This window comes from Dama dama, chromosome 12 (assembly GCF_033118175.1).
Source record: "Dama dama isolate Ldn47 chromosome 12, ASM3311817v1, whole genome shotgun sequence".
NCBI lineage: Eukaryota > Metazoa > Chordata > Mammalia > Artiodactyla > Cervidae > Dama > Dama dama.
In genome coordinates, this window is record NC_083692.1 from 26,167,078 (window position 1) to 26,455,435 (window position 288,358).

Here is a 288,358-nt window from a genome sequence, read left to right on the forward strand (position 1 = left end):
CTTTACAAGTGTATCTAGGAAGCAGAGTGAAGATGGCAGTGGTAGGAACAGACGCAATGGTAGGACCTCAATGGAGTGACTACTGTGGTAAGACTTTCAGGTCTTGGGTGGGGGAGTCCATCTCAGAGAAAGGCAGCATCTCTGTCCACCTAGGGCCCTGCCTGGCCCTGTCTGCCAGGACTGGTTTAGGGGTCAGCCTCATTGCCTTAACTGTGTCCCTTCATCAGACTGGTGAGTCTCCACATCCCCATCCTGCAGCAACAACACACTGGAGCCAGCAGAGAAATGGTCTGTCTACGGGCCAGGAGCCAGCAGGAAAGGAAAGGGACCTACATACCTCTACCCAACGTCAGGGTATTATGCCTGTGAAAGCCCCCAAGCTGCCCATCTGGAATGGCGGCTAGAAATTTTCATTCTTAAGTGGGAAGAAGACCCACCACTCCTCAGCCATGGGATCAAACTTTTAAATACTGGGATTTCCATGGATGCTCCAAAGCCCAATCCATGCTGCCAAGACGGATTCTTCAATCAGGCCATTAAATAGTCAAGACAGATTCTTCAATCGGGCCATTAAATAGTCAAGACCAGGTTGTGTTAAAACCATCCTTATGTTGGAAAAAGCTTTAAATATTAATAAAATGTTGAATCTTTGTCCTGAAGAGATGCAAGAGTTCCTGCAGCCCAGAGGCCATCTCCACCTGAGAGACTGAGCAGACCTCAGAGCAATGGTGTGTTAACACTGTGGGCAGATCGTTTCTAACAACCCCCTATTCCACGTGATGACTTTGAGCAACAATTGGGAAATGCAACAAATGATAATAATGACCAGAGAAGATTTGTCAGAGATTCATAAAGATCCCATTTCACAATCGATTTCAGAAGTTATAACGCTGTCCATGTATTTGTTTGTTTATAATCTACTTTAGCTGCTTTCCAACAGTCTCCACAGTCAAAAAATTCTGCTAAAATATCTTCATCAGAAAACTCACCATAAATTTCTGTAATAGTTGCTAAACTTCTGAAGGTTTTCTTCTGTAAAAAATTCAGAGGAAATGGCTGAGTGACAGTAAATATTGGAACTATTCACTATGTTGCTTTAGAACAAGCATCCAGCTCTCAATGAAAACAATCAAGGCACTTAGACACAGTTCTTTTGAGTTCTTCTAACATAGTCACACAGACAGCAAGATGGAACTATCTTGTATTCTGTTCCATCATGTTCATAATCATTTGCTATCATTGTTTACTTTGACTCTATTGTTTAAACACACGAATATGTAATTCCACAGAGTTTGGAACTAAAGTGTTTTCAAATCATTAGATACTTATTCTGGAAACAAATGCTTGTGGGTGATTCCACCTGAGTTAGGGGTTAATTCTCAAACTAAAGTCCATGTAGAGCACAATGTTCATCAATAGATAAGTTATATAAATATGTTAATTTGAAGCAGTTAGCTATAGATAGACAAGAGATATATTTAAAACTCAACAACAACTGAAGCAATTATTTAGAACTTAGACCAACAGAAGTTTTTTTTCAAGGAGGATATTTTTATCACTAACATTGTTCAGGATTGCCAACACATGTTGATAATAGAAAGCAGACTGAATTTGTTTGTTTTATTATTGTTTAAAGTGTGCAACAATGTATCCCTTATTGCCTGCACATGGGATGGATGGGTCCCACTGTCTGCTCCACCCCTGTGCCCCGCTGCACTCAGCTCGGTTTGGTTTATTTCCCTGACTGATGCTTTAAGAGAGACTGTAGAGTGCAGTTAAGAGGTGAGACACACCACCTGGGTTCAAGTCTACCTCCCACCTGTGTGACCTTCAGCACACCGTGTAATCTCTGTACTTCACTGTTCCCATCTCTAGGGTCAAAGTAGTATCAGCACCTTCTCACAAGACTTCCATGGGCTTAAACAAGTCAATACATGTAAAGTACCCAGAGTGGTGCTGGCGCATAAAAGGCACTCCACAAATATTAGCTATTATTCTCAAACTGAAATATCCTTTAGTTCTCTTATTTTGGCTGTTTAGTTAGAAGATGCAAATATCTAGTAACCAATTTAAGCCCTGCACAGCTTGCTGACTATAAATATCATTAATACATCACTCTTTCAGGTAGGTGTATATCAAATCAACTTCTGTCCTCTTCCTGTCAAAATAAAAATCACAATGACACATGGTAAAAAGCCTATTAATAAATTACTCCAAAATATGGGTATTGGTTTTACATCTCAATACGAGAATTAGAAAAGTCTCTCAGTTTTTTTTTTAATTCCGCTTTTTTAATGTCACTTTTAAGATGCACTGTATTTTTCACATGTTAATAGTCATGGAATCAAGCTAGGTGTTTGAACTGTTGTGTACCTATGATGTGACTGTGTTTCTTTCCCCCTCAATAAAAGCAGTTACTAAATTGATGATGGATCTTATAATCAGTGGTGTCTGAGAATCTGGGAAATGCAGTATTAATAGTCAATGGCAAAGTCAGACAGAACCCAGGACCCTAGCCTCCATGTCTTAGTGTCATGTCCCCAAAGACACAATGTTCCAGGGATGAGGCTTGTCATCTGTGTGACTGCTGAGGCCACTTGTCCCTACTCTTAGGCTGTTGTTGGTGGGGGCTTGGCCCTAGCTTGGACTTTTTTAAGTGTGCAAAGATTCATCCTCATTCTTCAATTAAAAACACCGTGCACCCTCCCAGGGGCTGGGTTCTGACTACCAGCAAGGAACACATTAAGACAACATGAAAGCAAAGAGGAAGTAGGAACAAGGCTTCAGAATAAGGGGCAAGCCCAGCTGCACCAGGCAGAAGACACACACACACACACACACACACACACACACACACACGCGCGCGCGCGCGCACGCGCGTGCGGCGCAGGTGTTCGGTTCTGAGTCACCCCCTTCCTGATTTCGCGTGCTTGGTCTGAGCACCACACTTTCTCTGTAATTTCAGTTTCATCCACCTGGTTTCCTCCCCAGGCAGCTTGGGGAGTTTAAGAAGAAGAGATCAACAGTCAGCTCCAAGGGCCGTGAGAGTCATTCTGGCTGTGGCGAATCTCAGGCCACTCCACCCTAGCCCACCCACCACTGCCCCTTCCCAGCTCTGGTGGCATGAACAGCCATAACATTCACCACTCAGCACTCCTCTTATAGGGAGTAGGCCCGGCTGGAGGCCCCAACTGCTGACCCCCAGAATCTACGCCCGCACTCACTCTGAGACCACACTCTCCAGGCCTACTCCCAGCTGATGCTGAGTGTGGGTGTGGGGGTGCTCCCCCCAGGTTCCCAGGAGTCCTCCAACAGGTAGCTTTGGCTCGAGGACTCCCGTCCACCTGCCTGAACCTTTCTCAGAACTGCCCTACTGAGACTCTTCCTACCAGGACAGTAAAAAATCTAACCCTGCCCCCAAAGAGGTCTAGCCTTTGTGCTTGGCTCCCAGGAGATAATCTCTATTTGCCTGGGGCCTTGAGTGACAGTGTGACTTACAGTGGGAGCAGGCCACACCAGAAAGAACCACAACATGATTGAGGGTGGAGCTTTGGGTCACGCAGTACCAGTCACCTGATGCCTGATGCCTGAGAACAACTACATGGACAATCAATCAACCATGCCTCCATGATGGAGCCCCAATACAATCTCTGAATACCAGAGTTTCCCTGGTTTGTAATACTGCATGCAAATTGTTAGACATCAATGCCAGGACAGTAACACACCCTGGCTTCACGGGGAGAAGACCATGGAAGTTCAGAGTCTGGTCCTGCCCTGGACTCCATTCTACGTGCTTGCCCTTGCTGATGTTACTCTGCATCCTTTCCCCCATAATAAACTGTAAACACCAGTATGATAGCTTTCAGTGAGCTGCATGAATCCTTCTAGCACATTATTGAAATGTGAGGATGGTCTTGGGAGCATTTAAACCTGTAGCTGGCGTCTGAAATGAGAACAGTCTTGTGGCCATTGTTTCCTCTAAACATCACTGTTGCCCTAAATCTTTTTACTGCCCATCCCTCTCCTTCCCAGGGGCCAGATCTGCACTGGAGCTCAAGTTCACCTCCTCCCTGGGCTCCCACTCAGGCATTTCCCCACCAGAATCTCTTTTGTGTTCCATCCCATCTTGACGTCTCTTTCTCAGGGGACCTGAATGAACACAGGTGGTCTGTGAGCCACCGGCACTAGAAATGCAGAATCCTGAACCCTATCTCAGGCTTGCTGAGCCGCAGTCTCAGAGGCGGGGCTGGGGGGCCACCTGGGGGTGAGCTTCCCACATGAGGCAGGGGCCACTGGCCTGGAAGAAGGCCAGTTCCTGACAGCTGCTGCTGTGAAGACTCAGAGAAAAGTCTACCACCTGTGGGAAATGAGCTTCTGAAGCACCAGCAGGCTGTGGCCCTTGGTGTAACACTAAGTTCTCAGCGGTAGGTAGGATGAGGCCTGTGGTAACCCCAGGGGTGGGGTGAGTGCAATGAGTGTAGGAGCCGGCCCCACACAGTTAGGTCCCTCCACTCCTTATCTGAGACATCAGCCCATCACCCTCACACTCAGCCTGCTCTTCGGGAACCCATGCTTCAGAACATCTCCCTGCAGCATCCACCACCACATCATTTTCCACCAGGATTCTGGGGCCCCAGCTCCTCTCTAGGCCTTCTTGTAGGCCTGCATCATAAAAACTCAATCATCCAAAGCCTGACAAACTCAGGCCACTTCCTCTTTGCATTTCCTCATATAGATCTCCGTTTTTCACAACACTTCCATTTATTCTGCAACTATTATAGAACACTTAGTTCATACCAAATACCTACTAGAATAAATGAGCCATAACCCTCAAGTGGAATCAGCCCAGATACAAAGGACCAAAGAACCACAGATCTCGAGACCACAAGTTATTAGGTCTCATAACAAGAATAATAAGGTGGTCAGATTAGTCACCTAGATATTGTCCCAGAAATAAACTACCGTGAAGTCCAACATATAAATGCACTGCTAATGTGATTAAGGTGTCTCCAAAACTCCTTTGGGAGATTGGTTGGTGTGAATCAATGCTCCTGACCTTGATGACCACATCTCCAATCCCTTCCTCCAAGACCTGAACCGAGATGGATGAGGACCATAATCTAGACAAACAGCTCTTCATGTCTTTGAATTAGGGACCTTGTTGAGAATATTATGAAAGTTATGGGCCCCATTCTCCACAAGTAGCATCATACATGAAAACTTGGGTATACATTCCAGACAGTTAGATTCCCAGCTCACAGATTTAGCTTCAAGGATGTTTATCACAGCATTACTAGTATTAGCAATTAAAAGAAAAAATTGTCTCTCTACTCACTACATTTCTGACTCCAAATGTGTTTGGAGACCAGATATTTTTTATTGTATCACAGTAATAAAAACACGATAAATGACCTAAATGCCTAATAATAGGATTAAAGTATAAAATGTACATAGAATAATGTAATCAGAAGCCATTAATATATTTTTTAAATAACCTTGCTGACATGATAAAAGCTAACACATACTGCTCATCCTGTGACAGTCAAGATATAAGTTCTTTAATTATATTAACTCATGTAATTCATACCAATACCCTATCAGGTATATATATATACATATATATATATTTACTATGTCTGAAATTGTCTATAACAAGACTTGCAGCAGTATACACATATTTTTATACACATTTTTTGGTTGCACTGCGTCTTTGTTGCTGTACTTGGGCTTTCTCCAGTTGCAGTGAGCAGGGACTATTCTTCATTGCCATTTGAGGGCTTCTGGTTGTGGTAGCATCGCTTGTTGTGGAGCACAGGCTAAACAGTTGTGGTGCACAGGCTTAGTTGCTTTGTGATGACTAGAGATTCTCTGTGATATTTTTAATATATGTCCTTTGTTCTTTTTCCAAAAAATTCTTTTTCTTTCAAGAGTTGAAAGTTAAATCCTCTCCCCTTGAGTATGGACTTGACTTAGTGATTTTCTTCTAACAAATAGGATGTGGTGGAAGGGACAGGGTGTGACTTTCAAGACTAGGTCATAAATGATACTGCAGCCTCCTCTTAGCTCTTCCTCTTGGATTACTTGTTGGGGCAGAAGCCAGTTGCCATACTGTGAAGATACTCAAGCAGTCCTATAGAGAATCCATGTGCTGGGGAACTAAGGCCTCCAGCCAACAGACTGGTGAGTGAGTCACCTTGGAATCATATCCTCCAGCCATAGGCTAATCTCATTCATATGGTTCCAACCTTATGAGAGATCCTGAGCCAGAACCACTCAACTAAGCTGCTGCCAAATTCCTGACCCATAAAAACTGCAAAATGATAAATGTCTTTTGTTTCAAACCACTAAGTTTTGGGGTAATCTATTATGTAGCAACAGATGAGTAATACATCTCTAAAATGTTAGTCACAGTGACATTACGGGAATTTTCATTTTTAACTTTTTGTCTTATCTGTATCTTCAAATATTTCTTCAATGAACTTACATTACTTATATATCTAAAAAAGCACACATAAAATAACATATTAAAAAGACTATAAAGAATAAACAAAAGGACAGCCACCCACCATCCTGGGTTATGGATACCCATCAATTACAACCACTTCGTGATGTTTGACTTGAAACTTCTGAATCATCTTTTGCAATGTGTGTTCTAGTGACATCACAGGGGATGAATCTGTGAGAGGAGACGTTATGACTCTGCAGGCAAATATCTGAGCAGAGCAGGTCAGCCTGCACTCCTTTTTGACTCCTGACAGAGTAGGGCAGGCTGAAAGAACCCTGAATCTGTGCCCAAGGGAACTAAGATCTCATCTTCTATGTGGCCTCAGTAAAGTCACAAAGTCAGTAGGTCCATTTTCTCGTCTGTCAAAGGAATGTTACTTATAACAACAGGAATTTATTTCTGGAAGCTGGAAACCCAAGATCAGAGTGCCAGCATGGTCAGGTTCTGGTGAGGGCCCACTTCTTGGTTCATAGCTGGTACCTTCTCACTATGTTCTTGCACAATAGAGGCGGCCAGGGATGTCTCTGGAGCCTCTGATAAGGGCACAAACCCTGTTCATGAGGGTTCCACCCTCATGATTTAAGCACCTCCCCAAAGCCCCACTTCCTTATACAGTACTATCATTTGAGGGTTTGAGGATTTCAATATATGAATTTTGGGGAGACAGAAACATTCAGATCATAGCAGTTATATAATATATATGATTCTATGCAATTATAAAATAGAAACATACTTCCCTACAAGAATGATTCTTGCAACATATGGTCTTGTGAATGCAATACCATGAACTAACAATTCTTGTTTTTAAACTTGTTTAATTAATGCTGAAGTATTTTAAAATAAATTGTAGATATTATGATATTTTTACTCCCAAATACTCTCTTTAAAAAGTAAGAACATTTTCCTGCATAATTGCCTGACATTTTGGCCAATAAGACAGCAAGAAAATTCATCCAATAAAATTTCAGAAATGACTGCCTTCCTCTCACATACACCTTGCTTATAAGCCTAGGTTATCTGGATCCTATAATTTAATGGCAGTTACAGTTGATTGGCAGGCCTTTTGCAAATGAATTGAAATGGACCGGTTGAAATGGAGAAACATCCATACCTAGCAACTTGCAATAAAATAGGTTTCTACCCATCTACAAGTGAGGGAGGATCCAGCGTGGAAAGGTTACACAAGAAACAGAAGGGAGCCAGAAAGAGAATTCCAGTCTCTGCCAACCTGGCATACCAGGAGGGCTGCTGGCTCTCTTTCCCAAATCAAGGCCAGAGGAACTACAGAGGAAAACAGGGATTCCAGGAATCAACAGCAACAATTGCAACAAGGCACGAGAAGCCCCCAAGGGGATGGCTCAGACAAGGGCCTGGCCTCCCGCAGTTTCCTGTATACAACACCAGACAAGCAGCCAGTGCTCCTGGGGGATGTGGGCTCCCAAATAGGACACTGTCACCCCTGCAGAAGAAAAACAGCAAACCACACATGCTACTATCTGAAGCAGAAGGATTAGAACATGAGCAAACAGACCAACATCTAAAACAGGACTCAAGTAGAATGAAACATATAAGATAAAAGTGATATTAAACAAGAAGTTTAAAGAACCAGTAAAAATGTTAGGTGTGTGCTAAGTCGCTACAGTCATGTCTGACTCTTCAGGACCCCATAGATGGAAGCCCACCAGGCTTCTCTGTCCTTGGGATTCTCCAGGCAAGAATACTGGAGTGGGTTGCCATGCCCTCCTCCAGGGGATCAAGCGATCAATGTTAGGTATGAAAGCTCTATTATTAAATAATGGCCACAGGTCTGGGGTGGGGTTGAAATAAGACCCAAGGACCAAGCCAAAGAGAAAACCAAGTTTAATAGACCTGGACAGGCAGATAGTGAGGCTGACTCACCCCTCCGATCCTTCCCCCACCCCAGTCTGGGTTTGCCGTGAGAGCTTTCTCATTAAAGGGCTTGATGAGAAGCTGGCACCTCCAGTCTCCAGCGCCTTGCTCTGTCGTGCTTGCTTTCATCAGACCTGCAGCTTGGAGGTCCCTCTCCCTTCCCATGGGGCCTTTTGACCCAGAAACTTCAGGTGAAATGTCTCTTTTCTGATGCCCTACAGGTGGGACTGGCTACACAATCTGCAGGTCCCCTGCAAAGTAAAAATGCAAGGCCACTTGTCAAAAAATAAATTATTATAAATTTCAAGATGGCAACAACAGAACGTTAAGCCAACGGTGTGGCTGTTCTGAGGGTGGGTCTGTGTGCGACTGCTCAGGTCGCGTGACCACAAACTCTACTCCGCCCACAAGGCCTGGGGACTCTGGGGCCTGCCCATCTCCACCCTTGCAGCTGGGGATGCATAAATCCCACTTTTGTCAACATCTCCCTTGCCTCCCAGGCCATGTCTCCTTGCAGGATTCAGACCAAACCTTACCAGAAAATGTTGTCTTTTCTCACCAGCGTCTTCCCATCAGATGAATAACCTCAGAGCAGCAGTTTCTTTGGGAATCTCTTGGGGCCCTGAATTGCTCACAGGCAAGCACTCAGACCCACTCAACCCTCAGCCCCCAGCAACAGCAGTAGTGGGCTGCCAGCAACCGTTCTTGGGGATCTCATTACTAAAAAGAAAAAAGAGAAAAAATTAGGATTCATCTCTTCCCCTAGGGCTATCAGTTCATAAAACTGCATTATCAAAAAATAACACTAGACTTAGAAAAATTTTGAGTCAGGCTAGGAAATTTTATTTATCTGCTGATGAGTGATGAGGTAGTTCAGAGTCCTGAAACCCCATGGTAAAAACCTAAGTGTTCTGGCATTTTGTGGGTTCTGATTTAGGCAGATGTGAAAGCCTGTGTGCTGAGGGAGGAGGGAGGGTAAAATTTTTATACAACACAAAATTTAACCATTTTAAAGAGTACATTCAGTGGCATTATGTACATTCACGCTGTTGTGCAACATCACCGTTATCCTTTTCCAGAAGTTTGTCATCATCCCAAACTGAAATTCCCATTAAACAATCTTTTCACATTCCCTCTTCCCCCGGCCCTTGGGCATCTCTATTCTACTGATGGTCTCTATGAATTTGTCTATTCTAGGTATCTCACGTAAGTAGAATCACACAGTATTTGTCCTTTGGTGTTAAGCTTATTTCACTTAGCATAATGTTTTCACTTATCATACATGCTGTGGCATGCATTAGAATGTCATTCCTCTTTATGAGTGAATAATATTTCATTGTATGTATGCATCCCGTTTTGTTTATTCTTTCATCTGTTGATCGACAGGTGGATTGTTTCTACCTTTTGGCTATCGTGAATAATGAATAATATGTGAATATTAGTACACAAGCATATGTTCAAGTCCTGGCTTTTGATTTCTTTGGGTATATACCTAGAAGTGGAATTTCTGGATCGTATAGTATTTCTGTGTTTAACTTTTTAAAGAATCACCAAATTATTTTCCACCACATCTCCATTAGTTTATATTCCCACCAGCACAAGGGTTCCAATTTCTCCACATCCTCACTGACACATTATCTTCAGAGTTTTTGTTTTGTTTTGTTGTTTGTGTCTATAATAAGATGTCCTAATGAGTGTAAAGTAGTATCACATTGTGGTTTTGATTTGCATTTCTCTAATTACTGACATTAAGCATCTTTTCATGCGCTTATGGGCCATTTACCATTTCTGAATTGCATTTTTGTTGTTGTATTTTCAAAGTTTTTTATATATTCTGGAAATTAATCCTTTATCAAATATATGAGTTGAAAATATCTCCTTCCATTTTGCGGACTCCTTTTTCATTCTTTTGTTAGTGCCCTTTGATACATACAGTGGGGAAGTTTTTGAAGAAATAATACTAACATAGCAGACTACTTATGCCTAAAAGGATGCAAGACAGTTTTCATTGGCTTGCCCACCTCAGATTCACTCTCCAGCCTTTTCCACCCTGTTTCTGTCACCAGATGACTGGCTTCTAGGTACAGCTACGTTTGACTCCCTTGCCCTCTGACTTCCCAGTTGGGTTAAGTCACCAGGAGACACCACCAGGAGACCTGCAGGACTGCAGGTTGGCTGCACCTCTACCAAAGACGACAGCTCCTGGCAGGTGGCTCTCCTGTCTCCAGGTCTGGTAGCTGGCTCACCCTCTTGCACCTTAAGGCCTTTCACCTTTAGGTGCAGTAATGTCTCCCTACTACCCCTAGCTCACAGACACTGAACCATGCATGTTAGTTTTTCTTAACCCTCTGTAGGGGCAGAAAACCTCCTCTGGGACCCTCTCAGGGTGGCTCTGAAAATTAAATTGACAAAGACAGATGAAGAGAAAAAGCATGGAAATTTTATTAAATTTTCACATGTACCTGGGAGTCTTTACAAGAGGATGAAGACCTGAAGAAGTGAATAGAGCAGGAAGGTTTTATAACCTTTTAGACCAAGAAACAGTAAATCTGTCAAGATTTGACAAAGCATAGGGATTTGGGCTTGGGGTAGTAAATAGTGAAGAAGTAACTGGGAAGTAAGGGCTAGTTTAACAAGAGTTTTGGTACAGATTTCTTGGCTCCAAATTCCCATCTCTAGTGATAAGAATATTCCTCCTGGTACATGGAGAGGACCTTTCACGTAGGACTTCAAAATGCTAAGCTGCCATATTTTAGGGTAGCCTGTCCTGAACCCCACCACCTGCCCACAGCTTTATAAGCAGCTCCTTTGTTAAACTCTCCTCAATAACTCCATTTGAACATTTCCTGACTGATAGAAATAAAACACTTTAGAGACAAGAAGACCAGAGTTCAAGTCTTGGCTTTACCACTCAATAACCAGTAAAGAATCTTGCTCGGAGAATCACAAGGACAGAGAAGCCTGGTGGGCTTCCATCCATGGGGTCACAAACAGTCAGACATGACTAAAGCAACTTAGCACATACCTAACATTTTTACTGGTTTGTTACTGGACAGGTTCAACTGTCTGAGCCTCCTCTTCTCCAGCTGGCGGGAGGAGGTAACGATCCCTACCAAATAGGGCTGTTGGGAGGATGGAATGAAAGAGCAAACGTGACTATCCAGCATACAGTATATGCTCAGCAAATGTTAATTCCCTTTCTTTTGCTGGGCAAAGCTGCTCCCTGTCCACTCTCCCAGCCTCCTTCTGCTTCCCAGTTCTGCTGCCCTTACTTAAAGCTCCTATCTTGGTGCTTCACCACTGGTCTGGTCAGTCCTCACAATCTAGGTCTCTTTCCTGTCACCTAAGTAGCCCCATAAACATCTTTACAGACACCGTTTAAAACAGCACACTCAATTGTGCCATTCCTTTAGAAGTCTTCCTGCCTAATGAAGTGGGTGGGAACATGTTACCCAACAAGCTCATCCCATTCCTTTATTCACGTAAACATGACAGTCCCAGGTAAGAAACATGCATAACTCAATGAAAATTTCCAGCTCCTTTAAGTGTATGTAAAGCCAAGAAGAAACACTCAGGACACTTGGCTAGCAGTAATTCTCCCATCGTCTGGCCTGTAACAGCTTCTGAAATCCTGCCAGATCTGTATTGGGGAGGCAGCACAGGACTGAGAATGTGGCCTCTGGAGTCAGTCTACCTGGGTTAAATGCCAGCACCTCCATTCACTAGCTGTATGACTTAGGCAAAGAACCAAATCACTCAGATCCTTCGCTACTTCACCTGTGAAATCAAGGGTATTCATGCCAACTTCATAGGGATGGGATAATAATTACATAAATAATCCACTATAATAAGAAAGTGCTTAGTACAGTTCCAAGTACATGAATCACACTCAATAAAATTTAGCTAATATTTCAATTCTACTCCACACTACTGTACTTAGAAGGATTCACAGTGTACAGTGAAGGCAGGCACTACCAGCAAATGTTTTATCATACTGGTCTTAAAATAAGGTTCTTTTTGCTGTCAAAGTAATGACTATTCATTGGGTAAAGTTTGGAAACTGAAAATGTATAAAGAAAAAAAACAAAAGTCACCTGTAATCTTATATATGAATACAACCACTGATTCTTTTCAGTGATTTTCCTTCAGGATCTATATACATTTATTTTCTTTCATGTATATTTGTATTTACAGTTGAGTAAGTTTTATAGACCAAGAATTTTTATACTGATTTATCACTGCCATGACCTTTTCCCCATGTTATTGGTCTTCTAAACCATGATTTTTAACTTAAACTCTATATTGGTTTAGTTGCACATATAGTTTTAAAATCACGTACTGCCTAAAACAACACTCTAAGGTAGAAATACGACTTTCTTCCGCTCTTACATTTCATGACATAATGTATTCAAAATCTCCCCATGTCTCTTTCACATTAGTGTCTCTATCTTCCCCAGAGCCACTTTTTGAGTCATCTCACAGTTTTCTAGAGTACATTACCTTCTCTTCCATCCAAATTGCTTGAGTTATAGCACTTTTTGAATCTACTTACTGTCACTGGAAATTTTATCCTAAACCACAAGTAGGACAGTTAGTTCTACCTAAAACAGTTCTGTTTTTCTTTTGAAATACAATGCTAAATAATAGAAGTTAGGTTTTTCATGTGCCATGTAATCTCTACAACATACTTATAGTTGTTTTGTTTTTTCAAATGTTACATTTCTAACAAGTATTATATGGACACAACAGTCAAAAAGAAAGGTGATTTTTCACTGATAAATGATTTTCCTTCTTAAGATAGAATATACTTAATCTGTCCCCTGTTAATGGATAGTTAGACTGTTTTTCTTCTTTTTGAAATGGCTTGGAGAAGAATTGGGAGAGAAAAAAAAATCAAGATATACTTCAAGAGCTAACCTCTATTTTTGACTGTTCTTAGCAGCATCCCTCTGACCTCCTCCTACCTTCTTTAGAACGAATATTCTTTGACTCTCACTAGTGCTCAGGTGGCTGAAGCCCCAGGCCCAGGCATTGTTCAAGGTCATGGCAGAAGTGGATGAGGGGCAGGGCAGTAGTTTGTCAAGCAGCTCTGCTCAACTCCAAAGCCCCAGGAGCTGCCAGCAGTAGGGACACAGCCCAGCAGGGAATCTGGCCATCAGGCAGTTGCTCAAGCTACACCCCACTCCAGTACTCTTGCCAGGAAAATCCCATGGATGGAGGAGCCTGGTAGGCTGCAGTCCATGGGGTCGCGAAGAGTCGGAAATGACTGAGTGACTTCACTTTCACTTTTCACTTTCATGCACTGGAGAAGGAAATGGCAACCCACTCCAGTGTCCTTGCCTGGAGAATCCCAGAGACGGCAGAGCCTGGTGGGCTGCTGCCTATGGGGTCGCACAGAGTCGGACACGACTGAAGCGACTTAGCAGCAGCATACTTCCCCAAGTTTCTGCAGGCCAGTGTCCCACCACTTTGCCCCTTCATCATTTTACATAAATCAAGGTTGCAGGCCTCCAGGAAGTCACCAACTGAAGATAAGTCAGGACTGAAAAGAGAATAGAATAGGGATAGTCAACAGGGATAGCCAGAGGCCTCTGGCCCAATAATGTGCCATGTGGGATTGGAATATCCGAACAGATAAATAAACCATTGACAGGGGACAATCAGGGACACTGACAGTTGCTAATTTGGGGTCTGGGGATGTATGGAAGCAAACAGATCATTTCTTTCCTTAAGATTCTGCCTAATATCTATACAGCCACATACCTAGTGGCATGGTGAGTTTTTCATGGTGATTGAGCAGTTAGAATGTTCAGAACCAAGTCAGAGTTCAGAAGCAGCTGAGAAAGTTGGGTTGCCCAGAGGTGTGCTGGTAAAGGTTTAACAGCAGGCTTTCAGGTGTGTGGAGTTTGGGGAGCAGGAACCACAGTTAGTAGCATTTGCCATTTTCTATGGTGTGCATACTCCCATCTTGGCCAGTTTCAAGCTACCAACATGACGTCACTGAATACAGAGTTGTAAAGAGATATGCATGATATAGTGTCTCCACCATACAGATACAAAAGATAGAAATAACTTCAAGAGCAAGAATAATAGTATATGTAGTAAAATAATTAAGATGTGATGCTTTATGTATTTATTACCATTGCTTTTAATGTAACTTGTTTAATTGTGAAAGTGAAAGTGAAGTCGCTCAGTCGTGTCCAACTCTTTGCGACCCCATGGATTGTAGCCTACCAGGCTCTTCCATCCATGGGATTCTCCAGGCAAGAGTACTGGATCGGGTTGCCATAATTGTAAGCTTACATATTTCACTTTTTAATAATAAGTGTTTGATGGCTTGCAAAATTTCTGAAAATCCATCAGCTTTCATTAGCTTGTACAAGACAGCATACCATCTTGCCGTTTACCCTCCCCTGTCACTGGCATATCTTAGTCCCCACTTCACTGTAGACTTGGGAGAGCAGCCGTGGGCAGAGTTAAAAAGCCATGTTGAATTTGAATGGCATTTGGACTGTTCCCTCATATTCCTATTTCTCTGATGACATAACCTGTGTTAGTCAGGATTCTCCAGAGAAACAGAAACAATGGGATATACATAGATGACAGACAGATAGACAGAAAGAGTGAGAGAGAGAGAGAGATAAGAGGAGATTTATTGAAAGAATTAGCTCATATAGTGATGGAGGCTAAGAAAATCCCACAATCCACTGTCTGCAAGCCAGAGAACCAGAAAAGCCAGTGGTATAAGGCAGTCCACATTCAAAGATTTGAGAATCAGGGTGGCCAAAAGTATAATTCCCACTCCTAGGCTAAAGGCTTTAGAGTCAGGGGTCACTGCTAAAAGTTCCAGAATAGAAAGGCCTGAGAACCTGGAGGTCTGATGTCAAGGGCAGGAGAAAATGGACATCCCAGATCAGGAAGAGTCAGAATTCACCCTTCCTAGGCCTTCTTGCTCATTCTTTCCCTCAACAGATTGGATGATGCCTGCCCAACGAGGTGCAGACAGAGCCTCTTCACTCAGTCTGCTCAATAAAATGCTAATCTCTCTGAGAAACACCCTCACAGACACACAGAAATAATGTTTGCCAGCTATCTGGGCATTCCTTTATCCAGTCAAGTTGACACATAAAATTGACTGTCATACAACAAAATCCCTCTTTAAAATTTGTTTTAAGTATAAAATATAGCATATGTGCAAATAAAAATGCATAGACCACAATATAATGAGAGTTTGCAAATTACACAGTTTGTAAAGATAAAACATTGCAAACTCACCGGAAGTTTTCTGCATATCCTCCTCATTATATCCCCCTCCCTCCTCCTCAGAGGGTACTCTGTCCTGAATTTGGTGATTAACATTCTCAGGTTTATCGTCATTATTTTAGTACACAGTATATATATGTACATGTGTATATACAGATGTGTATACATATGTGCATATAGTATTGTTTCTAGTTTCTTTTTACAGATAGGAAAATAGAACTCAAAGTCCAACTTGCTTGAATAAAAATATCTTTTATTAACTTTTTTCTTAAGTGTCTGAAGTAAAGAGTGCACTCAAAACAGGCTTGGGAGTGAAAAAATGGAAGTGAAAGTCATGCAGTTGTGTCTGATTCTTTGCGGTTCCATGAACTGTAGCCTGCCAGGCTCCTCTGTCCATGGAATTCTCCAGGCCAGGATACTAGAGTGTGTAGACGTTTCCTTCTCCAGGGGACCTTCCTAACCCAGGGATTGAACCTAGGTCTCCCGCATTGTAGGCTAATTCTTTACCAACTGAGCCACCAGGGAAGCTTTATTTCTAGCCTAAGGACAATTTAGAAGGGTAGGTGCGCAACCGCCCTTTTCAGGACTGGAATAAATGCTAATGAACAAAGGGAGGTCTTTCATAAGACTTCCAGATGATGGCCTGTCTTCTGTTTCCCTATGAATACCATCAGCAGCAGACCATGATTGTCACTAAAGATTTCACCTTCTGGCTTTTCATGGTCATTCTTTATAAATGCCACTATGAAGACATCTTATTCATGAGATCCTTTACCAACAGCATTTTTTTGTCCAAGAGGTAAGCATTTACACGGTATTTCTATCTCGTCCCTTTTTTTAAATGACAAATATTGACAAACATCAAGGCAGGAAGATGTTATTAACAAAGATTGTTGTAAGCTGAAAATCACAAGATGGAGATTTGTGATGCTTTATCGAACCTGATTATAAAAGTTTTTATCGAGCACTGTCAGATTCTAAGCTGGGGAGAGACCTCAGATTTATAACTTGGACCTAAATGGGCAATAACAGATATAAAATCTTGGAATTTAATATCACCTTTGAAAATGTTAAATTGAGAGTTTGAGCAGTTTTCATGTTATGAGCTGGCACACCGTAGAAAGCAGGGGCTGTATTGATTTCTGATAGAAGAGGCCATCTCTCAAACGGATTTGAGCCTTTCCATATTCCATTTAATTCTAAAGACACATTTTAAGTGATCTCCTCTTCATTCCCATTTAGTGTATGTGACTTAATTGAAGAAGAAAGAAAACAGATTTTCAGAGAAAGATCTCTTCCTGAGAGCCAGTTGGGGTCACTGCAGGGGTGGAAAATATAACTAAAAAATCTGCTCAATGACATGAAGTTCACATTGTAGATTTTTTCCCCCAAATGTTCTAGTTCAAAGCAGATTCAAATCCCTTTCCTTGGGCTGTTTTTGCAGTAAAGTGCCAAGACGAAAGGGGTCCTTTGTGTCACTCCTTAATTTTTTCACCAATCATCCCTGCCTGGAGAGGCCTCCTGGCCACCTCTGCCTGCCTCTCTTACTTGCCTTTCTGAAAATGCCATGCTCTCAACTGAAGGTCTTGGGGAAAGGAGGACCCCAACTATTCCTGACCTCGTAAGCAGTGAAGGACAAGGTCTGGGAACATGATTATCAGAGTGGAAGCTCACTTTAGTATCAATTATGCATGTTATGGGACAGATAACCAAGGTAACCTTTATGCTCAGGATTCCAGTCCATTGGTGTCTGTGTAGAGACCCAACTCTGGTTGGAAAAAAAGCCACCTTAAGCAGTCTTAGTGTAGCCTGTGATCAAAGGATGTTGGAAAGGAACCTCTATCCACAAAGATATCCTCTGTGTTAGTTTTCTGATTCTGTTATAAATTACACAAATTTAGTGGCTTAAAACAGCACCAAGTTTATTCTTTTATAGTTCTGGAGGTCAGAAGTCTGAAATGGGTCATATGGGGCTAAAATCAAAGGTCATTCTCCTTCTGAAGGTTGTAGGCAAGAAGCCCTGCCTTGCCTAGATTCTAGAGGCCGCCTGAATTTCTTGACTTGTGGACCCTTCCCTTCTGTCTTTAAAGTGCATCAATCCAACCTCTGCTTCTGGCATCACATCTCATCTCTCAGCTCGTGACCCTCCAGCCTCCTTTATACATGGACGCTTGTAATTCCATTGGCTCTACCTGGATCAGCCACGACAGCTCATGATCCTTAATTTAATCCATCTGCAAAGTCCCTGTTCCCATATTGTTGTTGTTCAGTCACCATGTCATGTCCAGCTCTTTTCGACCCCATGGACTGCAGCACACCAGGCTACCCTGTCCTTCACTATCTCCCTATGTTTGGTCAAACTCACATCCATTGAGTCAGTGATGCAATCCAACCACCTCATCCTCTGCCACCTCTTTCTCCTCCTGTCCTCAATCTTTCCTAGCATCAGAGTCTTTTCCAATAAGTTGGCTCTTCACATAGCTGGCCTAAATATTGGAGCTTCAGCTTCAGCATCAGTCCTTTCAATGAAAATTCATGGTTGATTTCCTTTAGGATTGATTGGTTTGATCTCCTTGCAGTCCAAGGGACTCACAAGAGTCTTCTCCAACACCACAGTTTGAAAGCATCAATTCTTCAGCATTCAACATCCTTTATGGTCCAACTCTCACATCCATACATGACTACTGGAAAAACCATAGCTTTGACTATATGGGCCTTTGTTGGTAAAATGATGTCTCTGCTTTTTACTATGCTGTCTAGTTTTGTCTTAGCTTTCCTTCCAAGGAGCAAACATCTTTTAATTTCACAGCTGCAGTCACTGTCTGCAGTGATTTTGGAGCCCAGGAAAATAAAATCTGTCAGTGTTTCAACTTTTTCCTCATCTATTTGCCATGAAATGATGGGACAGGATGCCATGATCTTAGTTTTTTGAACATTCTCATTTAAGGCAACATATTCTGGAGAATGGAACGTGCACATTCTTGAGAGACCATCTTCAGTTCACCACACCTCCCTATTGCTTCCCTGGTGGCTCAGCTGGTAAAGAATCTGCCTGCAATGCAAGAGACCTTGGTTCTGTTCCTGGTTGGGAAGATCCCCTGGAGAAGCGGAAGGGCTACCCACTCCAGTATTCTTGCCTGGAAAATTCCATGGCCAGAGGAGCCTGGCAGGCTACAATCCATGGGGTGACAAAGAGTCAGACATGACTTTCACTTTCTTTCATGTCACTTGAGAGACATTGCTTTGGGTCTTAAATTTCATTTGTTTAAGAATCTCTTTTAAAATGCAAACACTCCTAGTAAAGGTGATGCCAAGAGTACTGGAGAAAGCCCTGGCCTGCTCTTGAGTTCTCTCTGCTCTTAATTCTGCTATCCAATAAGGCTGAATTACATTGGCTTATGGAAGCTCCCACCCTGGCCCTAAAAACCATGAGACAATGAAGAAAATAAGATGATAAGATTATATAAGTGAATTCATCCCTAAACTGATCAGATAGAGATGCCCAGAGTCACCCTAAAGAAAGAAAATGAGCAGGAGGCCCCCTGTGTAGCCAGATCCAAGGAATTACCCTGAAATGTCTCAAGTAGAAGCAAAGTGGTCTGACAAAGAAGCATGGGAATGAAGAGACACAATGCTCACAGGCCTTGTGCCAGGGTCTCTGTCCACCCATCAAGATCCACTCTCTGCCTTCTCTGCCTCACTCTGTGATCTAAAAAGCTGGTCTTTGTCGAGCCTTTTGTCTTCCAGTCGTGTTCAGCCAACTGGAGGCCACATGTGAGATCAGAAGGCCATAGGAGAGACAGGCAAGAGTATTTCTTCCCCCAGTTCCCTCCCCATGAGACTGTTTAGGCAATGGCTCTCTTCCTTCATCAAAGGCCATGGATCATGTGGAAATGCTCCCCTTAGAGTTGCAGGTACAGCTCTCTCCAGGTTCTGGTAACTGCTTCCTTTTCCACCGTTGGAGGTGGTCATTACTCCCAGAGTTGCCAGACTGGAGACAGACTAGGGGTGATTCATCATCCCTTGTTGGTTTTGAAACATGCTTGAAAAGAATAATCCCTTCTTCAAACTCTCTGCAATTAGTATTCCCTTTTGAGAATGCTGTTTAGTATTTTCTTCCTAGACCTTGTTTGATACCTGCCATGTCCTAGCACTGCCCCTTCTGATAAGAAGATATGCCTAGCCATTGTGCCTCAGACTTTCACACTCAATGCCATTGAGCTCTGGTCATTATATAGTTTTCCCTGTGCAGTTCTAGGAGCCTTGAACAACCAGCCAATATCTTAATTCTCCATGGAGCTTCTCACCCTATTTGAGAGAAGGCACTGGTCAGGCTAAAGTCAGCTTAGCAGGTTTGTGTCTTATTAATACATTAATAAATTGGCTTTTTTGGAGGGGGTTATAGTTCTCTTTGAGCTATGTTACTATCAGTCATCATTGCTGCATCCAGTAAAATCTGGGGCATAAGAAGACAGAGTATCTAGACTGGTAAAGCTGGAAGCAGACCATGCCAGACCATAGGGAATGCACAAAGGTCAGTGCCACCTTGCAAGGCCTCCTGGTAGCCAGGCCCTCCTCCAGGTGTCTCCTGTGATGTCTGTCTCAGTACACATTTGCTTTTAGAGTTCTACAGCCTTTAATATCCTCCACTGCTAACAGTGTATGATCCTCCCACAGACTGTTATCAGCTAACACCTTGCAGGGATTATGATAGCTGGCTCAGAGCAGGAACACATAGAAATGGGACATGGCTCAAAGCCTGGAATGGGGAAAGAGGTAGGAGGGGAGAGGTGGGGTGAACTTGAGGCAGGATGAAGCTGACAATAAAGAGGCGGTCAATTTGACTCATGTTACTTTTTCGCAGCTGTTCCCTGGAGCTCTTGATCCCTGTTCCCTCTGTGGGTCCAGATGTTAACCTTGGCTCTGCCACTAACTACCTGTGCAATCCTTATCTTCTTCAGATAGTGGTTTCTTCAACTGAAAACAGAATGCTGAAAATCCATGAGTCTATTCTACACATATTTAATACGTTACATTCAAGTATTTTTTTAAATGTATATCTGAGTAGCATCTTGTTGGGAAGTAGAGATTCAGTTTGACGTGGGTTATTTAGACTTCAGGTTTAGAGCACAGGGGTCAAATGAATTCAGGCTTGGAACCCAGCTCCACTACTTACTGGGTGACCCTGAGAAAGTTATTTAACCTCTCTGATCCTTAAGTTCTTCACCTCTAAAGCAAGAAAATGCTTCACAGCTTGCACAGCTGTGAAGGTTATATGAGATAATGTCTATGCATCCTGGATATAAGCCAGGATCTCACACCACCCCCCCCCCCCCGAGTCTGCACAGAGTTACAGTTGAAGACATTTCTAAAACCAAATGTAATTTATAAAGTTTTCTAATCTTACTAGCAGCACTCAAAGAACATAAAAGGGGATCCAATTCACTTGAAGAACATAAAAGGGGATTCAATTTATGGACCACAGCAACACTTCTTAAAATAACATTTTCCTCTTCTGTCCAATTCCCCTACCTCTCACCCACTACTACTCCAGAATCTCAACTCTAGAAATCTCCCAAAATTCTCCCCAACACTAGACTTCACAGATTTGGCAAAACAAAACAAACAAGAGAAAAGGATGCCCAGTTAAACTTGAATTTCCGGTACCCAACAAATCATTTTTCAGTACAGCGATTTCCCATGCAATATTTGGGACATACTTATAGTCAAAGATTATTTGTTATTTATCTGAAATTAAAATGCAACTGGGGTCCTGTATTTATCTAGCAACCCCACCTAACACCCAACTCACAGAAAGTTTTTTTTTTTTTTTTCTGCTTTTCATTCCTCCCCATCCCATGTTTGCTGCATAGCTTTGTCACGGCTCAAGCTCACTAACAATTCCTAGAAAATAAAAATAGAAAAGTGGGTAATAAAGTCTAACATTTTCCCCCCTTCTCCTTGGTGCTTCATTGAGTTTCCCTTGCTCAGAAGGTGCTGTGTGCAGAGGCCTCACACTCACCACTTGAGGCCAGAATTCGCGGTGTGACATGGCTGCGCTGACACCTCATTTCCGCCGACCCTGTACGGAAGCCGGGCAACTGACACTTCAAGATGGCGGCGCAGGCTGTGTACAGACGCTGCTTCCACACTACAAGCTGTAAGCTGAGCCGCCCAGCTGCACGGGATCCCGGGAGAACTTGGCTCCCTCCATACTGATGAGCAGCCCTGCCCAGGGTCTTTGGGAAGAGCGTGTGGTCTAGGGCAGCTCAACCTTTTGGCACCAGGGACCAAAGGTTTCATGAAAGAATTTTTCCACAGACCAGGGCAGGTAGGACAGATGGTTTCAGGATGATTCAAACACATTTCATTTATTGTGCATTTTATTTCTATTACTATTACGTCAACTCCACCTCAGATCGTCAGGCATTAGATCCCAGAGCTTGAGGACCCCTGGTCTAGAGCTCAAGGTTGTGCTGCTCCATTCTTGGATTCGAGAATAAGGCTCTCCTTCACTTCTGAACTGAACTCAGTCTGTTCTCTTGACTCCAGTGACACCAGGCAGAAGGAATCCTTATTGCGTCCTGACTTGCAAAGGTCAGCAACAGGTTGACTTAACTCGCTGTTTCTCTTCCTTCGGTTTTCTTTTTCCTTCTACACTTTACCCAGCACCAGCCTTCTCCATAGCACAGGAGCACTTTGGAGGCTGACCCAACAAGAATCCTTTCCTTTCCCTCTTGCCTCTCCTGTCCTCCCTCTCCACATCCACCCCCCTGATTCTATGCCTCCCAAAGCTCAGTAGCCAAGAAAACCCTGAGAAGGCAGGAGAGAGTTTGTAGCTAATGAGCAAAGACTAAATTTTTGTTGGGGTTAGAAAGTGAAGGCATCGGTCTCACATATGTCTAACTAAGGTCCTTAGCCCAGGGATTGGAATATAGTAAACACAGAACAAACACCTGCCCTTACTCCTGCCCTTCCTCATTACTATTACTAGGTGGTCATCCTCTCCCATCCACCCAGCCCAAATCCATGGCCTTGTTCTCTTTAGCAGGGGTCTCCAACCTCCAGGATCTAATACCAGATGATCTGAGGTGGAACTAATGTAATAATAGTGGAAATAAAGTGCACAATAAATGTAATGTGCTTGAATCATCCTGAAACCATCTCCACACCTGCCCCAGTCGGTGGAAAAATTATCTGCCATGAAAACGGTCCCTGGTGCCAAAAACTTTGTGGACCACTGCTTTATAGAACATTCCAGGGAGCTTAAAAGCCTCAGAGAGGCCTGTCCACCAAACTGCCCCCACAGATATATCGGGGATAGTCTCAAGCCCCTGAGGCCTGGATCCATACCAGCTCACAGTCTCTCCACTCCAGGAACGGTCTCTGCTCCACTGCTTGGAAGCCCCAGGTAATCATGGCATCACTCTGTTTGCAGGGTCACATGACCCACTCTGCTGGCCACCCAGGAAGTTCAAGATTTCCAAAGCACCCAATGAGCCAAGGGACCCCTCCTGGGACAGTGACCTCAGTTCTCTTTCCAGATGCTGAAGCCCCGCTGCTGCTGATGGCAGTGATACCGCTCCATTCGGGGCCACCTCAGGGAGTTAAATTCCCATTACGAAAACAAAGCCCACTGAACTGGAAGAGAGTTGGTCCTGAGCGCCAGCAAGAGCCTTGCCTCATTCCCAAAGGGGTGCTGGGTCCATTAAAGCCTTTCACAGCTGATTGCCCACCTGTTCTTCATTTTCCACTTCACTAGGTGCACTAAACAGTGTCCTGGGGAGAAGGACCCAGCAGAACAAACCAACAAAATTGAGAATTTCCCCCTCAGTCCTCTTTGAGGCAGACCCTTCAGGCTGACTGGATGAGAAGATGCAGCTTCATTTCTCTTTCCTTCTAAGATTGGGAATTCAATCTGGGACAGATCAGACCCAGGGCTTTAAAAAAAAAATCCACCACATTCATTTCCCCTTATAACTACCAAGGGATTGCCCTACTGTTCTTTCTTCCTATATCATGGCTACTTTCCAAAAAGCAGACATTAAAAAAAAAAAAACCAGAAGGGAAAAAAAAGGCCTAAAAAAAAATACTGAGCTGCATGGGACACATTTAATTTCAATTCATTTCAGCAAACATATGCTCTGAGGAACCAACCCAACTTGGGGGATAAAAACTAGGATAAAGCCAGCACCCACCCTCCTGATACCCACTGTTCTGTGAGACTCAGATGTAAGTAGAACAAATCAGGCTGACCCCACCATCACAGGGAGGACCTGTGTGTGCACTGAGAAGTGGGTGGAGACAGCGAGTGGATGAGAGCTAGATTTAAGGCCTCAAAATAGGAGCAGTGTTGTTGTGTTTCTGCTCTGTTAGTTTTGTGTGTTTCTGTTTTGTTTTGTCTTATGTTCTATTCCCCCACTCTTTTGTCATCAAGCCCATCTGCCTGGCTATGAGGATGGCTGAGCTTGAACTTCATAATCCTCCAGACTCCTCAACATTCCTTCCACGTCTGACTCTAGAAAACAGACCATTTTATCTACCTGTTCCTATAGGTCATTCTGTCCATAAGAGGTGCAATATGCAATTTACATATTTATTTTTAATTGAGTATTTACTGTGTTAAGCACTGAGAAAGTGGCTCTGGAAAACAGCCATAAGCAAAACACCTAGACCTCACCTTCATGGGAGCTTACAGAGCAGAGCAGTGGCTGCACATAGAGGTAAGGTTTTAAACACACACACTTTGGAGTTGAAAAGAGTTGGGTGGCCTTATCTTGCATAAGACAGCAAGCCAACTCAATTCTCTGTGACTCAGTTTGCTGATGTATAAAATGGGGACAATAATACCCAACTCGATGGCTTGTTATGAGGTTTAAACAAGATGTGTGTAAGTGCTCGGTGTATGTCAGCACCTTCTACTAGTGTTTGTGGGGCTACTATTGTAACACATATTTCAGCACCAAAACAATAATGCTGACAACTTTATTGTGCTTTGCTGTTCTCAAATTGTTTCACATGTGTCTGTTTCATTTCACCAAGAACATCATAAGTTTCTTGAGGGCATGACAGCACTCAGCATATGGTAAATATTCAACAAAGAGCTGTTGGTTTTAGGTTGCAGGAGAATGTGGAATTTCTCTGCAAAACCTCTGAAGTTTCCATTTTAGGCAAGAGCAAAGTGGTGTCAGAGAATCTCCATGGCTGAAATGCCAAATGCACACGTTTGCTCAGCGAACAGGGCAGAAGGAAAGATCAAGTGAATTCCAATTGGGCTGTGACAGCCTCCTGTGACAGATAGCCTGCAGAGCAGAGGAGAACACAGCTGAATAAACCCGGGCACGGGGAGAAATGAGTGCAGCCAGGAGGAGGCTCGGCGGGATGAAAGATAGTGGGCCAGTGTGAGGCTGGAGAGGAAGCCTCATTACTGCCCAAAGAGACGTGGGGGCTGCTCTTCAGGTGAAGTGGTGCTCAGGAAATCCTAGAACCTGGATGCATGATCCAATGAAACAGCTCCTGATTGGCAACCACCAACTCAAACGGAGGGGAGGTAGGTGATAATAAATGCATAATTGAGCAATAGGATGCTTCTTTTCAACACCCACCCCCGCCAACCTCCACCTTGGAGTCCCGGGTTCCACCAGAGAGAGAAACCTGTGTGATACCAAGAGACTGGCAAATGTTTCTTTTCTGGGAGATCCCACAGGTGCCTGGCAGATAAAACCAGGACCATTAATGTTTACCCCTGACTATTTGAGTTCTGAGAATCAGAAACCTATTGGTTGGCCCAAAAGTTCATTTGGGTTTTTCCATAACACCTTGTGAAAAACTTGAAAGAATCTTTTGGCCAATCCAGTATGATACATTGCTATAAGGGGCTCCTCTGGTGGCTCAGAGGTTAAGTAACCCGCCTGCCAATGCAGGAGAAGCAGGTTCGATCCCTGGGTCAGGATGATTCCCTGGAGAAGAAAATGGCAACCCACTCCAGTATTCTTAACTGGGGAATCCCATAGACAGAGAAGCCTGGCGGGTGACAGTCCATGGGGTCACAAAGAATCAGACATGACTTCACAACTAAACAACAACAACAACAATGTAAGGGGATTATCCAGGCCTGTCCCTTCACTTTATTGGGTAGAAAACTAGTCCAGAGAAGTCAAGTGACCTGCTCAAGGCTGGGAAGTATTAGCTGGGAATCATAATTCCAACTGCCTGGGTCTGGGTTCATTGCTTCTTCTTTAGGCAAACCTGTCCACAATTAGCAGCATTTCTGTGTCTCGTGGCTGGAGTCTCAGCAGCACCTTGACCTTTATTCAAGCTAGAGTGGTTTCACCATGGTGCTTTCCTTTCCCCAAATTCTCCTCCAACCCGGGTTACATGACTGCGTTGCCTTATTTCCTCCCTCCTGGATCTAACCACACGTCTTTCAGACTGGGAGAAACCTTAGAGATGAGCCAACATTCCTTTCTTCACAGAGCAGAGGCCTCAGTCCAGCATAGCTCATGATTAACACTGTCATTATCACTATTATTATTGTTTGGGCACCAGCTGCTGGCTAGGCCCAGGCAGTGATAGGCCAACAACTGAGCTGGTCCCCCCACTAGGCACCTAGAGTCCCTCTGTCCCCTGGCAGACACTGCAGGCCTCCTGCAAGCCTCCCACAGCCAGGAACAGGAAGAAAATAAACAAACCAGTTGATGTTGGCCTGAGCTGAGTCATAAAGACTCAGACGGCAGAGTCTGAAGGAAGGTACCTGGATTGTCCGGGCTTTGTGAGCAAACAACTTTGAGGCTGTAGGAAGATCTCTCCCTGCCCCTCCTGGTGACAGAGCCCTGCAGGTGATCCTCAGAGCCCAGGGTGAGCTGGGGCTCCTCCAATTGGCATTTTATTGCTGATTCTAAACACTGCCCGTCATTGCCAATCCCTGTTTTATGTCTTTTAATTGTTTTTAACTCGTGTGCTCTTTGCCCTGAGGTGGTTGGAACACCAAGGGCAGCACTTCATAAAATAAACAGATAAGGAGCTGTATTTGCTTCCCTGCAGGGTGGAGATGAAGCAAGCAGGAGCCGGGGAGAGGAGACACAGAGGGAAGCCTTCTGAGGGCTTGCAGCAGCAGGGCCTTCCCCGGCAGGACCTTCCTTCCCTTGTTCCCCCTATAGTGTCATGCTGGGCTTCCGAGCACCAGCAGGAGCCAGAAAATTGAAGGACAGGAAGTTGCAGGAGTCATTTGGAAGCATCTATGGGCTTTGCCACTGCCTAGCCAGCCAGGCAGAGCCAGTGTGAGAAGGTGAGTGAAAAGGACTCTGTCTTTGTGGAATTTCAGAGAATGTAGGAGAGAAGACGTAGAATTAAAAGGAAAAATCTAGGCCAGCAATTCCACTCCTGGGTATATATATCTGGAAAATAAACGAAAATACTGATTCAAAAAGATACATGGACCCCAATGTTCATAGCAACACTATTTACAATAGGCAAGGTATGGAAGCCACCTAAATGCCCATCAACAGACAAATGAATAAAGAAGATGTGGTATGGCAATTACTCGGGCATTAAAAAGAATGAAATGCTGCCTAGCAATGTATTGATAGATGAACCTAGAGAATATTATGCTTAGGGAAATAAGTCAGAGAAAGACAGATACTGTGTAATATCACTTATATGCGGAATGTAAAAAATAATACAAACAAATATATATAACAAAGCAGAAGCAGACTTACAGATACAGAAAACAAGCTACTGGTTATCAGAGTGGAGAGAGGAGGAGAGAGGGACAAATTAGGGGTATGGGATTAAGAGATACAAACTACCATGTATAAAATAAATATATAGATAGCAACAAGGATATGTTATATAGCACAGAGAATTCCAGCCACTATCTTGTAATAACTTTTAAAGGAGTATAATCTGTAAAAATACTGAATCATTATGCTGTATACCTGAAATTAATATAATATTGTGAATCAACTGTACTTCAATTTTTTTAAAAGAAAGAAAAAAGGAATAATCTAGAATATCTTCCCCAACTCCAACTGAAAGGCCAAAAACCAACCAGGAGTTGCTGACAGCCTCCACGTATTCCTTGCAAAGGGGCCGCTTCAGCTGGTGACTGAGACAGAGCAGGTCTGGATTCCAGTCCCTGCTCTGCCACTTACTTGTGTCACTTCGGGCCAGTGACTTTACTTTTCAGAGTTTTAGTCTCTTCATCTTAGTTAAATGGTGGTTAAGAGGATGTGTGTGTGTGAGTCACTCAGTTGTGTCCAACTCTTTGTGACCTCATGAACTGTAGCCCACCAGGCTCCTCTGTCCATGGAATTCTCCAGACAAGAACATTGGAGTAAGTAGACATTCCCTCCTCCAGGGGATCTTCCCAAGCCAGGGATCAAACCCAAGTCTCCCACATTGCAGACAGATTCTTTACCATCTGAGCTACCAGGGAAGCCCCACGGTAAAAATACCTTATTCATATCAGTGTTGGGAAAAGCAAAAGAAGATGGATAATCCAAGGAAAGTGCTTTCTTTGCCTAAGGCTTGGCATGTGGCAAACACTAAATATTAGTTATTATTGTTATTATGTATTTAGTGCTGTATTAGGCAATCATAGGAGAGGCAAAAAGAGCCAAAATAGTCCCTGTCACTGAGAAATATGTTCTCCAACATCCCACCCTGTCTCCTCTCTGCCCACCAAACCTGATTTATGTTCAGAAGCACCTCCAGGCCATGCAGAGAGCCTGGATTTGTGCCCCAGCTCTGCTACTCTCCAGCCCTATGCCTCTGCATACATCACCTAACTTCTCTAAGCCTCAGTTTCCTCTTCTGTAAAATGGAAATAATGATAAGGATTTTGCAACTTCATAAGATCATCATGAGGTTCAAATGCGATTATGTGTAGATATGCTGCAGAAGATGTAAAATACTGCAAAAACAAAAGGTTATGATTCTACCCAATCTTACAGGTTTCACTCAGATGCCACCTTCTCCCACCTTTCTTATGAATGAAGTCAAACTCAAATTGTCTGAAGTGGGGAGAAAAAGGATTTTCCTAGCTTTCACAACTAAAAAATTCTGAAGTAGCTGGTTCTGGTTTCCAAAAGATGACATTTTCAAAAATCTGATTCTTTCCTTCTCTCAGCTCTGCTTTCCTCTGCATTACCTTTACTCTCAGGTAAGCTTTTCCTGTGAGCCTGTGACAAAGACAGCCACAAGCTGCTCTGGACTTGCAGTCTATCAACTCCACAACCCAAATAGAAACCATCCACTCCCTTCTTGAAAGTTCCAGCAGACGTCCCAGAACTGAGTCTCTGGGGCCTGACCATGCCCCTTGCTTGTCTGTGGCCCTTTCGCCTGTGGCCAGGAGAATGTGTGTGCATTCTCAGTCACTCAGTCATGTCCTTTGCGACCCTATGGACTGCAGCCCTCCAGGCTCCTCTGTCCAGGGGATTCTCCCAGCAAGAACACTAGAGTGGATTGCCATTTCCTCCTCCAGGGGATCTTCCCGACCCAGGGACTGAACCCACATCTCTTAAGTCTCCTGCCAGGAGAAGAGAATCTGCTAATTGGTCAAACATGGGTCATGTGCCAGGTGATGAGGTTATTCCACCCCCAACCACATAAACAATGGATGGAGGTGGTTCCTTAGAAGCAAAGCAGGGTGCTGTTTCTAACAGAAGGGAGAAGGAGACTCTGGACAACACATGTCCACCGCACACAGATTTACTCTTGTATTTTCTGGTAGGACATAGGGAAAAGAAATGAGAGCCAGACAAAAAGTCACAAAGAGCAACCAAACATTTGCTTGGTGGTATGTGGTTGAATCAGCAGTTTCTTTCCCTGGAAAACTCTGCCTAGTAATATGACTTCAGGGAAATGAAGGTGCTGGCCATTTCAGGAAAGGAACCCTCCTCTTGCTGAGAAACACAATGGTGAATGATAAAGGGAAACCGAATCCTACTTCTTGATTCATTAAAGCAAGACAGCATTTAATAGTGCATGAATGCATGCTCAATCGTTTCAGTTGTGTCCAACTCTTTGGGACTCTATGGACTATAGCCTGCCAGTATCCTCTGTCCTTGGGATTCTCCAGGCAAGAATACTGGAGTGGGTTGCCATGCTCTTCGCCAGGGGATCTTCCTGACCCAGGGATCGAACCTGAGTCTTCTGCATTTACAGGTGTATTCTTTACCAACTGAGCCACCAGGAAAGCCCTTTAATAAATAGTATTTGATGATAAAGTTTTGGCAAGACCACTCAATAACCATGATGCTGACTCTGATTCTTATTTCACTTGAGAATCTGCATAAGTCCAGATTTCTGGCTGCTATTAATAGGGGTAATGTTGTGGGCAGGCTGCCTGAAGCAGGTTGGGTGGGTATCCCTAAAAACCACAGTTATTTCAATCTAAGTCACAACATCATTGCAACCCAATTCCATTTCCCTTAGGGGCCTGGGAGACTTCCTACCATCCTATCACTACTTCCATCTCCTAAATAAAACTTCTTTTTACCATTTTACCATATTAGAAAAGCTATATACACACTTATTCAGGAAACTCAAATAGAAGCATAAGGCCCCCATATCCTACTCAATCTTGTTGCAAATCTTCACATCCTTTTCTAGGCATATATAAATACAGTACATAAGATTTTTAAGTGAGATCAAATTGCTTCATTATATATACTGGGAATACCTCTTTATGATACCCTTATATAGCATCAATTTTAATAAATTCATGCTTTTAATTATATGAATATACCATAACTTACTTTTGCGGTCCCCTATTGTTGGACAGCTAGATTATTTACAAATATTACTATTATGGTATTCTCTGGAGACATTTAAAAGTAAAATGAATGCACCCCTGGATAATGGGGCTACAGTAGGGAGCTATAATGGCCAAACAGGGTAGGAAACATATGACCCAGTACAGAAAGGGACTATAAGAAAAAAAGAGCTGTTTTCAGAAAAAAATGTTATTCCTATCTGACATCATGTAGACCACAGCTGGAATCCTGGAGTTTTTCTGGGCTTCGCTCCCAGCTCAGTGGAATTTTTTATTTGAATGACATAAAGATTTATCCATCTGGGATCCGTTGTTTCCATGTGGTAATGGTGGATTGGTCACTAATTCCATTAGCTTTGATTGTATATGTTTTAGTTAACTAGATAATAAATCACCCCAAAATTACTGGCTTAAATCAACCATCTTATTTGCTTATGATACTGTAGGTTAGTCAACAGGGCTCTCTGTTAGCTGGTTGTCCAGCTCTATATGCCATTGGCTGGAGTCACTCATCTGGCTTCATTTACTTGGTGGCTGGGCAGATAGGACTAAAATGATCCCTCACCTGAGTAGCACCTCAGCACTTTACCCCATGGTCTTTCTCTTTCCCATGGTTAGCTTGGGCTTCCTAACAGCATGGAAGTCTCAGGGTAGCCAGACTTCTTACATTTCCAGTGCACTCTGTCAAAGCCAGTCTTAGGCTCAGTCTAGATTACTCTAGACTGAGTAATCTAGACTGAGTCTAGATAGACTCGACTCTTGATGAGAGAAGAGGCAAAGAATTTGCATCCATCTTTAACCTACCACAGTAAATATGATGAAAACAAAAGGTTATAGGGTTTATCTGTCATGAAGGAAAAAATGAAGCATTATGGTGTTGCAAATTACTAAGTCCCAAGTGTAGACTCAAGTGACTAAGAGATTTTCCCAGGGAGGCTTCTCTGGTGGTTCAGTGGCTAAGACTGCACTCCCAGTGCAGGGGGCCTGGATTTGACCCCCATCAGGGAACTAAATCCTACAAGTCACAACTAAGCATTTTCATGCTGCAACTAAAGATTCAGTGAATCACAACTAAGACTCAGTGTGGCCAAATAAATTTTTTTTTTTAATTTTAAAAGAAGAGTTTGCCCCAGTTCTGAGCAATAAGCCAAAGAGTCTATTATCAGGGTGGCCTGTGGGAAATGGAATCCCTGACAGAACTCACACTCAGGAGACAACAGTAACACTCATCCTGACCCACAGCACCACCCACGGTGCTGGAGAAGGGCACTGGATCTTGGATTTCTCACCCAGCTCCTCCCTCTGCTGCAGAGCTTATTTATTCCTAGGTTCTAGCAAGGCACCTGCTTCTCCTTTTGCAGATCCCTTCCTCATTTCTTAAATATAGTAATTCATTCCTTAAATACAGTAATGTGAGTTTTGAGATCTTAGTGAGAACCTTTCTTGTTGAAATTACAAATACTGGTTCTGTAAGTGTAGATACGCTTCCTTAGATTAGCAAAATAAAAGAAGGTATAAGTTACCCCATGAAAATGATGAATTTTCTATGTAACGATAATAATATTTTTAAAATAATATTTTTCCATATGGGAGCCTTGAAAAAAACTAAAATCCCCCTCAGGTCATTGGGTCCTAGAGGTCTAAGTGAATCAACCAGATGGAAGGAGCCTGGCTCTCCCCATAACATTTATTGGGATGGCACAAGGAGTTTCTTGGTCACTCCCACTTCCATCTCAGAGCTAGTTTTACAGTTTCTTATAGGTCTGTCTAGTGCTGGTCTAAATTTTATATCAAGTCATTTATTGCCTGATCCCCACTTGATTGATAAAAAATGCTGCTACTTGGTATACAGTAACTCGGAAACAAAGCCAGCCATTTGAGGTTAGTATGTGGACAAATGGGCCACGCAGTGGCAGGAAGTTGGATCCTCTATAATCTATGCACAATCTTGGGCCCAGCCATGGAAGTCTAGCTTCTCTGCAGAAACATACAGACTGTGGCCTCTTTAAAAAGGTCTTACACATAGTGTCTGCTTTTCACTCTAAATGGATCAGATTAGAGCTGACCAGCTCTTAAATATTTAAAGTTTCTTTTTCACAGTCCAGCCTGAAGCCTTGTGCCTATTTGATTTGTATAACTCATATCTGGCTGATGGTAGATTGAGACAAATATCATCTTTGCAGAACTGAAAATGACTCCATTTTTTTTTCCCTTCCCTGTGCCTCCCTCCCACCACAGGGCAGTGTTCTAAGAGCTAGGAGTCAAACAGATGCCCACTTCCAGGGGCATCTATCTATACCGTGTACCCCACTTCCACTCTACCCACTTCCATCTCTACCCCACCCATTCCTTAGGTTTTAGATTCTCTAGTTATTGTCCCTAGACCTCTGGGAAGAAATCAAGACATTATTTCATTTGATCAGGATCATTTAGAAATAGCAGAACCACTTTCTGCTTCACTGCTACTCACAGTATTGAGATGAGTGAATTAAAGTAAATGGCTATTAGAGAAAGCAGGGGAGTGAATATTAATGCAGCCCATGGATGACCTTCCTTTGGTATCTTTCCACGTCATGACCATCATGTAGACACTGGGGTATGTGCTTTGGAACTTGTAGGCCAGGTTCTTGGCCCTGGATACAAGCTCTGGCTGGGCTGGACCAAATGTAGGAAGATGGAGCACAAGGCCTCACATGGTCCTCCCGTCCACATTGCCACCTTCTAAGCCTAAAGTTAGCAGGTTTCCACACACTGAGCTTCCTTCCATGGCCTCAGGGGAAGAAAGCGCCCCCTTTGGCGGAGAGATGTTCTGTCCCTCATAGAAAGGGCTCCTTTACCAGCTACCAGAGTGTTCGGAAAGATTCTACAAAATAAGAGGAAAGAGATGGGGAGGGGTGGGGAGGCATGAAAGAGAGAGAGAGAAAGAACAAGGATTCATTTCTGGGCTTTCTCACATCATAGGCTGGCTCTCAGCTCTCACTGAGCTGGGTCAGTACATCCCTCCCAGGCCACACCCTCCCTTCCCTCAGAAACCTGAAAGGAGTCATCAGGGGGCCTTTGACTTCATTCCCTAGCCCGATCTGGGCATTGTAAAACGACTTGCTCCTGGCTTCATGTTTGGCCTCTGGTGACACCCTGAGGGAGACGTTGCATTTTCCTCAATCACACACAGGCACGTACACACACCCTCCTCACACTCCGTCATTATGGCAGGATTCTCCTGCTTTCTGCAGGAGCTGTGAGGACTAAACTCTACAGAGAAGGATCAGTGGGGGAAACGGGGGCAAGGAGAATGGGAAGAAAATTCACTTAAAAGGACTTTCAGTCTAGAGATGGGCTATTTTTTAATCTTTATTTTGAAATCATTTCAGACTTATAGAAAAGTACTTTTTACAGAAAAATAGAGGGAATTCCTGTAAACCACCTCATTTGCTTATCATTTTCTATCTATCTATCCATTTATCTTACATACTTTTTTCCTGAACTGGTTGAAAGTAAGTTACAGATATGATGCCCTTTTATCTCTAAAGACTTGTGAAATTCCCATGGGAGAAAATGGACATTTTCATTTATGACATCAATATATGATCAAAATCAGGAAACTATTTTTATATAATACTAGTACCTAACCTACACATCTTTCCCAAACTTCATCAGTTTTCCTAGCAATGTTCCTTATAGCAATAAACAGAAAAGTATTTGATCCAGAATCCAATCCAAGATCTCCTGTTGTCAGGTCTCTTTTTTTTTTCAATTAGGTTAGTTCGTCAGTTTTTGTCTTTTGTGACATTGACATTTTTGAAGAATAAAAGCTGCTTATTGAATAGATTGTCCCTTACTTTTAGACCTTCTGATGTTCCTTCACAATTAGATTCAGGCTTCGCAGTTTTGTCAGGAATACCACAGAGGTGATACTGTGCCCTTCTTAGCGCATCACACCCAGAGAGGCATGATACTGATGTGTCCCTTGTGATGCTAACTTGGACTGTTTGTTTCAGGTGGGGTCTGTCAAGCCTCTCCACTGCAAAGTTACTGTATTTCTTTTTGAAATCAATGCATATTTTATGAGGAGAAATTTTGAGATTATATAAAAATACTGCTTTTCATCAAATTCTTACCCACTGGCTTATATCTCCATTGATAGCTCTTGCCTGAACCAATTACTACTATGAAGCCTGCCAATTAGCAATTTGGCCACTTCCAGCTCTCTCCGTTGTCCTTTTGACATGTTCAGGCAGGGCTATTTTGAAGGAGGATGTTCCAGAACTTGTCCAGAATATTCCTCCAAACTACGAAAATTTCAATATCAATCAGGAATCTCGTTTTTAACATTATGACAAAATAAACATTATGTACCAATGAATTTTAGAGCACCAATGGAATAACAAAATGCTTATTAAAGTGCATTGTATTTTCTCTCTCTGTACCAGACTCATATTTTAAGTTAAGGCTTGACTCCTCCCATCTCCTGGCCAGTCCATGTCACAGTGGACCTACTGAGGAAATAACAGAGGAGAGAGAAGAGGCAGGGAAGTGGGGGAAGGAGAAAGCCAGGTGGAGAGGCAAAGGAAAGGAAGAGATAAGGAAAGAGGCGGACTCCTCCCCTTCTCCATTCAGACCAGCCTAGTACCAGCAGCCTCCTCACGTGCCCATCCAAACTGACTCCTCCAGGAAGTCAGCCCTCTGCTGCCACGGGGATTCGTGTTGGCAGGATGCAGGATGTTTTGTCAGAGGTTAGAAATAGTCACCTTCACCTCACAAAAGGCACTGGGAGACAATCTGGGTTGCAATGGAAGGAACTCAGGTTCCTTCGCCACAGAAATACCACCCGAAGGGATGGAGGAGAGAAAACACTGGACCAGTGATGTCCCCATCTCTCTCCTCACTGGGACTCCCACCACAGGCTAGAGGTGCTTCTGACAGAACTGGGTGCTGGGGAAAGCCAGCAATAAATCAGCTCTGTCTTTACTAGCCGGGGGTTGCTATGGCAATAGGAATACACTGTAGGGTTTAAGAGATGCAATTTTCTGTGATTCACTGTATATTTTTAGCCATTTTTCTTCCTGTATTATCTCCCTGTGGCAATTGCCTATTAATGCTGGTCCACACCAAGACTGGACTAAATGGTCCCTTCTCAGAAGTGATGAAAGTCCTGGAGACCAGTAAGTACCAGGGGGTTATGGCCCTTGGACCAGGGGAAACCTAGGAGAACAGCCAGACTGGTTAAGGACCTGGATTAACAAGCATGTGTCATGCCACGTCTAAGGAAGAATCATGAAGCATGAAAGACTCCAGAAATGCAGCTCTGGGTTGCTTGGAATGGGAAACTGAGTTGCAGTACTCACTGTAGTCAGGGTGCTTACAAGGTGTCAAGGGCAAAACCTTTACCAGTCAGGAACGAAAACCCTGAGGAGGGAAGCTAGGACCCCTAGGGAAGCTAGCAAGTTCTGGACACAGAACGATAAAAGCAAACCAATCTTCTGTCAGACTAGCTCAAGTCTCACTACTGTGTGTCATTCTTTTCTTCTCTCCTTCCTTTAACGTTCTCACTTTCTCGCCAAAAACTGTGGAGGACGGACTGAGAGGAGCTGGAAAACTCCATTGGTCTACTCGGCTATCTGTTAATAGTTATATGAGGAGTCTTTTCATTTCAGGCAACAGAAAATCCAACCTAAACTGTTGAAGCAGAACGAGAACTTACTGTCTCTATAACTGAAAAGTCCCAGGCTTTGGGCTAGCCTCAGGACAGCTGTCCTCATGGAGCCAGATGACATCATCAATATCTGGACTCTCTGTCACACCAAGTTCTTCTGATGTTTTGGTGTTTTGACTGTAATAACATAAAACTCAGCTAATAGAGCCTTCAAGGAAGTGTGGTTTGTTTTTCTCATATGAGAAATCTGGAGATAGGTTTATTTTTCTCATCTAATAAGTAGCCCAGAATAGGCATAAATGACATCACCAAGCAGCAGTTCGGTAATATCATCAAGAACTCAGCCTCTTTCTTCCTTTCTGTTCCACCATCTTTAGAGTCATAGGAGGACAATTCCAGTTTCAGACATTCAAGGCAGAAAGAAGAGACTGCACCTGATTCTTTTATCCAGGGAACAGCAAGAGGAACACAGCACAGTCAGGAAACGCCTCGGCTCTTAGGCTTCCGATCAGCCTGGCCAAGACTTTCTTGGAGCTGAGCTCCAGTCTAAGGTTCTTTCTACCGAAATCCTCTTTCCTGTCCTCTCTCCTCTGGCAAGTCTCAGGCCTGACATGTTGCCCGAAGGCTCTTCTCACCAACCTCTGCTCCCCTGCCCTTTATTCTTCAAAGGTGTCCTGCCAGGACTTCCCTGATGGTCCAGTGGTTAAGACTCCATGCTCCCAATGCAGGCAGTCCACGCTCACTCCCTGGTCAGGGAAATAGATCCCACATGCTGCAACTAAGATCCAGCACAGCAAAATAAATAAATCAGTGTTTGTTTGTTTGTTTGTTTGTTTAAAAAAAAAAAGGTGTCCTCCCCAATTCATCTATTGCATACTGCATTCTATCCTGGTGTCTGTTTCTCAAAAGACTCAAAATGACATGCTTCTTGTGCCTGCTTTGACTCACTGTATGGACTATACCACAGGTATGCATGTTTCCAAAGATTCTTGAGTGTTAAGAAACAAGCAAGCAATGAAAAGAATAATTCAAAGTTAGGGGTGGGGCAGATCAAAAGTAGAACAATGAGGGGGCTCTTGGCCTGACACGCAAAAAGTGGAGCCTCCTTCTCTGAGCAGTTTCTGAATAGAAGGAAGACAATAGCCACTGCTGATCTTAAGAGAGTGGAAAGTACTGCATTGCCTGTATTGGAGGTGAGTGAGGGTCTGAAACTTGCCAGGAGTCACACTGCAAGGCTGCAGACAGATTCTAGTCATTCTTATTTTCATCCAGAAACTTCCAACACCACTTAAGCGAGGAATTGATTCTTTATAGAAAGAGCAAAGACTGCTACTTAACTCAGCCCAAGGGAGAAAATAATCAATTATGCGAAATACACTGGCTTTTGACAAGGCTCTCCAAAGGATCGGTCATGGGATTACCCTTGCTGCCCCCAGGAGCATGTGCCACAACCACCCAGCCCACCCACCTCACCCACTACCTTAAGGCTTATCCAGTGATTGCTAACTGGTAGTACAGGTGGATGCAGCCTACAAACATGTTTGACTTGGTTCCTACAGTGTTTTGTTTGTGTTGCTTTTTATAAAACTTAATTCATGTCCATTGGATGGTATCATCGACTCAACGGACATGAGTTTGAGCAAACTTCGAGAGATAGTAAAGGACAGGGAAGCCTGGCAGGCTGCAGTCCATGGGGTCACAACGAGTCAGACATGACTTAGCAACTGAACAACAACATTAGTTGACAAGATTTATCAACTGGGATATTTCACATAAAAATCTGGACTCCTTGATTCTCTTGAAAAATCAGATGATCTGGTTATATTCATTCTGTACATCTATTCCTGCGTCAGACAGGGCCGGAATCCCCACTGTTTCTATCTTATTACATCTGTTGGCCCTGAAGTCTTTTGAGCTCATGATGCCAGGGTTAAACTGCTCAGGACAGGAAACTTCCTTGATTTTGAGCAATCAGGTTCAGATCATGAGGCCTGGAGAGCACTGGGCTGAAGTTAGCTGTGAGTTCCTTAAGAAAAATGAGTTACTAAGCAAATTAATAGGTAATAAACCACTTATTACCTGCCAAACAGTCTAAGTGCTTTATAAGTCTCCTCCCATTTCACACCAAGCTTGATATTCACACCAAGTCAAGCCCCAGAGTTATCCCCAAAGCACAGGAAAACTCCATGACCTGTCCAAAGTCAGAGAGTCCATAAGCAACACAGTCAGAATGTGAAGCCCAGATGCTGACTTCAGAGCCCACACATGCATCCGCTACACTGTGATGCTTCCACCTCCATCACAGGGCTGTCCGTGAGAATTATACAAGATGGTGTGGGCCAGGTGTTTTTTGTAAACTGTAAAGTGCTACAGCAATGTTCACTATTATCTATCACTTGATCACTGCAATTTTTTTTCAAAACTGGTGTTTCACCTAAAATTCACCCAATCAGTTGGGCCCCTTTCTGTTTCTTTCAAATTAATGATTTTTCCTTTAAAGAGAATCAGAGGGAGCTATAGGTCAAACATCATTAGTCCTAGAGTGCCCTCTGCTGACCACAGCCAGGAAAACTGTGAAATTCTAACAGGTGATAGTCATTCCCTTGGACCCCATTCCAGAGCATGTACTTTGTTTTGGGCACTGTACGAGCTGCCGTGTGGCCTAGAGAGACTAGGAATAGCGGACACAGGAGGTCCCTTTCCAGCCAAGCCTTCCCTCTGTGATTTTGGTATAGGAAAAGGAAAGCCAAGGTCAAGGGTGACCCCATGTCCCATTTTATCACAGAGAGAAGCTCAGAGTCAGACATCACTGTCACTATCTCCCTTAAAGGGCCAAAGCAAGCCCAAAACCATGAGGTAAACGGTGCCCCTATCCAGGGGAATGCAGGTAAATCAGTTCTCTGGCAGGGAGAAACTCTGATTTGTAGTGTTTGTCCATTTTCATGGTGGAAATACTCCCCCAAGACCAATTTCAAGCTGTTACCAACATGATGATTCACAAGATTCTTGAAAACAGAACAACTGGCCTCTTGAAAGCTGGCAGGAGCTGACTCTAACGCACCACTTCTTTTATCTCTTGAAAAACTAGGCTTTCTCATCTTCCTTCGCAATCAACTGGACTTGAGAATTTTTCCAGCTGGTCCACACTGATGAGCGGGGACAGACCAGCCTCACCCCAGTGAGGCTGACACCCAACAGAGAAGGAAGACTGAGAGCTGCAGTGTTCCCTGAGCACCCTCTGATGGCTCTGCCAATGGTCCCATTTACCTTCTCTCTTTCCAGCTCTGAAAGAGAATCTGCTTCACCCTCCACCTCCCTGTCTTCATCTCTAAACTCCCTGCCTCAGCCTGGAAGCCTCTACTCCATCAGAGGGCACCTCCTGGCTCTTAGAGGAGCCCAGGACTAGGGTATAAAGAGGCTGGCCAACACTGGATCTTGTGCCTCTCACTTTGTCCAACACAAGGAAGAAGCCCTGCCTTGGGCCCAGGAAAGGAGGAAAGTATGGGGCCATGGGTGACTGGGGGAAGCAGTTCCCTAAGTGTCTCCAACTAGAGTGGTGAGCTGGGCAGAGTAAAACCCAGCTGCTGGGAGCTCCAGAGGACCAATACCCTGAGGGCATGATTTCTACTCAGCTCAGAAATCACCACCAAAGGAAACCAGAAAAATGATGGCCCCAGTTCTCCAAAGAGCAGCCGCCAACCTCCACCTCCCATGAGGTTAGCATTTCCCTCTGCAGCCTTTCAATCCTCTCATCCCAAGATTCTGGAATCCTAATGGATGAGGGGACCTATAATAAGAAGACCAGGTTCCACTCTGGCTTGTACGTGTCCTTGAGAAAGTTTTTAAACCTCCCGAGGCTTGTGTTCTGAAGCTGAAATAGAAATCATCATCAGAGAGTGCTGTTGAGAGGATTAAATTAGAATGTATGTGAGAAGGACTTTACAAATCAGGGTGTTCTATAAATGTTTGTTATTTTTCTACCTGAGAGAGGTAGTTATGTGGGTTTTTTTTTCCTCTCCTTATTAAACAAACACATATTCTCTGTGGGAATTCTGAAAAAAAAATTTAAGCATTAAAAAAAAAAATTCAAATCATCTACAGTGAATCACCATGCACATTTGGTCTTTTCTTCTACGTGGATATAGATACACCTTTGTTAAAAGAAACGATGCGGATATTTATGACTCAGGGGTAGTGATCTCTCCCTTCTCCAGCCCACAGGCCTGACAGCAGTGTTTCTCTCCACCCCTGCAGAAGGAAAGAGGGCAATTAGTCTCTCGCTAGAAACAGGGCTTGCTGGGATCTCAAATAAGGAGACCTCGGAAACTGAACCTGTTCTTCCTGACAGAGGCTTTCAAACTTTTTGCCCTGCAAGCCATTTTGGAAAGACCACATGCCCTTAGGGGTCTCCTTGCCTGCTTACCCTGATTTGTAAAATCAATTTTTAAAAATTATCTACTGTACACAGGTTTGATCCCTGGTCTGGGAAGATGCCACATGGTGAAGAACAACTAAGCCTGTGGTCCACGACTGTTGAGCCCAGGAGCCACAGCTACTGAAGCCGGACTGCCCTGGAAACCACGCTCTGCAGCAAGAGAAGCCACCACATTGAGAAGTTCATGTACTGCAGTGAAGAGTAGCCCCTGCTTGCCGTGGCTAGAGAAAGTCCATGTGCAATAACAAAGACTCGGTGCAGCCAAAAATAGATAACTAACTAACAAATGAATAAAATAATGTCTAGAACAGGGAACTTTACTTTAGTGCTCTGTGCTGACCTAAACGGGAAGGAAATCCAAAAGAGAGGGGATATATGTATATGTAGAGCTGATTCCCCTTGCCTCACAGAAGGAACTAACAACATTGTAAGGCAGCTAGACTCCAATAAATAAAAAAAATTTTTTTTTTAATCGGGAAGCCTATCACCTAGTAAAGCATATACTGCCGCAGCTGTGCTGTTCAAATGCTCATTCTTCGGCTCTTTTCAATGTGGAACTGAATTTGCTGTAGGAAATACTTTTGAAAACTTCACACATTTTTCTGTGGCTGGCCCATGAATCACCAGAGGAACCCATGTAGAACATCAATGCAAATCTGTTCCGCTGGGTTCTCTCTCGGTATCAGACAAAATGTCATGCTTTCATCAACATTACCAAGATCCTATCCCTCACTTCAGCCCTAAAACAGGTATTTCTTTGGCTGTCAGAAACAACCTGGGTCTTTCCCTCTCCATTATGATAATACTTGGGGCCCTCTGACTGAGTCCACCTCACCATGACTTCTCCAACATTACACTGAAAAAACAAAAGTGTTAGTCATTCAGTCGTGTCCGGCTCTTTGTGACCCTGGACTATGTAGACTGTAGCCCGCCAGGCTCCATGGAATTCTCCTGGGAAGAATTCTCCAGGGAATTCTCCAGGGATTCTCTGTCCATGGAATTCTCCTACTGGAGTAGGTTGCCATTTCCTCCTCCAGGGGATCTTCCCGACCCAGGGAGGGAACCTGGGTCTCCTGCATTTCAGGAAGATTCTTTACCATCTCAGCCACCAGGGAAGCCCCACAATCCACTTGGGAGTAGGAGGTAACTTCAGGTCTCTGAACCCTTGGGAGGGACCTCAGATGCTTACACAACTTAAATGCACTGAGATGAAAGAATGTGTCCTAAGAGCCACGTCCCAAATGCCACTTCTCTGTGGCTTGCAGGTACCAGAAGAGCTTATGACTAAGTATTTCCAGATGTTTCAGGCTAGATGGGGTGAAACCCAGGGCAGGCACTCTTCCCTTGAGTGCCTACGACAAGCCCAGCAGCCTCTTGCTACTGCTCCTCTCCAGACACACATAAATGCAAGGAGCAAAGGACACCTCCTCCACTGGTCCTTTCTGCTGCTGCCACAACAAAAGTCTTGGTGATTTCTGTCCCCTAAGAAAATGTGTAGCCCCACCCAGAGTGCAGGTCCTGCCATATTCCTTCAGGGTCCCTCACTGTGTATGAGAGGTCCCCTAGTGTCCATGGTAAAAACCTGGGCATGCATCCTGTCTCCACCACTTCCCAGGGAGTTTGGCCTCAGGAGAGGGTCTCTACCTTATGAGCTTGAAGAAGGGGTTGTGAGTGTGTCCAGCGGTCCTTCGTGAAAGACTGCTTTGCAAGAAATGGTGATGAGAGAGACAGGGCTCCTGAAACAGGCAGCTCGACACTTCACTCCCAAACACAGCTGCAGCAGTAGGAGGCGCTGGCCAGGCTCAGCAAGGGTGGTCTCACTGCTCTCACACGCCTGTCGGCACCTGCCTGTCTCCACTGAACTTTCATAGTCCCCCCACAATCCTCCAAAGACAGCACCGACCAGTCAGGACTTTCCTCTTCTCTCCGGTTGAGCTGTGCTTCTGAGTGGCCAACCCCGAGGCCTTTCCCACCTCTTAACCAGGACTCCCTTCCTCAGCAGGTAAAGGTAAAGGTGGGCTGTCTCCAGGTCTCAGGAAAGCACATCACCTATGTATGATCTCCTCTTTGTAGGCTCACTTCCCAGCACCTAAGGACAGCAATTCTCTGATTCCAGTCCAGGGTTCCAGAACCTACTGCAAAGCAGGGTTAGACCTCTCCAGCTCCCCGCTACCCACCAGCATGCCCGCAGCCTCACTTCCAGGGTCAAGAATCAATATAGACGTGCGAGCTCCAAGGCCTAAGACCATCCAGATAGCTTCATCCGGTCTTCAGCTCTCACCACCAGAACCTGGGACACCTTCCCTAATCCTGACTCTCTTCACTGTAAGACTCAGATGTCACGTGTCACTAAGGCCACCCCTGAAAAAGCACACTCCCCATCATACCCCGTTTCCTGTTGAACGCCAAGCCTAATTTTCCATGTGGAGAAGTTTTAGAAAAGCACTTCTCCTCCCAAATTCTCTCGAGATGTGACTCAGACAGCGTCTCCCTGCCAACTTCTCAGAGTCCTTCCTAACTCTCAGGAAGCCAGACTTCCGGCCCCTCCCCCAGCCCTGGGAGCAGCCGGAGCCCTGTGGGTGCAGTCAGATCGAGATGGGGACCAGCCATCACATCTCTGCTGGGTTCACATCTTTGGGGCCAGCACAGCAGTTACAGCAAAGCACTCTCCAAACATTCTGATCTGACAAACAGGGAGCCCCGTGGGCCCGTGGAATAGTCCCTGGGGTTAAGTCCTTGCTGGTTTCCCCACCCTAAACAGTCTCTTTGCCCCGATACAGACAGTACCGCAGGCCTGCTAATGGGAAAGCTGCAGAACCAAGGGAAGCAGCTTCTGACTGGAAAAGTGAAAGGAATCAAAAGCCAAAAGGCTCAGATTACTTGTAGAGGCTGGTCTGGGAGGCCCTTGTCCAAGCTCTCAGCTCAGAGGAGATGACGAAGAGACTGGGGACAAGGAAGGTGAAATCGAACCTGTCCTGGCAGTTGCTCATCCAGTCGCCACCCCAAGGAGGAAGTCACTGCTGGATGTGCTTCCAAAACTTCCAGCTGAGACCCAGAATCACAGAGAGGGGCCACAGCTTCTGCCAGGCCGGCCAACAGGCAGCTGGGAACCCTGGGCGTCGGCAGGCTGCCCTGGAGCGGGAGGCAAGACCCCTGCACCTCAGGGCTGCCGGCAGCACCTGGAGGACTAAAGACTTTGGTAAGAAGAACCAGAAGGCCCATCCTCTGCTGGGTTTGCCTGGACAGCTGAGCCGAGTTGAGGACTCCCACTCACATGGGCTGGCGGGTTTAAGGGAGAGGAAGGAGAAGGGAGTTTAACCTGGAGATGGACAGAGAGAGGGAAAGGAAGTGGGGGACGGATGGGGAAGGGATGGAGGAGAGAAGGGAAGAGATGGGAGGGGACCTGGAAGGCAATGCTTAGTTTTAGTGGAGTGGAATATTTGCCCAGTGTAAGCCACCACACAGCTGCCCATCATGTTCACACAGTTATCCTTAAAAGCTGTACAGGAGAAAGTCATTTTTTTCACATGGCCTGGTAGGTAAAAGTCGGGGATCTGGAGTTAGTCATATAGATTCAAATCCATGCTCTGCTCCTTCTCCCAGGGGTTGACTTGGATAAACGCCTTAACTTCTCTAAACCTCCATTTCCTCATCTATAAAATGATGACAGTAGTCCCTACCTTTAGGGTTGTTGTAAGAATTAAGTCAGGTAATGTTTATGAAACACTTAGCACAGTGCCTGGTACATAGAAAACTCTCCCTTGCTACTATTGTCACAAGTGGTAGACAAGCATCTGGATGAACAAGGTTTCCCGAAGCAAAACCTTATGGAAGATGCATGTCTAGCCCCAGGACCACAAAGATCCAAAAAAACAAATTTCACAATAGCCAGTGGTAGGGTGCTAATGGTTCCATCTGTGGTGTTCAGTGGCTATGGCTTGATCTATGAAGTGTGTAGCCAGATTCATTGTAGACATGCTCCATTGTGACAATAGCAGACAATTTGATTTCCCTATTTCTTGTTTCTTTTTCTTATACTAAATTTTCTCTGCCTCCCTCCAAGATGGGATCTGCAAGGCCTGGGGACCTTATTAATTCACAGAAAGGGCCAACAGAAGCAGGGCCCAGTGCCCCCTGACCTGTTCATGACTGTAACTTGGGCCATAAGCCTTCCTGCTCCTCCACAGAGTGTGCATGGAAGGTGTGGAGATGCCACAACACAGTCCACATCTCAGGACATAACCAGTGGTGTCAGGAAATGGACTCAGTGTAGCCAGCTTGAGGCTACATTTTAGCTCAGTTTTCACAAGGTCACCTAATCTTTAAATTGGAGAGGATGGCAGGTGCTTGAGCTACCCAGGTGTGATCCTCGCTCCATGGCATGAGCTCAGAAGTGCTGCAAACCATGGCTCTCAAATCTCCCTTCTACACTCCTGTCCCAACACCTGACATCTAGACCAAGAAGGTCATTCCTTGAGTCACAGGGTTGGCAAACAAGTATTATTGCAAGTGCCAACTCCAAGTTATTGACATTAGATTTTGTTTCAGAAAGATCCTCTGGCCTTTTCTGGTCTCAGCGGGATGTTTCCAATCAATTAGCAGTGTCTGCAATGGACACTGGAAAAGAAGTGCCAATGGTTTTATACAGAATTACTGTCCTTAAAAAACATTTTCTTTTTATATTTATAGTGCAATTATATGGCCAGTAGAGAACACATGAACTTGTAATGACTCACAACCATATCAGGGCCTTGAGGGCATAGGAGGCAGAACAGGGACTTCCCTTATTACTGTTATTATCATTCAAACTTTTATTTTACATTGGAATATAGTTGATTAACAGTGTTGTGATAGTTTCAGGTGGACAGCAAAGGGACTCCGTCATACATATACATGTATCCATTCTTCCCCAAACTCCCCTCCTATCCAGGCTGCCACATGACATTAAGCAGAATTTCCTGTGCTATATAGTAGGTCCTTGTTGGCTATCCATCTTAAATGTAGCAGTGTGTACATGTCCATCCCAAACTCCCTAACTATCCCTTCCCTCCAACCCCCTGGTACCATAAATTTGTTCTCTAAGTCTGTGAGTATATTTCTATTGTATAAATAAGTTCATTTGTATCATTTATTTCTAGATTCTGCATATAAGGGACATCATATGTATTTCTCTTTCTCTTACTTCACTCAGGGTGACAATCTCTAGGTTCATCATTACTGCAAATGGCATTATTTCATTCTTTTTAATGGCTGAATAATATTCCATTATATATATGTACAGCATTTTCCCTAACCATTCTTCTGTTGATGGACATTTAGGTTGCTTCCATGTCTTGGCTATTGTAAATAGTGCTGCAATGAACACTGGAGTGCATGTACCCTTTCAGACCATGTTTTTCTCCAGATATGTGCCCGGGAGTGGGATTATAGGGTCATGTGATGGCTCTATTTTTAGTTTTTTAAGGAATCTCCATACTGTTCTCCATAGTGGCTGTACCAATTTACATTCCTACCAATAGTGTAGGAGGGTTCCCTTCTCTCCATCTCTCTCCAGCATTTATTGTGTGTAGATTTCTTGATGATAGCCAATTTGACTGCTATGAGGTGATATTTTATTGTAGTTTTTTTAAATGTTTTATTTAGACATGATTTTCTTGTTTTGGGGGGGGGGGGTGCTACGCTGAGTCTTCATTTCTCTGTGTGTGCTTTCTCTAGTTGTAGGCGGTGAGGACTATTGTTCCTTTGTGGTCCATGGGCTTCTCATTACAGTGGCTTCTCCTGTCGTGGAGCATAGGCTCTAGGTACAAAAGCTTCAGGAGCTGCAACATATGGGTTCAGTAGTTTTGGCTCCTGGGCTCTAGAGGATGGGCTCAGTGGTTGTAGCACATAGACTTATTCACTCCATGGCATGTAGAATCTTCCAAGGCCAGGGGTTGAACTGGTGTTCCTGCACTGGCAGGCAGATTCTCATCCACTGAGCCACCGAGAAGTCCCCTCATTGTAGTTTTGATTGGCATTTCTCTATTGGTGATGTTGAATATCTTTTCATGTGCCTCTTGGCCATCTGTTTGTCTTGCTTGGAGAAATGTCTAAGAATACAGAGTTTCTTAGAGGGGATTTAAGAATGGTATGCTGCCTGAGACCTGGTATTCATGGTTGAGGAGGACAAGCCCAGATGGGGGCGCAGAAGGAAAGCTGGGATGACTATGGAGCAGTAACAGACCTTGGGTTTCTTGGGAAGGGACCAAAACATAGGTAAGCACCTCCAAATGGGTCACCAAAGCAAATTCTAGCACAGTCCTTTGAGTTCCACCCTCCTGCCAGTCTAGGGCACCCCATACCCTCTGCCCAGAGGGAAGCATCCAATTCTAACGCCAATGTAAGTAGCAGCTACCATGTGCCTACCTCTGTGTTCCAGAGGCAAGCTTGGTACCTTCACACACACTGTACACGTTGAACCCACTCCCAAGTGGTAGGATTTTCCAAATTCCACAATATTATATGTTATTCATCTATTTATTATAAATATATCATGTTCTCATAGTTTGTTTGTTTTTTTAAATCAAATAGTACAGAAGGGTCTGAAATGAAAAGTAAGCCCAAGTCCTACTGTTCAGAGATAACTACTCTTCAAAGTGTCTTATTGGACACCCATGATTGTAACAGCATTATTCTCAATGTCCAAAAGGTGGAAGCAACCCAAGTGCCCATCAACAAATGTGTGGATAAACAAAATGTGGCATGTATGTACGGTGGAATATTATTAGATGATAAAAAGGAATGAAATGCTGACAAATGCCACAGCATGGATCGACCTTGAAGACATTATGCTAAGTGAAATAAAACAGACACAAAAGGATTTGTCCTTGTATGAGCCCACTTATATAAGCTGACCTAGAATAGGCAAATCCATAGAGACAGAAAGAAAGGTGGTTACCAGAGGCAGGGGGAGGGGCAGAATGGGGCACTACTGATTAATGGGTGCAGAGCTTCAGTCTGTGATGATGGAAGTATTCTGGAGATGATGGCTGTTCAACATTGTGAAAGTACTTCATGTAACTACACTGAGTACTTAAAAACATTAAAATGGTTAATCTTATGTGTATTTTACCACAATTTAAAACAACAACCAAGAAAAAGAAGAAAATAAATAAACAAAAATAAAACAACAACTAAAAAATGCTATTCTGTACTTTTCCATGAGGAGGTCAAGGTAATCTTGCTTTGCACAGCAGCACAGGACCATAAACATAACCAGGCAAGCTGACACCATTCAAACTGACCTAAATAGTCAAAGGGAAAAATGAGGATTGTTCCATGACCTTTAAATTTGTTGTCAAAATTAAAACCTTCTTACTGTCAGTTATAAAGGTAGAGGGAAAAACTAGTAACTCTATTATTTATATAATACATTATTATTTAAAACATTAGGAATTTTGAGAGTGTGTTCTATTTCTTGGTTTAAAAAAAAAAAAAACTTATCAAGAGTAGTTTGAACAGTGCTTGCCTTCTTTTTCTCTTCACATAATTCAGAATACAGGGCAAGCATCATTTACATGCCTTAGTGAATTTTCATGCTCCTTTGGACCTTTTCAACATTTATCCACTGAACTTTCAATGCTGTGAAATAGTTCTAAGGTTTTCTCTAATGTCAAATGTTTTTCGATGTCACTTTTTCTGGGACATCTTCCTCCTTTTTGTCACAACCACTTTCCTCATTTATACCAATAAATCCACCTTCGCCAAATTCCTCTGTCCATACATCTAGAGTCTCAGTAATGGCAGCAGTGTCAACATTCCTGTGGCCACCTATTCTTTTTTCCTACCTTCATTTACATTAGATTCAAATCCTGCAAGGTTATTTGCACAGTGGAGTAAAAGTTACTGCCATACTGCACAGAATCCAAAGCAGAAGTAAATGCTCCATTTCAACTATGACCAGCTTTCTGTTCCTAGTGCAATTAAATTGCAAGATGTTGAAGGGACTTGCACCTGTATTTATAATCACTGAACTTTTTCAATACAACTTGCACCGTGGCTATACATTTAGATCTCATATCTTTGCTCTGGTGTTGACATTTTTCAGATCTTTTGGTCACATACAGTTCTACTTCCAATCTTATCACTTTTCATTTATTTGCTGCATTTACATCTTTGTTGGACAATCCTCTTTTTTGATTAACCATCTCTATAAAATGGCATGTGGGTTTATCACTGGAAGACAAGGAAGCAAATTAACCAAGTGCTTCGCTGTCTGTGCATGAACCCAATACAGGTGTGTAGTTACCAATACCTAGTAGGCTTTAAAATAAGTGGCACGACTAGTTACTCACTGATCATGGTGTGTATCTGTTGTTTACGTGGTGATTTGTGGACTGAAGAGCTAGCAGCAAGTTTGTACTTTATGCAGTTATATCTAACATAGAATGGTAACTGAAATATAATCTGTGTTACTGGGGGACTAGTGTTCTTAAAATGTTATAACAAGTTTGTACATATTGGGGCTATGCAGAGCAAGGACTGCCTGTAGTAACAATGGGTGTTTGACAATTTGTTACATAACAGGTCTTATTCAGGGCTTCCCTGATGGCTCAGGCAGTAAAGAATCTGCCTGCAATGTGAGAGAGCTGGGTTCAATCCCTGGGTTGGGAAAATCCCCTTGGAGGAGGGCATGGCAACCCACTCTAGTATTCTTGCCTGGAGAATCCCCAAGGACAGAGGAGCCTGGCAGGCTAATCTCCTAACTCCCACTATTAGTTCCCACTTTACAAATGAGGAAACTGAGTCACAAAGAGATTAAAAGGCCCAAGGTCACACAGCTGGCAGTGGTGGAGCTGAGCCTGTGTTTTAAATTTATATGCTGTACTTCCTTTGGTAGAGATAAGGAAGGGTGATTTGGGGTAAGGGTGTCATGTGGCTCATAAAAGAGGCTGTGTGTGAGCCAGTCCATCCCAGCTGCCTCTCCCTCCCAACCTACTTGGGAAGATTATCACTCCAACATGAGTGCCTTTCACCACTTGCCCTGTTCACCAAGGAAGAGAGGTACAGCCTCAAATACCACCTTTGTTTCTTCATTTTTCTCCATTTCTTTTGGAATAGGTAATACACTCATGTAAGCACAAATTCAAAAGATACAAAGGACTACATCATCCTCTTGCATCCTCTCCTCCAGTCATGATTTTCCTCCCAGAGACAACCAAGGACACCAGTGTCTTCTCCCTCCACTCCAAAACTATCCCAGAATGTCTCACACCATCTGCCCCTCATTTCCTGTATCTACTAAGACTAAAGTTTGGACAGGACCAGAATCCTGGGTTATAGAAAATCTTGGAATACAAAAACTAGTAAAAGCACTAAAATTCTTTCAAAATTATTTTGGATTTATTTGTTTCCATGGAGTTGAGAACCATTTGGATACCATGAAGAAAAAGAAAGTCTGTCTGCTTTGGAATTTGAGAAGGGAGGAGCAGTGAAGGACCAAGAACTCCTGGTAGGATGAATGGGCCCATAGGAGTGCTCAGAGAGGGCCCTGACTCCCGAGGGGAGGCAGGGGGAGGGGAGGTAGGTGGGCCCTACCCCACCTCGAAGTCACTAATCACTCATGTTCAGAGAGGGCTCCACATGCAGGCTGTGAATCTCACACAGTCTATTTTTAAAAGGATTTAAAGGGCAAAGAAAAGAATATCTTCATCTACTATGCTGGCTTTTTCAGGATAATATTGATTTCAATGGGCTTCCCTGGTGGCTCAGTGGTAAAGAATCCGCCTGTCAATGCAGGAGACATGGATTCGATCCCTGGGTCTGGAAGATCCCTTGGAGAAGGAAATGGCAACCCACTCCAGTATTCTTGCCTGGAGAAGTCCATGGACAGAGGAGCAGGCTACAGTCCATGGCGCTGCAAGTCAGTCTCGACTTAGGGACTAAACAACAATAAAACTGATTGCAAATATTCTATCCTGCTGTCCCCTTGAGGTACCCCAGATGTTTTAGAAATTCCAGCTTTGCAGTCTCTAAACCATACCTTCAAAACTGCCTCTCCCCTCTAAACTTGTTACCTTCTGCAACACAGAAGCCTTTCTTTGAACATATATTTCAAATTTTCAGCTCAGATAATAAGGTAATCATAGAATATTTGAACAGAAGGAATTGGCAATTTAAAGGAAAAAGGAGGAGTAGTCAATGTAAAAACACACCCTAACCCATCTTTATTGACAGGCTGTTTAGTGTAGCACTGATGAGCACGGCTGTTGGAGCAAGTCTATCTGGGTTCAAATCCCAGCTTTGATGCTTACTGACTGTGTGTCCTGGACACGGTGATCAGCTTCTCTGTGCTTCAGTTTCCTCATCTAGTAAAATGAGGGGATTGGTACTTGGTTCTGAGGGGCTTTGTAAGGATTAAGTATGTTAATGCAGAACAGTGCCCAGGGCAGAGTATCACACTCTATGGATGTGGTCTTACCACTGGGCCTTCACCCAGGGTTGGACGCTAATCTCTTTACATGCTTGAAGTCATTTAACCCTCACACCAGCCCTCAGTATTTCTAATCAGCATTTGAGGAAACAGACCTACAGAAGCTGAGTTGCCCAAGTCACCCCCCTCAAAATAGAGAAGCCAGAATTCAATCCCAGCCCCCAGATGCAAGCTTTTGCCCCCACGCTGTACACTATTATGAACACAGTGGGTGTACTGCAAGAGAGATGTTTTTAAGTAGACCAAGGTCCTACATCTCTGCATCCTTGCATTTCACTGTCTGCTCACCTGGTGTTGCTCAAAACCACTTTGGTTGCCTCAATCTAGTCGCATCTCAGTATCAGCTGCTGATCAGTCCATGTCCACCTGACCCCAGTGAAACTCATCACATGGGAGAGTCAGAGGAAGACCTTCTGATAGGAACAGCATCTTCCAGCCACTTGAGGTCTGGGGGAATGAGCTTCTGGGGCTATCCTATTCTCTCTCCAGCACCACCTCCGGAAAATACGATGACAAAATATACCCACATCAGCTTCCAGGAGGGCTATGGCAATGTGGGAGGAAGAAAAGGCTGTGGGAATGTAGGATAACTTGGTAAATGCTTTGAAGTCTTTGGAAATTATAATTGCCCCTGTTTGGGGCCACCTTTCACTAATTAATCAATATTCCTGATTAACTGGGATCAAATTCAGGTGAGTTATTAAAACACACATATAAAGTTCTCACACAGGCACTTGATGACTGTTGATAAGAATACTCATTGGACAATAAGGTAAACAGGATAACATAAAGACCACCAGACTTGGAGTTGCCCAAACAAATTTAACGAATGGGCTGCATATGGCTATATTGATGGTTAGGGGCTGTGTGACTTTGGGAAAGCCACGTAATATCTCTGTGCCTGAGATTCTTGTTTGAAAGGAAAGGGTTTGGCCAGCCTGTCTCTTTTAGCTCATCTTTTTCTACTCAGCCCAATCCAGCCAACTGTTTGAATGTCTCTTACATGCCTGCCAGATAACACTCCTCAAAGCACCCTGTTTTTCCTCCATGACACTTCTCACAACATATAATTATGCACTTGTTTTCATGTTTAATAACTGTCTACCCAGCCAGACAAATCAAGGACCACGTCTGACTCAATCACAGCACCTAGCACACTGCCTCGCACAGGTGTCTGAGTGAGTTAATGAATGAAACATGGGGAAGGCTGGGCACTCTAGTCACTAGGACATAACGTGATATTTACCAGAGCAAGTATGTGAAGAGTCTGAACGTGCAAAGGGCCAGTGATTAAATGTAAGAGAGGGTAGAATTGAAAAAGATTTTCTAGAGTTTTGTTTTAGCTGCTCTGGGTCCCAGAAAATCCCTAGGCAGATGTGTATGAGTTTGTGGAGTCGGGGGGGATTAATAACTGGGAGGATGGAAAGGGGGAACCTTGTGTATTGATTATCAAGGAAAGACTTCCTTGGTGGTCCAGTGGGTAAGACTCCATATTCCCAGTGCAAAGAGCATGGGTTTGATCCCTGGACAGGGAGCTATTAATAGATCCCCCAAGCTGTAACTAAAGCTCTTGTGTGCCTCAACTAAAACCCAGTGCAGTCAAATAAATAAATATTTTTTTAAAATAAAAGAGTATCAAGGAAAGGCAGGAAATATAAAAATACATGTTTGGGGGAAACTTTAAGCCATCTGATATTTCTGGAGCATAGAGTAGGAGGCAAGAAAAATCAAGGATAAAGAGAAAGCAGCATCACTGATGATCAAGGTTACCAGAGGAGACCAGGGAGTGAGGATCTGTAACATGGGGTTTTGCAAGCCCAGGGCCACATCTTGCTCTGAGGCAGGTAGTAAGGAGGGAAAGACCGGAGAAGGAGTGGCTGAACTCTGAGGGGGAACAGTTCTGAGTCTGTCCCTATGTTCCTTTGACAGAGAGGTCAGCAAACTTTTTCTATAAAAGGCCAGATACCAAACCTTTTTGGCTTTATTAACCACAAGGTCTCTGTTACAACTACTCAGGTCTGCATGGGCAAGGCAAAAGCACCTACATGCAATACTTAAGGGGTTCCCTGGTGGCTCAGATAGTAAAGAATCTGCCTGTGATGTGGGAGATCCCTGGGTTCGATCCCTGAGTTGGAAAAATTCCCCCGGAAGAGGGAATGGCTACCTATTCCAGTATTCTGGCCTGGAGAATTCCAAGGACAAAGGAGCCTGGTCCGATACAAGTATATGGGGTCACAAAGAGTCAGACATGACTGAGTGACTTTCATTTTCATAATACTTGAAGGATGTGCCTGTGTTCCAAATACATTTTACATATGGACACAGAAATTCGACAGATTTGAGAGATACTTCAATGATAGAGCCTAACCATGGGTGCACGTGGAGCTTGAAGGGAAAAACAAATCCCAAGTTTCTAGGCTGAGTGTGAATGGCTTCTGTCGCCTCAATGAAATAGCAGGCAAGTCAGCTGCAGAGATCTGGGTAGGAGACTCAGACTGGTTACTTGTCCACTGTGGAGCTGTTACACTGCTACACAATGACAAGGGTAGGTAGACTTTTTTTTTAAATGTTTATTCTTTCAAGTCATTTTTACCTGTCCTAAAACAGCTGTTTATCATGCTAGCTACCAAAAGTTTCAAGAAGTTGACCACCAATCTCAAGATTCTCCTCAAAGCATTATGTTCTCCAGCATTTATTGAGTGACTGCTATATGTAAGACCTTGAAGATAAAATGAGGCATGAAAGAGACGACCTCAGTCCTCAATCTAGGAGGGTTGTATGTATGGGCTCAGTTGCATCCGACTCTTAACGGCCCCATGACTCCTCTGCCCGTGGAATTTTTCAGGCAAGAATGTTGGAGTGGGGTGCTATTTCCTACTCCAGGGGATCTTCCCCACCCGTGAACCCATGAACTGTTGTCTCTTGCATCTCTTGCACTGGAGGGTGGATTCTTTACCACTAACGCCACCTGGGAAGCCCCAACCTTGGAGGCAAAACATTTCAAATCAAAGAAATAACATTAGATATCATGCCATCAATCCCCTTCACTATTTTATGTCTCCTGTTTGGAAAAGTGATTTATCTTAGGTTACTACAATTAACAAAATATCTAAGCAGCTTCAGTACCTTCTGGACATGGACATTTAAGAGTAAGACAAGTTTTACTATTCAGCAAAGGCCAGTAGAAATTCATTTTCTTAGACATGACTGACTTTCTTAGTCATGACTAGGTTGGGCTAGACAAGCAGAGACCTGGGTTTAAATCAGAGTTCTGGCACTTACTGGCTGTATAATTGTACATAAGTGTAACTTCTCCAAGCCTCAATTTGTAAAACAGGGGATAATGGCCTGATAGAATCTATTAAGTGAGATAGTACATGAGAGTGGCGTGGCAGAATGTCTGATGTCTGACAAGTGTTCAATAAATAGTGACTGATATAAAGCTGGAATCTGTGGGAGAAGGTGACGGTGGGATGATTTGAGAGAATAGCATGGAAACATGTATATCCCCATATATGAAATAGATGACCAGTCCAAGTTCGACGCATGAAAAAGAGCACTCAAAACTGGTGCACTGGGACACCCCAGAGGGATGGGATGGGGGGAGGGGAGGGAGGAGTGGTTGGGATGGGGGGACACATGTACACCCATGGCTGATGCATGTCAATGTATAGCAAAAACCACCACAATATTGTAAAGTAATTAGCCTCCAATTAAAATAAATAAATAAATAGTGACTTATCAGTCAGTCCTGATTTACTCAATGTTGTCAGCTGATCAGGTGAGAAAAATAATGGTCATTGCTTGTCTTCCCATGTTCTCCATCACTCAATTCTGAGCAAAGCCAGGTTGGCTGGGCAGAAGCAGCTCTGCTCCTCCTTGCTTTGAATTTTTTTTTCTGGAAAAGATGCATTATATATTCTTTACTTGTTAAGAGTATGTCTTGGCCTATGGCCAGTTTCTCCCCCAAGTCACATGGGAGTTGAGGTATGAAGTAGAAACCAGGACTTGAGTTAAGATCTATCACCATCGTTTGCTGCTGGTTTTTGTCACTGGTGATTAATAGTGATAAATTCAGGCAGCACAAGACCACAGTTAGATTTACTTCTAGCATAGGAAAATGCACGCAGTAAAAAATGGACTATTAAGTATCCTCAGATGATTTTTACATATTTTCACCATGTTCCCCATACAGCATCAGTCATACTATGGGAAACCCAAGTGTAGGCCATCTGGCTGTTTTCAAGCCTTCCAGCTGGCTCTGGTCACTTGCACGGTTGGAAACGAAAAATGTCCGCATGCTCCCAGTGGGACTGCGTTCTCACGGCCACCTCTGGTCCAATTTCTTGTTTGCGCTGAAATGTGAGTCTCCTTTGCCCTGCCTCCCGACTACTGTTTTGTTCCCTCCCCTGGCAAGGACTCAAACAAGGAAATCAGTTCCTTTTGCATGTAATTTGCCAAGGCAACTGCTGACCCAACAGTTGGGTGTGGAGTGAAGGTGCGGAGTCGCTTCTTTTCAGAAAGTAGAAGTGATTAGGCTGCACCAGACCTGGCTTCACACGGCCCGACTAACACGGCCCCACAGGCACCTGTGCTCAAGGGGCCTGCGCTTCGGGTTTCATGCTTCGCGCTCACTGTCTTGAAATCCTTAAGAGTTTTATCTCTGAATTTGTGCTTTTGTAAGTGAAGTCTGACGGATCAACAGAGTATGGGTCTGGGACTCACACTCAGCCCTCTTGTCAACAAGCCCTCTGCCTTCAAGGGGCAGGTTGTCTTGAAGGGGGGTGTGTTGCACCCCCACCCCCTTGAACTACCTTTGCCTGGTACTCCAAGCCCGCTTTCCCACCCTCAACCTGTGACCTACCCGGAGCAGCTTGCCTGTCCCAGGCAGGTTGGGATGGCCAGCCCGGGGGAACTGGACCAGTCTGGTCTGACTTCCCCACCATGGCTTGGGCAGGGCATTTAGCCCGGGGGCTGGTGGCAGAGGGAGCTTGCAGATGGTGGGCAGCTTGCGCATGCCCAGAGCCAAATCCCAGGTGCCTACAAGGATCTGCCCTTGTGGAGTCCTTATGCCTGAGGGAACAGGAATTAAATGAATTAAAACCAACATGACAGAGAGAGACACTGCAGTCGAAAGAAAAAAGCTTTATATTTTAGTGCCTCTAATGGCACCTTTTGCTACATGTTGAACATTTTCATTTTGCAACGGGCTCCACAAATTATAAAGTCTGTGCCCAGCCCCAAACCCCAAGTTGTCCTCACTCTACAATGCGGAATTATTTTAACACTCTCTTTGTTTCCTTTTTCCACCTTCCAAATCGAGTTCCTGGAACCTAATTTTGCATGGCCAAATGACCTAGAAAATGTTTTATGAAACAAAAAAAAATTTCCCTCTGAGAGAAATTCTACCACCAGTTTTCTAAGTAGCAGGATTTCCCCCCTTGCCTCAATTGTGTATGTATAAATCACCAATTACTTCTCATCAGTATTTACCAAGTCATGTTCCATGGAACATTAGTACCACAAAAGAGCCCTCTAAAGAACAAGAGAGAGAAAGAAAACATTCCAGGGACAATAAGTTTAGAAAACACCAAAGACTTTGCTTCTCTCTCCCCAACACCTTTTTTTCTTTTTTTTTCTTGGTAGAGTTCTGTGTCACATTAGTTTATTAAAGAACCATTTGATTTTATTTAAAATAGCATTTCCTGATTTGTCAATGGAACTCATTTCTTGGGGAAGAGCTACTAACTGCCTAAATTGCAAGAATTTCCTTAGAGCAGGCAAATTTTCTCTTAAAAGGGCAATTAGTAAAGATTTCAAGCTTTGAGGGCCAGTTAGTCTCTGCAATCATTTACCTTGCATCCACAGACAATACATAACTGAATGAGCATGGCTGTGTGCCAATAAAACTTTATTTATGAATGCTGAGATTTGAACTTCCTATCATTTTCACAAGTTACAAAGCATTCTTTTGACTTTTCTCCACCATTTAAAAATGTAAAAACCATTCTTAGCTCAAGGGCCAAACAAAAACAGGAGGTGTGGGTGGTTCTTGGCCAGTGGGCGGTAGTTTGCCAATTCTTGACTTAGAGGAAGACCAAGAAAAAAAGTTACTTGTGAACACAAGTTGGGTACAGTTTCTCTACCTTAACAGTTATAGATTCTGAATCTTTTTTTCTAATTGAGCATTTTATATCTGGGCTATTTTTTTTTAATGTTTTTGCCAGTTGTGGTTCAGATGGTTCCAGTTCCAAATACAGTCAGCTCCTGGTAAATACTTAATTACCTCCTGTCTGCTACTGTCTCTCAGCGCACACCCTCTGGTCCGAACTGGTTAGCTATCTGAAACACTTGCCTTCTGCCTCTTAAATTCACTCTTCATTCTGCATTCTGGAGTCACTCTCATCTTATCAAGGATGGTGTCCAGATGCAGCAGAAGTCATGTTCCTTGAACTCCTCTCATTTGCACATTTTAAGATATGTATACTTCCCTAGAGCCCAACACCAGAGCCAAGGAACTGGACCACAAAGCAGACACCCACATGCTTTACAGAGTAGCTCACTCATTCCCAGTCTTCTCATAATTACACCCACAGACACATGTTCTTGACTTCATGACATGTCCCATTCTCCCTTAGAGATACATGGGCACATCTATTTTTGAAATAAGGGTGAAGTAACATTATTTTCTGAGAGGTTCATAATTAAGATTATCCCCTAAGATCACTGAAGGTAACCTTGGAGCTGCAAAAACTCAGTTTGAAATCACATTGCATGACATACACTTTGAAGTTCTAAATACATTTATGTTTTGTCTCCCTTTTAAAATTCCTTTACAGTGGGTATGTGATGGGAATAGAATCAAACAAAGAAGAAATTATAGAGCAGCATCTGTGGGCAATGATGAAAAGGAAAGATGCATGTGATTACTTCAGTGTTCATGTGACCACTTGTCTCTATTTTAGACACAAGCAGAAACTGAATGACAAAAGGTCACCTGTGAGTTTGAGAAACTCTATCAATTCCTAGAGGACAAGGGGAAAAGCCTTCTGTCCCAACCGAGGGAGATCAACAAAGCCATTTTAAGAAACAAACATGAAAATATGTACAATGTCTTAAATGAGAAGTCACTCCTCAATTACCATAGTCAATAAAGTCTTAAGGGTGGGGTGTATCAGAGGACTGAGAATCAGGATGGTGAAGCAGGTGGGTGGGCAGCCGGTGACACTCATCCTTGGGCAGCTCCGACCATGTGGTTGGAAGATACATGAGGAAAGCCATCAAAGCAATACTCCAGGAGGAAACCATTCGTATCGTTCATGGCTAAAAGCTCCCTAAAGACTCAGGCCTCGCTCTAAGGGAGGAGAAGTTGATTATCTGACTCCCTGGTTATCTTTGACATAACACTCAGGATAATTACCCCTGCAGCAGTCAGAGCCAGTGGCTGGGCATCAGGTGGCCAGTCTGTCTTCTTGGCCATGCCACAGACTTGCTGGGTGAGCTTGAATTTGCTTCTCCAAGTTCTACTTCTGCCACAATCATTACCAGATGCTTACAAGCACATCAAGGCTTTAGAGTCCAGTAGCTGAGAACAAGGGCCCTGAAGCCAGACCACATTGGAATCCTATCTTTCACCTAAAAGCTGGGAGACCTGCTTCAAATTCCTTAACATCTATCTCTGTGCTGAGTTTTCTTTTCTTGACAAATGTTACTTAGTGAATGTTAGTCATTATTGGGAAGATGAAGAAATGTCCTGGACCCCTCTTAGCCCTGCCTCAGGGACGGAGAGAGAGCCAGGTCTTGCCCAAATGGCAGTGAAGATCTAGGGATTTGGGGAATGATAGCGGAGAACCCTCATCTGATGCAATGAGACACTGACAGTAAGAAGAAATGTGATTTTTTGAGGGCTGATGATGTTCTTCATGTGTGGTACTGTGTGCACATAACAACTCCATGAAGGCTATTATTCTGATTCTTATTAGCTCCATTTTAAAGATGAGTAAACTAAGACTTGGGCTTCCCAGGTGGCGCTAGTGGTAAAGAATCCATCTGCCAATGCAGGTGATGCCAGAGATGTGGGTTTAATCCCTGGGTCAGGAAGATCCCCTGGAGTAGGAAATGGCAACTCACTCCAGTACTGTTGCCTGGAAAATTCCATAGACAGAGGATCCTGCTGGGCTACAGTCCGCAGGGTTGCAAAGAGTCAAACATGACAGAGCGACTGAATAAACTAGAGATAGGGCAAGTTGTTCAACATCCCAGGCCTCGTAAGGGACAGAACAAATATTCCAAGTCAGTTCCTTGGCTCTAAAGTGCATAAACACTGCATAAACTAAGGATCAAAATGCCAGGAGATGGGAAGTTATTCCTCGATGGGTACAGAAATGTTTGGGTGATGAAAATGTTCTGGAAATAGTGGTGATGGTTACAGACATTGTGAAGGTAGTGAAGGCCACTGAATTGCACATTTAAAAATGCTTACAATGATAAATGATCAGTTATGTAGATTTTACACGCACATGCATGAGAAATGCCAGGAGAGAGGTCAGAAGGGCCTTGAAAACTCCCTGAGGTCAAAGACAGTTATGGAAATCAGGGACCAACCTAGGAGTCAGTGATTGAGAAAAGCAAAAACTAGAATGTACTGTTGTCTCTCCCTTGCAAAGAAGATAGTTTATAAAACTCTGGAGCAATAATAAATTTGAGTTTATTCCTTGAAGAAAGCATTTTGCACCTTTGGAAGCCCACAAACTCAAACACACCACTTTTATGAGTCATTTCTAGGGCTTCACAGAGAAACTGTATCGTTAAAGCTAGAGAACCATCAAGGGGGAGAAACCCCAACTTTTAAATGAATAAAAACTGAATCAATATAATAATGGCCATGTCTGTTGGACAATATTTCTTTCTTATATGATTAAGACTTAGAACACAAAATGTTCTTGCCAAGTAATGAATGAATTTAAATAAATGTGTGAAAGAGTCAGGAAAATAGAACAGATGATACCTCTGTAAATCCCACAAGAGAGATTTACAATAAGCAGGTTATTTCCAGTCATAAAACAGCCTATAAAACAAAAGCACAGGATGAATGCTGGTCCGCTTTGTTAAGGAGGCTGTGGATTATCTAGGAAGTCAGGAGCCTCATGCAGGGCTGACTTGGGCTGGCATCTGGGAATTACCTGAGTCCTCTTTTTTTTCTTTACAGAATAGTAGGCATGTCTTAAACAGGCATGTAAAGGCAGGTGGGCCAAAGGGGAAACACAGTGGTATCATCAGATGTCTTGCTTTTGCTTCTTTATCCAGAGAATAAAATGGTCTGAAGATAAACAATTAGCCTGGCAGGCTCTGACATAACACCACCACTCCCACCCCTGCCCATTTCCTTTCTCTACAAGGCATTTGGGTGGATCCCATAGAACCTGGGAATGGCCATTTTTTTCTGTTGGGTTAGTAGCTCCAGTTGAATACATTGGTCATTAGCAGTTGCTGGAGGCCTGGGAGTTGGTAAGAAGGCGGTTCCCTGAGTTCCTTGTAGACTTGCATCCACATAGCAGAGAACTCTGACCACGTTCTCCTTATCGGCCTCTTCCCTGGTGATGCAGAGCACATGGGAGGGCAAGGTCTGGGAGAAGACTCTGTCTGCATAGAAGAGGAAGGTCCTGATCGGGGGCTGGTTATTCCTGACAGCACTGCCCTTGCACCTGATCCTGTGAAAAGTCCCCTCTCTGGCCCTTCCTCAGGGCCAAAGTAATATTTTCACAAACTCACATCCAAGCCCCAGGTCCGTCTTCTAAACAACAGTCCCAGAATTTCCTGTCCAGATAGCCCTGAGCTTACTTCCAGGGCCTGCATTGTCCTCTTTTCTGGGTAATGCTCCCCAAACACAAGGGTGGCCAAGAGTGACGTATGCATGCAGCTCAGACATGCAGCCCCGGTTGTTCACACATGTGTGCATAGGCCCCTCATAGTTCAGAGCAGAGCCATGGCAGGAAGAGAAGGGGGTGGCAGGGGTGGGGATAGGAGGGGCGAGGCAGGCACTCCCTGGACTGCGTGTCCCTGGGCAGAAGTCCAAGAATTCTCAATTGGAACTTGACCTTTTAGGTTATTATAAAAGTAAACATATCAAGGTAGGAAGATCCACTTATTAGGCAGTTCCCTGGTTTGAGGTATGACTTTTGAAGCTATAGATCTATGATGTGTGGGCCTCCATTTGTCCCCTCATCCCAGGCCTTGCAAATGTGAGGGGCCGGCTTGACCCCAGGTTGCATCCCTCTCTTCCAGATGCCACTTTTGGGAGAAGACAGTGTACAGTTTGCCCTTCTCTTGATTATTCCTGAGAAATAAATCAATTCATCCTTGCAAAAAAAACCTGTTTATTCCTAGGAGTGAAAACATTAAGGTTAAACCATTAGTCTCCAACTTAACTAACTGGGTGAGAGAACCAATGCTTTCTCCAGGCAGGGTGAACTCAGTGACCTCCTGCACAAGTTCAAAGATGATGAGAGGTCCTGCTTCCCCCGGGTGGTCACTGTTGTTCTAGAAGCGGAGGAGGGAAGCAGGCTTCTCCCTGCGGCTGGAGAGCAGCCCTTCTCTAGTGTGGAGGGAAGATACACATGGAAAGAACCTTTTGGCTGGGAGCTTAAAGCCCTTTTCTGTCCCTAAAGAACCTGTTGACCGCCCTGGAGGAGATGGGAATAGCTCATGATAACAAGCCTGGTGAGGCATCTAAATGGGCACCAGCCAGTGTGACTTATGAAAGGGAGAGGAGATAATATGTCCGGCAAACCCTGGCGAATGAGACAGGTTTGTCAACAGTCAACTAACCTGAATGTGCAGAGAGGGCACCAGGCAAGGCCTCTGCTCACATTTCTTGTCATCTTAACGCATTTCAACACATGAAGAAAGCGTCTAGGTAGGGTTATTGTCATTCTCGTGAAGAGGGAGGAATCAGTGAACAGTGAGGGGGGTAACTGTGAGCAGTGGGTCTGGGCAAGCTGTTAGGCCAAGCTTGGCCAATGGCCTCAGGATGTCAATAAAGCTTAAGCCTAAAGAACGCCAGCTCCTGAGCACACAGCCCAGTGCTGGGAGAGCGGCCAAAAAGCAGGGAAGGGGGCATTTGCCCAACCTGAAGCTCGAGCACCTCCTTAAACTCTATGCCTTTGGCACCTCGTTCACCTCGCCCTCACCAGGCCCAGTGTGCTGACTACACACTCACCAGCAACGGGGTCACATCTGGGTCTCCCAAGTTTTCCCTGTCTTGAGAGAGGAAGAGTAAGGCCTTCCACAGATATGCAGTCCTCTAATGGCTAGTGGGCTTGCCCAAGCCTGGGGCAGGCAGGCTCCCCTTTCTTGGCAGAGATGTAGGGAGGCACCCCGCAGGCCATAGCCTTCTCTGGGTTCCAGGCGGCTTCCCCAGAAGCTTTCCTCATCCCTGCTTTCAGCATCCTGCCCAGCACTCCCTCTGGTCTCCCCTGGCGATGTGACCCTGAACCCAGAAACTGCCAATCTTTACCTCCAAGCAGTAGGTAACATGAGCAGAATAAACACGGGCGAAATTACCCGTGCCTTCCAACTCAGAGAGGCTCTCCTTTCTCTGTGCCCTGGGCACTGTGGGGTTTCATCAGGCAGGCACCACGGGCATATGCAGGTGGCCTTTGTGGCTACCGGGGCCTTGGTGTGGTCAAAGAATCTGGGAAAAAGAAAAAGGGGCTTAAGCCAAAACCTGAAAAAGACATCTGGGCTGTAAGGATCTATCAAAGTCACTATCAATCTTTCACCCACCTCTGCAGTGACATCTTCTTAAAAGACCCCGGAAGGTTCTAGTGTCTCTGGACTATGAAGGGGGTCACGTGTTATTCCTCAATGTGGAGATTTGACTTCCATTTTGCCTTCTTAGCATGTTTACTGAAAAAATCTTTTTTTCTGGTTGTCCTCAAAAGGGGCCAGTACAACCCTTCGTCCCTAACAGGAAGCCCTTCCTGAACACGTGTCTTTCCAAATAATCCAGGATGTGGGGCAGAAACAGTTGGGAGCTGCTCCTCTAGCCGTCTTTGCTGATAGGCAGAGCATGGGCCTTCAGCTGCTCATGGGACAGTTTGTGTGGTCAACTACATAGTAGAAATAAAATTAACAGGATAGCCTGAACCATGCACCTTATCCTATTTTCGTGTGGTAGTCAGATTTTCAGAGCTCATACTTTTCTTCCATTTCTGTCTTTATCAAGTGCCTTTAAAACTCCACTTCAGTCTCTCAAATAAAACCCAGCTCACCTGCTCCAAAGACTCTCCTCCACGCAGTAGTGAGGAGAACAGGTAAAGATAATTGTGTAGCCCCAGAAAAGCCTTTACAACAAGGGCATTATCAATGATCATATTTAATACGTACATGTTATTTCCATAGTAAGAAGTAATGGGAGGACAAAAATTATGACTCTAAACGTTCTGGATACTGTCTAAAATATATTTCAGGCTGTGAGGCACGAGTATACACCTCACAATAAAGGCTTTTCTTTCTCAGTTTCAACATATGTGCAGCTGATGTGTTCAGTGTGGCTTTTTTAAGGACTGGCAAAATTAGAGGCACTACTCCCTCTGGTCCAGATGGTGCTTCCATTTCCATTTATAGCAATAAGGAAATTATAGAGCCTTAAAGACAAAGACTGACCAAAATAATCTTACTTTGCCTTCATTCCCTATTAAATGCAGTCCCAAGCAATATCCACATTGTTCCCTATCTTCTGCCTGACAGTGGGATTCTTCCATTACCTGAATGCTCTCTGACCCCCAAACTGGGCAGCTCACTGGGACTGGGGGTGGAAGACAGAGGGACCGGCCCGTACCCGTGGTGGGGCTTCTGTCAATGAGGGAAGATGGTCTGCCTTTTGTTTACCACATTCCTCAGTGCAGAAACGGTCCTCCCATGGCACTGTCCTGTCACAACACTCACACCCTGTTGGGGCCTGAGAGGATGTGAGTCCTATTCTAACATATAAAGCATGTGTGATTTCTAAACAGAGTTACTTTAACAGGAAATGTGTGGACATTGTTTGTTCTCTTTATGGCAACTATCAGCCTATCTTCCGGGAAGAGTGTTCAGATCTTGGAGTTCCACTGCTTAATCCCAATAGATAAGCACCACAATGCCAAATGTGAAGAAGACTCTGAAGCCTGACCAGACTAATGCGTTCAAATCCTGACTCTGCCGCTTTGGAACTGTGAGATTTGGGGTACATCGCTCAGCCTCTAGGTGGCTCAGTGGTAAAGAATCCACCTGCCAATGCAGGAGATTCAGGAGACATAGGTTCAATTCCTGGGTCGGAAAGATCCCCCTGGAGTAGGAAATGGCAACCTGCTCCAGTATTCTTGCCTGGAAAATTCCATGGACAGAGGAGCCTAGCAGGTTACAGTCCATGGGATCACAAAAAGTCGGACACGACTGAGCACGCATGCATGCTCAACCTCTCTGTGCCTCAGCTTTATGGGACTAATGATAGTCTTGCCTCAGAAGGCTGTTAGAAGGCTTACATGAGTTACTACTCATGGAATACTAAGCACTTAGCAAGTAAAAGAGTTTTTAAAATAAATGTAGAGTTATAAGTTGATTCATCTTATATGCCTACCAAGATGAACATAAAACCATTTCTTCATGGTGTTAGGAGGTCTCAGGTTCCACAAGGGTCTTGCATAAAAGAAGCTCAAAGATTGATATTGGGCTGAGGCTCCACCTGAAGTAGACCCTTATCTTAAAAAAAAATGTATACAAAAATCAAACTGAAATAAGCCCAGTACAAAATAAATTTCCCCCTTGGGTTGGCCCTATCCCAGGATAGCCCAAACCATGCACTTTTTCCTATTTTAGTGTGGTAGTAAGATTTTCAGAGCTCATACTTCCACTTCTGTCTTTATCAAGTGCCTTTTAAACTCCACTTCAATCTCGCAAATAAAACCCAACTCACCTGCTCTAAAGACTCTCTTCCATGCAGTAGTGAGGAAAACAGGTGAAGATAACTGTGCAGTCACAGAAAGCCTTTATAATAAGGGCATTATCAATAATCATATTTAATACATACATGTTATTTTCATAGTAAGAAGTAATAGGAGGGCAAAAATTATGACTCTAAAGGTTCTGGATACTGTCTAAAATATATTCCAGATAGACTGTGTAGCACGAGTGTACCACCTCATAATAAAGGTTTTTCTTTCTCAGTTTCAACGCATGTGCAGCTGATATGTTCAATGTGGCTTTTTTAAGGACTGGCAAAATTAGAGGCACTACTTCTCCTTGTGGTTCAGAGAGTAATTCTATTACAAACAGAATTACTTTAACCAAAGGAATTTAGACTACTTACATATATTTTTAATTTCTTATTGGAGTATAATTGCTTTAAAATTTTGTGTTGGTTTCTGCTGTACAACAGTATGAATCAGTTACAAGCACACATATATTCTCTCCTACTAGAGCCTCCCTCCCACCCATCCCCATCCCACCCCTCTAGGTCATCACAGAGCACTGGCTTGAGCTCCCTGTGTTATCCAGCGACTTCCCACTAGCTATGTATTTTACACTTGGTAGTGTATGTATGGGAGAAGGCAATGGCACCCCACTCCAGTACTCTTGCCTGGAAAATTCCATGGACGGAGCAGCCTGGTAGGCTGCAGTCCATGGGGTCACTAAGAGTCTGACACGACTGAACAACTTCACTTTCACTTTTCACTTTCATGCACTGGAGAAGGAAATGGCAACCCACTCCAGTGTTCTTGCCTGGAGAATCCCAGGGACGGGGGCGCCTGGTGGGCTGCCGTCTATGGGGTCGCACAGAGTCGGACACGACTGAGGCAACTGAGCAGCAGCAGCAGGGCATGTATGTCAATGCTACTCTCCCAATTTGTCCCACTCTCCCCTTCCCTGCCTGCAGACACAATTTTTAAAAGTAATTTATTGTGGTGGAATTCACTCAATTGCTTTTTTAACCTTTAAACCACCTAATTGAGAGAATAGCCGGAAAGATGACCTCAAGCTTTCACCTGCTGCAAAGCTACTCCCAAGTCTCCCCAACATGTGCCCTCCAGGCGAGATTTTACCACCTCGCTTGGTAAGTGAGAATGACCTTACTCCTGCTGTGAATGTACTAATTCATACTCTGTGAATGGTATGTTTACTATGTGGTTATTATCGGGTTGTGAAACTATAATAGGCGGATTTTACAAGACCCTTCCTTGGTGTAGGGACTCGAGTGAATCATCACAGAATGTTTCTAAAGTAGGTAGAGCCAAAGATTTAAGTAGGAAGGGCTTAAAGATGTCCAACAGCATTTCCTGAAAGCTCAGCTGTGAACTAGGTCTGCCCTTGTACTATCTTACGCTAGGAAAGAATAAGAGGCGTCCAGAGGTTCCAGCAGGTTGAGTTTTAAGGAGCTGAGATTTACTCCTACATGGAACAAGATGTATTTTCTGGACCAGCTTCCCTGGAGTAGGAAACAAGATGGCACCCAGAGAACACACAGCTAAGAGGCAGGCACGGGGACCTGGGAGGATCAGAAGCCAGACCAGATGCCCGCAAAGTTATGCTAAGACTTTAAGAGTTATTGTGAAATTATCTCAAGAGCAGGGAAACAGGGATATGTACAGATCTTTGATATTTTCACAGAATTCTTTAGAATAAGAAACCAGATGTAGGTGGCTTAATTGTTTTTACATTGTACTGTCAGGCATTATTCTCTTTACATATTCCCTAGGTTTTTCATAAAATAACTTATTTTTATTTACCTATGACTGTGCTGTGTGTTTGTTACTGCACAGTAGTAACAACTGTTACTTTCTCTAGTTGCAGCCATCAGGGCTACTCTCTAGTTACGGTGCGCAGGCTTCTCACTACTGTGGCTTCTTGTTGCCAGGGCACTTGGGTGCATGGGCTTCAGTATTGCAGCTCACGGGCTCTGGAGTGTGAGCTCAGTAGTTGTGGCACACAGGCTTAGTTGATTCACAGCATGTGGGATCTTCCTGACCAGGGATTGAACTGGTGTCCCCTGCATTGCAAGACGGATTCTTAACCACTGGACCACCAAGTGAAAGTGAAAATGTTAGTCACTTAGTTGTGTTCAACTCTTTGCAACCCCCAGGACTGTAGCCCTGGTGGGGACAGAGGAGCCTCTGTCCACAGAATTCTCCAGGCAAGAATACTGGAGTGGGTAGCCATTCCCTTTTCCAGAGGATCTTTCTGACCCAGGGATAGAACTGGGGTCTCCCACATTGCAGGCAGATTCTAACCATCTGAGGCCCCAGGGAAGCCCCATCAAACCACATGGGAAGTCCTATAAACTAACTTTTGTTCATATTAACTCTATTAAGGGTGTTTTGCCAGGTGGAACTAGTGGTAATCAACCCTCCTGCCAATGCTGGAGATATAAGAAATGCAGGTTTGATCCCTGGGTCAGGCAGATCCCCTGGAAGAGGGCATGGCAACCCACTGCAGTATTCTTGCCTGGAAAATCCCATGGACAGAGGAGCCTGGTGGGTTACAGTCTTTGGGATCGCAAAGAGTTAGACATGACTGAAGCGACTTAGCACGCATATCCATGTTTTCCTTGGAGAGAAAGGAGGGTATGTTTTACCCTGAGGTCCCTGAACAGTGGGGAAGGAGGAATCAAAAGTGAAAGAGGTTAAAGGAAATACAAAAACTCAGGAAAGAAAACTGACTATCACGCCAGCTAAGCATCTCCCTCAGCTCCCCACTTGGCTTAGATCTCTGAACCAGGTACCCCTTTCCCCACTCTCAGAAAACAGCCTGCCCTCGGCTTCCCATGACCCTCTCTTCTTCAAAATCCATCACACAGCCAAGACCTTCCTAGTTGTGCCCTGTTCCGTCTCCCCAAATCCTCTAAAATCAGTCTTTCTTATTTCTCACATCCTCATTCTTTTTTATAGCTGCAGCTTGCCTCTAAATTTGTATCTCCTTTTGCTATATGTATTCTATACCATATATGTAATTTTTACATTGTCCTATTCGTTTTGAGGTTCCTTGAAGGTGAATGACTTCTTTTTAAGTCTCTACCATATTACTTATATTAAACAATTCTTCAAAAATAAAATATCTTTATTGTGTGTTTTAATGCATCACTCTAAAAAAAAATCCAAACAGTAAAGAAGAAAATTCATAATTTCATCCCAAAGAGATAATATTTTTTAACATTTTGGAATATACCCTTCACTGCACTTGGTCTTTGTGTGTATAAAAATTGATGAAGAGGGGATCTTCTATTCTATTTCACAACTTTATTCTTTTAGTTTTGTGTCATAGAGAAGCACTTCATTCCTCTGAATAGCAATATAACATTCCAAGGCATGGGATTCCTTGGTGGCTCAGTGGTAAAGAACCTACCCACCAATTCAGGAGATATGGGTTTAATCTTTTGATCAGGAAATTCCCTGGAGAAGAAAATGACAACCCACTGCAGGATTCTTGCCTGGGAAATCCCATGGACAGAGGAGCCTGGCAGGCTACAGTCCATGTGGTCACAAAAGAGTCAGACACAACTTGGCAACTAAACAATTCCAAGGCATAGATGTTTCTTATTATTGATCCATCAGTAGATATTTAGGTTGTTCCAAATGGACTTTAACATTATAAGAAAGATATCAAGGATGAGTCTCTTATTACAAGCTTGAATTTCTGGATAGATGATGGTAGCACCAATTAAGATGGAGAATACTAGAGAAGTAGCAGGATAAATAGCTGTTTCTTTTCTCTGATTATTTCTCTTCACAATAATCTAACCATCAAAATCAAGAACCAACATCAATACATTACTGCTATTGAATCTTCTTGCTTTATTCAAGTTTCACTAATTATACCAATGTCATCCTTTATAGAAAAAGAATTCAATCCAGGATCATGCATAGCATTTAATTGTCATGTGTCTTCAAATTGTTTCATTCTAAAATAGTTCCCCAGTCATTTCTGGTCTTTAAAAGCCTGAAAACATTTGAAGGTTATAGGCCAGTTGTTTTCTAGACATTCCTTTTTGAGGATTTGTTGTTTCCTCATGATTAAGTTTAGTTTATGCATCGTTGTCAGGAATATCACAGAAGAGCTGCTGTGTGCTTCTCATTACATTCTATCAAGATGTGCTCGATATTGATTTGTCCCATTGCTTGTGATATTAACCTGATCATCTGATTAGATGATAAGTGCCTGCTTTCCCACCACAGTCACACTTTTTTTCTTTTGTAACTATCAAATATTTGTTGGGAGGTACGTTGGAATTATGTAAATATTCATTCCTCATTCATCTTTTATCTACTATTACATATTCTTTTGTGCTTTTTGACTGAATTATTATTATTATTATTTTGGTTGCCAGTGTGATTTTCTAATTCTATCATCATTTCAAATTCATTCGTTAGCATCCCATGGTAAAAAATAAAGCGCTTTCTCCTCTCTCCATTTATTACTCATTCATTTCAGTATAAACTCATCAACTCTCATTTTATTAAGTGGGGTATAGTCTATAACTTGTCATTTACCTTGATGCTCAAATTATCCCAGATTTGGAAAGTGGGGTCTCCTCAAACTGTCTTCTCTGTTCTTTTGACATATTTCCATTATTCTTCTATAATTTCCTTAATTTCTGACAGAAAAAGAATTCTAGGCTTATCTTGTACTTTCCTTGACCCAGCCTTGAAATCAGCCATTGCTTTAAAGAATCCTTGTTTCTTTTAGTGGAGAATGATATTTAGAAGCCAAGATCTGGGTACTGATGTGTTCAATGCTATTAGAATGCTGCTCCTCTCTGAATTTTTGAGTAAAAAGTTAAGGAGATCTATATATCTGTATAATAACTTCTTTTTCTGATAGGGTGACATCTGTTCTTAATCATTCTTGATACATTTATTTGATCAAAGCCCCTGTATGTAACCAGTCACACCCCTGCCATCATACCCCTGCTCAAAGGCCCTCATCATATCACCTGGCCCACCTTCAGCCCTACACTGGCATAGAGGCCCTTCTCACTCAGTTTATATCCTGACAACCCTGCTGGGCCATCACCACACCTCCGTTCATAGATTATGCTTCACTATACTTGGGTTCCTATATCTGTGACAGGCCACTGAAACTTCCACTACCCACACTCCACTGGTGCATACTTTGTTTTGGCCCAAGCTAATAGACAAAAATTATTCAGAAGGAAGGAAGAAGATAGGGGGAAATTTCTCCTGATTATTTTTCAATTAAAAAATTAATGCAAATATCATTGCAGATAGAGACTGAGGAATTTTTTTTTTTAAAGAATAGAAATGGAGGAGACATGACAACTAAATGCAGTATAGAATCCTAGACCAGAAAAAGGCCATTATTTTGCAAGTGGTAAAATTTGAATGGCTTCCCTGGTGGCTCAGTGGTAAAGAATTTGCCTGCCAATGAAGGAGACCTGGGTTCAGTCCCTGGGTGGGAAGATTCCCTGGAGGAGGACATGGCAACCCACTCCAGTATTCTTTTCTGGAGAATCCCATGAACAGAGGAGCCTGGTAGGCCACAGTTCACGGGGTTGCAAAAGAGTTGGAATAACTTAATGACTAAACAACAACAACAAAAATTTTAATAAAATCTATAAATTAATTAGTAACATTTTATCAGTGTTAATTTCCTAGTTTTGATCATTAAACTATAACTATGCAAAATGTTAACATTGGAGAATCTAGGTGAAAGGTATAGAGGAACCCTCTGTATTATTATTGTACTACTAATATTTTTCATAACTATAAAATGATTTTTAAAATAGAAATTTTAAAGTACAGTTGACCCTTGAACAAACTCGGGTGTTAATCTATGTATAACTTAGAGTTGGCCCTCTGTATCCACAGTGCCTCTACATTTGTGGAGTCAATCAACCATGGACTATGTAGTACTATGGTATTTACTATCGAAAAATATTTGCATGTAATGCAAATGGACTGAGGCAGTTCACACCCACGTTGTTCAATGGTCAAAGGTATTATATTCTTTGTAGAAAAAAGTTTAAATGATATAGAAGTATTCAAGCCAAAAAATAAGAAATAGTATACACATTTACCCAGAAAATAGGTTTTGCACAAATTTTACCAGGAAATTTATTTTGGACTGCAAGGAGATCCAACCAGCCCATCCTAAAGGAGATCAGTCCTAGGTGTTCATTGGAAGGACTGATGCTGAAGCTGAAACTCCAGTACTTTGGCCACCTCATGCGAAGAGTTGACTCATTGGAAAAGACCCTGATGCTGGGAGGGATTGGGGGCAGGAGGAGAAAGGGACAACAGAGGATAAGATGGCTGGATGGCATCACCGACTCGATGGGCATGAGTTTGAGTAAACTCCAGGAGTTGGTGATGGACAGGGAGGCCTGGCGTGCTGCGATTCATGGGGTCGCAAAGAGTCGGACACGACTGAGTGACTGAACTGAACTAAACTGAACCCAGATTTTACACAAATTTTACACAAATTTACCCAGAAAATGGAAGAGAAGAGAATACTTCTCCCCTCACTATCCTTATACCAAAATCAGAAAAAGACACCACAATTAAAAAAAAAAAAACTATGGACCAATATCCTTATTTCTTCTAAATGTGACAATTCTTAATAAATATTAGCAAATCAAATCCAAAAATATATAAAAAGCATAATACATCATGACCAAGTAGCATTTATCCCTGGAATGCAAAGTTGGTTTAACTTTTAAAGAAATCAACAGTGTAATTCCCCATGTCAGCAGACTAAAAAGAAAAACTATATGATCATCTCAAAAGATGCAAAAAAAAAAAAGGCAGAAAACATTTGCCAAAATCCAGCATCTTTTTATGATTAAGAACACTGAGATAACTAGAATAGAACTACCAAACTGATAAAAACATCATATTTAGTGGTAAAAAAAAACTGAACATTTTCCTTCTGAAATTGGGAACATGGCAAAATGTCTCTTCTTACTCCTTCTATACAACACTGAGCTGGTGCTCACTGCCAGTGCAATAAGGCAAGAAGTAAAAGGCATACATTTTGAAAAAAAATAAAAATACTATCATCTACATAGAAAATCCCAAAGAATTCACAATTTACACAGCAAAGAGAACAAATAAGTGAGTTTAATAAACTCATGGAATACAAGATCCATGTGTAAAAAGCATATCTTAAGATACTAACAATAAATAACTAAAATTGTAATTTTAGAAGTAACATTTAAGCATAAAAACCATGAAGTTCTTAGGAGTAAATTTGATAAAACATGCAAGATCTAACACTGCAAACTAAAATATTACTGAGAAAAATTAAAAACCTAAATTAATAGAAATGTATACCATGCTCATGAATCAGAAGACTCAATATGGTTAAAATGTCAGTTCTCCCTAAATTAACCTAAAGGTTCAAAGCAATCTGCATCAAAATTCCAGCAGGCTTATTTTAGAAACTCACAAGCTGATTCAAAGACTTATGTGAAACTTCAAAGGACACAAGATAGACAGAAAAAGAAAAATAAAGTTGGTGGACTCACGTTACCACATTTCAATTTTTTTAATGAGTCTATTGTAATCAAGACAGGGTGATTTTGACATCTGGATAGGCATATAGTTCAATGGAATAGAAAAGAGAGTTCAGAAATAGACTCACACATGTAAGTCAATTGATTATGGACAAAGCTGATAGAGTAGTCCAGTGGAGAAAAATAGTCTTTTCAACAAATAGAAATGCTGTAACAATTGGACATACATGTACCAAAAACATGAACTTTAACTCTTACCTTTTTTGCCTCTTCATACTGTTCACAGGGTTCTCAAGGCAAGAAGGCTGAAGTGGTTTTACCATATATAAAAATTAACTTAATAGGCAAATCTGTAGAAACAGAAAATAGATTAGTGGTTGCCTAGAGTTGAGGGGGTGGGAGGGGAAATATGAAGTCACTACCAGAGAGTTTGAGGTTTCTTTTTGGTTTGATGAAAACGTTCAAAATTAGAGTGTGGGGATGCTTGCGCAATTTTAAATACGCTAAAAACCAGACTTGTACACTTTAAGTGGATTAAATGTGTAGCCTGTGAATTATATCTAAAGCTGTTTAAAAATCAACTCAAAATGAATCATAGACCTAAATGTAAGAGGTAGAAGTATAAAGTTCTAAAACAAAATGTGGGAAAAATCTTTGTCACCTTGGGTTAGGCACAGGTTTCTTAAATAAGACACAAAAAGGAAAAACTATTAATACATAAGAAAATTAATTACATTTCATCAAAATGAAAATGCTTTGCTGTTCAAAAGACACTGTTCAGAAAAATGAAAAGATGAGTCACATACTGTGAGAAAATATTTGCAAAAATACATCTCTGATACAGAACTTATATCCAAAATATGTTAAGAAATCTTATAGATCAATATTAGAAAGAAAACCCAATTTTTTAAACGGATGAAAAGCTTGAAGACATGTCACCAGAAATAATATACAGATGGCCAATAAGTACATGAAAGGATGTTCAATATTATTCGTCATTAGGGAAATACAAATTAAAACCATAATGAGATAACACTCTGTCTTCTAGAATGACTCAGATCCAAAAAATCTGCCAATATCTAAAGCTGGTGAAGAGGTGGAGTGGCTGGGGTAACCATGGTGGGAATACAAAATGGTATGGCCACTTTAGAAAATAGTTTGGCAGTTTTTTATAAAAATTAATCACATATTTAACACATGACCCAACAAACCTCCTAGGTATTTACCCAAGAGAAAACTTACATCTACACAATGACTTATACAAAAATGTGTACAACAGCTTGACTTATGATTGCAAAAAGCAGAAAACAAGCCACACTGGTAAATGAACAAACTAAGGTACAGAGGAATACTACTCAGCAAAGAAATGGAACAAACTACTACAAGCAACAACATGGATGAATCTCAAAAACATTATGCTACATGAAAGAAACCAGGCATGAAAAGCTACCCGCTTGCTATATGATTCCATTTATTAAGATTCTAGAAAAAGCTAAGCAATAAGGACAGAAATCAGATCTGCAGTCACTTGGGGCTGGGAGTAAGGGCAGATTTCCTACAAAAGGGCAGAAGAGAATCTCTGGGGGTAATGGAAATAGTCTACATAATTACTGTGATGATGCTTACATGACTATGTACATTTGTCGAAATTCATCTAGCCATACACTTTTAAAAGAGTGATTTTACAATAGTATATGTATATGTATAATTACTATATAATGATGTGCTGCCTTTACTTCAATAAACCTGACTTTTAAAAAATCATATTGTAATAAATACCAAAGAATATTGGTGGTGAGTGGAAGCAATGCATTCTCTTTAGAAAAAATCAAATAATCTCAAAGTATACATGATAAAAAAAATGAAAATTCCCTCTCTGCCTTCTTCCATCCCATTTCTATTGTTTGTGTATATTGCTTTTTTTTAAAGATTTTTTTGACATGGGCCATTTTTAAAGTCTTTACTGAATTTGTTACAATATTGTTTCTGTTTCATGTTTTGGTTTTTTGGCTAAGAGGCATGTGGATTCTTAGCTCCCCAGCCAGGGATTAAACCCTGCATTGGAAAGCAAAGTCATAACCACTGAACTGCCAGAGAAGTCCCAACAGTTTGTGTATATTTTTCAGATATTTTTATGCATACTCATATTTGTAAAAATACATAAATGGGGTACCATGTTATGCATTGTTTTGTAATCTGCTTCACACGTGTCACTTTTCATTGCTGTTTACCAGTACATAAAAATCTCTCATCTCCCACCTCATCACACCTCGCTGACAAGGATATAGCAGGCTTTCCATAACTGTTGTTGATCATCTTCACTAATCGTGAGTCAACTTGCCAGAGAGGGTCGGCCTGACCGGCAAGATGAACAGACTTATTCCAGCAGCTGTCAGTGTCCAGAGGACACTATGTTCCTTGGACCTATTACCAAACCAGCCAGGTCAGTTTCTCCTCCTATTTCAAAGCAAATTTCCTCTCATACTTCTTGAATGGCCACGGCATTTGGCCTGTAACTATGCTGCAGGGGTGGGGGAAGAAGGGACTCTGGCCTAGAAGAAAACTTTCCTATAAACACAGAACATCATCATTCCTCATGATTTATTTTAATCAATGTGCTTAGAGCTTAAACAACTCAATTGATCCTTGAGAGACTTGTTCGAAGTCAAACAAGCCACTGGCAGTGACGGGAAAAAAGAGGGTGAGAAGGCTGTGCTGACTGCAGCCAGCAGACAGGCTATGCCGGCACTACTATCCCTACCAAGCCCAGAGGGAAATGCCAGAGGCTCAGGGTTTGCTGTTGGCAGTTGGAAGAGACGGCTGGATTTTGGAAAAGCACAGGACAGCTTAGGCAGTGTTTTCTCCACTCACCCTAGGAAAGAGCACCTGAGTGCTCTGGACACATAACTGTCTACTCCATAGCCTGAACCTCTCAGACAACTGCCCTTCATTCCCCTAATACCCTTCCCCTCCTTGATAGTCAAGTGCATGGCAACTTCAGACTGTACTGACCACAGAAGGGTCCCACATAAGGAGTTTGCAAACCAGGGTTCTCCAACTCACTGTGCTATCAACTAGAGAGGACAGGGAGCTTATGTATCAATAACTTGGTAGAGGCAGCAGCAACTGTGCTGAGCTTGGTTAGAAGGAGTGGTTTGGGGCCACATGACTAGGTCATTTCCAAAGTTCCCTTCCCTTCTAAAGTTCTCTAGTATGGTCCCAGCCAAGGCAGCAGTGCCGTGCTTAAAAGCACGCATTTCAGCATCAGAGGGGCTTCCCAGGTGGCCTGTGAGCTTACGCGTGCTTAGTCGCTCAGTTGTTCCGACTCTGTGACCCCATGGCCTGTAGCCCACCAGGCTCCACTGTCCATGGGGGTTCTCCAGGCAAGAATCCAGGAGTGGGTTGCCATGCCCTCCTCCAGGGGATCTTCCCACCCCAGGGATCAAACCCAGGTCTCCCGCATCGCAGGTGGATTCTTTACCGTCTGAGCCACCAGGGAAGCCCCAGGTGGCAGAGTGGTAAAGAATCCGCCAGTCGATGCAAGAGACGCAACAGACGCAGGTTCAATCCCTGGGTCAGGAAGATACGCTGGAGGAGGAAATGGCAACCCACTCCAATATTCTTGCCTGGAAAATCCCATGGGCAGAGGAACCTGATGGACTACAGTCCATCGGCTTGCAAGGAGTTGGACACAACTGAGTGAGCACACATGCATAGGGGGCATCAGAGAGGCTTGGGTTCAGATCCTGGCTCAGCCCTTTATCAGCTAAGTGATGTTGGGCAAGTGACTTGACCTTGCTCAGCCTCAGTTTCTTCATCTTCACTGGGCTATTGGGAGCTTCTGTGACACAATGCAGGACTTAGTACAGCACCTGGCATAGCAAAAATGCTCAGTACTGTGGCTGCTATGCTATGCTTAGTTGCTCAGTGGTGTCCAACTCTTTGCAAACAACCGCATGGACTGTAGCCTGCCAGGCTCCTCTGGGATTCTGGGGATTCTCCAAGCAAAGATATTGGAGTGGGTCACCATGCCCTGTGGCTACCATCATTATTACTAGTTTAAAATGTCTCTTTCTGGGAAAACACAAAGTTTTTCTAAAACCAGGATCCTTCCTTTTGAAACTGAGTAGAATAAAAGAGGATGTGGCATTCTGAAGGTTCAGGTGGTTCTTTTTATTTTTTACTTTCAAAGGTCAGAGGGATAGCCATAAGGAACAATCCTCAGAGGTAATTACTGAAGGAAAGTGAGAGGGGAGGCTACATGACTGCTCAAGATCACAAATCTAATTAATTGGCCAATCTGCTCTTAATCTCAGATTTCTCCTGTGTCCCAATCAAGCATCCTATTTGAGCACCACACTGCCCAACTCTAACTGTGCTCTGAGATACCTTGGTATTAGAAGTATCACTCAGAATCTCTGGGTTGTATTAGTATTAAGCTACCCTGGTGGCTCAGAGGTAAAGAATCCTCCTGCATTGCAGAAGACACATGCAGGAGAGGCAGACTCTATTCCTGGGTCAGGAAGATCCCCTGGAGCAGGAAATAGCAACCCACTCTAGCATTCTAACCTGGGAAATCCTGGCAGGCTACAGTCCGTGGGGCCTCAAAGAGTAGGACACAACTTGGTGACTGAAAAATAACAATAACCATTTAGTAAACACTTGTGATTTGCCTGGCACTGTACTTGAATTCAGTCCTATTCATTCAGTCCTTAAAACACCCCATGTATAAGCATCACGTCCCTAATTTATGACAGAGAAATTCAGGCACAGAAAGGTTAATCATGTTGCCCGAGGTCCCACAGCCAGTAAGTGGCAGAGTCAGAATTCTGGCAGCGATTTAATTCAGTGGATCCAAGGGAATCAGAAGGCAACAGAGTCCCTGTCAGCTCTAAATCACACTGTATGGATCTGAGGAGTTAGGATTCTAAGGCACTCTGAGGCACCCAACATTTGAAGCACAAGATAAGCCCCCTAAAACTCTGTCTCTTTGTGCTTCTGTGTGGTGTTGGGAATGACCCACATCAAAGCAAGAGCTGGAGAGAAATAACCTGACCCGTGCTTGGCAGCAGACTCAGCCTGACCTTCTCAAACTGGAAGAGAAAGGTCATTCCACTGGACTTCCCCACATTCAATGGCAGGAGGCTTTCTTCCTAAAATATTCTCCAAATCTTCTCCAAAGACACAATGTGCAGCTTACAGCAGGATTCAGAGGAAGCCAGTAAGTCTGAGAGCTGGAAGCACAGCCTGGCAGGATAGACTTGTGGATTTGGACTGAAGGAACGGCAGCAGAGCTCAGGCTGAGCTGGAAGGCAGTTCCGTATCTGCCCATGTTCCAGCCTGGTGTCTGTGTGCACAGAAATGCAGAAGGTACAATCCGAGGAGCATTAATAACTAGTAGTAACTCTCAGCAGCTAAGAGGCTAGCACAGGGGAGCAGTTATAAGGGTACAGTGTCTGGAATTCAGCACACTTGGATTTTATTGCCTGTAAGGTCTCTTATGAGCTGGGTTGTAATTGGTATGTCGTTACCTTCTCTGGGCCTCATTTCCTCACATGTAAGGTGGGATCGTAACTGCAGTCAGTGTGAAGATGCATGTAAAACAGGAAGCCCAGTGCCCAGGACAGGGAAAGTGCTCACCAGATGTCTGTCCATATTAACTGGGATTCTAAATAAACACTCTCCTTTGCAAAATTGCCCCAAATACTCAGTCAACCTTCTCAGCTAATTTCTGGCCTCTGTTTGCTAGTTTGGCAAACAGATTTATTAGAGTTGTCTCTGAAAATTCCTCCCAATACTGGAAAAGTTACCTTATACTTGCCTTTAAAAGTGATGTGTAGAATTTTGATTTTTCAAAATATTGTCATACAAACTCATATATTGCTGCTGGGGATGCAAAATGGTACAGTCACTTTGAAAAACAGCCTGACAGTCTCTTATAAAATTAAACATACACTTACCATACGACCCAGCAATTCCACTCTTAGGTACTTATCCAAGTGAAATGAAAACTTATGTTCACATAAAAACCTGAATGCAAATGTTTATAGAAGCTCTATTCCTAATTGTCAAAAACTGGAAACAACCCACATGTCCTTCAGCTGGTGAATGGGCAAACAAACTAGTATATCCATCAATGGAATACCACCTCACAGTAACAAGAACGGACTGGTAACATATGCAATAACTTGGATGAATCCCAAATGCAAAGCAAAAGAAGCTAGACACAAAAGGCTACATACTGTATGATGCTGTTTCTGGGATATTCTAGAACAGGTAAAATTATAGATATAGAAAATAGATCAGTTGTGGTTTTCAAAGGCTCGAGGTCATGGGGGTTGTTGACTAGAAAGAGGCACAGAAGAATTTGGGGGGATAGCAGAACAGTTCTATACTTGATTGTGGTAATAGGTTGCATGACAGTCTGCATTTGTCAAACTGGCAGAAATGTCACTAAAAACTGAAGTTTACTTTATATAAATTACACCTCAATTCTTAAAAAACAAAAGAGACAATTGGCACATGCGTAACCTCATTTTATCTGCATAGCTCCATCCCCTAGGGCAGGTTCTCTCCTGTTTGCTCTGGGACAGAGGCTTGTAGAAGCCCTGGAGCTCCAGTAGAATGAGGACCACCCCTTTACTTAGCTGCATCCACTATGATTGTGGGGGACTCCAGGGTAATAGCCCCTACAGTTATTTCTTTCTTGCATCTTTCCTTTTCCATAAATGTCTAATGTTTTGAGCCATCCATTTAAATAACACCAAGAATTAATCAATTTATTTGTTAATTAAATGTTTGGTGGTGGCTATTTAAATTCCACAAAGCTTCAGAGAGACGTATTCCTTCCACAGTCCCCAGTTTTGTCTTGGGCAGGAGACAAAGGACATCTCTTTGAAGAAACCACGTGCCCTGGGGCATACATGTTCCTCTAATGTAAAAGGAAGTTGGAATTGGTAGGCAAAACATTCTTGCCACAGTCAGCAAGAAGCCAGATCAAAGTTGCAAAATCTGTCATATTGATACTTAGTCGTGATTTCCAAATTGCCTTGAGGAATACATTTTACTTTTGGAGAGCCTCACAATGAAGACTCTGACTGAATTATTATTTAAAATAAAAGCTGTTGTCCCAGTCAACCTCAAACATCTCCATGAAAGATCTGTAATTTCTGTTTGTTTACTCTTTTTAAATTGGGCTTTGATTATATGATCAAACATATGAGAAATATTATTCCATTATACTAAAATTTCTCCTACCTAATAAACTATTGTATTCATATACCATACCAGTAGCCAAAGTGATCAGTGTAACAACTTCCACGAACAAATACCAACGTCTATAAGGAAACTAACCCTATCAAACAAAACATCCTCTGCGGGCCCTTTCTTAAGAAAGCTATGAACAGATGCCTTTGCTTTTCTGACAAAGGAGTCAAATTAGTTCAAGGACTACAAGTAAGGCATAGGCTAAACACAGACTGGCCCTTGACTTAATCTCCTCCTCTCCATCCTGACCCCTAAGTCCTCAGAATTGTTGAAACGCATTTTGAGAAGAATTCCGAGCAGGGCATTATTAGCGGGGACTGCCCTGCCAAGCGCAATGTGTGGAGCAAAACCCAAACAAATAGCCTCTTTGTTTTCTATCAGCCCCAGGGGCTCAGGTCAGGTAGGGAAGCTCTACTTAGCTTTCTGGCAAAGATGAAACCATTTTCATAATTCTTTCTCCAGATACTTCTAAGAATGAATTAACATTTACTGATGGATTCTGTGGTGTTGGAGAAGACTCTTGAGAGTCCCTTGGCCTGCAAGATCATACCAGTCTATCCTAAAGGAAATCAGTACTAAATATTCATTGGAAGGACTGGTGCTGAAGCTGAAACTCCAATCCTTTGGCCACCTGATGCGAAGAACTGACTCATTTGAAAAGACCCTGATGCTGGGAAAGATTGAAGGCAGGAGGAGAAGGGGATGGCAGAGGATGAGATGGTTGGACGGCATCACGGACTTGATGGACATGAGTTTGAGTAAACTCCAGGAGTTGGTGATGGACAGGGAAGCCTGGTGTGCTGCAGTCCATAGGGTCGCAAAGAGTCAGACATGACTGAGCGACTGAACTGACTGACTGATGGAGTCTATAAAGTATGATGGCCTTGAAATAAACAATTCTTAGGTTCAGGTTCACATTATTTATTGTGTACTTGCCACAGGCCAGCTACCATGCTAGGTGCCAGGGATATGATTAAGAGCAAAACAGGCATGGTCCCTGAACTCACAGAGTTTATGGTCTAGTGGGCTGATAGTCCATAAACAAGTAAGTAAACATCAAATAAAAACAGATGGTGATTGTCTTAGTAGATTCATGCTGCTCTAACAAAATACCACAGACAGGATGGTTTATAACCACAGACCTCTATTGCTCATGGTTCTGGAGGCTGAAAGTTCAAGGTACTGAACAGTCTACTCTATTCTGCAAAGAGAAAAAAAATATAGTAGGAATACTGTGGCTTGTGCTTCCTCTTTTATTACCCCCTAGAGGAGGAGTGACTCATTAGCTTGGAGAACAAGAGAAGAAACTGATTGCCTGTGGCTCACTCCATTCCCACTAATCCAGCTCTGGAGAATCCAGGAGGACTTCCTGGAGGAGGTGTGGCAAAGTCCCAAAGGATGAGAAGAAAAGGAGAATAAGTGGGAACGGTTTGGGGGAGATACTAGAATGTGGAAATTCCTGGAGGCAAAAGAAAACATGGTCATTTGGGGGAAAGGCAAAAAGTTCTGCACAGTTGGAGTATAGAGGGTAGGAGATTAGGAGCTAAGAGATAAAACTGGTAAAAAAAAAAAAAAAAAAAAACAGGCCAGATCATGAAGAGCATTATGTGCCAAACTATAGAGTGTAAGCTTTATCCTGAGGGCATTGAGAGGGATCGCTAGCTCAGTCTCTCAGTCGTGTCCAACTCTTTGTGATCCATGAACTATAGCCTGCCAGGCTCCTCTGTCCATGGGATTTTCCAGGCAAGAATACTGGAGTGGGTTGTCCTTTCCTTCTCCAGTGGATCTTCCTGACCCAGGGATCGAACCTGGGTATCTCACATTGCAGGCTGACTCTTTACTGTCTGAGCCACCAGAGAGGGATAGAAAGGTTTAATGAAGACAGTGAAGATATACCATTCCTAGATCAAACTGGCTGGAGGGCAGAAAACAGAAGAAGGATTGCAATTCTTCAGCCCTCTCTGAAAAAGTGAGAAAAGGAGGAAAGGGTCCTTTCCTCTGCTGTGTCAACTTCCTTTTGGCCCTCCACATCAGACTGGCCTGAGCCCCAACTCTGAGCTCCTGTCAGAGGGCCCTCCCCACGCAGCCCTTGTCCCAGCTCCAATAATCACTCCTTCCCTCTCCCCTGCAGGCCGAGAGGTGGGCACAGACTCCCCACGGTGCTGTCGGATTCCTTGTAGTTTCTTTACACCCTGCCCACGTATTTGTAAACAACTTTGTTATTAATAACCCCTCAGATGATCCTAATTTGAGTATGCCAGCTGGTTCCTGCTGGTATCTTTGTGGTTACACCCTCCCTCTCCCCTGCAAATAAAGAGAAAGCAAGCGTAAGCGGCATGGAAAAGGAGGAGCCTCTTCCTCGAGATTATGACTTGAGAAGCTTGCTGCTTAGTAAAGATAACTGACTTACTGAGATAGTGGTTGTCTTTTAATAGCCCTACTGCTTGGGTGAGAATGATGCTGCTCACTTAAAAAGAGAAGAAAAAGAAAAATCTCCAGAAACCTCACCTCCCAGAGGCAAATGCAACTAACATTTTAGCTGAATATTCTTCTACACATTTCTCTATACGTACATACTCAAACAGATACATGCAACTTTATATAAATGAATTCTACTCCAAATGCTGAGCCAAACCTACCTTTTCTCATTCATAAGCCTCAGGTTCTGAGTTGCCTGTGGATGATTCCAAGTAGACCTGTTGGGAAACAAACAGAATATAATAATCTAGAGTTCAAGTCTTGAGGCTGCCGTCAGAGAGAAGAAAGACAACCATGAAAGCCTTAGGAGACAGAGGATCCTGTCAGGCAGAGAGTAGGAGGCGAAGAGGTGGGGGCCACCACAGAGCCACTGGAACTCAAACACTGACAGGGCAGGAAGAACCGAAGGATATAGAGAAGGAGCAGCTAAGGAGGTAAGGGGAAGCCGGAGAGTTCTTGGCCTTTGAGAAACAGGGGCGGTCCACAGTGAAGAAGGCTGCTGTCAGCTCAAAGGACGTAAGGGCTTTGGATTTACCAATAAAAAGGTGGCTGGTAGCCTGGAGAAGAGTGATTTCAGGTGCAAATTCCCTGGCAGTACCATGGTTGGGACTCGGTGCTTTCACGGCCAGGGCCCAGGTTCAAACCCCAGTTGGGGGAAGTAAGATCCGGCAAGGAGCACAGTGTGGCAAAAAGAAAAAGAAAAAGAGTGACTTTAGTCAAGTGGTAGAGTGGAAGCCAAATTGAAAAGAGCTGAGGAGAAAATGGAGGTAATCTACTCCCCAATTTGCTGTCCCCTTCCCCCTCATCAGAGCTTTTTCAGAGTCTTATTAGTTTGAAACTCTGTGAATCCACCTGAGTATACTGTTATTGTTCAGATCTGACTTGGTAGGTCTGGAGTGGGCTCTATATTTCTAACAAGCTCCCTGGTGATGTGGATACCACTGAACCAAACTTGAAGTAGCAAGGAGTTAGACTGGGCTGCCGAGTCAGTGTCAAGGCCCAGTCTTGATGAGCGCCTTACCAAAGACGCTCAGGTGTACAGAGATTAAAATGAATTATTAGGGTCTTACATTATTATCCACATCAGAAAAATACTAAAAAGGAAAACAAGAGGAAATTTCTGCACTCTATGTCTGGTTCTTTCCTGTATAGGTGCCATCCTCATGAAAGTCCGTTCATTTGATTCACTTAAAACTTATTAGGATTTCTTAGTTATTATTTCTATTTTAATTGCATTAGGCTCCAGAACATGCTAAAATCGCAGTCCTTCGAAATGTGTTACTATTTGCTTCATGGTTCAAAGCATGATGAATTTTTGTAAATGCTCCACGAGTGCTTGGAAAGAAATTATTCCATAATTGAGTTCAAGGCTTTATGTCTATTAGGCCAAACTTAATAACTGGGTTTGACAGGTCTTCATAATCTATCAATTACTAAAATGAAATCTGTTAAAACCACCATTCTCTCTCTACCTGGAAAGTCTTTCCTCCTCATCTCTCCAACTCGCCCAGTCTTCCATCCAACAACTGGGGATTCATGGTGACCAAAATCTGACCAGGTCCCTGCAGAACCAGTCCTTCCCCTCCTGAAGCTGACAGTCTAAAAAGGTTTATCTGGTCAACAACATCTCCTCCCCTCACCTCAGTTGTTGTCGTTCAGTCACTCAGTCGTGTCTGACTCTTTGCGACCCCATGGACTGCATGCCAGGCTTCCCTGTCTTCACTGTCTCCCAAACTTTGCTCAAATTCATGTCCATTGAGTCAATGATGCCATCCAACCATTTCATCCTCTGTTGTCCCCTTCTCCTCCTGCCTTCAGTCTTTCCCAGCATCAAGGTATTTTCCAATGAGTCGGTTCTTCGCATCAGGTGGCCAAAGTATTGGAGCTTCAGCATCAATCCTTCCAATGAATATTCAGGGTTCATTTCCTTTAAAATTGACTGGTTTGACCTTTTTGCTATCCAAAGGACTCTCAAGAGTCTTCTCCAGCACCACAGTTTGAAAGCACAGTTTCAATTCTTCAACATTCAGCCTTCTTCAGGGTCCAACTCTCACATCTGTACAAGACTACAGGGAAAACCATAACTTTGACGATAATGACTTTTGTTGGCAAAGTGATGTTTCTGCTTTTTAAACACTGTCTAGGTTTGTCATCTCTTTTCTTCCAAGGAGCAAGAATCTTTCAATTTCATGGCTGCAGTCACTATCTGCAGTGATTTTGGAGCCCAATAAAATAAACTCTGTCACTGTTTCCTTTTTTTCCCCATCTATTTGCCATGAAGTGATGGGACCGGATGCCATGATCTTAGTTTTTGAATGGTGAGTTTTAAGCCAGCTTTTTCACTCTCCTCTTTCACCTTCATCAAGAGGCTCTTTAGTTGCTCTTCACTTTCTGCCATTAGGGTGGTGTCATCTGCGAATCTGGGATTATTGATATTTCTCCTGGCAATCTTGATTTGCTTCATCCAGCCTGGCATTTCCCAAGATGCATTCTGCATACAAGTTAAATAAGCAGGGTAACAATATGCAGTTCTGATGTACTCCTTTCCCAGTTTTGAACCAATCCGTTTTTCCATGTCCAGTTCTAATAGTTGCTTCTTGACCTGCACACAGGTTTCTCAGGAGGAGGTCAGGTTGTCTGGCATTCCCATCTCTTGAAGAATTTTCCACAGTTTGTTGTGATTCACACAGACAAAGGCTTTGGTAATGTAGTCAATAAAGCAGAAATAGATTTTTTTTGGAACTCTTGCTTTTTCAATGATCCAACGGATGTTGGCAATTTGATCTCAGGTTCCTCTGCCTTTTCTAAATCCAGCTTGAACATCTGGAAGTTCATGGTTCATATACTGTTGAAGCATGGCTTGGAGGATTTTGAGTATTACTTTGCTAGTGTGTGAGATGAGTGCAATTGTGTAGCAGTTTGAACATCCTTTGGCATTGCCCTTCTTTGGGATTAGAAGGAAAACTGATCTTTTTCAGTCCTGTGGCCACAGCTGAGTTTTCCAAATTTGCTGGCATAGTGAGTGCAGCCCTTTAACAGCATCGTCTTTTAAGGTTTGAAATAGCTCAGCTGGAATTCCATCATGTCCACTAGCTTTGTTCGTAGTGATGCTTCCTAAGGCCCACTTGGCTTCGCACTCCAGGATGTCTGGCTCTAGGTGAGTGATAGTGGTTATCTGGTTCATGAAGATCTTTTTTATATTGTTCTTCTGGGTATCCTTGCCACCTCTTCTTAATATCTTCTGTTTCTGTTAGGCCCATACTGTTTCTGCACGAAATGTTTTGTTTGTATCTCTAAATTTCTTGAAGAGATCTCTTGTCTTCCATTCTTTCCTCCCTCCTCTGACCTCTTACATCACTCACTGCCTGTGTAGCTAACGTAACACTCAGTCTGTCTTCATTGCAATGATTTGTGTTCATAATTTACTCCAGCTTTTAAATTCCGGGTAAGCCAAGATTATCCTGTTTTCTATATAACTGCTTTATTGAACTATTGACAAACCATAAAATTCACTCTTGTAAAGTATAAAATTCATCAAAGAAGAACATCTTATTTATCTTGGCATCCTCTGTAGCAGTGGTCCTCCATCTTGGTTGCATGTTGGAATTACCTGTAGATTTTTTTTTTTTTTTAAGAAACCCATGCTACCTGGTTCTCACCCCCAAGAGGTTCTGACTTAATTAGTTTGGCATGTGGCCCAGGGATCAGAATTTGTAAAACCAGAGTGATTTTAACTTGTAGCCTGGGTTGCCTTATGGTGCTTTGCACATAACTGCCACTCAATAATTGTAATCATGAATTAGTCCTAGGTTCCAGCTAATTAACTCACCCAAGAACTACCTACCTTCCCTGTTTCCCTCTAATCCCACAGCTCTTATAATGATCTGTTTATGTCTATCTCCTCCACTTGGTGTGAAAGGAAGACTGAGACAAAAGCATTTAGAAAAGATAAGTTTACTTGCAAAGACATGCAGACTTCAAATACAACAGATACTAAAAGGGAAAATGTAAAGATTACCATGTTTACATTTATCTCTAAAGCATAGATAATATGCTTACATGGGAAGATATGTAACAAATGACATATTTCCAAATTTCTGTATTTAAAAGTCAGGAATAAAATGGTTCTCATTACAGATTCAGTAATTGATAGGGGAAAACTCAAGATTTCGTTCATTTCAGGCACCAGCCATAAGAGTACTTTGGTAACTGTCTTAGGCTTCAAAGTGTCTTGCTCTTCTTCCTATTTTTTCCTCCTGTGAGACTTAATGTACACTTTTTTTTTTTTAAGTCCTCTAGGTATGTTTTTATTTCCAAAGCAGTAATGTAACCATCCTATTTTAATTTTCAGTTGTCTCCATTGATGACATTAGACTATAACGAATCTTCACGTAATCTTTCTTTCCACACTGCAGTAAAAATAATCCTAACATACAATGAAGACAGCTTTATTATAAAACCTATTTCCAAACTGTTTTTGACAATTTAAACATTCTAAGGTTTTTAAATTAAGGATTTATTGTAAAGGTACACTTAAAATTGCAGCAGTTTTGCTTCCACAACTGTGAAATTCACGAAGACAGGGTCCGTTCCAGTCTTACACATTATGTCATTTCCGTGCTGGCACACATTGGATGTTCAATAAATATTACGCTGAAATAGATACGATCACACCTCATGCCACAATATTTAAATAAGATTTTAACTAGATAGGGAGCTGCATCAGTTTCCCATTTTGATACTTTTTGCAGTTCTTAATTATGGTAGTCAACTGGGGCACTCCTTAAATTTCTTACTCTACAACAAATTTAGAAGGCGCTTTTATTTCCATGTAAACGGTTGCTAAGGGTCGGGTGTCTGAAAGGATGACCCTCAAGTGAGGAGCAAGATGGTCAGTCCCGGATGAATGGACACTAGATTCTCGTGACTGGGAGAGATCCCTCAGAGAGGCCGGTGGTCGGTCATTTTGCCAGGCCTGTATCATCACTTAACACGTGCCATTGACAACTCCCCACAGCCAGATCCCAAGGGTCTGCGTGGGCATGCGGAGCCGCGCCCCCTAATTCGCTGCTGTAGCATCCCCCAGCAGGAGGGTCACGCCCCAGGGCGCAACGCAGAGCGACAGAGTAAAACCAGTCGCACCAAGGAGAGGCAGCGTTATTTAGGCAGCTGGCTACTCCTCCAGAGCCTCCACCCTATCCCCTGGGCCCGGCGCCCGGCTCTCAGCCTGTGCCGGGTTCCAGGAGCCCCAGCTCCCTCCACGTGTCCTGTCTTCCCAGCAGCCACCTCTGCCGCCTTGGGAGGAAAATCTCCTGACAACTCGCGGTCTACGGACTACGACTCCCAGCAAGCACCGCGCCACTTCTCTCTCCGCCCCCTCCACGGGGCACGCAGGCGCCCTGGGCTCCGTCAACAAGCCGGGCTGGCGAAGACTGGGTGCAGTTTCTTATGGGATTTGTAGTTTTTTTGGAGTTAGTTGGGCCGTAAGTCAAAGGGACAAAGACTACAAGTCTCGGCGGCCCCAGCGTGACGAGCCCGGTCACGTGGCAGGGGGCCGACCGGGCGTGCGTGCCGCCGTTGATCCGGTGCTGCAGTGAGGAGGTGGTTCTCGCCCGTGTTGTGTGTGTGTGTGTGAGTGAGAGAGCGAGTGAGTGAGTGAGTGAGTGAGTGTGTGTGGGGGGGGACTCGGCTTGTTGTTGTCGGTGACTTCCCCCTCCCCTTCACCCCTCCCCCTTCCCCGCCGCCGCTGCAGTGGCCGCTCCCTGGGCCGTAGGAAATGAGCGATAACGATGACATCGAGGTGGAGAGCGACGTGAGTCCTGGGGCTTCTTCCTTCCCTTGCGGGTTGTCAGGCGGGGACAGCGGCCGGGGTTCTCAGCAGAGCGACGGCGGCAGGGGGCCGGGCAGCCGCCGCCTCCTTCCCCTTCCCCCGCTGGGCCGGGACCCCCCTCCGTCGCGCTCCCGGCTCGCTCTCTCCGGGCTCTTGGCCGGAGCGGCCTTCTGGGACTGGAGGTGGGGAGGAGACACGCGGCCTGTGGGACCCCAACCTTCCCCGTGGAGGAAGGTGCTGCGGCCTCCCGTTCCCATCCTATCCCGTTCAGGATCCGGGGGACAGGGACGGGGTGCCCCGGGGATCCCATTGTCCGGATCCTGGGGAGGGGGGACTGCGCTTAGGACCTGCCCCGTCCGCGCGCGACCCCTTGCTCCCGTGACCCGCGGATCCTGGGGAATGAAGGAGGGCGGAGAGGAATTGGGAGTGCCCAGATGCCATGAGCTGGGTGCGAGGAAAGGAGACAGTGCTCTGGATCCCCTTCTGTCCCGGATCGGATCCCGGAAGGAGGGGCGGCGCTCGAGACCCCCCTGCCCAGCTACCCGATCCCGCTAGGGGGGGATGGGGGCGTAGGATGGGGAAGGGGGGGTAGGGCTGACTCCCCACCCGCCACTTCCTCTGACGCCGGCATTTTCTTTCTTATTATTGAATGTGAAGTGTAAAAATAACTTCTATATTTTCTATTTTTTTTTCTCTCTTATTCCAGGAAGAGCAACCGAGGTTTCAATCTGCGGTACGTCTCCTACTCTCCATTTCATTTTCATTTCCGTTCAATTCTAGTCCTTTTTGGGGTCGGAGAGAAAAAGAGATTGTTCTGTTACTTTTAATGTTGTAGTAAACTCACCTGTTAACCGCTAAGGTGAGGTGGGGCCTAGCTCTGGGGATCTAGGTGGTGGTGGGGGGGTGGTTTGCGAATCTCATAATTCTGGATTCTCAGGTGATAAGTTTCCGTGAATGTAGGTGAGTGAGAGAAGTTGTATGTAAGGAAATGAATCCTTCCATAGTTTTCAGATGGGGGCTGTAGCTGTCACTATGTAAGTGGGAAATGAGAAGTGCATCATGCTAAAGTAAGTTGAAGTATTACTTCAGGGAAAAATGGTCAGATTGACTTAGGAAGAAGTAGGTTCTAAACCATGGCTGTGTGAAGTTGAAGCCACATGCAGTAATCACCTTTAACCAAAAGTCATGTGACTGCTGTAGACCTATGGAATCTCACACAATCGGGTGTTATTCTAATGCAGACATTGGAAATGTAGAGGAGCCAAAGGTTGAATCTGAAGGTGTCACATTCAGCAGCTTATTGTGGTCTGACTGTATTTTAGTTGAAGGAGCAGTATAAAGGCAATAAAAGAATTGTTGAAGAAAAGTGGCATTGCAGAGAGAGGTTTGCTAAGACGTGATGGTTGAGACTATACAGTGTTGTCAGTAATTTCTCAAAGTTTTGTTATAAATCTCAGTAGATGATTCTGTGGATTTAAGATAGACACTAATCTCATGTCCTTGAGACAGTACTATGGGTGTTCCGTGAATAGAACAGAGGAAGGAAAAAAGAATAGATACAAAATAAATCAGAATCAGGGAGGAAGAGACATAAGTAAATCATGCTGTCTAACATTTGACAGATGGGAGCAGTAGGGAGTAGATAGAATGGAGCCCCAAAATTTAGATGCTTCCAGAGGATCCAGGCAGTGAGATCGTCAGGAATGAAGTAGAGAGCAGAGGTGAGAACTGGGGGACTAAAGAACATATGCGTCTTCTGAAAAGGCAGCCACTGTAGTCCAGTGGGTTGTTATGTGAGAATCAGGCTAAGTGTTGTCTCATCTTCCTATTTTGGAAGAAAGATTAAAAATCCAGACTTTTATGTTATTTTTCTGATTTTTAAAATGATGTGTGAGACATCAAGTTGTTTAGGGGCTTGTTAGAATTTTAAGGATGCCACTTAGAGACCTCTGGTCTAAGAATTTATCACAGAGTAAAAGCAAGCCCTCTTGTACCTGCTCAATTCTGAGGTTATCAAAGCAGTTAGATATTGAGAAAAAGTGTACTTGTTGAGAGCTGGTATTTCCGTAAAAACCCAACAATGCAGTTGTTCCAAATAGTAAAAAAGAATTTATTTTTCCTTGGAGTATTTGAAGACAATACTTTGAATATTTGCAGTATTGTTAGATACTTAATATCTCTACATACATTTGGAAATTGAATTCCTTTTATTAGCTACTATTATCCTTAATAATGTAAACATGGAATTTCATGTTTGAAATCTGGTCTGTTTTCCTCCAAGTCTCCAGTTATAAAATCTGCCCTCGGGCTTGATCAGAATTGGAGAATAGGGGTTGTTTAGGCTTCCATTGAAGAATTATTATTTAAATTGAAATTATATCAGCTTTCCACTGTGAGAAAAATTTTCTTTATGAAATTTTGGTGTATAGTTCCTGAGAGTTTTCTGCTTCTCAAAATATCCATGCACATGGCTGTTGATGTAAATTGTTTTATTAAATTATTAAAATGTTTCCACTCTCCTAGAGTGCTAATCTCATTGTTTTGTCTAGATATTTTAAGTTTGATGTTAAAGTACTTAAGCTTTTCCCTTTGATTTTGGAGGGTGGGCAGAGGGAGTGGGTTTGACCCTTTGTTTTTAATTTGACATACCTATTTGCTGAGAAGTTTAAATGTTACCTGTTGCAAGATAATCACACTGGCATAGAGAGAAGCAGCAGTAGACAAATTTTACAGCATATCAAGCAATTATTGTGAATACATAGGGTTAAAAGAATTTTATTTTTTTCCGGGTGTGACTGTGTCTGTCTATCTCCTGACATTTAGTATAGATAAATATATTTTTTTAACCTGGGGGGAAACTATTAAGCTTTGCCTTAGTTCAGAAAAGGATATGGACTGTGAACAACCAAATATTTAGGACTACAGAAGAACTTTTAAGAAGTTATTTTGAAAAGGTCCTGTGGGTCCTAATACAGAAAGAGAAATTCATTCACGTTTTATAACGTAACTATAATAGCTACGGCTTTACTACATAAGAAATGTAGGATATTCATTCAGCAAGAACAGAGGCTTGAAGTAACAGAAAGTGAAACTGACTTGACGAGTATTTTTTATTGTTGCCTCAGTGCAAACGGAAAACAACTTCTTCGGTGACCAATAAGATTTGTTAAAGGAAGTAATCCCAAACAATTTTTATTAGTAAATTCACTATATCTCATAATGTCACTGATATTATCTTATTTTTATTATTCTTTGGAGGAAAAAAGTTGCATTTCAAAGAGTTTTCTTGGGCAGGTATATTTCATGCAGGGTAATAACTTGTTTTATTTCTGTTTGGGTTTTTTTCTTTTTTTTTTGAAGGAATGAAAGTATATGAGAAACATAGGGCTAGGGTTAGTGTGTTAGAAACCCCCGGTCTTTTTCAGCTTATTCTTAATGACAGCTGCACGTGTTTCAGTTACAGCATACCTATCTGGGGGGTGGTTAGAAACAGATTTGTACAATTCTGTTTCTGGACCTTTCTGGTATGAAATATTTTTAACCTCTCAGAGCTCTTTGTTTTTTTAGGAATTGCAATGTATTCAGAGGGGAATGAGCTTGGTTGATCACCTTTGAGATTGAAATTTACTCAGGAAATTAGTGTATTTTACGCTGAATTAGTTGCATGGCAAAAGTGCTACATGATACATATACTTGGTGTCGGCTTAGAGTGTTCACAGTGATGTGGATGCCAAGTTTGGTTCCTAAAAATACTTACGGAAGGGTGATCTTATATTTAAGTCGTTTTCCAGGATGCCAGTAATAGTAACATCGTTGATCAAGGAAAATGGCTATAGAATGATGGCGTATTTATATGATATGTTTCCCAAGTTTTTTAAGGCACCAAGTGATTTTTTGAATAGCCTGGAAAACACACATATGTATTGGATATTAAAAACGTATACCAGGCAATTGGCCTGAAGCTGGAGAGGTGTTGGGAAGATGCCATTTATATCTCCTATTAAGGACCTTAGTGAGTTTCTCATCCAAGCTGCCCATAATTTCATGTTGCAGATTTCATGTTGATTAAAGTGAATTAAGTTGCTTAGAAGTTCAGTTTTATTTATCCTATCTACTTCCCATCAGAAATAGTAAATAGATCTTTTCTGATGAGAATTTTGAGCCTATGTATTTCCAGCATTAGTGTTTAATAAGAATACCTTATTGAGTAATCATAAGCAACACAATCTTCCTTCTAAAATATAACTTAAATTTCTTAAAGGCAGTAAATGTTTACAGATCAACTCTTAATCCCATATATGGTGGGAGTTTTCTTTATTGATTTGAGAAGACTCCCCTTATAGATGGAATTAGGTGTCAGGTAATCTGCAAGAGATGGCATTGCTCTGGAGAACCTTAGGCATCCTTACATAATGGAACATTCATTTCCCCATGCGATTTGCCTCCCTAGAACTTGTGGGAAATAATGCTGCTGTCTGATGTAATGCCTCAAAGGAAGATGTATTCTCTATGCAGTAAGTTGGAAGGAAGTAATTTTTAAAAATTCCCTCAGTTTTGAACAGCCTTCCTTAGCTTGAATGACCTGCTGCCAGTTTAGCAACTTCTTGGCTAAGGAAATAATGTTTGCCTTCAACATTTAACAACACTTAAGATAACAAGTGCTTGTTAGTGTCAGAGATGGACAAATTGTAGGTGAAGACTCGTGTTCTGGCTGCCAGTATGGAAAGTTTGGGGGAAATAATACTGAGAGGCTGAATAAAAACCTTGGCAGAGATGTCAAAGCTGGAATCGATTTGGTGTTGGAGTTCCTGTTGAGCATCTGTGGGCCACTCTTCAGTATCACACGGCCCTTTAGTGTTTCTGTTAGCCTGGGATGCCCTGAAGGAGGGCTTGTCTGGCAGAAACTGCAAATCCAGCTTGCTTAAAGAGTGACAGCATCCGGCCACTGCTCCTGTAGAAGGTATAGGGGAGGTATTTGGGGGCCTGCTGTACAGCCCAAGAATGCCTCTTTTGTCTTCTAGAATTTGTCTGGTAGCACCTGTTTTCATTATCAAACATCTTCCTCAGTATAGGTAAGAAAAAGCTGGCTCATCTGAGTTGAGCTCTATTTGTTCAAGACACACAATTGTTTGGCCCTTGCCCACCCACCCACCCCCCCTTTTTTTTTTTCTTAACCAGCTTTGAGTTTGTGGAAGGATCTCAGATGCCTTATACTGGGAATCTTCACCCAGTTTTTAATTCTCAGTTCTGAAATCTTGGCCCTTTCAAAAAGGGTTGCCAGCAAGTGAAGATAGTTAACAAAGCAGTGATAAGCCTGGCAACTGGCCCTTCATTTGGGTGAATTGCAGGGGAGGGGAATTCATCCGGCTAGACATTTGAAAATTGTTTCCCAAACAGAATTCTCAGTCTCGTGTAAAGGTTTTTCATATGGTCTTTCAAGCCACTAGAGGTATTATTTAATCAGAGTTGCCTGGAATTATGCATGTTAGTTCTGCATGTTTTTAACTTGCTCTTTCAAATGAGGCTTGAGAAGAAGAAAAAATATATTATTGACATTGTCTCAGAGAGCTCTAAAATGGCCTCTGGTTAAGTGGAGCAGCTTGGGGATGGACATGGCAGCAGGGATTGGGCTGAGATTCCACTCTTCTGCTGGTTAAATGGGCCCTGGAACCACCACAGAAATTCCATCCACTGCTTTGAGAACAACAGCCCCAGCCCAGGCTTTCTACCAGGCAGTGGACTGCTGCCTTTCCTTGTTGAGCCAACTTCTCAAAGTTGGCTGGCTCCCCAGATGAGAAGCCAAGATTTCTGCTGATGGTCCACAGCCAAGTTCACTTACAATCCTCTAACCGAAAGACTTGTCCATTTGAGTCCTTTCAGGGCTCAGTGAATGGGAAGGGGGTAATGCATTGTGGGGATGATTTTGGTGTTAGATTATACTTAGCTCCACCCTTCTAGTGCAGGCCTGAGTGAAACCAAGTCCAACTTGATTCTAGCCATCTGAGATTTGCAGGGCTCTCCCAGAAAGAAAACAGACAATTAGGATTTTATTTGTATCAACAAGAAGGATTGTGGGTAACTGGTGTCACTGCTTCTGTGCACAGCTGGGAGAAGGGCCAGGAATCAGGGTGATTTAGTAGACAGGAGTATCTTGGGCTGCTGCTGGATACCAAAGCTGGGCAATTAATTTGCATGTAAATAAACCATCCTAGGGAGTGTGTAGCAAACACACGGGAGACAGATAGATGCCAAATGCCATCTCTCAGTCCTCTTAAGTTTTAGGTCTAAGGACTAGCCCACCAGCCCAACTTAACTACCTTATCAATAGATGACTAGAGGGAATGGTAAGTTAGAAAAGGACTAGGTACTTAAGTATGTTTAATTTCTTCAAGCTATTCATATAACTGACAGAAGGTACCTGCAATTTTCTTGCTCTCATGCTGTATGATACCTTCTAGGCTCAGGTGATCTGGTCATTCCCTTAGTTTCCCCGTGAATTCCACGTTATCACTGAAGTTCAGCAAATGCTTATTTTTACAGAGAATCCAGATGTAAGATGAGGAGAGCTTTAGCTGTGTTCCAGGCATCTGCCCTAAAAACGAGCGCTATGCCATGGAGAAGCGTGGCTGTGATGGGAACCATGTGTCCTGTTGAACAGAGCTGTAGGTGAGGTGTGCTTGAGAGACCAGGAAGTGACTAAAATTACCACAGCTGCTCCCAGCTTCTTCTTCCTCTGTCATGACTCAGACTTTTAGGATTAGATACTAGAATTTCAAGTCCTTTCATTCCCATCACTCTTGTCTTTATAGACTTCTATCTGAACGTCTTGTCTAGTACAAAGATTCATTTGAGCCTTTCTTGTGCTAAGCCAAGTTGTTTACTCCTGTTGCTTCATTTTTAAAATTGCAGGTTCTGTGTCTGGGTAGGTTAAAGCTACCTGAGCTTCCTATGTCCAGATGTCCTCTTTAGGTTAGCTCAGCGCAACCTCATGTACTGGGGATAAATTCTCAGAGTACAGTATTTCCACTAATTCCCGAAGTGCCGATGTGACGTTCCTGCTTTAGGTTAAGTCAGCATTTGTGCTCCACTGGAGGGACTGCCCCTGTAACGGGGGTCTGCCGAAGCCCCCTTGCAGCTTTCACCTGCACTGTCTTCCATCCAAAGCCAGTGTGTTTTGCAATCCCTGATTTGTTGACTGGCTCTGTCCTTCTCAGCTGATTGTTCTTTGTGATTCTCAGCAGGACAGGATAAATACTTTGGTCTGTGGGTATTTAGCTACTGCCAAATAAGCATGACCTGCCACAGGTGCCTGAAGAAATTTATTCAGAGTATGTGGGTGTCAGAAGGTTTGCTGTCTAAGAACTACCTTTCTGGCAGCCTGTGAAGGGAAGGCCTTGGCAGAATAGCACCTTGGATGCACTTTAAAAAAAAAAATAGGAGCTCAGAATGCAGTTGTCGTCTATATCAGCTTTGTCATGGTGATCTCAGATTCATGCATCTAGGTTTTCCATAGGTTTTAGTTTCTCATATATGATTTGGCAAGCAGGTCTTAAAACTAGTACCCTTTAGCACGGTGGAGACCAGAGCAGACCCATGGTGATGTTTTCACATGAAAGAAGTACTGTACCAGTGACCTGACTCCTTTCCTGGGTCCCCACCAAGGGGAATCTCTTACAGTGGGAGTGATCACCTCTTAGGAAGGGGCCCACTGCAGCTTTTCCCTGGCCACCTCCTAGCCATGGGACTGGCAGCTGTTCTGTCACATAAGTAAGTTGTGGGAGAAAACTGATGTTACAGGAGTCACGCTTTGTCCCCATGAATAACTTTTATTTTACCTATGCATGAGCTGGATGCATCGAGCTACTTTGGATGTTCCTGTCGCAAGCCTTGCTCACCCCTTTCTCCCCCTTTAGCAGAGCCTAATTCTGGAGACTCCTAACTGCCCACCTCGACAAATCCTTCCCAGTCCAGTCACCTGGGACTGCGCTGACAGCATATACTTCCAGGCTGTCCCCACTCACCTGTGCGTGGCAGGAGGAGTGACTCTGCTAACGTGCTGTTTTTCCCATTCTTCCAGGCTGACAAACGGGCTCATCATAATGCACTGGAACGGAAACGTAGGGACCACATCAAAGACAGCTTTCACAGTTTGCGGGACTCGGTCCCATCACTCCAAGGAGAGAAGGTGAGTTTATTGAGAAAGCTGATGAGCCACCACGAGCTTAGAACACACTGTGGGGCTCAGCAGGGTGCCCACCTTTCTAGAAAGAAATGGAGTCTGGGATGTTTGGGTGGCATGGTTTCCTTCATCTTTGATTCTTCAGGGAGTCATCACACACCTTACCTACTCTCTAGTTCATCCGTAACAAACCATGTCAGATGTAATGGAGCTGCTTGTTTAGACATCAGTAGGAGCTATCTTTTAAAATTTAATATTACATATAATAAATTACTCATTCAATAAATTATTGTAACAAGAAGCATATAGTAGTTTGGGATAATGCTAAGGATTTCTGAGGTCAGTGATTCTCTGGACCTCCATGGGAATTCCTTTCGTATGGTTCCAAGTGGTACTTATTTTAAATGAAACCTCCCAGGAATGTATGTAAACCAATCTGGACACCAGTGATCTCCCAGTCTAAGAGTAGTTATTATTCCAAAGGCATATATATAAAGAACATTTTAAATGTGAACTTGAGTAAAGAGACATGTTCACATGAAATGAAAGAGAAAAAGAACCACTCTTCTTCCCCCATCCCTCTATCCCATTGGTGACCTTCCAGAAACTTTTTTCCCTGGAGAGGTAGGCACCAACTGTTTCTACGTTTGAAATGCAAAGTCCACAGCTTTGACTGAAAAGCCTATAGGTTAGGGTCAGTCCTTGAAATTTGGAGAAAATATGTGTTTGCACACAGTTCCATCCTTGACAATATAACTGGCTGCTCTCTGCAGCTGGTCAGTGGTGTGAGTGACAAATTCGGAAGAGGACCTGTTTTTTTTTGTTGTTTGTCTGTCTGTCTGGTTGTTTTGTTGGTTCAATAATGCAGTGTTTCAAGAAGCAACCATGTTAAGAAAAACCATTGCTCTCAGGTGTGCTTTGAATGGCTCTCCAGATTTAGCTCTGTGGTAGGAGTCTTGGGTTTGTTTAGTTATCCAGAATTAAACTTGGGCCAATGAAACTGGATGCCATGATGGTTTCATTGTATTTATACTGCCACACTGGTAAGCCATGTGCTGTATAGCTTTATCTAAGGTGTGACTGTGTGGTTGAAGCATGAGATGGGTCTGACCTTTATGAAAAACATAAAACAGGCCATGTAAATACCTAGTATTGCAAAACCAGAATTTGCCATGGGTTAGGCCTACTTAGTGTGGACTTTACTTAATGGCCTTGGTCCAGGGTGCTTACCTGGAATAACAGCATTCCTGGGTATAGCACTGTCAAAGCACCACAGGAAATCTGCGTGATGGGGAGAGAGGCTCACCCTTTAGTCAGAGTGCACACGTGCAGAGGATTATCTCTTGTGCTTACCTGAACTATTGACAGTAGGTACGTATTCATGTGCCATGATATCAACTAAAACGGCTTTGGTGAAATAAATGGACAAGAGCTACCTTTTTCTAAGTCTCACATCTAACCAGGAGTGGTGCCGGGACAGTATATCCCAAGAAATGGCCTGAAGACCACCTCCTTCAGAGTCACTACTGAGTCTGTCTTTCTGGAGGTAGGCCTAGAGATCTGTATTTATAACTAGCTGTCTGATAATTCTTAAATTTGGGATCACTTTGGGAGAGATCAGTTCTTAAGAGCTCAACTCTACCTTTTTCTTACCTAATCTTTTTTACATTATTGTAACATTCTTCCTTAGGTCCTTAAAAATCATATTACCATAATCCTGTTGTCTCATTTCTTCAAGGAAGTTGACAGTTTGAATTTGGTAACCTTACAAACCTTACAAATAGTTGTCATTCATTGTAACCCATTCATTTACTCACTGACTCCATTCACAAACACTGGGGATCTGCTGGATGCTAGGCAGTCTTAGATACTAGGAGTACAGCAGTGAACAAAGCAGGTGAAAGCAGCTCTTAGTCTGGTGAGGAAAAGATTGAAAACGAACTAACAATTAAATATATATACGTATTATGTCAGATAAGTGCTATCGAGAAAATTAAACAAGGAAAGAAGAGTTGCAGTTTTCATTGGGGTGGACCGAAAAAACACACACTGGCGGGGTAACAGACTTCAACCATGCATCTGTCTGGTGATGAGCATTCCACGCCAGGGGAGGCAAGTGGAATAGCCCAGGGGTGGGAGCCTGGGAGCATTCCTGGGCCTCTCAAGGAGACAGGCCGGGGTGGCCAGAATGGAGTGAGTGAAGGGCTAGTGGCAGGAGATGAAGTCAGAGAAGCAGCAGGAACAGGAGAGAAGAGTGGTCAAGGGGCCAGGTTTCTTCAAGCAGATGAACAGAGCACCAGTGGCAGTTCACCAGGTTCCTTCCCAATTTCAGGATGCTTCTGTGTGTTCTAGTCCAAATGTTCGTGTTGAGCATGAATAAAGGAAGTGTATTACCTCTGGTTGAACCCCAGCCCTTTCCCACTAAGTGTCACCATCATTATTATTTTCCTTGTCTGCTGACGCTGTTCACAGGTGCTGCATTGAGTCTCACAGAATGCTCTAGTCCCTCAGACTTCCGAGTGTTCACTAAATGTTGCAATTTTTTTTTTTTAAGTGGTGTTAGAACCAAAGGAAATTGGCTAATTCTTGATTTGGATTGCAGCGGTCAAGGTTCTGACATTATGTAAATAATCCTGAACTTATCATTTTGCCCTGTGAGTTGTGGGGGTGCTTAGATCAGTTTCTTGAAGGGAAGGCCCCCAGTCTCCTTTGATGTGCGCATCTGTACGTTCCAGGTGACTTCTCTCTTAGTGTTGGGACTATTTGACCTTTGTGTTCTAAGCCTTTTGTCTTTTAAAGGGAAACTAGTACTGATTGAATTGGATCCTAACCAAGAATGGGGGATACTTGTACTAAAAAACACCCCCCAGAAAAATAAAACAGCTTTAAATGTGAGACCCAAACCCTGTCCTTTGTTTCCTATATTTTACTATAAAATGTTCACCTTTTGTTTAAATAAAATGTCAGTATTAACTAATATCTGTATTGCAATATAAGATGAAGTCTGCACAGTAGTTCTCTGAGGTGAGTATTACACTGTCATAATTGGAAAATTACTACTGCTAGCTCCTGCCGTTATTACATATGAGAGATGAGGGAGCAGGCTCAAGATCATGATTCCAGTCCATAGCTAGACAGGGACTAGAACTCAGGACTGCCGATTGCCGAGTTAGTCTTTCTACCACACCCTAGGGATAAACAACTTTAGAACATTTTAAAGAAATTTCCTTAAATTTTTACGCCTTGTCTTCATATTGGGAGCTTCCCCTGGAAGTGTGTCATACTAGGGTTACTACTAAAATGTTCTTCCCTGAAGTAGCATATGTAGGCAACACTGAAGTGCAGAGTTAAGGGTCACTGAAGTTTATACATTTGTCTGGGTCTGTATTGCTGCTCTGAGAAATAGATGATTATGGTTGACAGACAGTCCAGTTGGGTTTTGCCATAGATCGCATTGTTTGCAAGGGGCTCTTGAGTTCACGTTGCTTGAGTCTTGTTTCTCATAGGTTTTCAGCTAGACTTGGAGCCCACAGGAAAGACAGAATGGAATTAGGACTATAAGCCAGTCAACCAGCATAAGGAAAGTGAGTGAAAGTGAAGTCGCTCAGTCGTGTCCGACTCTTTGTGATTCCATGGACTGTAGCCTACCAGGCTCCTCCGTCCATGGGATTTTCCAGGCAAGAGTACTGGAGTAGGTTGCCATTCCCTTCTCCAGGGGATCTTCCTGACCCAGGAATCAAACCTAGGTCTCCCACATTGCAGTTGTGGGCAGACGCTTTACCGTCTGAGCCACCAGGAGTAAGAAAACAAGGGCGAAAACAACTGTGGCCCCATTTTGCAAAGGAAGACACTGCTGTTCTTGAACAGAATTATTCTTTGTTTTAAGGGTGCTTAGTTGGGTCCTAGGGAGTGTTGCCCAATGGCTTGCTGGCTCTGAGCTCACCCTGTTGTATGTCTGGGGTGGGAGGGTGGGGTGGTGGGGAATGGTATACCTGGTGGTGAGCATGTCAGTTTGCCTTTCATGGCGCCCTAACTCTGCCCCCACCCCCAATAAGTTAGCCCCAGCCCCTGCACCAGAGAGATTGCCTCCAATCACAGTGTCTGCTTGGCATGGTTGACTTCAGTGATACAAGGTTCCGTTTCAGCATTGCCATGTGTAGCTAAATAGTGGTTTATAGTAATTCCTCATCTTCTAAGTCTCTTCCTAAATGCCTGTTTATCATACTTCATTGCTCTCTTAGGCAGTGGTGCTCTGGATTTCTCCATTTTGGATAGAGTTATGTTAAAAAGAGATTATAACCTAAGATGAAAATAAAGAAAAACAGTGTTTCTTCTGCTCAACAATTGAGTGTTCTTCTAGGCAGTGAGTCAGAGTCTCTTCTATTTGGGTGAGACTCTGAAGGCACTGCCTCTGCCAGCTGCTGTCACAGACTCGGCTCGTGGTAGGTCCCCAGAACGGAGCTGAGGAGTGAGCGCCAGAGGAAACAGTGGGCTTGCTCAGCTCTTTGACGAAAACAGCACAGCCAGCACGGTTGTGCTCATGTCTTTAAGTATGAGTGTCGTAGAGGTTTAATACACGGTGTCTACTCTTGAGGATCTAGCTCTCTTGTTAGGGAAGAGGATTATACCTAACAACAATAACAACATGCTGAACATCAAGTAAGAGGTCAAAACACAGAGCTAATTTGTTTCATCTTCATTAAAGCCCAGTGTCCTTAACAAGTAATTGTTGAAATCAAATAGCTCCCTTATACCAGGAAACCTAACAGTTCTTATATCTGAAGGTCAGTATCCCTGTTAAACTCACTCAGCCCTGTGGCCCAGGCACTTATCCCAGGTGTAACTGTACATGTGTTTGTGTAGTTACTTAATGGCTGTCTACCCATCCCCCATACTTCAGTATAGTAAGTAGTGAAGGCCCGGAGAATATCTTTGGTCATATTTCTTCCCTTGGAGCCTTGCACACAGTAGGAAGCAGAGTGAGTGTTTATTAACTGAAGGAAGCCCCTCTCCACCTGGCCTTGTTCCGTTGGGAGGGGCTCACTCTGGTGGATACCCTTTGAGGCAGGCAGTTCATTTAGCAGCACTATTTCTACATCATATCTGGGCTGCTGAAAGGATTGTCTTTTAAGGGAAACATAAACCACAGCCCTGCCCATTTCACCTCATTACCCATGGGTTAGTATCTGACCAGACTCCAGCTTGGGCATTTCTTCTTAAAATTTCTGCATCTCAAGTTGTTGTCCACAGTTGCCCAGATCTCCCTTAAGCTCTGGGCTCAGTAACTGTAAATGTACAGTTTGTATTTGATTTCTTCATGCTTCTGCACTGCGGAAGCCTCCAAGGGTTTTTCAGTGCCCATCGAGGTAAGGACTGGTATTCATGCTCTCTAAACAAGGTTCCCAACTTGCCCTCCTGCTTTTTCTGCCGCTTCCCTTGCTGTGGAGCAGTGCACACCCTCCTCTGTGCAGGAATGTCATTCTCAGGTTTATCTGAATTCTCTCTTTCCACCAAGGTCTCAATCCCAGCCTCACCACCCAGATGACTTTGGGATTTCACAGTGAGGAGACCCACTTACAAGGACTCCCCAGCTCCCTCGTTTCCTGCTCTTGTGCCTTCCTGTGTTTCCCCCTGCCTGGTCCTCCCCTTCCAGTCAGCCTCCACCTGCCCATTGTCACGGCCCACATCAAAGGCCTCAGCACCCTGAGAACCCTGGGGTATCACCATCCCTGACACCCCAGTGGACCTTCATGGGGCCTCTCCTCTGTCTTCTTTTTTTGTGTAACAGTCTTATCACCTAACTGAAGGGTGCACTCCCTGAGGGCAAGAACTTTGTCCATCCTTCTGGAAGTCTGTGCTACACAGTGCTAGAGGGCTCACCACATGGAGAAGACTATAGAGCCATGAAACTCAGTGACTTCAAAGGATAGGAATTGGTTACTAGGCCTTCCCTCTAGCATTTCTTTTTCTTTTTTCCCCTCTAATAAAATTGCAAAAAACTTTGGAAAAATGGGAAGAAGAGGAACAGCCTTCCATTCCTATAATACAACTACAACCTTTGCTTTATTCTAAGATTCTAAGATAAGTGGTGTCCAGTGAAAGTTCAATGAGAGCCACAAATACATTTGAAATATAATTTAGTTTAAATACAACTAAATTTTCTAGTTGACATAGTAAAAAAAAAAAAAATAGATGAAATTAATTTTAATAGTCTGTTTTATTTATGCTTCCTGGGTTACTCAAATAGTAAAGAATCTGTTTGCAATGTAGGAGACCCGGGTTCAGTCCCTAGGTTGAGAAGATCCCCTGGAGAAGGGAATGGCGACCTACTCCAGTATTGTGGCCTGGAATCCAATACCACCAGTTTCATGGACAGAGGAGTCTGGCGGTCTACAGTCCATGGGGTCACAAAGAGTCAGATAGGACTGAGCAAGTAACACAACACAAAAATAAGTGTGACTTCCGTATGTAATCTATATATTAAAAATTACTAATGGGATTTTATATTATTTTCTTGCACTGTTTTATAATCCAGTGTGTTTTATACTTATAGCATTTCTCAGTACAGACTAGTCACATTTCAGTGCTCATTAGCCAAACATGGCTAGTGGCTGTCGTACTGGACAGTGCAGTTCAGAGATACACTCTCCCCATCCCGCACCCCATTTTAATATGACTGAAATTTGACATCTCCAACTGGGTGTCAAACAAAGCTGGCTCCTTTTTCCTATCTCCCTAAAGCTGCTATTATTCAATCCATGTGTTTACTGATGGAGTCTCAGAAGCAGGAGTAAAATGGTATGCTCCTGGTCTTTTCGTATGCGTGCTTCACTTGGGTAAAGGGTGTATTTTGTTGCTTTCACATAACATGTCTTTCCCCAAGTGATAGAATGTTCATATTTAGACATCGGGTGTGTTTCTTGGGGCCATTTAGGTTGCCTCCAGTTTGTTTTTTTTTTTTTTTTTAATATATTTTTATTTTGTTTTAAGGAAGAATGTTGCTCTTTCAGTATCTCTCCAGAGTCTATTTTTAATTAACATCAACTATTATGTTTGCTAAGTTTATATTATGAACACAAACTTGTATTTCATCTACCCTGTGTAGTTAGTTAAGTCCCTCAGTCGTGTCCGACTCTTTGTGACCCCCTGGACTGTAGCCCACCAGGCTCCTCTGTCCATGGGATTCTCCAGGCAGGAATACTGGAGTGCCTCCAGTTTTTTAACCTAACAAATAATGTGATGATGCACATCCTGGTGCATGTGGCTGTTTCCATAAAATAGGTTCCTACAAGTTGTGTTGTTGAGTCTAGTGGTAAGAACACCTGATTTTTTGCTGTGTGTTGCCAAAATGCTTTCCAGGAGGGTAGTTTTCATGTGTTCTTCCTTTTCTTTTTCAAGTCAATTATAAAGATTAGTCTTTTGGTATTGTTTTGAGAGTACCGATTCTACCATCAATAGATTTTTTTTTTTTTTTTTTGAAGGGGGTGACTAATTTAGTAAGCCAAAGATAGTTAATTTTGTGTTTTGTCTGTTGCCTGTGAGAGTAAGTCCTTTTCCATATGTTTATCTACTAGTTGTATTTCCTCTTTGGAGGAGCCCAGTGCTCCTGTCCTGCATGATCAAAGTTTGATGGGACAGTGTCACACCTTCATTTCAAACTACCACGGGCCCAAGATAAAAGAATACAGGGTTTGAAACGTGACTTGTGTTGACCCTTAAACAGATATCTGGCTCCCAGCTTTAACCAGTCCTTTGTGGGGTGTGAGACCTTTGCCTCCTCTAGTAATCAAGAACATGGTCCCTGGGCTGGGAGGGGCTGGCGCAGGAGGCCTTGGAGGGGCCCCACGGCTGTGCTGGATCTGACCCCACAGCCTTCTAGCCTCCCTTGTTGGCACTGATGGTGGTTCCATTTTGGAATGAGCTAGTTTACTGCAGACCCAAATTTATTGTGTGGGTGCTTTAATTTTTGTTTCCAGAAAATGGCTTAATCAATTGAAAATGTATACCAGCTTTGCCATAGCCCTCCCTTTCTTTACCATGTGTAAAAGTTTGTGCAGGTTTCAGAAAATAATGGTTTTATTTTCTTTAAAATAACTAGTGCAAAATAAAACATGTCAGCTGGTAAGTCAGCCAGTGGTTTTTCATTCCCCAGGATATGGGGTTTTGGTTCTTAGGAGAACAGGGCAGCTGTTACATCAGCCCAGTAGGGTCTGATTTTAACAGGAGGAAAAAATGATAAATTCAGCACAGATGACTGTTTCTCAGATCAGCATTAGGACCCTAGGGAACAGCAATGATGTTTCTGTTGTCAACAGTCTAGTACTTCTCTTTTCTTCCTCACCTTTTACCACCTGCTTTCTAAAACAACTTGGGCTGATATATAAACACAAAGATGTACAGCTCCAGAAATGTATGGGACTCTTGCCCTGTATGAAAAACTTCGAGAGCCACTGCCTTAACTGGGATTTAATAACCGTAGATGTCATTCTAAACATCAGTGTTAAGTACTTCCAAGAATCATTTGGGACCTTTAAAAGGTACAGATTAGAATCAAACTCTTGGGTTTGGGGCCTGTGGTGAAATACGTAGCTGATTCTTGCTGCAGCACATGAGGTGAGTATACTCTGTTCCCAAGCAGAGTTCTGTTCAAGTGGGTGCCTTTGGAGGCTGGGGTGGCCTTTTTCTCCATCTCTTTGCTGCTCTGGGCATAGATGCAAACAGGCAAGCAGCTGCGGACGAGCAGGAGGCGGCAGGACCCACTGGGCCCCTGAGCCACGCTGAGTTGTCTCCTCTGTCCATTTTAGGTTTCTCCTCTTAGGTGGTAAAGCCAGAGCAGTGTGGGGAGCCCGCATCTCCTCTGAGCCGGGGCCCAAGTCCACTCAGTTCTCTTCCAGCTAGCTTGCATCCTCTGGCTTTTCCTCTGTATTTGCTGCTTCTCTGCTAAGGAGACTCTCTGGGTTTCACTTGCCTCTCAAAAGAAAAAAAAAACAATCTTCCTTCTATGCTGCTATTATTATACACTACTGTTTTTTTTTTTTTTTTTTTTTCCATTTCTTACTTTTTCAACCTCATTCTAAAAACCAGTCTTCATCTTTGCTTCAGCTTCAAGTCACTTTTGCACCCACTGACCTATATGAAGATGATTTACCTAAATTCACTTCTTCAAGGAAACCACCCTCACCAGGTTCTTCATTGATGTCCTTATAGACAAATTGGGTGATTCTTTTGTAGTCCTTGTCTTCCTGCTCTGACTCTCCAAATTTCATTGATCTTCTTCCTTAGTTCCACAGTCTCCTCTCTAGGGTGTCCTAGAGGCCTGGATTCAAATCTTGACTGTATTACCTACTGGTTATTTAACATCAGGCGTTACAACTCTGTGCCTCAATTTCTTCATGTATAAAATAAGGGAACTAACGATAACCCTATATGCAAAACAGAAAAAGAGACACAGAAATACAGAACAGACTTTTGAACCCTGTGGGAGAATGTGAGGGTGGGATATTTCAAAAGAACAGCATGTATATTATCTATGGTGAAACAGATCACCAGCCCAGGTGGGATGCATGAGACAAGTGCTCGGGCCTGGTGCACTGGGAAGACCCAGAGGAATCGGGTGGAGAGGGAGGTGGGAGGGGGGATCGGGATGGGGAATACGTGTAAATCCATGGCTGATTCATATCAATGTATGACAAAACCCACTGAAATGTTGTGAAGTAATTAGCCTCCAACTAATTAAAAAAAAAAAAAAAGCTATTATACAAGAAAAAAAAAATAAAGTTCAGATGCAAAGATGAAAAAAAAAATAAATAAAATAAGGGAACTAACACATCAGAACTAACACAACAAAGGTCCGTCTAGTCAAGGCTATGGTTTTTCCAGTAGTCATGTATGGATGTGAGAGTTGGACTATAGAGAAAGCTGAGCGCCGAAGGATGGGTGCTTTTGAACTGTGGTGTTGGAGAAAACTCTTGAGAGTCCCTTGGACTGCAAGGAGATCCAACCAGTCCATCCTAAAGGAAATCAATCCTGAATATTCATTGGAAGGACTGATGTTGAAGCTGAAGCTCCAATACTTTGGCCACCTGCTGTGAAGAACTGACTCATTTGAAAAGACCCTGATGCTGGGAAAGATTGAAGGCAGGAAGAGAAGGGGACAAAAGAGGATGAGATGGTTGGATGGCATCACCAACTCAGTGAACATGAGTTTGAGTCAACTCCGGGAGTTGGTGATGGACAGGGAGGCCTGGCATGCTGCAGTCCATGGGGTTGCAAAAAGTTGGACACAACTGAGCAACTGAACTGAACACATCAGAAGCTCGTGTGAGGGTGCCTGGCATTGTGTAAGTCCTCAGCTGCTGCCATTTTCCTCATCATTGATACTGCTGTGTGCAGCCGTGGCTCTGGATCACCATCTGGCAAGGGTGTCCAGTGTCCTTTCACGTGGCTCCCAGAGGGAAAGAGAAACCTCAGTTGCTGTACATTAACTCACACAGCTACCCAGAAGGCCCAGTGCTGCTTCGGTGCCACGGCCACAAGCCCTCCTGTGCTGGGACTGTGTCCAGACCATTGAAGGGTTCTGTTTCTGTTGAGAAAGGCAGAATAAGAATTAGTGCCTTCTAATTGTAAAAACTAGCAGGAAAGATTATTCATTCAGATCCTTCCTGGATACCCAAAGGCCAACAGTCAATCTGTGGATATGTTGATCTACCAAGTGTTATCTGCTCAGAGACACTCACATGAAGATTGCCGACTAAGCGACTGGGCACTGTTTAGAAAACAGAAACCGAAAGCCCAGGGCCACTGCATAGTCCAGGCCATAAGGCCCAGGATTCTTGCTGGCTTCACATTTACTGTTCATAGTATAAACTCATAAAGTCAAGGTCCTGCCCACACCTCCCCGCTGTGGCTGGTCACACGATCTCATATGATTTGTTAAACTGGGGGTTTGGTTTGTAGAGAGGGGGTTTTCAATGAGTCTGTCCTGTTCTGCCTTCAACCTTTTGCTTTTTCTTCCCTGGACTTCATGCACTTGTAAATTTGGGGGAATTCTGTCATTTGTCCTTCAGATTTTTTCTTGTGGGATTTTACTTTTTGTTGAGAACACTGGAGAAGGCAAAATAAAGTTAACTGAACCATGTTTTTGGACATGCTCATGGGGGGTCAGGGACAACCTGAAGTAGCCTGGGTACTTCTGCTTAGCAAGGAGTGGGTATGGAAGAAGGGCGGTGCTTGTTAGCATTCTAGAGGGTGCTGGGTTAATTCTAATCTCTCCTTCAGTGGAGACCTCTTGATCCCAATGCGTTCCGTTTGCCGTGCAGCTATGAATTGTATTTTCATCCAGAAACTGCCCTGAGGTGGAAAGACTTCATCTCTCACAGCATCTTTCTCTTTGCTTTGTTGCGCTATGCTCACGGCTTACATTTCACTTTGTGATTTCATGTATGAATGTGTGAAGAAGAAAGTGGTAGCACTCAGGCTGCTACTCAATGTGGTCATTTGTTAAAAATTATCACTAAGCATTTGCAAGTGCTCTCCTGTTCAGAGATTTTGCTTTTTTCCCTTGTGCTAGATACAAATGAGGAGTTAAATAAGGTTAATGTTGTATTCTGGGAGCAACAGTTAGTCGAAAAAAAATAGGCAAATTTAGAGAGGCTGTGATGTAAATATGCATGGCAATTAGATCAGTGATGGAATGCATAGCATTTGGAAGGCTCAGTGGGGTCAGAGAGTTTCTCGTCAGATAAGAAATAGCCACACGAGAGACTGTGTCTGCGGTCACAGAGCACATTAAGGACAGGACTCCAGAGGCCCCATCTGCTGGATTCCTAAACTCTTCTCCCCACCCTGCCATCCTGGCACGTATCCTACTATATGTGTTTTTAATCCCCTCTCTAGCAGCCAGAGAGGCAGGGTATTTTAATTAGTCCCTTCTAAATATGTGCCCTTTTGTCCCCCCCATTTTATCACCCAGTAATTAACCCTAATAAGTCTCCTTTGGCAGAAATGGGAAACAGCCTCTGAAGTGGCCTTGTAACCCCATCCCCCCACACCCCATTGGTAGGTGCCCTCACTCTTTCTACATCAGCTGACTTACTCAGCTGAAGACAGAGACCTGGGCCTGTCTCCACCCTCCTGCCCTTGCCTGTGCTGTTCTCCTCGCCCAGAGCAACCCTTTCCCACAAATTCCGCCTCAGTCTCACCCACCCTGACCCACTGGTTCAGATGGGAGCCTGTTTGTGCAGAGCCAAGGCTAATTTCTGGCACACACACAAGGTGACCACCCCGGCCAAAAGCCATCTTTCCCGTGGCCTTTGTAATCTGTACTACTCAAGTTACACTTGCTGGTATTGCCCTGTGATTTGTCTGTATATAGATATGTTTATCTCCTCAACTAGATAGTAAGTAAGCATCTGGGCAAAGAAGCCATGACTAATACATTTTGTTTCCCCACAGTGTCTGCTCTGTGCCCCACACATAATTCACACCAGATAAAAATGGTTGAATATGAACAGTTTCCTTTTGAGGAAATTGCCTTAAGGATGCCATAAGAGGAAAGCGTGGAGACTCTAGTACTTGTGAGAACTGGTGAATACACGTAGGCCTTCCAAACCTCTCTGATACCCAGCCGTGCTGGAGTTTGTGAGTTGAGATTGTCAGGGTTTACTACAAGTGGGTATAGTTTTGCTCGCCCGAGTGTGGCTGTTTTCTTTGCCATTTAAGAAGATGATAACGATAACCCTATATGCAAAACAGAAAAAGACGCAGATGTACAGAACAGACTTTTGGACTCTGTGGGAGAAGGCGAGGGTGGGATGTTTCGAGAGAACAGCATCGAAACATGTATATTATCTATAGTGAAACAGATCACCAGCCCAGGTTGGATGCATGAGACAAGTGCTCGGGCCTGGTGCACTGGGAAGACCCAGAGGGATCGGGTGGAGAGGGAGGTGGGAGGGGGGATCGGGATGGGGGAACACATGTAAATCCATAGCTGATTCATGTCAATGTATGAGAAAAACCACTACAATATTGTAAAGTAATTAGCCTCCAACTAATAAAAATAAATGAAAAAAAAAAAAAAGAAGCTTTGCTCCTGCTCAGGAGCCTCAGTGGCATGACTGCCTGACTTCAGCTACTAGACTAGCTTGTCTTGGGCTTCAGTTCTGTGGGCCTTGTACCATTCTGCCAGTTCAGTCTGTTGACTGCTTGGTCATGAGTAACTCAGGCCGTGTTTGCAACCCTGCAGGGAATCTCCCAGACAAGTTCGACCTCCAGGGGCCAAGTAACCTGACATCCATTTTATTAGCTCATTAACTTGTTTCTCTGACAGGGCAGTGCCTAGGCTACCCTCAGCCATGGTAAAGGTGTGGTTGCTTCCTGAAATGGCCCAATCTCATGCCCTTCCTGTGTTGACACCAAGCTCTGACAGCTTTCACAAACGTCTCTTTAGCCAGAGAGGTTGAAATAGTGACTCGGTCACATGGCTTAGTTGGAACTAGTTAACAACGGTCTGAGCACTTGTCTGAAATCTCGAACCTTGAGGAAAACCTTTGTACCCATCCCCATCCTGAGCCAGCTCCGGCTGAGATCTTGATCTTGTCTTTCTGGACCAGCTGCCTGCAGCCAGGCCCAGCAGAGAGTGAGTGACCTTAGCTCTCAGTTAAGTAGTCTTCTAATGTTTTCAGAACAGCCTGGTCGAAGACCTGAAAGCAATCTAAAGAACCAAAGGGGTTGTGTGGGAAACAAGTTCAGGATTGAGACAGACCTGAGTTTGAATCCAGGCTCTACACCCTTTAGCTGGTGATTTTGAATAAACCGGTAAACTTCTCTGAGTCTCGGGTTCCTGGTGGAACCACCTCTGTCAGAGTGCCAGTGAGGTAAGCTGTGGAAAGCAGCTGGTGCCTTGACCAACATAAAGAAGATTCTCGACAGCACTTAGTGGTTCGTGCCCTTCCCCCTCCTGCTTCTGTCCCCTCGTGTGGCCCTCGCTGAAAGGAATGGTTTCCTCGCTGCATGGACTAGGTCTTTATTTTGTCCCCTCTGCTTTTTCTCATATTGCAACAGGCATCCCGGGCCCAAATTCTAGACAAAGCCACAGAGTATATCCAGTATATGCGAAGGAAAAACCACACACACCAGCAAGATATTGATGACCTCAAGCGGCAGAATGCTCTCCTGGAGCAGCAAGGTGAGCAGCGGAGCTCGTGGGGCAGCTGGCCCTGCTGTGCGCCAGCCAGGTCAGGGCCTCGCGCCGGGGCCTGCAGAGTCAGAACCAGTGATGGAGCCATGCTCCTGGGCAGCTGCAGTCGCTGCTTGGGCCTGTAGTCAGGTGTAGCCATCCTGAGGAAGGACCTGAGCCTTTGGTGAGGGAGCAGTGGAGTCTAAGGCTTAGCCCTCTGGAGACTTTTTTCTGACCTACTCGCTCTCCTCTTCTTGGGGCTCAGGTGTTTCGCTGGTAGTAGGGATCACAGCTGGCCTCGGGTGCCTCCAGAGAGCTGTGAGGTCCTTGGACTGGAGTGTGCTGTTGAAGTGCCAGAGACTTCAGGTGTTCAGGGACAGTGAGCGCTCCCCGTGTCAACGGTAGTCCACTCAGGGCAGCACATGGGCCAGGCCCATGCTGTTCTCCAACGCTCACACCCGCCTTTTCCTACAACCACAGGGGAAAGCGAGAGCTGATCAAGTTCTTTGTTCCTGGGGAATTCACTTCTCTTCCTCCCTCATGGAAGATGCAAGTAAAAGGAAATGCAAGTAACCGTCTGGGTTAGAACATCTCAAATAAAATAAACTAAACCAAAATAAATGGGTTGACCTTCCAGGCTCAAGATGAGCTGAACCGAGGGATGGGCAGCGGGAGGTGGCAGCGGGTTGGTTACCGGGCCGAGCAGCCTGCATGTAGGGGCTCCGTGTTGGAAAGCCCAGGTACTCTGTGTATTGGTGACTTGCTTCCAAGTGTCCAGCTTGTCTTTCCAAGTGGATCTTGTACATGAGAGCTAAGCCAAAACTTTTCTTTGGCTGGTACGCCTTCTGTCGTCCTTCCCTGCTAACATGTGACCCTCACACCCTTGTGGAGCCAGGCATTGCCGGGCCAGCTGCGCTGTTACTGCACTGCTGGGTCCCGCAGGGAGCTCGTGGTCCTCTCTCTGTGCTGGGCTTCCATGGCAGGACGGTGACAGCACACGCCTTCTCTTTAGGGTTGGGTGGCATTGCAGAGTGGCTGGCCATACCCACTGAGCGCTCGTGTCTGGCTGGGAAAGGCGAAGGGGAGTGAAGTGTGCAGGTGGACCAGCCACCAGAAGGGAGTTACTTATGAGCCACCCTGAGCCTCGGGGGCCAGCATGCCCTTCGGAAGAACAGGCTGGACCCCAACCCGAGACTCGGTTCCTCCCCCAGTCTCCAGAAGGCTGTAACCCGCTCGCTTGGTTGCCTTTCAGTCCGTGCACTGGAGAAGGCGAGGTCGAGTGCCCAACTGCAGACCAACTACCCCTCCTCAGACAGCAGCCTCTACACCAACGCCAAGGGCAGCACCATCTCTGCCTTCGATGGGGGCTCGGACTCCAGCTCGGAGTCAGAGCCCGAAGAGCCCCAAAGCAGGAAGAAGCTCCGGATGGAGGCCAGCTAAGCTCCGCGGGGCAGGCCAGCAATAAAAACTGTCTGTCTCCTCCGTCGTCTTATCCTCCTTTCAGTTCATCTTTAGAACCCTCAGAACCATTTAAGAGACTTTTTTTTTTCCTCTTTCTCCTTTTTTTTTTTTTAATTTTATTTTTACGTAGAAGCTCTTGGACAACAGCTCTCATTCTCCTTCCCCATTTCCACGTTTTTTTTTGTTTTTTTTTTTAAATGTTTCCCTTCAGGGATTCCCTGTCCCCACCAGGAATTTTTAAACCAAAACACCCCAACTTGGCAGCTTTTTCTGTGGAGGACAGACGGCCGGCCAGACCTCTGAGCACATGGTGTTCTGACCACCCACCAGCTCCTCCAGCCCCGCCGGGCATGTGCCCGGGGGACTCCTGCCCCACCCAGGCCTCTCCTTCCGGGCCATCCTCACCTCTGTTTGATAGACTTTGTGAATCTGTGGACTGCTCTACTTTCAGAAGATGACCAGTTTGGAGTAAGCAGAATTATTCCCCCTTCTTTTTAAGGATTTTTTTTCCGCCGCTAAAAGGCTATTTATCGCTCCTATTGAAAGACCAGATCCTTGAAGAAGTTTGTGGTATAAAAGGAAGTGGGGACACATTTGCAGCGCGGAGTCTTGGCCTGTTTCACTCCTGCTTCTCTCAGCTAGCCTTAGGGAGGCCGTGTGACGCTTGTGTGGCGTGAGGGGACGGCAGCAGTGGAGCGGTAGCCGCCAGGGGGTGGTAGGGGGTGGGTGGGCCAAGGAGGGAGGATCGGGTGGGGTAGAGGTTTTGTATTGAGGGCCAGTGATGATGTTTTGATATTTATTTCCTGCTGCTGAAATTTGAACCTGAGTGAATTGTCCCTATTTCTGATGATGTCGGTATTGCAAAGCGACAGATTCATAAAGTAATGATCAAATCTTCCTTTCTTTCCGTGTGTATTTCTAAGAAATAGAGCCAACTGATTTTGTATGTAAATACCAAGAGCGGTTCACCTCTTACTAAACCCGCACCCCAGTGCGGACCCCTCCCCACCCTCACCCGCCCTCCCCTTCCGACTGTCCTGGAACCTGTCCCCATTATGTGATCCAGCCCTGGTTCTGGCTGCGGTCAGCAGATCCCAGTGAAGGGTTTTGTGTGTTTAGGCCTCATTTCTTTGTCTTTTTCCTACTCTGTTCCCGGCATTTGCTGATTTCTAGTGTATACTCTGTAGTCTCAGTCCGTGTTTGATTCCATTCCATGGAAATAAAAAGTATGTTGTACATACTGCTGAAGAATTGTCTTGCAAGTTAAGGCTTTCCCCTTTACTATAAAACTATAAATAAAAACTTATTTTATCCTTCTTGGTGGTGGTGTCTTCTTGCCCTGGCAAAGGCCAAGATGGTGGAGGCCAGTGGGCCTGTGTGTCAGCCTGAGAGAGGAGCCCGCAGGCTGGGAGCCACCATAGCCGAGTGGTTCCCTCTGTGTTTTAAGGGCTCAGCCTGGCCCAAGCAGGGCAGGGGTGGATAAACCAGTGGTGGTGACTTTGCTCATTGGATGGAAGCTTTGAAAGTTCCAGCAGGGGTGGGGTTATCCAGGGCAACATTTCTGGATCCAGCTATAGCTAAATAGATGACCCTTGGGGAACTGGTAGCCCAGAGCTGTGGGTTTGGGTTTCTTCTGGTAATGAATGTCATGTCCAGTCCAGGGGTGACTGGTATTCTCTAGGACTTTCCAGTTTCTAGAGAGTTCCAACATAGTAATAGGCAGCATGGCTGCCACGGGCTGGAAGTCAAAGAGGCTTCAACAGCATCCAGTTAGCTCTCCTCGGGCTAGGGACCAACCCTGGCTTGAACTTGTTTAACTTTGAAAGAAAGGATTTGTGGCCAGAATACAGCTCAGCTTTGGTTTTCCTGTCTGGTTGACAGGAAATACTGCTGTTCCTAGACCAAGGGAGGGAGAGGAGTCAAATCAGTTCTTTGATTTGTCACTCTTTGGAGTGGTGGAGCCGGGGCTCCTGTCCCAATTTGGATGTCAGATCTGTAGCATCTCCTGTTAGTTAATGGGAGTTGACAGGTTGTGGATTGTGTTTCTTTAAGAGGCATTTTTACAATGTTGTGTACAGCAAAGTGACTCACTTATATATATATTCTTATTCATATTTATAAGAGGTGTTTTGTAACGTGACAAGCCAACTCCCAAAACCATGATCTCAATAAGGAAAACAAGGATGCGGGGAGAGAGCAGAATCCTGTTTATTAATGGCGTTCCTTTTCAAGACAAAGAGACATGAATAAGGGAGAAAAAATAGGGAATGAGCAGTCTGGTGTTTTCTTCAGCCCTCAAAGTGAATGTGCTTTCTTCCCTTTTATTGCCTTTTACTACATCCCTTTGTATATCCAGACTTTTAATTATAGATTCCATATTACACAGAATGGGCTTGGTCAGGGTGGGCATTAGAACCAGGCTGCAGGTGCAGCCATGTTGGTGAAGCGAACAGTCTAGCCATCCTGGAAGAGGTGACGTTCCCGAGATCCAGTCCCCGGCTCCAGGATATTGGCTGGAAAAGGAGTTGAGTTTTAGGCTTCTCGAAATTCCCATAAACCAGTTGGAAGAAAACAGCTGGAACAGGATAGCAGGTTCACCTGGGAAAATCCAAACCTGGCTGATGTGCTGACAAGCAGTGGAGAGGAGGAGGTGCTGCTGGGAGCAGCTGCCTGAAAAGGAGAACCAGGTAAGAGCCCCTGGGCTGGAGGTTGTGCTCACTGAAGGGAAACCGGTGAAATCCGTGGCTAAGTTCCTTCCGGTGTACGTATCTAGGAAGCCAGTGTATGTCCCCCAGGTCACCAAAGTGACCACGGTTCACTTCCAGGTTACTCTGTGGTTGGTTCTCAAGGCACTGCACTCTGGACAGCCCAGCACAAAGCCAGAGAAACTGCCGAGGACTTGGTCCTGTGAGAAGCCACCTCTTTCTCTTGCCATGGGGAGAGCTTGATATTTTCCTCCCTTACAATTTTGCCCAAGGGCAAGGGTATTAATGGCCCAGTTTTTAAAATTCTTAATATGCTAATCCCATCTGTAGAGTAGCTACCACTTCAGCAAAGAATTGCCTAAAGCTCACAAAGCTATAAACTCAGAAAGACTTAAAAACTAGAGCAGATGATAGCCCTGAGCTAGGACTGAAGACAGCTGAATTCCATCTCTAATATTAGAGTTGCAGTGTATTAACTCTTGGGCTCTGAAGTCTGGTTGCCTGAGTTCAAAATCCTGGCTCTTGTTCGTCACTGGTAATTTTGGGCAAGTTACTTCTCTTAGCCTCAATGTCCTCATATATAAAACGGAGATAATAATAGCTTTAACCTCACAATATGGTTGTGAGAACCAGAGGAAATAATTTATAATGCACTTGATCTCAGGACCAAGGGAGACTCAGGTGCCAGCAGCCCTTATCTACACAGAACATGTGACCAGGGCTGAATCTGCAAGATGCAAAAAACCCAGCTCTTCCCTGGACTGCATGAGGGTGGACTTCGCGTCTCACAACTGCTTCCCACCCTGAGATGTGTCCTCGCCGTACAAGCCAGGGTGAATAAAGAGGGGGCACGTGACCCCAGAACTGGGGACACAGTCCAGTGTTCAAAACCAGAGAACGTACCTTAATTCTGTTGTCACCCCAAGTGAGGTGTCATCCCCTCCCTCTGGTACTCGGTGTCTCTAAACTTGGGACACTCAGTACTCTGCCTGGCAGGATTGCCCCCATGGTGGTGTTACTTAAAGTGGACCCTTGGGCCATGACCCAGGGGTGCTTGTTAAGAGGGTTCTCAGGCTCCTGCTCCCCTGATCAGCAGCCCACCATGGCCCACCAACGAGTCGGACTATTTAACAAGATGGTTCTTGTGCACTCAGGTTTGACTCCCCAAAGCAAAATAACCCAGGGAACAAAAGGAAACTGTTGAGACAAGTATGTCAACTGAGTTGAATTAGCCAGGTGGGTCTGAGACCAGGCTCTGAAGGCTTGGGGAAAGGGGGCGGAGAGACGCTTGTTATAAGTCCGATGGATAGACCTACCTTGACGGTGTTTCCCTTCTCCCAGTGAGGCTCAGACGCTCATGAGGGCTGCCTCGCCACTTGTTAAAGCCCCAAACAAGGGTGATATCATGGGGCAGCACCCATTTTTATGCCACACACTGACTGTCCTGTGTCACCAAGCTGGTTTATAAGCCAGCTAACTCTCAGGCCCGTTTGCCAGGCTCCATTCTGCACACCATGAAACTGAGCTTTTCTTTGCTCAAAACAGTTTTTCTAGCCTGAGGAGGAAACCCAGGTAGGCAAGAGGAGTTTGCCAGCCTCTACATTGGATGCACAGTGGAAAAATCATGTTAGGAACTAGGACCCTCTGACTCTCTGCTGGGTCATGAATGGGCAAGACAGAGCATCCTTCAATTTTGAGGTTCGATAGTTTGGGGTTTACTAAAGGCATGGGCTTAATTAATACATCCCTACACTTTCCCTGAGAAGGGGATAAACAAAAATATTTTCTAGTTTGTTTCTCAGGTAGAGAATTGAATTGGCCAACTCATTCCCAGACCAGCTTGGAGAAGCAGGCTGAGGTGGACACAGGACTGACGGCGCTGGGCAGGCCCCTGCTTGCCTTCTCTGGAGGCCTTCCCAGCAGACGTCATCACCCAGTGGGTAAGTGTCGTCATTGTTCCGTTAGGTCAAGCTAGGGACAAGGAGCCTGAGAGCTTCAGAACCAGTGCCTGGGTGGCTTAGGTCATAGGCTCTGAGCCCACCTGTCTGGACTGACTGGCTCTGGGTGACTCTGCCGTGGTTTCCTGAGGCGTGACATGAGGACAGCAGTAGCACAAAGTGCCGTTGCGAGGCGTGAAGGCGTAAGTTGGAACGTCTGGCACTTCGGGAGGACATGCACGTTAGCAGTTCTTAGGTCTGTCTGCCAGCATAGGTCCTGGCCATGCAGCTGTTTGAGTTTTGTTGAGGTATGGAGTCAATCACCTCTCTCCTTCAGTATGTTAAAATTCTCATAAGGAAGGGGCAGTAAATACATGTTGAATACCAAAGGGCATGGTAACAAATAGGTTTGGTTTGATTTCTGAAGGGACTCTAGCAAAACATGGTCTGCTACCATTTGAAAATATCTCAACTTGGGGGACTTTCCTGGTAGTCCAGTGGCTAAAGACTCCGTGCTCCCAACACAGGGGGCCTGGGTTCAATCCCTGGTCAAGGAACTAGATCCCACATGCCGCAACTAAGAGTTCGAATGTCAAAACTAAGACCCAGGGCAGCCAAATAAATAAATACCTTTTAAAAAAAAAAAAAAAGAAAATATCTCAACTTGGGAAATGAAATACACCCTTGCTGGCTGGGTCAGAACCATTAGCCATGACCTTTCTGGTTTCTTCACCCCGTTCTCCATCCCGGTTTCAGTTCATATTTCTTCAGTGCCTTCCTGATGACCTGCATTGAGCTAGCCACAGAGACACTGAGAATCATCCTGTGTCTGCCCTATGTTTCCTGCTGGGGCCTGGTTACGATAAGGGTGGAACCTTGGTATTTACAGGGCCTCTTGAGCAGGGGTGAGGTGGGGACAGACTCACCTGCTGGCTCCATGCGGTCTGATGACTGGATCCAGGGCCCACGTGCTCTGGCTCTCCCTGGCTGACGTGTGTGCCCTGCGTGCGCGCACACACACACACCCCCAGCAGGACGGGTGTGTCTAGAATAGAGCCAAACAGGTGGGCCTGGACAATTCACAACCAGCCGAGCCAGTTCCCTCCCGTGCCCATGCGGGATGCCAGCTGCACCAGCAGGCCCAGGTCTGACTGCCAGGCCCCATCTAGGGTTGTTTTCCTCTGATGTCCATTGCACGGGTGGGGCCCTTGTACACCTACAGCCTCCTCTGGGCCAAATTATCCAGCACAATCTCTGCTATTAATTTTTTCCAGTAAATTAAAGGCCAGAGGGGGAAAGAAAAGGAAACAAAGAATCAAGGATCCAATGTTAAGAAACCTGTGCCAGAACCTTCCACTGCAGCGCTGAACATGGTGAGGGTTTGAGCCTCCTGCCAAGAAAAACAAAGCTGACAGCTCCACTGCAGGCCCAGAGGGAAAGGTAAGCCCTTCACAAGCCGGTTCCTGCAAGGCCTCCATGAGCCATGCAGAGTCTGGTTCAGAAAATAACCAAACAGGCGTGCGAAGCTGCCGCCCACGCCCCCGGGCACTCATCAGCAGAGAGGAGTCCAGCTGGCACTGTGGTCCCACGCACAGGCTTGAGAACCTCATTGTTTTGTATCTCCCGGAGGCATCAATGGCTGGGAGGTGGCAGGGACAGATCTGGGGCTAAAGGACAGTGGCCAAAGGCTTTGGGCCAAAAGGCCACAGCAAGGCCAGCCAGCTGAGAGGAGGAATGTCACGTCCACAGCAGATACCTACCGCAGTGGAGACTTCGGGTACAGGAACTCTGGGTCAAATGACCTGACTGTTTCCCAACCAGGAAGTGAGTCCAGGGCCCTGTCCTTCTCAGAGAGCTGCCGTGAGCCTTTCAGCAGGCCTTCTTTCTACCTGGTAGCTCCCACGAGCCCAGGTCTGGTCCTCAAGTTTGCCACCGCACCCCAAGCACAATGCCTGGCCTGTCACAAGTACCCCACGTATACACAGGAGTGTGTGGGCCAGTGGACTCCGGCTCTCTGGTGTATGTCCATCTCTGAGCACTGATGGGTCAGTCCTGGGGTCGCCTCTGCATAAGTTCAGTCCATGGGTATTTGAGTAGCCTATATTCTCATCCCATCACTGTGTCAATCACTGGGGAGGTTCGGGGCAGCTGATGAAGCCTGGTCCCTGCCTCCAAGAAGCTTAGAGTAGGTGGAGAACAGATTTATGCACATGGCACAAGTGTGCTTGTCCAGCCTACAGATGCCAACGGAGTTCAGAGGCTGGGGCCCTCAGTCCAAAGAGGGTTGGCATGTGGGAGGGGCAGGGAACAGGGCCAGGTCATCACTTCTCAAGCTCTTGCTGTGCTCTCCTTCCTGCCTTTCCCCACCACAGTGCCAGCCTTAGGCCCCTGGTGCAGCCGGCAGAGGGGCAGGGTGGAGGCTATGGGAGGAAGGAAGGTGGGCCAGAGCCTCTACCCTGCACGGGCAGCGGATGGCAACATGGAGTCCCCCATCCAAGGTAACCAGCACACGCAGTACCTTTTATTTTGAAAAGAATTTAGTTGTGACCAAAGATCGAGAAAGGAGTCTACTGAACCCTAAGGTACCCATTTTCCAATGTCGACAATTACCAACATGCAATATCTCTTGAAAGAAAAAGAATAGAAAAATGCATTATTATTAAAAGAAAGAATGGGTATGAAAGAGGGACACAGGAGCCAATTGAAAGAGCTCCTAATGGCCAAATCTGGAACAATTTGAGCAGTAAAATAAACAACACAGTATTAAAACATTGACATATAACCCAAAGTATAAAATAATTATTCATGATATAAATGATTGAATGAATAAATAAATAGAACATAGATAAACTTCCCAAACAAAAGAATTGCCAATAATTTATGTAGCTACTCCACCCTCAAGGATGTGGGGTCTAACTCCCCACCCCTCAGTTGGGCTGTGCACATGGGCTTCCTTCTAAAGGGAACAGTGTGGAAAGGGGAAGAAAGAGGAGCCTTATGGGGGGACACCTCACAAAGCTCAGCCAGGGGGCCAAGGTTAACAACATCAGAGAGAAGTCATGTTGATAGCATGTACCATTGATAGGATGGGATGAAAAGGCACTTGACCTTTGTGGTCTTTCTCCCCAAAACCCAGTCTAATCATGAGAAAAAACTGACGCAAATCCCAGTGGGTGGGCAATCTACAAAATACTTGATGGGTCCTCTTCAAAACTGTCAAGGTCACCCGAAGCAAGGTAGGTCTGAAAATATCACAGCCAAGAGCAAGCTAAATGTCATGAGGTAATGAGGTATCTCGAATGGGATCCTGGGGCAGAGAAAGGGCATAGGTGAAAATGAAGGAATTCCAAATAAAGTATGTGCTCAATCATGTCCAACCCTTTGCAACCCCCCAAACTGTAGCCTGCCAGACTCCTCTGTCCATGCGACTTTCCAGGCAAGAAACTGGAGTGGGTTGCCATTTCCTTCTCCAGGGGAAGTAAAGTATGGGCTTTAGTTAACAGATCAGTATTTGCCCTTAGTTATGATGAATGTACTATATTAATGTGAGATGCCAACAAGAGGGGAAACTGGCTAAGGAGCAGAAGGGAACTCCGTGAAAGTTTATTATTTAAAATGTATTACTGTTGTTCTTTCTCACAGCTATGTGTCTGCAGAGGGCAGAGAAAGCGTCCCATCAACCTGAGCTGGTGATAAGCCCTCCGCCCGCCTGCCTGGTTTTGCTGTTGGACATGCCCAAAAAGTAGGAACGAGGAACAGTAGCTGCTGGGCCCCGTGCTCTGAACCTCCTGCATCAGCTGGTAAAATGCAGAGCCAAGGTTACCGCTAGGAAGTGAAAGAGGATGTCCAGGAACCAGTTAGGTGTGCCAGGCTGGAGTGGAGAGGGCTGGCTGTGGTCAGCTCCCGGGAAGACTGACTCACCATGGCCTTGCCTCTGAGTCATGCAGCGTCACACTGCACCGGGTGGCCCACACGTGGTGCAGAGAGCGCTGCTTTATGCCAGGGACTGACAGTTGGGGGGTGGCAGGGGCGCTGGTCAGAAGGGTAAGGTGAGCCTGCCCCCGCTCTTCATCATCACCATCCTCATCCTGGTGAAAGACGAGAGCAGGCATTCAAGGCCTCGGTCGTCCACCCTGGAGGAAACTCATGCACATTTAGTCTGCTCCCCACCCCAAGACCACCCATTTCAGAGACTGGGAGTGGTGGGAGCACGTGGCCTTTGGAGGCAGCAGACCTGGGTTCAGGTCCAGACTCCACTACTTGATGGCTGGTAAGTCCTGGGTGAGTCACTCCAGCTCTCTGACCTGTTTCTCCAGCTGTAAAATACAGATAACACACCTGCCCCACCCACCTCATGATACTGAATCAAGCATCAAATGACGAGAGGCAGTGACCAGGAGGCTGTCTCCCTTGGGTTCTTATTTGGATGGAGGTGGCAAGGACAATCAGCATTCTTTTTTTTTTTTTTTTTTTTGGCTGCCCTGGGTCTTAGTTGCAGCATGTGGGATCTAGTTTCCTGACCAGGAATTGAACCTGGACCCCATGCATTGGGAGCACAGAATCTTAGCCACTGGACCACCAGGGAAGCCCTGACAATCAGCATTCTTCAGGCAGCAAGTGAGGGCTTCATGATTCAGGGGCTAATCTGGGATAGAGTTTTGTGTGTGTCAGGACGCTTTGGGTTGCAAGCAATAGTAAATAATCAGTCCAACTCAAATTGGCTTACCCAACTGAAAAGTCCAGAGGTAGATCCAGGCTGCAGGAGCAGTGTGACAAAGCTGTAGCCGTGTTTCTCAATAAGTCTCTCAGGGAGTCTGTGTGGACTGGCCTCTAAGACAGGCTTCCTTCTAGGTAGGAAAATGGTTGTTGGAGTCCCAGGCCACACATTCCACCATCCCTAACAGGAGAGGGCTGCTTTCCCCAGTCATCAGATGTCTAGGGCTTCCCTCTCTTTGGTCTATTTTAGGCCACATCCTTGACTCTAAATCAGTCACTGAGGCTAGGACAAACTATGCTGATTGGCTTAGGCCTGGGTTATTATTAAACCTGAACAAGTTGCTGAAGCAGAAGGATAAATTAAAATGATTGGCTTGGGCCAGTCAGGACCTGGCCTGGACGGGGGTGGGGGGACACTCACACAAGCCTTTTGACTGCCACAGCTGGGGAGGGAAGGAATGGATGCCACAATGTCCACGACAGGCTTCTAGAATCCATCATCATGGAGAACATAGTGATTTGCATTGCTAGCATCCATCTCCCCCTTTTAAGAATCCACCTGCGATGCAGGAGACCCTGGTTCAATTCCTGGGTCAGAAAGATCCACTGGAGAAAGGATAAGCTACCCACTCCAGTATTCTTGGGCTTCCCTGGTGGCTCAGACGGCAAACAATCCACCTGCAATGCAGGAGACCTGGGTTTATTCCCTGGGTTGGGAAGATCCCCTGGAGAAGGGAATGGCTCCCCACTGCAGTATTCTGGCCTGGAGAATTGCATGGACAGAGGAGCCTGGCAGGTTATAGTCCATGGGGTTGCAAAAAGTCAGATACAACTGAGCAACTTTCACACACACACTGCTAATTTGTACTGAGGCTTCATTCTGTCCCCATTCTTCGTCTTTGCGCTTCTGATGGAGCCCCATTTCCCACTCATGGGAGGAGCATGTGATTAGTCAGGGTACTGTAGTCTCCTGGCCATGGGATTGCGTCTCAGAAAAGCACTTGTCTTGATCAAAGCCAGTGAAATGCAGTGATACTCACTGGGAAGGATGTGCCTGCTGCTCTTGTCTGCTGAACTTGACCCTAAGGGTACATAAGGTCTGGAGCTATTGCTGCTGCCATTTTAGAATCGTGGAGAGAGCCTGAGGCCAGAGCCGATACAGAAAGATGGAGAGAAACCCACTAAAGCCACTCACAAAGCCATGCTAATTCCTGAACGTTTCAGTTTATGAGTCAACACAGTTCCTCTTTCTTTAAGCCAGTTTGGGTCCGGTTTTCTGTCAGTTGCGACAGTTCTTTACATCATACAATTCTCCTTCCTGTTCAAGGGCAATGAATGACCTGAGCAATGCACATGGGTGGTTAAAATGTTTGCGCTGAACGTTAACAAGTACCTTTTGTCATTTAACACTAACATCATGTACATGGAAAGCATCCCAGCCATGATAGATGTGGAAGAATGTTGAATGGATGGGATTTAGTCTAGATTTAGGGGTAGGCAAATACAGCCCATGAGCCAAATCTGGCTCACTACATTTTCATAAAGTTTTATTGGCACATAACCATACTTTGCAGCTGTCTTGTACTACAATGGTAGAGCAGAGTTGAGTAGTTGCTTGCAAAGCCTAAAATATTTATCAATAGCATTTGGCCACCTGATGCGAAGAGCTGACTCATTTGAAAAGACCCTGATGTTGGGAAAGATTGAAGGCAGGAGGAGAAGGGGACGACAGAGGATGAGATGGTTAGATGCCATCACCATTCATATCAAGCCCTATTCAGGAATAGAGATGCAGAGTAGAGAATGGACTTGTGGACACAGTGGGAGAAAGAGAGTGTGCTACGAATTGAAACAGTAAGTAGCATTGACATATATACACTACCCTACTGTGTGTAAACTAGACAGCCAGGGAGCTCAGCTCAGGGCTCTGTGATGGCTTAGAGGGGCGAGGTGGGGGGCAGTGGGAGGGAGGCTCAGGAGGGAGGGGATATGTGTGTACATGTAGCTGATTCCTGTTGTTGTACAGCAGAGACTTAACATTGTAAAGCAATTATATTTCAATAATAAAAGCAAAGGGGAAAGCTCTCCAGAATAGAATGGAAAAAACATGTGATTCAAGCCCTCCCATCAGTTTTTGGAAAGCAGAGTTTCCCATATTTATCCCAGAATGATATGTCCTGAGTCTTTGTTAAGAATGTCAGCACTGTTATCTATACATCTGACTTTTGAAGCCAACGGATTCCATGTCTACCAACAATAAGCACACTTAGGGCACTGAAGAAGCTCCATTTTTAATTCCCGGGTATCAAGCTCCTGCCAGAAGTGCAGCATAGTTAATACTGATGAAAACAGCCAGGGCTATATAAGCCACCACCCTGCCAGGAGTTTATAAACTCCACTTCTCTGCTAAGTTAAATCACCAGGAGTCAGCATATCAAGATCCAAGGTTAGACCTCCACGGAAGGCCATCACAGAAATGTTATTTAATAGTATAGCCTCTGCTTTTGTGTGAGGTTTTCCAGAGATGGGGCTTCATGGAGGACACTCCTGCATCATTACAGCACAGTGGCCATAATCTAACTTGCAACTTCTCAGAAATTATACCAGAGGGCAGTTTAAGAACATTGTTGACTTGTATTGTCATCTCAGTCAAGTTTGCACTGGCTTATCCACGAGGACCCCTTTCTGCTCATCTGGCAGGCTTCCCAAGTTACATAGCATTCAAGATGGGTCTGGGATAGGTCCCAGGGGGATGTTGGGGCCCATCTGGAGATAAGAGATCTGTAGTCAATTTCTTTATTGATAGAGGAAATATTTGGGGCAACCTACCTTGAATGCTGTGGAAGTGCCTCTAACTTAAGGATCCATGATAAATCTGAGGACCCACTTGGAATGCTCTCTAAGTCAGGAAATCCTCCAGACCCAAACGGGAGCAGAGAGGTCTCATGGACACACCAGTATAGACTCTCCTAAGGTAAGAATATCAGTGAACCATCCTCTTTTTTCTACCTTGCCAAATTTTCCTACCCTTTGGGGCCTGGCTCAAATCCTCCCTCCTTGGTATAAAGCCAGTATAGACTGAAGCAATCCTTTCTCTTAACCACACCAATTACTACTGCAATTAATCTCTTAATACCTTGAGGCTACTAGTGTTAGAGGGTTGGCCTTTCGTTGTAGTGATGGGAGGGTGCATTTCAACATGTTGCTTTGTAGCCTGAACATTTGTTAGCCTGGCAAAAACAGCACAGGGACAAGAATTACATGCCAGGATGTGGACCTGGTCGATGCTCTACCTCTGCAGGCACCTTCTTCTTTCCCATCAAGGAGGGACAGGCCACAAAGCACCCGCCTTCTTGGCTTCTCCTTGGGAGAGGCTCTCTGACCAGGTGAGGAACACCAGGTTAGCACATGATTCCAACCTGCCCCTGCAACAGCTGCCCTGCCTCTCGCCAGGATGTCACCCCCTGCCGAGTTCCTGCGTGAGGACTCAGGAACAAGGTCCCTGCTCATAGCCAGGCGAAGGAGACAGACACACAGGCCGTGAAACCTGTGTGTGTGGAATGCGGGACAAACTGAAGGGCTCCAGGGAGCTTGGGGCGCACAACTTCTCCCCTTCCTTGCTAGGTCCTCCCTGTCCTCGACTGGAGAAGGTGTGGGCAGGAGGAAGCCAAGTCACACCTCTTTGTAAATACTGACTCGCCCAGTCTGGAACAGGAGGAGACAGGTGACCCACAAGCAACTTGCAGAACTAACGCTGGACACTCAGAAGGCATTTTCTTGGTACCAGTCACGAATGAGAGACATCATAGAAAAGGTTATTTTTTTATTATTTCAAGGAGGTAATACATAGCTCAATACGCCAAAGCACTAGGGAATTAGAGGCAGCAGATGGCCAAAGTTTTTGAGATGAGCCTTAATGCTGCATCTCTGGGTCCCCATTAGCCCACAGCCCATGGCTGATTACAGGAAGGACAGACCAGCCACATGGAGCTTGCTGTGACCATCGGAGTGGACAGGTGAGCCAACACCACCCCTACTAACCAAGAAAGGATTGTTCCGTGTGGGCAGCAGGGTCCCTGCCTGTCTGAACACTCTGGGCAGTGCTCAGCCCTGCCCTGGTAGCGTCCAGCTTATCTAGCACTAGGTTTTCTTTCTCTGAGCCTGGAGTAGGCAGGATGTGAATAAATCCTGAGTCAGAAATGAAGGTGAAAGACTTAGTAGTGTTAATACTCGGGGTCAAAGAAGACAACACTGTCTTTCAGAAGGGTGAGCAGGGAGTTGGGGCAAGAAAGACGGAAACAGCCTGGCCAAGGGCTGCAGGCGCTGCCTTGCAGTCTTCAGAGGGGCTGTTCGGGGCACGTGATGGGGTGGCTCTGGGGCTGCTTCCTCTGGCTCAGAGTTGAACGAGAGATTCATTTTCCACTCATAATTGGTTCCTGGGTCTAAGCTACCACAACTGGGGCCGAAGCAAATCCTGCCCACGCAGCAAGCTGGCCTTGGAGATGTGTGGTCAGTGCCCAGTCTGGAAAGGGAGGGACTCACACCTCCCAAGCCCTTCCACCCCAACCCTAGCTCCTTCCACTCACAAGTAACCAGGCTGGGAGGCAAGAACCTTGGGCACCTCTGAGTGAAGCTCCACCACGTTTTTTTCCTGGAGAGTTCATTTTGGTGAGACTCAAAGCCCCTGCCTACGCATGGAGCAGACTTCTTTCCACCCACAGGAGGCCATCTTCCTGGTGACGCAGTGGTGGCACACGTGAGAATCGCAGCAAAAGCTCTGAATGCTGTAATACTCAGACGTCATTCATTTCAATGGACGGCCGCGCTGGCCAGCTGGCGGGGCGGGGCTGCTGTCCCAGCATGCACTGCTCCCCAGCCAACCCTGGCCGGACCAGACCTGGGTCCAGATGCTACACAGCTGGTAGGCTTCTGGTAGGATGGGAGTGGAAAGAACTTTTTAAAAAACCACACCACTGTGTTCTCTAAACCAAGAGCCATCAGTTCTGTTTAACAAAAAAAGACAAAGAACCAAGCTTCACAGCGGCCAAGGCTTATGCAGCACAGAATGCAGTATGTATCGACATGTATAAACCTTGGTCTGACTGGGGAGATGGGTAAACATAGAGCTGCGGGACCCCAGGTCCCCTAGTCAGTGGCAGGCTCTGCTGATGCTTCATCCTCATGCTCCTCGAAGCCTGGAACCGGCTTATGCAGAAAGTACATGGTAGCCTGGATCACCTTGTCTGGTCCAATATTGTACACAGGGTGAGTGGGCTGCTGCAAAGAGAAGAACAGATGCCAATCAATCACCCCATGGTCCTTGGACATGTGCATGGCCTTTCCCCATTAAATGCACTTGTAAGAATTTAACAAGAAATCAGATCTGCACATGGAGATTTATCTTACAAGGCCCTAAGGTTCAACAACAGGGTACTGATAAAAACATGTTCTGGCACATGGGACACAAAGGAATTATAGAGCCATTAAAAAAATGTACTTCCAAATATTTGATGGATGACATTGGCAAATACTTAACATTAAATGAGGATAACAGTATATGTGATATCCCAAACTTACTTTTTAAAGTGTTTGTAAATGTGATGTATATGAATAGGCAAAACTGGAATATTCCAAAATAGCAGTGACATGACTATTTAAAAATTTCTAATTTATATTTTTATATATATTCTAATTATTAAAACAATGAACATGCATTTATATTTATAATCAAGAAAACGGTACACAACCCTAACATTTAAGTAAATGTGTCAGACCATATATAAATTATTTTATCCCACTGCACCACAGAGACTCTGGTTTGAGACAGGGTCCAGTCCTAGGCCAGTATTCAGGATTCTTCCACTCTGGGACAATGAAGAAGGGGACATAATTGCAAGAGATTTAAAAACTTCAAAGAAAATACCATGACCAGCTTCATGCCAAAATATAAAAATTTTGATAACCTGAGCAGCTTTATAGAACAATATGAATTTTCAAAGTTGCTCAAGAAGAAATTCTTTAAAACCTATATGAATGAGTTAAATAACAATTGTTTATTCTGCTACAACCACCGCCCCCCACCCCACCAAATACTAGGTCTACCTGTTTTCTCAAGCAAGTGTTGGCTTATAATCTCTAACTTACACAAAATTTTCCAAAGAAAAAACAGGGTAGGAAGATAGCTATTTAATTTTATGAGGCTATATTATCCTGAAACACAAACTGGAAAAGAACAGTACCATAAAACAAAAATTTAGATCAATCTTTCTCATGAACACACATGCAAAAAAAATCCTAAATAAAAACACTAGCCAAAAATACCAGCAAGGCAAATCCAGCAGTGTAATAAACCAGCACGCGCACACACACACTCTCTCTCTCTCTATTATGACCAAGAGGGTTTATCCTTCTAATGTAAAGTTAACATCCCAATGTGTATTAACAAAACATATAGAGAAAACCTAGATGTGGAAAAAGCATTCAATAAAATTTAACACCAGATTATGATTCAAACAAAAAACAACTCAGCAGACCAGGTAAAGAGGGGAATATCCTTAACTTGACATGAAATATTTATCAAAACCTCACAGTCAGCATCTTCCTGAATGGTGAAATTATGGAAGTGGTAATAGAAAGTGTTCAGATTGTAATGGAAAGGCTTCCATAATTTCACCTGAAAAATATTAAGGGAAGCCTTAATATTAAAGTCAACTGTCTCCCATTAATATTACATTCAATGCAATTCAATGTAAAAAAAATTCCACTAGCTTTTGTGTGTGTGTGTTTGTGTGGAACTTGATAAGCTCATCCTAAAATGCACAGGAAATCCTAAAATGCAAAAGGCAAAGAATAGTGAAAACAAAAAGAATGAGGTGGGTGAGTGAGAGTTGCTTACATGCATTTAAGATTTGATAAGACAGTGAAGATAATAAAACAGACCCATGGAAAAGAGTGTCCAGAAACAGAATCAACTCATAAACAGAAACTTGAGTATGTAACAAACATGTGATACACATCAGTAGGAAAGGTTGTAAACTTCAGTAAGTGGTAACTGGTCAACTGGTACCCAAAACAGGAAAAAGATAAAATTATATCCGATGCTCACTACAGATGGAAATCAATTCCAAGAGAATTTAAAAAATTAGATGGGAAAAGCAAAATTTACATTGTTTAGAAGAAAATATATTTATGACCTCAGGTAGGAAGATTTCTTAATTAACCCCACCCCCCCCAAACCCTTAAAAACCAAAAAGCCAAATAAAATTATTCACTTCAGAGTTAAAATCTTCTATTCAACAAAAAACACTAATAAGAAGGTGAAAAGTCACAAACTGGAAGAGATTCACCACACACATACACACACCATTGACAAAGAATTAGTATCAAGAACACACAAAGAACTACAAAATGTATAAGAAAAGAGCAAACAAAATTACAAATCAGTAAGAAAATGAGCAAAGGAAAAGAGTGGCTGGCAATTTACAGAAGACATAATACAAATGACCAAAAAAATGTTTGAAAAGATGCTTAGCCTCACCAGTAACTAGGGACATGCAAAACAAAACAGAAACCACTAGTCATGTTAGCAGAAAGGAAACATTTAACTATGGCACAACTCATCTTGGTGTTGTGTGAGTGAAAAATAACCCAAACACACAGGAGCAGGGTTCAGGGCCATCTAGAGAAGATGAAGGTGGGTCTCTTCCAGAGAAACTGTAACGAGAATGTTCACTGCAACACCTTGTGTCACAGCACAAGCTGAAACCATCTCGATGCTGACCAACAGGAGACTAGAAAACTCAACTGGGGTACGCCTAGACAAGGGAGTACCATACAGTAGGTGAGATGAATAAATTAAAGCAACATACATGAAGACGGCTAAACCTCAGGGTAATGGTCAGTGAGAAAAGTGATGCAGTAGGTAACTGTTATAAAGCAACAAAAAGCATACAAAACAACTCTATTATTTGTGGATGCATACCTCTGGAGTGATAGCACAAAAACATCTGCAGGCATGATCAGTGATGAATTTAGAATGGGGTTACAATGAGGCAGGAGGGAGGGAAAGGAATGGAAGAGGGCTGCATAGCAGGCAAACACATGAAAAAGCTGAAGGGCTGTTACTTGGATTTTCTCAATTAGTGAGGCTGAGCATCTTTTCATCCACCTACTGGCCATCAGCGTTTCTTCTGCTGGAATATTTCATGACAGTCTGCACGGGCCCATCATCTGACGGCCATGGACAGTCTTAGTTGGAGTCATGTCTCAGGCTCCTGACTAGGTTCAGAAGCATCGCCTGTGGCCAGGCTGGCCTGGGGCTGGATGCTGCAGTGAACAGCCTGCCCACAGGGGGCTGATGGTTTTTGAGGGAAACAGACAAAACCCAGTTAAACACACACATGACAAATTGTGCTGGTGCTATGAGGGGCACAAATCATACTCTGGCCGAGCGTGTCCAGGCATCTCATTTATAGCCGGTGGTCTGAGAGGGTTTCTCTGGATGCAGGGCTGCACGTTGAGAGCTCCAGGAGAAGACATCAGCTACACAGGGAGGGCTGCTGCTGCAGACGCAGAAACCACTGCCCCTGAGCCGGCTTCCTCGGAGATGGGGACTAATGACAAGTGGTCCGGGTCCTAGACTCCGGGACACACCCTCCGCCGCAGGCTGGATCCCTGCTTAGAACCTCGAGTTTGCCGGTCAGGTGCTCACCAATGGGGAATGGGCTGCAGACAGGGGGTGTGGGGATGGTGAGCTTGCCAGCCCGTCCATGGGGGACACTCGTGCCGTCAGTTCTGGAGGCCCCAACGGGCTGCTCTGCCCTCCTGCCAGCCCCGTCCTGGGGGCCCTGTGGAGAAGCGGTGGTAAGCCCCCCTTCCCCCCCACATCACGCCTTACCAGGGCATTTTCAGGTACACCCAGGACCACATCATGCAACATGGCTCCGCTGCCAAAGTGCTGGGCTATGGACAGGCCGCTCAGGCAGTAGCAGGTGTGGTAGAAGTCCCGGGACCTGCAAGGATGAGGCAGCTCTCAGCAGGTATCCTCTGCTCCCCACCTGCCCCAGCACAGCCTCCAACGACAAGCCCATATATAAAGCCCAGGAAACCCGCCCTCCACACGCCTAGAAGCCTGGCTTCCCCCAGCAGTGTTTTTCAGAGCTCCATCCTTCCACCCTGCCTGACCACAGGAACTGTCCGTCCTCTAAGGACGGACCTTCTAAGGAAGGGCTCTCCAGGGTAGTGTTGCTAACTCCATAGAGTACATTAAAAAAAAAAAAAAGCTATTAAAACCCACACCAAAATTTCTAGAAATGGGTCAAATTCTTTCTTCAAATGGGCCAAAATTTACAAATGGGTAAATTGCTGGGGGCCAGCCTTCAGCTGAGCCTTCCCCTGGATGCATGCAGAAGGAGGCAGGACGTGTGTGTGTGTGCAGGGGGCCGGGAGGGGGTCAGGGTGGGGAGTGAGCAGCAAAGGGAACAGGACTTGATTGGCTTCCCTTTTTCTTTCAGTATAGCAACCAAAGGTGTTCAATCTACTCTATGAAAGCTGTGATTATAATCTCTGTTTATGACATTCTTGAGAGTCCCTCAGACAGCAAGGAGATCAGTCAATCCTCAAGGAAATCAACCCTGACTATTCATTGGAAGGACTGATGTTGAAGCTGAAGCTCCAATACTTTGACCACCTGATGCGAAGAGCCAACTTACTGGAAAAAACCCTGATGCTGAGAAAGATTGGGGGCAGGAGGAGAAGGGGGCAACAGAGGATGAGATGGTTGGATGGCAGCACTGACTCGACGGACATAAATCTGAGCAAACTCCAGAAGATGGTGAAGGACAGGGAAGCCTGGCGTGTTGCAGTCCATGGGGTCGCAAAGAGTCGGACTCGACTTAGCGACTGAACAACAGCATGACACCCAGGAGTTTTAAAACCCTGTGTCCTGTTCTGTTTAGGTCAGTTTGGTTAAATAAAAGAGGAAAGAAATGTAACCCACGCAGCAATCTCTTCACCTAACTGGTAAGAGCTGCAGGAGGGAGCTGGAAGCGCAGGATGGACGCATGGTGGACAGGGCTGCTCCGGGCCCGGCTGCTCCCACACCACGTGGGCCCTAAGCAGGATGGGCTGCCCCGCCCGGGTCCGAGCAGGCCCGCGTGCTCAGCGCCCCCACCCCGCCCCACCCAGAGACCAGGCACTCACTTGCCGGGCTTGTCCAGAAGCCCCCCGGTGGGGCACTGGCAGCACATCAGGATGTACTCCTGCAGGGCCTGCTGGTGAAACATCCAGCGGCTCATGCTGAGGGCAGGGTCACCTGCAGAAGACAAAGGGTCAGCACGCGCCTGGGCCTGGGAGGCGTCCGGTGGAGGATCAGTGACTACTTTGTATTTTATGATTCAATAGGAACAGTCAAGGTTTCCCCCCATTCTGCTTGGACTAATCTTGAAAATCACCTTCTTGGGACACATCCCTTCTCCAGAACCTTAAAATGGGTCAGAGAGCAGCAGGTCAGAGCAGCACTTGGATTTGCCTGAAGAGTCTCCTCCTTACCCTGGATGGCAGTTCTAAACCACATCCCCTGCAGGCACAGGTGAGCTTTTTAGCTCAGCTTTCCATACAGACCTCTGTTACTGTGCCTGACGGGGTTCACAATTCCTCCCCTTGGGCTTCTGAAGACTTTTCCTCTAGCACATCTCTGAAACTTGTTAACCAGACTCTAATTAGCCAAGAGAACTCCAACAGGGGTAATACTGTCTGTTGCTTCCACTTCTCTTAGCCCGAATTTAATCTATCTCTAAAGGGAATTCTCCAGCTTAGTCTCTTAGCTCAGAAAGTTTCTCTAAGAAGAATTCTAATAAGTGCCCTCCTGCATCATATGATAGTCTAAGCAGAAATTGGGATTCTGGTGATAATACTAAAGTACTGGCCAGCAACTGAGCTTCTTCACTCTGAAGTTCAATCAGCAGCCAGAGAATCTGTGGACACAGTTATCAGGGGAGGAGGAGGGACAAATTACCATCCAGCAGATGTGCATGGAAACATTTATATGAGAATTGTTTTCAAAAATACACATATAGGATGTGCATTAAGTCTTCAGTCAATTTTATACTTTAATACCTGGGCTACAAAGGTAGTGAACAATCTGTAAATGGCAACTGAAAGCTAATTTTTCTGTCTTTTTTTGTTTTATGCATTTTTCTATATAGGTATGATACTTCCGTATCTTATGTCTTTCATTTAACTCTAGAGGCATGCACTTTTCTGTTCTGCTACATAACCTTCATAACCATCATTCTGAAAGCCACAGAGTATTTCATTAAGTGAACACACATAATGGCATCATTATAGGCACTGGACCCAAACTCTCATATATATGAGTAGAGAATCTTCTATGGTAAAAATTCATCAAAGTTTATAGCTAATGTGGTACATAAAAAGAACTTTCCAAAAGAGTTAATTTTGGAATATTCATATACATAGACTACTACAGAAAATAATCATTTCCAGATTTCTTAAATGAGAGATGGGAGGAGAGACAGGGGCAGTCGGAAAGTGACCGCTATCTCCCGGGTTGAGCCCTGGGTGATGAGCACGGTTGGCTGATACTTGGGGGCCACGTACAAAAACCACTCATCTTCAACACTCAAGTCCCGCCCGGCCCCTGAGATGCTCACACTGGAAGAGGCACATGGGAACTGAGCCTAAGGAAGAGCACAGTCAGGGCCCCCCGCTTGTGCTCAGCCCAGGACACATGCTTCCTGAAGTGCTCACAGTATTGCAATTACTTTCCTCTTTGTCCTTTCTCCACCTGTGAGCACAGCCCTGTAGGAGATACACACAGATGTGATGGGACATCTCTCTAGTGTACTTGTTGCCAAGGCTGTTTCCAGTCCCTTGCAATCACACAAAAAAATGCTGCAGTAAACACCTCTGTGAATCTTCTCAATGTTTAGGATTATTTTCTTGAAATAGATTCAAAGGAGTGGAATGATTCAGTTAAAAAAGAATAAACATTTTTTAAGGCTTTTCATAGATACTGATAAACTGCTTTGAGGCTTTATATAGCTACCAGTAAAATTTAAGATTTTTTCCGTACTACCTCCAGCATTGGTTACTTTTAAAAAGTTCTCAGTGAAACATGTATATGTATAACTGAATCACTTTGCCATACACCTGAAACGAACACACACTGTTAATCAATTATGCTTCAGTATAAAATAAAAGTAAGATAAAACATCATATATGGAAGCAAGTTTTTAGCACTTAAAATGCTAAAAAGAAAGAGTACCTAATCATTTATCTTGTTTTTAATTACTAATTAGGGTGAAGTTTTTTCATAACTTGCTTACTAGTTGTGTTTCCTTTTGAAAGTATCCTTTGTCTTCTGAGATACAAGAGTCAATTTTATTAATCTACCTTTTTACTATATTTACCCTTTATCTGTATCATATGGTATCCTTATTTCTCCCTTTTTGCTCTACTTTTTGGCTAAATGGGTTTTTTAAATTACATAAATATAATTTACCTATATGCCATAATAACACTGTTGATTTTTCCTTTGTGATTTCTTCTTTTAAGAAGCACATTCAATGCGCACAGGGATTGTGGCGGGGGGTAGTGAAAATTCTAAAACTGACTGCAGGGGTGGTTGCACAACTCTGAAAACACTAAAAACTACTAAATTGTACACTTCAAATCAGTAGATTGTTCAGTATGTAAATTATATCTCAAGAAAGCTGTTATTTTAAAAAGCATATTTATCAAACTTTAGGATTAACTGTATGAAACATCAGTATAAAATATACCTTTAATTCATATCCTATAATAAATAAAAGACTGTTACCTTAAGGTAAATGATAACCTACCCCTAAAACTGGAATCTGAGAAGAAAATGCTATGTTTATTATTAAATAGATTATAGTGTTGCAGTTACCTCCTACATTTCTCAAAGTTCATAAACTCAACAAGAACTTCCTGGCATCCTGAACTTGCACATCAACACACATAATCACGGAGGGATAAAAGGAAATATGATTACAGAGTGATAACAGTGCCTTTTAAATCCTTTATCCCTCTCCCTTAAAATACAGACCCCCTTTATAATGTCATTTTGCATTTCAAAGGTTCCTTTTATCTGAGAAATCAAAAGTTTTTCCAACAGTAACTGACAGGTACAGCCACTCGGAGCTCAGTCTACAGGTAGACAAATACGGAGTACGTCCCAAGCCAGCAACTCGTAACTACCAATCCAAACAGAAACTCACAGGCCTGCTGTGGTCTTATTGCTCCACACAAAAAAAGTGACTCAGTCAGCATTGGACATTTTAAATATATTAATAATAATTCATTTTTCTACTCAAATACTGTCTTCTATGCCTAAGGCAGCCACCTCATGGACTATTGATGGCCTGACGACCACTCGCCGAGTCAGGGATGGCTTGGGTTCATGGGCCACAGTGTGCTGGTCCCACATCATCGTTTTAATGATCAGTGTCAGCATCACCACCTTTGAAAAACATATCTGTTCACTTACTAAAATAAAAGTAATACACAAGGTAAAAGAACTGTGGTGTTGGAGAAGACTCTGGAGAGTCCCCTGGATGGCAAGGAGATCAAACCAGTTCATCCTAAAGGAGATCAGTCCTGAATATTCACTGGAAGGACTGATGCTGAAGCTGAAACTCCAATACGCTGGCCACATGATGCGAAAAACTGTCTCATTTGAAAAGACCCTGATGCTGGGAGGGATTGAAGGTGGGAGGAGAAGGGGACGACAGAGGATGAGATGGTTGGATGGCATTACCGACTCAATGGACATGAGCTTGAGTAAACTCCGGGAGTTGGTGATGGACAGGGAGGCCTGGCATGCTGCAGTCCATGGGGTTGCAAAGAGTCGGACACGACTGAGCGACTGAACTGAACTGAACGGTAGGATATAAAACTTTAAAAGTATGTTTCCTGGGACTTCCCTGGTGAATTGCATACATACTACTTTGAAACCTAACTTTGACTACAGTATATTATAAATATCTTTCTACATCGCATCTCCTTCTGACTCCCAACATCAGCATTTTGTCTACCACTCAAATCTTCTTCCCAGATCCCTGCCTGGTCCAAGTCCACTATTTACTGAGAAGTGAGCTATAGGCCTAATATGGGCCTCCTCCCACGAAGTGAAAAAAGCTGGAAGCACCAAAATTCACAGACAACTGACTTTCTTCCACAGGCAAATGTGGAAGTAGGACCAATCCTCCAGAACTTGTGCTATAATAAGCAAAATGTGAAGCAGGGACCCCATGAAGACTTGGGCAGGTAGGGTTCCTGTTATCCTCTCACCAGATTTTCCTGGCAGCTACAGAATTTTTGCATCTTATCCCTTCCAGGGACAGGCTTGTGAAAGGTGGAGGGTGTTACCAGAGGTTTGACCTCACCAGTTCCAAAAACAGAGATCACTAAAACCCCAAGTTACTTCTTGTTTTGAAACATTGGACTCTCAGGGAATTTCTGATTTCCTACTACAGTGTTCAAAGCAGAGACCATGCAGGCTCCAGAGTCAGTGGGAGGCCACAGCTCAGCACCTTGAAACCGGGGCTCTAGGCAGAGGAATCTAGGCCGCAACAGGGAAGGTGGGGTGACGGGGACACAGGAGAGAGCCTCTGTTGACTTCAAATAAGAAACGAATGCAAGGGGCTCAGGAAAAAACAGCCAAACAAGAGAAAGTTGTGTGTCTGGCAAGCGGGTGGCGGGAGGATGGGGGGCAGTGGAAAAGAATCGTATCTCTACATTTGAGCAAAGAATAACCCAGGTACTAAGCTTTCTTCTGGGCCAAGGGATCGTACTCCAAGACCGATCAGCACACCGCAGGGCAGCCATGACCTTCCCCTCTCCCACTGGTTTCCTTCCTGTTCTCACACAAAGTAAATGAGAAAGATGATCCAGGAAGCAACCTGAGATTTCAAGAGGTAAAACCAGGGAAGTCTCCCAGGAATTTACTATTTCCCTGCTTGGATTTGCATTCCCCCGTCTGAGGTCCCACAGAGATGACCAACCCAGGTGTCTCTACTCCAGGGTGTGGGGGTTGGGGGTGGGGAGGCAGTACTAACCTGCGTCCGGGATTCTTCAGTGAATCTAAACTACGGCACTTCCAATGGCAGCCACCACGCAGCCCGCCTGGCATGGTGGGTCTTTGTTCCAGGGGTTCTTCCCGCCTTTTTGGCACTGTTGTGACCATGTGCACAATACGGGTTTTCAGTCTGACATGACTCACACAAAGCTCTGCATCGGAACCTGTGGCTTCACACTCAGCTGAGGGGGCAGTCACCACGTGACCAGGCGCCCACCGCCCCCACCTGCCACAGCCAGGGTGAAGCAGCGGTGACCTCTGAACCTAAGGACGAAACCCTAGCTGGCACACGCGTGCCTGGGGGGGGGGCGGTCCACACTGGGCGCTCAGAATCCAGGATGGACAGAGCCTGTCTCAACTCCTCTAACCAAGCGCCCTGGCCTCTGATTCGGTCAGCAGCCGAGGGCAGCCGCCAGCCCCGCCAGCACCCCGGGCTCACCTTGGGCGTGCAGCGCGCGGTGAAGCAGGGGCAGGAGACCCGCCTGCCAGAAGGAGTAGCAGCCGTCCACCAGCTTGTTGCAGCGGCCCTGAAATCCGCCTTCAAACCTCATCTGCCGGCTTGTCACCCATTGCTGAGCGGGAGACAGAGAAGAGAGAGGCGCCAGAGGTTAAAAGAGACACGTGATCCAGCCAGCTCTCCAGAGGCCGGTCTGGGAGGGAGCGTTCCCAGGTTTTGGCTTCTCAGCTCCTGTTCCCGCGCTTTGACCTCCGACTTCCTCGCCCTCAACGTCACAGAGGGCTCTACACTGCAACAGCACGTTTAACCCTCTGGAGGCAACCCACAGGAATTCCTGCTTGGGGCCTAACAGACAACTAACCACCTTTCCTGGCTTCCAAGAGGATTCTGGTGCTGAAAGAACGAAGGGGCCAACCTGACCTGGAAGGAGACCTGCAATAATGCCTCTTAATAAACAAGGTGTAACTGGGAAGTTTCAGGCCAGACCACCGGTGGCTTGTTTCTATTCACTTTCCTTGCTCAGGGAAGTTTATGAAAAGCAAATAAATGGAATTTTGTGCTACAGGTCATCAGATGATTTCACACCATTTTTGGCAAGGAAATTCACCCCAGGTTTCTTAGCACAGCCCTCGGCCCTTGCAGAACCAGGGGCAGAAGCCACTAGCCCTGGTGAACGAGGATGGGCCTGTGCATCTAGCTGCTCTGCTGCTCCAGGGCGAACTGGTTAGCTGACAGAAGAATAGCCTTTACTGTGAACCTATAAAATGGCTCTTGGTGTCACTCAATGGTCACACGTGGTACATTCCTCCCTTATCTCCAAGTTTTCTAAACACACTCTACTTCCAACATCAAGATAGTCAAGGGCTTGGCCTCGAGGAATGAGCAGACCAACTGGCTGAGCAGATAATATTTCCACGTCCCTCCCAGCCCCTCAAGACAGTTCCAGCCACCAGCCAGGATCTCAAGGAGCTGCTTCACCAAACTGAAAGGTACAGAGGAGGGCATTCCCCTGGACCTATGTTTTACTACGCTGAGTTCCTGAAACGAGTCACTGAGGACCCCCTTTGGAAGAACCAGTCCAGCCCTCCTTTAATTAACAATTGTAGGGTTTAGATTATATCCCTGTTCAAGGCAACACCACCCATAAAGTCACAATCCTAAAACGCTTAGAAAGACACACACAAAAAACTGCACTGCAGGTACACGCACTAATATATCCCCGGTCAGTCTTACATGAACCAGTGCTTTAGGACTGATGCCATCTAAAGAAAGTAGGTGAAGTGTTACTCCAGAAAACAGGCACTAAAGTAGGGCGTCCATTCTTCATTTTTGCTTACCCCACAGATTAAGTGTTTATAAGATAGACTAAATAATTTTTTTCGGTGCCTAAGCCCATGGATTTATTCTGTTTCCCTTGGCTATGTGAATTCATAAAATCCCTCAGATATGGGCGCTAGTTCTCCCAGAGCAAACAGAGGGAGGGAGTAGTTTGGGCAAGAAGGATGCCCCTGCTACAGACCAGGCTGTTTTATGTATATTATCTTCTCTGGCCTTCAAAGAACTATTACCTCTACCTTATAGAGAAAAAGAGTTGAAGTTAAAATGGATTAGACAATTTTCCCAAGGTCACAAGGCTATGAAGTGGCAGAGAAAGGGTTCAAATCCAGAACAGAACACTGTTACTGGAACTGAGACATCTGCTTATTTCTTATTTCTGCCTGGGAGATGGGGCTTTTATGTTTCACACCTTGTTAGTGATCAGGTTTTTAAATGTCTGATAAACTCTAAGTCTATGCATAAAGTTAGCCATTTGGGCATAAACCCTTCAGACTTTAAGAACCTTCAAGAAGAGTATGCTACAGGAGGCTTCCTAAAGGCCAAGACAAAATGCCACTGGTCATATCTGTACAGGGAAAAATATAAACTCTCTTGGGACACCATGATGGGTCTCACAAGTTTCTACAATGCAACCTGACATCTGAACTTAGGGAGAGGAGATGAATGTCAGTTGCAGCTGATTTGCTTTGAGGTCATAAGGGAGTAAAAGCTGCACCAAAGACAGCTCCTTGGTGGTTCTGTGTGTGTGTATACCAGGCCTCCAATGATAATTTAGCTACAATCTAACAAGTCCCTGAAGCTGACTGCACCCTGGATAAAGAGTTCACTCTGAATAATGGGCAGGAGCTTGGAGTTGAGACATAAATGCCTGGGCCACCCGCTCTGTGTATCCCCAGCTGGGACCAGCTCATGTAAAGGTAGCTACTAAACATTCACATAGTGCGGTGGATAATAAAAGCTTGGCTTCAAAATGCTCAAGGCTCTTCTCATAACTTCTCCCAGGTGAATCTTCCTAAGACACGTGAAAACCTCTAGTTTTAAGAGACTGAAGCTATACTTGCCTAGAAATAAGAGGCAGGTACTGTGGCCCTCCCCAGTTGTCTGAGGGACTCAAGAAGGCTCTGGGGTTGGCCTAACACACAATGTAGAAGGTTGAGAGCAGGAGAAGGAAAGGCAGGAAGAAGGGAGCCGAGACTGAGAGCAGATGTTCACCCCCTGCACTCTCTCGTAACAGTGCTAGGCGATCCAACAACTGCATCTGAAGCTTTGTTACAGGACTGTCAGCCCAGGGCTCAAGGTAGGAACTGCTAGCTCTTCACACAGACAAACGTCCCTGAAACCGGCATGTCTGAGAGGTCACATCCCAGGGGCCTGGGGCCTGAGGGGAAGACAGATCACCAAGTACTTACTAGTAAGCTCTTCAAGTTCAAGGAGCGCTCCTTCTTGAGGATGACCAGCGCAGCCAGGCCACAGAATGTGTAGCCGCCATGGGCTTCCATTCCTGGTACCCCGCCAATCCCACCTTCCCAATTCTGACACCTGGGAGGAGGTCGAGAAAACCCGACTGAGTGTCAACCAATGAGCACCCTGGATGGCAAAGAGTGAAGTGGCTCAGCTTAAGGCATAAACTGCTGCAACTATATTCAGTATCTTGTGATAAACTATAATGGAAAAGAATATGCAAAAGAATATATATATATATAAAATGGAATTAATTTGCTGTACACCTTAAACACAACATTATAAATCAACCCTTCTAATTCTACTTTAAAAATTGCAACTATGAATGGAAAGATGCCAGCAAATTAACTTTTAGAAATGCCTCTTCCTCCGCCTGCAATGTGGGAAAACTGGGTTTGATCCCTGGGTCGAGAAGATCCCCTGGAGATCTTGTGATGGCTACCCACTTCAGTATTCCAGCCTGGAGAATTCCATGGACTGTATGGTCCATGGGGTTGCAAAGAGTTGGACACAACTGAGCGACTTTCACACTTTCCTCCAAAAAAAAAAAGAAGGAAACATAGTCTACTAACAAACAAACAGTACTTCAAATCATTACTTTTTGGAAAGAGTTATAAAATCATATGTGGTGGTGGTGGTGGTGGTGGTGGTGGTGGTTTAGTCACTAAGGTGTGTCCGACTCTTGCGACTCCATGGACTATAGCCTGCCAGGCTCCTCTGTCCATAGGATTTTCCAGGCAAGAATACTGGAGTGGATTGCCATTTCCTTCTCCAGAGGATCTTCCCGAAATCATATGTATACTGTGATAACCATCAGTTTAAAATAAAATTGAAAAATAATTGCTAATTATGGTTATCTTTTAACACAAATCTATTGCTGATACCTTTCCTCTTTATTTTTCTGTGTTTTCAAAAAGATTCCAGAATGAACATATATACTTTTATAGCTATCCAAAGTAAACTTATTTTTCCAAATTAAAAGTTCTTATATTTTCAAATTATTAATAATTATTGGGATTATAAGATAATTAGATAATGTAAGCTAATATAGAAAATATGACTGTATTTTCTAGTCATAGAAACTCTTTGGCCCAGCAATACTAGGGTCATTTCTAGGAATTAAAGGGATTCCCTGATAGCTCAGTTGGTAAAGAATTCACCTGCAATGCAGAAGACCTGGGTTCAATCCCTGGGTTGGGAAGATGCCCCGGAGAAGGGAAAGGCTACTCACTCCAGTATTCTGGCCTAGAGAATTCCATGGACTGTATACTCCATGGGGTAGCAAAGAGTCGGACATGACTGAGCGACTTTCACTTTCACTTTTCACTTTCTAGGAATTAATCCTACAAAGTTAAGTACGAATATGTCCAAAGACTGGATTATAAGAATGTTTCTTTGTATCCCCATTTATAATAGTGAAATATTAGAAACAACTCAGAAACTCAATAGTAAGGGACTGGTTATATAAATTATGCTATATCCATATAACAGAATACTATATGTCATTTAAAATGACATTACAGAAGTATACTTTAAAATGTTCCAAATACATTACATGAAAAAGTCATAAAATGATAATGTACTGCATGATTTTTCTGGAATTCTGGAAAGATAAGAAACAAACGAGTGGTTGGTGACTTTAGATTTTCTTTTTGCATGCCTTAATAAACCTGTTTTATTTGTGTGATATAAAGAAATTTTCCTTTCTGTGTATTTTCATATAACACAGAACTTTACTTCCAATGATCTACTCATATGTATGTAGAGTCACATTCCCTACAGGTGTGTCTGCCTCACAAATCCTCACAGGTGTACAGGTCAATGAGCACTTAATCCAACTTTCAGGTGGAAGAAAAAGGAATCTGTAATACTTCCTGTCTTCCAGGCACCTCTCATTAAAGGAGAGGCCTTGGGAATTCAGAGGCCTTTTTCAGAGAGGCCTGATAACCACAGATACGCAAATGACACCACCCTTATGGCAGAAAGTGAAGAACTAAAGAGCCTCCTGATGAAAGTGAAAGAGGAGAATGAAAAAGTTGGCTTAAAACTCAACATTCGGAAAGCTAAGATCATGACATCTGGTCCCATCACTTCATGGGAAATAGATGGGGAAACAGTGGAAGACTTTATTTTGGGGGGCTCCAAAATCACTGCAAATGGTGGCTGCAGCCATGAAATTAAAAGACACTTGCTCCTTGGAAGGAAAGTTATGACCAACCTAGACAGCATATTAAAAAGCAGAGACATTACTTTGCCAACAAAGGTCCATCTAGTCAAAGCTATGGTTTTTCCAGTAGTCATGTAAGAATGTGAGAGTTGGACAATAAAGAAAGCTCAGCGCCGAAAAATTGATGCTTTTGAACTGTGGTGTTGGAGAAGACTCTTGAGAGTCCCTTGGACTACAAGGAGATCCAACCAGTCCATCCTAAAGGAAATTAGTCCTAAATATTCATTGGAAAGACTGATGCTGTAGCTAAAACTCCAGTACTTTGGCCATCTGATGTGAAGAACTGACTCATTTGAAAAGACCCTGATGCTGGGAAAGACTGAGAGCAGGAAGAGAAGGGGATAACAGAGGATGAGATGGTTGGATGGCATCACCAACTCAATGAACATGCTGCTGCTGCTGCTAAGTCACTTCAGTCGTGTCTGACTCTGTGCGATCCCATAAATGGCAGCCCACCAGGCTCCTCTGTCCCTGGGATTCTCCAGGGAGGAATACTGGAGTGGGTTGCCATTTCCTTCTCCAATACATGCTAAGTTGCTTCAGTGGTGTCCAACTTTGTGCAACCCTATGGACAGCAGCCCACCAGGCTCCTCTGATCACAGGATTCTCTAGGCAAGAATACTGGAGTGGGTTGCCATTTCCTTCTCCACAATGAACATGAACATGAGTTTGAGTCAACTCCGGGAGTTGCTGATGGACAGGGAGGCCTGGTGTGCTGCAGCCCATGGAGTCACAAAGAGTCAGATGCAACTGAGCGGCTGAACTGAACTAAACCGAGGCCCAGCAAGTTCACAGTACAGAGTCAAAAACTGCCTGCTGCCCCCTGAATAGCTTCTTCAGCATCCTCCATCCCTCAACCCCATGGCCACCCAAAGACACACAATCCAAATTTTCTTTCCAATGCATCTGGCTTCTTGGAGCATAGCACAGCTCAACTTTGAAAGCTCTGATGAGTGAAGAATATGCAAGGGACCTCTTAATTTTTTTTCTTAACTTTTCTTAACTCAGCTTTAAAATTTTTTGAGGTTAAAAAAAAGTATAAAAGAATAAACAATAAAAAGTTATGATTCCTGCTGAGCCTGAACTCTTAGTTCCTCTCACCAGCAGTAACCACTGACAGTTTCCATGTCTCAGTTTCTTTCTCTGCGCACGCGCACACACACACACACAATATGCATTTATTTACATATTCCACTTTCCATCCCTTTGTTTTCACATGCATGAGAGCAATTTAGCAAAATTCTTTGGGACTTTCTTCTAGCTAAGTATAATGGATTGAAAAGAGCCCAGTAAAATGAAAGAAAGTAAAGGAATTTTAAAAAAGGATAAACCCCTAAGGATAAAGAGAATAGGAGAGGATATGAATACAGAGAGGCGATAACAAAATTGTGAAAGCTGGAAAAGGATGAAGATAAGAAGTAACTGACTTAACAGAGCCGAGAAACCTACACCAGCCCTGGGAGGGAAGGAGGGATGAAGCAACAGAAAGCAAGGTGATGTTCTCCGATGACAAGCTGAGGAACACAAGCTACCCCTAAAGTGGGAAGCTTTTTAACTGAGTTGACTGGTGGTAAATTGATAAAGAGACTCAGTTAGACCTCCAGGTACCCAGCAGATGGGAGGTTGCAGGGGCTGAATCAAGAGGTGTGAATTCCAGGATTTCCAGCACAGCTGGGAGCAGGCGGAGGTACTGTACTGAGCAGAAGGATTAAGTGGAAGTCTATGATCTGAGCAAAAGCACTCCCAACCCCTTTCTCTGTTGTTGTTGGTGTTCAGTCACTATGTCGTGTCTGACTCTTTGCAACCCCATGAAATGCAGCCTGCCAGGCTCCTCCATCCATGGGATTTTCCAGGCAAGAATACTGGAGTGGGTTGCCACTGCCTTCTCCAAAGGATCTTCTCGACCCAGGGATCAAACCCGCATCTCCTGCATTGGAAGGTGGATTCTTTACTGCTGAGCCACCAGAGAGGCCCCCTTCCCCTATTAGAGTTCACAAAGCTGGCTGCCAGCTTCATACCATAACCAGGAATCTGGAAGGTTCTCTACATAATTAGACAAGCCCAAGGGAAAAATCCTATGGATACTGATATATGAGAATTCCCCCATGAATGGCTGGATCCCAGGCCACTCTGGCAAACATAGCTCTCCCTCAGCTTTCTAGCACCTGAGTCTTAAATATGAACATCAGACATTTGAGCAAAGGCTCTTACATGAAAAAGATTTTTATGTAAACATGACATAGAAATAAAACAAAAATAAACTGGAGGAAATAACATAAGGAGCAGAAGTAAACTTTTTAAACACTGCAAGGACAAAATATCCCTGAAACAAGAACAAGAGAGTACATAAAAAAGAAGTATTCTTTTTTTATATAAATGGAGATTAAAAATAAGCTTTGAAAATTTTTACATAGAATTACAGAAATAAAAACTCAATAGAAGGATTAGAAGATAAAAGGTAAGGGAACCTCTTAGTAAGTATGGAAGTAAAGTACATGCAATTCTAGACTGAAGATACTTGCAGAGTACCCAGCACCATGAACAACAACAAAAAGTCCTATCGTGGCTCATCATCATGAATTTTCCAAACAGCAAGAATAAGAGAAATAAGGCAGAAACAGACAGTGGACTGGGAATACAGTGGACTGGAGGCAGGAACACACAGTGGATACCATAACAAGTTTTACTACTTAAATTTCTTTGTATTTCAGCTTAATATCAAATTCAATATCTCATCATTTGACGCATATGGAGACTATGACATGGAGAATTTAAACAATTTGACCAAGGCACAAAGCTAATAAATGACAAAACTGGGTTTCAAACCCAGGCAGTCAGAATCCTGCAAATACTAATAACTACATGCTCTGGACAAAACACACTAAAACTACTTCCTGAAGTCTCAGCAAACGAAAAAAGGTTGGGATTTGAAAGTTGGAAGTCAGTCCCTCCTCTCCCCCATTCCTCCCTTTTCTTTTTTTCCTGATTTGCCCTGAGGATGGCTACAGTTGCCCAACAATGGCAAGCAGGTCAGTGGAAAGGCAGCTGAAACTGAAAGCCCCATATTTCTGGCAAGAAGAACCAGAATGACAGGAATTGATGAGGAATCCCAGAAAGAGGAGAGTCAGACAAGGAAAATACCAAATTCCATGTTTAAACTCCGCTCAGGTTTCTACCTGACCCTGAATCACGCATGCACTGGACACATTGAAAGCACTTTCTAACTAAGAACTGACCCAAGAGCTGAGCCCCTGCCCACTGCAAGCAACTAACCAAGATGACTGCCTGCTAGAAGAAAAAGATCAACACTCTTTAAAGCAATCTAATGACTCCAGTTTCTACAACACAACATCACAACGTCCAGTGATGCAAGCTAAGTCATTTCTAACTCTTTGCAACCCTATGGACCAGAGCCCACCAGGCTCCTCTATCCATGAGATACTCCAAGCCAGAATACTGGAGTGGGTTGCCATGCCCTCCTCCAGGGGATCTTCCTGACCCAGGGATTGAACCCATGTGTCTTATGTCTCCTGCATTGGCAGGTGGGTTCTTCACCACTAGTGCCACCTGGGAAGCCATGATGTCCAGGGTACAAGCCAAACGCCACTTGACACAGGCACTCAGGAAAACGTGACATGTCAACTCCAAGATAGCCAGATGTTGAAATTTCCAGGCAAGAATTTTAAAACAGATATTATAATTTTATATTTATCTTTATGAAGAAAAATATGCTTGTAATGAATGAAAAAATGGGAAATCTCAACTGAGAAACAGAAGGTATAAAAAAGAACCAAACCCAGGCCACCTAGCTTAAAAGGTTATATTCTCAATGTTTAAACTAGAGGTCCCTTACTATTAAGTATTACATACCAGGTCCTCAGTAAAGGTTGGCTATCATTATGATCAGCCTTTTAAACAATGACATTGGAAGCCATAAGATAATGGAGCAATGCTTTAAAAGTCTGAAGGAATATAATTTATAGTTTTCAATTTAGAAGTGTCTAACCAAATAGCCATCAAGTGTGAGACTAGAATAAAAATAATTGCAAAATCTTAAAAATCTATCTCCCAAGTTCTCTTTTTTGGGATGGATCTGTTGGAATAAGTGATTCATTCAAATGTGTAAGTAAACCAGGAGAAAGGAGGACTGTGGCTTTAACAAAGCAGAGAAGTGAAGTGAATTTCATGCTGAAAGGAAGCTTCTGGATACCAGCTGAGCTGGTATTCTGGCGCAGCAAGCTGAGATCAATATGTCCAAACTGAAGCAGGAGGGCAGAGACCCTGGGGTAGACAACTCAAAACACACGAGCACACACATGTACACAAACACACATACCCAAAAAAGAACTGATAACATTACCTGAATTGTTTGACCATATTGAGAGTAATTTTATAGCTCTGGCAGAAAATGTGGGAATTAGGAGGTAATGATTAATTCCAGAGGGAAAAAAAGTCATACAAAAAAGATAAATATGATCATAGTATATCATTTGATTTAGCTGAAAACTATATTTTCATAGCAGTAAGTACTACTTTGATAAAAATTAAGATATAAAAAATAAAACAATACAGCTTGGATATAATCCCTCAATAGTATGTATAAACCTACTATACCTTTTTTTTTTTAATTATGAAATAATTGGGAGGATCCAAGAAAGTATAGCAAATAATACAAATAAACAGTTACAGATACAACTGAAGTCTCCTGAGTACAAGTACACATGTGTGCATGCTAAGTCACTTCAGTCATGTTCAACTCTTTGCGACCCTACAAACTGTAGTCCACCAGGCTCCTCTGTCCATGGGTTTTTCCAGGCCAGAACACTGGAGTGGGTTGCTGTGCCCTCCTCCAGGGGATCTTCCCGACCCAGGGATTGAACCTGAGTCTCCTGCATTGGCAGGTGGGTTCCTTACCACTAGCACCATCTAGGAAGCCTGAGTAGAAGTGCAGACTTGCTGTAATCTCATTTTGTTTGCTTTCTTCCCAGAAGTAACCACCATCCTAAGTTTGGTGCTTATTCTTTCCAGCATGTTTTTATATCACTACATGTGATTCTTCCCATAAACAATGCAGAATTGTTTTGCATGTTTTCAAATTTCCAGTCAATGTGCTAATCTGCGTGTTTTCTTTAACACTTTTTTTTACACTAGTTTAACACTATTAAACTCAATAGTGTTCTGAGATTCACCCATATTGATACATGCGGCTTTAGTTCATTCATTTTAATTGCTATCTTATATTCCAATGTGACTACATCACAACTCATTTATCCATCTCATGCTTATGAACATTTAACCCGTTTCTAGCTTTATTTACTATTACAAATGTTTGTCTCTCTCATGCATGTGTGTGAGTTTCTGGAGAAGTGGAATTTTGGGGTCATCAGCAAGAACATTTTTGAGATATTTCCAAAGTTCTCTTCAAACTGGTTTAAATCCATTTAGACTCTGACTAATATTGTTTACCCAGAGTTTTGATGCTTGCCAATCACATTAAAGAAAATTGGAAAAAAGAAAAATTTAAAGTATTTTTGAAATGTAAAATCTTTCATCCATAAGATTTCTCTTGTAATTTGACATTCCCTTCTGGTTCTTCTGCACTTCCTTTATTTTTCAGAAGTCTTGACCGCCTGCTGTCTAAGAAAGAGGACAAATCCCAGCATCTCTCACCTTGCGATCCATTCAGCAGTGCCCTCAAACAGGTCTGGGGTGATGATGTTGGTCAACGAAGCTACCGAGGCAGCACAGTACGCACTTCTGGAAGGACAGAAATACAGAGACAAGTGTCACATTCTCAGAAAGAGCTCAAATAGGCTCACTGAACTTCTTGGGTGCATTGCTCTCTGCCTCATAAGCTGTAATCACCACCTGTCCTCACTCCTGTCCTCACTCTGGTCTCCAACCAGGAGCTCCAACATTCCATTTGGATCAAATTCCTCACAGCACGGTCTCAGAGAAAGAACATGACATTCTATTCTCCCTACCTCCACATAGTCAAATCTCTACACCAGACAAAATAATAGCCATATCAATTTATGTCAACAGTGAATTCAGCTCTTCTTTCAAAGATCTACAATGGCTCCCAAAATTCCATGCTGTCGTTCAGGTATTTCTGAGATGCTCATTCATTCAGCTGTCAGGACTGTTCTTAGATCCAGGACGTGCCATGATTATGGCATGGACACATTAAAGGTTAACCGTATTTCTTTCAAACAGACAACCTCCAAAGCAGGCTGCCAGACCACATGGCTGTGTAGACCAAGCAAGAGGGACCAGAATAGATGAGCTACTGAGATCCATTCCTTAGACTTCTAGAGCGAGAAAAGAGTTTTGATTTCAAGCACCCCTCCAGTACACACACACACACACACACTCTAATAGAAAAAAGAACATATCCTACTTGATTTAGAATAATTCTTGCCATTCCATCCTGCCAGCCCTAATTCTTCTCAGGACACATATTATTTCAGCTTCTCCCTCTAGTATAGTACACATCTACAAACTGTCTTTTCTTTTCCACTATGGGCTTCCCAGGTGGCCCTAGTGGTAAAGAACCCGCCTGCCAATGCAGAAGATGCAACAGACGCAGGTTCGATTCTTGGGTAGGGAAGATCTCCTGAAATAGGAAATGGCAACTCAATCCAGCATTCTTGCCTGCAGAATCCCATGGACAGAGGAGCCTGGCAGGCTATACAATTCATGGGATTGCAAAGAGTCAGACACGACTGAAGCGATTTAGTACATGGTCTTTTCAAACATCCAACATCCCAGTTTCATTTTATGTTGAAGACAAACCTGTTTGTTCTAATTTTCTTTCAAGATCCTTTATCTAAGGGCTCCTAAGGAATATAAAAGAAGAGTTGAGCTTCCATATTGTTCTATATGGACATAATACTAAGTCAAGCATACTGAAGCATTCCAGTGAGCTGCAGGTATTATTCCCCCAGCATTTTAATCAGCCTACTCACACTGGCCAAAGGCACAGCAGAGGCTGAGTTAAACCAGCAGGCATGAGAAGCATGCAAGAGTCCTTTCTGCCAAGTGTTATCATCTACCATAAGCTAACTTCGAAAGTCTAACCCAACTCCTCTCAGGTCTTGAGTCTCACAAAGGGGTTCAAAAGTGTTTGCTCTTGAATGTGAATATAACCTCTGAGGTAGGGAGGCAGTCGGCAGTGTGGTCTGTTTCATAAACGGAAGACCTCAGATCTGCTGCCAGATCTCACACTGAGACAATGAGTGAACAAAATACACTTTTCCTGAGCATCAGCTTCCTCTGTCCCTCTATCCAGTCACTGTATCTCTCAAATTTGTCAACTACCCTCTATCCTCCTGCTGTCACCCGAATCTAAGTCATCCTTAATCTGGGTCAGTTTCCTGTCCAGTCTTCTTCCCTCCAGCCTTGAAACCAGAGGATTTTCACTAAAACACCATAATGCATTCACTTGTTCGTTTTAGCCGCTAAGTCGTGTCTTTGCGACCCCATGAACTGTAGCCTGCCAGGCTCCTCTGTCTATGGAATTCTCCAGGCAAGAATAGTGGAGTGGATTGCCATTTTCTTCTCCAGGGGATCTTCCCGACACAGGGATCGAACCCAGGTCTCCTGCATTGGTAGGCGGCTTCCTCACCACTGAGCTACCTGGGAAGCCCAATGTATTCACCGTAGAATTTCTAACAAAACACAAATCAGATGATGTCACTCCCTACTTAAAACTTGTCAGTGGCTTCCCGCTACCCTTAAAATAAACTCCAGACTTTTCAAGGGCTGCTCCCAGCCTGGACAGCCAGCTTCATTCTCTGCCTGCCCCCCTCTGCACTTCAGCAACACTGACCTCCCCCTTCCCCAAACACACTCTACACTCTGTTGCCAAAACTTTTGTAAATGCTGGGTCCCTATCTTCCCACTACCCTGCCAGAATACTCCAGGCTACATAACCTAGATTAGGAGGTCAGGAATAAATAATTGCTCCTTTCTTAAGAGCTGAGGGGAAAGACGGTGCTGGCTACAAGTTGACTTGGATTAGTGGCAGTCCATGGGAGCTGTGAATGCCTGAGTAAGCTCATCTCAGAAATGAGGAGTTGTGACAGACCTGAAATATCAAGAGATCAGTTCTAACCCAGAAGGAGACAGGCTAGCCTCCAGATGCCACAGAGTCCCCGTCAGCTGCTGCTTCTCTTCAGGTCAAATCCCCCTGGCAGCACTCAGGAGCAACTGCTGATGCTCCCAGGCAAAGACAATTCAAGGAAAATCAAGTGAAAAGCGATGGAACTGGGGCACGAGAAATCACGCTGAGTGGGGGAAAGGGACGCAGACTGTAGGCTGCATCCATCGTTCACATCTTTAATCCTCTGTAAATGTAAAGCATGGCTCCAATGGCAGGATGTTACCAGAGGAGGTATATGGTTACAGAGCTCCTCAGAAACAAACCTATTTTATTGGAGGAGCTTCCTTGCATTTGTCTGGCAGATATGAATAAGAACACAGAAGGAAACCGGGACCAGAATGAATAAGTTAGAGAATAATCATATCTGAAAAAGGTAAGTGATGAAATGCCAAAGCTATCTTGCCAGGGTTTGCCTGCTTTCACCTATAATCTCAGGAAATGTTAAAAGGCTACATTTGGAGTATCTGCAGAACAGGATGAAAGTGTAGTGAACAAGAGGGGAAAAACACCCTTTAATTTCTTTCTAAAGATGTCAACACAATACTGCTTCTCCTCAATAGTTATATTGGCTTCACTGGCATCATGATCAGTTGCTAAGTAGTGTCCAACTCTTTGAGACTCCACAGACTATAGCTCACCAGGCTCCTTTGTCCAGGGAATTTTCCAGGCAATACTGGAATGAGTTGCCATTTCCTCCTCCAGAGGATTTTCCTGACACAGGGATCAAACCCACATTTCCTGCATCTCCTGTATTGGCAGGTGGATTCCTTACCACTGAGCCACCCAGGACGCCCTCACTGGTATATACAGTGCTAAAAACAAGACAAGAGGCCCCAGAAGGAGTCCCTTATGCTAAACTCCACATCACCAAACCAAGACTTCATCATGGTTTCTGCCCTCCCAGAAATGGGATCTTCAACCAGTCAGTCAGGAACCATCTGATCAGCACTAGTGAGATGCTCTGCCGGTCGACCCCTGCCGGCCCCTCAAGGAAAGTGGCTTTGCAACGGCCAACCCACGCTTTGGTAAGTGCCTGATGTTACTTCCTTGTCCCGGGCCCCTTCTGCCTCCCGAAGTCTCTCATTGTGCACAGCTCTCCTCAGGCTTCCATCCTATCTGCGAGATGGGATGCTGCCCTATTCTAATCAATTTTTGCTCAAATAAGTTATAAAATTTTTAACATGCCCCTGTTTATCTTTTAACAACAGATACTGGGGTATTGTGATATAGTAAGAAACATATATTTGGTCATTTTGGCACAGAGATCTTAAAACTAGTGGAGTTTCCTAAGTAATGGGGTGAGAGTCTTGTAATTCATAACAAGCCCCGTTCAACCATATCTGAGTTTATATTACCGAGGTGACTCCTGGAGGATGGGGGCTGGCTGCCAGAGGAACCAACCATGGGATCAGAGGGTTGGAACTTTCTGCCCCCCTCCCCAGAAGACTGAGTTAGTCACCAACGGCCGATCAGTTAATCAATCATGCCTACAAAATGGCTGTGGCTGCTAAGTCGCTTCAGTCGTGTCCGACTCTGTGTGACCCCATAGACGGCAGCCCACCAGGCTCCCCTGTCCCTGGGATTCTCCAGGCAAGAACATTGGAGTGGGTTGCCATTTCCTTCTCCAATGCATGAAAGTGAAAAGTGAAAGTGAAGATGCTCAGTCGTGTCCGACTCTTAGCGACCCCATGAACTGCAGCCTACCAGGCTGCTCCATCCATGGGATTTTCCAGGCAAGAGGACTGGAGTGGGGTGCCATTGCCTTCTCCATTACATAATGGAACCTCCATTAAAACACTCTAGATAAAGAAGTTCAGGGAGCTTTTGGGTTGGTGGACGCACCCAAGTGCCTGTCAGGAGGGTGTCACACCCCAACGTCATGGGAACAGAAGTTCTTAGACTCTGGACCTTTCCAGACCTCATCCTATATGTATGCCCCTTCATGTGGCTGTTCATTTGTATCCTTTATGATATCCTGTATAATAAATGGTATTAGAAAAATGTTCTCTGAGCTGTCCTGGAAAATTACTGAACTGAGAAGGGACCCCTGATTTACAAATCAGGCAGAATTGGTTAACCTGGGAACCCACTACTTGTGACTGCTGTCTGAAGTGCAGACAGTCTTGTGGGACTGAGCCCTTAACCTGTGGGGTCGGTGCTAACTCTGGGCACTTACTATCATTAATATGAGGATAAACACCCCCACATTTCAGGTCAGAGGTGTTATGAGCAGAAAAACAGTTTTTCACATACCCAGGTTTCCAGATACCTAGTCTTATTTTATGGTTTGATCAGACAGGTTACAAATAGACAAAAACCATTCATGAAGGTCTCTGCAGATAAAGGTTACCTCCTTTTATCTGCAATGTGTCCTGTGCTCCACAACCTTCATGGTTTTTCTTGCCCTATACTTTCAAACCAATAAAGCCAGAGTAGTTATCTACTCGTGTAGAGGACAACACATTTACAAATAGGCAATAAGATGGCTTTGCTATAAAAACCTCATAACAATTTATTTATCAGACTAAACAATAATAATTTGGTATATATCTCAATGATCCACTGCTTGTGAGAAATGACTAATTAGGTCCATTCCCTATACATTTTATAGGGAACCTCCTGCCAGGTGAGTAAACGACTTGCTAGGTACATCAGACAATTCTTGAGAAAAAAGGATTATTTTGAACCACCTGGTTCCAATCAGTTAATGCCACAGTTTTTCATAGACTCCACTGGCCCCTAAGGGTTTCTGCACTGCCCAAAGCAGTTCTCATATAAACATTCTCACGCTTTCATCAAATACATTCAGAAAATATTTACTAAGTCCCCACTGGGCCGTCTCCTCCCTTCCCATACCAGAGAGATGAAAGATTATATTACACTATACAGTTACCTCCATGGTATATCATCTCATACCAAACAAATGCAAATATATTTTTCATTTTTAAAACAAAAGTATTTGATTTTGTTTCTGTGTTACTTGTGTTTGGCATCTACATAAAAGAAGTCAAGTGACAATGAGCCCTGATGACATCTGTCCCATTTTTGCAGGGATTATGAACCATGTCACTGACACATCTCTCTGTGTGACATTCAGTGAGACAAGGTGGCGATTTCCTGTGTCCTTCCCCGGGTTTGGCATCTCTGATGGCAGATAAGCCTGAGAATCTGCTGATGCAGCAGCCTGAGAAAAACCCCACTCACCTCACGTCCACCTCACCTCCATCGTGCATGAGAAAAGAGCCATCGGGCTGCTTCAGCGAGTACAAATACTGGAGAAGCTTCTCTCTGAGAAGACGGGGAGGGGATGGTCAGCACAGTGTCAGCAGACGGGAGCCCAGCTGGGTGTCCGGTGCTGCTGGCTTTGGCTGTACCTGTTAATGACGTCATAGGCCTCCTCGGTGCCAATGATGCACAGCGCGTTGACCGCTGCATACGTGGGTGCAAGGTGTGGGTACTGGCCAGGGCCCCCTCCAAAGCCACCTTCTGGGCTCTGACACAACTCCAGGAACTGACACACGCTAGGTACATGGCCAAATGGAAAAACAAAGACAGCATTAATTCCAAAACACCGAATTCTACCAGAGTCCAGGCCATTCCAAGGCTCCGAAGGCCCAAAGAGAAGATACCCCCCTTCCCACCTAGTGAATATATATTGAATACATCTGCTGCTGCTAAGTCGCCTCAGTCGTGTCCAACTCTGTGCGACCCCATAGATGGCAGCCCACCAGGCTCCCCGGTCCCTGGGATTCTCCAGGCAAGAACACTGGAGTGGGTTGCCATTTCCTTCTCCAATGCATGAAAGTGAAAAGTGAAAGTGAAGTCGCTCAGTCGTGTCCGACTCTTAGCGACCCCATGGACCGCAGCCCACCAGGCTCTTCCATCCATGGGAGTTTCCAGGCAAGAGTACTGGAGTGGGGTGCCATTGAATACATCTGTAAAGGACCTAATTCTCTACCCCACCTTGATCAGCTCTGTATGCCCTCCTTTCTGAGCTTTATAGTTAAGCATTTGCCCAGTTGTGAAGCCAGGAGCAGAAGGCCGGGCAGAAACATATAGCCCTTCACAGAACTGGAGTAAGTCTCATGCTTCTTGACCCACTCCTTCCCATACTTTTCTCTCAATTTGCCACCCCAGAGCTATGGAACCAGTCCCTTCTCCTTGCCTTTTGGGTAGCTCCCAGGTTTTGGATTTTGCCTAAATTGTGGTGATGCTCAATTACTTTTCCCCCCACTAACTATGCTGGTCTAGAGCCCTCACATAGGCCTATCAGAAATATCTAAAGAGTTGCCTTCTCACTCTCATTGAAGCCTAAGCCCCAGTGGGCTACTGATATTTATTCATACCACTGATAAGAACACAACCAGTAACGCTGAAGAAGCTTAAGTTGAACGGTTCTATGAAGACCTACAAGACCTTTTTGAACTAACACCCAAAAAAGATGTCCTTTTCATTATAGGGGACTGCAGTGCAAAAGTAGGAAGTCAAGAAACACCTGGAGTAACAGGCAAATTTGGCCTTGGAGTACAGAATGAAGCAGGACAAAGGCTAATAGAGTTTTGCCAAGAGAACACACTGGTCATAGCAAACATCCTCTTCCAACAACATAAGAGAAGACTCTACACATGGACATCACCAGATGGCCAACACTGAAATCAGATTGATTATATTCTTTGCAGCCAAAGATGGAGAAGCTCTATACAGTCAGCAAAAACAAGACCGGGAGCTGACTGTGGCTCAGATCATGAACTCCTTATTGCCAAATTCAGACTTAAATTGAAGAAAGTAGGGAAAAACCACTAGACCATTCAGGTATGACCTAAATCAAATCCCTTATGACTATACAGTGGAAGTGAGAAATAGATTGAAGGGACTAGATCTGATAGACAGAGTGCCTGATGAACTATGGACGGAGGTTTGTGACACTGTACAGGAGACAGGGATCAAGACCATCCCCATGGAAAAGAAATGCAAAAAGGCAAAATGGTTGTCTGAGGAGGCCTTACAAATAGCTGTGAAAAGAAGAGAAGGGAAAAGCAAAGGAGAAAAGGAAAGATATTCCCATTTGAATGCAGAATTCCAAAGAACAGCAAGGGGAGATAATAAAGCCTTCCTCAGTGATCAATGCAAAGAAATACAGGAAAAGAACAGAATGGAAAAGACTAGAGAACTCTTCAAGAAAATTAGAGATACCAAGGGAACATTTCATGCAAAGATGGGTGCAATTAAGGACAGAAACAGTATGGACCTAACAGAAGCAGAAGATATTAAGAAGAGGTGGCAAGAATACACAGAAGAACTATACAAAAAAGATCTTCATGACCCAGATAACCATGATGGTGTGATCACTCAACTAGAGCCAGACATCCTGGAATGTGAAGTCAAGTGGGCCTTAGAAAGTATCACTATGAATAAAGCTAGTGGAGGTGATGGAATTCCAATTGAGCTATTTCAAATCCTAGATGATGATGCTGTGAAAGTGCTGCACTCAATATGCCAGCAAATTTGGAAAACTCAGCAGTGGCCACAGGACTGGAAAAGGTCAGTTTTCATTCTAATCCCAAAGAAAGGCAATACCAAAGAATGCTCAAACTACCACACATCTGCACTCATCTCACACACTAGCAAAGTAATGCTCAAAATTCTCCAAGCCAGGCTTCAGCAATACGTGAACCATGAACTTGCAGATGTTCAAGCTGGTTTTAGAAAAGGCAGAGGAACCAGAGATCAAATTGCCAACATCTGCTGCATCATCAAAAAAGCAAGAGAGTTCCAGAAAAACATCTATCTCTGCTTTTTTGACTATGCCAAAGCCTTTGACTGTGTGGATCACAACAAACTGTGGAAAACTCTGAAAGAGATGGGAATACCAGACCACCTGACCTGCCTCTTGAGAAACCTATATGCAGGTCAGGAAGCAACATGGAACAACAGACTGGTTCCAAATAGGAAAAGGAGTACGTCAAGGCTGTATATTGTCACCCTGCTTATTTAACTTATAAGCAGAGTACATCATGAGAAACGTTGGGCTGGAAGAAGCACAAGCTGGAATCAAGATTGCCAGGAGAAATATCAATAACCTCAGATATGCAGATTACACCACCCTTATGGCAGAAAGTGAAGAGGAACTAAAAAGCCTCTTGATGAAAGTGAAAGAGGAGAGTGAAAAAGTTGGCTTAAAGCTCAACATTCAGAAAATGAAGATCACGGCATCTGGTCCCCTCACTTCATGGCAAATAGATGGGGAAACAGTGGCAGGCTTTATTTTTTGGGCTCCAAAATCACTGCAGATGGTGATTGCAATCATGAAATTAAAAGACATTTACTCCTTGGAAGGAAAGCTATGACCAACCTAGATAGCATATTAAAAAGCAGAGACAAAGGTCCGTCTAGTCAAGGCTATAGTTTTTCCAGTGGTCATGTATAGCTGTGAGAGTTGGACTGTGAAGAAAGCTGAGCACCAAAAAATTGATGCTTTTGAACTGTGATGTTGGAGAAGACTCTTGAGAGTCCCTTGGACAGCAAGGAGACCAACCAGTCCATCCTAAAGGAGATCAGTCCTGGGTGTTCACTGGAAGGACTGATGCTGAAGCCGAAACTCCAATACTTTGGCCGCCTCATGCGAAGAGTTGACTCATTGGAAAAGACCCCGATGCTGGGAGGGATTGGGGGCAGGAGGAGAAGGGGACGACAGAGGATGAGATGGCTGGATGGCATCACTGACTCGATGGATATGAGTTTGAGTAAACTCCAGGGGTTGGTGCTGGACAGGGAGGCCTGGTGTGCTGTGATTCATGGGGTCGCAAAGAGTTGGACACGACTGAGCGACGGAACTTAACTAAACTGACAAGAAACAAGCTTCCAGTGGAGTCTGCGTCCATGGTTAGGAAAATGAGAGGTGGGCTTCTGCACACTGAGCTCACGGTGGCAGACTTCAGCACTGCCAACTCCTATCACAAGAATGCATGCCAGGGACTTCCCTGATGGTCCAGTGGCTAAGACTCTATGCTTCCAATGCAGGGGGCCCAGGTTTGAACCCCAGTCAGGGAACTAGATCCTGCACACCACAACTAAAGATCAAAGATTGTGTGTGCCACAACTAAGACTTGATGCAGCCTAATATGCAAATACTTTTCAAAAAACAAAATAAGACAAGAATGTATCCCCAGCTATGGGCTTTTGAAGAATTTTTCAGAAACTCCAGTGTCTTCACTGAGGGAAACTGCTATATTGAGGGTTGGCCTCTAAGCCCTCCCTTCCAAGCATGGTGTCAGTTTGCCCAGAAGTTATCTTCGTGCTTTAGATGAAACCAAGAGACCCCCTCTTTGTCAGAAGGTCCTCTACGTTCATTGGAAAGGAGACCCCAGGAGAGTTCTCAAGCTGTTTCCCCAACATAGCAGGATCCCAGCTTCCTATTAGGACAAGGCCTCAATTAAGAGAATGTGTGTGTGCAAGCTCAACTGCATCCCATTCTTTGTGACCCCATGGATTGTACGTAGCCCTCTAGGCTCCTCTGTCCATGGGATTTTCCAGACAAGAATACTGAGTGAGTTGCTATTTCCTCCTCCAGGGGATCTTCCAGATCTGGGGGTCGAACCTGCATCTCCTGCATTGGCAGGCGGATTCTTTACCACTGTGCCACCTGGGAAGTCCCTAATTTAAGAGAACCAGGGGCAAATCTGAGTCCTTTTAGTGCTCAGACAGCCTTCTTTTCCTGGGCTTTTCCATCTCATTCCTTCTTATCCATGATGCCAAAGAGATCACACAGTCTTCTTGATCTCAACTAAGACATGAGTTAATGACTGCTCTCCCAGGTCGTATTTGATTACTTTTGATTTCAGACCTGCTACATCACCTGGGCAGAGGCAGCCATAGAAACTGCTGCTGATTTCCTAGTAGAGTCCTGAAACTGTCACAGGTTAAAAGCAATACACACTCACTTCATGTTCCACCCACAATTTTACTGCAGGAAACACATAGATTGAAACTAAAGTTGATGATCAGAGAAGGCAGACAATTCTGTGGCATGTTTTTAATAGCCGTTAATTTTTGCAAAGAAAATGAGCTTGTCACTAACATTTCCCAAACCTTCATCAATTCTTATCCTATTTCCCAGAAACAAATGGCAAAGGAACTCCTGGTCTAACAAAAGTTGGCTGCACAAAAAGTTTTCTGTATCACAAAAACAAAATTTTTTGACTGATAGGAAATAGCACATGTTAAAAAAAGAAAAGGAAAAGGAAAAGTCATCTAGTTATCCATTCCCTTCCCCATCTCCCATTACAAAACTACACCAAATGCAATACTCCTGACCCTATAGCCTAAGTCTGGAGTAGGCTGGGATCTGAATGTACCAGAAACATCATTAAATCACCCTTCCATGCCAACTGTCCCCAGCTGACAGGCGACATCTGAGTGACTCTGAGGCTGTGTTGGGGAACTGGGCTCGGCTCTTCTGAACTCGGAGGCACTTCCGAACTACAGAACATTTTGATCCACAGGCTTTCCAACTTGTACCTTAAGGAACTGGCAGACTGACCACGAAGCTACCAGCTGTCGTGGGCACAATGCCGAGCAATTCTGAAAAGCAAAATGTGAATGACACTCTAACTCTTCAAAGGGGGAAAAAAACTTATCTTAGAGACCAGAAACGCACCAACTTAATTTAAAAAATCGCAAGCAGGAAACACTGAGCCAACACCAAGAGGGGCACACTTTGTGAAAAACAAGTATTCATAAATCACTTGTTCGGTCATATGACTAAACAATCTAGTAGATCAATTTTCTTTCAAGTCAGCAAGGCATTTCGTTCTCGCTTACGTGACAATTTCCAAGAAAGTAGGAAACTATCTTCTAGATCGGGGTTCTAAATAAACCCCAAATGCGTACATTAGAATCACTGCTGCTGCTGCTGCTAAGTCACTTCAGTCGTGTCCGACTCTGTGCGACCCCATAGACGGCAGCCCACCAGGCTCCCCCGTCCCTGGGATTCTCCAGGCAAGAACACTGGAGTGGGTTGCCATTTCCTTCTCCAATGCGTGAAAGTGAAAAGTGAAAGTGAAGTCGCTCAGTCGTGTCCTACTCTTCGTGACCCCATGGACTGCAGCCCACCAGGCACCTCGGCCCATGGGAATCACTGGAGGGCTAATAAAGAACACAGAGACCCAGACTTGCTGAAGCAGGAAAGAGCTGGGCCTCTGTATTTTTACCAAATGCCCAGGTGATGTGGATATACACAAAGTTTGAATACCACAAGTCTTTGTTGTGTAATTAGAATCACTTTGGGGATGTTTAAAAAAAAAAAATTCCAATGCCCAGGCCACACCTACTAGCAATTAAATCAGAATTGCTGAGGGTCCCAAGCTATTGCTATTGCCCAAGCGGCAATAGTTCTAGAAATTCCCCATGTGACTCCAGTGTACAGCCAGGTTTCAGGGCTTCTCTAGTTTGAGTGTATACGGACACCACCCAAGGATCTCGTTGAACTGCAGATCTATTTCAGCAGAACTAGAAGGACCGGAGATTCTGCATGTCTAGCAAGTTCCCAGGTGACGGAGATACTGCTGGTCTGGGGACCACATTTTGGGCAGCAATGTGATACATCTCCTCTATCCAACAGGTAGCCACTAGCCACATGAGGCTATTTACATTTTAATTATATTAATTAAAATGAGCTCCTCAATCACACAAGCTGCACCGCAACTGCTCAATAGCCACATGGGATTAGGGGCTGCCACAAAACATAAAACATTTCCATTGCTTTAGGAAGTTCTATTGGACAATACTGCTCTATCACCCAGCTACTAAGTACATAAAACCTATAAGAGGATCAAGTTCAAAGCAAGAGTATCAACGATTTACTCAGACTTTTAGGGGATGATCAAGGACAGATCTAAAGTGGTTGATTCTGGACATCACTGTCACCAGCGTGGATGAAGGACTTAAAAGCATGCATAGTATGTAAGCAAATACTCAAAACAAGCAGGGAAATCTCTAAGGAGAGGAAGTCCAGAATAATATAAACAAATCAGAAGTCAACAAGAACAAAACAAATGAGGGAGTTCCCTGGTGGTCCAGTGGTTGAGAATCCACCTGCCAATGCACAGGACACGGGTTTGATCCCTGGTCCAGGAGGCTCCCGCATGCCTTGCAGCAACTGAGCCTGAGACCCGCAACTATAGATGCCCACATGCCCTAGAGCCCATGCTCCTCAACAAGAGAAGCCACCACAATGAGAAGCCTGAGCACTGCAACGAAGAGTAGCCACTGCTCTCTGCAACTAGAGAAAGCCCACATGCAGCAATGAAGACCCAGTGCAGCCAAAAATAATAAATAAAGAATAAAACAAATGAAGCAGATATAAGTTGCAAGTAATGTACTCATGGATGGCAGGAGTGGGGGACAAAGTATATAAAGTGGGAAATAACTAGGAACACAGCAGAAAAAGGACCAGAGGTGAGGGTTCATGAGTTGTGAACACTAATGAAAATGCTTCTTAAAAGCATCATAAACACAGTATTGGTCAGAACTATAACTGGTTCAAGACTCCGTTTTCCAACTCAAAGGAAGTTGAGAACAGAGTTGTAAAAATGTCTCAATACAGAACTGATTCCAACGTTTACTATTACAGAATACCACAGTGAGGGAGCTACCCAGCAAAGTACCTCAAGTATACCAAGGATAGGGCTTCCCTGGTGGCTCAGATGGTAAAGAAACTACCTGCAGTGTGGGAGACCTGGGTTCAATTCCTGGGTCGGGAAGATCCCCTGGAGAAGGGAACAGCTACCCACTCCAGTATTCTGGACTAGAGAATTTCATGGACAGAGGAGCCTGGAGGCTACAGTCCCTGGGGTTGCAAAGAGTTGGACACAACTAAGCGACTTAAAAAATACAAAGGATAATTTCACAAATTTTCGTTAAAGAAACAAAAATTAAAGCTACTCTGTAGCAAGAAGAATTTAGTTTAAAGAAGAATTTAGTTTACATTTAAGAAAAACTAAAGTTGGTTACTTTAGAGCAGAGTTTCACCACTGTGGCACTATTGATACTTTGGGCTGGATGATTCTTTGTTGTAGGGACTGTCCTGTGAAGAACATTCAGCAGCATCCCTGACCTCTCCCTATTAGATGCCAGCAACACCCAGCCAAAAAAATGCCCAGAAGACAAAAGAAGACACAAGCTATCTTCACTGAAAGATAAGGAAACAGACGCATTAAATTTAAAATTAAAAGGAGAGATATTTAAGGAGCTACTCAAGGGACAAGCTACTGATAAACTTCTGAAAGGGAAATAACAAAACACTGGCACATGAAAATTTAAATTTAACCTTTGGAAAAACTTTACAAATAGAAAGGTCCTAAAACAATTTTTAAGTTAAAGATAATTCTCAGATCTTATAGAAGCTAAAAGACCTAACTTAACACTGCCAAGGTTTCCCTGTGGTTTTCATTTTACTCCATGTGTTTCATTAAGTAGCTTTCAATAACGAAGCATGGGATTCTCATTTAAAAAATGCTTCCTTCAGTGCTAAAGTCATTAACAAGGCAAATGCACTTCATGTGGCTCCAAAATATTAATTCATTTGAGGTAAACACACATGTAAATTTATGGATACAATCTCTTAAGAAGAGCACACTTAATTCCTATAAATATATTAGTATTGAATATATTATTCTTGAAATGAATGTATTATTCTTGGAAGGTCTGACACCAGCAGTAAAAGCCTGGCTTTGCTGGCTCCGGTCAGCAGTCACAGGAGCTAACAAAAGTGGTTTGTCCACTAGAGGGACCTCAGCTTGTCATATTGTTCCCAGGACAAATAGAAGCGCAAATGTGAACAAAATAGGAAAGAGAAAGAAACCCATGTGTGTGACTGTGTGTGTGTTGCACACTAGCTCAGGGAGTGGGGAGAGAAGACAGTGGAAAAACACACTCCAGAGCTAAACACACCCTCTATGTCACCTTAACATTTCTATAAAGAAGAAGGAAAAAAAAAAACCTGACCATATTTTCAAAGCATTTCTTCTCCCTGTGCAAAATAAATAAAAAGGCAATCTCCAAAATTAGCTAGTCTTTAAAAAAAAAAAAAAATCCCCATATTTTAATAGAAATCATTAAGATTTCTCAATTTCTTACTAAAAAGAGTTTATCCTCTTATAAGTCAAGCTACTAGGCTCTGTTCATAACAAATATTATTGGCACCTAGAATTAATTGCCTGCTAGGCATAGAACAAAGTTCATTTATTGGAAAGTCTAAGTAATTCTTTAAAAGTTTGTTAAATCGATGTTCAGAAGAACCACAGGTAAAGCTTTGAAGGTGGCTGTGAAACAGAAAATTTCAGTCATTAACTATCAAGTGGCTCTTGCAATTAGGACAAATCAGCTTTTAAATTTTAAAACATTCTTTTGATTACAAAGCAATAGATTCATTGTAGAAATTTTAGAAAATGCAAATAAGATTAGAAAAGAAAAAAAACATTACCTTTAACCCCATCATCTACACAAATAACTCTTATCATGTGTATATATACATCCTTCTGTTTTTTCCTATGTGTAGAACCACCTTTAATTTTAATCTATAAAAAATGAATCTTTAACTACCTTTTTCCATTTAAATCATGAGTATCTCTATTAACACACACATTTTTATATATAAGTATAGTACAGTATAGTGAAAGTTGCTCAGCCGTGTCCAACTCTTTGCGACCCCATGGACTGTACAGTCCATGGAATTCTCCGGGCCAGAATACTGGAGTGGGTAGCCTTCCCCTTCCCCAGGGGATCTTCCCCAGCCCAGGGATCGAACCCAGGTCTCCCGTACTGCAGGCGGATTCTTTACCGTCTGAGCCACCAGTGAAGCCCATATATAAATACACACAATTACGTATATATACAGATTTTTAATTGTGGTACAACTGACACATAACATTATATTAGGTTCAGGTGTACAATGTTATGATTTGATATTTGTATATACTGTGACATGATCATCATAGGCCTACCAAACACCTGCTAACTTTTTAATTTTTAAGTGGCTGCATAATGTTTCACTGTATGTACCATGACATAGAGACTTCACCTAAACTTTACACTTATGGCGTCCCCAACTGTTGATATTTAGGTTGTCGCCAACTGTTTAGTGTGAGAAGCCCTTCAACGGGGCCCTCTCTTCCTAGCTGATATTGCCACAACAGCTGCTCCAACATTTATTTCCTCAGAAAAGCTTTACCAATACAACACCACAAAGCACCGAAGAATCGATGCTTTGAAACTGTGGTGTTGGAGAAGACTCTTGAGAGTCCCCTGGACTGCAAGGAGATCAAACCAGTCAATCCTAAAAGAAATCATTCCTGAATATTCACTGGAAGGACTGATGCTGAAGCTGAAGCTCCAATACTTTGGCCACCTGATGTGAAGAGCTGACTCATTAGAAAAGACCCTGATGCTGGGAAAGACTGAAGGCAGGAGGAGAAGGTGATGACAGAGGATGAGATGGTTGGATCGCATCACTGACTCGATGGACATGAGTTTGAGCAAGCTCCAGGAGATGGTGAAGGACAGGGAAGACTGGTATGCTGCAGACCATGGGGTCACAAAGCGTTGGACAGGACTGAGCGACTGAATAACATACAACACCAAGTATACAACCTAGAAAAAACTCAAAATTGATGCTGATCCAAGTTCTTCTACTTCAGGAAGCCCTTTATCATCTTCCCACTTCAGATCACTTGGCATTCGCAGGAGGCCTCCATCCTGCTCCAAACTGCTGATCCTCTAGGGGGCGTCTGTACTTCACTCTCGCCGACTCCTCCCCAGTCTTTTGTCTTCTTTCACATCCGATTTTCCCATTCCATCAATCCTGACTGTGTATGTGAGGGGTGGGGGGAACTATCCCAAACAATCCACAACCCCCAACTGGTATTTCAAAAACACACAGGCCTTTATTTTGACAATTAAATTCCTGTTACTGCAGAAACTGTGTCCAACTCTACATCCAGAGCTAGAAGCAATTAGGCTTGCAGCAGCCCTGTGATGTGAAAGACAATGCATATTTCTCCTCTCCCTCTGAAAGCACTGTACACATCACAAGGGTTAATGGCCTAATTCTTTATTATCTTTCCTATCCACATTCATCACAAGACACCCTGCCCAGGAAGGCAAGAATGAGAGGTTATTGTTAAGACGGAATGAATGAGACAATGTGTGGTTCTGTTCTTCTGACCTGACAGCGTGACCCAGGCAGAGGGACTGTGGCCAGGGAGGAGCACGGCTGGCCTCCATTGCATCCCGGGACAGCTGCCCCTGTGCGCTGCCGGTATACAACCCTTTATATGTATATGAAGTGTGAAAGGATGAGGAGCCACAGTAAGGACACCCTCTGCAGAAGCGCTTTGGGAAGAATCTTATTCAATAGTTGCTTAAATCTCTAATCATTAATGAGAAGTTTAGGAAAACGATGTCCTGACATCTGTACACCAAGCCGATAACACATCCACTGCCATCAAGAGCCATAACATCCCCCAGGCATTGGTGAGGAGGAACTTCTGGGCAGGTATTTACGGAAAGCAAAGGCATTTTTGTCCACTGGGTTGCCACACGCTTCCCCACAGAAGCTATTCAAATGTATACTGTACTTTCTGGAAAAAACAGGTTTCTCCGGCGTTGATGAAGACTTTTCTCAAAGACCAGAGCAAGAGCCCAGAGAAAAGGCCACAGAAGAAACAGAATCTTTCTCTTGGAAGTTCAAAGTCTTATTCTACCCACGAGCACACCACGGGCTTCTGAAGTGGAGGAGTTTCAGGAAGTTACTGGAGGTCAAGAGAAGGGCAACGATTTTCTTTGCAGCACTCTTGTGTTTTTCATTCGAAATAAATAAAACAGAAACTGAACAAAAAGAACCCCCGAACTCAAAACCCACTTTCAGGGGACACCCGGGGTGCCCCAAAGCCAGACTCACTCTGTGGCCACCATCTGGGGGATGGGCTCATCCAGGAGTTCCAGGCTATGCAGGATCCAGTAGCAGAGCCATGGGCGGCTGGCATCCAGACACTGTGAAAGGAGCAGGGCAGAAAACACACCCCTTATTCAGAATCGTTCCAAGACCCTGCTGACAAGGCGACATCTGTCTCCCTCCCAGCCGCCTGGCAAGGAGGAGAAGGGCCACCTCAGAGAGATGAAGGACACTCTTCCTGGAGGCCTTAGCCCGGAGCTGCAGTGACCATATGTGAGCAAAGGACAACGGACAAAGGGGTTTAACCTCAACCCAATGGGTCCTTCCCTGGCAGGCACTGAAAGAAGCCAAGCAGAGGACTTCTCACACGGCAGAAACTCAAGTGCTACTGTTTTCTCGGTGTAGATCCAAGGAGAGCCACAATTACAGGGAAGGATTTCCTGCGTTAACTCGTTTATTGATTTAACAAATATTTAACAAGTATCTCCTCATGCCCAGCACTAGCGGCACAAGAGTGAATAAAATTCAGTTCCTTCTCTTGAGGTGCTTGGGTTAGAATGTGTGCGGTTATCTGTAGAGGAGGAGGGCATTAGACAGACACAGAAGTACAAGTGTCTTTCTGGAATAAGGCGGAACAAAACCAGTACATACACAGAGCTAGATAAATGCTACAATGGACACATGGAAGAAACTGGCTAATTCTGCCTGAGCAGTTGGAAAATGTTTCCAAAGGTGACCTGTGAACAGGTCTTGATCCTAATTCAAGCCATAAATATTCAAGCGCTCAAGCCTAGGCGGGCTGGTAGCATTATTGCCCCAGTTTTATGAATCTGAAGTGTATAAATGGTGTATAAATGAGATCCAGAGAGATGAACTTTTTCCAGATGACAAAGACAGTAAATGTAAGAGACAAGAATCCAGGTTTCTAGACTCTCGATCCAGTGCTCTTTTCATTGGCCTAAGCTGCCCTCTTCATAAACGCACACATAAATATGCTTGCTCACCACCTAGGGGCAGCTGGTGTGCGGACAGAAGATGTTGCTGTGGGTTTCAATGCTAGCTCCTTCTCTCATTAGCTATGTGGTGGTGGTGGTTTAGTCACTAGGTCATGTCCAACTCTTTGTGACGCCCATGGACTGTAGCCTGCCAGGCTCCTCTATCCATGGGATTCCCAGGCAAGAACACTGGAGTGGGTTGCCATTTCCTTCTCCAAGGCATATTCCTGACCCAGGCAACGAACCCACGTCTCCTGCTTGGCAGGTGGATTCTTTACCATTGAGTCCCTTGGGAAGCCCCTCACTAGCTATATGCCTTTGAGAAAATTAATTAATTAATCTTGCTAAGCCTAGTTCCTAATCTAGAAAAAGATACTTACCTACCTCCTGGACTAGCTGTGAGGATTAAATGAGACAATGAATGAGAACTTGTAGCACACTATTCGGTGAACTGTTAGCTGTCATGGTATTAACTGTATCAGGACTGACTTGACCCTAACCATCGAGGATTGATTACTGAAAGTCCACAGGCCAGATGTAGCCCAGGGATGTGTTCTATTTGTTCCCTGTAGTGTTTTGTTTAATTAGAATTAGTTGTAATAGCTACAAGTTGAGAGATCCATAGAGAAATCTGAATTTCTGGCTTCATTTGAAAGAACAAGAAGAGATCTGGCAATCCTGGGTCTGCAATGCTGTTTGACAGCAACTGGCAGGAACACAGTAAAAACATGGCCCTCTGGTTTGCCTCAGTTCTGCTCCCCCCACCATCACCCACCACCACAACCAAGCCCACATCCCTGGCTTATGCCACCTGCTTGAGTCTATAGGCCCAAATCCCTGCCATAAATAATCAAATGTGGCCCAAATAAAAAGCAAGTTAAAAGCAGAGTTGCTCTGTGGAAAGTGGGGCAGGAAGACTGCAGCCTCTGGTTCACATTTACCCTCTGCCTGTCACTCAGCCCGTAGTCCCAGCACCCTCGCCCTCCACCTCGGCTGCCCTCCCCCGAGCCCCTTCGTGGACCCCGAGGGCTCTAAGGAATATTGACTTAAAATCCACTTCATGTCTGGGCATTTTTACCATGTTAAATTGTAGAGTACTCTCTGGGACTTATATACTGGTGCTTTGGCCAGTAGAGAAATTAGATCTGCTTACAGGGCAATGGGGTGAGGATTAACAGGTGAGGATATCTAGACTGTCTTTGAGCTAATGGTCAAAGAGCATCTAGAAGAATGCACACAAATGCCCCTCAGCCACGATGTGAGTGGAAGGAAGTCCCCCCGCCCTGAGCTGGGGGCTCCAGTGGCTCTGAGCAGGGGGAGACTAGAGGAGCTCCAGTTCTGTCCTTTCAAAAGTAGGCATCCCAACTATGTGGGGCCAGGCGGCTGTGCATCCAGATTGTACCAGAGCCACGGGGACAGTGAGTGAATCTGCAACAGGTCAAGCTCATACATGCCTTTTACATCCCAAGAGAAAAAAAGAAAAGAAAGATTAAGGCAGATAATCTGGAAGAGAGAGCTCCTGGGCAAGGCGTTTACCTCATAGGCATCTGTCAGCTGTCGGAGGCCTCTTTTCAGATAATGGAAGTGCTTCTCTCTCTGCAAAATAAGCCTGGGAAGACAAAGAGCTTTAGTAAAACCACTCTCACAGCCCCTGCTTCCCCCAGTACAGAACACACTTGTGCACATGGGCACACCCGCACACTCACACACGCACTCTCACCTTCTGGTCACCCCCCACAGTCAATGAGCAGAAAACAGCAACACGTTCAGCTCCCCGGGGCACCTACACCGGAGAAAAGAGGCCAGCCTCTGAATGCCCCTCAAGTGTCTGGAAATCATGCTGACAAATGTTTGAGGGGATCCTCTCCCTTGGGGCTGGTAGCTTTGGGCGAGAAACACCACTGTAAGCACACTTAGCCAGGCAGAAGAAACCACCCAGGAGGCTCCTCTGGGGTCCAGCTGAGAATAGATACGTTGCGGCGCCCCATCCTGGGCCTCGCCACGTCCCTGCCTTGGTTCACCTCTACCATTCCAGTCATTTCTCCTGGGCTCACTTCTCTGAAGTCTGAGGTTTGTACTCTGCCTGCCCCTCACTCATCCGTCCGTTACTGTGCTAAGTCACTTCAGTTGTGTCCGACTCTGTGACCCCACGGACCATAGTCCACCAGGCTCCTCTGTCCATGGGATTCTCCAAGCATGCATACTGGAGTGGCTTGCCGTGCCCTCCTCCAGGGGATCTTCCCGACCCAGGGATCAAACTCGAGTCTCTCATGTCTCCTGCACTGGCGGGCAGGTTCTTTACCACTAGCACACCTGGGAAGCCCTCGTCTACTATCCCCTCCCCCACATCCCGCCTCCACCTGCTGCCCCACAGTCCCAGCTGGAGGATCATGTCTGCATGCTGCAGCCAGCCGCTCTCCTTGGCCCTGATGTCAGCAGCACTGGCTCTAAGACGGACTGTGTCCGCCGTGACCACCTGCACAGGCAGGCAAAGGGCGGGGTGGGGGGGTTGCTTTTTGCTGGGTCTTACAGAAGGGGTCTGTCTGTGTGGTCACAGAAGGAAAGAAAAAAGCAAAGAATTTGAGACATTCACTGTGCTTGCTGATTCCAGAAAAGAAACGAAAGAAGAAGCATTCTCTTCCCTAGGTATTCAATTCAACAATTGTTTATTGAACTCCCACGGTACTGAGCACAGAATAAGTAGTCTTTACTTCAAAAAGGCTTCCAGTTCAGTACTGGAAATGAGATAAGGACATAAGTTACAAGATGATGAAAAAAATGGGTAGGTTTCATAAAGAAAAAACATTTAAAATGTTACTGAAGCTCTAAAGTGGTTGGGGTAGGCATCTCATTCGAAAGAAATGATCAGGGGAGGCTGCATGAACAGGTGGAACTTGAGGTGGGGGCCCTGGAAGAAGGAGAATGTTTTACAGGTAGAGGAGAAGAGGAGGTGAGGCGATGGTGGGAAGACATCAGTTCAGCCAGAAGGAAGAGAAACAAAACGAACCAAACCAGGGCCATCCAAGAGAACTTTTAGTGATGATGAAAGAGTCTTTGGCTGTACTGTCAAATAGCAACAAGTCACATGTAGGTACTGAGCACTTGCAACGTGGCTACTGTAACTGGGCAACTAAATTTTAAACTTTATTAATAATTTTAGTTAATTTACGTTTAAATGGCTACAAGCAGCTAACAGCTTTACTACATCCTACAGATAAGTATAAAGCATGTGGGGGAGTGACAAGTTGGGGACTTGGCCTGGCTGTTAGGAATGAAAGGGGAATGGTCAAGAAGGGATCTGGGATGCCAGCTGAGAAATTTAACTCAATTTAACACTCAAAAGGAACCTGCAGTAACATGGGGAGACTTGGAGGACATTATGCTCAGTGGAATAAGTCAGACAAAAAGAAGAATACTGCACAATCTCACTTGTATGTGACACTCTAGGACTTCCACCAAAAAAAAAAAAGCTGTGAGCTCATGGATACAGAAGACAGACTGGTAGCTGCCTAAGGTGGGAGATGGAAGGGGAGGGCAGTGAAATGGGTGACGGGGGTCAAAAGGTACAAAGTTCCAGTTATAAAATGAGTAAGTCATGACAATGTAACGTGCGGCATCATGACCTTAGTTATAACACTGCATTGCGTTATGTGGCAGCCTGAATAGGAGGGGAGTCTGGGGGAGAATGGATACATGTTGATGGAGAGCTGAGTTGCTCTGATGTGCACCTGAAACTATCACTACTTGTTAATCAGCTATACTCCAATATAACGTGAAGTTTTTTTTAATTTAAATAATAATACTGTATTGCATATGAAAGTAGCTACCAGAGGACGTTGAAACTTCTCATCATAAGAAAAATAATTTGTGAGTATATATAGTGCTGAGTGGGCTTCCCTGGTGGCTCAGATGATTAAGAATCTGCCTGCAATGCAGGAGACCTGGGTTCAATCCCTGGGTCAGGAAGATCAAGAAGGAAATGGCTACCCACTCCAGTATTCTTGCCTGGAGAATTTCATGGACAGAGGAATCTGGTGGGCTACAGTCCATGGAGTCGCAAAGAGTTGGACACAACTGAGTGACTTTCACTTTCACATGTTGCTGAGTGTTAATTGGACTTATTGTGGTGACCATACTGCAGCATATACAAATACTGAATCATTACGTTGCACACCTGAAATGAATATAATGTTGTCAGTTATACCTCATTAAAAAAAACTGGCATAAGAAAACTGAGGATTTTCAGCTGAGAAAAAATAACTAGAATCATGGCTTTAGAAAAATTATCTGACCCCACTAGGGATTTGGTATGTGTTTACAAACTGGACTGATGAAAGCACTAAGTGGGAAAATAGATGAAGCAGGAAGACAGGGTAAGACCCTATTTAGAGTCAACCAGGGGGTGGTGGGGTGGGAGCTAGGTTCAAGAGGGAGGGGACATGTGTATGCCTATGTCTGATTCACACTGTTCTACAGCAGAAACCAACACAACGTTGTAGAGCAATTAGCCTCCAATTAAATTTTAAAACAAACAAACAAAAAAGAATCAACCAGGTGGGAAGAACTTAGTTCTTCCACCATGTCCAGGAGAGGCTGACTGTTCAAAGCACTCGGACGTTATTCAAGTGAGGATGTCAGTTAAACCACTGGAAACACGTGTGGGACTCTGCAGAGGGATCCAGGGGACACAGATGAACTGGGAGTTACTTATCTGCACAGAGATGACAGCTGAAGCTGCAGAGGCAGAAGACGGGGCAGAGAGAAACGTTTAAAGGCAGAGCCGAGGGAAGACGACATCTTTAAGGGCTTGGAGGACAGGGAGCCGGAGGAGAGAAGTAAAGGGCAGCACACGCAGGGGAGGGACCGAGGCAGGGTCGTGTCACAGGCAGAGCGGGCGGAGAGCGTTTCATGCAGGTGTGGACATGTCCATGGTGGACATGTCGCACCCGCCACGGTGAGACTGAGGAGAGGACACCCTACAGAGCGGCTGGTAAACATCAAGAGAGTTCGGGGGGTGGGGAGGGCAGATTCCAGATCATACAGAAGAAACTCGATTTCTTTTTTCAAGGAGGTCCCGGGTGAGAGGTGGGGTTTAAAGCACTGGCAGTGTAATCAGGTGAGGATGTCAGGAGGAGAGGTAAGGTAAGCCTGACAATAATGAATGAGGATCCATTCTCCGAAACAACAGGAGAGTGTAAAGCCAGACACAGGAGGCTGAAGTAGGGAATAGGGATGCCAATGAAACATGTGGGATGCCTCAGTTTTCTCATGGATGAAAATGCAAGACCATGGGAGAGTGTGGGATGGTCATCGTGGGGAATGTGTTAGGAAATCTACCCAAGACAAATAGGGAATAATAAACAGGAGTGGAGGCCCAGCTGAAGCTGAGGAATATGAACTTCTGATGAAGCCACGCAGAAGGCACTGATGAATAATTTTTCTTGGCAGTTCTGCTAGGACCCTTTAGCAGAAGCAGCAACAGTGCCCTGGTGAGGGCTGGCGATCCGGGAAGAGTGGAAAGGCAGAGGTGGGAGGGAATGGAATGAGGCCGGCACACTGCTGACAGAGCTCATCACGCAGGTATGGCCAGGATGGGTGTGGTGGACAAGAAAAACCAGGAGAGTGCAACAGACCATTAACAGAGCAGGTGGGGACTCACTAGAGAACTGACAGGAGAATCAGAAGCCCAAGCCAGGTGAAAGCAAGCCCAGAATTTGCTCCCAGCCGGACCACGTCCTAGGTCAGCCTCACTCACTCTGTTCCCAGAGCCAGGCAGGGCCTGACCCCCTAGAAACTGTTTCCAGATGGGTGAAGGAATAAATGACTTTCAATGAACATGGCAGACTGAAGGAGAGCAAACACACTCCCTTCCCCTAAACCTGGACCATCCCTGAGCAGCTGTTTGTGATAGATGAGAGAACAGGGATTCGGTCCACTGTTGGCCTCTGGGAGGGTTTTGAACCCACTAAAGTCAGTGGCTTCTCCGGTCATAAAGTACACTTCTGGCACATAAGTAATAAGTCATTCAAGGGAGGGTGGGAGGGAAGATGAACTTAACTTGTAAGCACCCTGGATAGAACAACAGTGTGAAGGACCACATCTAACTGCGCAGGATTTGGGAAATGCTAAAGCAGCATCACACACAGAAAAGGCAGAAAACATGGAAGCTGAGCAGATGCCCATGTGAGAACTGCTTTGAGAGCTTAACCCAGAGTAGTCTAGCTTCAGAAACACTGCCAACACTTAAGCTTCAGTGCTCTGTTAGCATTACCAATTATTTCCCCCTTCCAAGGAGCAGCAAGCTATATCCCCGCCACCCCACCCCCCGCAAAAAAAATTGGGGTTTCTTTTCTAGTTTTTCTTTTTTTTTTTTTTTGCCATGACACATGGCTTGAGGGATCTCAGTTCTCAGAGCAGGGATTGAACCTGGGTTACTGGATTATAGCAGTGGAAGCCCAGAATCCTAACCACTAGGTCATCATGGAACTTCCTGACAAATGAAAAATTTTATGTGACTATGTGAGTGTGTGTGTGTGGTTCATGAATTTCAGGTTTGTTACTAGAGCTAATATATAATACATGGAAGAAAGTAAATCCATAAGCATATGAAACAGTGAGAATGACTAACCAGAGGGAAGGAAAAATTAACTTTTATGGGAAAGCAGGATGCTGATAGACAAAACTGTTCAAAGCATGGTCCAAAGGCTTCTTGGGATGGACCACCTCACTCCAGAGAAGATGCATGTTTCACAGTCTGAGAGCAAGAAAAATCATTTCTGCGATGAGGAATAAATGGTAGGATGTAACAACATTCAGCTTCAGCCTTGAATTTCAGCCAAATCTTCTACTTGGCAGTGGCTCTGAAAGGCTGAATAGACGGATGCCTCCTCAGCATCATTCCTGACATCCCTGGACCAGGGCATGGTCAGGTCAGTGGTCTCGGGAGTGTGCGTGTGTTTCTATCACATCCAATCAACATCATGACCTCAGAGACACAAATGAGCTGTGTCACCTAGATTAATCACTAATATCTGAATGCTCACTTTAGCTAACAAGGAAGGTTTGTTCCTGCAATATAATACCAGAATTTTAAAATTTGACTGATGAAATGTTAAATATATTGTAACTGTGATAGTAATTTAAAATGCTGATTAAATTTTCATATTTCTTCTTATGTCCCAGAAGTTCATTCTACAGTGAAAATTTTCGGCTCCAGCCTTATATTGATAAGCTGATTTACATTCTCAGTTACTCACCCACAATGTGTAATGTCTCTAATATTAATTAGCATGCTGTGACATAAGATGCTAATTAGCATCCTTTAAAACACTCATTTTCATAGGCAACAATGATAAAATGGGAAATGTCACATTCCTGAAATAAACCCAGAGCTCTGATGTATTCTATATCCACAAAGGAGGAACATTTTTTGTTTTCTACCCACATCTGACCTAAAGACCTAAGAATCAGGGATTTCCCTCATTTACTGTCCTCCACTATCACTCCCCAAACACAGCTTCTTCTCAGATTATAAATTCCCATTCTCCCTCCCATCTCAGTGAGGATAAAAGGAAAGCGCAAGGCCTCTACTCTGATGGTGGGTGACAAGGGAATGTCAAATGATCAAAGGTCCTTTGGGGAACACAGAGGACATATGTCCACAGTGGACAGAGACTCAGAGAACAAGTGCAACTCTAACCACAAAACCCCCCTGGAGCCACCGTGCCCCACACCATTACCAAGTCCCACCACCTCCGGGAGAACAGCCTGTCCTGGCCAGAGGGCTCCTTCTCCCTGAGCTGTTTACATAAATGGTGTCATTTGCTAAGCTCCAGCTGCCACTCATGACAAGAGCAACAATTCATTTTCTGAGGTCGGGGCTTTGGGTTAATGCAGAGATCTAGGTTAGCAGTTTGGAAAAAGACTTCTCTGGTTAGCTGATGCTTTCCTTCTCTGGGGAAGGAAGATGAAGAGAATTTTTCCACCTAGCTTTCCCTTTTTCTGATTCTTTTCTGTCTTGGCGAATCAGAGTTTTCTAGAGAAACTTCTTTTTTAGGGAAATAGGGACAAAAAACACAGACACAAAGTTAAGTGAGGCTAGAAATATTTGTAATGCTCCAGTAAGTAAAAGCACCAGAGACTGACTTGCCAGGAGTCAATGTGTGAGGAGGTGGCAGGAATTGGGAGACGTCAACAAGGTCAGGTCAGATTTTACACCAGTAAGCTTCCCAACCAGAGAGAACCAGCCAGCAGCCCAACTACTCTATGTTCAGAGACTATCTAGGGAAAGTAGTGTAATATCAAAATAAAACGATGAGCAAACACAATTTGAACTACTGATGAGGGAAGATGGCACAGCGTGATTTCAGAGAAGCAATCTGTGATTAGAAGAGAAATGCCCTTACGAAATTCTAGTGTGATACATGACGAAACTGGGCGGGGAGAGAAAATGAAGGTTCAAATTAATAAGTTTCTGTTTATAATCCCCCTTTTGGAATCTCTGCCTCAAAAGAGCTTAGAAGGCTTCAACTTGCTAAGCACCAAGGATAAAAAGGCATTGTATTTCTCACTTAAATTGTGGCCCTGAGAATGTGCTGCACAGTCACCAACAAGGGCCGGGCTGGGAGAGGCTCAAACGTCCCACATTTTCCCAGTCATGTCATAACATACACCAAAGGAATCCATCCTTTGCCATCCCCCTGACTCTATATCTGTTTCAAAGTGTCATATGAAAAAGAAAAACCTGAGAGTTCTGAACACCAGTGCAGAGGCTCAGAACCAAGCTGCAGGATCACAAGCTTTTCTCTCTCTCCATCCATCATCAGAGCTCAGAGTTCAGGCCCTGAGGGGGATCCCCAAGTAACACCTGATGGCTCAGCTCAAGTGCACAGCTCCTCCAGTCGGTATTCTAATAGCGGCAGGAGCTGGGGTCAGGAGCATCTCCAGGGAGCCGCAAGGTGAGGAAACACCAGCCTCACAGCTGCAACACCCCGAGGTTGGCCAAGCTCAAGGAGGAAAGAAAAAAGGCTCCCACGGGAGATGGTATTTCCCGGATCCACTCAGACTGCTAACCACAGCTTACCTTGGTACAAGGTGGTTGAACTTGTAAGAACTGAAGACCTCTTGGATCTTTTCTTCTACTTTTGCCTGGTAAGGATGTAGCAGATGGGAGAGAGAAAACAAAAACAGGTAAGACTTTTATCAGCTTTTTGTTCCTCTTGCCACAAACGCCTACTGGCTAGAGTTCCTTGGTGTGGCTTGGTGCCTAACAGCAGGATATGACTGCGTGTAGGAGCTCTGTGGGATGACAGGTTTGGGACAAAGACAGAAAGAATGATCTGTACCACATTAACATCACAACCCACTTCTCCAGTAAATTAACCCACAATATCCAAACTAATGGCAGTTCTGGGGTTTGGCATCCCGACACCAGTTACTCGGAGTTAAGGACAGATCCCTTTTGCTTGAAAGATCTGTTCTTGTCTGCTCTATGAAGTTGTTTAGGTGTTTGTTAACTGGTCGTTCTCAAATACTCAATTTCTGCCAAGGGTCCTACTTCTTACTGTCAGATTTAATAATTTAGATACAGATTGAACAGTACTAAAATTCCTGAAGGGATTTACAAGAATATCAATCATGGAAACACCAAAGAAACAGCACATCTGGTCATTAGACCTGTGTCACACGCCAAATCCACAGTCCCATAAAACGTAGAATCTCAGACAGTCAAGTCACAAAGGAAATGAGATGACCACTGTCCTCTGAAGACCACACCATGATGTGGTCACCAGCTCAGCTTCTATAAGGAAAGAGCACAGCAGTGCAGGAGCGGACTGGCCAGCAGGACACAGGGTTTCACCTTCACAGCCATCCTTGCTTTGTGATTGGCTGTGTTTGTGCACTCAGCCAGTCCTTGCTGGGATTACAAGATATGTAATAATATCCTCTCATTGTTGTTGTTCAGTTACTAAGTCATGTCCAACTCTTTGCGACCCCATGGACTGCAGCACGCCAGGTTTCCCTGTCCTTCACTACCGCCCGCAATTTGCTCAAATTCATGTCCATTGAGTCAGTGATGCTATCTAACCATCTTGGGACATATAAAAAATGCATTTATTTCATATTTCTGAAACACCCACTGAGAGCTTCCAACTCCTTTGACAAGTGTGCAAGAATCAAGATGAGGGGAGCAGTGATGTGTATCAGCTAAAATGGCAGCCAATCTAAAATTCGTTTATATTTGGTTTCAGGATATGCTTTGGTATTTGCCTTTGAACATGAGTTTGAGGGATTGTCTGGCTAAGAATTTACAATACTTCAAAAAACAGACTGAAGTCACTGTGAGATTGTCTCATGAGGAATAAGAAAGTTGTCCCAGACTCCTCAGGATTCTTTCTCCCTGCCAGACACTGATATGGGATTAATGCAAAGCACCAGGCTCGGCGGAACACAGACTGCATTGTCAGTCATGCCTTCCTTGGTATATGCTGAACAAGATTAAAAAAAAGGAAAGAAAGAAACATATGTCAGTAAGATCATTAAATAAAAAGATTTGTGTACCATATACTGGGGGGTTGTTGTTTTGTTTTTCTATAATATACTGCTACAGTTCAAGTGAATTGATGAATTCTGAATAAAATAAAAAGCAAGTAGGAGGAAAACTCACTTCCTGTGCCTAAACACAAGTCAATTCACATCCATATGACTTAATAATATTCCGAGGCTAATAGATGAGCATTCTAACTGACACTTAAGACCCCCAGGAGGCAAAGCTTCCAGCCAAGAACTTCTTAGGGAAGTCCCACCATCAGTCACCATTTGGGCAACATAAGCAGCCAGGAACCAGGTGACGAAAACCGAGGTTTATTTCTAAAGTAAGAGACCTGACAGAAACACAGATACGTCATACCTGCGAAGAAAATGCTTAAACCATTCCCAACATAGTCTCATTTCTCTTCTGGTTTCCTAATCACCCCTCTTCAGAATGAACAAGTGATAGTCCAATGAAGTTAGTAACTGACTTGTGTCTGAAAATATCCATTATAAATTCTAATAAATACCAGAATATTTCAGAATAGCTGTTCATGATAATGAACAAATAATTCACTTTATTCACTCTTAAGAATGGGTACATTTTTCCAACAGCTTTATCAAGATATAATACACAGACCACTTAATTCACCCATTTAAAGTGTATTATTCAGAGGTTTTTAGTATATTCACAGAGCTGTGTATCATCACCATAATCAATTTTAGAACACTTTCACTACGCCAAAAAGAAACTCGGTACCCCTAAGCAATCAACCCCAATCCTCCCAGCCCCTGTCAATCACTAATCTACTTTCTTTCACTATCCATTTGGCTATTCTGAATATTTTATATAAATGCAATCAGTTGATGGGCATTTAGGTTGCTTCTACTTTTTGGCTATTATGAATAACGCTGCTATGAATATTCTTGTCCGAGTTTTTGGATGGATATATGTTTTCATATGTATATACCTAGTGAAACTTCCCAGGTGGCGCTAGCTGTAAAGAACCTCCCTGCCAATACAGGAGACGTAAGAGATACTCATTCAGTCCCTGGGTTGGGAAGATCCCCTGGAGTATGAACTGGAAACCCACTGCAGTATTCTTGCCTGGAGAATCCCATGGACAGAGGAGCCTGGTGGGCCAGAGTCCACAGGGTCACAAAGAGTCAGACACAACTGAAGTTACTTAGCACGCATGCACGCATAAAACTGAGAAGGACCCTGCGGGGCTCCTGGGCACAGCAGCCTTTCTGTGCCAGCAGCCCTCACCCATGCCTTGTTTGTAGGGAACAGACACCAGCCTCCAAGATCTTCCCTGATTTCCAAAGGGCAGATTCAAACAGTTGCTAATCAGGGAAGGGAGGGGACGCGGAGACACGGGAGGGTTAGCCAGGAAACGACAGTGCAGCCTTGGGGCAGGGTCCTGGTGCTATCTCAGTTCAGTAACTCAGTCATGTCCGACTCTGCAACCCCATGAACTGCAACACGCCAGGCTTCCCTGGCCTGCACCAACTCCTGGAGCTTGCTCAAAGTCATGTCAAGTGAGTTGGTGATGCCATCCAACCATCTCATCTTCTGTCATCCCCTTCTCCTCCTGCCTTCAATCTTTCCCAGCATCAGGGTTTTTAACAAGGAGTTAGCTCTTCACATCAGGTGGCCAAAGGATTGGAGCTTCACTTCAGCATCAGTCCTTTCAGTGAATATTCTGGATTAATTTCCTTTAAGATTCACTGATCTCCTAGCTGAGAAAAGAAGAGAAGTTAAAGGCAAAGGAGAAAAGGAAAGATATACCCATCTGAATGCAGAGTTCCAAAGAACAGCAAGGAGAGATAAGAAAGCCTTCCTCAGTGATCAATGCAAAGAAATACAGGAAAACAACAGAATGGAAAAGACTAGAGAACTCTTCAAGAAAATTAGAGATACCAAGGGAACATTTCAAGCAAAGATAGGCACAATAAAGGACAGGAACAGTATGGACCTAACAGAAGGAGAAGACATTAAGAAAAGGTGGCAAGAATACACAGAACTATACAAAAAAGACTGTAATGATCCAGATAATGATGATGGTGTGTGATCACTCACCTAGGGCCAGACATCCTGGAGTCTGAAGTCAAGTGGGCCTTAGGAAGCAACACTACGAACAAAGCTAGTGGAGGTAATGGAATTCCAGTTGAGCTATTTCAAATCCTAAAAGATGATGCTGTGAAAGTGCTACACTCAATACGCCAGCAAATCTGGAAAACTCAGCAGTGGCCACTGGACTGGAAAAGGTCAGTTTTCATTCCAATCCCAAAGAAAGGCAATGCCAAAGAATGTTGAAACTACCACACAGTTGCACTCATTGCACACACTAGCAAAGTAATGCTCAAAATTCTCCAAGCTGGCTTCATCAGTACATGAACTGAGAACTTCCAAATGTTCAAGCTGAATTTAGAAAAGGCAGAGGAACCAGAGATCAAATTGCCAACATTTGTTGGATCATAGAAAAAGCAGAGAGTTCTGGAAAAACATCTACTTCTGCTTTATTGACTATGCCAAAGCCTTTGACTGTGTGGATCACAACAAACTGTGGAAAATTCTGAAAGAGATAGGACTATCAGACCACCTGACCTGCCTCCTGAGAAACATGTATGCATGTCAAGAAGCAACAGTTAGAACTGGACATGGAACAACAGACTGGTTCCAAATTGGGAAAGGAGTACGTGAAGGCTGTATATTGTCACCCTTCTTTTCTAACTTATATGCAGAGCACATCATGTAAAATGCTGGCCTGGATGAAGCACAAGCTGGAATGAAGATTGCCGGGAGAAATATCAATAACCTCAGATATGCAGATGACACCTCCCTTATGGCAGAAAGCCAAGAGGAATTGAAGAGCCTCTTGATGAAAATGAAACAGGAGAGTGAAAAAGCTGGCTTAAAACTCAACATTCGAAAAACTAAGATCATGGCATCCAGTTCCATCACTTCATAGCAAATAGATGGGGAAACAATGGAAACAGTGAGAGACTTTATTTTCTTGGGTTCCAAAATCCCTGCAGATGGGTTCCAAAATCCCTGCAGATGGTGACTGCAGCCATGAAATTAAAAGATGTTTGCTCCTTGGAAGAAAAGCTATGACCAACCTAAACAGCATATTAAAAAGCAGAGACATTACTTTGCTGACAAAGGTCCATCTAGTCAAAGCTATGGTTTTTCTAGTAGTCATGTATGGATGTGAGAGTTGGACAATAAAGAAAGCTGAGTGCTAAAGAACTGATGTTTTGAAATGTGGTGTTAGAGAAGATTCTTGAGAGTCCCTTGGACTGCAAGGAGATCAAACCAGTCAATCCTAAAGGAAATCAGTCCTGAAATTGGAAGGACTGATGCTGAAGCTGAAGCTCCAGTCTTTGGCCACCTGATACGAAGAACTGACTCATCTGAAAAGACCCTGATGTTGGGAAAGATTGAAGGCGGGAGGAGAAGGGGATGACAGAGGATGAGATGGTTGGATGGCATCACCGACTCAATGGATATGAGTTTGAGCAAGCTCCAGGAGTTGGTGATACACAAGGCAGCCTGGTGTGCTGCAGTCCATGGGGTCTCAAAGAGTCAGACATGACTGAGCTACTGAACTGAACTGAACTGAACCAATCTCCTTGCTGTCCAAGGGACTCTCAAGAGTCTTCTCCAACACAATTTAAATGCATCAATTCTTTGTCACTCAACTTTTTTTTGTTTTGTTTTGTTTTTCAATTTCTCCTTTATGTCACTCAACCTTTATGGCCCAACTCTCATATCCATACATGACTTCTGGAAAAACTATAGCTTTGACTATATGGACCTTTGTCAGCAAAGTGATGTTTCTGCTTTTTACTACACTTTCCAGGTTTGTCATAGCTTTTCCAAGGACTAAGCATCTTTTAATGTCATGGCTGCAGTCACCCCAAGATCCACAGTGATTTTAGAGCTCAAGAGAATAAAATCTGTCTCCACTGTTTCCACTTTTCCCCATCTATTTGCCATGAAGTGATGGCACCAGATGCCATGATCTTTTGAATGTTGAGTTTTGAACCAACTTTTTCACTCCCTTCTTTTACCCTCCTCAAGAGACTCTTCAGTTCCTCTTCAATTGCTACCATTAGAGTGGTATAATCTGCATTTCTGAGGTTGTTGATATTTGTCCCAGCAAACTTGATTCCAGCTTGTAATTCATCCAGACCAGCATTATTTTCTACTTCATCCAAAACTCTGCTTCTGAGATTCAATTTGGCCCTAGTACCCAGAGGCCAAGTTTTTGGCATCACTAGGAGTGGAATTGTTGGATCACATGATATATTAATGTGTAATCATTTGAGGAACTGCCAGACGTTTCTGCAGCAGTCATACCATTTTATATTCCCATCAGCAGTATATGAGAGTTCCAATTTCTTCATATCCTCAGCAACATGCTATTATGCATTTTTGATCAAAGCCATCCTAGTGTTTGGGAAGCGATAACTCACTATAGTTTTGAATGCCTTTCCCTGATGGCTAATGATGTTGAGCATCTTTTTACAGGCTTATTGGACACTTGTAGATATTGTTTGGAGAAATGTCTACTCAGATCTTTATTCATTTTTTAAACTGGGTTATTTGTCTTTTATCAATAAACTGTAATAAATCTTTATGTATTCTAGATACAAGTTCCCTGTCCTACTCCCATTCTATGGGTTGTTTTTAGGAACTAGTGTATTTTTTAAGAGAAAACAATTACTTAAAAGCACAAAGTATGATTTTTAGAGTACAACTTTTAAAATAGTACTAGCAATAAGCCTGCAGTTTTTTGAACAAATAGTAGTGGATTAATACAGAAATGAAAAGCTAGTCATCTGAGGATGAGAAAATGAAGTAATCACCAAAGCATGCAACTTCCTTTTCTGCTTCCCCTTCTCTATATGTCATCTGCCAGTGTTATATAAATCTGAGTAATTTTGTCACTGGGAAGATATAAGCATTCTTTCAATGTTCTGATTTGCATAGCAGAAGGAAAGGAAAAAAGCTAGTTGTATATAAAAGAGTTAACATAGCAGGCCTGAGACTGCTATCCTTAGGAAGGCCTCCTTGAAAGGTAGATCCTCACTGGAGTCTGGGAGCCTAGATCATGGGAGGGTCCCCACCATTCCCAGAGCTGATAAGACTGGCTCACTGAGCCTAAACTGTATAAACAACGTAGTTTATGCTGAGCAGCTATTTTCCTTCTGGGAGCCTGGAATTATTCTAAAAAGAGGGTGCTGGTGTTTAGTGATCAGGCCCACTAAAAACCATGAGCAACAAGTCTTTAATGGGCTTCCCTGGTAGTTCTGCATGTGTGGTCACAGTTTGATACTGGAGAAATTAAACTCCTTCTCTGTGACTCCATTGGGAGAGGACTCTTAGAAACTTGTCCTAATTTCCTGCAGACTTCACCCCATAAGCCTTCTCCCTTGGCTGATTTGCTTTCTACCCTTTTGCTATAATAAATCATCACCTTGAGTATAGCTATATTCTGACTACTCTGTATCTTTGTGTAAGCAGAAACGGTAGAGATCCCCAGAGAAAGAAAACCAGACATGACTTTCCTAACATAAAAGCCATTTTTGGCCTAAGCCATTCTGGGATCTAAGCCTGGCCACAATACTTGCCCTTGAACAGGTCTTAGCAATCAATGATCTTAAGAGAACAAAGAATGCAGAAACTATCAGGCAAGAAAAATAACAGTAGCAAAGATAACACATCAGTTGTGAAAATTTCTAGTTCTCTTTTAATGGTAAAGAGTAGCTTAAGGCCTCAACCACCAGATCTACCGGAACCCAAAGGCTGACAATGCTGACCTTTACTGACCATTCTGACTTTAATCACCTAAAGCTTGAATTCAAGCCTCATCACGAGTATGCATGTACCCTAGCTTAAAACTTCCCCCGCTTTGCTGTTAAGGGAGACACTGCCTTGGGAAAGATTCCCCAGTGTTCTCCCTATTTGTAGTAATAAATCTTTCCTGCTTCCAATCTTTGACTTGGCTGTGTCTTTTGGCTCAACATCCACCAAGAGGGAAACCCAGTTTTCAGATAACATTAGTAGTGCTCAAAATTCTCCAAGCTGGCTTCAACAACACGTGAACCGTGAACTTGCAGATGTTCAAGCTGGTTTTAGAAAAGGCAGAGGAACCAGAGATCAAATTGCCAACATCTGCTGGATCACTGAAAAAGCAAGAGTTCCAGAAAAACATCTATTTCTGCTTCAGTGACTAGGCCAAAGCATTTGACTGTGTGGATCACAACAAACTGTGGAAAATTCTGAAAGAGATGGGCATACCAGACCACCTGACCTGCCTCTTGAGAAACCTGTATGCAGGTCAGGAAGCAACAGTTAGAACTGAACATGGAACAACAGACTGGTTCCAAATAGGAAAAGGAACACGTGAAGGCTGTATATTGTCACCCTGCTTATTTAACTTATATGCAGAGTACATTATGAGAAACGCTGGGCTGGATGAAGCACAAGCTGGAATCAAGATTACCAGAAGAAATATCAATAATCTCTGATAAGCAGATGACACCACCCTTATGGCAGAAAGTGAAGAAGAACTAAAGAGCTTCTTGATGAAAGTGAAAGAGGAGAGTGAAAAAGCTGGCTTAAAACTCACCATTCAGAAAACTAAGATCACGGCATCTGGTCCCATCACTTCATGGCAAATAGATGGGGAAACAGTGGCAGGCTTTATTTTTTGGGCTCCAAAATCACTGCAGATGGTGATTGCAGTCATTAAATTAAAAGACACTTACTCCTTGGAAGGAAAGTTATAACCAACCTAGACAGCATATTAAAAAGCAGAGACATTACTTTGTCGACAAAGGTCCCTCTAGTCAAAGCTATGGTCTTCCAGTAGTCATATATGGATGTGAGAGTTGGACTATAAAGAAAGCTGAGCGCTGAAGAATTGATGCTTTTGAACTGTGGTGTTGGAAAAGACTCTTGAGAGCTCCTTGGACTGCAAGGAGATCCAACCAGTCCATCCTAAAGGAAATTGATCCTGAATATTCATTGGAAGGACTGATGTTGAAGCTGAAACTCCAATACTTTGGCCACCTGGTGCAAAGAGCTGACTCATCTGAAAAGACCCTGATGCTGGGAAAGATTGAAGGCGGGAGAAGAAGGGGACGACAGAGGATGAGATGGTTGGATGGCATCACTGACTCAATGGACATGAGTTTGAGTAAACTCCAGCAGTTGGTGATAGACAGGGAGAGCTGGTGTGCTGCGGTCCATGGGGTCGCAAAGAGTTGAACACGACTGAGTGACTGAACTGAACTGAACTGAACTAGTAGTGAATCAATGAACCTAAGAGTGGTCTTGGGGGCCCCCAAACATTAGTAAAATTAGAAAGTTAGCCTTTGAGACAGAATTAAGGAAAAAAGTCACATCAACTGCATGGTGTCTATAAAAGAGAACTATAACTAAATTCTTTTTTTAAATTTTATCAAAATTCTCACTTTAAATATAGGAGAATTGAGGCTAAGTATTTAAAAAGAAAGTTACCTAAATCATGAAGAACTCTAACACTGTATAGCTCTCAAGTCAGAACTAAGAAGGAAGGGAGTAAGGAAGAAAGGAAGATTCAGCTTCAATATAGAGATGCTAAAGCATGTCCACTTTCCCTGGCCTTTCATTTTATCTTTAATTTTGTCTTTAATTTCCATGTCTCCTTTTTATCTCAAAGCAAGAGACTACTCTGTTCTAGTTAGTCTCTCCTTTCTGCAGGAGAGTCCCACAGGCAAGGCAGCTACCAACTGGATACAATACAAAAGGTTATTAACAGCACTACAATAAAAGATAATTTTCTCTTGTGTAAACAGCAAAAAGCCCATAGGTTCATTTCCCTTGAGCGCAAAGCACACAGTTCGTGACCATGTTAATGAAAGTCATATGGCTCTCTTTGGAGGAGGATGACATCCAAAAGCATCTGTTTCAGAAACACTGCTACATGAAATGTTACAAGAAAGGTCATCAGAATTAGTCATCAGAAAATTTAGTGCCAAGGGATTAGATCTTCAAAAATTTTAAACAACCTGAAATAAAGAATCTTTGATTGGCTCCAGATTCAAAACACACCAGAAAGATATAAAAAGAATCTTGAGAAATTGGGGAAACTGAAAAACAAATTTGAATATTAGATGGTATTAAAGAACTATTTTTAATCTTCTTAGTCAGTTCAGTCGCTCAGTTGTGTCTGACTCTTTGTGACCCCATGGACTGCAGCACACCAGGCCTCCCGGTCCATCACCAACTCCCAGAGTTTACTCAAACTCATGTCCATTGAGTCAGTGATGCCATCCAACCATCTCATCCTCTGTCGTTCCCTTCCCCTCCCGCCTTCAATCTTTCCCAGCATCAGGGTCTTTTCAGATGAGTCAGTTCTTCGCATCAGATGGCCAAAGTACTGGAGCTTCAGCTACAGCATCAGTCCTTCCAATGAATATTCAGGATCGATTTCCTTCAGGACCGACTGGTTGGATCTCCTTGCAGTCCAAGGGACTCTCAAGAGTCTTTTCCAACACCACAGTTCAAAAGCATCAATTCTTTGACACTCAACTTTCTTTATAGTCCAACTCTCATATCCATACATATACTGGAAAAACCATAGTTTTGACTAGAGGGACCTTTGTCGGCAAAGTAGTATCTCTGCTCTTTTATATGCTGTTTAGGTTGGTCATAGCTTTTCTTCCAAGGAGCAAGCGTCTTTTAATTTCATGGTTGCAGTCACCATCTGCAGGGATTTTGGAGCCCCCCAAAATAAAGTCTCTCATTGTTTCCCCATCTATTTGCCATGAAGTGATGGGACCAGATGCCGTGATCTTAGTTTTCTGAATGGTGAGTTTTAAGCCAGCTTTTTCACTCTCCTCTTTCACTTTCATCAAGAAGCTCTTTATTTATTTATTTTTTAAGAAGCTCTTCAATTCTTCACTTTCTGCCATAAGGGTGGTGTCATCTGCATATCTGAGATTATTGATATTTCTCCCGGCAATCTTGATTCCAGCTTGTGCTTCATCCAGCCCAGTATTTCTCATGATGTACTCTGCATATAAGTTAAATAAGCAAGGTGACAATATACAGCCTTTCCCTATCTGGAACCAGTCTGTTGTTCCATATCCAGTTCTAAGTGTTGCTTCCTGACCTGCATACAGATTTCTCAAGAGGCAGGTCAGGTGGTCTGGTATTCCCATCTCTTTCAGAATTTTCCAGTTTATTGTGATCCACAGAGTCAAAGGCTTCGGCATAGTCATTGAAGCAGAAGTAGATGTTTTTCTGGAACTCTCTGCTTTTTCGATGATCCAGTGGATGTTGGCAATTTGATCTCTGGTTCCTCTGCCTTTTCTAAATCCAGCTTGAACATCTGGAAGTTCATGGTTCACGTACTGTTGAAGCCTGGCTTGGAGAATTCTGAGCATTACTTTGCTAGCGTGTGCAATGAGTGCAACTGTGCGGGAGTTTGAACATTCTTTGGAATTGCCTTTCTTTGGGATTGGAATGAAAACTGACCTTTTCCAGTCCTGTGGCCACTGCTGAGTTTTCCAAATTTGCTGGCATTTTGAATGCAGCACTTTCACAGCATCATCTTTCAGGATTTGAAATAGCTCAACTGGAATTCCATCACCTCCACTAGCTTTATTCGTAGTCAGGCTTCCTAAGGCTCACTCGACTTCGCACTCCAGGATGTCTGGCTCTAGGTGAGTGATCATACCATTGTGATCATCTGATTATTAATCTTCTTAGGTGTGATTTTATTGTCTTTATGTAGAATGTTATTCTTAAGAGATGCATGCTTTATTGTTTAGTGGTTAAACTGTCAAAATAACTTCATCTTCTTTCAAAGATCCAGGGGAAAAAACAGTTGTATACATACAGACTCATACACACGCAAACACACACACATACACACACATACCATTTAAACATACAGACACAACCCCCAAAGGAAAACTGTGTCCTGGCGGGATGATCCATTATTGGGTTATCTCTACTAGGTTATCTCTAGTCTAGTTGTGAGACTAGACTATCTCACAACTCTGTAGAGATAGAAGTTAGTTTGCAGAAAACTGACAGTAATGCAAATAATTTCTGTCCACAGAAATGCAAATTGTATCAGTAAAGTGCAACTAGCTATCACTCTATGACTATTGACCAGTTTTGAATCCATTTGCAAATCTCTTTCCACATTCCTATCTGACTATAAAGGTATGGCATGTTGAGTTCTTACCTGAAGTAATGGGTTCATTCATGAGTCAAATAAAATCTTTGACATCTGCTCATTTTATATTTGTATGAGTCATGATCTTATCATCTTTTAAAATCTAACCTTGAACAGTTTATGGGGGTCGGGGAAATTAGGTGGAAGGCAAACAACTATTATCAATTTTTCTGTATATTTGAAATTTTTTTTTAATAAAAAGTTAGAAATTATTAAGAATCAAAACAAAACACTTAATATCAAGATTCTGGGCTTCCCAGTGGTATAAAGAACCACCTGCCAATGCAGGAGACTGGGATTTGAGCCCTAGGTCAGGAAGATACCCTGGAAGAGGGCAAGGCAACCTACTCCAATATTCTTGCCTGGAGAATCCCATAAACAGTTGAGACTGGAGGACTATAGTCCAAAGGGTGACAAAGAGTTGGACACAATTGAAGTGACTTAGCATGCATGCACCAAGATTTCACCACAACTACTTTTTTGAAAAGTCAAATACATCTGTGCACACACACTGTACATGTATTTATATGTACATAGTAGTTAAATAGATGTTGAAATCAATTAGAGACTGCTTCTGTCAATTTAGAAGCAAATATTCTACAGTGTAACACTGGCAGAGACTCTATTGTTGTTGTTCAGTCACTCAGAGGTGTCCAACTCTTTGCAACCCCATGGACTGCAGCAATGCCAGGCTTCCCTGTCCTTCACTATCTCCCAGAGTTTGCTCAAACTGATGTCCACTGAGTCAGTGATGCCATCCAACCATCGCATTCTCTGCTGTCCCCTTTTCTTCCTGCCTTCAATTTTTCCCAGCATCAGGGTCTTTTCCAATAAGTCAGCTCTTCACAGCAGGTGGCCAAAGTACTAGAGTTTCAGCTTCAGCATCAGTTCTTCCAATAAATATTCAGAGTTGATCCTCCAGGATTGACTGATTTGATCTACTTGCTGTCCAAGAGACTCTACTTAATGAAACTTTAATTATGCTCCTCTGAATCCTCCTCCCAATCAGGCCTTGACTTTTGTACTTCTGTGTCCATCTTTGCAGTATGAAAATGCAAAAAGATAAGACACTGAAAGATGAACTCTCCAGGTCAGTAGGTGCCCAATATGCTACTGGAGATCAGCGGAGAAATAACTACAGAAAGAATGAAGAGACAGAGCCAAAGCAAAAACACCACCCAGTGGTGGATGTGACTGGCGGTGGCAGTAAAGTCTGTAAAGAACAATATTGCATAGGAACCTGGAATGTTAGGTCCGTGAATCAAGGTAAATTGGAAGTGCTCAAATAGGAGATGGCAAGAGTGAACATTGACATTTTAGGAATCAGTGAACTAAAATGGACTGGAATGGGTGAATTTAACTCAGATGACCATTATATCTACTACTGTGGGCAGGAATCCCTTAGAAGAAATGGAGTAGCCATCATGTCAACAAAAGAGTCCAAAATGCAGTATTGGATGCAATCTCAAAAACGACAGAATGATCTCTGTTCATTTCCAAGGCAAACCATTCAATATCACGGTAATCCAAATCTATGCCCCAACCAGTAATGCTGAAGAAGCCTAAGTTGAACATTCTATGAAGACCTAACACCCAAAAAAGATGTCCTTTTCATTATAGGAGACTGCAGTGCAAAAGTAGGAAGTCAAGAAACACCTGGAGTAACAGGCAAATTTGGCCTTGGAGTACAGAATGAAGCAGGACAAAGGCTAATAGAGTTTTGCCAAGAGAACGCACTAGTCATAACAAACACCCTCTTCCAACAACATAAGAAAAGACTCTACACATGGACATCACCAGATGGTCAATACTGAAATCAGATTGATTATATTCTTTGCAGCCAAAGATGGAGAAGCTCTACACAGTCAGCAAAAACAAGACTGGGAGCTGACTGTGGCTCAGATCATGAACTCCTTATTGCCAAATTAAGATTTAAAGAAAGTAAGGAAAACCACTAGACCATTCAGGTATGACTTAAATCAAATCCCTTATGATTATACAGTGGACATGACAAACAAATTCAAGGGATTAGATCTGATAGACAGAGTGCCTGGAGAACTATGAGTGGAGGTTTGTGACACTGTACAAGAGGCAGTGATCAAGACCATCCCCAAGAAAAAGAAATGCAAAAAGGCAAAATGGTTGTCTGAGAAGGCCTTACAAATAGCCGAGAAAAGAAGAGAAGCTAAAGGCAAAGGAGAAAAGAAAGATATACCCATCTGAATGCAGAGCTCCAAAGAATAGCAAGGAGAGATAAGAAAGCCTTCCTCAGTGACCAATGCAAAGAAATAGAGGAAAATAATAGAATGGGAAAGACTAGAGAACTCTTCAAGAAAATTAGAAATACCAAGGGAACATCTGCTTTATTGACTATGCCAAAGTCTTTGACTGTGTGGATCATAACAAACTGTGGAAAATTCTGAAAGAGATGGGCATACCAGACCACCTGACCTGCCTCTTGAGAAACCTGTATGCAGGTCAGGAAGCAACAGTTAGAACTGGACATGGAACAATAGACTGGTTCCAGATAGGGAAAGGAACACGTGAAGGCTGTATATTGTCACCCTGCTTATTTAACTTATATGCAGAGTACATCATGAGAAATGCTGGGCTGGATGAAGCACAAGCTGGAATCAAGATTGCTGGGAGAAATATCAATAATCTCAGATATGCAGATGACACCACCCTTATGACAGAAAGTGAAGAAGAACTAAAGAGCTTCTTGATGAAAGTGAAAGAGGAGAGTGAAAAAGCTGGCTTAAAACTCACCATTCAGAAAACTAAGATCATGGCATCTGGTCCCATCACTTCATGGGAAATAGATGGGGAAACAGTGGAAACAGTGAGAGAATTTATTTTGGGGGGCTCCAAAACCCCTGCAAATTTGGAAGAAAAGCTATGACCAGCCTAGACAGCATATTAAAAAGAGGCGACATTACTTTGCCGACAAAGGTCCCTCTAGTCAAAACTATGGTTTTTCCAGTACATGTATGGATATGAGAGTTGGACTATAAAAGAAGCTGAGTGTCAAAGAATTGATGCTTTTGAACTGTGGTGTTGGAGAAGACTCTTGAGAGTCCCTTGGACTACAAGGAGATCCAACCAGTCCATCCTAAAGGAAATCAGTCCTGGGTCTTCATGGGAAGGACTGATGTTGAAGCTGAAACTCCAATACTTTGGCCACCTGATGCGAAGAGCTGACTCATCTGAAAAGACCCTGATGCTCGGAAAGATTGAGGGCAGGAGAACGGGATGACAGAGGATGAGATGGTTGGATGGCATCACCAACTCGATGACATGGGTTTGGGCGGACTCCAGGAGTTGGTGATGGACGGGGAGGCCTGGCGTGCTGCGGTTCATGGGGTCGCAAAGAGTCAGACATGACTGAGCAACTGAACTGAACTGAAGGGAACATTTGATGCAAAGATAGGCACAATAAAGGACAGAAATGGTATGGACCTAACATAAATAGAAGATATTAAGAAGATGTGGATAAAACTCCTAGAGGAGAACATAGGCAAAACACTCTCTGACATAAATCACAGCAAGATCCTCTATGACCCACCTCCCAGAATATTGGAAATAAAAGCAAAAATAAACAAATGGGACCTAATGAAACTTAAAACCTTTTGCACAACAAAGGAAACTATAAGCAAGGTGCAAAGACATCCTTCAGAATGGGAGAAAATAATAGCAAACAAAGCAACAGACAAAGGATTAATCTCAAAAATATGCAAGCAACTCCTGCAGCTCAATTCCAGAAAAATAAATGACCCAATCAAAAAATGGGCCAAAGATCTAAACAGACATTTCTCCAAAGGAGACATACAGATGGCTAACAAACACATGAAAAGATGCTCAACATCACTCATTATCAGAGAAATGCAAATCAAAACCTCAATGAGGTACCATCACACGCCAGTCAGAATGGCTGCTATCCAAAAGTCTACAAGCAATAAATGCTGGAGAGGGTGTGGAGAAAAGGGAACCCTCTTACACTGTTGGTGGGAATGCAAACTAGTACAGCCGCTATGGAAAACAGTGTGGAGATTCCTTAACAAACTGGAAATAGAACTGCCATATGACCCAGCAATCCCACTCCTGGGCATACATACCAAGGAAACCAGATCTGAAAGAGACATATGTACCCCAATGTTCATTGCAGCACTGTTTATAATAGCCAGGACATGGAAGCAACCTAGATGCCCATCAGCAGGCGAATGGATAAGGAAGCTGTGGTACATATACACCATGGAATATTACTCAGCCATTACAAAGAATACATTTGAATCAGTTCTAATGAGATGGATGAAACTGCAGCCCATTATACAGAGTGAAGTAAGCCACATACAAAATACAGTATATTAATACATATATATGGAATTTAGAAAGATGGTAACGATGACCCTATATGCAAGACAGAAAAAGAGACACAGATGTATAGAACAGACTTTTGGACTCTATGGGAGAAGGCGAGGGTGGGATGCTCTGAGAGAAAAGCATTGAAACATATATATTACCAAGTGTGAAACAGATCGCCAGTCCAGGTTGGATCCATGAGACAAGTGCTCAGGGCTGGTGCACTGGGAAGACCCAGAGGGATGGGATGGGGCGGGAGGTGGGAGGGGGGTTCAGGATGGGGAACACATGTAAATCCATGGCTGATTCATGTCAATATATGGCAAAAACCACTACAATATTGTAAAGTAATTAGCCTCCAACTAATAAAAATAAATAGAAAAAAAAAAAAAAAAAGATGTGGCAAGAATACACAGAACTATTCAAAAAAGAACTATTCAAAAAAGATCTTCATGACCCAGATAACCATGATGGTGTGATCACTCACCTAGAGCCAGACATCCTGGAGTCTGAAGTCAAGTGGGCCTTAGGAAGCACCACTATGAATAAAGCTAGTGGAGGTGATAGAATTCCAGCTGAGCTATTTCAAATCCTAAAAGATGATGCTGTGAAAGTGCTACACTCAATATGCCAGCAAATCTGGAAAACTCTGCAGGGGCCACAGAACTGGAAAAGGTCAGTTTTCCTTCCAATCCCAAAGAAAGGCAATGCCAAAGAATGCTATCAATTCCCAAATTTCCTTGCTATATTCAGACTTGAGCCCAGTCTCTCTCCCCCACTGCAAAACATAGTAGTTTTGCATAGTAGTCCTATCATAGTAGTCCTCCTTGAATAAAGTCTTCTTTAACATGTGTCATGAATAGTTTTTTCCTTAACAATATCCGTCCACATCCACTAGCAGAATGACTAAAGTTGAAAAGAGGGACAACACCAAATGTTAGCAAGGGTGTCAAGGAACCAGAGCCCTCACACACTGCTGGTGAGAGTGTAACATGTACGATTACTCTGGAAAAGGCCAGTGGTTTCATTTAGAACTAAACATACACCTACCCTGTGATCGAACAATTCCACTTGCAGGTTTTTAACCCATGAAAGCACATGATCGTAAAAAGACTTCTATGAGAATGTTTATAACAACATTATTCATTATATCCCAAATCTGGCAACGGCCCAGTTGTCCGTCATTAGGAGAATGGAAAAAGCCAACAACAGAAGCCTTTAGAGCAAGCAGCTCAGAGGCAGTGTACCTGCAACCAAGCTGAACTTGTTAAAAATATAAATTTTCAGGTCATAGATTTATAGAATCAGAAACTACTGGGATAGGGCCCACCCAGCAGATTCTTTTTAACAAGTCCTCCAGAGGATTCTGACGCATGCTTATGTCTGATAAATCAAAAAGGTTTTCTTTAATAGTCACGGTGGATTTCAGCGCAGAGGCTGATGCTTGAGTTTGACTCCTAATAGGACTTTCTTAATTTATAACTATCTTTTTTTTCAACTGTTCACCACACTTTTCTTCTTCCTAACTAGTAAAGGTTAAACAAAGGTGACAAAGTAAAACATTCCTCTGAACAAATATCCTAATACTTTGAGTACAAGATTCAGCGGGTGGTCAGAGTTGACCGAGTCTCTGTAACCAGCTGGCGTTCCTCTCTACCAAGGCTGAGATCCTTTATGAATCCTTTATGAACCATGGGTTCTCACCCCTGGCTGCCTATTAGAAGAGCTTAAAAATACTGATGCCTGGGTCCCACCCCCGGGGTTTCTGTTTTAATTGGTTGGGGGTATAACCCTGGAGGAGGGGATGGGGAGACCAAAACTCCCCAGGTGATTCTAATGGTCAGCCAGGTTTGAGACCCACTGCCCTCGCTGCCAATTCCCTTTTTAGAAAACCTTGTTTTAACATCAGGTGTTCCAAAAGTAATGAAGGAAAATTAACTTTAAATCATAAACGAAAATGAACACTAGAAAAGAGTTCCCAGTGGCCTACAGATCCACAGCTATGTTACCAGTAGTAACACGCATCATTCAAAGGTCAGATGCACATCATTACTGTGCTATAACGTTCAGGAAATGTCCTCAAGTAGCATTTTTTTTTTTTTGGCCATGCTGGGTCTTAGTTGTGTTTAGCCATGGCATGTGGAATCTAGTCCCCTGACCAGGGATTGAACCTGGGCTCCCTGCATTGGGAGTACACAGTCTTAGCAACTGGACTGCCAGGGAAGTCCCCTTAGCAGCATTTTTCATTAAAGAATTCCTAACAGCCCGTATACATACGAAAACTTGGTTTAAGGCAGAGATGGGAAAATCCAATATTAAAGGAAAAAACATGGACAATAAGTGTTGCTAATAAAAACTGCCTTCCGACCTCACACCCTAAAAGTAAATAAGTAAAATCCAGGTTGATTAAACTAAAACATGAAACTTGAGTCAAGTGATTAAAACAGCATATAGGAGAATATCTTTATATTCTTGGACTAGACAAAGATTTCTTCTAAAAGTCCAAACTGTAAGGAAAAAGACAAAGAAGAACAATAAAAATAAGCAAGAGTAAAGGCAAACAAGAGCCCAGGGGAAGATATTTGAAATGTATGTAAAAGATACTATTTTCCCCAAATTAAGACAATAAAGTCTTAGAGAGGGTGATGGCAAAATAGAACTCCACTAATTAATCACTCAGTCATGTCCATCTCTTTGTGACCCCATGGACTGTAGCCTACCAGGCTCCTCCATCCATGGGATTTTCCAGGCAATGGAAAATGGAGTGGGTTGCCATTTCCTTCTCCAGGGGATCTTCCTGATCCAGGGATCAAACCCAGGTCTCCTGCATTGCAGGCAGATGCTTTCCTATCTGGGCCAGCAGGGAAGTCCCACTAATTGTAGTACACCACTAGCTGCTGCTGCTGCTAAGTCGCTTCAGTCGTGTCCGACTCTGTGCAACCCCACAGACGGCAGCCCACCAGGCTCCCCCGTCCCCGGGATTCTCCAGGCAAGAACACTGGAGTGGGTTGCCATTTCCTTCTCCAATGCATGCAAGTGGAAAGTGAAAGTGAAGTCGCTCAGTCGTTTCTGACTCTTAGCGACCCCATGGTCTGCAGCCTACCAGGCTCCTCTGTCCATGGGATTTTCCAGGCAAGAGTGCTGGAGCGGGGTGCCATCGCCTTCTCCGAGTACACCACTAATTAATGCTTAAATTGCTGACGCCACGGTGGAGGGCAGCACGGTGGGAGGTGGTAACACTGAAAAGACGCAGACCCTACAACCCAGCAATTCTAACTCTGCAATGGAGATACACCTAGAGAAACCCTTGTCTGCCCTCCCAAACCTCTTTAATGTACAACATAACTTAGTCCTAACAATACATCTCTCACTTCCTCCAGTCGTGAGGCAATTGGTCACTTAGGATATAGCAAAAAGGGAGCACAAGAGTTCAGAGTTAAGTCTACTCATTTGTCAAAAGTTTACCCCTGCTTCTGACAGGGCACAGGCTAGGTGTTTCTACGGACAGAATGGTTTTAAGTTTACTGAAGTCAGATTACACATATTGAGGAGTCCCAGAATATGCCATCCCAAAATAGACATTTCTGGTATATGGATTATTTTGAGCTAAAGGCCACTGATAACCAGGAGATGAAGAAAAAGCTCTAAAAACAAGGCATTAAGTTTCCTTTTGTAAAGATGTCTCCCTCTCCATACCAGGGAGTGGAGGACTCCTAACAACTCTAATCAATGGAGAAGGCACTGACTTAAATCTGAATGGCAAACCTAACTAAACAACTCTTGTTTACCATACTTTTCCTGGATCGTTCCCATGAGTTGTCTCCCCAGCCCCAAAGCCTAAAACCCTGTCCTTGTTTTATCCTAAGGTAGCATATAAGGGCATATAATTACCCTTTGGGTGACCCATCAATGGGTGTTCCCATGCGTACATACACAATGCACATGTCAATAAATTTCTGTTTATTTTTCTCTTGTTAATTTATTTTTGATCAGTCTAATTTACAGGGCCCCATCTGGAGAATCTAAACTGGGTACTGGAAAAGATTTTTTCCTTCCCTACTATATATTTAAATGGATGTATATGCACATGTAACTTTATGTAATATGAATTATTAAATATATATGTGTGTATGCATAGTCTATGTACATGATATAAACTAATATGTGTATCAGTCTGTGGTTTTCAATAATGGAGAGACTATGTGAGAATCTAGGGTCAGAGATGCAGTGACTGCCCGCAAGTCCCCAAGACTTAGGTGCCATGGCAATACAAATGCAGTTCTAGCCATCTGCCTGCATTCTCGACAGCTCTGTCTAAAAGACAGCTCATGGAATTTTTCTAGAAGTTCAATCGGAAGCACAGAATAATTTCCATTCATAGCCGAGTGGTTAAAAAAAAAACAACAACTCATACATTTGGTACTTTCTCTTTCACAGCTTCTATCTAAAGCAAACCTCATGCTGCACCAACTTTCATATCATAGATCATCACTTCCCTTCTCCCTACATCTCCCCCTCTCTCCCAGAGAAGGCCCATTCCAGAAAGCAGAGTTGCTGCCTGAGATTCACGCAAATGCTAAAGAAGTGGTAAAAGAATCATTAATAGATTAAATATAAGAAAAGGATTCATCCTAAAAAAATTATCCCTCAGAGAAAACAAGTCACCTTATAGGAAATATTTACAAAGTAACTCTTGCTGTGGGGAGTTCTTTCAATTCTTTATTTTGAATATGAACCAGTTGGGGTTGATACATCACTCTAAAAGAACCTCAGTTAAGGTTGGTTTTGGTTGCCTACAGAGGTCAGCTGATGGTATCAATGAAAGAAGACAAATTAAACACAGATTTAATGCCTAGGGATATGAGCTCACACTTCGATGTGTAAATTGCCACTGTAAACCCTTTCAAAGATCCCTTTAAAAAGTAATAAAGTGTTTAAATTGTGAAGATCAAAGACATGCACCAACTGGACACATTGTAAAATAATAATAATTGTAACTTGTGATAAAATATTCAGTGTCTTTTCCATATTCAAAAGGGACGTATCTCAAAAAACTAAAAGTGTGGCCTGCAAAAACATATTCATAGATCTAAGATGTAGCTCCAATGATAATAAAAACATTAAGGTCAAAAATGGATATGAAGAATTTGAAGACAATGTTTTATGAATATAAGGAGGAGAAAGAACAATATTTCTAAATTAGTGTTAATAATGTGATTTAAAATAGTATAGATACCTAAATTTTAAAATGTAAATCTTGTCAGTAGGCTTTTGGTTTGTTTTGTTGTTGTCCAGTTGCTAAGTCGGGTCCAATTCTTGGCGATACCGTGGACAGCAGCACGCCAGGCTTCCCTGTCCTTCACTATCTCCTGGAGTTTGCTCAAATTCATGTCTCTTGTGTCAGTGATGCCATCCAATCATCTCATCCTGTCATCCCCTTCTTCTCCTGCCCTCAATCTTTCCCAGCCAGCATCAGGCTCTTTTCCAGTGAGTTGGCTTATCCCATCAGGTGGCCAAAGTATTGGAGCTTCAGCTCCTACAAGTATGTGTATACAAGTATATTCCAAAAAGCACTTTAGGGAGCTTTTTAAAAGGAAAACTGGGAGATTTTTATATTTGCACTTTCTTATAGTTGAGCAACATGATATATGCTGAATTTCAATAAAATAAAATTGATTCACATAACTAGCCTACTAAGCATTTAACAAGCAAAGCTCTGGTCTCTTTTATCAGAAGCATAAAAAACTAGTTAGTTTGACCATATGTAGGAACTTGTTCCACTTCCATTTAATAATCTTTCAGAGACTAGAACTTGAAACAAGTCATCAGCAGTTCAGGATTCATTCCTGGATTCCCAGTGCTCCCTCCTTCAGGATCTGCAGTAGTGCAACGCCTGTCACTTGCAGCCCGCTCTTCGGCCTGGCTCTCTTCATCCCACTCCACCTTCCCCTCTTCCCCATCTATCATTAGATCAGCCCCCCGCAATCCAGTTGACCTAATTCCCTACCGTAGCCAACCTGGTAAGTCTTCCCTCTTAAGGGCTCCTCAAACTGGCATGCTGCCCCTCAAACTCCATCTTTACATTCCGACCCCATCCACATCCTCCATGAAGTTGTTCTGACACCCTCAGCCCACAACAGATCAGCTTCCACTCCCTGAAACCTCACACAATGCAGTCAGAATTGAGCACTTCATTATATGCTCTTGTGAGTCATTCTATGATTGCTTCAGGAGTATTCCTTTTTTTTTCCTCTAAGAGAAAAGAATTCATCACTGACTCAACAGACATGAGTTTGCACAAACTCCAAGACATAATGAAGGACAGGGAAGCTGTATATTGTCACCCTGCTTATTTAACTTACATGCAGAGTACATCATGAGAAATGCTGAGCTGGAAGAAGCACAAGCTGGAATCAAGATTGCCAGGAGAAATATCAACAACCTCAGATATGCAGAGGATACCACCCTTACGGCAGAAAGTGAAGAACTAAAGAGCCTCTTGATGAAAGTGAAAAAGGAGAGTGAAAAATTTGGCTTAAAGCTCAACATTCAGAAAACTAAGATCATGGCATCCGGTCCCATCACTTCATGGCAAATAGATGGGGAAACAGTGGCTGACTTTTTTTGGGGGGCCCCAAAATCACTGCAGATGGTGATTGCAGCCATGAAATTAAAAGACACTCCTTGGAAGGAAAGTTATGACCAACCTAGACAGCATATTAAAAAGCAGAGACATTACTTTGTCAACAAAGGTCCATCTAGTCAAGGCTATGGTTTTTCCAGTAGTCATGTATGGATGTGAGAGTTGGACTATAAGGAAAGCTGAGAGCTGAAGAATTAATGCTTTTGAACTGTGGTGTTGGAGAAGACTCTTGAGAGTCCCTTGGACTGCAAGGAGATCAAACCAGTCCACCCTAAAGGAAATCAGTCCTGGGTCTTCATTGGAAGGACTGATGTTGAAGCTGAAACTCCAATATTTTGGCCACCTGCTGTGAAGAACTGACTCATTTGAAAACACCCTGATGTTGGGAAAGATTAAGGGCAGGAGGAGAAGGGGACGATAGAGGATGAGATGGTTAGATGGCATCACCGACTTAATGGACATGAGTTTGAGTAAACTCTGGGAGTTGGTGATGGACAGGGAGGCCTGGCGTGCTACAGTCCATGGGGTTGCAAGGAGTTGGACATGACAGAGCAGCTGAACTGAACTGAACTGAAGAAAGCCTGGAGTGCTGTAGTACATGGGTTCGCAAAGTGTCGGACACAACCGAGCAATGGAACAACAACAAATAATTCTAGATTTCCCTCAGAATTGACTGTTACTTGACTGAATGTCATCTAACGATGTCATGCCATTTCAAAGGGGAGAATGCTTTTGCCTCTGTTCAAGGGCTGTCTAAAAGGAAAATGGGAGTGGTATCTTCAGTAGCAACTGTTTTTGGTCAGCCTGCTCCCTCTGAGACTGTACCGGTACTACCCTAACAGCCTGAATTATAGAGCATTTGCAGTGGGGTGGCTGCAGGTGCCACAAAAAGGAAGACAATCACTAATAATACAACAACATCTTGCTTTGTGGTCATAAAGGGTCCTCTGAACATCAAGTTCATCAGTTTGTTGGGAAGTAAAACAGCTTGTCAAGACAGAGACCTCCAAAAGATACCCAGAATCTCAGCACTGCTCATTACCCCCACCACCACAGCCCTGAGCAAAGCCTCCATCAATATTGCAATAGCCGCCTAACTGGTTTCCCTGCCCCCACGCTGGCCTCCTCACAGTCTACTCTTGACAGGGACCTAAATGGGCCTGTTGAAACGCTCAAAAGATTGTGGCAAAATCCTCCAGCCACAGATCAGTCTGACTCCCGGTAGGAAACAGAGGGCACATTCAAAGCGGGTGATCTAAGGAGAGTTCCGATCACGACACGGGGGCCAGCAGCATAGGGGTACCTCACCCCTTCTAGACCTGAAGTATGAAGACAAGGCGTGGAGAAGGAGACGGAGAGCTCCAGGGAGGAGACACTTAATCGGGGGCTGACCGTAAGCCTAGAGACAGCCCTGCCCACATAATGCCTTGAGAAGAGAATCCATCCGCCCAGCTCATCCTTCTGTCTCACTCAGCCCCGAGCACGCCCTCTGGGCAAATGCAACCAGAAGTCGGAAAGCAAGGCTGCCTGTCAGTGCAGGCCCACCGCCTGGGGCACATCTACAGGGCAGGTTAGAAAAGGGTGGAGTGACTCCGGGGAGGTAAATGGAAGCTATTCAGCCAAATGGCTTCCCATCTCAACCAGAATATCTGGAAGACAAGCTCCAACCTCAGCTGGTATTCCATTTGCTAACCTCTCTGCTCAGTGGCCCTCCACTCACCAGGCACACCCCTGCCTCAGCTCCCCTGTACCTGCTGCCTTCTCTGCCCAGAATGCTTTTCCCCCAAACACAGGAATCGCTTGTTCCCTCAGCCAAAACATCACATCAGCAGCAGCTTCCTTTATTACCACGGTATATAAAAACCTCCCCTGCTCCTACCCTGTCCATCCCTGACACGTTCTATCTCCCTTATGGTGCTTAATTTTTCTTCACAGCACTTCTCTCTAACATTAGATAGAGATGGATGGACGGACACATTTTTTTTTCCTCCTTTTTAATTGACTGCTTTCCCAGCCTAGAACAAAAGTTTCATAAAGGCATCAACTCGGCTTCTTTTGTTCACTCCCTTATGTCCAGCATCTAGAATAGGGACAGGCATAAAGAAGGCACTCAAGTATTTGTTGGGTGAATAAAAAAAATGAATGAATGCAATGAAGAACTCAGAGCTAAGGACTCTTTCCACTGTTTAGAAGTTTAACTTCTCTTCTCAAATTATTGTTAAGCAAATAGTCTCCTGATAATCAGATGGGAAGCAGGTGACAAGGACTTGTTTTTACTGGCAATGGCACAAAATTGAGCTCTGTCAGTAAATCCCTAAGTATAAATGGAATCTTCAGGCAGAACCAAAGGAATAACAGTAGTATCTTCTGTAAACAAGTCCTAGCAAGGTTGTTTTTTCTATGACTATATAATCATTAACCTGCCAACCTGGTCCTTCTCTAAGACTCAGTCTTCTCATCTATAAAATGCATAAGAATTGAATGATATAGTGGGTATGGAAAATATATGCCCAATAAATGGACACTATAATGATTATTAAAACCACTGAGACAGCTATGAGAATGAGATACTATGTTATCTTCCCATGATCTGGAACTGTTTATCCCAGACTTAAAACCTGAGCTGGAATAACAACATGGAAAAGAAACGTAAGATGCTTTACTTTTCACCACACAGTTGGGCCTAGATTTGAAAGACATCCTAATAGTACCAACGTTCCATATAGAACCTAGTTTCCACACCTGGTCCAGACCTCGGCCAACACTTGTGTAGACCAGTGCTGTGTTGCATCCATTTCTGCATCAAGCACTTAGAATGTAAGAGCTGGCTTTTCCCTGATAGAAACTAAGCAGGGGCTCAACTGAAAAAAAAGTAGTGCAGGTAAAAGGGAAAGCACAGATCAGTAAAGTTCCTGAGAATGTTCCTTTTTTTGACTTACCCCTCTAACAATGGACGTCTCCACTCTCCTCTGTAAATTAGACCAAATTCTGATTCCCTTTTCTCCACTAACATCTTATCTATCCATAGCCTTATCTGCTGGGTCAATTCAATTAACTGCACAAAAGGTGACCCTTCTGTATAGTCTTAGGTCAGATAAAAAGAAAAAGGCTTTACTTGGGTCAATTCAACAATCCATTACTTAGGAATACTGCCAAGATCCTGGAGCTTTTTTGTTGATGGGAGATTTCTCTTCAATCTTTTGCAAAAGACTTCTGTAGGCGGACACACTGGTGGGCTAACTAACCTGGGAAGCTAGATTCAAAAGGTAAGTTCCCTTTCTATTCTAAAACCCACGAAGCTGAGATCTCCAGTGAAAATATTCCCTCTCCTACTGAATATATAAGTGTGTATTCAAACCCTTGTTTTGCTATTATAGTCAATACTTATAGTCAATACTATATAATACTTATCATTACTAATTTTACCAAAATTGAGGCTTCCAACCTCAAGTATGAAAATCAAAAGTTAAGCCTGGAGACTAATGTTACTAAGAGATCTTATTTTAGTAAGCAGCTTGATGCTTATTTGTTGGTGCTAAAAAGAATCGTTCTGATCATTTCCAGTGACAGATGGGTAAGCATTTCCACAATAACTAACTTGGGAACAATTCCAATTGGAGGATGAGAAGAAAAACAAAACCATAGTTCACTACTCATTCCCCAAACACACTTCAAAGTGACAGGTTCCATCTACTTCAAGGCTTCAGTGAATGGCAAGAAGTCCAAAATTCATAGTCTTATTACAGTACTTCCCAGACAGTATTCGGAGAAGGCAATGGCACCCCACTCCAGTACTCTTGCCTAGAAAATCCCATGGACAGAGGAGCCTTGTGGGCTGCAGTCCATGGGGTTGCTAAGAGTCAGACACAACTGAGCAACTTCACTTTCACTTTTCACTTTCATGCATTGGAGAAGGAAATGGCAACCCACTCCAGTACTCTTGCCTGGGGAATCCCAGGGTCGGGGGAGCCTGGTGGGCTGCCGTCTATGGGGTCACACCGAGTCGAACACAGCTGAAGCGACTTAGCAGCAGCAGCAAACTGTATTATTCTCCAGTCTGTCCACCCTAGCCAGGCTCTGCAGTACTCAAGATCAGTGACTATTTTATTTCTTTGTATTTCCAGCATTCAACAATTTGTCCAAGACATTACTGGTGCTCATATGACAGAAAAACTACTAAAATGCCCACCCATGAGGCAGGCCTCAAATCTGGCACTGCAGCTCAGAAATTAAACAGAATCTGGAACTGTTAGGGAACTGTTGACCAAAACCACCCACCTTGGCCAAGCCCACTTGCCCAAGCTGTCTCACAAAAGGAGGTCCCAATAAGGCACATGGTGCTTCGACCAAAAACTAACTGGGAGAATTCAGGAAGGGCCAAAAGAGGAAGGTGATGGCCAGTCTCCCAGAGTCCTTCTCCCTGGAATCCACCTTGGCTGAGAGATGCATGTGCCACCAGGAAGGACCCTGAATCAGACTACGGGGCAAGCAAGATGATTAGCCAGACATCAGACTGCGGGGCAAGCAAGATGATTAGCCAGACAACCTGGAAACTAACCCCATGACCATAAAACCTGAGACCACGAGCCACGTGGCAGAGCAGTTCTTCTAGGTTCCTTGACCCTACTACTCTCCACCCAGATGCCTCCTCCCAATAAACTTTCTTGCTTTGTCAGCAGATGTGCCTCCTCAACCAATTCATTTCTGAGTGTTAGATAAGAGCCCACTCTCAGGCCCTGGAAGGGGTCCCCCTTCCTGTAACAACAGGCAACTCTGGTGGGACCCCTTTGCTATGATTGACAGCCTGACCACTTGGGGAACTCAGGGACCAGCTCACTCGCCCACAAAACAGACCCAGCAGCTGCTACCAGAGCCCTTTTGTCCCTGGTCTCCCCCTGATGCAGATGACTGGCCAGAGTGCCCCAACCAGGTAACAAACAAGAAATTTTGTTGACCTTTTTTCTCTTCCCTCTCTCTTTTCTCTTTTCAATCCCTCCTATCCTACCCTCCTTTCTTCGGTCCTGGTACTGGACACAGAAGTCTGACTGAAGGGCCTCAGCCTGAGCTGAGGGACGGAGCCTGATCACCTCTGGTGGGCAGAGAACTCCAGTGATCTTTTCTGGTTTCTGAAAGGGCCAAGTTCCCATCCTTCCTTCCTATAAGCCCAGGAAAAATTCCTATAGTGCCTGGGCATCTGTAGGTGTCAGGAGACATCCATAAGGCCACCCCTTTCTGTCCCGCCTCCTTCCCCTCTTCTTTCAATCTGCCCTCCTTTCCTCCCTTTGAAACCTTTGACAACCTAAGATATCTCCATTTACTGTTTGTCAGTACTGAAGTTTTGGGTCTCTTTAGAAGGTTTTCTGAGATCTGAAGTTTTGTGTCTCTGTAGGAGGTTTTCTGAGAGACTGCAATCTTGTGATGAAGGAAGTGTCTGATTATGAAACTGTGCCTATGTGTGTTTTCTATTTTGTGTCCTGTGTTGTGATTTATGATGGCCATTCTGCTTTGTGACATGGGAAAGTCTGGTTCTCTCCACTGCAGAGCCCTCTTAGATGAATGCTGTCTGACTAGAAGGATTTTACCTATGAGCCTGTGAAGAAGATGATATTTTATTAAGATTAAGATTTTATTTTAATTAAGATGATACTTTATTATAGTCCTGTGTAGCCACAATATTCTTCAGACTCCAGAGAAACTGGTTTAGGTGAAATTCTTAAAATTCCAGAACTGGTTACTTTTGTATATATGGTTAGAAAAAGAAAGTTTGATAAAACATCTTTTCAGAATTCTGACTTTGCAGGAACAAATTCTTCTAGGAGAACTTGCTTTTCTCACCCTCTGCCTTGAGACCATGGCTCTCAGGATTATTTATCTTATCTAGATGATCACTAATTCTTGAGACTTAGGGGGAAGAAAAAAAAAAGAGGAAAGAAGCTACTGAATTTTATGTTGTTAATACCTGATTCATGACTAAGTTTAAAAAATGAATCTATGAGTTCTCTGGTTGTATCTGTCTAAATGTCAGTGTACATTTTATATATATATATATATGTGTGTGTGTGTGTGTCCTTACCTTTGGATGGTATTATCAAGTACCATCCAAATTATCAAATGGTATCAACAAAATTAACCTGTCAATGAGCTCTACTTAATTGGCTTAAAGAAAATTAAGTGCTTATGTAAGTTCTCAAAAATACAGAAAATTACTGGTCAGAATTAATTTCAGGTTTACAAGAACTGGGAAATATTCAGTATTAAATTAGTATTGGGTATTAAGCCTTGTTTGTTGATTTAATTAATACAGACAAGTCTTTTGAATTATTAAAGTATAATGCCCGTATTGTACCTAGGTTTGATAGAAGTCAAATAAATAGTAAATAAATAATTTTTTAATAAATATTTTAAAAAAGCAAATGTTTTTAGAAACTATCACAGGCATTTATGTTCACCAATCTACAGAATATTAATTTAGAAGACATCATAATTGGTTACTTTCTCAGTTTTCACTAGAAATTAAGGTTTTTAAGAGTTGAGGACTCTATAATTTAAATATGTAATTAGGGAAGAATTTCAGTATATAGTAGGAAAGTAGGATGTGTGCTTTCAATGAACAAGGTATGAGGAATGGAATTGCATTTTATTAGGGGAAAAGAAAGTGAGTTTGTCTTAGAGCTGGCTGTTTCTGTATGGAGAAGAGCATGGGGAACAGGCTAATATGGATACAGACCATCCTGAGGATGGTCAGGATTGGCTACCTTTAGACTGAAGTTAATTGAATTTTGTTGTTAAAAGCAAGCTGGTGCAAGACTAGATTTGCTTTTCAATCTCTATTAAGAAAACAAAGTTTCCTTTGAATCTGTTTTGATAACAGGTTGTGTGAGTTTCTGTGCCTTTAAGCCGCCTGCATTTGCTGTTGAAATCTCTTGCAACTTTGGTGAGGGAGTATTATCTCCCAGTGACCTATGCTCTTACTTGACCAAATGTTTTAAACTTTTTGATAAACTTCCCAAATACCAATTTTGATGAAAGTTCTTTGACCTCCAGCTAACTTTGGGACATTTTAGAGGGTCTCTGAGGTATCTTGGAGATAAATATTTAACTAGTAGTATTTGATATATTAGATTACATGGAGAGCATTGTCACATGAGTGATAAACCTACTTAGAATATACTGTATGAATAAATATTATTAATATAGACATTCTAAAAATTGTATAATTTTTTAAAATTTGAGTATGTCCTGATATTGGGCTTGCCCAGGTGGTGCTAGTGGCAAAGGACCCACCTGCCAATGTAAGAGACGTGTGTTCGGTCCCTCGGTGTGGAAGATCCCCTGGAGGAGGGCATGGCAACCGACTCCAGTATTCCTGCCTGGAAAACCCCGTGGACAGAAGACTCTGGAGGGCTACAGTCCATGGGGTCAAAAGGAGTCAGACATGACTGAAGTGACTTAGCACAACATCCTGATATCACATTATAATTTAAGCTGTTATTTTAAAATGTGTATCACAGCAGTAACTAAGTTTCTCTCATCAATTACATTGTGATCAAATGTTTAACCATGACTTTTAAGTCTTTCTCTCATTTATAGACAGTTATTGTACTCTGATAAATCTCAGATTATACAGAGGAACTGGGTAAGAGAAAAAAACCTAATAAAAAAATCTGATGGCTTCATAAAAAGTTAACAAAAAGGATTAGTTACATAGGTTTGAGTAAACTAATTAACATGGTTATAATTTTTATGGTTTCTGTCTGAAACATTATTAGTTTTTAATCTGTGTTTTCCAGACATAAAGAAACACTCTCAGACTTCTCTGGTGGTACAGTGGATAAGAATCTGCCTGCCAATGCAGGGGACACAGGTTCAGTCCCTTGTCCGAGAGGATTCCACATGCCATGGAGCAACTAAAGCCCATGTGCCACAACTACTGAGCCTGTGCTCTAGGGCCCATAAGCCACAGCAAATAAGACCCAGCATGATCAAAAATAAATAAATTAATTTTTTAATAAGAAACTTTTTATTAAAGTTTTAAATTTTAAATTAAAAAAAATTTTAATAAAAAATAAGAAACGCTTTCAAACTAATTATGACTTAGAGCATATTCATAAATTATACCTTTATAAGCAGAATTAAAACACTTTTCTCTCTACCTGAGCTCTCTAGAGATTGGAAACTCTTAGGTTCCTAGCAACTTCATCAGATAAATTAGGAAGGCCACCTCCTAACAAGTGCAGGAATCTCAAGGTATTATGTGGACCTCAAAAAGGGAGGAATTCACTTAAATCTACAAGGCAAAATCTGTGACAAAAGCCCTCGGTGTGGCTTTCCTGGCCTCGGGAGGACTTTTATCAATGAATCAGATTTAATTTGAGGACAAATTAATTTTGATTTGGCTATATTTGATAAAAATGAGAGTGATTTTAGAGAAAAAGATGTTCCAATAGATACTAAATTCTGTTTATTGAGGCCTATATTCACTAAGATTCACTTATCAGATAATTCCTTGCTGTTATGTTATATTGCTGCAAAGTTTAATTGAATTATTAAAAAGGCACACTTTGTTTCTGAAGTGTTAACTCAGTAATCTATCTTTGAATGATGATTAGATGTTCCATGATCTGCAACCAGAAGGTTAACATCAGGTTATGGTCATTAAATGTAAAGGCTCCCTTATTTTGGTAACAATTAAAGGTTTCCTAGGTGGTGCAGTGATAAAAACTCTGTCTGCCAATGAAGGAAACATGGGAGATGCGGGTTCGATCCCTGGGTCAGGAAAATCCCCTGGAATAGGAAATGGCAACCCACTCCAGTATTCTTGCTTGGAAAATTCCATGGACAGAGGAGCCTGGCAGGCTACAGTCCACGGGGTCACAAAGAGTTGGACATGACTGAGCATGCACACAATGCACCACCAAACTACTAGGGATAACCAGACTAGTAATACTAGGAAATCAGGCTGGGTGCTTTATGGACAGTGCCAATATATAACTTCCCTTGAAGATAAAGACTGATACAAAGCAGATTAAATCAGATGACCTGGGATATACTGGGCTGCACCTAATAGAAGTTCTTGACTTAAATTTTAATTTGTGACCTTATTAATACTGCTAGCTGTACTATTTTTTTTATATTGCCTGTTTTACAAAACTGTTGTTTCTTGCATTTCCAAATGTGTGACTGAGCCTCTGATAAAATGATACATAGTTCCATGTGAGATCACTGCTTATAAAAGTGTAACTCTAGATATAGAAAGAAGCAACAAGAAGGAATATTTTCCTGGACCATAAGAGACCTAAGGTGGTCTAGAGACTTTTGGCCACTGTTAATAAGGCCTAGTCCAATAACAGCACACTGAGTGGCCCGTCAGTGAAACCTTCACCAGACCTGGAAATGAGCATTCCAAGCACTGTGGGACAAAATGGTCATGAAATGCCCCCCAAAAATGGTCGAATTTATGACCCTGACAGGGCCCTGCCAACTGAAAATTGGCACTTGCCATCTGCCTCTGCAACAATTAGGTCAATGAGCACTGTGGCCACTGACCTTCAACACATCCTGAAAGGAGTTCGGTGTGAAGATCAAGGATGAGGTGCTCTGGGCTCTGGAAAAACTGACAGAACAGGCCTTTAGATAGTTATAGATTCAAGAGATTTTATGAGCCCAAATTCTTACATCATCTCATACCTAGATAACAATTAAGGAGAAAAATGAAACTGAAAGTCAAAATGGAGTAGCTGTGGTTAAAACACCTAAGGTTATTAGTACTAGGAGGCATTATGGACGTGATTTCAGACAAGGCCATGTACTGCTGAGAACTTGAGTTTTCTGAGCTGTGTCAGACATTGGATGCCACCGGCATTTCTCAAAACAATGTCCGCTGGTGACTGGTAGCTGCAACCTTATGGTTTCAAGGTATCCTCTTGTAACTAAAAAATGAAAGTGCTTTAGATCAGATATTAACAAAAAGAAGAAACATATGTGTAGCAGCCAGTAACTCCTGTTATGTGTATGTTAATACTACATCATAAGTTAAAACTTACTTAGGTATAATTAGACAACTGGTTACAAGTCTCCCAAAGGTGTAAGGTCCAGAAAGGGTTTCAAGCTTATTCTGCTAAATACCTCAGGGAATGAGATTTATTTTGTCTATTCCAGCTTTCACTCCTCTAATTACTTCTAATTAAGTCTGTTACACCAGAATGGTAGACCAAAGGATTGAGATCTTAATAAAAAGAGACTCAGATCCAGTACCTGGAACTCAGAAACATTTCCAATTCAGTGTCTAGTCCCTAAATAGAGACAAGACTATGCCCCATTTCAACAGGGTTTTGCCACAGTTATTGTTGTCCCATTCCCTGAAAGACTGAAGAGTATCAAAGAGGGGACTGAACCTGAGCAGGAATCTGTGGGGCTCCCGAGTACAAATCCCTTCTGTGTTTGCCGTTTCTCATTTGTAGGTTATACGTTTCATTCAGCCTCCTTGACCTTCACCGAGTTCCAAAGGGCAGATTCAAACAGTTGCTAATCAGGGAAGGGAGAGGATGCAGAAACAAGGGAGGAACAGCCAAGTGGTGGGACAGCCTTGGGGCTTGGTCCTGGTTCCTACTCTAGGAGCAAGCATAACTGTATCTTTGAGTTCTTCTGACAAACTGCGCCTGCCGCCCCGCCCCCCCACGTCACACACACACCCAAGTGGAGGATGGTAACTTCAGGCTGAGCCCAAGATTTCTGGAGCACCACCCAGTTACCTCACCACCCACCAATCAGAAGAAAGTCACACACTGCAGACCTCACCCCAAATGTTGCCTTTCTTTTCTGGGCCGAGCAATGAACACCCTGTTAGGCTTCCTGTTTAGCCCCTGTCTGTTTCATCTGCTTACAAGGTTTATCTCTGACAGATACAAACAGTTTCAGGCCAAACTGTTGTTAACTATGAGAGTCGAACTCAGTTTCAGACACAGAATACCTAGATTTAGATCCGGCGGAGAGAGATTTCTACTCTACTAGATAAGACGGTGCCCACTCCCAAGAGGCAGTAGCTACAGAAAAAAGAAACCTCTGCCCCAATTCCCAAGAAGTATCTTGAGTATGAAGTGTCTCAGGGGGGAGTTGTTAGGGAAGTGTTGACCAAAATCACCCACCTTGGCCAACAAGAGGTCCCCATAAGGAACGTGGTGCGTCAGACAAAAACTAACCAGGAGACTTCAGGAGGGGCTCAACGATAGAGAAGACCAACCTCCCAGAGTCCTTCTCCCTGGAATCCATCTTGGCTGAGAGATGCATGCCAAAAAAAGACCCTGAGTTAGGCTATGAACCAAGCAACATGACTGGCCACAGACAACCTAGAAACTAACCCCATTTAAAACCTGAAACTGTGAGCCACACGTGGCAGACCAGTTCCCCTGGGTTCCGTTACCCTGCTGCTCTCCACTCAGGCACCCCTTCTCAGGAAAGTCTCTGGCTCTGTCAGCACACGTGTCTCCTTGGACAATTCATTTCCGAGGGTTAGGCAAAAGCCCACTATCAGGGCCTACAAAGGTCCCCCCCTTCCTTTAAGAGAACGGCATGACCACATTCCGGCCAATTCTCTTCCCCTTCTTTGTCCCACAACTACAGTCAGGCTGTAGAAAGTGAACTCTCCATCAGAGAACCTCCCAATGTCAGGCAGAAAGGAGTGGGCTGTAAATCCGCTCGGGCTGCTTCAATCCTCCAGGTACAGAACAAGATTCTCTCTGCTCCCCAAGGCTTAGGTACTGTTCTCTCGCTCCAGCTTTGACATCGACCCCTCCCCAACCTGGCCCAAAAATCCTCGACTCCCCCAGCCCAAGCCTGGGCGCCCGGAGCTTCCCAAAGGGGAAGCGCCGCGGTGCACCGTGGGAGCTGTAGTTCCCAGGTGAATTCCGCGCCCCATCAGCCCTGAAGACCGGACTCCCGCTCCCAGAAGCCCGCGCGCGGGCGCCTCTCCCAGTCAAGCCACCTCACCTGTTCTATGGACGTGACTGTTTCCACCGAGTCGTCCTGCAACCGCTCCCGCGCGTGCTCTGGCCTCAGACTGTACAGTGGCTCTGACCAGACAGGGGAGGAAGATGGAGGGCAACAGTAGGTGAAGGAACTCGGAGAAGCCATGATCCGGAAAGCAGCGGGCGGTGTATAGGGCTCAGCTTCGGCAAACCACAACGCGCATTGAAACTCGAGCGGGCTAAGGCGCTACGGTGAGCGGGTAGAGTCAAAAGATTCTGAACGCGCATTGCTCCTGCCACCTACACATCCTCAGGGAGTGGGATGCTGCCGCCCCCCACTGGGCAGAGGCGTTGCTGCAAGAAGCTCAGTTTCCTAGCGGCAGGGAAGAATGTACGTCCGAATTTCATTTCACACACACCCTCTTTTCAACATTCTGCTCATTCTCACTTAATTGTTATGTCAGTAGTTTGCAGCTGCTGGTGCCCAAGAGCCCAATGAGTGTAACTCTTAAAGCATTTCTGACAGCTCTTCTGACTGTCTCAATCATGCTATTACGAATAGAATTATTGTTCACCTTTGTGTACATGACAGCCGCCCAGGAGAAGCCAGCAAGTAGCTTCTCCACAAAGGCATCGCCATCTGAGCACTCAGTGATGGAGGGAAGGGGCACTATAATTTTCTTCTATCTCACTGGGGTTACAGTGCAATAGCAGAAACTAAAACGCTAGAAGGAACAAGTATAAGTGAAACAACCAAGAAATATTCACTCATTTATTTAGAAATTTTAAGTGAAGTACCTACTATATGTCAGGGCACCCGTGCTAGGTCCCAGGAATACAAAAGTGAGCAAAACAAATAAGGTCCTTGCCCATGGGAATCTTACAGTCTGGTAGAATTGACAGAATTAAGTGAATGAACATAATAAATACATGAAGACTTGTGATAAATTGTATGAAGGAAAATAACAGGATCTGTGAAAGTGAAGGAGGAGGGGACTAATTAGACTGGCTGGTCTGGCCAAGCCTCTCCGAGTAAGTGACATGTAGAATGAGACTTGAAGCATGACAAGGAGCCATCCACATGAACAACATCAAGAAGGGCCTCACAAGAGAAAGGAGCAGCAAGTTTGAGAGAACATGCAAGAAATATGCTCATGTGTGTTTGTATTCAATCTGATATTTAATCTGAAGGTATTCCAAATAAAAGAAATTCCCCTTAAGTGGGGTTAATCATCATATACGTCTCCATTAAATGTTCAAGTTGTGATCTTAAGAAAACCCTGTTACCTTTGGGCAAGCAATAGAAGAGACCCTCTTTCAGGGACCCACAACAAAAAGACTACTCCAAAATTATAATACCAAGAGGTTAAACTATTTAGAGTGGGGGTGAGGGCTTGGGGGTTTGAGTTGATAAGATGATAATAGACTTTCCAGATAGACTTGGACACAAGATCCATTTCCAGCTCAGAGGATTTTACTCTGTTCCCACTCAATTCCAAGTCACCTGTCTAGGACCCAGGAAACCGTGGTATGATATTTCACAACTGGCCATTCCCCTGTTCTCAACGTCGAAAGATGAGGCCGGGATGGCCCAGAGGCCCAAAGTAGGTAAACACTATCACCATGTCCATTTTAGAGGTGCTGTTGTTGAGTGACGTCCAGGAGGTGCCAGAATATTTCTAAATCTGGGAATAAGTAGGACTGTGTGGCTTAGAGTCATGGATATAGCTGTACAACATGAAATGGTCTCTATCCTTCCCTCTGTATTGGCATCTTATTGCCTTTTATTTCTGTTTTTGGAAAAAATTATCTGTTAAGGTCTGGGTCAAATCTAAGAACTCCACCATCTTTGTAAAGAGTTGTTTTGCTACCTAAAAATGTTAATTGTGCTACTGAAAGAGTAACTGGAACAATTCTGTAACAAATTGCAACATCTGTTGCAAGTGCACCTAAAGCAATTGCAAATTGTATTCAAGAAATAGAAATCTTATTTCTGAATGCAGTCTCCTCCTGCAAGAGCCTCCTGCAGGATAGTGTCTTGATGTGCTGCTCAGTGAACTAAGTGCTGAGGAGACAGTGGTGAATAAGCCACACACGTGCTCAGCCCTTATGGGTCTCAAGATTTACCAGAAGAAACAGACATTAAACAGTCATTACAGAACTGACTATTATTATTGCAGTTGGGGGAAATGGCATGCGGGAGAAAAAAGCACAGGGTATGGTGAGACTGCATGGCAGGGGAGACTGAAGGTAGTCTGGAAGATCAGGAGGAAATGATCACGGTGGGAGGACAATCCCAGGCAGAGGAAACCCAGTGGCAACAAAATCAAGTGAAACAAGGAATGGAATATACAATGAGTTTATACTCTACGTGGCATTGAGAAGACTTTTCAGCCTTGGATCGGCGATGGCCTACAAGTCATCTTTCCTCTGAGTTTAATAAAACGATTTGTTCAAGAAGCAGAATGTACATAAACATTGGCAGTATGGCAGAGAATGATATGTTTACAGGAGAAAGTCTTAGTAATGATAATAGCAACTCCAACTTGGACTACAGATGGTTTGGGTTTATTTAACTCAAATGTATGACAGTCTTCTAAATTAAACTGTGAATTGTAATTGTTTCTTTTAAAAATAAGATGTGGATAGTGCTATTTTGTATTAACACTTCTATCTAGAGCAATAAGAAAAAAAAGATTACTGGTCTAAATGAACCACTAGAGGGCGCGCTTCTGCCCCTAGAGTAGCTTCCAGCTGCTGCTGCTAAGTCGCTTAAGTCTTGTCCGACCCCATAGTCGGCAGCCCACCAGGCTCCCCGTCCCTGGGATTCTCCAGGCAAGAACACTGGAGTATTCTTCTCCAATGCGTGAAAGTGAAGCCGCTCAGTTGTGTCCGATTCGCAGCGACCCCAGGGACTGCAGCCTACCAGGCTCCTCCGTCCATGGGATTTTCCAGGCAAGAGTACTGGAGTGGGTTGCCATTGCTTTCTCCTAGAGTAGCTTCCAGAGAAAACTTTAAAACTGCTCTCACTGCATTACTCACAGAAGCCCATATGTCAGCATGAATTGTTTCTTTTAATATCTTGCGAGTCTATGTAATAATACATATTTTGGAAAGAACTCATCTATTATCCTGCTAGGTAATTAATTTTCTCCCCCACAATGACTTCTCTACCAGTATCTGCGTTCTCCTATTCTGCCTTCCCTGTCCCTGGCCCTCCTGTCTCCTTGGATGGAAGGGTTACTCCGCTCTTACCTAGGGCCAAACCCTCCCTCTCCCCTCATGCCCATCCTCCCTTACCTCTCCTGAGACATCTAATTGTTCCTGTACTTGATCATGTCCATCACCCACAAACAGGCTACTTCTCCATTCACTGGGGGGGGGGGGGGGGGGGGAGTGGGGCGGGGGAGGGGGGAGGCACTTTTAAGCCTCTTGTTTCACTCCTCCTTCATCTACCTCCCCATTCCTCCTTCCCTCTCTACCAGTGGCTCCAGTTCCTCTCCTCCTCCTGTCTCCTGAACCCATTCCAATCTGGCTTCCCCACTGGCTCTTGTCAAGTCCCCGTTAAACTTTTAATTGCTAAATGCAAGGGCCAGTCTCAGCTTTTACCCTGTCTTCCTACCTGACCTACTAGCAGCATGTGACAGGGTTGATCATTCCCTTCTCCTTGAAATACCTTCTTCTGGCAATGGCTAGCACCAACCTTCTCTATTTCCTCATCTTTCTCATGCTGTAACTTTGGAGTCCCTTGGGATTCTCTGTCTACACTTGCTCACCTGTGAGCTCAGTCAGGTTCAGTGTTGCAAATACTGCCAGTAGACTGAAAACACCCTCATTTACATCCCCAACCTGGATCACTCTCCTGAACTGACGTTCGTATCTAACATCCTATTTGCATTTCCACTTAGATATCTAATATGCATCTTAGCATGGTAAGTGTGTTCACAGCAGAGCTGCTGGTTTCTCTTCCAAACCCGTGCCCTCAGCCTTCTCCCCTCAATTACCGTAAGTAACTCCATCCTCCCACTTCCCTACAAATCTCTTGGAGCCATCCTTGATGCCTCTCTTCCACTCACTCCCCGTAACTCTTTGTGAAAATACATCCAGAATTTAACCCCTGCTTATGAAATCCCATAGCTGAGGTCCTGGGCCGAGCCACCACCATCTGCCACTTAGATTCTTACTCTCATCTCTTAACTGTGCTCCCTGTTTCCACCCTTGTCCTCCAATAGCTTAATACAAACTCAAAAGCCAGACTGAACTTCTTCAGTGTAAGCAAATGACCCCTTCATCTGAAGACTTCTGATTATCTCAGAGTCAACCTCGAGGTTCTTAGCCTAGAATGCCCCACAACTTGGCCTTTTCTTGCACTTGCCTGATTGCTCACTCTGCCCACCACACTGGCTGCCTGCTGTTCTGTGTGCACCCCAGGGCCAGCTTGTGTACACCCCAGGGCCAGCTGTGTGCACCCCAGGGCCAGCTTGTGTACACCCCAGGGCCAGCTGTGTGCACCCCAGGGCCAGAGCAAGGGTGGTGCTTGCTCTCACCTCCCACACAACGCTCCACCCCCCAGATGTAGACGCGGCCTGCCCTCTCACTTCTGCTCTTTACTCAAATTTTAATACTCTGTCCCACTCTCCTGTTTTCTTTTTCTCCAGAGCACATATCGCCAGCTGACAAACTCTATACTTTATTCATTTGTTTACTGTTTGTCTTCCTCCCACTAAACTGTAAGCTCTCAGGACAGTGATTTTTATATTGTTCATCGCTTACTCTCTAGAACATAATAGGCACTGAGTAAGCTCAATGACTCAAATGATTTCTAGTCACTGTAATAAACATTTGAGTGCTTATTTGTGTAACGTACTGTAAAAAATGATGACAATGAACATAATATTATACTAGCCTTATCCTTCAAGAGCTCACTAGCTAATAAATACAGAACCTGTATAAATATAAATAAATATAAACATATAAAATATAAACATAAAATATATATATATAGACATAAAATAGGACATAACACACACAGAATTCAGTGAAATAAAATAGGAAAGGAATAATTCATTCTAATCTATGAAGATGGCCTTTTAATATATAACATTAGTGTTTAGTTATATTTTCAATAGAGTAAATATTCTCTGGTAAATATTTTAATAGTTAATAGTAACTATTTAATATTTAATAGTTACATTTGAAGGTGGAAACTGTGAAGTTCTAGTTTTTAATCTTATTTCCTGCAGCACATACAACATATGGCTTCCCTGGTGACTCAGTCAGTAAAGAATCTGCCTGCTGTGTGGGAGACCCGGGTTCAATCCCTGGGTCGGGAAGATCCCCTGGAGGAGGGCATGGCAACCCACTCTAGTATTCTTGCCTGGAGAACCCCCATGGAAAGAGAAGCCTGGTGGGCTACAGTCCATGGGGTTGCAAAGGGTCAGACATGACTGAGCAACTAAGCACAGAAACTTAGGACTACAAGCTTCTTTGGTGGCACCATCGTAAAGAATACACCTGCCAATGCAGGAGACACAAGAGACATGGGTTCAGTCCTTGGGTCAAGAATCCCATGGACAGAGGAGCCTGGCAGGCTACAGTCCATAGGGTCAGAAAGAATCGGACACGACTGAAGTGACTTAGCACACACGCATACGTACAACATATACAAATATTGAATCATTTTGTCGTGCACCTAAAACTAATATAATGTTATATGCCAATTATACTTCAATAAAAAAAGGAAGAGAGGACGGGAGGAGGGGATCATTCTATTTACAGCACGCTGCCACTTGCTTTCTTCGGTGGTGATTATTACATTCACCTTTCCATGTCAGCCCTCCTCCCTGCTCCTAGTTCCTTCTTACTGCTTCCTGGTCTCTGTTCCATCCTAGATTTTCCATCTGCAGCAACATTATCCCAGCAGATGCCTGCATCTACTACTCTCTGAAATTTCGGAAGGGGAGCACTGGGGAAAAATGTTTTTCAAATCACTCCAAAAAGAATAGCTTTCTGAACAATGATTTTATGGCATTGAGAACAACTAACTGTGAGCTTCTCAGAAATCAATGTATCATCAATTATACATACTTGCCTCATTGTGTCAAATATTGAGGCAAAATTAACAACATTATATATTACTAATCATTACATAGACTCTACTACTGAAAACCTGTACAAAAGTATTGACTTTTAGTCCTACTTGGGATTTATTATGGTGAAAACTACTTTACCTGCACATACACAATTGAAGCCAATTAGCATTGTTCACATTGAGAAATCAGAGAAATGGTTTTAAAAACTGTTGAGAGGCAATGCCAGACACGTATGCTCCAGAGTTAACAAGAGACCTTCAACATCATCTGTGCCTTTAAAAATACAGATATTCCTGGGCATCCGTGCAGACCTACCCAATCAGAATCTCTGGGGCTGGGTCCCAGACACGTGCATTTTTTAAGCTCCACACGTGACGCTGATACACAGGCAGGGTTGGGAGCCACCCCAGCCTTCTTTTTATGTGACAGAAATGCTGGCTATTCACTCGAGTCCTGCTTCCCTTCCACAGCGGGCATTGCAGCTGCACAGTGACAAGCCAGCAGTCTCCAAATGCTTGCAGGCAGAGCCTTCTGATTGAGTTCTGGCCACTGGAACATGGGCAAAAGCAACATCCACCACATCCAGACCTGGCCCTTTACCACCTTCTACTCACTCTTTCCTCTCTTCACCACTGAGTAGGTGGTTAATGCCTAGGGCAACCCTCCCTAGGCTGTTAAAATTGAGACTTTTTAACTTTCTAGGCCCTCCCTAGAAAGTTAAAAATCTCAATTAACAAAGAGATCTTCATGTTTTGCTCCACTAGATAATGGTAAAATAGATTCAAAATGATTTTCTGGATGAACGTTGTGACTTCTCTTAAATGTGTATTAATATCACCACTCCTTCCAAACAGCCTTTTTGAAGCTTGTTAATTTATGACTGGGCTTCCCTGGTAGCTCAGCTGGTAAAGAGTTCGCCTGCAATGCAGGAAACCCAGTTTGATTCCTGGGTCAGGAAGATCCCCTAGAGAAGGGCATGGCAACCCACTCCAGTATTCTTGCCTGGAGAATCCCCATGGACAGAAGAGCCTGGCGGGCTACAGTCCACGGGGTTGCAAAGAGTCGGACATGACTGAGCAACTAAGCATAGCAATTTATGACTACAAGCTCCCTTGGGGGCCCTGTAGTAAAGAATCCTCCTGCAATGCAGGAGACACAAGAGACATGGGTTCAATCCTTGGGTCGGGAAGATCCCCCGGAGTAGGAAATGGCAACCCTCTCCATTATTCTTGCCTAAGAGTCAGGCATGACTGAACGACTGAGCACACAATTTATGACTATAGGATCAACTCCTACATCTGTGGAGTGTCCCAAAATTTCACCTTCCCCACCCAAGTGTCACAGAGCCCCTCCTCCCCGGCCATCTACAAGGCAACCTCAGAGGGGGTTTAGGTGTATATGCCCTTGTCTCCAACAGCTTAGCTTGCCCTGTCCCCTCTTCCCTTGTCATTTCAGAGTCTCTTCCTTTTCCTATTTCTCAGAGACAGAGAAGAAAAAGGATGTGAATAGAAGACGGTACTGAGACAATCAGGGGGTATGGGGTCTGTCTGTTTCTTCTAATCCTGAGATAAGGCAGAAATCCTTCTGCTAGGTGAGCACAGTACTTACATTCACCCAGAGCTGGCAACCCGAGTGTGAATCTGGAAGAGGCATGGGATGTTGCTAACCTGGAGTCCCACGGCCCACGTGTGTTAGTTGAGTCTCGGCAGCAGGCTGCCTGTTGGCTCATTTCTCCAGTTAATTCAGCTGCTGTTACAACAGATCCCACGGCGGTGCCCTTTCTGGCTGTTTAAACACAGAGCATGCTCAATGTGGCTGGGGTGGAGGTGGCAGGGAGTGGGGAAGGCACTTGTCTCCCTGGTAAAAGAATCAGTTCAATGTACTTGAGAGACTGATTCTTGGAGGCTCTTTGCAGGAGAAACAGGTTATTCCTCGAATGTCGCCCAGCTCTACTAAAGACTGCCCCAGTCCAAACTGACCTCTCCTGGAGAGGATGTCAAAATGTCCCACTGAGTGATTGCGGTAAGGGGAGAATTAAGTATTTTCTTTACAAAGACCATGGTTGAAGCAGGCTTTGTTGTCTTCACTAGTTTTGTGGTTCTTTTGCTAACACTGCTCCCAAATCTCAGCTCTTCCACCTCAGAGTGTGTGCACAAGGGCGCATGCCCATGTGTCCACACACACACAGAAAATAGAGCTCTTTCTGTGACAGCTCTGAAAATAGGTGAGCTAGAAGTTTAGGTTTCTAGACTATTCCACTATTGATTCTGCTTTTTTAAAAAAGAAATGTAAGCTACCAAATTTGAGGTCAGCCTAGTATGATGAAATCTCTTCTATTTTTTTATGAGTCTGGGCATTCATTTCCCTGGATTTGTTTAAGAAGCCGCACTCCCTTGCCTGTCTTAACCTATGCAAAGCCATTTCCTTCAAAGCGAAGTTTCTTCTTGGACAAGGAACTTACCTCAGGTTTCATTTTCCTTCCCGTTCCCCTAACAGAAGCAAGCAGAGAGCCACTAACGTCCCAGTAAGGAGGTCTGTGGAAGTACTGACTATTCCAGTGCCCATCCATTGACGGGAGGCCAGCTGCAGTGCCCAGAGGGGGCCAGGCTGAGCCGAACCTTTCCCCCCTCGCCATGTGTGGTGGTATGGGTGAAAATCACAGCAGGACGATGGGAGTGCCTTGAAAACATCCCTGACCATCTGTGGGATATGCTTACCACCTACGTGGTGGCTCAGACAGTCAAGAATCTGACTGCAATGCGGTAGACTCCGGTTCAATCCCTGGGTCAGGAAGATCCTCTGGAAAAGGGAATGACAACCCACTCCAGTATTCTTGCCTAGAGAATCCCATGCACAGAGGAGCCTGGCAGGATACATGGGGTAGCAAATAGTCAAATAAGATTGAGTGACTAACAAAAACACACAACATATGCACAGGGAAATCAAAGAAGAGTGATTTCCATCCCTCAGCATTTACTGAGTCCTGGGGTTCAATAACATGCTCAAGACTGCACAGCTGGTGAGGGGAAGAGCTAGGACTTGAACCCAAGCGGGCCCAACTCCAGAGCCCACGGCATGTACTTGAAAGCCAATGTAAAGCCAGTGACGAGAATCACACCTGGACATCTTAGAGGGTTCGGCAAAATAGGTTTCCTTGGCTTTTAATGCCATCTAAGTAACTGTCAGTTCAGGACTTTTTCCCTCTTTGTTAATTTATACCCTTTGCCTGAAATATAGCTCTTCAAGCCAAGTAGATGAACTTACTGCTTTCCTTGACCTACTACTGAAAAACACATGCCCATCCAATACTCAGCCTGAAAACAGTCAAACACACCCACTTTTGCATCACTTTTTAAAGATCTAATGGGCTAGATGTGTTCTCCCTTTGTACTTATTCTCAGGAATAGGCCATTTTCTAGACTCCAGAGAGCATTTATTTGCCTCTCTCTGGTGCTAACACATTCAGTGGTAGTAAATTGGGTCTTGAACAGAGGTCCATTCATTCTTTGGAGCCATTGGTGTGCACCAGCAGAAATACTTAGTGGGTTGAAATAATATATTGGCATCCTGAGCACCGACCCTAAGCAGCTTAGACTCAAAACAGAGCCTTGCCTGCACAACACTTCCGAAGGATTGTGCATTTGGAAGTGTTTTTATGATCCGCTGTCTTTTCAGCCTGGTGAAGGTCAGCAGACATTTCCCCCGTTTAAAGAAAAGCTGGGATTAGTGGGGGAGGGAGAGATTGGAGGGAGGACACAGTCACGCAAGGTTATGGAGAAGCCAGATGGCAGAGAGGGAGAATTCTAGCAATACTCTCCAGGGTTTCTGGAGGCCGCGACTTCTAAGGGAAGACGGGCGCTTTAATCCAGACCCAGACCAAGGCCTTCCGACCCGGGGTGAGCCCAGGTGAGGACTAACCACTGTCCCTGTCGGTCCCTCTCCCCGGGCCCGGTAAGCTTCCGCGGAGGGCGGGCGCTTGGCTAGGGCGGAGCTTTCAGAGCCAGGTTCGGGATGGGATTGGGGGACAAGTGAAGAGTTTGGTGGAGGTGGGCTGGGTAGCTCATCCCAGCATCCCAGCCTCCCAGTCCACTCGGAAGGTCTACAGGAAAACAAACACGTTCCCCAACCCCCTCACCCCTGAGTCTCGGATCCCCGCCCAAAGCGGGCGGGAGGGGGTCGGGCCCCTGCCAGGGCAGCGCACCCTGGGGGCGCGGAGCGCGCACCGGCCTCGCTCTCGCCCCCGCCGAGGGGTCGCCTCCCCGGCGCGCGCTCCCCGCCGCTTCCCCCGGCGGCGGCGGCGGCGGCGCAGGGGAAGGGGTGGGCGGGGGCCGGCTCTCTCCGCCCACCGCGCTCCCGCCGCACACGCTTCCCAGCACCGAGCCAGCGGCGGCCAGGCGGCGGGGCCAGCCCCGCTCCCTTCTCGCCGCCGGCGCCGTTCTCGGCCGGGCGGGCGCGCGCCGCGATGGCCCCGGCGGAGCAGGGCTGAGCCCGCCGCCCGCAGCCCCCGGCCCTCTCCGGCCCAGCCATGGCGAAGCAGTACGATGTGCTGTTCCGGCTGCTCCTCATCGGGGACTCTGGGGTGGGCAAGACCTGCCTGCTCTGCCGCTTCACCGACAACGAGTTCCACTCCTCGCACATCTCCACCATCGGTAAGGGGCGCTGGCCGGGGGGCGCGCCGCCCTCTCCGCCGCCGCCGCCTCCACCTGTCCGGGCGGCGGTGCGCCTTCTCCATCCCGGGAGCAAGGGTCCGCCCCTCCGGCTAGAGGCGGGGGCGCCAGGGGCGAGGGCGCGGGGATGAACCCCGGGGTGCGGGACCGCCCGCTGGGGATTTAAGCCTGGATTCCTGGAGGTAACAGGCCGCCTACTGCTGTCGGTGACTAGGGTAGGCGCTCGGGCCTCAGGCTGGGGCGCTTCCCCGCAGAAGCCGAGAGAATGGGGTGGCCTAGGCCTGGGTACCCCAAGGTGGGGCAGTGGAGAATCATAGCCACCGATATGACACCCCACACCCCCAGGTGCAGAGGGGGAGGGGAAGGACAGCTTGTGCTCAGGGCGAGGGGTTCAGAGTAGGGGGAGCCGAGGCACTGGGTACCCCTCAGTTCAGGGGTGACCCAGTGTGGAGCCAAAGCGGGGAAGAGAGGAGGAAGGGAGGGGCCAAAGGGATTGAATTGACAGGGTGCAGCTGTGAAAGTAAGCCACAAGGTGGGAAACACCTGGAGGAGGGCGTAGGTAAGCTGAGAGCCCGTGCGCGGGGGGAACGAGGCATGGCTCTACAGCTCCAGAAAAACATCAGTGGAGGCGTTTTTTTTTTGAAGGAGGCTGAGAGGGATGAGGACCAGGAGGGTTACTCGCCAGGCCAGGGGCTCAGAAGGCAGGCGGGGTTCAGAATACATCTCTGCTCTCCAGTGCCCGAGCCTGTGCTTAGAGGGGAGGAGGCCTTGGGGCATATGCTGGACAGGGCTGTTATGGAATCACTCATTCTGGGAGGGAGTGGGTGGCCTCCCCTCTGAGCCGCCTTTCGCTCTTGGGTCCTGAGTGGCCGCCTCCTCTGAGAGGCCTGAGTTGAGGGCGTTTCACCCATATCTAGCAGGTTCTCTGATGACGCCCTGGAGTGGCCTCAGCACTGCCCAGGTCCTTCTCCCGTCAGGAAGGGCCCCACACTCCACTTCCACTTGAGACTTCCACCCTTCCTCCCCACACCCACTCCTTGCCAAGAGAGAAGAGGAGGCAGGTAGAGCCAGGAAGAACAAAGCCCCATGGTTCAGAGGCAGTCTTTGTTGTCAGACAGACCTGGGAACCTCACTTTGGGGCAGGGCGACCTTGAATATCACGTAACTTTCTCATCTGTAGAATGGGAAGGATAACGCATTCCTGCCTCTCCAGATGCTGTAAAGATTAGATGAGATGACGATTGTAAAAGCGCTTAGAACAGAGCCAGACACCGAACCTGGAAAAGGCTGGTGATTACTACTGTTGTCATCATCGAGGAGCTCCTAGGGTCTCCTTCTCTCTTTGCTTCATTATCCTCAAGGGACTCAGGGTCCGGGACAGGTGCACTCATGTTCCTCAGGGGAGCTGTAAGCCTAGCTCCTTGGATGTCCAGGAGCTTGGGCTGGGCTGCTGTTTGAATGAGAGACATCTTGGGAATGGAAAGGGTCTGCAGGCCAAGGGAGGGCTACAGGCCTCTGGGCAAGGCGCGGGGGAGAGGAGATGTTGGGGAAATGCCTGGGCGTGGCTGAGGAACCAGATGGGATGTGAGGATGGGTTGCAGCAGCTGAGGGTTTCTTGAATGCTTTCTTGTTTAAAGCTTACTGTTGGTTTTGTGATTTTGCGTTATCTTGGTCATGTTTTTCAGCTGTAACTAAGAACCTAGGGGAAAAGTTGGATGGTCAAGAAAAGCTTTCCCTTCTGTGATACAGAAAGGTCACCAGGGAGATTGCCAGGAGACAAATCAAGGAGCCACAAGGATGGGTACTACCAAGTCCTATTCATTAGTTTATCTATCCCCCTTCCCCCCCAAAAAAAAAAATCTGTAACTAGGCTCAACACTGCAACCTGAAGATTCTCAGATGAACAAAGCCCGGCGTCACCTCTCTCAAGCTGCTCCTTGTCTAAGACACATTCTCTTACCCTCGTGGACATTGTTCTCGGTGCCTTTCCCAGGGCTGTTTCTGTGAATAGGGAAAATGGGGGCAATTCTCCAGTTACTGCCAAGACGGAGTTCAGATTCTTGGACCATGTCGATTTGTGATTCACTGTTGAGGTCACTTACTGTAAGAGCATGTGACATTCCAGAGAAGAGCCTGCAGGGGGTGACGAGGAGACCTCCCAGGTAGGCAGAGGCACTGACCGCCCCGCCTCTTTCCAGTCCGCAGGTGGGTAGGTGGCCCTGAGCTGGCATTTCTTTCCCATGCAGCTCTGCTGACCTGGAAGGGGGCCGATGCAGAGGCAGGCAGTCAGTGCCACGCTGTTCCCTACCATTTCTTCACCTGTTAAACCAATTCATTAAGCATTCACCACAAAGTACAGTGCCAGGTGTGTTAGAGACAGACTGCAGTCCACCTTTGCCTGCCCACAGAAGCCTGTGATCCAGCTGGGGAAGCAACACAGGCCAAAAAAGAGCCTTGGCCACAGGGAGAGAATCTATCTGAGAGCATGTGGTGAAGCATTCTTCAAATGTAGGGGAGGGATGACAGTCCTTATCGTTACTGGTAATGAAGGTATCACCAGCAGCTCGATAACCCTGGAAGGCTTGCCTGAGGCAGCCCGTGAATGGTGAGGGGCCCATGCATAAGTGCTGATGCTCCCTGAAGTGCTCGATGGAGGAGGTCGCGGAAGGAGAGGAGGCCGGGTGAATGGGAAGCGGCAGGAAGGCTCAGTGGGAAGGGGAGGCTGGAGCGAGGCCTTGCAGTGTGGGCTGCTTCTCAGTTCCTCCTGCAAGGGAAGGAGCAGATGGAGTGACAGGAGCAGAGATGACAGAGGTGGGAATTCAGTGGGTGTTCACGGAGCTCTGGGCAGTCTGGCTGGAACAGAAGAGAGGGAAGGAGTAAGAACATTCCTCTGTTTATCTCTCTGTCTCCCAAACGATAGTTCAGGTGCCTTGAGGGTCAGACCAAACCTCATTCCTCGTTGTTTTCATCGTCCTAGTACAGCGCCGGGCACGCTCTCCATAAATGTCACACTGGTGAAGGAAGAAGGGTAGGGGGCACAGCAGGCCTGGCTGAGGAGCTGGCTGAGCCCCTTTGCAACGGTGTCGAGGGTTTCTGAGTAGGGGGATGACAGGAAGAAGGTGGCAATTAGGATGTTGGCCGGGAGACCAGTGGTAGTATCCGGGCACATCGGGCCCTCTCAGCTCATCCTCTGGCGCCCACACCTTATTCTGGAGCCCCACACAGTCACCTGTTCTTGCTTCCCTCCAGAACTGGGGAGTAGTTCACATCCATCGACCTGGCCCCTTCCGAGAGGCCTCGTGTGGCTGGCACTGCCTGCCCAGCAGGGAGACAATGTCCCGTCCCAGTGGACATCTCCGTGCGGGGACCTTTGACTTCCTTTCTGCGTGGCGACCACATGTCAGCCACGCATGCAAACTGTAGGGATGGCCCATGAGTTGGCATTCTCCCTCCAATCCTTGGTCTTCCCTGAGTAGACCTGTCACCTGGTCTTGAGACTGTTTTGTCTTAAAGGCCACCTACTGGGCTTGTAGGAGGCTTTGGCCTATGATTTTCCAGTTTGACTGGTTGAATGGCTGTGGCTTCGGGCCTGGTTCCTTGGCGGGCTTTGCTGATGCCATATCATCTTTCTCAGGAAGTTCTGTTCTCTCTCTGCCTGGGGCAAGGGCTTGTGGCTAACTGAAGAGGGGCGAGTGGGCTGGGGAAGGACCAGCAGGGAGAGACCTGAGCCTGCTGTCGAATGGCCTAACAAACATGGGGGCTGATGCTTGGGCACCGCAGTCCTGGGGTCTCTGGGCCCCCAGACTGTAAGGCACTGTGTATACGTGCTATGTGAACTCTGGGAGGGTCAGGAGGGTCTCTGTGCCCCCCAGCTCCCCCAGACCCTGAAGAAGGGGAGGGGAGAAGATGAGTCGAACAAAAAGAGCACATGCCTGAGATTCGCCATGGCCTTACAGACAGTTAACGTCTCTGTCGTTAATTTCCACATCTGTAAATTGGAGATAGTAACAAACTCTGCTTTAATGCTTGTGAAGATTACAGGGGCTAACAGATACAAAGCACTTGGCAGAGCTCTCAGAAAAAATGGCAGCTGTCCTCATTGTGTTATTATGATCATTCCTAGTTCACAAGAACGTTGGAGATGAACGATACGTGCTCTGAGGCCCTCCTGTCCATCACTCATGCGTTTGGTCATTCAGGCACTATCTACGGAGCACCCACCACTCCAAGCCAGGAGCCAGGCAAGGAGCTGGGGAGACACCAGTGAACAACACAGGGGAGCACATGCATAGGCTCTGGGTTTTATTACAGTTTTGGTGCCAGTTCCCCGCTTGCCCTGGCAGAGCCAGGGGCTGAGAATGAAGAGTGAGTTTGTGAGGACATGCAGAGGTGGAGGAGTGGGGCGAGAGGTGACCTTAGGAGACAGGGCGGCTCCGCCTTAAGGCTCTGACCTCAGCCAGCCACGTGTTGCTGGGCTCCCTGGCCCTGCTGCACACCCCCCTCCCCCAAGGACGTGATCCCCGAGCGCGGCTGGAAAACCCTCTTTTCGGCTGCTCTATGCACCTGTGCCAACCTGCATAGCTCTGCAGATTCACCCACGGCTTCGAGTGCCCCGGTGCCGCCTTCCTCCCCCTCTCCTCCTGCCTGCTTCCCAGACAGCTGGGTGATGAGCTTTATAACATCCAAATCGATAGTTGGCCATTACCCTTCCACCCTGATTGCCAGCTCTTCTCAGAGTGCCTTCTGCTGTAATCTAATATTTGTGCCTGTTTCCCTGTAAAACTGCCAGTTTTCTGCACAGGGCTCTGACCTCTCCTTGGCTGTTGTGCCCTGGGCAATGTGCTTTGTCAAGCGGATCACAGAGCTTCCTGGACACTTAATTCCTCCCACTGAGGAGGAAAGAATGAATCATCGGCCCTATTTTATTACTAGGAAAACTGAGGCCTGAGAGAAGTGATGACTCACGTCTTACACGCAGGTGACCCCAACGTGAACCATCTCCTCTCCTCCACTTGCCCCAAACTGCACTGGATGTGCCCCTGCTCACCCCAGAAGGCCCTCCAAAGGTGCCAAGCAGAGCCTCTCTCCTGTGAGCCAAGGTGGGGAGACAACGTGCTTCCCTCACCTGCTCTGAGTGCTCCGGGCTGGAGGGCCAGTTGTGTCTCTGCTGTTAGATGAATCTGGGGGACTGTCAGGGGCCATGATTGAGGAGTCTGGCTGGGGGCACCTCTGAAATTGAGATCTGAGTGGTGCCCTCATGTTGCTATTCTGAGAACATATTTATGGAGAACTCGGTGACTGGAGCCCCCTGTTCCACAGAGAGGGCCAACAGTTGGCTATAAAATATGGGTCATTCCCTGATCCCTCTTCTCTGATTAAAATTTTCTCTCCACTCATCTTTTCTCCTAGAACGTAGTGACTTCATTCATTCACTCATTTATTCCCTCACTCACCTACGTATTCTTTTTTATTTTTTTCTTTTACTTACTCAATTTTGTTGAATAATATATTACTGAGTGGACATCCCTGGTGGCTCAGACAGTAAAGAATCTGCCTGCAATGCAGGAGACCCGGCTTCGATCCCTTGGTCGGGAAGATCTCCTGGAGGAGGGAATGGCTACCCACTCCAGTATCCCTGCCTGAAGAACTCCACGGACAGAGGAGCCTGGAGGGCTACAGTCTATGGGGTCGCAGAGGTGGATACGACTGAGCAACTAACACACATACACATGTATACTGAGGGTCTGCCTTCTGCCAGGCCATGAGAATATAGAGTGAAAAAGATGCTGGCCTCTGGGAGCTCACAGTGCTGTTGAGGAGTCAGACATCCGGACAGACAACCAGGATATTGTGCAAAAGCAATATCAGAATGCTTTGGAATCACAGAGGAGTGATATATTCCCCCTGCGTTGGTTGGTGAAGGCTTCACAAAAGAAGTGACATTTGAGTGAGGCCTCTGAACTGAGCAGGGTTCCCAAAAGGATGAGGGGTGGAGGAAAGGTGTGTGGAGAACACCTCATGACTTGGGGCTGCTGCTTTTCTGTCTGGCCGGCCCAGCGGGTAGCAGCTGGTCATGGCTTTGTCAACTAGATCCTGGCAGGGAGCCTGCTTTGCGGGCTCTGTGAGTGGGCAGACATGTCTAGAGGCCCAGTCCCCTCTGAGATGTTTGCTCCTGAGGCTCCAGGCCCTTGTTTCCTCCCTGCTTTGCCTTCTGCTTCTGGGTCACATTGACAGGCCCAACCGGGAAGAGGCTTGGCAGAGGGTGGAGGAGTGGGTGGTCCGAAGCCTGGCAGACCTTGGCTGCCTCAGCAGTACCCACCGACCACTCAGCAGTCAGCTTCCAGAGCAAGGCCCAGGTCATGTGAGAGTGGGGCAGGATGGGGTTGGCTGGAGTGCACGGCACATTGCCTGGAGGCCCTATGGGGGTCTGTGCATGCAACAGTGGGGAGAGCAAGGGGACCGATGTTTCCTGCACACCCACTCTGCACAGGAATGGGGCACTGTACACCCATGAGCCTTTCGGGTAGAAATCTCATCATAAAGTGGGCGCGAGGAGTCTCCAAGTGGGCCTTGCCAGCATTTGAGGGGTTTCTCAGTGCGTCCTTCAGTTAGAGCCTCCAGATGAGTTCCTGTGTACACGAAGGTGTGTGCGCACATGTGCGTGATGAGGGTGGGTCCCCAGGAGCCCCCTTGCTGAGCTTTCCCTCTTTATAACACAGAACAGAATGATGTGGCCCCTGTATTTTTCCTCTTCTGAGGAACTTTGAGTTTGACTGAAATGTGTTCCAGCCTGAGGGATATTTGCCACCTTCCCTGCCTGGGGCCCTGATCCTTCAGACCTTCTCCCGTCTGGTGCCTTCTTGTCATTCCATCCTCAGCTCAGGTGTCACCTCTTTTCAAAGGTCTTCTCTGACCAGCCAGCCTAAAGCAGGTCACACCTGGGTGTCCTCACCCTCTACTCCACAATTCTGCTTTTGCCCCAACACGTCTCACTCTGGAATGACTGGTTTCCCTATTTGTTATCTGTCTTCCCCACTGCAATAGAAGCCCACTGAAGACAAGGATATTTCTGTGTTATTCAAGGCTGTGTCCCCTGGCTTTTTAGTTCCTGGTAGATGAACTAACAATAACAGTTTGCTATGAATGAATGAATGAATGAATGCATACATTTCCTAGAGGACTTCCCTAGAGGGAAGCTGCAAGTGGTATTGATTTTTTTGGGGACTCACAGACCCCAAAGTACGGAGAAACTCACTCCGTACTTATGTGTTTGGGATTGTGAGAAGATGGGGAGAGTTCTGTAAGTGGTGAACAGTTTCCAGTAAGTTCTCTGCTCAGATACATGCCACAGGAGAGGCTCAGACATAGCAGGGAGCACGAAGGCAGCTCCCGTGGTCCCTGTGTGAATGGGGTCCTCTCTGGTGAATGCACACTTGAGAGGTCAGTGTCTTAGACTAAGGTCAGTATTGCCTGTTGCTCAGGGTCACTGCTGGTGTCAGACAATGCCCAGCAACTTAGCCAGGCTACTGAAGTGGCCCTCCAGGATTCTGGAGTAGGAGCTCCCTGGGCTCAGGCACTGGGGCACGCATTCCTCCCAGCATCACGGGAGTTCATGTTTGACTGGGAAACCCTTCTGTGTGGTAACAGCCCTTGGGTTCCTGCATCTCCAGAGAGTCTCAAGATCTGATGTGAAAAAAGTAGCCTCCAGAGTTGTTGCCCGTATCATCACGTGCACTGCATCTGATTGTGTCTTAGAAAAGAGAGAATGTTGTTCTGACATCACCAGTCTGTCTTGTGGGTGGACGGGTGAACTACGGCCTTTGATCTCAGGTTGAATCACAGCCTTGGGAGTTAGAGGATCAGGACTCTGCCAGAGGCCCTGCTTCCAATCCCTCCCAGAGTGCGATGGTTCAAATGCGGCCTGATGCCCTTTCTCAGAGAGCCTGGGGACACCTTTTCCCCAGCATGAGGGACAGTCATTCCAGATCTGGATAAGGGAAAGTCAGTGGTGTGCAGCCCCACAGACAGGGAGGCTGGAAGTCCCCAGACAGAAGGGAGAGAGGAAGGGGGATGCAGCGAGTGGCAGGTTTGGGGCAGAGAACGCTCTCCCCTGCCCTGAACCCAACTGGTGTGAGGCCCGTTGTGTGGCCTGAGCCTCTGTCTGGAACTTTCTCTCAAGCTTTGTCTCAGCTGTCCCTCGTCTTCCGCCTTTCCTTGTTCTTCCCCTCATTTGTCCCTCAGCTGGCAGGGACATGGTGTTATACTTTGCTCTCTTGCTGAGGGAAGGGCATCACTCTGGTGCCTTGTTTGGGTGGCAACGTCAGAAAGCCACAGCCCCACAGGGTCTGCCCTTCCCTCCAGACGGCGTTGGGGTTTCTCAGGGTGACCTCCTGCCCCGTCCCCCGGGAGCACCATGCGCCCAGCACATGCTGGTTTCCTGCAGGGGACGGGGCTGGGGGCCTTCCTGGGACTTGAGCTTTGTAACTGGAGCCACCACGGCTCCAGGGATTGGATGTCTGCCTTGGGTTTCAGGTGTATTAAGTGATTCCTGTGGTGGCGTCGCATTGCTGAGGAGAAGGCTCAGGTCCCCAGGCTGCTGGGCCTCTGGGCTGCGGTTGATCACGATGATAGCATTTGGCACAGAAAAACCCTGTTTCCACCTGACGCCCGTGGCACCGGGCGGGCAGGCAAGCTGGCACCTGACATTAACACATGAGGTGCTGGCCTGCCGACAGGCACAGCTAACTTTGCTGGACTTCAGGTTGTAGCCAGACTCTGGGGGCCATCTGGCTCCCACGGTGGGCAGCATTTTCACTTTTTGTTGAAACGCTGCGGCTTAGTGTGGCTGCCTCCCCTTTTTGCACCTCTCTCCTTCCTTGTCCCAACACGAGCCCCTTCCAACTTTCTAGGGCTCTTTCTATTCCCCAATCTGGGACCCTAATCTCATCCCCTGCATAGGACACTGATAGCTTTCTCAACTAACATTTAATAAAACTCGATGTGCCAGGCTCTGTTGTGGGTTTCATAGCTTATCTCATAATCCTCACAGAAATCCTCTGACAACAGGGAATGTCATCCCCATTTTACAGGTGGGGAAACTGAGGCAGAGAGAAGCTGAGTAGCTTTCCCAAGACCACAGAGGTAATTAGTGGTAACGGCAGGATTGGAACCAAACTCTGGCCCCACAGTTGTGTTCTTAATGGCCTCGCCAGTCTGTTTCTTGAGCTGCAAACTCCTGTGCTTTCCAGGGCTTTCTCTGGAGGCAGACAAGGACAAGGAGTGCCGGTCCCCTGGATGTCCCCTGTCCCCTCCTTTCCCTGGTTTTCACAGGCCCTCTGCTGCTAGACTGGGCTGGCAGTAAGCCCCTAAGCTTGTCTTAGGAGCAGGGGCAGTGCCAGCGCCATGCCCCCGCCTGGTCCCTCTGTTCCGAGCCCCAGTACCCAGAGCAGGGCCCCCAGTCCTCTGACGGCAGCGCTGTGACTGTGCTCCAGGGCTCAGGTGGGGCTTGGCAGGCTCTGCAGTTGCTGCTGAAGGGGTGAGCCCACACCCAGGACCCGGGAGGGGCCAGAGGCCACCAGGGTGGTGAGGGCACCATCACAGGTGCGTCAGGACCTGGCATTGTCACTTCACTGAGGTGTTTTCTTGTCGCTGACTGCGAGGTGTTCAGACAGCAGGACACACGCCCCTGCTCTTGAGCCATGGGCACCCATCCCTCCTTCCACTCTCTGGGGCAGGGGGATGCTGCCAATGGATTGCTACTCTCTGCCTGGCACCGAGCTGGGGTGGAGGTGGAGATTTCGAAAACAGACACAGAATTTTGTCCAATACAAACTTTTTCCCCTGCCTCATAGGTACTGTGCATCTAGTGGGGGCTGGAAGACCAGAAGGGGGAGATGGTGAGGAGCGGGGTACATTGTCCGTTCCCGGGCCTGCAGCTGAGAAGACCGCCAGCCTAGAGGAGCCATCGGCAAGCACAGGCTGAGGCTCTTCTGGCATCCTGAGATGTGCTCTAAGGAGAGGGGGCTGTCCTGTAAGCACACCCACTGGCTGAGACCTGGAGCCCGGCATGGACGGGTGGCCGTGCTGGGACCTACGCCGCACATCTGTCTGCCTCCTGCTCCTCTCGGTGCCAGCTGGCTGGTCCCCTCTGCACCACCCGGAAGGCGCCGTGCTGGTCGGCTAAGCTAGCTCCCCTGCCCGTCGGCCAGGTCATGCTGTGGGTCACTGGCAAGCCCATTGATGGCCCTCTTTGGGGTCAGACGTCCACATTGGTCCAGGCAGGAGCTGCTTCTCCACAAAGAACATGCTGCAGCCAGCCCTGCTTCCCCGAGTGGAGACTTCAGGCTGTGCAGTTCCACCCAGAACGGGATACTGGGTGTGGCAGACACCACGATTGACGGATCTGAAGTTCCGGGAGGAGACAGTCAGCTGCTTGTCATGCTTTGGACCCTTGGGTGGGAGACAACCTCATCTTCTTGACTTTCTTCTCCCTGGACCCCACGGTCTCCAAGAACCTCTGCCCACTCTGTGTGGAGGGAGCTGCTGGTTCCTTCACACCCGAGTGTCCCCTATGCCCGGGAAGGAATGTCAGCCCGCTTGAGGAAACACTGAGTGGCCCTGTCCAGGGCGGTGCCTCTGGGCTTAATGGAATCACGAACTCTCGAAGAGCAAGGGGTTCCTTGAAAATAGGTTACAGTGGGCTTGCTCCACGTGTGCCCACTGCCTCACTGCTAGACACCTCGTAATACAAAACAGGTGTGGGGAAGGTGGGGCTGAGACAGAAAGGCAGTGAGATTCCACAGCTCGGAGGGTGGGGAAGCCGCTGGTCCAGGGAGGTGGCCTGGGCTGGTCTTAAGCGGCTGGTTTGCAGCTCTGGCTCGGCCACAGGATGTGGGAACAGGAGCAAGTTACTTGGCTTCTCAGCACCCCGCGGTGGCAATCCCCGCCCTGCCTCCTCTGTAGGGCTGGCATGAGAACCAAGGCCTCTGGGTCCTCCAGCCAGGGGCTGTGCTGTAATGCTTAGCAGTATCGTGAGCCGTGCGTGTGGTTCTGCCTGGAGATGGGCTAGAGAGTGGTTCTCAAGCATTAGTGTGCCTTAAGTGTAGTAGGTCTGGGGGGCCCAGAAGACTGGCCAGGCTTCTAACAGGCTCCCCAGTGATACTGGTGCTGCCAGACAAGCAAAGGTAGAGGCGTAGCAAGAGACTGGACTGTGCTGTCTCTCCTGACAAGGTGTTCTGGGTTTGTTTTTCTGGCTCCTCCCCAGGAACCTTTATTTAGCAAAGGGAACTATCTTCTATCTACTAGGAGGTGCACATATATTATCTAATTTATATCCTACACCAACCCTTAGGAGGCCAGTGGTAGTCTCATTCTTGCTGTTGTTCAGTCGCTCAGTTGTGTCCGACTCTTTGCAAGCCCATGGACTGCAGCATGTCAGGCTTCCCTGTCCTTCTCTATCTCCTGGAGCTTGCTCAAACACAGGTCCATTGAGTCGGTGATGCCATCCAACCATCTCATCCTCTGTTGTCCCCTTCTCCTCCTGCCTTCAATCTTTCCAGTGAGTCAGCTCTTTGCATCAGGCGGCCAAAGTATTGGAGTTTCAACTTTAGCATCAGTCCTTCCAGTGAATATTCAGGGTTGGTTTTCTTTAAGATTGACTGGTTGGATCTCCTTGCGGTCCAAGGAACTCTCAAGAGTCTTCTCCAACACCACAGTTCAAAAGCATCAGTTCTTCAGCGCACAGCCTTCTTTATGGTCCAACTCTCACATCTGTACATGACTACTGGAAAAATTTAACCGCTTTGACTGTATGGACCTTTGTTGGTAAAGTGATGTCTCTGCTTTCTGCAGACAAACAAACTGAGGCTCAGAGAAGTTGAAAGTTCCTCAAAGTCACATAGCAAGTGCCAGAAACATGATTCAGACCCAGGTCTTTCTGACTCTAGTGCCGAGCATAGCTTTTCCACTAAATTAGAACCCTCAGACTTTCCTCTATCTAAAAATCACCCAGGGATTTCCCTGGTGGTCCATGTTTAAGAATCTGCCCTCCAATGCAGGGGACACAGGTTTGATCCTTGGTCAGGGAACCAAGATCCCACATGCCACAGAACAACTAAGTTGGTGTGCCTCAACTAGAGAGAAGCCTGCATGCCACAATGAAAGATCCCACATGCTGTAACTAAGACCCAACACGGCCACTAAATAAATAATTTAAAAAATAAAATCACTCATAGTCCTGTTAAAAATACAAGTTTCAGGCCCTTGCTCTCAAATTCTGATTCATTAGGTCTAGGAAAGTCAAAGTATTGGGTTGGCCACAAAGTTCACTCAGATTTTTCCGTAACATCTCATGCTACCCACTAGTGTCATTTTGTTTTAAAAAAAAAAATCACTTCAGGTGATTCTAAAGCTAGGTATCTGCAGAGTACATCTTGAGAATCAGAATTCCTATGCTGCCTCCCTTGCGGCAAAGGAAGTGCTTCCCATGCAAAGCTTACTTCAGATGGAATCCTCAGTCTTCACTCAGCATGTACTAGAATCACCTGGAGAGCTTGTTAAACCACAGATTCCTATCCACCCCTGCCCAGAGCTTTGGATGCTGGAGATCTGAGGAACTGGCATTTCTAACAAGCCCTGGCTGATGCTGGTTCTGATACTGCAGGTCCGGGGACCACACTTTGAGAACCACCATCCTGAGAAGCCTGCTGTCAAAAGTGTGATCCGTGGGCCAGTAATATCTTTCTTACTCACCGTGAGGTTTGTGCAGCATTTCGGTCACATCTCACACCGACTGAATCAGAATCTGCATTTCAACAGGGTCCCCACGTGATTTGCATAAACTTTAAAGCTTGAGAAGCCTTAGAGGAGCCAGAGTGAAAACACTCTGGGGGTGGAGGCGGATGAAGACTCTTGTCTTCTCCCAGGAGAGGCTGGAGATGCGACACAGGTGAAGCTGTTGGGGTGTGCACCCAGAGGGGCTGAGGACAGCTGAGAGGTGAGACTCGGAGGATAGAGGACACCCCCACCCAGGGAAGGTGGGGACGGCAGGACAGCCTGAGGAGATGATGTGGGCCTCAGAGCAAAAGCTTCATCAGGCAGCGGTCACTTCGCCCGTAAGTCAGTGGACAAGGTGTTCTCTTGGACGCTTTCAGCGATAGGGGAGGGGAGAAGGGGTGGACCGGGGCTGAGCCCTTCAGCATGAAGGACAGCGGCTGTGAGGAATGTGGTGGGTGAACCACCTCGAATAAACAGCTTCTGAGCAGCAGCGAGGGCTGGCTGAGGTGGGAAGGCACGGTTTCCTGGGTGACTGAACAAGGCCTGCATTTTGACTCTGCCCAGCAGTGCTCAGCGGTGGAAAAAGCCAGCAGCCACACGGGGACAAGGAAGGGGCCGCAGACGGGCATAGGGCACTAGGGCTGACTGGAGGTGGACGTGGTGGAAGGTACAGGCGGTGGGGGAACAGCATAGAGGAGCAGGTCCCACTGGAAGATCTCTGGGCTGTTCCTTTTTCCATTTAAGAAGGAGGTGAGTGGGTGGGAGAGGAAACCCCTCAGAAGGCTTAGACTGTTTCATCCCTTGTGCAGGGGAAGAGCTGATTTTTTTTTTTAAACTTCTCAGAGGTGTTACAGGTTTGATGGCTGGTCAGGAGGGCCTTGGTTGCAAAATGGTGGGGAGTGGAGGGTGCTGTGAGCCCCCAGAATTCCACAGACTTGCTCCCTGGCCACACGGCTGAGAAGCGAGGGAAGAGGGGAGAAGGAGGCCAAGCCCAGCGCTCACTCCCAGGGTGGCTCCCTGTCTTGTCAGCCCTGCTTCTCCTCAGACCTGCCTTCGGTCTCAGGGGGAAGCTCCCCGGCTCTGGGGGCACTTCCCCTGGCTGAGTGCTTTTCCGTTTTTCCAGAGAGAAACAGAAAAGCGTAGGTAAGACCCCTCCGCCTGGGTAACACACAGCTCTCCTCTCGTTTCCCCGAGAGACAGTACAAGGGCCCTGCCCTCAAACAGGCCTCGGCTACTTGCGGGGCCGACCTTGGACTCCTTATCTCACCTCCCGGGGCCTTTGTTTCCTTTCCCAATAAACTGTAGGGGCAGGGGCCATCTGTCTTCTTGGCCACTCTGTATGCACCTAGCACTGCCCAGGGCATAAAGTTCCTATAGAAGTTTGTAGAATGAAGGAAATAGACCCCTCTCTCTCAGCAGCCCCACCTGTGTGACCACTTGTGAAAGGCACTGTCCTTGGACTGAGCTGATAAAAGGATGAGCCAGGTTTTTTATAAAGTAAACAGCATCACCTATTCTCCTAGGAAGATGGCACTGTACCAGGAAAGAGCAAAGGTTTCTTGATTCCTTTCCATGCCAGGTGTTGCAGAGAAGCAAAGTCTTGACAACTGTTTGTTTAGGGAGTGGGTGAGCACACTTCTGCACAGTCCCCCCACCCCAAGGCCAGGGGCCCCCTCTCCTTCCTTCTCCCTCTGCTTTTCTACTTTCTGGGCACCCTCCGAAGAATGGCTGCCGGATGTCGCATATTCGGAAAAGTACAGCTCAAAAGATATGAATCAGCTTGGGCAGGTGAAAAATGATTCATGTCCGACCAACTTGATTTAGTTCATGTTGTCCAGTCTGAGTCTTTTCCTCCTTTTTAATTAAATGATGCTTGGTCTTGATGCTGAACTGGATAAGCGGGGGAGTATTCATACCGAGCTGGAGTGGCGCTGGGGATTTCAGCACTTTGGGGGCTGTGCTGTAAAGCCCAGGGACTGTGGCCCAGAAGTCTGCCTTCACCCTGTTCCCCCCCGAACGCTGGTTAGTGGTGCCCATTCTTGACTTGTCTCCAGGGAGTGCACGAAGACTGCAGCTTAGCCACCTTACCTGGCACGAGCAGGGCTGGGCAGAGGTGCCCCATCTCTGCTGTCACCAGACTGACGCCTGCGTGCTGCTGGTGGCGCTGACTTCGGTCGCAAAAATCCCCGGATATATTTCCTCCCTGGGCTGGTTTGCTAGACCCCTTATGTTTCCTGTGTCTCGCGGCAGCTTAGCTCCTCAAGCCCCTGGGCAGATGAGAACCCTGTCTGTGTGTCCCTCCCTCCCCAATGACGTGCTGTGCCACTGCCTCTTCACACGGTCACTGGCGGTCACCCAGGAGCACCTGTGTGCACCAGGGCTGAACTCGGCCTGGTGACAGCTGTGACCGAGGGAATGGCCACCAGGTGCCAGGCACAGCATGTCATTTGGTCTTCTCAGTGACCCTCTGAAATGACCGGTAATGTCCCCATTTTACTGACGAGGAAATGGAGGCTCAGAGAAGCAAGATGCCCAGGGTCCTGGCTATGAATTATGTGGTCAGAGTCAGGATTCAAGTGCTGCCCTGACGTTCAAGCCCATGCTCCTTCTGGTAAACCACAGTGCCTCTTGTGGTGGCCAGGCCTAGTCAACAACACATGCCCTGGGCCATCTCCTTGGCGGGCCTTTGCTAGTTGCCGGCGGCTTCATACACACCATGGGGCGAAAGTCCTCTTTTGCCACAATCTCTGCCTTTTCCACATTCATGACGGCACTGTAACCCCTCCTGGCTGCTAATAAGGCAGAGAGAGAAACAACCCAGGCGCATGAGGTAAACTACTGTTCCTAGGGAACAGAGTTGCAGGAATACAGGTGGTTCTGTGCAGAAGCAGAGACAGGAAGACTTCTCATGGGGGTAGAGTTAGACATGCTTTGGGGCGACGTAAGATAGCGATGGAGTGGATTCCGACCTGCTGTGAGTCTCAGACCCTTTAGTCCTAGCAACTCAAAGCTCAGGTAGGAAGGGAAGCACCATTCAAGGCCCTGGACACTCCCCAGGGTCTGTTTTTGGTTCAAGAAGGCCTTTCCCTCTTGCCATCTTTCTGCCAAATTAAACCAAAAGGAGAACCTCCAGGTATGAGTGCCCTGGGCCACACCTCAGGTCTCAGCAGGTACCCTTGCTAACGTCCTTGCTTGCTTCCTTTCCCCAGGTGTTGACTTTAAGATGAAGACCATAGAGGTAGATGGCATCAAAGTGCGGATACAGATTTGGTGAGTTGGGTGGGAGGAGAGGCCCCAGGGCTGTACGCAAGCTGCTGCTGCCGTGTGCACAACCCCAGGGCTTCATCTGGAGAAACTGGCCACCTCTTTGATGGGAAGATGCAGGAGTCTCAGAGCCCCTCTCCTGCTCCCATGAGCCTTAATCTCTCATCTTAGTTCCCTGACCAGGGATTGAACTCAGGCTCTTGGCAGTGAAAGCACAGAGTCTTAACCACTGGACCACCAGGGAAGTCCATCGCCTCTCTTTCTTGAGAAACTTTATGGGACTGACCACAAGTCACCAAAAAGCAAGAATTAGAAGGAATTGGCAAACTAAGCACTGTGGGTTTGTCTTCGAATAAAGCTTCTGTGTTGGGGCCAAGCCCCCCGCTGCACTGCACTGCAGTAGCATTAGAAAGAGGGAGAGCTATGCCCCATCCTTGCCTGAGAGTGCCTCACCACAGCACAGTGCAGTTCCCCAAGTAGCCACAGGGGGCCGCTGTGACTCTAGCCTGGTGCTCTTGGAAGCACGGCCTTTGCAGCGTTGGGAGCAGCCTTCCAGTTTCAGAGCGGTATGGGCTTTGCCTTCAGAGTTCCGGAGGGACTGGAGGTGGCGCCATTCCACCAGTCTGGCCACAGTGGCCAGATCCTAGAGACTGTTCTCTAAGGCCCAGGTATGGTTGTGGCTCCTGGTGCAGGTATAGTTGACAAGGCCCCACAAGCCCCGTCAGCACCTATGACCAGTCCTCTCTGCTTTAGAGTCAGGTACGTTTGGATCTACCTGGGCACCAAAGCTCCACTGATTTTTCAGCCTGCAGCTCTCCAGTTTCTCCGGCAAAGGCACAGGGTCTCCCAGCTCCTGTTCCTCCCCTCCCCACCAGCTTCCACAGTCCCTGCCTTTCTGACGGGCTGCCTTTCTACTGCAGGGACACGGCAGGGCAGGAGAGATATCAGACCATCACAAAGCAGTACTATCGACGGGCCCAGGTGAGACACTGTCCTTAGGGTTTAGAGGTGGAATGCTGCCACCCACACAGCTGGCTCTGGGCATTTGAGATGTTTGTGCCACTGATCCCCAAGTGGGTCCTTGGATTGCCTCCTGGGGAGTGGGGCAGGGGGTGCTCAGGGCAGTCTTTCGGTCACTTATTGATCATTTATTCATTCATCAGTTCCTCTGTGGGCACTCAACTACAGGCAGGTCCTCACCCTCAACTTCCACCCTCCTCCCCTGGCCAAAGACCCATGTGCCTTCCTGCCTGAGGGAGCTCTGTGATCTAGGAAGCAGTGGCTTTGGAGGGCTGAGAGGAGATTTTTCTAGGTGCTTATGGATCTTCATTATGCTAAGCAGGGAAGGGGGAGACGGCGACCCAGCATGTAAGCTGCCCCACCCCCCGCTTCTGGCCCCTTGACTGTGCAGTTTCCATGTGCGTCTGCCTCCCCCATCTCACCCTCCTCTCTCTCAGGGAATATTTTTAGTCTACGACATTAGCAGCGAGCGCTCTTACCAGCACATCATGAAGTGGGTCAGTGATGTGGACGAGGTAGGACACGCAGCCTCACTTGGGGGGGCGGTGGGGGGAGGGAGGGCATGGCGATGCCCACACGGGAAGGGCTAAGGTGGTCAGAGTTGACGAGCAGACACTACCAGGAACTCTCCGCTTCCTCTGCAGCCCTGGCTGCAGCCCCCATGGGTAAGACACGGGGGTGAGTCCCCAGCAGCCATGCCCTCATGCTCTGTACCCTGCCAGGCCTCCATGGCTGTGTCTTCCCCAGAAACGAGTTAGGACAGAGCCTCCACTGTGCACAGCTTCCTACCCGAAATCTCAGGACCAGGTGGAATTGGGAGATTGGGGTTCCAGTCCTGGCTCTGCCACCACAGCTGTGGAGCCTTGGGCATGCCCCTGGAACTCTTGAGTCCTCGGTTCCTCATCTGTAGAGTGAGAGGTTGGACTTAAGTCCAGGGTCCTTTCCAGCTGTCCAACCCAAGGGAGCACCAGTGTCTTCTATCTTCGACGGTCCCCATGACATCTCTCAGGGACCCCTGGGGTCAGCTGTGGTACTTGGGGGAGCCTGGTGCCTGCACTCCGTTGGCCCACTCTGTCCCTGGGGTTCTGAACTTTGGTGCTGGTGTGCTGTATGGTGGAGGCTGTATGGTGGGGAGATGCGGTGGGATGAGGAAGGCCGCACTCACTGGCGATTCTGCCTTCCTCTGGCCCTAGTACGCACCAGAAGGTGTCCAGAAGATACTTATAGGGAACAAGGCCGATGAAGAGCAGAAACGGCAGGTGGGAAGAGAACAAGGGCAGCAGGTAAGTGAGAGTGAGCTGGCTGAATCCACCCCTGGGTTTTCCATGGGCTTACAGGGCCAGTCCTAAGAAGTAGGGCCCAGGGTTCTATCACTGTCGGGGACCCCTCCCTCCCACCTCCCACAACGGCCTAAGGCATTTGGTGAGTTGCCATCTTTGAGGACAATGACTTGGGTCTATCCTGAAACAAAGGCCTGTCTCAGCTCCAAGGCCCCCAGAGCAGGATTACCTCTGCCTGAGAGCCCATCCTGGTTAACGAGGAGGAAGGACTTCAGGTTGCTGCCTCTATAGCAGCTCCAGGAGCAGCTTTGTTCTATAGTCATCTCATCCTACCCACCAGCCCCCACCACCATACCCACTCCCTGTCCTCCTGACACCTGGACAGAGGTTGGATGGAAAATGCGGGAATGAAGGGCCCATAGTCAGAGAAGCCATGGCGGCAGAGAGGGCAGGAGGATGATGCTGAGGGAATGTCCGAGTAAAGAGGGAGACCCTGCTCCCAGAGAACAGGAGGAACGATGGATGCCACTGAGGCCAGAGTCACCCACTTACTCTGAGGGGTCTCAGGAGCTTTCTGTTCCTCTTCAGTCAATAGCATCCATTAACCCTGGAAATAAAATTGTTTTTTAGTATATTAATTAAAAAGACATGTTCATTGAAAAGTCTGAAAGTAGAAGCTAGCTCCTACTAGAATATTTATATTTGTTGAGTGCTGTATGTGTGGCCCTGTGCTGAGCAAGTGCTTAGAGATAGATGCATTTAATCCTTCCACAACCTTGGTTAATAGACACACTCATCTCCTTTGAGCTGATGACAAAGCTGGGAGGCTTAAAGGGCATCAGTAAGTTGTCATCCAGCTCTTAAGTGACAGCACTGGTATTCAAGTCTGGGTCTGTTTGACCGCCAAGCCCATGTTTTTCATTAATTCGCCACAACATTTTGGGCCTCTCTGTCTTCTGATACATGATGTATGCATGTTGGGTGTGTACATGTGCACATGTGTACGTGTGTGTAGCTGGGTGGGGGTGGGGGTGCATGGGTGGAGCACCTTCTCCCAATCTCTTTTAGCCTGGTCTTTGGAGCTCGCAGTCTCATATGTGATCTACTTATATGATCTCATAAGTGATCTACTTATCTCGTGAGAAATGGTCACAACACAGCAGGGCCCTGAGCGTGGTGGCAGAAGGATGTGCCAGGTGCTGCGGGGCACCTCCCTTCCCTTGCTGACTCCCTTTCAGGAATGTTCTTCTCTTGCAGCTGGCTAGAGAGTATGGCATGGACTTCTACGAAACAAGTGCCTGCACCAACCTCAACATTAAAGAGGTGAGCACTCCTGGGCTGAGTCCAGTGGAGTGGCGAGGCAGCTGAGGGGCCAAGAGCAGATGAGCCCCGCTTGGGCAGGGGGCGGGGCGGGGGGCAGCCACAGGGGCGCCGGGGAAGAGGGGGAGACGCCCGGCTAACGATGCTGCTTGCTTTCCCAGTCCTTCACGCGCCTGACGGAGCTGGTGCTGCAGGCGCACAGGAAGGAGCTGGAAGGTCTGCGGACGCGTGCTAACCACGAGTTGGCCTTGGCGGAGCTGGAGGAGGAGGAAGGCAAACCCGAGGGCCCGGCAAACTCTTCCAAAACCTGCTGGTGCTGAGCATCCTGCGTGGAGCACCCCCGCACAACCCCCCTCTCCCCGCAGGAGGCCTGCGGGCACAAGGGAGCCTGGGCCTCACCCTGCTGCCCCTCTCCTTCGGGTGACCCTGCGGCATGTTGGCCGCTGCTCCTCCTCCCCCTGCCTGGCCCCGGGGAGCAGCCTCGCCCCCAGCCCTCCACCTGGGGGGGCCCCGCCAGCCTGTGTCCCCAGCCACAGGCCTGCTGCGAGCCCCCCGATGTGTGACAAGCACGTCTTCACTGCCTGGAGCTCCCAGGCGATGCCCGAGTCTGGAGTCAAGGCCACTGTAGGTTCCTTGTCTCTCGGCGCGTCTGGTCTCCTCTCCGCTGTTTCTCGCTTCTTCCCACTTCTCTCTCTGTCCCTTCTGCTCAGCTGTATTTGTATGGAAGCCCTCACCTCCCCACGCCTGTGTGTCCAGGTCCCTGCTGGGGCAGCGCCTTCCCCTTCCTCCTCACTCAGGCCCAGGGCCACACTCCCCCTGCTCTGCTCCCAGGAGAAGCCCCACCTGCAGCCCCCGGAGCTGTTTCCATCTTCCCCGGCCACCACCTGCCCCTTCTTGTGCCACGGGCCTGCCTCCCGGTGACCAGGCAGAAAGGAAAGCGAGGGAGGAAGGAAAGCCCTAACTGGTGGTCCCCACCTCGGGGCTCTCCTCCCTCCTACCCCAGTTTACCCCGCACTTGGCTGCCCGCCCACCTGCCTCCTGGGGGACCTGAGCTCGGAGACAGGTGCTTCAGAGGAGAAAAAAAAATGATGAGGGGTGGCAGGGATTAAAAAGTCACCTCCATTCTCTACCTCCTGTACCCGCTGGGCTCCTGAATTTAAAGATGTGGATCAAGACCTGTGAGCACTGCAGGGGTGAGGAGAGCCTCCCCACCCTGGGGCCAATCACACACTGCAGGAAGGGGAGTGTTTGGAAGAGAAGGGCCAGCTCCTATAAGTTAAGAGCTGGGATAGCAGTTTGCAAACCAGAGAGGAATTGGGCAGTAGCAGGGATTACTGGGCCCCATCTTCCATTTCTTATGTAAGAAGGGCATTTCCCCACCATCCCCTGGCAGGTGACGGAACAAAACCAGGCTGGTGGTCTTTCGTTGAGCCCAGCCTTTGGCTCTTAAGGTTCTCCCGAGACCCAGAGTCTGTGGGAGAAGGGTGGGAGCACGTGGGCAGGAGGCAGGCAAGCCCTGGGTAGGAATGTGTGGTGCTCTCCCTTCAGCCTTCAGGATCAAGTGCTCATCTTGTTCCTTGAGCTCCTGAGTCAGAGGCTCTTGGGTTTGCCAACTGCTCCGTGGCAACAGGTGGGGGGAAGCGGATTCCCTCCTCCAGGGCCCTTTGTTTCAGGAAGAAGTTAACTCCATACAGTCCAGAGTAGTTGTCAGGAGGCCCTTTGAGGGGGGAAACATGTCAGTTAGCAGCCCTAGGAGGGCTTCTACCTTCCCAAGATGGGAGGAGGATCGGTCATAAGCTGTGAGGCATGGCTGGTGCTGGAGCAAAAACAAAGAACTAGGCATCGCACATTCACCAGTTGTTAATAAGAACTAACGTCCAGGACACATGTGTGAAGGATTAAGAGCCCCACCGACTCCTCTGGAAAAAAAGGTGAGGGATGAAATCGCCAAACCTTCCCTCCTGATTCTTAATACCACATCAGGAGAGGGCAGCTCAGGATGTAGGGACATGGGACAGGTCCCTATGTTGGGAGGAAAAAGAAAGCCAGAGTAATCATAATTGTCGGCTGATGAGAAATGTGAAGAGCTAACTCTCTAGGATGAAGTCACGACCACAGCTGAGAATGCTTCCTTGAGGACTTGACTCCTCAAACATCTAGACATGGGCAGCATCAACTCTGGGGTGGGGGGTCGGCAGTGCCAGCCCTCGGTGTGCCCTCTACCAGGGACCTGAGGGAGGGGGCGTTTATGCTGGCTGTTGGCTCCAGCCTGTGGGTCAGTCGCCACTTCCCTGAAGATCTGGCCGAGCACCATTGCCTTCCTCTCTTAGCCCCCTCAGGAAAGGGACTGGATTTTTACTGTGCCCTAGGGGTTCTGGAAGGGAAACCTTGGGGTTGAGACTCTATGGCCTGAGAAGCCGCATCCACGGGGCCACTGCTGGGGAGAGGTATGGGGCAGGAGGGGCGCTGGGGTTTTAGGGTGCAGCTAGGCTCACCAGGTACGAGAGGCGGCCTGGGCCCTGGCCTTAGACTGTTGAGCAGGTGCGCCTGCCTGTGGACTCCTGACCACGCCTTCACCTGCCGTCTTGAGACTCAGCGCCGCCCCGACACCCATTCCTGAGCCCCACCTTCTCCTGTGACGGGTGAACTTTCGTGTGCTGTGTCTCGGGTCCAGTAGAGGAATTGTGAGCAGGGTTCATCTATTTTAAACACAGATGTTTACAAAATAAAGAATATTTCCAATCACAGCTGCCTGTGTGAGTCCCGGGAGTGGGTCTCCATGGGACCCTGGTGGTTCAGGGGAAGGGGCAGTGCCGGTAGAAGAGGCTCCAGAACCCTAAAGCAACAGCAGTAGAAGGACATTGCTGGCAGCAAACGTCTTCCATTTGGCGCCTCTCCTAATGCCACCTGCAGGGGAGCCCAAGCAGAGCACCCATTGCTCTGCTGTGGACACACACTGCAGAAATAAGATTGAGTTGTCACCGGTGGGGCGGGGAGTGGGGGAAATGCTGAATATCTAAGAACCAAGAAGGGTCTCATCTCTTGGAATGGAATATGGTCTTCCTAAAGGCATGAGGCAGGATTAAGTAATCTTTCAGAAGTTCATCTTAACCCTATGCTTGGATGGGCTTCCCTGATAGCTCAGTTGGTAAAGAATCTGCCTGCAATGCAGGAGACCCTGGTTCAATTCCTGGGTCGGGAAGATCCCCTGGGAGAAGCAATAAGCAACCCACTCCAGTATTCTTGGGCTTACCTCGTGGCTCAGCTGGTAAAGAATCCACCCACAATGCGGGAGACCTGGGTTCAATCCCTGGGTTGGGAAGATCCCCTGGAGAAGGGAAAGGCTGCCCACTCCAGTATTCTGGCCTAGAGAATTCCTTGGACTGTATAGTCCATGGGGTCGCAAAGAGTCAGACACGACTGAGTGACTTTCACTTCCCTTCTTCACTATGCTTGGATACCCCCAGAGAGTAAGACAGTCTGGAGTCTAGGGGTCTGTTGCATACATACTCTGGGGTCTGGAGTTGATGAAAGAGGCAGAGAATGTTTGGAGTTGATGGAAGAGGCAGAGAATGTTTGGAGGTAAAGCTAAAACAAGAAGGAAGGAGGAAAGCAAGGCAGGGCAATGGTAGCCTAAAATCTTAAATCTGTATTTTCCAATTTACAGAGAACTCATAAACCTTTATCTCCTCCATCTGAACAATCACTTCTTTGTGAGATAAGGAAGGTGATTATCCAGGTTCAACAGATAAGGGAACTAGTGCCTAGGGGCCCCAAGGAACAGTGGCAGAGTCAAGCTGAAAAGGACCAACTGGAACTGAAATCTCTGGAGGGGAAAGCTTGGCATTTCTATTCAGAAAAACCTCTACTTGCAATTCTCATTTGCAGCCAGAGTTGGGAGCCACTGACCGAGGCTTTCTGCCTACTAAGCCAGTGCAGTTTTCAGAACAACAACTGTCCTTGTGGAAAGCCGTGTTAGTGCATGTCCAAAATTACAAGCTTCTGAAAAGTGGGCCAGTTTGAGGGAAAGTTGGGAACAAAGAGCAACCTTAGCAGAGCTTCCTCAATTTTATTCAGTCATGTGAGGTGAGAGCCCGGGTGACGCAAAGTGTCCTGGAGGAAAGGGATGGCGTGTACCTAAGGAAGAGAGCACCCCTACCTCTCATCTCAGGATTTGCATGGTCTTCCTGGAGAGGGTCCCAGAAGGGCAGTCAGTAAGAGGCCTGAGAGTACTCGGGGAGTGCCAGGCATGCAGGTGAATCTGGCAAGTTCATGTTAAAGTTTAGCCCACTGTCAGGGCCAAGTTCTGACTCAGTGGCTTCGGGGGGGACGTTTATTGCTTTTTCCCAGGAGTTCCACCCAGCCTCAGCAGGGAACATACTTCTGTGTTTCCTGCCGCCTCTTCTACTGGCAAAAGATTCCCTCCCCACTTAGGTAATGGAGGCTTGTTTGTGGGGAGCAGCTGGTGGAGAAAATGGGCTTCCTTGTTGCCAAGAACAGCCACGAACAGGCTACAAAACACAGAAAAGCCAGGCACTGCCTGGAGAGTTGCTCCATCCTCCCAGCAAATCAGATTCTCAAGACCAGCTGCTCCCCAGCCTGGTTTCTTTTTGTTCTCAGAGACGGTTCCCAAGGGACACATACCTGTGAACACACTCCCTAGTAAACAACTGCACTGTTATTGAAATTTCACTCTAAAATCACCAAACCAGGTAAAGCCTAATTGCCAACTTTACTGATGGAAAAATCCAGGCATTAAAAAATAAATAAGAAACCAAACAAACCCCTGATTTGTTGTATCCATGGGCGTTTGGAAGAATAAAGTGAAGTATTAGGCCTTTTTAGTTTCTGTGGGCTTCCGGGGCTCTGCTCCCCTGAGAGCCCTAGGAGGTCCCCAGATGTGCTGAAAACTGAGTGGCTTAGCTGGGTCTAGAACCATAGCAGCTTCGACTCCTCGTACACTTTCTTCTGTGGAGAATGACCAGCACAACTGCCTCTGGAAAGTCTTCAGGGCCAGAGCCTTAGTCTGAAAAAAGGTAAACCGTGCCCCGAGTTTACCCACCTGCTCTATGACTCCTCTCTGTTATCCCAGCCACAACCAACTGCATCCTCCTGACCCTGTGGGGGCGGGGCGAGGGGTATTAGAGGAGGTAGCCCAGAGCAGGGGCAAGGGCAGATGTACCCTCTAGGGCAGGTACCATCATTCACTGAAAGACTTTTCAAGACAAACATAGCCTCACCTCTTCAGACTGGGTGCAAGCTGAAGCACTGAAAGCCATTATTTTAGAAAATCACACACCATCCTCCCAAGGGTCCCTTTGATTTTATGCTTGTGGAAGGTAATGGCCAAAGAGAGAAATGTGAACAGTAACATGTGTATTTCGACGGTAGTCTGAGTCAAGGGGACATGCACCCAATTCCCTTCCTTATCGTTCAGGCCTCGGCAGACCCTGGCCTCTCAATTGCACAGTTCACAGCTCGGCACTCAGCAGGCACGCAATAAATGTCTGTGCCAAGTGAAAACCACTTGCTGGGGTAGACAGGAGTCAGTCTTGCATCCCTCCCTCCCTTTTTTCCTCCTCTCCGACCTTTGGGGCTCTGGTTTCCTGCAAGCAGTGAATTATTGATGTCTACTCAGAGATACCACGTTGGCCCTTCCCAGGTTGCCAACGGGGTGGGGCAGGGAGGTGGCTTTGTTCAGAGTCTGTAAATAGGAGGAGCAAGTTTCTTGTTCAAACAGCACTTACAGGTAGGTGACTGTTTTTGCTAAGTCATCCTGGGGATGCTCAGAGCCCCACTGTGAGAGCCCTCCTGGCTCCTCCTTCCTCCCCACCCCTTTAATCGACCCTTAAGTGGGCTCACAGGGCTCTGCCACTCACTCTGCACGTCCACCATGGCTTACATTGCCAAGTCCTTCTACGACCTCAGTGCTATCAGCCTGGATGGGGAGAAGGTAGATTTCAATACGTTCCGAGGCAGGGCAGTGCTGATTGAGAATGTGGCCTCGCTTTGAGGCACAACCACCCGGGACTTCACCCAACTCAACGAGCTGCAGTGCCGCTTCCCCAGGCGCCTGGTCGTTCTTGGCTTCCCTTGCAACCAATTTGGACATCAGGTGAGAGGTCCCTGGAGTTGGACTGCTGTAGCTCTAGAGGACTAAGGAGAGGGGGAGAACGACTGTGTGCTGGAGTGTCTGGAATTATGGGGTATGTTTTGTTACGCTAGGTCTATAGGTACAGGTGACTACCAGGGGGAAGTCAGTATGATCCTGTCTGTGACAGCACACCAAAGATGTGGATTTTCATGGTTTCTTGTCTTCCCACTACACTCCATGAGGCTTGGTACCTGGTCTGGTTCTCTCTCCATTGTGTCCTCGGTGCCTAGGGTATAGAAGACACTCATTACGTATCTGTTGAATGAATGACTGGAGGAAACAGAAGATCAAGAATCAAATTAGGATTGAACTGACTCAGGAGACCGTTGTTCTCACTAGACTTGGTTCTGCTATTTAATGGGTCAGTGCCCACTCAATTTTTCTGTTTTGGTTTCCTCATCCATAAACTAGGGATAATACCACTTGTCTCATAGAGGAGGGCTTCCCTGGTGGCTCAGCAGTAAAGAACCTGCCTGCAGTGTAGGAGACAAGGATTCGATCCCTGGGTCGGGAAGACCCCCTGGAAAAGGAAATGGCAACTCATTCCAGTATTCTTGCCTGGGAAATCCCATGGACAGACGAGCCTGCTGGGCTATAGTCCATGGGGTCAGAAGAGTCGGGCACTAAGGATTATTGTGAGGTTGATAGTGTAAGAGCTACAAAAGTAACTTGGAAAATATAAAGTAATATGAAAAAGCAAGCAACTTTATTATTTAGATTGAAAGGTTTTGTTTGTTTGTTTGAAACCAGCCAAGTGGAGAGTGAATTTGGGGGAAAGCAAAGGGTTTGTAAAGTGCATGTGTCTCCTCTGGGTATCATATGCTCCTCAATGTCCCTGATTAATGCATCAAGTTGTTACACATCTTTAGCCCACACACCTCAAGTTATCTTTTAGGGATTCTTCTATTTTCACTTAGGATTTTAATAGCACAAGCAGGCAGAATGTCCCTAAGTGAACCCTCCAATTTTAATCCCTTTGGTTCAATTCACAGAGGCCTGAAGGCAAGGAAGAGACTGGCAGAGATACAGGCAGGAAGGCTGAAATGTCATTGGTTGTGACAAACCTGAGCCCAAACCATGAGTGCGCTCACTGTTCCTTCCCTGTCTCCATTCCATTTCTAGGCTTGGCCAGGACAAGAGAGACAGAAAAGGCAAAACCTCTTCAGAGGTGCCTCCAGCCATCACTTCAGACCAGCCAGTTGCTGGAGGGAATTCATAACGTACCAGTAGCCAGCCAGCCATGTGCATTAGGAGATAAGACTTTAATAGCCATCAACTCTGGGCTCAAGATGTCATGATGGCCTGGAACTTACTGTACTAATTGGTTCTAGTAGGTCAGAGGCAGGAACTTTTTCCCAGAGGGAGATACCTGACTCTTAGACTTGGGGGTGGGGGTGGAAAATAAGTGTTTCCATGGGCCTTTGAGGGTTGTCAGGGGTGGAGAATCCTAAGCAGGGATAAGACAGGGCTGGCAGCAGGGAGGGAAGACGGGTAATAGGTTGAGAGCTAAAGCATTCTAGCTGAGGGTGAGGTCTAAGTGGAAGGAACCATAATTACACAGGCACAACTTTTGGCTCTCTTGTACTTACTTCCTTAACTTCCCCTTCCCCTGGCCTATTCCAGAAGCCTAAACCCTTTATCCTATTTAATTCATGCCTGGTGGCCATGAAGTAATTTCATATACAGTACATTCATTGTTGGTGTTAACCTATTTTGTCTTTATATGGCACCTGAAAGCTAGTCTTCCTTGGATGGGGTTTTCCTTCATCAAAGTTTTCTCCTACTTGTACTTCAGATCTAGGATGAGGCAAGATGAAAGGAAGAAGCTATAAATCCCATTCTTCTAGACCTCAATTTCACCTTTAGTTTCAGGAGCTGAGTAGGGCAGAGGCCAAGGCTATATTCAACACTCACAGGTAATTAGAAGAGAGGCAAAATCAGGGCAGAAGGAAAGGGAAGGTGGTGGCAGGCGTGTGTGTGTGTGTGTGTGCATGCAGATGTGTGTGTGCAGGCTGTGTGTGTGTGTGTGCAGGCTGTGTGTGTGTGCAGGCTGTGTGTGTGTGTGTGCAGGCTGTGCGTTTGTGTGTGTGCAGGTTGTTTGTATGTGTGTGTATGTGTATGTGCATGCAGATGTGTGTGTGTGTGCGCGCGCACGCAGGCTGTGTGTGTGTGTGCGTGCAGCTACATAAGGGGAAGAAGGGTTCTAGGCAGTGTGACCTGAGCCTCCTTTCCCTTTCTTTCTACTGCCCTGAGCTGAAGGTTCCTTGAAGATTCAGACATAGCCTAAGAACTGCTCAGGGTAGATAGGAGGGAGAAGCAACAGCTCAAAAGCGCTAAATCTTCAGAACAAGAACAGCCAAACTAGGATCTCTGAGAACTTTCAGAAACGACCCAGCAAACCATCAGGACGATAGCTCTGAGAGGGGAAACTCTGAGCCAAGAGCAGGGCAAAACGAATAAAGAGACGGAACAGGAAGCGGGAAGACACCTACAAAGAATGACCCTGGGGAGTACAGAAGAGTGAAAGGCTTTCTAGATCCTCCATCTTCCCCTTGCCTTTTCCAAGCTCTGTCTCTTTCCTCCCCCAGGAGAACTGTCAGAATGAAGAGATCTTGAACAGCCTCAAGTATGTCCGCCCTGGGGGTGGATTCCAGCCCACCTTCACCCTTGTCCAGAAGTGTGATGTGAATGGTCAGAACGAGCATCCTGTCTTCGCCTACCTGAAGGACAAGCTCCCCTACCCTTATGACGACCCGTTTTCCCTCATGACCGATCCCAAGTTCATCATCTGGAGCCCCGTGCGCCGCTCAGATGTGTCCTGGAACTTTGAGAAGTTCCTCATTGGGCCGGAAGGGGAGCCCTTCCGCCGCTACAGCCGCACCTTCCAAACCATCAACATCGAGCCTGACATCAAGCGCCTCCTCAAAGTTGCCATATAGACACTAGCAGGTCTATCTCCTCCCGCCCTGAGTGTCTCTCCTGAGCACGCACTGTGCCCTCAGAAGACTGCTGGGCCCAAGCTTTCCCTTCAGATCAGTCCCCTTCACTGAAGAGCCTTGCCTTTCTGGTCTGTTTCCTTCCCCTCCCGCAACCTTCTGGTGACTCAGCCTGGGGCTCCAAGAGGTGGGTGGGCTCTGAGTCTTCACAGAATGATGGCACCTTCCTAAATCTGTATGGGCGGTGTCTGAGAAGAGTGGAGGCCTGGAGCCAGCCTGTGGGCTGAGTCCAATAAAGGGTAGGTGTGGAAACAGCCAGGCTCTGTGTGTCTTCTTCCTTGGCCAAGTGGGGAGGGGTGCTGGGACTGCAGGTAGAACTGAGGGGCAGGGGGGCAGCACACGAAAGCTGAGGAGAGGGAGCCTCTGATCAAGGGGACATCCCAATTCCTGTCCGGAAAGCAAGCTCTGGTCAAGGTCTACAGTGGCAGGCGGAGTTTTGGGAAATGTGAATTGTCTTGTTCCTTTACGGCTCTTCTTCAGGACTGGGGAAAGAAGGTGATAATGAGAAGAAAGGGGAAGAAGTGGCAGAAGCACTGGGAAGTTGGTCAGAGGATTCCAGTTAGGAAGACGTCAGTTTCTCTGTGGGTACTGGGCTGACTAAACGTTGTCTGCATCTTGAGAAGGTGAATTTGGTCCACTTAACTGACAGCAAGGGCGGGTACAGTTACAGGGAACACAAAGAGCACCTTACCCATCTCCTGACCACCTTGTGGAGTAATGTTTGTTTTGGATGCACTGTTATATGGACTCTCCCTCCTTTTTAAAGTTTATGTTCCACCCTTGTCGTTCTCACACTCCCATGTTCACAAAAGGGACAAGTTTAGGCGTGAATGGTTGGTTTTACTTCCTTTCCTGTGAGGGTAGGGATGGGATAGAGCCTCCCTTCAGACAGTCAGTTTATAACCCGCTGACATGATAGCTGTTCTCTGTGAGAACAGAGTTCTGCCAAATGGCTTGGAGGGATGGTGCCCCAGATCCCTCACCTAGTGCAGGCGTTCTCAAAAGCACCACTGAGGCTGGGCTTTGTCATACTCTGGAAAAGAAGAGTCACTGCCCCCCACTTTGTCTCACAAACCTCTTCCTGGAAACCTCACTTTGCCTTTCCTTCTTCGATCACTATATGGAATATTTTACTTCTCAGGGACAGTTCTCCCAGCTGGACACATTAGTTTGAGAACCCCACGCAGAGGGGAAAATGCTTTTTCTAGGATGTTCCCCATAACTTTTCCAAGCACTCGCATCATCTGAAAAGTAAATGTAGAATAGAGGTTAAGGATCCCCACTGTCTGACCTTCTACTAAAGCTATGTCATCGACGGTGCTTTATTTCAAAACGGTAACCTGAGTGGTACAGTGGGAACCCCCTGGCATGTTTCTGTAGGCCTCCTGCTAAATTAAGGTCACCCTTAACTTGACTCTTGAGAACTCAAGCCTTTTAAGATTTCCACTGTCAGAGCCAACAGCTAGGGTATGAGTTCTATTTTTTTCATAGGGGGCAAGATTAAGCCCTGATTTTAGAGTAAAAACTGATTCCCTGAAGAAATAAAATGGGACTTCCTGTGGGATGCCGGCATGATTTGTTCATCATCTTCACAGGGTCACTGCCTGCTGTGATGTTCAACAGCAGAGCCAGCTTTCCTGGGTGCGGACACCATGCCATAGGCCTGGGGACCTCATATGCCAGAACAATGTCTTGGGTCTTCCCCAGGAGGCTCAAGTTGAGAGAATTATTTAGAGAGTCCCAAAGGAGCGTGAATTACACTATAAGTGATTTTGCAGAGAGAGTCAGAATGGACCATAACGCTAGAAGAGGGCTCCTCACTTGGGCAGGGAAATGTTGTTTGCTTCAGAAATGAGGAATTATTTTCTTTCCTTTATTCCTCAACTTGTTTGTCCCCTTTACATCCTCAGAAGTATCAGTTTATGGTCATAAACAGCCATGGCAAACCTTAATATAATCACCCACTTTCCTAGATCAACATGATGTTTTAAATTTCCCCAGGGGCACTCAGGAAGCAAGAAGTCCTATAAACAGGCTTTCCCAGAAGTGCTGAGATAATGCTACTTTAGAGAAGGGACAGAGAGAATCATTCCTCTAGGGCTGTTACAAAAAATACAGTTTAGAATAAGTGATTTTAGGGGTCCAGATTCATAGACTGAAACTGATGGTTATTTCCATGACTATGTTCCTGTAACTAAATCTCCTCGGTTTAAGATTAAGAAAGTCCAAGCCAAACGTTTACAGATGATTTCAAATCTAGTGATTTCTTATAATCACCATCACAACCATCATCCAAATTACCATACACCATACCCCCACACTGCGCTAAGTACCTTCTATACCCTAGGTTATTTAATCCTCATACTGATCCTGAGGAATATTTATCTCTATTTAAAGAGTAGGTAATTGAGAAAGAAACTTTTCAAGGACAAAGGTCTAGCAAGGGGCAGGGTTGAAAGTTAAACCCCGGTCAATCTGACTCCAAAGCTTCTACAATTAACCATGACACAACAGTGCTTTCTTCTATCTCAGAGTTCCTGCATTAAGACCCCTGACAGCTGCCTGTACACAGCACTCTATGACCTAATGATGCTTTCACTTAACATTATATCATGATTTTAAAACTCTGTGAAGGAGGTATGACTGTGTCTACTTTTCCACTGAAAAAATCAAGGTACAGACAGAATGACTTGCCCAATGTCCCACAATAAGCAGGTGGCAGAGCGAATTTCAAACCTAGGTCTCTTGATTTCCCTTCTACCCAACCACAGCATATCTCACAATAGAGACTTGTACTATAGTCAAGAAACATACATTTTAAAACTGAGAGCCTCAGATTCAGTGAAGTTTAACTTAGCTTTGCTTGCAAAACAGAAGAATGAAACTGAAAAGGATTCTTGTTACATTGAAATAAAGAACAGTGAATGTATACTTCTTAGCGATGACTTACAAGCTAACAAACCATATCTGGCTCTGTCTAGACTATATCACATGTCAATTAATTAGTATTTGGAGAACTCAAGACCACTTGAGTAAGACAGCAAATTAAAGCTATAGCAAACATGCTGAGCTTTGGGTTTCAAGAGCCTCACTAGGTCGACCCCAACCTGCACATCATGAATCAGGGAGAGAAGGAATGAGCTGCCAGCACAAGTTCATGTTTCCCACTACACTCCCACTAAGGTCCTTTCTTCTCCTCCCTACATCTCAGAGAAGGAAATAAAGGAGACAAATGCTTTTGCCTGGTTCCCCTCTACTTAAACAGAGAAATATAGAAAAAGTAGAACTGCGTTTAAGAGGTCTTTATTCTATTAGATCCACAAAAAAATGCTAGAAGATATATAAGGAAGATCACCAAACACAGTAAAATGCTGGCTTAATAATAATGAAATATATAGGTAGGATCTTATGTTTAAATTTTTTGTAATATATTGTCCAAAACCAGATAATTATAGAGATGAGGATATCAGGAAGGGCATATAAATTCATACTCTTGAACTCCAAAAGACTTAAGTTGGAAATAATAGCAAACTCCAAGAAGGGACAATTCAGAAACTGTAATGGGCTTAGTGCTGCTATTTAAAGTAATGAAACATTTTCTCTGCTTTCTGGATTCAATTCACCAAATGATTTCCTCAGCAGGTCAGATATAGATTTGCAGAAAGTGGAAAACATTTTCCAGGAATAAAACAACTGATCCCTAAGGAACAGCTGCGCTAACTTTTCTGAATAATAAATCTTAGTCTGACATGCCTAGATTCCTCAGAGTGCTGTCACCGATATTCTCGACCTCTTCCTAACCTTGCCAGACTCTCACACTTCATGTGTACTGAAGGCTAGAACTGCGAGAGCATCACTGTACTACGTGACCTGGACTCAGCTGCTTAACTTCTTTCTACCTTAGTTTATCTGGCTCTAAAACTGGGGTAACAATAGTACCTACCCTCATGGAATGGTTAATGAGGATGAAACAAGTGCTTAAAATGGCCTTGGCACATAGTAAGTAATCAGTAAACCTCGGCTATTATTATTATTCCTGTTACATAACAAAGCTTTTCCCTGATATCAACAACTTGGCTCACTCCATTCAGAGGGTCTGAGATCTGAACAAGAAACAATTCTGCTTTAATGCCTGACCCTTAAGTTTTGATTTCAGAATGAGAACTAACTAAAACAATCTCATCCTATCTAGTACTTTATATGCCTTCCAAAGCATTTTACATTTACATGATTTTTCGACCTTCTAACAATACCATGAAGGAAGTATATCCATTTATATTACACCAATTCTATAGAAAGGGGACAATAAAGTCTAGTATGACGCTTTGCTTAATGGTTATACTGCTACCAAATGGCAGAGGCCTAAATGCCAGGTTTTATGACACCCAAGCCAGTGTTCTTTCAACTATGCAAGGTAAGATCTCTTTGAAGCAACTGAAATCATTCTACTTTATTACCTAAAGTCTGTACTTTATTCAGATTTCCCTAGTTTTACCAAATGTCCTTTTTCTGGTGCAGGATCTTATTCAGGATACCAGATTTCATTTAATAGTCATGTGTCTTTAGGCTCTTTTTGGCTATGAGGGCTCCTCAGATTTTCTTTCTTTGATGACCTTGACAGTTTTGAGGAGTACTGGACAGGTATTTTCCTCAGTTGGGATTTCTCTCGCAACTGGGATTTGTCTGAAGTTTTTCTCATGGTTAGACTGAAGTTTTGGGTTTTGGGGAGGAAGACCCCAAAGGTAACATGTTATTCTTATCACATATCAAGGGTAATGCTATCAACGTGGCTTATCATCAGAGATGTTAATCTTGATCACCAGGCTAGTGTCTGTCAGATCTCTCATTGAAATAAAAGTTAAAATTACTTTTCCCCCTTCCCATACTCTACTCTTTGGAAGGAAGTCATGCAAACCCATAGTTAAGGAGTTAGGAGTATCTACATACATTATTTGAAATTTTCCCATGTGGGGGACTTAACTATTCCCTCCAATATATGTATTTATTCAGTCATTCACGTAGGGACTCATGAATATTTATTTTATAGTTTGGGTTATAATCCAATACTACTTTATTTTGTTGCTCAGATTGTTCCAGCCTTGGTCACTGGGAGGTTCTCTGGGGGGTTCTTCTGTCCCTTTGACATACTCCCAATCATTGTGATTTCCCTTTGAGCACTTCCTTTTTTTGTGGCTCAAGATGCTCCAAGCTCATCTTGTATATTTACTGCCCCAGTCCTAGATTCAGTCATTTCTCCAAGGAGTCCTAGATTCCTTTTGTTTGAACCAAGATCTGGGCACTAGATGTGCTTTCCATCCTAGTTATTTTTCAGCCACATAACAGCTAGCAAAGATGCCTCATCTGGCTGCACTAATATGTACTGGGAACTTCAGCAGAAGAGCTCAGCAATCTCCTAAATCACTTTTTTTTGTGGGGGCAGTGAGGCCTGCACTACATAGCTTGTGGGGTCTTAGTTTCCCAGCCAGGGACTGAATACTGGCCACAGCAGTGCAAGTGCCAAGTCCTAACAACTGGACTGCCAGGGAACTCTTTCTTTCAAAGAACAGGTGAGTCTAAGCAGCAAAAAAAAATATGCAAATAATTTCCATTATAAACTAAGACAAATCATCAGGCTTGCTGTATTGTAAACCAACACAACAGCGTTATTACAGAACGGCAGAAGGATCCTTAGAATAACAGAGTCATTTGTCGGGGGTCGTCCGGAAGAATACTGATAGTATCTTCGGCTTTACCACATAACAGACACAGCATGGTATATTCCTGGAACAAGAGAAAGTGCACAATTACCTTGAGGAACCAGCAGAAACAGCCTTCATAACTTTCTCTGGTAAACCTGTCCTCTGTAAATTGTCCTGGATATACTATCTGTACAGTAGATCAATTTCTTCAACTTTCTTCCTGTAAGTGAAGTCTTAGGTTTAGTCTGTGTATCCCACAACATTTTGTTTAAATTGAATACATACTGATGTTCTATGCTCTATTTACTATGTATACAAGAATGTCATCTTGGAAAGGCATGGCTATTTACTAAATTTAGAAAACACATATACTGGGCTTACTTAGTGCTGCTATTTAAAGTAATGAAACAATTTGAGTGTGCGCCCCTGAGGACAAATTTCTGTTGAGCTGTTCCTTTCTAGGATATTCAACACTAATATGCAACGGAAACAATTTTTAAAACAAAAAAGGGGAAAAAATTTCCAAACCCAAAAGGCTACTTTTATCTACTCCAGAAAAAATAATTATGTTAAACCCACTAGTATCTCATGTCTCCTATTTAGATAGCTAGTTTTCTAGAATTTGATCTTTTTAAAGAGTTTAATGTTTCCTGGGCTTAACAAATGTCCAGACTGGCGACAGAAGGTATTTTGTTTTAAGCAAAAATCCTTAGGTCAAAGTTCTGTTTTTATAGCTGTTCCTTTCTAGAATATATAATATGGTCATAAACTATAGAAACATATATCTTTCAAACCTTTTACTTTAAAACTTTTTATCTTCTTTAGGAAAACATGCATCTATACTAAGTCTATTAGTATTTCCACACCTGACATTGAGATTGCTGGCTGCCTGGAAATTGATCAGTCAAGGCAGTTTGAGTTTCATGGGTCTGAACAGTCACCAGAGTGGGTCACAGAGGTAAACAGTGACTACTGTACAAAGACTCAGAACCAGCAACTGCCTTTCCATTTCTTGCTAGAGAGTTCAGCAGGAGGACTTAGTTATAGCAGTAGAAAGACTGTTTCTTAAAAGACCACATTTAATTTTAAAGTCTACTCCACACAGAGTAGAAATAGAGGCCAGAGCTCAGCAAACAAACACGAGTCTCATGAATCAAAAATAGTTAAAATCCACTCTCTCCAAGGTTTTTACTGCTTTCAAATTCTGCTTTCACTCCCTAGACATTACTAGTAGAATGTCAACCTCTCACTGGAAATGAAGAAAAAAATAATAAAGTCAATATGGGAAAATGTGTGAAGCTAGACAACTATCTGAATTTTCAACCAACCTACCCAATGACAAGTTTTCATTAAGTGCATAAAGGCTCTGTAATATGCCAGGTACACTGGCAGACATGGGAAAAGGAGAGGACAAGGTCTGACCTTGCAAAATTTACAGTGCAACTTGACAGAAAGAAAAAACCTAACATATGGTATAATTTGGAAAAACTGTTAAATCAGTAAGACTGATTATACCTATAATCTTTAATTTATAGGCAGTCTGGAATCCAAATTTCATTCCAGGTCAATTATTTGGAATGCAGAAGCAGTTTCCCACAGAAGTAACATTACACAAAGCAGTTAGGTTCCCAGGGAAATCCAGGGAGTCTTTTAAATTTATACTGCACAAGTCCTATAGAATCTAACCACACAGAGAAGTGTTTCTGTGGGAAAATATGTCCAGAATTCTCACTTGGGATGCCAGGAACATATCTTCTCGTGCTGCCAGGAATATGGTGGGATCAGGACACTTTTCACCCAAATTGGCCAAGTTAGGAGAATCAGAATTCCTCTTAGTCATTCACAGAGATCTTCAAAGGCTCCACCTGGGCAAAGCCTGAGGGAAATGATCTGGAAGAAATGGTGGGATGGTGGAATCCCCTTTGGGCAAGATCTGATCCTGTGTTTTACGCTGAGGGTCCCATGGGCCTCTTCCCTCTATTGCTGCTGCTACTGCTAAGTTGCTTCAGTCATGACCAACTCTGTGTGACCCCCTAGATGAGAGCCCACCAGGCTCCCCTGTCCCTGGGATTATCCAGGCAAGAACACTGGAGTGGGTTGCCATTTCCTTTTCTGGGCTTCCCCTATGGCTCAGCTGGTAAAGAATACACCCGCAATGCAGGAGACCTAGGTTCGATCCCTGGGTTTGGAAGATCCCCTGGAGACAGGAAAGGCTACCCACTCCAGTATTCAATTCAAGGGCTGCAGAGTCGGACATGACTGAGTGACTTCCCTCTATTAGTACCTGCTAATTCTGACCCTTGGTCCTCTCCTTCCCTGGTCCATAGACAAAGAAAAAGCAGTCTCAGTTTCCCTCTTCTTTCCTGAGGCAAAAATATAGCCCTTTTAATGGATTTTAGGGTAATATAAAAAATACAGGATGCTTGTAATCACAACTTATTTTCCATTTAAACTCTGTACTTATGTCTCTACTCTCCCCTCAATACTTGCCATCAGAAAACCTTATTTTAACAACATTGTTTGTTAAAAATGAATCTGTTTAAAAACAGAATCTTTATCTTTTAGAGTTCATACTGAAATATTTACAGAAGTAGGAAACGTTTGGGATTTGCTTCAAAGTAATCCTGAGAGGTACAAATAAAGCAAACTGAAGCTGAGAACTGAAGATTAATACACTACTCTGCCTTTTTCTCTTTTGACCACACCCCGTGGCACACAGAACTTCCCTGACCAGGGAGTGTACCTGAGGCCCCTGCAGTGGAAGCATGGAGTCTTAACCACAGGACCTCTGGAAGTCCTAGTCTGCCTACTTCTGATTTAAATTTCTCATAAGACATTTCAAACAAAGCAAAATTTTACCAATGGTGGGAATCCCACCCTGAACCTGAACTACTATTGGAGTAAGATGGGGGCTGGAGTGGGGTGAGGCTGAGGAAAGTAAGTCACAGCAGCTGAGATGAGGAGTCCTTGGGGTTACCAGGCTGAGATGGAAGTGACCAATTGGCTAGTCACGAGTTGGGGGCTGCAACGGATACAAGAACAGTCCAAAAAAGGGCTGGATTACTAAGAAGCAGAAGGAGGCACAATTTAAGTACAGCTTAAAAGAGATAAGATTTAGTTAGCTTGAACATAGTGAAAGGGACAAGTTAAGTAAAGGAAAGAGCAGGAATACAGACAGCGATACGGAACAGGGCAAGCACACGGCGTGAGGAGCAGCAGAGCCGTGTCAGGAGATTAACTTGAGGGCGGTGTGCACAACTCCAGCACAGAGACTGCTGCAGTCCTCTAGGTTTGAGTGGGATGGTCCTTCACATGAAGCGTGACACTGAAGCCAAACAAAAGAGAGAGACAAAGGGAGGAAGGAGGGCAGACAGGACATCAGGGTTAGAGGAGGAGATCTGTAGGCTTCACCAGAGACTGAGTATACGTGTGCTCGGTATCTGAGAGAGTAAAGAGAAGGTTCCTAGACCAGAGGCCAAAGCTCAGGAGAAAAGATGTTAGGGAGAAATAGGAAAGGAAACCACAGAGAAAGCAAGGGAACTTTCAAAATGATTTAAAAAGAAAGAAAAAAGTCTAGCACTATGGACCCCAGAGGATAAAATGCTCCAAAAAGACAATGGTTAACAAAACCAGATTCAGAAAGATGTTAAGAGAGATGAGAAGGCAAGGTCACAGGATTTGGCTACATTATAGGGAATCTATGAGAGAATAATTTCAGTAAAGTGAAAATGAAATTTGAAAGTAAAGTGAAATTTGAAATTCGAAAGTAAAGTGAAAACCAATTTGTAGATTGTTAGGAGAAGCAAAAGGAAATAAAGGAAAATAGGGTAAAGAGCTATTCAAGTAAAGAAGCAAAAGGAAGGAGAGAGATGATCAGAGATGAATCGAAGAAGCAACTGAGTGAAACGAAAGGATTTTAATTTACTTTTAACAAATAGAGAAGAACTAAATATATTTAATGTAAAAATGCTTTAAATCTCATTGAGAAAAAGTTAGGAGGAGAGAAGGTAACATGAAATTCCTGAGGAAATGCGTTGTGGGGATAACAGAGAGGAACTAAAAATTTCTACAACAGGAGGGAAGGAGGAGAGACTAAAGCTGGGACAATGCTACAAATGGTGTGCAAAAGGAGAGCAGTGAGAAATGAGAGAAAGGGAGACTGCCAACCCAGTGAGAACCTTGGGATGGGAAGCTTGGACAGTATACAGGAGCTAAAGACAGCTATTCTAGACAAAGCCAAAGAGGTAGTCTGAAAGCATCATTTTAAGACAAATATGCTGATAGCAAAATAAAGAAGGGGGTGGCAGGGAGTGGATGTTGGGAAAGAGAGGACTGGAGGTAGAGTCCAGTTTAAGAGTTTTTTCCCAAGAGAATTCCACACTATCTAGGCATTGTGACTACAGCCATCTTCCCTTCCCTTCTTCCTTCCCCAAAGGAGCTTCTGGGACAGCTTTGAAAATGGCTGTGCTCAGTCATAATGGAAAATCTGCTAGGCTTTGGTCTCAGGGTGCTGACACACTATGGCTCAATTAGGGCATAAACAGGCAATCTCAAGATTCACTTAGGGACTCTAAAAACTTCACAGGAGCTTCAGGAACTGCTGGAAAATAATTATAAGCACACCTGTCCTTCCATGAATGGAGAGAGATGCTCCTTTAAGGCCTTGACATATTCACTCCCCTATTTGGTCACTACTCCTTCACTTGAGACCTTGATTTTGCCCAAAGAGACATCTATCATATAAGAATCTTTGAGGCATAATTTTTGGATGCTGGGGAGATGTGGTCAGGATGTTATTTAGATGGACCACAAGATATTAGACCAGATTCTGACAGGTGACTAAGTGCCTTCTTCCACATTGAAGTAAAAATGAAAGTGGTTCTCTTGCACTATTTTATAAGATTCTACTGTAGAAGATTTTTTCCCTAATCATAGTAGTACCAAAAAAAATTTTCCCTTGACAGTAAAAAGCTCTTACCTGATGTTTATATCCTATGAACATGTAGTTCACAGGAAGTAAGTAACTCAATCTTGAAAGCGGAGGCAGTGAGGGATGGACACAGATGAGTGTGTCCTTGGGCTTTCCAGTTTGTCTGTGGCTCTCCCCCACTGTCCAGCTTTTTTTCCTCACCGTTAGATCTGTGGATCTTCAGCAACTGCAGGCCTATACTAGCCTGTAGGATTTTGTAGAATTCTTCACATGCTCTCACAGTTGTATAAGGACTAATCTTTTAATAGATCCCTATTCTCTACCCTTACAGTGGTTCAGCTTCTCTCCTCCAACCATGATACACCTATTGTTTTACTTCTCAAATAATATTCAAATATCCTACCAAAATTGAGACCAGAGTTGCTGACTACAGTCCAAGGGAAACAAAGATAATCTCACTATCACGATTTCCATGCTCTATAAGAATGGTGGCAGTGGGCAGACCAACACTTAAAGCCAACAACTGTGCAATCAAATAACTGGGTAGAGAAAAAAGAGGCACAATGGTAACCTTACAAGAAGCCATAAGGTACTATTCTTTATAAGCAAAAATGACAGGACAGAGATATCATCTGTAAGGCATGCATTTTGCTTTGTGACTCTTGTGAAGACAGGTTTGAACAGATCCACCCACATCTAAAGTGTCTGTCTCAACTTACACAAGTGGAAGAGAGGGACAGTCTCCTCTAACATCTGTGAGCACTTCATTTACGAAGATTATACCTAGATTTGTCAAGGGTACTCTTCTTATCCCCCTTCCCCTCAATAACACACCCACATATATACATTTACCTGAAATTCATCCATGATACTGAATGTATACTCATGCCTGGCTATTACGTGATGACAATTCTTACAAAGATCTGCTGAAACAGAGAGAGACTTAAAAAATTAAATCTTAGATGGTGTCTGAAGACAGTAAAATTTCTATTCTTAGCATGGTGTTGCTTTAAAAGAATCTTAACTCTGTCAAATTTAACACAAAAGAAACCCATTGTAATGTCCACCTTGATTAAAAAAAATACAGACTCTATTACACAGCACCACTATATAATTAAGGGCCTGAACTCAGAGACTTAATGTGCAATTACCATTAGAAGCTAAGGTAATCAATTAGCAGATATGTGTATTTTTTAAATCAGCTGGACCTACCTAATTATATAGGAGCTTTTATTCTCAGGAATGATAGAAACTGTGCTACTACCCAAACATAAACAAAAAGCTAACACAAGACATTAAAGTGAATTTAGCAGTAACAAGACTCTAGTAAAAACAGTATTATAATAACTATTATATATTGAGTGCTTATTGTGTGCCAGATACTGTTTTAAACATTTTTTATCTGTTTATTCACTTAATCTTCTCAAAAACCCAACAAGGTAGATACTATTCTTATCATCTTTGTGAAGTGAAGTGAAGTGAAGTTAAAGTTGCTCAGTCGTGTCCGACTCTTTGCGACCCCATGGACTATACATAGAATTCTCCAGGCCAGAATACTGAGGTGGGTGGCCATTCCCTTTTCCAGGGGATCTTCCCAACCCAGGGATCGGGTCTCCCACATTACAGGTGGATTCCCTACCAGCTGAGCCATCAGGGAAGCCTTTTGTAAGGATAAGGAAAGAAAGGCACACTGTGTGTAAGTAACTAGGAAGACAACGCAGAGTTAGGAAGTGTTGCAACCAGAATTCAAACCAGGCTTTCTCGCTCCAGAGCCCTTGCTTTTGACCACTCTCCTCTATCTAGAAAAATAAAAACTAAATATGCTAAAAGAAAGAAGATTCTTCTAATGTGGAACATTTTTCTATTTTCTGACTCTATTCTAAAGGCTTAGTGTCTTTTATACCCTTCTTTAAAAATGTCATTATTAACACATTTATTTCATATAGCCAGAACATGCCAAAAAATCAGGAGACAATCAAAAAGGAAATGTGAATAGTTAAATCAGCTGCCACAATATCTGAGTACTAAAGTGCACATGAACATAAATTTACTCAGAGATTCTTAGTGCCAACCTCAGAACTGATTTTTTTATTATACATAGTTATTTATTTCATTTCCCAGTATAAAGGATGAAGAACAGCACATGAAGATGGCATCCATCCTGACAGCAGCAAAAGAAATGATAGACTGACAGGAACAAAAGACACAAAAGCTATAAAAGCAGAAATAAGACTTAAAAAAACAGTTTCTCAGAGCCATTTAGTCTAGGGACAAACAGCCCTAAACACTTAAGAGCTGCTGAAGTACATCATTGCATCATACTATAGTAGATGAGAAGGTGAAAATTCACATGGATGACCCTAAGTTTAAAAAAAGTCCCTGTATCTTGTTTCAGAAGACAGTCTTTAAAGATAAACAAAAGAAAACTGGTGCTTAAATTATAAGCTTCAGCTATCTGCAAGTAATTTATGTGGAATATATGATGTTGCTAGATACATGAGATGTTACCTATATTCTCCTCTTAAAAAACTAGTATTATGTGGTACAGTGTGATAGTAATATAGACCTCATAATACTTTGCACAGTCTAATTCCCAAAAGATGACCTCTACTAACAGACTTAGATGTTAAACAGTCTACTTACGATCATAGGTAACTATTTCTTCTCCATCTTCCTCTTTCAAAGATTTGTTTGTGATCAGCATAAAATCTCGCTTACTGCACACTGCACAGCCTGTAAAGTTCAGCAAGAAAGATCCATTTTCCAGGCAGATGTTACCCTAAAATAAGAAAAATAGGGATTTAATTTTCTTTTTGGGGGGAGACTTAATTTTCTTATATTTCAAAATCCTTGGAGAAAATGATTAATAGACTTAAAGTCTCTAAAGTCAAAAAACATGACCACAATTTACTTGCTTGAAGTTTATGCCAAGTAATTTTTGAAATTACTAGCTTTCCTCTAAAAGTATCATTCATAGTAAATAAACCTGAGGCAGTGTTAGAGCTGTAAGTCTCTGAAGTCTGCAACTGTGTTTAAGAGAGAAGACTAAACACAATTGGATATTTAGAAACAACTTAATGAAGTCTTAATATAACACATGAAAAGGAAAAGTTAGAAAATCTAATAGCCAACACCACTAAATGAGGTATCATAAAACTAGAATGAAAATTTAATCAAAATGGAAACTCTGAGCCAATAATAAAAATGACCTTATGCAATGTGATGCTCAGTTGACTGTTGAAAAAGCATTTTCTCACCTTAAAAATATCAGAAAATAAATAGAGAGAAATAAACTTTCAGCTCTTATAGATATCAGTCCTTAGGATATATGTGATTCAGGCAGAGAAGGTAATTTCTGCAATTCATCAGACTGACATCGTGACATTTAAGAGAGAAAGAAACTGTAAATAACATATGTTCCTGGCTCAAATGGGGTCTTTGCTGAAGCCTTACTAGTAATTGTTCAGAACTTAATCCATAAGCAACCTAGCTAGCCTTATTTATTTTATACTGAGGTACAGTTAGCTCCAGGTGTGCAGCACAGCGATTCAGTTATACATACACATGTATCTATTCTTTTTCAAGTTCTTTTCCTAATTAGATGATTGTTGTTGTTCAGTTGCTAAGTCATGTCCAATTCTCTGTGACCCCGTTGACTATAGCATGCCAGGCTTCCCCTTCCTTCACAATCTCCCGGAGTTTGCTCAAACTCATGACCATTAAGTCGGTGATGCTATTCACCCATCTCATCCTCTGTTGCCTGCTTCTCCTCCTGCCCTTAATCTTTCCCAGCATCAGGGTCTTTTCCAATGAGTTGTCTCTTTGCATCAGGTGGCCAAAGTATTGGACCTTTAGCTTCAGTATCAGTCCTTCCAATGAATATTCAGGGTTGATTTCCTTGAGGATTGACTGGTTTGATCTCCTTGCTGTCCAAGGGACTCTCTAGAGTTTTTTCCAGCACAATTCAAAAGCATAAATTCTTTAGCACTCAGCCTTCTTTTACAGTCCAACTCTCACATCCATACCTGACTACTGGAAAAAAAACAGTTTTGACTATACAGACCTTTGTTGGCAAAGTAATGTCTCTGCTTTTTAATATGCTGTCTGGGTTTGTCATAGCTTTTCTTCCAAGGAGCAAGCATCCTTTAATTTCGTGGCTACAGTCACTGTCCACAGTAATTTTGGAGTCCAAGAAAATAAAATCTGCCTCTATTTCAACTTTTCCCCCAACTATTTGCCATGAAGTAACAGGACCAGATGCCATGATCTTAGGTTTTTTAAGGTTGAGTTTTAAGTCAGTTTTTTTTCACTCTCTTTCACCTTCATCAAGAGGCTCTTTAGTTCCTCTTCACCTTCTACCATCAGAGTGGAATCATGTGCATACCTGAGGTTGTTGACATTTCTCCTGGCAATCTTGATTCCAGCTTGTTGTTTACCCAGCCTGGCATTTCACATGATGTACTCTGCATAAAAATTAAATAAGCAGGGTGACAATATACGGCCTTGATGCACTCATTTCCCAATTATGAACCAGTCCACTGCTCTATGTCCGGTTCTAACTATTGCTTCTTGACCTTCATACAGGTTTCTCAGGAGGCAGGTCAGGTGGTCTGGTATTCCCATCTCTTTCAGAATTTTCCACAGTTTGCTGTGATCTGCACAGTCAAAGGCCTTAGTGTAGTCAATGAAATAGATGTTTTTCTAGAATTCCCTTGCTTTTTCTACAATCCAACAAAAATTGGCAATTTGATCTCTGGTTCCTCTGCCTTTTCTAAATCCAGCTTATATATCTGGAAGTTCTTGGTTTATGTACTGTTGAAGCCTAGCTTGAAGGATTTTGAGCATTACCTTGCTAGCATGTGAAACAAGGGCAATTCAATGGTAGTCTGAACATTCCTTGGCATTGCCTTTCTGAGACTGGAATAACTGACCAGACCAGAATAAACTGACCTTTTCCAGTCCTGTGGCCATTGTTGAGTTTTCCAAATGTTCTGGCATATTGAGTGCAGCACTTTAACAGCATTATCTTTTAAGATTTTAAATAGATCGGCTAGAATTAATAAACTTTGACAAAAAGCCTATTAAGGTCTGAACTGGTACTGCCTTGAATCCAGAAAAGTTGACTGTCAAAGACTCCAAGATATTAAGGAATTTTTTAAAAAACTCTTAAAAGAATAAAGATCTAAATACCATGTTCAAATAAATTATTAACAGCACTCTGAGCAGAAGTGCACACATAAACACAGGCACTTTATACAATATGGTCTAAACTCTGTAATCTGACCATATAAGCAGGCCAAATGTAAACTCTAAATACTGAAGGAAGAGAAGAGATACATATGTACCTGTTGTGAGGTAAGGAAATAAATTCTTGAAATGGCAAAATGTAAGTAAAGTACCTAAGAAACTGATGGGGCTTTCTCTAAGGGCCCTGATCATTTGAAAGTGAGGGTAACCTTCATCAGTGAGGCATGATTATTTTATTAGATGAAGCAAGATTATTAATGTCCAAATTTGGGAAAGAAAATTAAAGAATACAGTATTCAGAGACGTGTTTGAGGTTTTCACAGCAGGAGGAAAGAGAAGAATAAAATCTAAATCAACTTCGCAGTAATAATAGTAAGCTATAACAGTTTCAAGAAGACAGGAAAAAAGTCAAAAGTTAACAATCTTTAGAAAATGTGATTCAGCCAAATCCTGGTTGAAGATCTGTAAAGGTATATAAATACGCAGGAAGAAATGGTTAAATACTATGATTGATAATTAGTATGAAAGTATACTATGATAAAATCTTACAAATTTGAGAAATTTGCAAAGATATTGACAAGGATTGGGCCAGTTTGTTTCTTTCAAAAAACTATCATTTTAGATGGTGTAACTTATCAGTGTATATGTTTTGACAAGGAGTACTTAAATCTGGAAAATAGTTTTTAAAGAACCAAATTTTAATTTTGCTGATTTTCTCTATTTTCTATCTCCTACTTCATTCACTGCCACTCTAATCTGTATCATTTCTTGTGCTTGCTTTGGGTTCAGTCTGCTCTTGCTTTTTCACTGTCTTAAAATGGAAAGTTAAGTTACTGATTCCAGATTGTTTTTATTTTTTTTTCCAGATTGTTTTTAAAATATTTATTTATTTGACTGTTCCAGGTCTTAGCTGTGGCATGTAGAATCTAGTCCCCTGACCATGGTTCAAACCCGACACCCCTGCGCTGGGAGCAAGGAGTCTTAGCCGCTGGACCACCAGGACAGTCCCCTGTGTTTTGTTTTGTTTTTAATATAGACATTTTAAAATGCAGAACATCATTTTAAAGCATCCATTTCCATACAACTGCTTTACAAATTGTATATCAGACTCCACATTTAATTAAATATGGTTTGATGCTAAACAACAATTTGGGCTTCCCAGGTGGTACAGTGGTAAAGAATCTGCCTGCCAGTACAGGAGATGACACGAGTTCGAGCCCTGGGTCAGGGAAAATTCCCTGGAGTAAACTATGGCAACCCACTCCAGTATTCTTGCCTGGAGAAACCCAAGGACAGAGGAGCCTAGCAGGCTATACTCCATAGGGTCGCCAGGAGTCAGACATGACTGAGCAAATATGGACATGCACACAACAATCCAAGTACATAAACTTTCATAGTTTAATTTTAAAGTATATAAAACATAATTTCTAATTTAAACATGTAACTAATTTACACTGATTACTTCCCTCTGATTAATCTAAATTTATGCTCTATTTCTGTATTGCTGCTACATTACTAAGAATGTTAAAGCTGCAACTTGAACTATATGAAGTATAGATTTCATTTCTAGTTTGATATAGGAATGTTTTATTACAATTTTGTGCCTAAACAGTTATTTTAGAAAATGCAGTAGAGTTCTAGTTCTAACTGGTTTGCTAAATGCTTTTCTAAATGGAAAAAAGTAATCTGGTTCATAGTTGAGTAAAAAAAGTTGAGTTCAAAAAATTAGTATGGTTCATTTCCAATTTGATTCAAGTCTGAGTTCAAGTTCTTGGTGTAATATTACAAACAAGAGGGCCAGAGCTCTGTAAGAAATCTACTAGGCTGTGAAAAACATTTACCACCAAAGTCCAGACATTTTAGAAAACCAAGTGAAATGAAAGTCCCTCAGTTGTGTCCGACTCTTTGTGACCCCATGGACTATACAGTCCATGGAATTCTCCAGGCCAGAATACCGAAGTGGTTAGCTTTTCCCTTCTCTAGGGGATCTTCCCAACCTAGGAATCAAACCCAGGTCTCCTGCATTGCAGGCGGATTCTTTACCAGCTGAGCCGCAAGGGAAGCCCAAAGATAAATAATTAAATATTTATTACCTACTCATTCGGCATTTAGACCTATCCAACATGTTAACCCATTATTTTTCTCTGCCGAATTTAATAAGTGGTCTATACTTGCTACTACCACCTTAGTACCTTTACCTTTGCCAGGTTCAAGCAGAATGGCTTCTGCTCTTACTGTCCTTAAAAATATCTCATGACTTCAAAAAATCCCAGAGTTGGAGGGATCCCTGAGACTTCAAGACATCATTTAGTCTCTACTGAATGAAAGGAAGAGTTCAATTTCTCTAAGGTTACCCATTCCATTAAAAAAAAAAAAAAAAAAAATCTGTTAGAAAGTTCTTTATTCTGATTTAAAGCCTATAGCCCCCTAACATCCATCCACTAATTATTTCTGAATCTGCCTTCTGGAATTTCAAATAAAAGTCCAATTCTTCTTCATGACAGTTTTTAATCATTTTAAAACAGAATAAAAATCAGAGAAAACTGCTTCAGGCACTTTCCTGGTTTTCCAATCACCTCAAAGCTTTACTTTTATTTTCTTCCTATACTTTTATTTTCTTCTTCCTATACTTTTATTTTCACATTCAAAATTAATTTAATCCTTGAAGCTCTTTTATTTCTTCCTATACTTTTATTTTCACTTTCTAAGTTAATTTAATCCTTGAAACTCAGTTCTCAGTACTGGCTGATTCTCTACATTCTTTTCCTAAGTGAACAAATTCTTCCTGACTCCTTTATTTGGTTGAGTCATCTGTTTGAGTCTCTTACCCAAACTGTCTTCCTATATTTTTACCCTATTCCTGGAATGTTACAGTTTCAACATCAGATGAAACATGATTTTAAAAAAAAAAAAAGCAATCTGATCATTTGCTCCCCCAATTTTGGTTCTCTTTCCCATATGGCTCAAACTTCTGTAATACTTTCAAACTTCCCAGCTGCCTAGATAGAAAACTCTTGAGATTATGAATGCTCTTCCCTTCTTCCCTCCTACATTAAATTGGTTTAGCCCTGTTAATTCTTTCTTTGATATGAAGTCTTCATCATCTCATACCTATACTACAGCTGCCATTTGGTTTCCCCAAAGGCTCTGTAGGGCTGTCCTTTTACATTTTCTCCCATCCCATCACCTCAACATACAACCATTCGATCCACTTTCCTATATAGCAGATTTCAGAGTCATTTCCTTATTTTTTTTTTGGATGGCTGCCCAAAGCCTAAAGTGTATAGTCTAAACTTCAATATAATTTTTGTCTTTTGATGAGCTCAACTCTTAAAAATCCAACCATATATATATATATATATATTTTTTTTTTTTTTTCCTTCCCGCCCTGGCCTCACCTCAGCATATGGGATCTTAGTTCCCGGACCAGGGATTGAACCTGTTTCCCCTGCAGTGGAAGCCTGGAGGCAGGGAATTACCCAATTTAATATATGATATTATCCACAGCAAACATCTTCCTCATGGTGCTTATAATGTGCAGTTTTCAGTACTGGATTCACAAAAATCTCTCTTTAAACTTAAAAAAAAAGTATGAAATAGACCACAATACAGAAAAGTATGTGAAATGTAAAGGTATGGCATAAGGCCTCTACTTATTAAATGTTAGTAGGACTGCAGTCGCGATAACCAAAAATATCTCCCGCTCTTGTCAAATGTCCCTCCGGAGGCAAAACTGCTCCCAGTTGAAAGCCACTGCTCCATTCACTCATGGCGTTCCATTCTATGACCACACCACATTTTTCCAGCCTGGCAACCCACTCCAGTATACTTGCCTGGAGAATCCCATGGACAGAGGAGCCTGGCAGGCTATAGTCCACGGGGTCGCAAGAGTCACAGGACTTAGCGGCTAAACCACCACCAACACCACAAACAATGCTGTTATGAACATTCTTATACCAGTCTCCAGGAACATGCATTTATTTCTCTAGAATCGGAACCACCAGGTCATTCAGCATACATCTTTTTTTTTTTTTTTAATAGTGCTAGACCTTTATTTTCAAAGAGGTTATATCATAGGAGTGTTCATGATGTGTTATAAAACCCTCCCAAAAGACTAAGTATTACTCAAATTATTAAGAGACAGAAACAACTACATCTCCCAGCCTATATGAGAATCCTTGTTATTTCCCCCAGCCTTCAGTTCCTCCTTTCCTTTTCCACCCCAGTCACAACTATCCTTTAAGTCTGAAGTGAATTCCACCTTTCTTTGGGGAGAACACCACTATTTCCTATTGCTCTCCCCTTTCTCTACACCTGAATAGCATTTAGGTACTAGTCAGTTTTTGCTAGTCACGTGACCCTGTAAATGTACACTCTTCGACGGTTCGCAAGTTACACGCATACAAATGTTCAGTAAGTATACATTGAACGAAATGAGAACAAGCTTCGCAATCTCCTGAACTTGAAAGGAACAGCGATTTCAAAGAAAGTTAACAGCAAGGAAGCCAGAATTCCAGTCTTGCCTTTCATACTAACTAGAAAGTGAACTTTGGCAAGAGATTTCCCACCTCCAGGCATTAATTTCATCAGCAAAATTGGGTTCTACAGATGACTTCAGAGGTCCCTTCTAGCGCTAGAATTTGGGAAGAGCACTGAATGCCATCAAATCAAGCTTGAGGATAAGACCAGGGTAGGGGTGGGGGCTTCCTCTGTTCTCGGCTAAGTTGGTGGTGGCGGTAGGGTTTTTTTTTTTTCCCTCCCCTGGAGCTCAAGAGAAACGAAGCTACGGCTGCTCCCAGTCTCCAGGGTGGAGATATGCAGGAAACGACGGCTGCAGGCCGTACCCCTATCAGGTGCTAAATACAGCTACCGGGTCACTGGATGGGGTGCAGCGGCGGAGGCCGCCCCACGCCAGACCTCCCAGGGGTACGAGAAGCCTCAGGGGCGGCCATGGGCCAAGGGAGCGGGCAGTTCTCGGCGCCCACTCGCTCACCCGGTTGGGATATTCCTTCTCCACACAGTCCACACACATCGCGACGCCGTTAACAGCGAAGATCCTTCGGGACTTCCGGGAATACGAAACCTCGCGAGAGTTCAAAGAAGGTCGCCGCATGCGCCCAGAGTACTAGATCCTGGAGTATTTGGTCTCAGGAACCAATTCCAAGTCTCCGCCCCTTAGCAACGGTTGTTAGGGCAGAGTCTGGTCTCTCAGACAACAACTGAGAGCCAAGGGGACTTGGAAACCTTCCTAATAGAGCGGAAGGGACCATGGACCTTGTGGCGGGAAGGGGAAAGGGATCTTGGACCAAGCAAAATTCTAATAGGTGCCTTCCTGAGGCTAGGCTGACAGAAAGGCAAGTCACAATAATCACGAGAGGGAATTGTTTCTCACTTCCTCGACTTACTCCATATACATAAAGCTGAAATTATAATTTGGATACATTTTTATACCATTTCATAAGGCAGTGAGAGTGATAGTTCAGATCTTGGCATGTGATAAGCAATAAATGAAGTGTTTGGGAAGAGCCACTTATATATAGCTCTGCAGAGAATCTCTTAAAAAGGACACAAAGTGTTAATAAGAAATGACCATCCCAGAACCCTCTGTAGGAAACCAAGGAAATGAGTGGTTAAAGGTCTTATCTAGGATAACAAAGTTACTCTGCCAACCAAGATAGGATTTGGTTCCTAGCCTGGGCTCTGCACCTTTTTAATACAATAGCCAGTAGCCACATGTGGCTATAAAAGCACTTTTAATATGACAAATTTGAACTGAAATGTGTTGTAAGTACATCCTGCACACTAGCTTTAGAAGACTTAGTATGGAAAAAAATGTGAAATGTTTCATAAGTAATTTTTACATTGATTACATGTTGAAATAATGGGGCTAAATAAAAAATTATTAAAATGAATTTCACCTGTTTTTTAAATCTGGCTACTGTCAAATTGAAAATTACACCTGTAACTTGCATTATATTTCTACTACTTGGGGCTGGCCTACGCAGTTCTCTCTTGATCCATTTTTAAATGTGTCATCTGTTTTTAAAGCCTAATGCTGACAATTTTACTAACTACTGTATATTATTCAGTTCTATAGACATTTGTTGAATGCCTTCACTATGCAAAGAATTGTGGGGACAACAGGAAGTTGAAAAATACATTGTTCTTTCCTACTATCCAGATATTCACAAGGGAGTCTGAGAGAGAGAATGAGCACAAATACGTATAATTAACTAGCAGATTGTGGTGTAGGTGATGAAATGGACAGACTACTTCCAGGTGGATTGGGAAAGAGGAGTTTAGATTGTGAAGAATGTGTAAGATTTCAAAATGCAGAGAGTTTTAGTACATGAATTTCAGGTGGACCATGCCAAGGCGTTTGGATTTTATCCTGCAGGTAATAAGGAGCCACTGAAAGTTTGAGCAGGAGAGGGATAACATAATGTGATTTAGAAAGATTATTTTAGCAGCATTTTATTGGGGTTGATGAGGACTGGAAGAAATTGGACATGGAAAGGCAGACACTAACAGGAACCACCAGGGGGAGATGTATAGCTTTCTGTCTCATCAATAATAGAAAACATGCATGATTAAAAAAAATAAAAACTTAACAAATAGAAAATTACGCTGCAGTCAAAGATCTCAAAGATTCGGTTTTTAGCATGAACTGATTTAATTTTCTGAGGCATAAAAGACAATCTTCATATTTACCAGCATCTTTTTTACCTTCCCAGCGTGAGGTAGTATCTTGTTACTAAAATGAGCAAGTGAGTAAAAGGCCATCTTATTCACAGGCATAAAAATTCGAGAGCTGATGGCTATCCCCCTGATCTTGGGTGGCCTCAGCCTGAAGTGCTTGAAGCAGGCTTTCAGTTCCCCAGCCAGAGACTGAAGTCAGACTGCAGCAGTGAGAGTGTAACAAGACCCAGGTCTGAACAGCTTTGCAGAAAATGAACTTCCACAAAGAAATGGAAAGTAGTGAAACAAGTGAAGTGTTTATCAGGAGAAAGAAGAGTAAATGTGGACAGACACACAGGCGAGCTCAGAGAGAGCCACACCCTCATATGCTGTGCTTAGTCACTCAGTCGTGTCTGACTCTTTCTGACCCCCTGGACTGTAGCCCACCAGGCTCCTCTGTCCATGGGGATTCTCCAGGCAAGAATACTGGAGTGGGTTGCCATGCCCTCCTCTAGGGAATCTTCCCAACCCAGGGATCGAACCCAGGCCTTCTGCATTTCAGGTGGATTCTTTACTGTCTGAGCCACCAGGTAAGCCCAGTTCTGCATCCACATGTGATTTATCTCAGGGCTTGCCTGTGTGTGCACGCATCTCTTAACCAAGATGGATTCTAACTAAAAGGCTGTGGATAGGTTGACATCACTCCCTTTTTGATCTCCCAGGAGCCTGTCTACACATGCATAGTTAGGAAGGTCTTCTTGACTTCAAGAATGAGAAATATGTTGTCTCTATTTGGGCGGGGCTTAGCTGCTTCTTTGCTTGATCTTGGAGTATCTGTCCACAGGGGCAGACTCCAGCTGCTCAGCCTAGGGCCCCTCTATCTCCTGCTTCACACCCAGTGAAGTTTTCCATCCAAATCTATGTCCAGGGGAGAGAGGCAGCAAATGAGACTGGTGGGAGGAGGTGAGCAGGATCAGAAACTGAAGTGTGATTATGGTAATAGAAACTTGAAGGTCTCTGAGACTGACAGGTGGAAGAAAAGAAAATAGAAACTGCAAAACAGAAGCAGATTAGCACCTGAAAGGAATGGACCAAGTAGTGGTATAAAACTAGCAAAAAAAAAAAAAAGAACAGTTGCAAAGAAATGTATTTTCTTTTCTTTTACATTAACTATATAAAATAAAGTTTGCAATAACAATTTATGGGTTACCTTCTAATAGCATTTTCACTGAGACAATACCCACAGGAATCTTTAATAAATATGTGACGTCAATAATGTATATCATACCTGCCCATGTATTGCAGGTTATGCATGATATTATCTCTTGGTAAAAGGAATCCATTTAGGAAACTAAATGTTAAAATGGTTCAATTTCATATGCTAAACTACATTTCTGGGGCAAGATTTAAGTTTTCCCTTAAGACTGCAAATTGAATCTCTTTTTAACATCCTTCTTTTCTAGTACCTTTTTTCTTTTGCCTTTTATGATGCTTGAAGCCCAGAGGCTGCAAGGATGCAGTGCTGAGCATACCTGTCCTCTTCATCCTTTGTTGAAAGGGATAAGGAAGCACCCCAGAGCCTTAATTTCACAGGTGGAGGGAAGCTCATCTCCAAGCAGAAGCTCTTTTGCTGGGTGAAGTTATGTGTCATTCTTTCCATTGTCTCTGAGGGAAGTCATGAAACAGGAGTGGTGTCTTTACCTGACTTCACCTCCCCGGGATGAATGAATTAGCAGCAATCCTGGGTTACCCCTGTAAGCCCAGGCAAGCCTGGCTGAAGGCAGGTACAACAGAGCTTCTGAAAATTCAGGGCTGGCCTCTGTTTTTTTAATCTCAGTAGCCAAGTTGGACTTTCTTCCTTTTATGTTTCTCATAGCTATTAAGGCTATAAACCCAAGCTTTTAAATACATGGCATTAAAAAGCATGGGACTAGCTACTGTTTCTTTTTATTCTGTTTTCCTCAGCTCTCCTCTCTTTTCACACACAGATGATCATTTCCATATGCAATTTTCATGATTTATGTCAGAATCTAAGATGTAGTAGCCTTCGGGAAAATATTATCACTCAAATCTTACATGGATTTAATAATCAAAATGTATGTAACTGTGTTTTAGATATGCTTTTATTTTATTTTAATCTATTTCTAATGTACGCCCCAAGGATATAGTAAGTTTCAGAGCAGACTTTTATTCACTACTACCTATATCAGCTCTGAGATGCCAGTGAGTTTGGAATTTTCAGAAAAGTCAAGAGAGTGAGGAAAAGGAAACCAAGAGGCTCCTGTTTTGCCCCGGACAATGGCCAGCAGAGGGAGGGTTTGCATCAAGGAAATGCAGACACAAAAGCCATAGGAATCAAGAAGCTTGGGTAGGTTTTTTTTTTTTTTGGCCACCCTACGGAGGGACTTTCACTTCACTTCACAAGGCTTGTGGGATCTTAGTTCCTCTACCAGGGATTGAACTCAGGTCCACAGCAGTGAAAGCCTGAGTCTTAACCACTAGACCACCAGAGAATCCCATGAAAAGGGTAGTTTTGACTTGGAGTGGAGAAGGAATACATAAACGCTGCATGATAGTCTTAGGAAATAACTTAGTGATATAAAGTTAAAAGTTTAAGATTCTAGCCCTAACTTATCTTAATAAAAGTAGGGCCATAAGCCAGTCTCTTACTAGCTGGGCTTCAGTGTTTCTATCTGTAAAATAATGACAACAATGAATATAACTACTATACAGGATTGTTTTATAAAATGGTACGCAAATGTTTTAGATATATGAGTAAATACACATGATTCAAGCCTCCTAAGAAAAAGAACTCTGGCCATAAGCACAAGGTGGTAGAAGAGAGGATATTAAATTAGGAAAAGGGGATGGGTAATGACTAATAGCCTGCTCAGCTTCCATTGTGGCTCAGCTGGTAAAGAATCCACCTGCAATGCAGGAGACCTGGGTTCGATCCCTGGGTTGGGAAGATCCCCTGGAGAAGGGAAAGGCTACCCACTCCAGAGTTCTGGCCTGGAGAATTCCATGGACTATACCCATGGGGTCACAAAGAGTAAGACATGGTGGAGCGACTTTCACTTTCAACAGCCTGCCCAATATGTGAATCTATATCTAGCTGAATTGTGTGAGACTCTGTATTTCAATTTGTGCAAGGTAGTTTGTGTGCACTTGGAAAGACTGAGTGAGTATGTTGCTTTGAAGAGGACGCTGTGGGGGAAGAATTGTGCTGGGGAGGGAAACCACAGGAAATGGAGAGCAAAAAAGCTACTCCAGAAAGCAGTCTTAGAAAGTTACCTAAAGGTCCAAAGAGACAGGCACTTCCCTGGAGACTCAGATATTAAGGAATCTGCCTGCAATGCAGAAGACCCAGGTTCAATCCCTGGTTCAGGAAGACCCCCCCTGGAGAAGAGAATGGCTAGTATTCTTGCCTGGAGAATACTGTGAACAGAGGAGTCTGTTGGGGTCAAAAAGAGTCGGACATGACTGAGTGACTCACACACACGAAGAGGCAGGAGCTTTCTGTGCAAGTGCTACTTTGGGTTCATACCTCATCAACAATTCCCAGCCCTATTGCTGGTTCCTTGTACTTTTTTCTCTTGAAAAAACCATCTTTGAGAATTAATGAGAAAGTGTATACCAAGGTCTGAGAGAACTGAGGCATATTATTAAACAACTATGCAAGTCAGTGGGCTTCACTTGTGGCTCAGCTGGTAAAGAATCCGCCTGCAGTGTGGGACACCTGGGTTTGATCTCTGGATTGGGAAGTTCCTCTGGAGAAGGGAAAGGTTACCCACTCCAGTATTCTGGCCTGGAGAATTCCATGGACTGTATAGTCATGGGGTTGCAAAGAGTCTGACACGACTGAGTGACTTTCACTTTCATGTAAGTCAGCACTGAGACTGTAACAGAATCAGTCTCATTATGCCACTTAAAAAGCTCCATGATTCCCTATGGCCTTCAGGATAAAGACCAAGTTGCTTACTTCAATATTCAAAGCCTTTTAAAATATGTGGTCCCAGTCTACTTTTCTCACTGCATGTCCTTCTGCTGCATGTCCTTCTACTTTGCTCACTACCTCTCCTTTTACTGTCCTTTCCTCGTCATACACATTTCCTATTTGTAGTCTCCGAAAACTTCTCATGGCCCTGCCACACTAACTTCTTCCAGGTCTTCTTTCAAGAAGTGTTTTTTGTTTGTGTTTTGCTCCCTCTGCCTAGAATGGCCCTTTCTCTGCCTGTTGGAGTTATATTTAGTGTCTCAGATGCAGTTCTAACATAACCTCTTCCAAGAAGACTGCATATTAGTTTCTTAAAATCACACTTAATTCATTCTTCAATATGGAAGCCACAGTCATCACTTCATTCTGAACTTCTTGAGAACAATGCCTGTTTCCCAGCTTTTAGCATTATGCCTGACACATAGTGGGTGCTCAGTAATGTTTTCTGATTGGTTGCAAAACCTGAACACACGATTTCATCCCACCTACCACCTTATACCAAATTCCACGGCCAAAAGCAGTCACCATTCCACCTGTCTCATTTAGACTTCACTGTGTTCACTCCAGGTCATTTGCTTTAAATGATTTTAAAAAGTGAGAAGGAAAACACTTTTTAGAAGGAGTTTTGTTTTAAAAAAATTTTTTTAAGTCCAATATCCTTTTCTTTTACTAATCAAGAATTTATTGCTAAGTCATATCGTCATGCTGTGCCCACCAAAAGGAAGATTCTGCCTAAGGAACAGATGATTCAACAAGGAAAAGAAAAGTGCCCCAATATCATTCAATTTAACACCTCATTGCTGCTCTCTAGGAAACGATCTGTAAACTTAGAGTTCAGTTTGTCACCTCATTCCTGGAAATTTAACAATGTCTTTCTGACTTAAATTGATTCTATACACTGCTTTTCCTTTTATAGATAATTAGATCCACAATGGTTTGTTGATTTGGGTTGAAGGGAGTAGGTGACTTCTACCAGCGTGATTCATTAAGTCCTCTCTCACCAATTCAGTTAATACTTAAAATGTTGACATCAAAGAACCTTCCATCACAAAATTTTAAATGGTGTTCAAAATGTAAATATATCTGGAAGAAGTAATATTATAACATTAAAGCTCAAGGATTCAATTTGGTTCCATTCATATAATGTTTGGAGTACCTATTCCATGCCTGCCTTCATTTGTGTGTTAATCACTCAGTTGTATCTGACTCTTGGCAACCCCATGAACTGTAGCCCACCAGGCTCATCTGTCCATGGGGTTCTCCAGGTAAGAATACTGGCGTGGATTACCATTTTCTTCTCCAGGGGATCTCCCCAGCCCAGGGATTGAACCTGGGTCTCCCCCATTGCAGGCAGATTCTTTACCATCTGAGCCATCAGCAGCTTGTGATCTGGGGGGAAATAAAACCCAATTATCACAATGTAGTGTAATAATTGCTCTTAGGGATGTTATTGGGGCCCAGAGAAAGGGCAAGCATCTCAGCCTGGGGGAGGCTGGAGAGAGAAGGGACACAGTGTCAGCAAAGTTTGTCCAGAAGAGTTGATATTTCATTATTGGGAGAGAATTTGTAGTTGTTGTGCTCAGTCATGTGTGAATCTTTGCAGCCTCATGGACTGTAGCCCCACCAGACTCCTCCACTATGGAATTCTCCAGGCAAGAATACTGGAGAGGGGTGCCATTTCCTCCTCCAAGGGATCTTCCCGACCCGGGGATCAAACTGCGTCTCTTGTGTCTCCTGCACTGGCAGGCAGGTTCTTTACCACTAGCACAACCTGGGAGAATGAATACACGTCTATGTATAGCCGAGTACCTTTGCTGTTTACCTGAAACTATGACAATGTTGTTAATCAGCTATATCCCAATAAAACATGACAAGTTCAAAAAAAAAGAAAGAATTGGTGGACATTAGGGGTTATTGGGCAGGATGTTCTCTAGACGGGAGAACAACATGTGCAAAGATACAGAGGCATGTGGAAACAAGTTTGTAAGGCTGGTGTATAGAGTAGGTAGCAATCAAGTGAAGGATAAAGTTTTGACCATAATGTCGGGGAAGACTAACTTCATAATTATGCATAATATAGTCCTGGTAGAAGTTAACATGTGATAAATTTTTAAGTTGCTTACCTTTCTTACTGGTATATATATCAGCATCGCATTTTTCACTGAACCAACTGGTTGTGTGGAGACACAGATATGGATTCACGCCCTGGCCCTTATTAGCTGTGACACATTGGGCAAGGTTTTTAACTTCTCTGTGCCTTTCCCCTCATTTGCAAACTGGGAATACATCTACCTCATCAAGTTGTTGAAAGAATTAAAAGAGATAATCCACTTAGCATAAGGTCTGATATACATACTAAGTTAGCTATATTGATGAAAATGAGTCCAGAGAACCTAATAAAGATATAAGAACAAGTGGGCAGTAATCAGGTATTGTAGTTAATAGCAGCCCCAGAGTATGCCAGAGGAAAAAGGACTGTCAAGAAGCTGTCTAACATCACACTCTGCCTCTAAGAAGATCAATGCTTAAATCAACAGTATTTGGCCCTGCCTGCCATCAAAGGCCCTAAGTAAATCTGAGGAAAGATGAGGTAGGGAATAGAAAAAAATAAAATCTCAAGCAGAAAAAAAGGAAATGAGAGAGAAAGGGGAAAGGAAGCAAAATGATCAGACAAAGGGGATAGGAGACACATTTCAGAGGCACATCTGCCATTAGTTGCCTATTTCTGGCTTAAACTTTCTGAAAGAGATGGTGACTTTGAGATAATGAAATGAAAGGTGTGGGAACAATAAGAGGTTATATATATTCAGTAGTACCAGAGAGGGCTAGATATAAAAATATCCCAAGTAGAAGGAAGAGGGGCATCTCTGGGAGTATTTGAGAATCATCTTTTCCAAGGAGCTCGTTCTCAAACTTTAGAGAACACTTAGAGACTTGCTAGGTAGATTATTATGTTTTTAAGACCACTGGTATCAGGAAGGGCTGAGAGATTGCTACTCAATAGAAGGGAAAATGTTAGGACAAAGGTTTACAGATGAAATCTCTCTGAGAGCCAAATTTTAGAAAAGCAATCCAGAGTAAACTTCCTTGTGTTATTCCATTTAAAAACATGAAGGCTGCCTGATGCTAGTCACCTAGTTGGTAGAAGGCATTTTAGTAAGATCAAAACCATCAGTAGTTTGAATGAATTGGTTTTCCTTTCAGGAGCTTTCCAATAGCCCCTAACACCATCATGTGCACCTTCATGTGATTTTTAAAAATACATATATATTTATTTATTTGGCTGCACCGGGTCTTAGTTGCAGCGTGCAGGATCTAGTTCCCTGACCAGGGATTGAATCTGGGGCCCCTGCGTGGGGAACACCAAGTCTTAGTCACTCTACCGCCAGGGAAGTGCCTCCATGTGATTTTTGACTTGATGCTCTTTGGTAACATGACTCTCTGTCCTGTGTTTACTCCTGAGAGATGATTCTGTCCTAATTATTTCTTTTCCACTTGTCTTTCATTTTTCAGTTTGTATTCTGGTTTATTTTTGGGACCTAAGCTATCATGACTGCCTGCTGCCTTTTTCTGTTCTTAGGCCTTAGTCTTTTCCTCTTTTTTTTTCTCTTTTTTTTTTTCTTCGGTCTTTTCCTCTTTTGATTATTGCTAGTTTAGCAGGGATGATGCTAAAAATGGGGCAGATGTTAATTAAGCAAAACAAGTCAAGCAAGTCAAAACTTCTAAATATTTGGTTTCAGGTTAGTTAGAGACAGCAGCATTTTCTTAGATGTGGTTTTATTTTGATGTGAGTTACATAAGGCCTGTGGTTGAGACTGTCAGCTTTCTCCTGGGTGGCATCATGACAGAGCAATGGAGAGGAGATTCTGTCAAGATAGAGAGCAAGGACATTGCTAAGTAACAAGGCCACAAGGTAGAATCATGTGTCAGAGGCCACGACCCAGGCCTCACCAAAATCTTGAAGAAATTTTTTGATGTTACTGTCTCTTTCTAGGGACAAAGAGAATTTTGTCTCCCTGCCAGAATGATAATTGAGTGAATTTACAGCTTTTGTAAATTCACTTGTAGCCCAAGTTTCACTGCTAAATAACAGTGAAAACCTCATCACGATGAACAGACCATTCTTTGTATATTATGTGTAAGACACTGGCCAGGCAGCAGGTGAACAAAGAGGGAGAATACGTGATTTGTACTAAGATGATTGTCTTGAGGTAAAGCACATATGCTTAAATACATCCATTCATTTTAACAAACAAACAAAACCTGCCAGACAACACAGACTGAGTGCTAAATGAGTAATATGTAAGTAGCTGGTCGTATGCCTCAGTTTGCCCCAGCTTATGCCTGTTGTTGCAGAGTACTCTGTAACTCTCAAACATCACAGTTTAGATAGTAGATTATATGGTCACCCTGTGTATAGACCAGTGGTCTAGGAATTAAGGGGAGGGAGTCCTTATCTGTGGGTAAGGCAGTTGGTGGGGAGTTCATGGAGCTGACAAAACTCGAGTTGGGTCTTGACAGAGGCAAGGGGAGAGCATTCTAACAAGAGAGTATCTAGGGCAAAGGTGCCACCATGGATGTGGGAATAAAGATAGCCATGGCCCAGTTCCAGGGGACACTGTTCACATTATGTCTCTGTGCCTGATGCCCTCTGGATTGTGCAAGTGTTGGCTCTAAGGATGTGTCTTATTTGGGGAACAATTAGAAGATCCCTGTAGCTGGAAAAGAGAATTTGTGTAGAGGATGTGTGTGAAGTAAGAATAGAAGCAAGCAAAGAACAGAGAGTGGAGGATATTAAATGCCAGATTAAGAAATTTAAATTTTTATCCTGTGGTGGGTTGGAATTTAACTGAAGAGTTTTGAGCAGAAAATTATACTTTCAACAAAAAGGTTTTAGAAGATTAGTATCCCCAATTAAAGTGTTTAGGGTACTGAAAGAAGAAGTTGCTTCAGAAGTGTTGGAGGGACTTCCCTGGTGATCCATTGGTTAAGAATCAGCCTTTCTAGGCAGAGGATGGGGGTTCGATCGGTGGTCCAAGAGGATCCCACTTGGCTCAAGGCAGCTAAGCCCAACAAGAGAAGTCCTCACACTGGAACTAAAGAAAGCCCATGCACTGCAATAATCAGCCCACATGGCACAAAAACAGTGTTGGAAATACCTACGTATTAACAAGAGATGTGTTAACTGTCTACAGTAATGGCAGTAGAAAGAAATATGAGGAGACAGACTTGAGAGAATTTGCAAAGACAGGATCGATAGTATGTTGGCAACTGGGCCAGTGATTTGAGGAGAGGAGACAATCAAGAATGACTCAAAATTTAGATCCTGAGAACTGAGAAAATGATAGGATCAGTGATAAATGTGGCAGAGTTGAGAGAAGTTAGCTTTTAGGGGGCAGAGAGGAGATTTCTTCCAGACACAAGGAGTTTGAGATGTCCATTTGGAAGTGTCCGACAGGATGTACTGGAGCTGAGAGGTAGTGATAGCTAGAGATGCGGATTTTAGGAATTCTGTAGATCATTGAATAATTGAATGAAAAAGTTTTCTCCTTCAATATCAGAAGTAGTAGGCAACCCAAATTATCATTTGAATTACAATTATATTTTGTAGCGTAGGAAGGAATACAACTTGCCAGGATTGCAGAAGAGAGATCCCTGAGGTGGAAGGAAACAGAACAGCGTGTAGTCAAGAAGAACAAAGGAAAAGAAAGTTTCAAGCTTGAGAGGTTGATTGACAGAACCAAACACTGGTCAAGGAGGACTAAGCTGAGAAAATTCATAGTTTTGGGTGGTGAGGATGACATGATTCTTTATTGTAATTGTGGAAATGGGCTCCATGTTATAAGGGTTAAAGGATGGGAGATGAGGATTTTTTTTTTTTTTTGGAGATGAGGATTTAAGGAACATAATAAATGAAGGCTGATCTTATGGCAGTAAAGAGAAGGAAAAAAATATGATGAAAGTTCAAGGATTAGCCAGGATTAAGGAAGGACTTTTTTAAAGAATATGATAAGGAATTTATGTTCTATATTAGACTGTAGATAGCACTTTATTTGCTTGGAATAAATTCTGATTTTTAAAATTGCTCATAGTACCTTTCTTCTTTTGAATTCCAAGCAAGAAGCTTACTAGAGCAAGGAAGGAAAAAATTCCAGATAGGAAAAGAACTGATAAGAATTCAACAGTTAGTCATCAACAGGTGATGAAAATAGACCCAATCTCTTCCATGTAACCAGGGCCCCTTTCTGTTCAAGTGGAAAGAATATGTATCTGTAGCTGGTGCAGACATTTAAATTAGGAGAAGACAACTCTAAAATACCAAACAGACGTGTTTTTTGTTTTTTTGAGGGTTCTCTAAACCCCGAAATCAGCCCCCAGTTAAGAACCTTCAGTTCAGTCCAGTTCAGTCGCTCAGTCATGTCTGACTCTTTGCGACCCCATGAACTGCAGCACGCCAGGCCTCCCTGTCCATCACCAACTCGCAGAGTCCACCCAAACCCATGTCCATTGAGTCGGTGATGCCATCCAACCATCACAGAGGCCTGTAAATTTCACAGCCTGACATCCGTCCTGCTTGCCACTTGCTCGGCCACCGCCCTAGTTCAGGCCCCCAGTGTGTCTCTCTTTGACTGCTATAACAGCCTGTCTCCTGTCTCCCACTCCAGCTCTCCTGAGCACTGCTGGCAGATTAACTTCCTAAAGCACAGCTCTGACCCTATCTGTGCCTTACTTAAAAGCCTTCAACAAATTTCTGTTGTCAAATGAAACGGGTACAGGCCCCTCACACTGGCTTTTAAAGCCAGCTACAGTAGGGCTTTGACTTAGCCTTTCTGCCTTAATCTCCACAATTTTCTTATATTCAAACTGATTTATAGCCATGAAAAAGAGAGAGTCAGTTGGTCTTTCTACCAGGATTGGTCATGTGAAATTTCTCCATGAAAAACAACAGGGGCTTCCCACAGAAAGGAAGGTAGGAGGTGTGGGATCCTTTTCCTTGTCTTGTTAAATGTGATTTTACTATCTGAACTCTTCTCCAAAAATTTTTGTTTGCAAGTTGTATAGGACATTCACCAGAGTCTGCATTATAGTAGTCATTTGTGCGCTTCTCCTCTCTGCAGCTTATGGGAGTGAATGCAGTCTGAGGACCAAAACTCTGCGTCCTCATCTTTGATTGCCTCCACAGCCTAGTACTATGCCTTGCACTAGGGGCATTCAATACATTAAAAAAGAATTCCCTGACTGTGTTGAAAAGAGGTTGTGGAGCCTTAAATAACTTTGTCTTGGCCTACAACCTCTCAATATGTCCTTACTCGATCCTATGAAGATGCAAATGTTTTTATTTTTCATGGAGCAACTGTATGTCCTTTACATGGATATCATGACTTTATGTGTGTGCTATGCTGAGTTGCTCAGTCATGTCCAACTCTTTACGACCCCATGGACTGTTGCCTGCCAGGCTCCTCCGTCCATGGAATTTTCCAGGCAAGAATACTGGAGTGCGTTGCCATTTCCTTCTCCAGGGGATCTTCCTGACCCAAGGATCAAACCCATGTCTTTTGTGTTTCCTGCATTGGCAGGCGGATTCTTTACCACGGAGCCACCTGGGAAGTAAATTATAAATAGCTAGAATACGGGAACTTTTTATTGTTTAACCTAGTGTGCATGTCATGTTCAACCTAAGGATTTATGTACATAGCTCTCAATAAATGTTTTATAATAATAATTTAATGATAAATCCATTCACAGTGAGTTATTTAATAAATCAAGTGTTCTTTTTAAAAAAAACGAGGTACATGGGACTTCCCTGGCAGTCTTGTGGCTAGAATTCCATGCTTCCACTGCAGGGGGCATAGGTTCAATCCCTGGTCAGGGAATTAAGATCCACTATGCTGCATGGCCAAAAATAAAAGCAAAACAAAATTGAGGTATAATTGACTTATCTATTTCAGTTGTATAATGTAATGATTTGATATTTGCATATCACATACACATATATACAAATACCATATATATTGATATATATTTGTATAACAGTATTTGTATTGCTGTGAAACGATCTCCACAATAAGCCTAGTTAACATCTATCACCGCATATATTAATAGTCACAATTTTTTTTCTTATATTGAGAACTTTTACCATCTACTCTCTTAGCAACTTTCAAAAATGCAATACAGTATTATCAACTATAGTCACTATGCTGTACATTGAAACCTTACCCATGACTTACTTATTTTCTAACTGTAGGTTATACCTTTTGATCTTCTTTGACCATCTGGTCCGCTCCCCACCTCCACTTCTGGCAACCAATCTGTTCTCTGTATCTATGAATTTGTTTCTTCTTTGTTTGTTTGTTTTAAGATTCCACAAATGAGATCATATAGTATTTATCTTTTTTGTCTGACTTATTTCACTTAGCATAGAGATCCCCTGGAGGAAAGCATGGCAACCCACTCCAGTATTCTTGCCTGGAGAATCTCCACGGATAGGGAAGCCTGGCAGGCTGTAGTCCATGGCATCACAAAGAGTCAGACAAAATTGAGCAACAAAGCACAATATCCTCAAGGTCCATCCATATTGTCACCAGTGGCAAGATTTCATTATTTTTTATGGCTGAAAAATATTCCATGTGTGTGTATATAAGTACACACATTTCTTTATCCATTCATCCACTGATCGACATGCTTACATTGGTTCCATATCTTGGCTATTGTGCATGGGAGTGCAAATACCTTTTTGAGTTAGTGTTTTCATTTTCTTTGGATAAATATCCAGTGGTACTAAAAAGCAAAGTTGCTGGATCATATGGGAGTTCTATTTTTAACTTTTTGAGGAAACTTCACACTGTTTTTCGTAGTGACTACACCAATTTACCTTCCCACCAACAGAGCACAGGTGTTCCCTTTTCTCTATATCCTCACAACTCTTATCTCTTGTCTTTTTGCTAATAACCATTTTAATAGATGTGAGTGATGTCTTGTTGTTTTGATTTGCATTTTGCTGATACTTAATTATGTTGAGCATTTTTCATGTACCTGTTGGCCATCTGTAAGTTTAGGGTCTTAAACTAGGATGGAAGAGTATGTAAAATTATGTATAAAAATGTTTGATTTTCTCTGGGGAGAGGGTTCATAGCTTCCATCAGATACTCACAGGTGTCTATCAAAGAGAAAAGAGTAAGAGCCATTTTTATGAATTACTATATCTGTGGAAATGTTTTTACTTTGTCCCTATTCATTTCTTGTGAAAGAATTTTTCAAAGTATCAGCAGTTGTCCCACAGACAACAGAACTAGCACTGATAGAATCACTTAGAATTAATTCCTGATGCTTCTTCCAAACTTCTATGCTCTTCTCACTTCTGCTAAGAGTCTTGCTTTGACTAGACTGAAGTGCTGAATAATATGGTCACAGACACGTTGTATAAGGATCTCACCATTTGTTACATGCATCTTCCTTTTCTCTCCTTTTAATATTAAGAGGGTTTTGCTGTTTTCACAAGAAATTTTTACTCTATGCTCACTATCAAAATCCCCAAGTAATCCCTTCTTTTTCATGCCGACACTTTGGCTGGTCCCACAGTTTTGGTTAAAAGTTAAAGTGAAAAAAACTCTTCTAACAGGGCCAGTCTCAACATTAGATCGTTAACTTTTCCTGATAAACTTTAGAAAAAGGAAGTGAAAAGCAAGCATTGATCTTATTATTAAAAACTTGTGTCTTGTTTAATTTTCTTTTTTACAAAACTGATCTCTTCTCTCTGATTATTAATGATTTTTTTCTGTATCTTTCTTTCTTCCTTATTCCCCTGTGATTCACTTCCCTCCAGTGGCTTAATTTAGTTAATGTTCTCATTAGTGCAACTTTTACTCCAGCAGATTTCCTGGGCTTTCACATCAGTGCATATGATAAACTCCATTAACAAGTCTGAACATTCAGGGAAAAGAAAGCAGTCATTCAAAGCAATGGGCTCTACCTCATTTGCTCTCATCTTCTGATCCAACTTTCTTGGCTATTTTGGAGCTTCTTCAGCAGATAATTCCATCCGAAGAAAATAAGCGCTGAGCTATGGCATCAAAGCTGATGGCTGAACAGACTTATTTCCTAATAGGTACTGTCCATATATGTCATCACCATCAGTGAAAAATAAATGTATATTTTTAGATTCAAGAAAGACACAATCCCTCAGAATGTTTTTTAAGCCATTTTTTCAAATAGTGATGTAGATTTGTCCTGATACACTCATCTTTTTCTTCCAATCTCCAAGGCTTCTCCAGACATGGTTGGGAGAATTGTATCATCTGGATTATGGAATCAAAAACCTAAATGAACCACAATAGATTATTTGATCTGACATTCTAAGTGATGTTTCTCAACCTATACTGTCAGATGGTAAAGAATCTGCCTGTAATGCAGGAGACTTAGGTTAGATCCCTGGGTTGGGAAGATCCTCTGGAGAAGGGAATGGCTACCAACTCCTGTATTCAGGCCTGGAGAATTCCATGGACAGAGGAGCCTGGTGGGCTAAAATCCATGGGGTCTCAAAGAATCAAACATGACGGAGTGACTACCACTTTCACTTTACTTTCACTGTATGTTGGTAGTGACTGGAGAGTCTTAAAAAATAGATATTTGGGTCTCATCCCTAAAAGTTCTGATTTAATTGCTGAGGGTGTGGTGTAGGAGTGGGGATCTTTAACAGCTAATTATGTGTGTGTGTGCTCATTCACGTCTAGTTCTTTTTGACCCCAAGGACTATAGTCTGCCAGGCTCCTCTGTCCATGGGATTTTCCAGGCAAGAATACTGGAGCGGGTTGCCATTTCCTACTCCAGGGCATCTTCCCCACCCAAGGATTGAACCCGCGTTTCCTGCGTTGGCAGGTGGATTCTTAACCACTACACCCCCTGGTCCCCAAAAGTCCCCAAAAGCTAATACAGTGACAGGCAAAGTTGAGGGCCAGCCCTCTAAAGTAAAACAGGACTAATACAATCAGCTTCAATCAATGAAGCCAAAATAATGTTATCCATATGATGTCATAATACTGTTGTAAGACAGTAGAGGGCAGAGTTGACAAATTTATATAAACTGTTTTAGGAAATAGCAATTAGTAGTGTAATCTTCAGGTAATCTAACATAATCTAATGTAAACATTGTACTCTGTAGTCATCTTTTGTCACAAAGCTTTCATTTACTGCTAAAGACAAATTACTTTTCGTATGTTGGAATTTACTGGGAAGCCCCTTAGTGATGCCTGATCAATAGTGTTATTACATAATTTGTGCATTTTTGAGAGAGCAAAGGGACACTATTGATGATTCTGCCAGGACAATAAGTGTAAGCCACAATTGTCTTAGGTAAGGGACATGTCACCTTAAGGTCACCATGTCTTCTGTGGGATCTAGTAAAAGAGCCAGAATTTGTAACATGGCTTAGGAAGTAAAGTAACCAGTGGTGACTATGTACTTATACTGATTATTACAGTCCTCAGTATTACATTTATGTGTGTTCATCTATTACTGTTTAAGCATCTCAGGCAATTGAAAAGAAAGTAAAGACATGTTTGATAATGACTGTATCAAGCATTATACAGTCTGCTTGAGAAAAGAAAATTAATACATGAAGCTGCATGGTTTTCAAAGCTGAGTGATAATTGATAAGTGTCAAAATTGATTAGGCAACCTTAGGAAAATCAAACAGTTAAGGCAGAAGTGGTAAAGAATACAAAGTTACGGAGATGCTTAGCCTTGGATTGAATCCAATGGCTGGTCTGAAGGCTTGACAAGTCTTCCCACTGTGCATAAGATGTGTGAGGGAGTGAGCATGTATCAGGCAAATCCAGCATGTGATGACTGAGAGGATGGTGAAAAACAGATCAGCTCTGCCCAATTTGTGTAACAACTATTTTTTACCTTCAAGGCACAGATTTATTTCATTATCTGAATTACCGATGAAACTATTCACTCATTGTTTTCCTTTAGTTCACTGCTGTTTTGTCCTTACCCTAACCCTCTTCTCTATCAAAACTTGCTCACAGGAAAGGATCTAATATTTGCTACTTATATTTAATGATATTTTTCCCAAACTAAAAATAACTTTGTCATTTGTTATGAAAATGTTCTATACATACAAATAACCAAATATTATAGAAGAATAGAGAAGGAAGTAAGAATTACTCTTAATCCTATTAACTAAAAATAACTTAAGATTTTTTAGAGTATCCTTCCTTAGTCAGTTTGGGATTATTTGATGGCTACTTAAACAGTATGTCATGATGTCTTTCCCTATCAATAAATATAAAACCACATCATCACTTAACTGGTTACATAGAATGTGTGTGTGTGTGTGTGTGTGTGTATACCCACTAGGTTTAGTGGGTTTATATATCAATTATATTGTGATGAACATTGAATTCCCAATTTTTCCTTTTAAGAACATTATTATAATGAGTATGTTTTTACTACAAGTATAAAATATAGAAAGCTAGAGCTGAAAGAGTCCTTGGAGACTAGCTACTTCAATGCTATCATTTTGTGGAAGA

General features: G+C 44.3%; 5 protein-coding genes and 2 long non-coding RNA genes across 16 annotated transcripts; 4 read left to right on the plus strand and 3 right to left on the minus strand.

Annotated features, from left to right (window-relative positions):
- Positions 1-8,368: 8,368 nt before the first annotated feature.
- LOC133066113 (uncharacterized) lies at positions 8,369-72,847 on the minus strand. The gene is made up of 3 exons (XR_009695078.1): positions 72,760-72,847; positions 8,932-9,115; positions 8,369-8,646 (listed from the first exon to the last, which is right to left on the minus strand). It is a non-coding gene; the product is annotated as an uncharacterized LOC133066113 (long non-coding RNA).
- A 14,956-nt stretch (positions 72,848-87,803) lies between these two features.
- On the plus strand, positions 87,804-113,210 carry MAX (MYC associated factor X). Of its 3 annotated transcripts, XR_009695079.1 has the most exons (6): positions 87,804-88,057; positions 88,782-88,808; positions 96,153-96,260; positions 110,319-110,442; positions 110,914-110,998; positions 111,686-111,823. XR_009695079.1 is itself a non-coding variant. In XM_061156866.1 (5 exons), the coding sequence occupies exons 1-5, from the start codon at positions 88,022-88,024 to the stop codon at positions 111,871-111,873; spliced, it is 483 nt and encodes a 160-aa protein (XP_061012849.1). In that variant the 5' UTR covers positions 87,808-88,021; the 3' UTR covers positions 111,874-113,210. The 3 variants fall into 3 exon arrangements, 2 of the variants coding, with proteins under 2 accessions (XP_061012850.1, XP_061012849.1); XM_061156866.1 differs by lacking the exon at positions 110,914-110,998 and having other exon boundaries at positions 87,808-88,057; positions 111,686-113,210; XM_061156867.1 differs by lacking the exons at positions 88,782-88,808; positions 110,914-110,998 and having other exon boundaries at positions 87,807-88,057; positions 111,686-113,210.
- A 270-nt stretch (positions 113,211-113,480) lies between these two features.
- On the plus strand, positions 113,481-120,790 carry LOC133066121 (uncharacterized). Of its 3 annotated transcripts, XR_009695082.1 has the most exons (4): positions 113,481-116,539; positions 117,811-117,976; positions 118,909-119,034; positions 120,179-120,279. It is a non-coding gene; the product is annotated as an uncharacterized LOC133066121 (long non-coding RNA). The 3 variants fall into 3 exon arrangements; XR_009695080.1 differs by lacking the exon at positions 118,909-119,034 and having other exon boundaries at positions 120,179-120,790; XR_009695081.1 differs by having other exon boundaries at positions 117,811-119,034.
- Positions 120,791-126,230: 5,440 nt separating this feature from the next.
- FNTB (farnesyltransferase, CAAX box, beta) lies at positions 126,231-209,950 on the minus strand. The gene is made up of 12 exons (XM_061156869.1): positions 209,730-209,950; positions 175,048-175,112; positions 167,502-167,574; positions 164,977-165,068; positions 153,395-153,541; positions 153,225-153,308; positions 147,527-147,613; positions 139,578-139,707; positions 136,813-136,945; positions 131,453-131,564; positions 130,149-130,263; positions 126,231-126,529 (listed from the first exon to the last, which is right to left on the minus strand). Exons 1-12 carry the CDS (start codon positions 209,871-209,873, stop codon positions 126,398-126,400), a joined length of 1,314 nt encoding a protein of 437 aa, XP_061012852.1. The 5' UTR covers positions 209,874-209,950; the 3' UTR covers positions 126,231-126,397.
- Positions 209,951-219,589: 9,639 nt separating this feature from the next.
- Positions 219,590-242,858, plus strand: RAB15 (RAB15, member RAS oncogene family). 4 transcript variants are annotated; one of them, XM_061156873.1, is made up of 7 exons: positions 219,590-219,705; positions 236,450-236,510; positions 237,425-237,485; positions 237,962-238,039; positions 238,718-238,807; positions 240,062-240,127; positions 240,286-242,858. In XM_061156873.1, the coding sequence occupies exons 2-7, from the start codon at positions 236,464-236,466 to the stop codon at positions 240,442-240,444; spliced, it is 501 nt and encodes a 166-aa protein (XP_061012856.1). In that variant the 5' UTR covers positions 219,590-219,705; positions 236,450-236,463; the 3' UTR covers positions 240,445-242,858. The 4 variants fall into 4 exon arrangements, with proteins under 4 accessions (XP_061012856.1, XP_061012853.1, XP_061012855.1 ...); XM_061156870.1 differs by lacking the exon at positions 219,590-219,705 and adding an exon at positions 220,272-220,448; XM_061156871.1 differs by lacking the exon at positions 219,590-219,705 and adding an exon at positions 234,968-235,028.
- A 2,781-nt stretch (positions 242,859-245,639) lies between these two features.
- Positions 245,640-249,539, plus strand: GPX2 (glutathione peroxidase 2). The gene is made up of 2 exons (XM_061156874.1): positions 245,640-246,239; positions 248,867-249,539. Exons 1-2 carry the CDS (start codon positions 246,018-246,020, stop codon positions 249,215-249,217), a joined length of 573 nt encoding a protein of 190 aa, XP_061012857.1. The 5' UTR covers positions 245,640-246,017; the 3' UTR covers positions 249,218-249,539.
- A 5,337-nt stretch (positions 249,540-254,876) lies between these two features.
- Positions 254,877-270,263, minus strand: CHURC1 (churchill domain containing 1). Of its 3 annotated transcripts, none has more exons than XM_061156875.1 (4): positions 270,144-270,263; positions 262,547-262,682; positions 260,756-260,826; positions 254,877-255,055 (listed from the first exon to the last, which is right to left on the minus strand). In XM_061156875.1, the coding sequence occupies exons 1-4, from the start codon at positions 270,261-270,263 to the stop codon at positions 254,963-254,965; spliced, it is 420 nt and encodes a 139-aa protein (XP_061012858.1). In that variant the 3' UTR covers positions 254,877-254,962. The 3 variants fall into 3 exon arrangements, with proteins under 3 accessions (XP_061012858.1, XP_061012859.1, XP_061012860.1); XM_061156876.1 differs by having other exon boundaries at positions 260,756-260,829; positions 270,144-270,259; XM_061156877.1 differs by lacking the exon at positions 260,756-260,826 and having other exon boundaries at positions 270,144-270,259.
- Positions 270,264-288,358: the final 18,095 nt, after the last annotated feature.

Excerpts from the sequence above, each read along its gene's own strand:
- CHURC1 (XM_061156875.1), bottom strand. The coding sequence starts at position 270,263 with ATGCGGCGACCTTCTTTGAACTCTCGCGAGGTTTCGTATTCCCGGAAG. Across the intron at positions 262,683-270,143 it reads AGAAGGAATATCCCAACCGG|GGTAACATCTGCCTGGAAAA; the intron begins GTGAGCGAGTGG and ends TTCTTATTTTAG. Across the intron at positions 260,827-262,546 it reads AGAAATAGTTACCTATGATC|ATCTTTGTAAGAATTGTCAT; the intron begins GTAAGTAGACTG and ends CTGTTTCAGCAG.
- FNTB (XM_061156869.1), bottom strand. The coding sequence starts at position 209,873 with ATGGCTTCTCCGAGTTCCTTCACCTACTGTTGCCCTCCATCTTCCTCC. Across the intron at positions 167,575-175,047 it reads TTCAACCACCTTGTACCAAG|GCTTATTTTGCAGAGAGAGA; the intron begins GTAAGCTGTGGT and ends TTGTCTTCCCAG. Across the intron at positions 165,069-167,501 it reads AGCTGACAGATGCCTATGAG|TGTCTGGATGCCAGCCGCCC; the intron begins GTAAACGCCTTG and ends CTCCTTTCACAG.
- RAB15 (XM_061156870.1), top strand. The coding sequence starts at position 220,325 with ATGGCGAAGCAGTACGATGTGCTGTTCCGGCTGCTCCTCATCGGGGAC. Across the intron at positions 236,511-237,424 it reads AAAGTGCGGATACAGATTTG|GGACACGGCAGGGCAGGAGA; the intron begins GTGAGTTGGGTG and ends TTTCTACTGCAG. Across the intron at positions 240,128-240,285 it reads CCAACCTCAACATTAAAGAG|TCCTTCACGCGCCTGACGGA; the intron begins GTGAGCACTCCT and ends TTGCTTTCCCAG.
- MAX (XM_061156866.1), top strand. The coding sequence starts at position 88,022 with ATGAGCGATAACGATGACATCGAGGTGGAGAGCGAC. Across the intron at positions 88,058-88,781 it reads ACATCGAGGTGGAGAGCGAC|GAAGAGCAACCGAGGTTTCA; the intron begins GTGAGTCCTGGG and ends CTCTTATTCCAG. Across the intron at positions 88,809-96,152 it reads AACCGAGGTTTCAATCTGCG|GCTGACAAACGGGCTCATCA; the intron begins GTACGTCTCCTA and ends CCATTCTTCCAG.